This window comes from Aulonocara sp. 'chitande type north' Nkhata Bay, linkage group LG10, assembly GCF_057382095.1.
Source record: "Aulonocara sp. 'chitande type north' Nkhata Bay isolate Kocher_YH1m ecotype deep benthic linkage group LG10, A_spYH_male_GT1.1, whole genome shotgun sequence".
Lineage (NCBI taxonomy): Eukaryota > Metazoa > Chordata > Actinopteri > Cichliformes > Cichlidae > Aulonocara > Aulonocara sp. 'chitande type north' Nkhata Bay.
This window is the reverse complement of record NC_141353.1, coordinates 35805661-36047197: the sequence shown is the minus strand read 5'-3', so window position 1 is coordinate 36047197 and position 241537 is coordinate 35805661. Positions and strand designations below refer to the sequence as shown.

Sequence of the window (241537 nt, the reverse complement as noted above, 5' to 3'; positions counted from 1 at the left end):
TATATTCTAACTTACAATACAATAAAATACAAAATGTTTTGCATAGTAGTATGCTTTATTAATATCAGTGCTGTTGTCTTTGAAGAAAAATAAATGCAAACAGCACATTACTGTGTTATGGTATGTTACAGTATAGTTTCAATCAAAATCGTGCCCTTTTACTTTTTAGAAAGTAGTAGTAGGAGACACCGGATTTTACTTTAATTTCACAGGAAAAATTATTATGAGGGCAAGGACAAAGACAAGGGCATTGCAAAAACTTCTAAAATCTGAGTGCTGTGAAACTTATTTGTTCCTTAAAAACAGGACTGGAAGGGAACACAGTTTTCAGCTAAGTATAGAAACACCAGCGAATTGTGTCGTAGATGTATTTAGCTTAGGCTGGACCTAAATTTCCTGAACTGCTCAAATCAGTTTCAGCCTGATCAGAAGGTTTGTGTTCTGTTTATATAATTCAAACATATAAATTTATTAAACACCCTGATCACTTTTTTTTTTAGTATCCAGTTCACTTTGATGTTATAGGACTGGCGTGTGAAGCCTGTTTTCATTTTGCAGACTCAATTCTTCATCAGTGATGAGGAATTTTGCAATTGCTCAATTCCAAATTTCTCATGGAGCTTTCAAGCAAAGAATCAAGAAGTGTTGTTAGAAGCATGTGGTTGTTTGTCTCTTTGCTCATGCAGAATCCCCCCTGACCTTACACAGGAATGTGTATTAGGGGATGATGAGGGGAGAATTTGATATTGGCCCCTCGAGATAGTGGACATTCCGGACCTAGGGGGCACAAAAAGACATTTCTGCTTTCTGTGGTCCCCATCGTCAGGCAAAAACGCTGCTTCCTGCAATCTGTCACTAGAAACCTCCAAAATGCTTAGGCACCTGATGACACTGTGGGGGCGCCTCTAGTCTCCTTGGAGAGCGTTAGGCAAAAAGACAAAGGCATGTGAGAGGGACATTAAAATATTTAGCAGCTCTACGGTATAAATATAACGTTTGGGGGCTCGCCGAGGCAACTTTAACACACCACTTTTGCAAGGCCATTTAGTGACAAGAAAGCGTAAAAGCAGAAACTATGGACTGACATGTTTTCATCCAGGTCAGTTCCATTTGCATTGTCTCCAAAGGTACAGTTCCAAAGGCCAGAAGCCCACAGAGAAGTCATTGTACATCCAATTGGGAGGTGGGGATTTTAACACCAGCGCAGCACTGGAGAACCACGGCTGTCTCATTTGCAGACTGTACCAACAAACCACTTGAAACTCTGGGACAAATGGCTCAGTTATGAGGGATGAAAAATAATCTAGTCCCCAATGTTATGTTTTTCAATACTCCATTCATGGTAGGATGTAGCGCAGATCCGCTGGGGAATAATGTTGCCTTTTGTGTCAGCTCTGCTTCCCCTCCCTTCTCACAGAAATAGCTGAAAGATCTCGGCCCCACAAAAATACCCCTTAATATCGGAGAAAAAGCAGAGAATAACACTGTCAGTCCCTTTAACGGAGACGTTTTTGTGCCATTGAAAAAGAGAATTGGTGGGTTTTTCAACATATAATCTCACTGTAGATATTAAAAAAGTGATACTTTTGTAGTTTTTCTGACAAATTATGAAAGAAGAAAGAACTCTTAGAGAAAAGTACCTCAACAAATTTAACACTATATGATTTTAATGTTCTGAGATCAGTGTCAATGTACAGTTATACAGCAATGTACACTTATCGGTCACTTCAGTGACAGATAAAAGGTAGATTTAAAGACATTAACATCCACTGACTTGTCAAGTTCGATTCATGTAAAAATGGTCATAATGATCAAAGACAGCATTTGAAATAAAGCAATATAAACTCAGTATTTCATATAAAAAAATACATACCTGATGTAAAAAATTATCTTGCCCCACAACAAAAAATTAAATAAAAATAAAACTGGTTTCTTCCCGACAAAAGAAACCTACAAAAATGTCATCAGAGCACAAATAGCTGGCAACTTAATTCCAAAAGTCACACGGAATATACAGAAAGTTTGCGTAGAAATGGAGGCAGGGAGCTCAGAGTATCCAGCGCTACGTGTTTTAGGTCTTTCATCTCCTTAACCCTGCTTGACTATAAGTACCTGGATTCAGTGATAGAGATTACGTAAAACAATAAATACCAGAGCATTGTATGTTAATAGTCAAAGGCCCTGTACCTGTCTATGCTTAAAAGAACCAGGAGGGGCAAAAAAAAGACAAAGACAATGAAAGCTAACCCTTCACTGGTACCCCCGCATCTCCAGTTTCAGGTAGTGCTCTCAGAAGGTGTGGTCCTACTCATCCCTGCACACACTTGCAGAGAGGGACAAGGCTCTGGCTTAGGTCCTGTGTGTGTATGTAGGACTCTCTCACACAGAGGTGCTCTAAAACAGGAGAGCTGCGGGATTTTGAGGCAATTATTCCCACTGAAAGCTGATGACTGACAAATAAGTGAAAGCATAAGGCACAGCACTCTTTACCTTCTTGTATGCATGACGGTAAAAACAAGCCTGTTTGTTTGCTACAAAGGCATAACTTATGTGCAGTGTGGAACTTAGATGAATGTTCTGGGTAAAGATTATGTAAAAGCTTCTTTTTTCTTTTCCCCCCCACAAATTACTGCCTACCTTCCTTAATCTAATATCTAACACTCCAAGTGAGTTGGCTAAGGTGACTCTGTGATTATATTTCGGATACAGAAAATATTTTGTAACTACTGCTGTTATATGAGTATTGACAAGGAAATGCCCGGAGCCTCTGAATCATAGAGCAGGTTAACAAATTACTACCAAAGACTAATTCCTTCCTGAGGTGCAGAGAAACATGTTGGCTGTTCATAGCCTTTGTCTGTGATTTCAAGGACTAATTCAGGGCTCCTTCCTTGAGTGGCACCCAAAACAGTGGCTTAACAAAAATATAAGGATTAAGTTACACCAGGCTAACTTTCCAAACTTCTCGGAGACGACAAAGAAACAATCACCATACACACAGAGCAAGTCTACATATTTTGAGGTGACCAACTGCTTTGTCTTGAAAATCTATTGTTGGCAACTTTTTCTTTCCCATATATGGTGGGAAGCAAACAAATATGAATATGACAATTAAAGAGTTAAAAGTTAGTCACACAGAACCACATTTTTAAATGCATTAAGTTTAAGTTAAGAAAGGGTCATTTGCTAGCAAAAAGCAGCTAATATTTTACATCCAGCTCAAAGGCGCACTGTCTTTCATTTGAAGTCAAGTTTCTGGGGAGATAAATATTCACTCATATCTTGCTAATATTTTCGGTCTTTTTTTGCTTTTTTCCTGTAAATTAATGTTAGGTTAAATTAAGGTTTTCAGAGTCTAATTGCATGCGTGCAAACTGTTTTTAACATGGGTGAAAAACCATAATTTAAAATGCCATTTTTAGTCGTTGTCATCATCATGCGTTAAAAATTGCGGTAGCAACTAAACTCATGGAGCTAACGTTTTATTCCTTTGTATTTTATTATGGAATGCAATCATCTTAAATTAGTTAGGGGACAGAAAAGATACCTTATTTCAATTTTCTATTCATGCCACAATTTTCTGTGGGCAGTACAAACATCTGATGCAAAATCTCTGCACACCTGAATGAGTGGCAGTTGGAGGAGGAAGAAAAAAACTTAAAACAAAGAAAATGCCCCCATGCTTTCTGGCTAACTGCTGGTATATTTATTAAGTTGTAAAGATGCAGTTGTGGAAAAGAAAATTTACACAAGACTCTATGTAGTCCTATGCAAAACAAAGTTCAACCCATGATTTTTATAGTTTGTAGAACTTAACTTAGTCTCTCTTTGTCAAATCTTTGAAGCGAAATTTTGGCCCACTCTTCTTTTATAGCATTTTTACAGGTCATTGAGGTTTGGGGGCATTTGTTTATCCACAGTTCTTTTAATACTTTGGTATGCAGAGAAGCTCATAGTCAACTCAATGACTACAAGGTGGCCAGAACCTGTGGCTGCAAAACAAGCCCAAATCATTACCCTTCCACAGTTGAGGTGACTGTGCAGTGTAATTTCAACATCCAGTAAGAACTAATAAAATCAATCTGACTGGATCATCAGTATGACAATATTAATCTCAACTCACATATAAGTTTAAAATAGAATAGAATAGAATTCAACTTTATTGTCATTGCACATGCACAGGTACAGGGCAACGAAATGCAAATGCAAAACTATTTCATGAACCAAAACATAGCATCATCAGCTGTATATTGTTTATACTATACATTTGTCAGAAGCAGAAATACCAAGTCTTTATGTATTAGAATATCTGTAGCAAAAAATAACAAATGGAGTAGGTTTAATCACTTCATTCAATAAGTTGGACAGTGCATTAAAACTGTAAAGTTGAAGGATTTAAACAAATAGAATCTGCTGAAAGACAGTAAAATGCTCCTTTCCAGTTGAGGGCAGATATTGTGTCTTTGTAACTATGAGTCATCATTTCAAGTAGCCATGTGATTGACTATTGACTGAGCACAGATCTAAAATAGTTACCAAATAAAACAATAAGACAGTGGTCTACATTAAATCATTGATGTTTAGCGATTTGTAATCTGCACAGATGTGTTATTTAAAGCCAAAAGGGTTAGACTATAACAATATTAGGAGCAATTGATGGAGTCTGCAGACATGTTTGTCACGGCTCAACGGCACGAGGGAACAGGGATGGACACAGGCGCAGAAACCAACCCGGAAGCGAGGTGACAGAAAACAAATGATTTATTTCCGCCCACAGGAAAACAAAGGTGAAACACAAAGTGACGCCACCACACTAGTGGCGCGTAGGATTAGTCTGTGAAAATGAGGGCGACCTAGACACCTCTAGGAGACGGCTGAACAGCGGGGACAGCGGGGAGGTAGAAACAGGACTAGGTAGGGGCCGGGGCATTGGTTTCAGATGGAGGGGACAGGTGGAGCGGAAAACCCGGAAGCGGTCGAGGCGTGGGGAGGCAGGCAGGTGAGCAGTGGGTCGGCAGGCCACGTTGTGTGAGCAGCTGGCGGCCCAGGTCCAGGAGGACGGGAGCGAGGGGAACAAGATCTCCACTCCGGGTGCTATCGATGGGAATAGGAGATACTCAGGCGATGAGTGGTTGAGAGCGCAGGTCTGATATACCGCTGGCACGATTGCTCACAGGTGGTCAGCCAGGGAGGGGCAACCGGACTCCGCCTAAAGGAGGAGGAGCCGCTGTCTGAGACCTGCAAGTGCCCAACCAGACCATGACAATGTTATACTAAACAATATCTGTTTACTGGAGGAAAACACCCTCTTCAGCCTCATTACCAGTTAGAAGACAGAACATAAAACATAAGGGGGAGTAACTGATGCTCCCAGAATGCTGAGAAATGTCTAAAAGAAGTAGGAGAACGTTTTTTTCTCATAGCTTTTCATTACTGCAGTCAGTGTTAAGGATTAAAAAAATAATGACACTGTATTATTTTTAAATACTTAATATTATCATGTTCCATATCCATTGCGTTATGCTTTTATGCAGCACACAGTATACAGGTGACATGTTTTTCAACACATTTTTGGGAATTTGCATAAAATATAAAGGGGAAGTTGGAAGAGCACAATCTGTTTGATCTATGACCTTCACTACAAGTCAGAAATCCCCCAGGATTTACCAGCACTTTGAAAAAGAATCCCTTTGTTAACTAGGTGACTATTATTTCCTTTATAGTGGTGTTTCCCTTTTATATTGTTAATGTGAAAGGCGGATTTTTTGTGGGATCAGCTTACATTAGATTTACGGAAGCATGAAATTAAAAATTAGGTTCCAATGTTTTCTCTATAGCTTGGTTGAAGGGCATTGTGTGGTACCTCCATGGGCTGTTTTCCAGTGTGGACAGGCCGACTTTCATTTAATTTCCTACCGTAATTGTACTTGATACTGCTGTAAGTCTAACTTTAATTTTTGGGGGGTTTTTGTTTTTCAAAACATTACATCTCTTCACCTTTCCAACAAAGAAGGATGGGAAAAGTATGCAAAAAGAATGATTGATTTACTGATATTAATAACCGTATAAAGCCTTTCAGTTGCTGCAAGTTGCTGCATGCTATAAGGTGCTATAAGGTGGCTTTTTATAGCCATACATAATTTGTTGAAATGCTGCCATCATATTCAACTGCTAAAGTAAGACAGTGAGCCAGCATGCACTAGGTTAAGCATGGAGTTCCATGGGGCTCCATGCTAGGACCAAGTCTATTTACATTATACATGCTTCCCTCAGGCAGTATTATTCAATGGCATTGTATACGTTTTTGTTGCTATGCAGATGACACCCAGCTTTGTCTATCCATGAAGCCAGATGACACACACCAGTTAGTTAAACTGGAATAATGTCTTAAAGACATAATGACTTGGATGACCTCTAATTTTCTGCTTCTAAATTCAGATAAAACTGAGGTTACTGTACTCTGCCCTTCAAATTTAGAAACATAGCATCTAACCAGATTCCTAACCAGGAATTATTTTGACCAGGATATGTCCTTCATTGTGCATACCAAACAAATACGTACGACTGCAGATTGCATTTGCGCAGTATCTCTAAAATTAAAAACATAATTTTTAGAGCTGCACTGAATGTAATTCATTATTATGCGGTTGTCCTAAAAAACTCCTCAAAAGCCTTCAGTTGATCCAAAATGCTGCAGGGAGCTGCAGTGACAGAGATTAAAAAACAGAACATAGTTCTCTAATATTAGCTTCTATTTATTGTCTCCTTATTAAACCCAGAGTCAAATTTAAAATCCTTCTCATCACATACAAAGTCTTGAATAATTAGGCACCATCTTGCCATTAAGGCTTCATAGTATCATATAATGCCAATAGAGCACTTTGCTCTCTGACTGCTGGTTTACTTTTGTTTCCTAGGGTATTTAAAGGCAGAGCCTTCGGGCCCCTCTTCTGTGGAACCAGTTTCCAGTTCGGATTTGGGAGCCTGACAACCTCTCTACTTTTAACATTAGACTTATAAGTTTACTTTTTGATAAAGCATATAGTTAGGGCTGAAGCAGCCCATATGGAAAAGAAATAGTAAAAACATATATGATTTACTCATGAAAGTGTCCACTTTCATGAGTAAATCATATATAAATCATATAAGGCTTACATGATTTACTCATGAAAGTGGACACTTTCATATATTATTACTTTCATATATATTTTTAGTACGTATACAAAACATACAAGTTCCATTTTATAATTTTTCAAGGGATCTTATATGTGTTTTCACTCTTGTATGCTTTTCATATAAGTTTCATACAAGACAGATAAAAACTTTATAAGATTTATATATATCTTTTCCATATGGGAGGTGATCCTGAACCCTTAGTTAGAGTGTAAAAGTCCTAGGTTGCTAGGGGCTTCCCACAAAGATAGGTTCTTCCTGTTAAAATGTAGTTTTTCCTTTCCACTTTCACCAAGTGCTTTCTCATAGGGAATTTCTGACATTTGCGCCTTCAGGGAACTGTTTTTGTGATTTGACACTATATAAATTGAATTGAATTGAATTGAACTATAATTGGCCAATGAGGTTGAAGATTTCTCTAAAAATGAAGTTACAGTAAAAGCCTTCAACAGCTTCTTTGGAAGAAATGAGACAGAGAGTGCTACATAGAGTTTTACACTTTTCTGTATTCACATACAAAATGAACAAGAAATTGATGTGTAAAGTAAACCACATCAAAACACTTAAAATGATGTGTGAATCATTATGGAAGATAAACAAATTTAAAATAAAAGAATCAGCCATTCAAGTTGACATACTGTATTCAACTGGCCTTTCTTCATTTAAAAAGATTGATCATTGTGAAAACGGCACTCCAACTGGTTCATTTGTGATGAATTTTGTCTCTCTTTTTTTTTTTTAAATGATATTCTGCGCCAAGGACATATACTGCATATAACTCTATCTTCTGTTTTTGGAACATCTAGCCATATTCCTTTGAACTCGGTATATATGCGACTCGGATTCAGAACCGTTGCACAGTGAGCTGTGTGCACATCTAAGCTACAGTTTACAGAGAAAGAATGAAAAGAGGAAACAAAGCTACTACAAACAAAAGGCCTTATAAAAGAGAAGGTTCTAGGAAGCACAGTCACTTCAGCTACTAGTGAAAATTTCCAAGCAGAAACACACAATGTAAGCAAATGGACCTTCAGCTGGGAATTAAGTTTCTGGAAAACATACCTTTTTAGCCTGTTGATGACTTGGTGAGGGTAGCAGTTATACATATTATTTGTGTCCGATTGAGTCTGATTCATGTTAGAAGTAGGGCATATATAGATCAGGTCTATTCATGTCGGCAGGTTGGAACAATAGGTGTCATAACATACAAAGAGCTTACAGAGAAATGACATCCAACCTTTTGGGGTTATGCCTTTGTAATATGGGGTCATGACGTTGAGTTTTCACAAAGGTATTGATTATGTAAGGGATTTTTTTTAACCCCTTGGGTATAAATGTGAGGTTAGAATACAAAAACACTCAAGTGGATCTTGAAAACTGATAGCATTCAGTGTCCCAGAGGTGGAGAAAACATGGTTAGTTAGCTTACTGGCAATTACTTGATGCGGGCTGTCCTCTATTGTCTCCAATTGTGTGAATCCCTCTTTTAGAATCAAATAAAACTGTAATCTCTGCCCATGTACAACATATAGGTTCAATGACAAATTCGATATCACATGTTTGTTTAAAAGATTTTGTTAACAAAACACTGTCATGAGATTATGTAACCTTGAGGATATTAAGTTAACCAAAAATAGTAAGGAAATGCCAACTTTCCCTTAAATGCCCTATTTCTCATAGAGATACTGCTGCATGATGTCAATGCATGAATGATACGCTCTGAGGCATGATTCACAATAAAACAAAAAAGGCGACTCAAATATTTTGAAAAAAAAGGTGTATGCTTGTTCTGTATGTGACTTTAGTCGGTTGTTTTGTGTAAATGAAAACTGTTTGCAGTTGTTTTATGCCAATAATTATTGTTTGAATAAAAACTCTAATGTTGAATCAGTGTCACCTTTTGTCAGCAAAGACTGACTGCGAAAAGGTGAATCAGAGTGAATCGCATATAGGTCTACTGATAAGAAAGAAGGAATCAAGTAGCTAAGAACTCAAATCTTTGCAAAATTACCATATAAAAATACATTTCTTGCAGACTTATCAGAATGTGTACTGGTAGTTTCACAGAAAGATATACAGAAGGCACATAAATGTCTTAGTATTCAAAAATATTACTGAGATAACTGCCAGAATATACTGTTCCCTTGTTTATCGCGTGAGTTATCTTCTAAAAATAACCCGCGATAGGTGAAATCCGCTAAGTAGCCAACTTTATTTTTTACAATTATGCAAAACGTTTCGTCGACATTGTTGTGTTTGTTGGGAAGAAAACTTGCAAACATACAGTACAGCACTTCAGAGTCACACTACTAGCTATCGAAGATTTATGTAAATTTGACAAGCTGAACGCATTCTGTACTGTACAGGAGACACGGCAAGTGATTGATTGACAATGGTTTACAGCAGATCAGGACGCAGAACACAATGCGCTGTTAAAAAAAAGAGAAAAAAAAAGCAAAACACCGAGGCCGCGAAAGGTGACCCGCGTTAGCGAGGAACCACTGAATATGAAAACATGGGCAGTAGCGGTTTTAGATACGGGCGATACGGGCGACACGGGCGGTTGCCCGGGGCGGCATCACGGGCATCGGCAAAAAAAAAAATTGCTTGTACTCATGCTGCCCCGACATCATGCCAGCGCATATTGGGAATGTCATAGGCACCGATCGGTTTTCTATCGCCCATTTGCTGGGAGTAAGGGCGCCCTTCGTTTGCGAAGTGCGCCTGCTGCTTGCGGCGCAGAGAGGAGAGGGCGGGGCGTCGGGGGATTCTCTGACTGGCTGGAGCAGCATCTAATAACCAACTCGCGAAATAAAAGAAAATAAAAACAAAACAACAAACACGAAAACACCAGACATCATGATACAGACTTATAATTTGCACCGATGTGCTTTCAAAATTCTATACGCAAAAAGTGAGCGCGAGAGCCCTCAGTGCGTCTGCTCGCTGCTGAAGTCAAATTAAACTTTATTGTCATCTCCGCTACATACAGTCCAGTATATAGAGAGACGAGACGACGAGGCTCCAGTTACAGCAGTGCAAGTAAACGAACAATAAATATTTAAGAGTAAAAAAATAAATATACACTTTAGGACTCGGGGTAAAGGGAACAATTGTGGAGGTAAACACAGACGACACGAGAGCTCTCGATAAACACTGCTCGTTTATTACTCATCACCACAGAACTGAACACTTTCCCTCCAAAACACAGCAACAACACTTCCTGAGAACTGGGTGTGAGTGGAGCCCTCCAGTGGTCCACCACACATGCCCCCCCCAAACACCCAGTAGGGTCATCCCCTAGTCCAGAACCCTTGCTTTAATTAAACGTCCAGAACGGCTGAACCGCGGAGGTGGAGAGCTGGCGGAGGGGAAACGAGCCTGAGGGCCAGGCTGGCATGGGCGGTCAGGAAAAACTGAAGATAGCTCGGGCCCCGCCAGGTGGGGGGTGCTCCCAGAGGAAGAAGCAGGGTTGTCCAGTCCACTGGAAGGCGGGCGGCCACGGCGGGGGGCCTGAACCGGCACCACCTGGTCATCCAGAAGCACATGTGCTGGTTTAAGTCTGTCAATAGAAACAGCCTCCTGCCGACCCCCAAAATCCAAAAGGAAATGCTTCCGGCCCGGTTGAATAACCCGAAAGGGGCCGTCATACAGTGGACACAGCAGAGGCCTACGAGCGTCATGCCTGACAAAAACAAACTGCGAAGAGTCCAACGACCTCGGAACAAAGGTGTCGGGCACACAATGGTGCACTGGGCCAGGAAGAGAAAACGAGTCTCTTGGGGGACGGAGAGACAGCACAGAGGGAGCGAAGCACGGGGTGGGCTCTCAGGCAAGAATTTCCCGGGGACCTGGAGGGGCTGACCAAGGACAAGTTCAGCCGGGGAAACCCCAAGGTCTTCTTTAACTGCGCAGCGCAACCCCAGTAAAACCCATGGAAGGCGGTCAACCCAGTTGCCATCTGTGAGAGAAGCACGGAACGCGGCCTTAAGCGACCGGTGGAAACGTTCGCACATCCCGTTGGCCTGCGGGTGGTACGCAGTGGTTCGGTGGACCTTGACCCCCAGGCCGTCAGCCATGGCAGACCAAAGCTCGGAAATGAACTGGGGGCCCCTGTCTGCCACGTCCGACGCGTCGGAGGTCACCGCAATCTCCGCCGACGGAAACGGGTGGGCCAGCAGGGCGGCGTTTGCCAGCGCGGTCTTGGCCCCAGAAAATGCCTGAATGCGTTCAGGGAGCCAATCAATCGGGTCCTTAGCTGTTTTACCCTTCAAGGCAGCATAGAGAGGCTGCAGCAGGTGCGCAGCTCTGGGGAGAAAGCGGTTGTAGAAATTGACCATCCCCAAGAACTCCTGCAGTGCTTTAACGGACGCAGGACGCGGAAAAGCCGAAACGGCCCGGACCTTGTCTGGCAACGGAACCACACCGTCAGCGGAAAGGTGGTGGCCCAAGAAATCCAGCACCGGCAAGCCGAACTGGCACTTGGAGGGGTTGACGATCAGGCCGTGTGCCGCCAAGCACTAGGAAAACCTGATGCATTTGGGACGCGTACTGACTCTCAGAGCAGCTGGCCACCAATATATCGTCAAGGTACACGAAGACGAAAGGCAGCCTGCGCAAAACAGAGTCCATCAACCGCTGAAAAGTCTGGGCGGCGCCTTTCAGGCCGAACGGCATGTGCAAAAATTCAAATAGGCCGAAAGGGGTAATAACGGCAGTTTTGGGGAAGTCTTCGGCGTGCACGGGAACCTGGTGATACCCCCGCACCAAGTCAATTTTAGAAAAAATCGAGGTGCCGGCGAGGTGGGCGGAAAAATCCTGGATGTGGGGAATGGGGTAATGGTCGTTCTCCGTGACATTATTCAAACGGCAAAAATCCCCACACGGCAGCCACCGACCGTCTGACTTGGGCACCATGTGTAGCGGAGAAGCCCAGGCACTATTCGAGCGCTGCACTATGTCGAGGCGCTCTATTGCGGAAAACTCTTCCTGAGCGACGGAGAGTTTCGCGGGGTCGAGGCGGTGCGCGCGCGAACACCGGGGGACCGACCGTCGGAATATAATGTTCAACCCCGTGCTTCGTTGCCGTGTTCGAGAAATTAGGAAAAGTCAGTGAAGGGAACCCCAAGAGCAAATGCTGAAAAACATTCCCTGAAGTCACTAAATTAGCCCGATTCAGGGTATTGAAGAAAAAGACAGTGCATCGACCAGCAGTCCGTGGGCACAAAGAAAATCGGCCCGCTGCTAAACTGTCGGCTCCGGACGAGGGAAGGAGGCTCTTCTGGGAGCCGGAGTTGACCAGGAAACGTCTCCAAGAGCGCGAGTCTTCTATGAAGAGCAGTTTTTCTTTGTCGCCAGCGGTCGTGGCCGCTACAGCGCGCTGGCAGGGTCCATGTCCCAGGGTCGGAAAAGCGCAAGGCAGCAGGCAGTGGCGCGCTCCGGCGCCAAAACGCTGATGGTAGAAACAGAGGTCCCGTCCATGGTGTCGCTGTGCCGCGATCTTTGCCATCAGCGAAGGATCTGGTACAGGTCAGCGGGGAAGTGGAAGGCGCCGCCGGCGAGGCTGGAACTAGGTCGTGATCGTGGAAAGTGCGGGTAGCCAGAAGAATACGATCCGCGTCCTCAGCCAGCGATAATCCTTCGTGCCCAGCAGAGGTGGGACCAAGTCATTGTTTTGCAAGTCTCAAGTAAGTCTCAAGTCTTTATCCTCAAGTCTCAAGTCAAGTCTCAAGTAATGTCAGGCAAGTCAGAGTCGAGTCTCAAGTCACTGGTGTAAAAGTCCGAGTCAAGTCACAAGTCTGAAACTTTGAATTTCAAGTCCTTTCGAGTCTTTAAAAAAAAAAACCCGAAAAAATAATGTTGCAGTTATATGCTAAATGTAAATATTAGACCATGTAATTTTAAAATCTGTGTTTTTCTCAACACATGACAAAATAGTGAACTTAGAAAATATACACAAATTGTGAAATTGCACCTCTTTAAAATGCAGCTCAATTAAACCTAGCTCCAAGAATAATTTTCACCGACAGTTCTGAGATAAGCTGCATGTTATTCTTGGATGCGGTTGTAGGACCAGCTTTAAAATCGCATGACAAAAATATCATACACATTAAAAAAAAACTGTATCACCAACGTAGCCTGGACAACATTTGCTAGTTAGATGAAGTCAGCTATCTCATCGTAGCATATTTATAGGCATATTTATAATTATATGGTTCTTGGAGTGAGTGCATACACTCATGAAGTTTAGTAACTTCAGGTCACTGCAACAAGCCCAGGTACAGTTTACCGACGGATGGGTGCAGGACCTTGAAATGCACCGTGTAGAACGAAAGACCATCGTACGCAGGGCCGGCCCGTGGCATAGGCCGTATAGGCAAATGCTAAGGGCGCCGTCCATCAGGGGGCGCCACGCCAGTGCCACAAATGTTGAAAAAAAAAAAAAAAGTTGGTACTATTATTTCTAAATACAAAAAATAATCCCACGTTAATTAAAATGCAAAGTAAAGCTTATTTAATAGAAATATTATTTGTTACAACATTACACTACACTGCTGATGTAGGGGGGCGCCACCTAAAATCTTGCCTAGGGCGCCAGATTGGTTAGGGCCGTTTCTGATCGTACGTATCATAAGTTTACCAGTCTCACAAATTGTCGTCATAAATACACATTCCTTAACCGTTTATTAATAGGACCTTTGAGCTCAACGGTAATTAATTAGTAGTGGAAATAATTTCTGGTAGCATCACAGAAATGTAGCAGTGACAATAATACTGTATGCTGTAATCGTACTGGGCAATTAGTGATACAAAAAACCTGTTTTATCCTGTGAATAAAAGTATATGTTTTTGTCAATGTACCATAATAACAGAAGCGAAACACAATATTGTGTCAGGACAATTCACTATTTATGCACAATAAATAAAGGAGCATAGCGGACAATTTCTGTTCAGCACCAGACTTGCTTGTAACCTATATCACCAATTATGTTAAGAAAAATGACGTATTAACTACTAAAAAACACTGACCTTCGTGTAAATGCTTGGAGCAGACTAACCTGTGAGCTGGAGTGTTCTGGGACGTTATATTTGGTCTTTGAATGGCTGCAATCCAGGCCATCCGTCGCGTCTTTGTTACTTCGGAAACATGGCTTGAACAATTTCTCTTCAACGACGTAATCCGATAACAACCGATCTCTTTACCCGTCGGCTTCCCGTGGCTGTCATGCGACCGGCTATTGCAGTTAATAATACAACAGCTTCTTGACATTTTTGTGTTTCTTTTTATCGCTGTATAACTGATTTTAATTGAAAGCCTGCGTGCGCTAGTACCGCTTGCCACGAGTTCCCAGAATCCTTTGCGGTTCTACCCGTGAATGACGTCACATTTTCAATCTCTATATAATATGCATGTTAAATTTTATATTTGGGGTAAAATATCAAGTCTTTTCAAGTAAACCGGTTCAAGTCCAATTCAAGTCCCAGGTCATTGGTGTAAAAGTCCAAGTCAAGTCACAAGTCTTAGAACATTTTTTCAAGTCAAGTCTAAAGTCATAAAATTAATGACTCGAGTCTGACTCGAGTCCAAGTCATGTGACTCGAGTCCACACCTCTGGTGCCCAGAAGCGGAGAGTTGGCGAGGCCGGCTCTCACGGCCGCCGGCAGCTGTCGGAAGGAAGATGTGGGCGAAGAGGAATCCCCCGTCGTCCGGTCCGAGAAAGGATAGCATGTGCTCCATCAGTTCGAGAGCCGTACCGCCACCCAGGCCTGAGAGGGAGAGGAGCTTCTCGGCTCGCTCTGCGTCGGAGAGGGCATAGCGCCGAAGAAGCAGCTCCTTAAGGGCAGCGTACTTCCCTCGGGTGGGTGGGTCCCGGAGGAGAGTCAACACACGACGGGTGGCTAGCGGGTCGAGAGAAGCCACCACATGGTGATATTTCGTGTCGTCAGCCGAGATGCCATGAAGGGCGAACTGAGACTCCATGTGCACGACGGGGGATCGTGAAGCCAAAAGTCCGGCAGCTCGAGCGCCACAGCAAACGTAGCTGGTGGCTGCTGATGCATCCAGAGCGGAGTCGGTGCCACCATCGGACTGCAGCATGTTCGAGTCAGGGGTCACCAATGTGGAGGTAAACACAGACGACACGAGAGCTCTCGATAAACACTGCTTGTTTATTACTCATCACCACAGAACTGAACACTTTCCCTCCAAAACACAGCAACAACACTTCCTGAGAACTGGGTGTGAGTGGAGCCCTCCAGTGGTCGACCACACAATAACAATTGAAAATGTATATTTTATATTTTGTTGATTTAAAGTCTCACACACAACCCATTTTTAAAGTTTAAAAAAAAGAGAAAAGAAGAGGAGGAGTGTAGCGACTTCCACAGTCGCTAGAGGCCGGGGACTGAGCCTGCCTATTTGCCTGACGCGCTGTCAACCTTACGCAATAATGTGAGAGGTGGAATTGCTTGCTTGTTTATTAAAGTGCTTGAAAAGTTTACAGAGCAATGTGATCGGCTCGCGATTCAAACTTATAAAACATCACAGGCTCTAATGCAACAAGGGGAAACTCCTTGTGGTCAACAAAACCTACGGCTACCCAGCCCTCCTCTCTGTCAAAATCAAACCAATGAATGACAGACTGACAGTGCCCTCTTAATGTCACCGCTACCACCCACGTGACTCCCGTTACACATCACCATAGCAACCAAACAAATGAAAACCCAGTGATCATTAAAATTCAATACATTTAATTATGGCTCCTACAAGGAGAAACGAGCAAAAGACACAGGTAAGCAGATGTGTCATTGGATAATGGCAGGTCATGTATCCTAAAACATTAAGAATCAGAATACTTTCTTAATCCCTAAGGAAATTATGTGGGTTATAGTTCCTCCAAGAAGAAATGGTAAAAATAGTAACAGTAACAGACTAAACTCCAAACAATATATACAATAATATAATATTGATTAGTCAGTGTTAATTGTTGATTTGTCCTGTTCTCATTGTATGACGAATTATGATGTCTGCTTAGTAGCAGTTTGCATACAATGCATACTCTCTCTCTTCATGTGTGTGTGTGTGGAGGGGGGGGCGCCAGAGGGGGTGTTCGCCCAGGGCGCCAAACAGGCTAAGACCGCCACTGAACATGGGCATAGGCTTCAGGTGAGTACAGGAGAAACAGGGCTGATACGATACAAGCATGCAGACAGCATGTCCAGAAATCTGGTAATACTGTACAAATCACAACTAAGAGATATGTTTGGAATTATCATCACCTTAGAGGTAAAAGATAATTTAATGAGTTGCAGTAGCTTATAGTTGGATGGCAGCAGTAGATATGTTTTCTCTGTCTGTGTATCAGTTTCTGCCTCTTCCCAACAGTCTGCCACACGTGATCAGACAGAGATCCCTCTGATGTTTTGAAAGAGGGAGCAGCTCAAGGACACCCTGATAACGCATGCTGAGGCTCTCTCTTTCTGTCTGTCTCTGTATCGTTCATCTTCAAACCATTAGAAATCCTGTCAGCTGCTGAGCTTGCAATAGTGATGATTTAAAATAAATAAATAGTGTAGCTCTCTGCTGATACAAACGCCAAACAGTGGAAAGTGTCTGATGGATTTCGGTAACATGACATTGTAAAGGTATGTACATACCTCTGAGGATTTACAATATCAGTACCTTTGCCAAATAATGAAACTCCAGGAAGCATTTTATCAAGGTCCAGCAGATCATTTTAAACAGTGCATTCCTGGTGATTATATTATGCTGACACTGGTTTGGTTGCAAAGGTGGGAGGATAATAATAATCACAGGAATCACAGGCTATTTTCAGGCATTTTTGTTTCTTTCTCTTTTCTTTTCAGACAATATTTCATGGCATGTAAAAGTGTAATCAAACTTATTCTAATGGTCTATGAACTGTTTTTACATAATATTACTTGTTTCTCTCTAAAAAGTAGTAGTGAAAGTGTGTAATTAGATAAAATGTTAATCTCAGCTGTTACTAAATAACGATACGTTATCTGCACCTTCTCCTTTGATTTCCACCCACCCACTCTCTTCCTGTCCATAACTGCAGCAGAGCTATCCAGTGCTGCTATTCCACACCTGTCCACTAGTCATTCCGCTTAGTTCTCGGTGTGGCAGTGGTACAGTTAATTGAGTGTAGAGCTTTTCAGTCTGTCCTTCCCTTCATGTGAGCCTGTCACGTCTCAGCGAGCTTGGCTTCGAACTTTGATTTAGTGAGATTTATTTTTAGCCCAGCCTGCTGTGACTTCTGTCTGCCTTCCTTTTCCTCTTTCCTGTTTGCCAGCAATCTAAAACAGTGACACAAGAGAAGGTTTGTCAGTATGTTTACACACACACTCATATTTTGTATTCTAAATACGTAACGGCGGTACATGTATTCCGTTACTCCCCAACACTGTATATATCTCTCTATCTCTCTATCTATCTATCTATCTATATATATATATATATATATATATATATATATATATATATATATATATATATATATATATATATATATATATAGTATAAGTCATGACATTTCCTGTTGCCACTAGGTGGCGCTCTGCATATTCCTGTCAATGGGCACATCAATCTGTTCAGGGCGGGTCTGACATCATGCCTGTAAAGTCTGGTACTGATCAGATTGGATTTCATTGAGCTATACTAATTTGTTTCTTCATGGCGAAACATCAATATTCGCCATGCTGCTGGGGTCACACCCTTTCGCGAAAACTCACAGTTTTCACTGTAACCCAAGACCAACTCCTTAAGGCTTTTCTGGAGAAATTTGAGGCTGCAGATGTCCCCCATCACAATACTGTACCTCAAAGTGTAAAACATGACATTTCCTGTTCCCACTAGGTGGCGCTGTCCTTGATGTCAAATATGGCAGTTGAAATATGTTCAGGGCTGGAGCCTTATCATATGTGTGCTCTTTGGTCCAGATCGGACAATGTATGACAGAATGAGAGGCAATAAGATTTTCATGGCGAGTCATCGAAATTCGCCGTGGCGTCACCGCCTCACCGTATCGCAAAAATTCAAAAGCTCCGCAATTTAACATGGCCCAAGTGTGTAGTTGACACTGGCCAAAGATGAAGCTTATACGACCAAATCCCAAGGAGGAGTTCGAAAAAGTGCGAGGCATGGAAATGGCAAAATTAAAGCCAAAATGTCACCTTCACGTCCAAATGGCGGACTTCCTGTTGGGTTTGCGTCAATGGGCCCACTGACTTTTTTGTTCGTCTTGGCATGGTACACATGTGTGCCAAATTTCATACATATAGCTCAAACGATGTGGTCGTAGGGCTGCATTTAACAAGGCATAGGTGGCGCTCTAGAGCCATTTCCCAGTGCTCATATGTAAAACCATTAAAATACAAAATTTTTCACCAGACCTGGCATGTATGCAAAATTTCACGAGTTTTTGACCATGTTTAGGCCCTCAAAAAGGCCCTTGTTTTGCCTGAATAATAATAATAATAATAATTAAAGCTGCAAGCAGCGTTATGAGGGCCCTCGCACCCCCGGCACGTCGAGCCACTGCCAACACCTCAAACCGGCACGTCCGATGTGATGTCACATTGATGGATTTCATGCTTTTAATCACCAGCTAACATTTCATCTTATTCAACCAGGATTATAGTCATGCCACTAGGTGGCGCTCTAACCATTATTGACAAATAGCATAACAAACATTTCCAAGCTCGAGTCTCATCACACCTGCGACCTTTGGGAGAGATTGGACATTGTGTTTTTTAGTGACAGCAGATTACTGCTTTTTGCGAGTGATTGAAACTCTACGTGCCGCCATGACCACCCCGTTTCCCTGAACGGAAAAAGCTTCGCAATTTAACATCACAAAGGTCTTTAGATTCTACACACTGAAGAATGCTTCAATATGATGAAATCCCTTGGAGGAGTTCGTCAAAGTATGAGGCCTGAAAAGGGGGGAAAATGTCATCAAAATTACACATTAATTTTAAAATGGCTGACTTCCTGTTGGATTTGGGATATTGCTCCAAGAGACTTTTTTGTACATCTTGATATCTTACACAAGCTTACCAAGTGTCAGACTCATAGATGAAACACAGAGCAGGGGCTGATGTTTTGAAATATTGTAGGGGGCGCTGTGGAGCCATTTTGCGCTATTCAAGGAAAATGGTTACATAACAACAATGCCTTCATCCATTTGGAGGTGTGTGCCAAATTTCAAGCCTCTATAAACTTTCCAAGCCCCTCAAAAGCCACTTCATCTTTCATGATGAACCGCGTTGCCACCAGGGTAAGCTTATAGGAGATCTACTTGTGTTCTGGGGGCCTCTGGATGTCTGGAGTTTTGATCTCCTCCATACCCGCTTCACACCCTGGAGGACGGGGCTGTGGCCCCCCACACTCCCTAGCAGATCATTACATGGAGAAACCTTTGGAATGCAAGCATGCTGATCCACACAGGTATGCACACATGGGTATTCACAGACGCGGACTAAAGCTTTCTTGGCTGCTGCCTCAAAGCACACTGTGCGCTGTCTATCTTGCGTGCTGCACAATATCGTTTCTTACTTAGTAAATACTGATATCTATGACTAGCTAGTTTATTGTGATGGTGCTTTGTTTTCTCTATTATTATGTTGCTCTTTGTTGTTTGCTGTCTCCTCTGTTTGTTTGTTTGTTTGTTTGTTTGTTTTTTCTCCATACAGGTGACCCAGGAGTTCTTTTTTTTTTTTTTTTTTTTGTCTCTCTTCCCCCCCCTTCTCACCGTCTCTTCTCCCCTTGGGTTTTCTTTCTTTCTCTCCCCCTCTCTCTCTCATTCATTCCCCCTGTCCTATTTATTAAAAAAAAAAAAAAAAAAAAAAAAAAAATGACAAAGGATGAACTGAAGCTCTGCCATCACGTAATGTCGCATACTGCTGTTTCTGATGTCATTTAAAAAAAAAAAAAAAAAAAAAAAAAAAAAAGAAACTCTACGTGCCGCCATGACCACCCCGTTTCCCTGAACGGAAAAAGCTTCGCAATTTAACATCACAAAGGTCTTTAGATTCTACACACTGAAGAATGGTTCAATATGATGAAATCCCTTGGAGGAGTTCGTCAAAGTATGAGGCCTGAAAAGGGGGGAAAATGTCATCAAAATTACACATTAATTTTAAAATGGCTGACTTCCTGTTAGATTTGGGATATTGCTCCAAGAGACTTTTTTGTACATCTTGATATCTCCTATAAGCTTACCAGGTTTCAGACTCATAGATAAAACACAGAGCTGGGGCTGATGTTTTGAAATTTTGTAGGGGGCGCTGTGGAGCCATTTTGCGCTATTCAATGAAAATGATCACATAACAACAAAGCCTTAAGCACAATGGAGGTGTGCGGCAAATTTCAAGCCTCTATAAACTTTCCAAGCCCCTCAAAAGCCACTTCATTTTTCACGGTGAACAGCGTTGCCACCAGGGTGCGCCGTTCAGTTTAAAGTCACAATTTTTGCACTAAAGCATCACGAGGGACTGATGTTGATATTCACCGCTTTTGAGGTGGCCACGATGAACCTGTGAAAATCAGTACAACAAAATTAAAGCCATGACATTTCCTGTTGCCACTAGGTGGCGCTGTACGTATTCCCGACAATGGGCACATCAATCTGTTCAGGGCGGGTCTGACATCATGCCTGTAAAGTCTGGTACTGAACAGACTGGATTTCATTGAGTTATACTAATTTGTTTCTTCATGGCGTGACATCAAAGTTCGCCATGCTGCTGGGGTCACACCCTTTTGCGAAAAGTCACACTTTTCACTGTAACCCAAGACCAACTCCTTAAGGCTTTCCTGGAGAAATTTGAGGCTGCGGGTGTCACCCATCACTATACTGTACCCCAAAGTGTAAAACATGACATTTCCTGTTCCCACTAGGTGGCGCTGTCCTTGATGTCAAATATGGCAGTTGAAATATGTTCAGGGGTGGAGCCTTATCATATGTGTTCACTTTGGTCAAGGTCAGAAGATGTATGACAAAATGAGAGGCAATAAGATTTTCATGGCGAGTCATCGAAATTCGCCATGGCGCCACGGCCTCATAGTATTGTGAAAACTCAAAAGCTCCGCAATTTAACATGGCACAAGGGTGTAGTTGACACTGTCCAAATTTGAAGTTTATAGGACCAAATCCCAAGGAGGAGTTCGTTAAAGTTCGAGGCATGGAAATGGCAAAATTAGAGCCAAAATGTCACCTTCTCTTCCAAATGGCGGACTTCCTGTTGGGTTTGCGTCAATGGGCCCACAGACTTTTTTGTTCGTCTTGGAATGATACACATGTGTGCCAAATTTCATACATGTAGCTCAAACGATGTGGTCGTAGGGCTGCATTTAACAAGGCATAGGTGGCGCTCTAGAGCCATTTCCCAGTGCTCATAAGTAAAACCATTAAAATACAAAATTTTTCACCAGACCTGGCATGTGTGCAAAATTTCATGAGTTTTTGAGCATGTTTAGGCCCTCAAAAAGGCCCTTGTTTGGGGTGAATAATAATAATAATAATTAAAGCTGCAAGCAGCGTTATGAGGGCCCTCGCACCCCCGGCACGTCGAGCCACTGCCAACACCTCAAACCGGCACGTCCGATGTGATGTCACATTGATGGATTTCATGCTTTTAATCACCAGCTAACATTTCATCTTATTCAACCAGGATTATAGTCATGCCACTAGGTGGCGCTCTAACCATTATTGACAAATAGCATAACAAACATTTCCAAGCTCGAGTCTCATCACACCTGCGACCTTTGGGAGAGATTGGACATTGTGTTTTTTAGTGACAGCAGATTACTGCTTTTTGCGAGTGATTGAAACTCTACGTGCCGCCATGACCACCCCGTTTCCCTGAACGGAAAAAGCTTCGCAATTTAACATCACAAAGGTCTTTAGATTCTACACACTGAAGAATGCTTCAATATGATGAAATCCCTTGGAGGAGTTCGTCAAAGTATGAGGCCTGAAAAGGGGGGAAAATGTCATCAAAATTACACATTAATTTTAAAATGGCTGACTTCCTGTTGGATTTGGGATATTGCTCCAAGAGACTTTTTTGTACATCTTGATATCTTACACAAGCTTACCAAGTGTCAGACTCATAGATGAAACACAGAGCAGGGGCTGATGTTTTGAAATATTGTAGGGGGCGCTGTGGAGCCATTTTGCGCTATTCAAGGAAAATGGTTACATAACAACAATGCCTTCATCGATTTGGAGGTGTGTGCCAAATTTCAAGCCTCTATAAACTTTCCAAGCCCCTCAAAAGCCACTTCATCTTTCATGATGAACCGCGTTGCCACCAGGGTGCGCCGTTCAGTTTAAAGTCACAATTTTTGCACTGAAGCATCACGAGGGACTGATGGTGATATTCACCGCTTTTGAGGTGGCCACGATGAACCTGTGAAAATCAGTACAACAAAGTTAAAGCCATGACATTTCCTGTTGCCACTAGGTGGCGCTGTCCGTATTTCCGACAATGGGCACATCAATCTGTTCAGGGCGGGTCTGACATCATGCCTGTAAAGTCTGGTACTGATCAAACTGGATTTCATTGAGTTATACTAATTTGTTTCTTCATGGCGTGACATCAAAGTTCGCCATGCTGCTGGGGTCACACCCTTTTGCGAAAAGTCACAGTTTTCACTGTAACCCAAGACCAACTCCTTAAGGCTTTTCTGGAGAAATTTGAGGCTGCAGATGTCACCCATCACTATACTGTACCCCAAAGTGTAAAACATGACATTTCCTGTTCCCACTAGGTGGCGCTGTCCTTGATGTCAAATATGGCAGTTGAAATATGTTTAGGGGTGGACCCTTATCATATGTGTTCACTTTGGTCAAGGTCAGAAAATGTATGACAAAATGAGAGGCAATAAGATTTTCAAGGCGAGTCATTGAAATTCGCCATGGCGCCACGGCCTCATAGTATTGTGAAAACTCAAAAGCTCCGCAATTTAACATGGCACAAGGGTGTAGTTGACACTGACCAAATATGAAGGTTATGAAATCAAACCCCAAGGAGGAGTTCGCAAAAGTTCGAGGCATGGAAATGGCAAAATTAGAGCCAAAATGTCACCTTCTCTTCCAAATGGCGGACTTCCTGTTGGGTTTGCGTCAATGGGCCCACAGACTTTTTTGTTCGTCTTGGCATGATACACATGTGTGCCAAATTTCATACATGTAGCTCAAACGATGTGGTCGTAGGGCTGCATTTAACAAGGCATAGGTGGCGCTCTAGAGCCATTTCCCAGTGCTCATATGTAAAACCATTAAAATACAAAATTTTTCACCAGACCTGGCATGTGTGCAAAATTTCATGAGTTTTTGAGCATGTTTAGGCCCTCAAAAAGGCCCTTGTTTCGCCTGAATAATAATAATAATAATAATAAGAAACGGAGCAGATACAATAGGGCCTTCGCACTCTCGGTGCTCGGGCCCTAATTAAAGCTGCAAGCAGCGTTATGAGGGCCCTCGCACCCCCGGCGCGTCGAGCCACGCCCAACACCTAAAACCAGCACCTCCGATGTGATGTCACATTGATGGATTTCATGCTTTTAATCACCAGCTAACATTTCATCTTATTCAACCAGGATTATAGTCATGCCACTAGGTGGCGCTCTAACCATTATTGACAAATAGCATAACAAACATTTCCAAGCTCGAGTCTCATCACACCTGCGACCTTTGGGAGAGATTGGACATTGTGTTTTTTAGTGACAGCAGATTACTGCTTTTTGCGAGTGATTGAAACTCTACGTGCCGCCATGACCACCCCGTTTCCCTGAACGGAAAAAGCTTCGCAATTTAACATCACAAAGGTCTTTAGATTCTACACACTGAAGAATGCTTCAATATGATGAAATCCCTTGGAGGAGTTCGTCAAAGTATGAAGCCTGAAAAGAGGGGAAAATGTCATCAAAATTACACATTAATTTTAAAATGGCTGACTTCCTGTTGGATTTGGGATATTGCTCCAAGAGACTTTTTTGTACATCTTGATATCTTACACAAGCTTACCAAGTGTCAGACTCATAGATGAAACACAGAGCAGGGGCTGATGTTTTGAAATATTGTAGGGGGCGCTGTGGAGCCATTTTGCGCTATTCAAGTAAAATGGTTACATAACAACAATGCTTTCATCCATTTGGAGGTGTGTGCCAAATTTCAAGCCTCTATAAACTTTCCAAGCCCCTCAAAAGCCACTTCATCTTTCATGATGAACTGCGTTGCCACCAGGGTGCGCCGTTCAGTTTAAAGTCACAATTTTTGCACTGAAGCATCACGAGGGACTGATGGTGATATTCACCGCTTTTGAGGTGGCCACGATCAACCTGTGAAAATCAGTACAACAAAGTTAAAGCCATGACATGTCCTGTTGCCACTAGGTGGCGCTGTCCGTATTTCCGACAATGGGCATATCAATTTGTTCAGGGCGGGTCTGACATCATGCCTGTAAAGTCTGGTACTGATCAGACTGGATTTCATTGAGTTATACTAATTTGTTTCTTCATGGCGTGACATCAAAGTTCGCCATGCTGCTGGGGTCACACCCTTTCGTGAAAAGTCACAGTTTTCACTGTAACCCAAGACCAACTCCTTAAGGCTTTCCTGGAGAAATTTGAGGCTGCAGATGTCACCCATCACAATACTGTACCCCAAAGTGTAAAACATGACATTTCCTGTTCCCACTAGGTGGCGCTGTCCCTGGTGTCAAATATGGCAGTTGAAATATGTTCAGGGGTGGAGCCTTATCATATGTGTTCACTTTGGTCAAGGTCAGAAAATGTATGACAAAATGAGAGGCAATAAGATTTTCATGGCGAGTCATCGAAATTCGCCATGGCGCCACGGCCTCACCGTATTGTGAAAACTCAAAAGCTCCGCAATTTAACATGGCACAAGGGTGTAGTTGACACTGACCAAATATGAAGGTTATGAAATCAAACCCCAAGGAGGAGTTCGCAAAAGTTCGAGGCATGGAAATGGCAAAATTAGAGCCAAAATGTCACCTTCTCTTCCAAATGGCGGACTTCCTGTTGGGTTTGCGTCAATGGGCCCACTGACTTTTTTGTTCGTCTTGGCATGATACACATGTGTGCCAAATTTCATACATGTAGCTCAAACGATGTGGTCGTAGGGCTGCATTTAACAAGGCATAGGTGGCGCTCTAGAGCCATTTCCCAGTGCTCATATGTAAAACCATTAAAATACAAAATTTTTCACCAGACCTGGCATGTGTGCAAAATTTCATGAGTTTTTGAGCATGTTTAGGCCCTCAAAAAGGCCCTTGTTTCGCCTGAATAATAATAATAATAATAATAATAAGAAACGGAGCAGATACAATAGGGCCTTCGCACTGTCAGTGCTCGGGCCCTAACAAGCAGCGTTATGAGGGCCCTCGCACCCCATCGCGTCGAGCCACGCCCAACACCTACAACCAGCACCTCCGATCTGATGTCACATTGATGGAATTCATGCATTTAACCACCAGCTAACATTTCATCTCATTCAATCATCATTATAGTCGTCCCACTAGGTGGCGCTCTAACCATTACTGACAAATGGCATAACAAACATTTCCAAGCTCGAGTCTCATCACGCCTGCGACCTTTGGGAGAATTTGGACATTTAGATTTTGAGTGACAGCAGATTACTGCTTTTTGGCGAGTGATTGAAACTCCACGTGCCACCATGACAACCCCGTTTCCCTGAACGTAAAAAGCTTCGCAATTTAACATGACAAAGGTCTTTAGATTCCACACACTGGAGATTGGTTCAATATGATGAAATCCCTTGGAGGAGTACGTCAAAGAACGGTGCCTGGAAAGAGGGGAAAATGTTGCCAAAATTACACATTAATTTTAAAATGGCTGACTTCCTGTTGGATTTGGGATATTGCTCCAAGAGACTTTTTTGTACATCTTGATATCTCCTATAAGCTTACCAGGTTTAAGACTCATACATAAAACACAGAGCTGGGGCTGATGTTTTGAAATTTCGTAGGGGGCGCTGTGGAGCCATTTTGCGCTATTCAATGAAAATGATCACATAACAACAAAGCCTTATGCACATTGGAGGTGTGCGCCAAATTTCAAGACTTTTTAAACTTTCCAAGCCCCTCAAAAGCCACTTCATTTTTCATGGTGAACAGCGTTGCCACCAGGGTGCGCCGTTCAGTATAAAGTCACAATTTTTGCACTAAAGCATCACGAGGGACTGACGGTGATATTCACCGCTTTTGAGGTGTCCACAATGAACCTGTGAAAATCAGTACAACAAAGTGTAAGACATGACATTTCCTGTTCCCACTAGGTGGCGCTCTTCATATTCCTGACAATGGGCACATCAATCTGTTCAGGGCGGGTCTGACATCATGCCTGTAAAGTCTGGTACTGATCAGACTGGATTTCATTGAGTTATACTAAGTTGTTTCTTCATGGCGTGACATCAAAGTTCGCCATGCTGCTGGGGTCACACCCTTTCGCGAAAAGTCACAGTTTTCACTGTAACCCAAGACCAACTCCTTAAGGCTTTTCTGGAGAAATTTGAGGCTGCAGATGTCACCCATCACTATACTGTACCCCAAAGTGTAAAACATGACATTTCCTGTTCCCACTAGGTGGCGCTGTCCTTGAGGTCAAATATGGCAGTTGAAATATGTTCAGGGGTGGAGCCTTATCATATGTGTTCACTTTGGTCAAGGTCAGAAAATGTATGACAAAATGAGAGGCAATAAGATTTTGATGGCAAGTCATCGAAATTCGCCATGGCGCCACGGCCTCATAGTATTGTGAAAACTCAAAAGCTCCGCAATTTAACATGGCACAAGGGTGTAGTTGACACTGTCCAAATTTGAAGGTTATGAAATGAAACCCCAAGGAGGAGTTCGCAAAAGTTCGAGGCATGGAAATGGCAAAATTAGAGCCAAAATGTCACCTTCTCTTCCAAATGGCGGACTTCCTGTTGGGTTTGCGTCAATGGGCCCACTGACTTTTTTGTTCGTCTTGGCATGATACACATGTGTGCCAAATTTCATACATGTAGCTCAAACGATGTGGTCGTAGGGCTGCATTTAACAAGGCATAGGTGGCGCTGTAGAGCCATTTCCCAGTGCTCATATGTAAAACCATTAAAATACAAAATTTTTCACCAGACCTGGCATGTGTGCAAAATTTCATGAGTTTTTGAGCATATTTAGACCCTCAAAAAGGCCCTTGTTTCGCCTGAATAATAATAATAATAATAATAATAATAATAATAATAATAATAATAAGAAACGGAGCAGATACAATAGGGCCTTCGCACTCTCGGTGCTCGGGCCCTAATTAAAGCTGCAAGCAGCGTTATGAGGGCCCTCGCACCCCCGGCACGTCGAGCCACTGCCAACACCTCAAACCGGCACGTCCGATGTGATGTCACATTGATGGATTTCATGCTTTTAATCACCAGCTAACATTTCATCTTATTCAACCAGGATTATAGTCATGCCACTAGGTGGCGCTCTAACTATTATTGACAAATAGCATAACAAACATTTCCAAGCTCGAGTCTCATCACACCTGCGACCTTTGGGAGAGATTGGACATTGTGTTTTTTAGTGACAGCAGATTACTGCTTTTTGCGAGTGATTGAAACTCTACGTGCCGCCATGACCACCCCGTTTCCCTGAACGGAAAAAGCTTCGCAATTTAACATCACAAAGGTCTTTAGATTCTACACACTGAAGAATGCTTCAATATGATGAAATCCCTTGGAGGAGTTCGTCAAAGTATGAGGCCTGAAAAGGGGGGAAAATGTCATCAAAATTACACATTAATTTTAAAATGGCTGACTTCCTGTTGGATTTGGGATATTGCTCCAAGAGACTTTTTTGTACATCTTGATATCTTACACAAGCTTACCAAGTGTCAGACTCATAGATGAAACACAGAGCAGGGGCTGATGTTTTGAAATATTGTAGGGGGCGCTGTGGAGCCATTTCGCGCTATTCAATGAAAATGATCACATGCCAACAAAGCGTTCATCCATTTGGGGGTGTGTGCCAAATTTCAAGCCTCTATAAACTTTCCAAGCCCCTCAAAAGCCACTTCATCTTTCATGGTGAACCGCGTTACCACCAGGGTGCGCCGTTCAGTTTAAAGTCACAATTTTTGCACTGAAGCATCACGAGGGACTGATGTTGATATTCACCGCTTTTGAGGTGGCCACGATGAACCTGTGAAAATCAGTACAACAAAATTAAAGCCATGACATTTCCTGTTGCCACTAGGTGGCGCTGTCCGTATTTCCGACAATGGGCACATCAATCTGTTCAGGGCGGGTCTGACATCATGCCTGTAAAGTCTGGTACTGATCAGACTGGATTTCATTGAGTTATACTAATTTGTTTCTTCATGGCGTGACATCAAAGTTCGCCATGCTGCTGGGGTCACACCCTTTCGTGAAAAGTCACAGTTTTCACTGTAACCCAAGACCAACTCCTTAAGGCTTTCCTGGAGAAATTTGAGGCTGCAGATGTCACCCATCACAATACTGTACCCCAAAGTGTAAAACATGACATTTCCTGTTCCCACTAGGTGGCGCTGTACCTGGTGTCAAATATGGCAGTTGAAATATGTTCAGGGGTGGAGCCTTATCATATGTGTTCACTTTGGTCAAGGTCAGAAAATGTATGACAAAATGAGAGGCAATAAGATTTTCATGGCGAGTCATCGAAATTCGCCATGGCGCCACGGCCTCATAGTATTGTGAAAACTCAAAAGCTCCGCAATTTAACATGGCACAAGGGTGTAGTTGACACTGACCAAATATGAAGGTTATGAAATCAAACCCCAAGGAGGAGTTCGCAAAAGTTCGAGGCATGGAAATGGCAAAATTAGAGCCAAAATGTCACCTTCTCTTCCAAATGGCGGACTTCCTGTTGGGTTTGCGTCAATGGGCCCACAGACTTTTTTGTTCGTCTTGGCATGATACATATGTGTGCCAAATTTCATACATGTAGCTCAAACGATGTGGTCGTAGGGCTGCATTTAACAAGGCATAGGTGGCGCTGTAGAGCCATTTCCCAGTGCTCATATGTAAAACCATTAAAATACAAAATTTTTCACCAGACCTGGCATGTGTGCAAAATTTCATGAGTTTTTGAGCATGTTTAGGCCCTCAAAAAGGCCCTTGTTTCGCCTGAATAATAATAATAATAAGAAACGGAGCAGATACAATAGGGCCTTCGCACTCTCAGTGCTCGGGCCCTAATAATAATAATAATAATAATAATAAGAAGAAGAAGAAGAAGAAGAAGAAGAAGAAGAAGAAGAAACGGAGCCGATACAATAGGGCCTTCGCACTTTTAGTGCTCGGGCCCTAATAATAATAAACGGAGCAGATACAATAGGGCCTTCGCACTATCGGTGCTCGGGCCCTAATAATAGTTATTATTATAGTTATAAAAAAATAATAGTTAAGATAATAAACCTTGATTAAAAATACATAGAAAATTGGCGGATTTACATCACACTAGCACTGTGTAACCACTAGTGGTCCTTCATCTCCCACAAGTTGAGAGGATGGTATGTTGCCTTCAATATCAGTAGGTAATACTCCATATTTTGGAGGAGGGGGAATAAAAACAAACACTTCAAATGAGCCCATGAACTACTCAAATCTTTACATAAAATACAGAAATATAAGAAACTGAAGCCATATAAAAACAACTGAAATCTATCCAACCTTGAAAAATTACCAATCTCATATGTCATGAAGCGTTGCCATGGTGAGAAAGGACGTGAAGTACGTGAAAGCAGCATTGCTCCTGGCCGGGCCAGCAGGATGACGCTGGACAGAGGCTGAGTGTCACACTGGTGTCTGTCACATAAACAAACCCCTTCTTGCATGGCTCTGTGGACCTTTAACAACTAAACGTAGGCGGTATTAGTGTTATTACACAGCTAATTTGAATGCTGACAGAAATACTTTAGTCAAAAGAAGATGTCCCCATTGATGAAAAGTTCATTATAGTAGTTGAGTCTGCTGAGAGGTGAGTTTGAGACAAGTTATGGCTAAAAAACAAACAAACCTTAAGCTAACACAGGCTAACAGGACGTAGTAGCCAGAAGTGTTTTTTTCTTTTTTTTCCTTTTGTCTTGTTTTGTTTTTTCCGACTCCAGGATGCTAGAGAGTGTTATTCACATTACAGAATAGCGTAATAGAGTTTAGCGTCACCTATTTGAGGGCATGACAGTAACATGCTAAACCAAGATTAAGCTAGTTAATTAGCTCGAATTAGCAGAGTCCCCATCCTCCGTGTAATACTAACCGTACTCTCGCGTCCATATGGGAACCGCTAAGTTGAGCTAGTGATGGGCAAAACGGGTTTCAGTAACGGCAGCTAAGACAGATCTTTTTTTGCATCATATCACTTATTGCATCCTAATGTTTGACTGCTGTTACATACACTCCATTGTTCGTGCCTTGTTCTGTGTTTGTTAAGATGTTTGAGTTCATCCAGGCAACGTTAGATAAAAACTAATTATTGAGTGCCATATTTATTCTAGGTAAATTTGAAATCTCTGTCCGAACATAAAGCAGTCAGCTACCATCACAATGTCCTTTCCTGGTTGCACAAAGATGTTCAGTCTTTCTTTCTCCCTTTATAACAAAACCCTCCCTAAGTAACGATCAATTTCTTAATCATCTAAAAACACTACATTTTATATTTCATATATTACCTTCATCCTTAACCTTCATCTGTCTTTTTTTTTTTTCGATTTCTCCCCCCCCCCCCAGTGACCTTACGTTATTTGCATGCTGAATTTCTAACCCACCAAACCCATCATTCACCTGCATGGCCACTCAGTTCTGATACTTAGCCAATTCTTTAGAAGTGAGAACTGTCTACCCTTCCATGCATGTTGTGCTGTGAATAAGGCATCATGACTGAAGACAGGGATAACTCTGTGGTACTGTCATCTATGAAACCATGCCAGGACCTGTCGGGCTGTGGACAAGACCTAGAGAGCCTGCGTGCTGACTGGGAAGTGGCAAAATCGAGAACACGACAGGCTCATGAAGCGCTCACTGCGGAGATTAGATGGCTACGAGAAGAAGCAGAGAGAGAGCAGCAAAGAGCTGTGAGGGAGCTGACAGCCAGGCGAGGAGACCAAAAGGACAGAAACTATAACAGACACAGGTATTTTCTGGCTAAAAAGGTGGACACTGAAAGCAGTAAATGGCACGGTAGCGTTGACTCCACACGGAAAAAGGCTTTTTGTTTTTGCAGCAGACAGACGTATACAAAGCTGGAGCACTTACTGCTAACTCTGTATATGAAGATAAACGGTGAGCAGGCAGCTTATAAATTGCATCACAGGCAGAAATTTGAGCTAGAAAAGGCCATCTTCCTTTGCCACCTGCTAGAAGCTCATGGAAGACTGTTGCAGGGGGCACAGAAAGCGGCACCCCTCAGGCATGTTTTCAAAAGCCTGTCAAGGAAGCCATCTCAGGAAGACAGCAGTAAATACTGTCAGACGACCCCCCTCCTAACCCCCCAGAGGAGCTTGCTACAGAGACCCCATAGTACCTCCCACTCACCAAAAAGCAAAATCAAACTAGATCAGTGGAAGCAGCCTTCAGAGAGGAACTTATGTGCAGCTGACCCCTGTGCCACTCCTACAGTCTTGGACACCTGTCAGAACAGATCTCCAAATATTTGCCACTCTCTCAACACTCCCCATGCAGGCTGGGACGACCAGCCGTTGTCCTGCACTGAGTCTTCTAGATCTGAGGAGTCCTCGCCGTCCAAATGTATGAAAAGAAACATGGAGGTGAGCAACTTCATATTTCCAGGTTAACCTATCCATGTTTGTTTTGTGTTTTTTTAATCATCTTGTTATTATGCAACATTCTTCTAGTTCCTGGCAGTTATGACTTTTTTATGGTTGGCATTCAGTATGTTAGTAGAAACTTTTCTATATGAAAATATATTCTGTCCTTGGTGTCCTCAGTCCATGCTTATGTGGTGGTCCTGACTGTCTTTACTTGGACAGTGCTGCATATCTTTGCCTGATCCTGCTCCTGTTGGATCTCATGAGTCAAAAGCTGCACACATGCCTTCCATAAGCATCATGATGCTTTAGAATCATGTGACCACACATGGAAAAACAATTCAATAGTACTTAAATCTGTAACCTGGCTAAGCAACATGAATCTAGTATGGATGGCTTTGTCATTTCCAAGTCAACTTTGTTGTCATATACTGACATGTAAACAGCATATATGCTGATCTCACAGTCATTGTACAAAATATTTTACATACAGTACATACAACAGTGTGACTTGAAGTGCGGAATGGTCTCAAGTACAGTTTTGGCAAGTGTTTTCACGTTAATGTTGTGCGCATGCTAGCTGTTTGCAAACATGATCATCAGATCAGTTTACTTAACAGCCACAGGTGTTAATTATAACAAAGTTTCTCTGACTTTATGCCGTGCTCATTTAACTATTATCTGTAATAATTAAATAAAAAATATATTAAAGGAGAAATATGCTAATTTTTAAGCTCCATATATTATCCTTATTTATCTTATATGTAGGGGTTAAAGCCTCTTCATCTCCCCCTTATTCTGATGATTGGGATTTGTGTGGCCTAGTGATCCTATGAGCTACATTATTGTGAGTATTCTGCTAGTGTCTCCCTAAGCCAGGGGTGGGGGAACTCCAGGCCTCATGGGCCGGTGTCGTGCAGGTTTTAGATGTGTCATTGATCCAACACAGCTGATTAAATGGCTAAATGACCTCGACATGTCTTCAAGTCCTCCAGAGGCCTGGTAATGAACTAATCATTTGATTCAGGTGTGTTGACCCAGGGTAATATCTAAAACCTGCAGGACACCAGCCCTTGATACCTGGAGTTCCCCACCCCTGCCCTAAGCAAACCGTTTTTTGCTGAAACGCCAGACTTGCGAGAACACGCCACGCCTCATGTGGACCCAATACCTGGTGCAATATAGATCAGTGGCAGTCGAGGGTGGGGACCTTATCGGTCTGATCTGCTGCAACCGGCTTTGCTTACATGGAGCATCACTGCTCTGGTGGAGAAGGAGCCTGAACCGGTGCTTGACGCTGAGAGATACCAGCTTGATATAGTTGGGCTCACCATGATGCACAGCTTGGGGTCTGTAATCAGTTTCCTGGAGAGCGGTTGGATTGTTCCATTCTGGAGTTGCTCTTGGTGATAGATGGTGAGGAGGGATGGTGTCCGGTGTTTATTATGTCTTACTCCATTTTACATATCAATGTTTTTTTTTCTCCATGTCTCTGAGAAGTATATAAAAAAAGGAAAGCTGTGCCTTTAGGTTGCAGACACATTTTTTGATGGGCTATGCAGAAATTGTTTGTGTGTTTCTGTCATGATATTTTGAGCTGCTTGACAAGTTGCATTTGAAATTACCTGAAAATACCTTTAAATTTCCTTAAAATAAACTTTACTCCATTTATGTTCACATTTCTTCTCTAGCTAGATGCTGAACTACTGCAATCAACTTTGTTTACATCTCCATCAAAATGCATCAGAGGGATGAGAAAAAAAAGATTAATTTATATTTATATAGCACCAAATCACAACAGCAGTCGCCTCAAGGCGCTTTATATTGTAAGGAAGCTGTCCAACACTATTTTCATGGACCGACCTTTAAGATAAATACAACAAAATAAAACCAGTACCAGAAAAAAGAACATTTATTAATAACACACAGGAAAAGACCCAGGGAAACAGAGTTAATGTTAAAAACGATAAAAAATAACGATAAAAACCCCAAAAACCATAAATGTCACACCTGTGTCTCAACTCTCGTGGCCCGGTCCCCAACGACTCACAGTACCGGTCCGTGGCCCAGGGGTTGGGGACCGCTGTTGTAAGGTAAAGACCCTACGGTCCCTATTAAGACCCTACGGTCTTAATAGTATTGTGGGTGGAAACTGGATGTCATTATTGTGTTATTACTGAATAATTTTGAAAAATGACCTCTTTCAAGAGTAATATACATTAACCTACCTATCATGTGAAGGTGCTCGAACATCATTCTGGATTTTTTCGGCCTATTTTAACCTCCATTTATACATATGCCTTGTTGCAGCCAATTATTTTAGCTTCTTGCTTTAGCTCCATTTCTCTTTCTTTTGAGCCAGCTTTCTTCTGATTGGCTGTTACTTGCAAAGTCAAGTCATAGTCAAAGAACAGATGGATGAATGAAATCTAAAAGATTAAGCTATCAGGAACTGTATTTTGTATATCAGTTGTGCACCGAAACAGTCAAGTAAAACGAAAGGAAAGAAGCAAATATCAGCAAATGTTGCAGCTTTTTAAAATGTCAAAATGATGCAAGATGTGTTAAATAGTTTAAAGTCCGAAACAGCCATTTTGGCCGATATGACAGCTTAGAAACTTAATTTTCACACTTTCTTAAGATTGAACCGTCTATTGGAGGTGAATATTGCATGATATGTGCAGAGAGGAGGGTGGAGGGTGTGTGTGTTTATGTGTCTCTTGTAGGACTGGCAGAATTGGGTCACTGTGCTTCCATGTCTTAAATTTTGGATAAAGTTTTCATAGGCATGGATTTGAATAATTAATCAAAGCTTGAACTGTATCTAAAAAGTGGGCAATTGTTCATCTCTCTATATTTTTCTTTAATATTTCTTACACGTTGCTGCTAAGGTATTGGACCCAAATACTAATACTCTAACAAGAATGCACTGACTCATCCCTCTTTCTTTTCGTCATGTCTGATCTGCTGATAATATTTTTCAGCATGTGTGGAAAGGCATATTCATTGTTTTTTCTTTTGGGCTTTTTAATCAGTCTATATCTTGTCTGTAATAATGTTTAAATTTCAATGTGAAGTGTGTGAGTGTAACATAATATTTATTTTCTTGTGAGATGCTCTTCCAATTGTGCCAAAATGAGCATAAAAGGATGTCTCTGCCATTGATCTATGATGCGCCTGGCTGAAGCTCCTTTCTTTGCAGGGGCATATGTGGTTTGAGATTTATTATTTTATGCTCAGTAAGATTTTTCATAGTTACTGTATCTTCTTGTAAGCAGGGCTGTAGGGCTGTTCGATATAACGATATATATCGGATCACGATATAAAAACATCTATCGTTTCATTTTACGCTATCGTTTGTTTCGTTGTGTCGCAAAATAAACTGCGGCAATATTTTTTCATCGTTTTGATGGTTACTGTAGTGGCTATATTAATTTTCTTAAAGTTCTCCCTTTCTCTTATATTTAATATAACCACACTATGAACAGACAAGCGCCTGTTTTTATGCGTTGTCGTTAGCAACAACGACGGTAAAACCACTGCATGTCCGCTTGTTTATTTTCCACATAAACCTTTCACAATAAAGCTCAAGATCCTGTTGAGACTTTTCTAAATAAACTGAATCACGTGAAAGAGTATGCAAAGTATTTATGGATGAGAAGCAAAACAGAGTCATCAGGTGCTTAAAAATAAACCTTAGACTCAAACGTTAGAACAGGCTTTTCCCCGCAGCACGCTGCGTAATAAATACTCACAAAGAAAACGGCGGCCGTTACAACTTATGTCTAAAAATGTATAGTTTCATACATCGGTTAAAACATTCGACTCCAGGTACATGACACCCAGCTGGAAACACTTCACGCAAGTCGAGCTGCCCGAGATTCACAGAATTTACAGAAAATGTTACATTTTTGTGATTTATATCGTTATCGGCACAATAGATGTCTTATATCGGGATATGAGATTTTGATCATATCACACAGCCCTAAGCAGTGGTCATGTGTACTGCAGCTCTCTCACATATTATTTAGTTGTTTTGCTGTCAAGAACACTGCTACTAACAAAGGAGCAAATTTAAAATTTCAAAGGAGTTGAAGCAGAATATAGATGGTGTTCAGAGGCACTCATGTGTTGGTTGGTTTGTCTTTAGGCTACTTAAGATTTAAGATCTTGTGAGCAAACTAAGTAATAATGGAATAGGTTGAAGCTGGGGAAACCGATGTTAGGACAAAAAAAGGAACCTTGTGTGTGTGAGCCAAAAGTCTGCGGCTCTCAATTTTTAACCATTTAATGTATCAAAATCTGCACGGTAAAGGAAATGTGAACTTTAATTTTCAGGGTGAACTGTATGTGATTTTACTTTTGATTGCACTGGCAACACACCAGAAAAATACCAGGTAGAAAAAATTTTTAAAAAGCCAAAATTTCCAGTTAGTCTTTGTTGCTCCTAACTATAGCCTCTCTAATGTTTGAAGTAATGCTTTATACGAAAGTTGCATTTTCACAACTAGAAAAAAAATGCTTATTTTAAAAATATCACTCACCAAAATGCAAATTCCTTTGGTGGTTTCTTACACAGTAAGATAGATTATTTGTTAGATAAACTATCAAAATGCAGCAAAAAGGCATCCACAGCACAGCTGGGATTTCCAGTAAATTTATTCCAGTTTACAGAGGTGAGGCTTGTCAGACACTGATTGGCTACAACTTCCTGTGTCGGGAAAGTAAAAATTATTCATAGAGGCCTATTTTAATACTGCATAATTTCCTTAATTATGGGATTAATAAAGTATTCTGATTCTGATTTCTTTACAGTTTCACATAAAGAAACTTTACTCTTAAGATGAACTTTTCGCCCTCACTGTCTAAAACATACTTTTTTTTCTCATATCCAGTCAAGTAAATGACTATACGATGTATTTCACATATCCATCTACCGTACTCTAATTGCGTCCATTTCCCTAGTGCACAACTACAGTAAAACATTACAGTCAGTTTCTGCTGGTCATAGCTGTCTGTCTGCCTGCCTCCTGCAGCCTCCCTCTGTTGCACTGTCTACTGCCCCTTGAGCAATCAATAGGCAGCCAACATCATTCCAGCGTCATCTCCATGGAAACGAGCTCTAGTCCCTGTAATGATTGGGTCCCTTCTCAAAACCTGCCTTTTTGTGATAGGACGATGGATGCAGTCCTCCCAGCCCCCTCCTTTCATAGACACTCGACATCTCACACACACATTTTTCTCTTCGTCCTCCTGCTTCACCTTTATAGCGCAGCAACCAAGAAGGGATTAAGCACCCTGTTGAGTCTTATTGCTTCTGGATGAAATGCTTCTTGACAAGGCAGCATGAATACGGAGAGACTCACAGCTGAGGAGTAAGCATGCCACCCACATCTCAACCTTGCTGAGAGAATGAGGGCTGAAGCGAAGACCTGTTAGTCTGTTCTTTTTTTCGCTATCACACGTCTCTTGTCGTGTTCTACTTGATTTGGGACTGCACGGGCTATTTCAACATTACGTAGGGTATGAGTGAACTAGCGTGTCTTTCCTTTTCTATTTATGACAACCCTCCCCCTCGTGCAGACGAGCAGCGAGGCAAGAAGAAATGGGTTATTTCAATGTTGTGAGCTGGACTCTGAATCTGAATGCTACACTGTGATAAATATAACAGTATGCTCAAGAATGCTGCTGTGCTGTGACATTCATTGATTGGTTTTCACAAGCGAAGACCAAAAATATATAATATCCCTTTGGAGCTGATTGTCCTCATTTTGGAAAACGTCACTGCGTAAAGAGAGGAGGTACTTTAGAGATGAACCAGGAGTTATAACTGCTTTTAATCAACCCTCAACATCCAGCACGAGAGCTGTTTTTGTCAGTACCATTTAGATTTACAAAATTAAGAGCTTGATACCATGGCAGTAAGAGTCATTTGCTTGTTTTCAGACACTTCACCTTAGCCTTGAATAAGAGCCCAGTCCTGCTCGTGAACTGGTGGAAGTCAACCTGCGGTCCATGTAATTCTCCTTCAGCAAATGAAACACAAGCAATGGCTTGGTCTTGGTCGAGCACCTCTTGTGGTCATATTGATCTCCTCCGCTCTGTTTAACTTTGACAGAGAGTGATGTACGACTTGTGCACTCAGCCTGAGCAGCCTGAGCCCGCGCCGGCAAACGGAGAAATGGAGAGCCGCGAAGAGGCGAAAGCTTTTGAGGCACAACAGCCGGAGTTGAGGGGGTCGGTGGAGCAACATGATAAGCAACAAGGCAGCCTCTCAGACAAGGCAACCCCAACGACAGCTAATGTCACTACAACATCACTGTTAGGAAAGAGGCACCACTCGCTTTACGCAAACCTCAGTGGCTTAGAAATGGAAGGGATACATAAAGTAAGTGCGGAACACCAATGTGTCTTTCTGATGGTTAATGGCTTGGAAATGTTTGGGCCTGGATAGGTGTCAACCTACTATTAGAGAGAAGCTAATGTATGTAGAGTATTACAGGATCATTTTGACAGGAGATTTCAACTCAATACTCAAGGTAATGTTCAGGTTGTGTTGCAAACCATAATATGGGCTAGTTCTGCATATCCTCTGTAACTGAAAGTCACAGAGCCGTTATTTAAGTACAAATCATTTGTATGGGATTACACTGGTGTTGCACTGCTTATTTTCATTAAAGCTTCTTTATTAAGTTGCTGTAGTAGAAATAGATTGTTAAACAGGAATCTTTCTTTATATGGTGACTTTTTTAACCTCTATATGTCCTCTAAATATTCAAAGTCAGCACTGAAGCCACAAGATTGTAGTATGGCTAGTAGATACTAATTCAAGTAGCTTCTCTAAGGAGTTGTAGTATACGAAGCTATTACCACAGCCAAAACATCCTTAGATAATACCACTTTGGAATAAAATACCAACAAATGAAACAAAGCGTATCAAAAATATTTGGAATAACTGAACACGAGTGGTTTAAACTGCTCTAAAAAGTTGGTCAGTTCTGTTTAAAGTTGCAGGCAGTCCCTCGGAGCTGCAGGAAAAAGACATGTCAAAACAGCATCTCCATTAAAGTATGCATAGACAGCTGAATGAGTCTGGGCCCCGTTGAGCTGCTATAACTTGCTACACCATTTATCTTTGTTTTGCCATGTGATTGTTTTTAGTTTTATCTTTTCAATCACATAGTGTTCACAGAGAAATTTCCACTTTTTTGACAGCATTTTTTCTCCCCAAAACATTGGCCCTTCCTTGTTTATCTGAGGCTCTGAATGTTTCTGTAGTTATGACACAATTTCATCATTTAAGCAAAGTAGTAATCTGTGTGCAATATTACCCACTCTCTTCCCCACCCCCACAACTTTATTACCCACAATCACCATTTAGCAAAAGCTAAACACACATCCTGGCAGAAAATCTGTGGCCACACACCCTGAGAGGGAGCATAAAGTGATGCCTAAGAAATGATTATTTGGTCTTTTTATAGTAGCGATCGGCAGCTGTGTTTTCCACCAGGAATCTGCCAGTCTTACATTACTGTATAACTACACTGTTATTTGCTGTGCAGGTACCACAGTTGGCCTTTTGTTTTGTTTCCCTAGTCCCGCCCATAATTGATGACTGTCTGCGGTATGTTGTTGTATGCTAGGATGCTTTTATATAACAATGTACCAAATTGTATTACCCCCCCCCCCCCCCCCCCAAAAAAAAAAAGAGTAAAATATTGATGTAAGAAACAGAGCATGTTTTGCATGGAACTGCCCTGTGGAGAAAATTGGTTGGTTTTAATGTTTTGGTGTAGTTTATCAGATTTTAATTATACAGAGTGGCTTGGCTTAAGAATCAGAAAGTATTTTATTCATTCATTAATTCACAGAAGTGGTTAGAGCTCATATTACATACATTTTTTAAGAAGTTGCTGCTGTAAACATTTCCTGTCCATGCACAAAAGAGGCATGGTTTTACTGAAGTCTAAGCATTGTTGACTTTCTGTGCTCTGTGATCTGCACTTTTTAACACCTGCTTTGATTCCATATTTCTGATTGCTAAGTTCCATATGGAGCTACATACAAAATCCATTTATCCGATCACTCTACTGACGCGTGTATCTTTAAAATTGACCCTGCATTCAGATTACATTAAAGGTCAACAAGCTGTGGTTTCTGTTCAGTTTTACATCGTCTAATTCCAGCTGCTGAAAACAATGATTATGTATATTTTTCTTGGCCTGAGAGAAGTGCAGAGGTATGCAGTTGTGTTTCTGCTCTGAGAATCTGCTCAAGCCTACTCTATCACCTCAGTCACTCTTGAGGGGACATTAACCACTTTGTAAAATATCCAAATCATAAGAATATGTGTCACTCGGGTGTTTTGTCAGATGTAGTTTGAAAGCCAGTAAATATAGTTTTTGTTACCTTGTCAGTGTGTCAGTTTTCCGGCTATGGATGAAGTGGCATAACTGCTACTCAGCGAAAATCTGGTAAGCTGTTTCTTCCTACTCGATTAGCTTAGTGACACATGCATGCAGGTTTGTCAGGTTAAGAGGGAGATTTAAAGGCCACGTTTTCAGATTTTTGGTCATAGTCATTGTTCACCTCAGCAATCCAAATGAGTCAATTGAGGTTTTAAGTAGTTTATATTTTTTTGTATTTTGTTCAGATGAATGAAATATGGGTGTTGAGTTGCAGTTACCATGTTTGCCCCTGGTTTGTGTAGGTTTTCTTTCACAAACTAAAGACTGTTTGCAGCAATTAAAAACACCATGCAGAGGACAGATGGACAGTTGTATCCAAGTTATTAGTAATGGTTAGAATCGAAGCAATTAAGTAGTTATGTGAAAAATACAATTTAAATATCAGACATCAGACTAATGTATCTTATTTTCTGGGCAATACAAATACACTTTATTATTTTTATTAATTCAGTTTAATTCAATTTTATTTATATTGCGCCAAATCACAACAACAGTCGCCTCAAGGCGCTTTATATTGTACAGTAGATCGTACAATAATAGATACAGAGAAAAACTCAACAATCATATCACCCCCTATGAGCAAGCAATTTGGCGACAGTGGGAAGGAAAAACTCCCTTTTAACGGGAAGAAACCTCTGCCAGAACCAGGCTCAGGGAGGGGCGGCCATCTGCTGCGACCGGTTGGGGTGACAGAAGGAAAACAGGATATGACATGCTGCGGAAGAGAGACAGAGATTGATAACAGGTATGATTCAATGCAGAGAGGTCTATTAACACATAGTGAGTGAGAATGGTGACTGGAAAGGAAAAACTCAATGCATCATGGAAATCCCCCGGCAGCCTATGTCTATTGCAGCACAACTAAGGGAGGATTCAGGGTCACCTGAAAACTGAAGGCTCTCCCTCCCATTCTACTTTTAAATACTCTAGGAACAACAAGTAGGCCTGCAGTGTGAGAGCGAAGTGCTCTAATAGGGTGATATGGTGCTACAAGGTCATTAAGATAAGATGGGGCCTGATTATTTAAGATGTTGTATGTGAGGAGCAGGATTTTGAATTCAATTCTGGATTTAACAGGAAGGCAATGAAGGGAAGCCAATACAGGAGAAATATGCTCTCTCTTTCTAGTTCCTGTCAGTACGCTTGCTACAGCATTTTGGATTAACTGAAGGCTTTTCAGGGAGGTTTTAGGAGATCATGATAATAATGATTTAAAGTAGTCCAGCCTGGAAGTAATAAATGCATAAACTAGTTTTTCAGCGTCACTCTGAGACAGGATATTTCTAATTTAGAGATGTTGCGCAAATCGGAGAAAGCAGTCTTACATATTTGTTTAATATGTGCATTTAAGGAAATGTCTTGGTCAAAAATGACTCCAAGGTTCCTCACAGTGTTACTGGAGGCCAAGGTAATGCCATCCAGAGTAAGAATCTGGTTAGATACCATATTTCTAAGATTTTCAGGGCCGAGTACAATAACCTCAGTTTTATCTGAATTAAGAAGCAGAAAGTTAGCGGCCATCCAGGACTTTATGTCTTTAAGACATTCCTGCAGTTTAACTAATTGGTGTGTGTTATCTGGCTTCATGGACAGATAGAGTTGGGTGTCATCTGCATAGCAGCGAAAATGTATACTATGTCTTCTAATGATACTGCTTAGGGGAAGCATGTATAATGTAAACAGAATTGGTCCTAGCACTGAACCCTATAGAACACCATAATTAACCTTAGTGTGGGAAGAGGACTCTCCATTTACATGCACAAATTGGAGTCTATTAAATAGATATGATTCAAACAACTGCACTGTAATACCTACAGCAGGGGTCGACAACCTTTTTGATGATGAGTGCCGTCTAAAATTTCCTCAGAAGTCAATGTGCCATATGATTGCATTAGCAATAAATTTAATAACGCTCTATATGAACAGCTACACACTATATAGAACAACTTTACAGAATTATATTTCTTCGCAGATGTTGGCAGCTATCAGTGAATAGTTATTAGCTATTTTGAAACAAAAAAAGACACTTTTTATCCATAACAGCAAATGAACTGTACAACAGAAAATGCAAATGCTATGTATGGTCTCCTCACAACCCTGAAAACAAAAATGCTGTTGTGACAGTGATGTACAGTCTCGTTGGTATATCTATGATTTCTATACATTTTACATCAGACAAAAACTTTGGTTGTAAGATTCAGATAATTATTTATTAAAAGCTAGACATTTTAAATGAGAATAAGAAAGAAAAGTATTTCTTTGCTGGTTTATATCTGACCCAGATAGACTGCAGGTCATAACTTCTTACCTGAAGTTCAGTTCACCTGACACTCGGACTGGCGGCCGCCTCGGGTCTCTCCTGCCTCCTCCCCTTTCCCTCAACCACCTGCTGGCCTCCGTGGAAGCTCCGCCATAGCCACCACCAAACAACAGAGTTATTTTTACATTTTACACATCGGCCAGCATTTGGCCAATTCACCACCTTTCATTGTTTACACCGTTACAAAAAAAGAACAAAAAACCATCAGCCCATAAAAACGAAAAATCACATCGGCCCACCGGGCAAATGCCCGGTATACCCGGTGGCCGGTCCAGCTATGGTCGTGCCATCAGTTAACCCTTTGCGTGCCACCCGGGGTTGCCAGCCCCTGACCTACAGCGTGCTCTAATAGAATATTATGGTCATCAGTATCAAACGCTGCACTAAGGTCTAGCAGGACAAGCACAGAGATGAGTCCACTGTCAGAGGCCATAAGAAGATCATTTGTAACCTTCACTAAAGCTGTTTCTGTGCTGTGATGAGCTCTGAAACCTGATTGAAACTCTTCAAATAATCCATTCCTCTGCAGATGATCTGTTAGCTGTTTGACAACTACTCTTTCAGGGATTTTTGATATGGTTGGAGATTGGCCTATAATTAGCTAAGACTGCTGTGTCTAGGGATGGCTTTTTAGGTTTAACTACTGCCAGCTTGAAGGCCTGTGGTACATAGCCAATTATTAGAGATAGGTTGATCATATTTAAGATTGAAGCATTAATTAATTAATGGCAGGAAAAGACACGTTGATGGTTTGGAGGAAGTAATTATTGAAGTTAACTCAGAAAGATCAATTGGAGAAAAAGAGTCTAAATGAATATCAATGGTACTGAAAGTAGCTGTAGATAATATTACATCTCTGGGATGATTATTGGTAATTTTTTCTCTAATGATTAAAATTTTATTTGTGAAGAAGTTCATGAAGTAATTAGTAGTTAACGTTAAAGGGATAGTTGGCTCAAAAGTACTCTGACTTTTTGTCAGCCTGGCTACAGTGCTGAAGAGAAACCTTTTAAATGAATTAAAAGTCTGTATTGGTCTTTTGTTGATTAATAGGCTGGTGTGAAAAATTGCTGCACAGGCCGACTGTGCTTCGAAATTTCTGGTAGTTAGAATGACTCGGGAGTGTTGATTCATTGATTCATTTAAACCAGCATCATCCTGCTGCAACCAGGTTTCTGTAAGGCAAAGTAAATCAGTTTGTTGATCAATTATTAAGTCATGTTCTAACAGAGACTAGGAGGAGAGAGACCTAATGTTTAATAATCCACATTTCATTGTTTTACTCTTTGGTTCAGATGTGGATACTGTCTTGTTCTTTCTTTGTGATTTTTTTATGTTTAAATTGTTTATTGCTGGCTTTTAGTTTGTTTTTTGTCTGTTTGGGAGCTGACACAGTCTCTATGGAGATGGGTTTTTGGGGGGGTAGCAGGAGGAGAGAAGCTGCAGAGAGGCGTGTAAGACTGCAACTCTGCTTCCTGATCCCAACTCTGGATAGTCATATTTTGGGGGGTTTAATAAATTTGTCCATATTTCTAGAAATGAGAGCTGCTCCCTCCAAAGTGGGATGGATGCCATCTCTCCTGACAAGACCAGGTTTCCTCCAGAAGGTTTACCAATTATCTATGAAGCCCACATTGTTTTTTGGACACCAGTCAGACAGCCAGCAATTTAAGGAGAACATGTGGCTAAACATGTCACTCCTGGTCTGATTGGGGAGGGGACCAGAGAAAACTACAGAGTCCGATATCGTTTTGGCAAAGTTGCACACCGATTCAATATTGATTTTAGTGACCTCCGATTGGCGTAACCGGGTGTCATTACTGCCGATGTGAATTATTTACTGAATTTATGTTTACCCTTAGCCAGCAGTTTTAAATTTCCCTCAATGTCGCCTGCTCTGGCCCCTGGAAGACAATTGACTATGGTTGCCGGTGTCTCTAGCTTCACATGTCTGAGAACAGAATCACCAATTACCAGAGTTTGACCCCCGGTGGGTGTGTCGCCGAGTGGGGGAAAACGGTTAGACACATGAACAGGTTGGTGGTGTACCTGGGGCTTCTGTTTAAATCTCTGTTTATGCTCCCTCCTCACTGTCACCCAGCTGCCCTCTTTCCCCAGCTGCTTGGGGTTTGCCGGGGAACAGCTAGCGGGTCCTATGTTATCTTCGGCTGCACCAGCTACAGGGGCCTGGCTAGCTACGGGTGAATCAAGGGTGCGAAGCCGAGTCTCCAATTCAGTATTACTATTATCTATTATGAGGTATTCTTGGGTCACATTTATTTGTGTGCTACACCAATCAGAGGTCTAGACGCCCACCTTGCAGGTCAACTGCAACGCTGTTTGGTCCAACTGGGCTTAAAAGCGAATTGGTTTGCCCAGAAGATCTGATTTTATGCTAAATTTGACTGTAACTTCCTTAATTCAGTCTTAAAGAGGATGTTTTCACTCCATCTGACTAGAGTCTATGAATTGTAATAATATACATGATTAATATACACTAAGGGAAAAAATTATTTAAAACCCTGCCGATTTTGTAAGTTTGCCTACCAACAAAGAAATGATTAGTCTGTAATTTCAATAGTAGGAAAAAAGCATTTAAAAAAGTTATAAATTAATTTGCATTTTCATGAATGAAATAAGTATTTGATCCCTTTGCAAAATATGCTTTAGTGCTTGGTGGCAAAACCTGGCAAGCACAAAGATCAGATGTGTTTTGTAGTTGGCCACAAGTTTTGCACATATCTCAGGGGGGATTTTGTCCCACTCCTCTTTGCAGATCCTCTCCAAGTCTTTAATGTTTCATGACTGATGTTTGGCAACTCGAACCTTCAGCTCCCTCCACAGATTTTGTATAGGATTATGGTCTGGAGACTGACTTCGCCTATCCAACGCCTTGATATGATTCTTCTTGAGCCAATCCTTTGTTGCCTTGGCCATGTGTTTTGGATCATTGGCATGCTGGAATACCCACCCACGACCCATTTTCAATGGCCTGGCTGAGGGAAGGAGGTTCTCACCCAAGATTTGATGGTACATGGTCCAATCCATCCTCTCTTTGATGCGGTGCAGTTGTCCTGTCCCCTTGGCAGAAAAACACCCCCAAAGTATATAGTTTCCACCTCCATGTTTGATGGTGGGTCAGTGGTCTTGGAGTCATAGGCAACATTTCTCCTCCTTCAAACATGGCGAGTTGAGTTGATGCCAAATGGCTCGATTTTGTTCTCATCTGACCACAACACTTTCACCCAGTCCTCCTCTGAATTATTGAGATGTTCAGTGGCAAACTTCAAAACGGGCCTGTGCTGTACTGCTTTCTTGAGCAGGGGGATCTTGCTGGCACTGCAGGATTTTAGTGGTACCAAGGGTTTTCTTGGTGACTTGGTGTCCCATTGACAAATTCCTCCAGAGTAGTTTTGGGTTGGTTCACACCTTTCTCATTATCATTGAAACTCTACGAAGTGAGATCTTGCGTGGAGCTCCAGAAATTGGCAGTTATTTTATGGTTCTTCCATTTATGAATAATCACACCAGCTGTTGTCACCTTCTCACTCAGCTGCTTGGCGATGGTCTTGTCACCCTTTCCAGCCTTGTGTAGGTCCACAATCTTGTTCTGACATCCTTGGAAATCTCTTTGGTCTTGGCCATGGTGCAGAGTTTGGAATCTGGATAGATTGATTGCTTCCATGAACAGCTGTCTTTTATACTTGTGTGAAATACACCTGGGAGTTGGAAATCTTCCTGATTGATAGTGTTGCAGCCGGTCTAGGGGACCCGACCGCAACAAGAGGAATGATCCACCCCCAGTTCGATCCCAAGCAGCACATCACACATAAGTTAAAATAAGAAATGGTTTATTTACTGGAACGAAACAAAAACGGGTTTCACAGGAGTCACTCAGGCTTCGGGGTGGACCTACGCCGAAATAACAAACAAAAGGAAAACAGCTGAGAGGAGCGACTGCTTGCCTATCCCTAAAGAAACATAACCAAATGACAATCACTTACCTCCCTGCCTAACAAAACATGAGAAAACTGCCCAACTGAAAAGGCGATCCACCCCAATTCCTCCTGGATTCACAAAACGCCGGAGGACACTGATTCAGAGAGTCAGCTGCAGCGACCTGCAGCAAAAGCCTGCACGCATTCATTGGTCAGCATATTTATGTCTAACTGCCTGATCATTTTTTCATAAGCACTTACTTTTTAAGTATGTTTTTTTTATCACCCATGAACCCATGAAGGGCATGTCGCAGCCCCAGCTGGTTGGGGTAAGACCTAAGATGGATGGATTGCCGTCCTCAACCCTGACGTTTTATACTCCGCCTCCAGATCATCATCCAATCTGGGCACGCCATCTTCGGGATCCACCACTCCTGGAGGCGCACCTGCACACTCACATTTACATGTCAGAACCCCAGCCCACGACGGCAGCCATAACAATAGGGTGTCAAATACTTATTTCCTTCATGAAAATGTTAATTAATTTATAACTTTTTTGAAATGCATTTTCTGGATTCTTTTGTTATTGTTCTGTCTCTCACTGTTCAAATAAATCATTGAAATTATAGACTGGCCATTTCATTTTTAGTGGGCAAACTTACAAAATCAGCTGGGGTTCAAATATTTTTTTCCCTGACTGTAATTAATTTAATACTTAAAAAAACTCACAAGATAATGAGCCTAGCGTTCAAAGTTTAACACTAAGCAAAAAGGTGATTAAAATAATTCACTAATTAACCCTGTGATTGTGATTGCCCTGTTTGGGGCGATCGTGGCTCAAGAGTTGGGAGTTCGCCTTGTAATCGGAAGGTTGCCGGTTCGAGCCCCGGCTTGGACAGTCTCGGTCGTTGTGTCCTTGGGCAAGACACTTCACCCGTTGCCTACTGGTGGTGGTCAGAGGGCCCGGTGCCGCCAGTGTCCGGCAGCCTCGCCTCTGTCAGTGCGCCCTAGGGTGGCTGTGGCTACAATGTAGCTTGCCATCACCAGTGTGTGAATGTGTGTGTGAATGGGTGGATGACTGGATATGTAAAGCGCTTTGGGGTCCTTAGGGACTAGTAAAGCGCTATATAAATACAGGCCATTTACCATTTACCATAATCGTACATCAGAGAAACACCAGTCATAGAACTGGTCATTTTCTTTGTTGCAAAACAATTAATGGATTTGCAGAATGACTGCTTATTGGTCTGGCAAAACCCCATCACCACCTCCTCACGGTGCCAGCTGGGAACAATGACCCATTAGGAAGTTGGCCAGCGGTGAGGGTCATTGATGTCAGGGGGAGCGATGCGCCAGTCAGCGTATTCTTCGGTCACACCGAATGCAATGCCAACTCAAAATTTGAAAACGAATACTAGGGCAACGCGCGTCGTCCTCGCCCAAACAACGTGAGAAGAGGACGAGTGCTACCTGCCAGTGGATGGGTCAGGCCAAAGGAGCTAGCCCAATTACTATGCCTCCGTGCCCTGAACGTTGGTACATTAACCGGAGGAAGCTGCGAACTAGCCGACACTCTCAATAACCGCCGCATCGACATTGCGTGCATTCAAGAAACGGAATGGAAAGGGGCGTATGAAAGATTCAGTATCTTCAGTCTTCAGTGGACACGCCATTTCTGGCACAAAACACCTGTAAAAGATGGTCGATTTAGGAGGTGACCCCGACAACTTCAGCCTGTCAAACATATTAATGGAGCAGTATGTTTAAAAAAAAAAATCTAATTAAGCATGCACTCAGTACCCTAAGAATTATTATGGTAGTTAAACACAGTGATAGTTGTATATCATATTATATCACTTCAAACAGAGGTGACCCAGTAATGCTAAAATACAAAGGTTTGGACACCGTTTTGCATGTTTCCCTACTGTAGGGGTCTCTGCAAGCATACAGAGGGGGTACTCTGAGAGGGTACAAGATGACAACTTTGGAATTCTACTAGAAACAGTCGATCATATTTGTTTGTCAAAGCTGAATTCAGGGCGAACTACGCTAAATTAGCGTTTTTAGCTAGCAGCTACAATAAGCATAAAAGTTACCTTACGGCTATCATTTGTTAACATGACGCTTGTTCTTATACATGTAATACATTTATTACCAACCTGAGAGTTTATCCGCTATTCGACATGACGAATGACGAATGACTTCTGAAGTCTTAATTCAGCTCAAGATGCTGTAGATTCCCGTCAGTAACACTTTCGGTCCGCTAGTAAAACGTAGTTCTATTAATCTGCGCTTGAACCGGAACCGGATGTAAGTTCCAAAAAACGGAATTTTGGGACTTGAAATTGAATTGTAGAACTGAAACTGAATGGTGAGAAGGGAATCTGAAATTATTCGAGAGCTGAATTTTGAGCTGAGGTTGAACACCAAGAAGACTGAGTACTTAGAAGCCGGCCCCCAAACCGACTGCACCATCAGCATCAATGGAGAATACCTGGCGAAGGTATCTCACTTCAAGCACCTCAGATCAATGATCAACAATGACGACGACATCCTGCCAGACGTACGACCCAATGCGCCCTGGATGAAGTTGCGCCAAGTCACTGGTGTCCTGTGCGACCGACGAATGCCTGACATCCTTAAGTCGAAGATCTAAAAGAGCGTAGTGCGCCCTGTGGCCCTTTACGGATCAGAGTGTTGGCTGGCCACCTCAAAGCACGAACAGGACCTTCACACAGTGGAAATGCGGATGCTGCGATGGTGCCTGGGCCTGACACGATGGGACCACGTCATGAACATCAACATCCAAAAGCGGCTGGGCATTGCGCCGATCACGGAGAAGATGCAACGAGCGCGACTGCGATGGTATGGGCACGTGGTCAGAAGTGACGAAAACTCAGTGGCAAGAATGCACTGCGACTCAGCCCCCAAGACCAGCGACCAAGGGGCAGACCAAAAAGGCGATGGATGGACCGAATCAAAGACGACGTGAAGAAGATCGGCCGAATGGAGGCGGCTTTGCAGAAAAGCAGACCCCGCAGTGTGGGAATAACGCTAGGAGGAGGAAGAAGAAGCAGAAGGACTGCTGATTGATTTTCTTTCAGTCAGCAAATTGATTATGGAATAATCATGGAGTTTCACGGTCACAGCAGTTGATTTTCCGACAATTGTATCAAGCAATCCAGAAAAATGTAACACGAATTTAAGATTTATTTCCTCCATGTGTGGAAATGTGTGTGTTTTATATTGGCCAGCCATGTTATTTCTTGCGAATAATTTATAGGGGGGTAATCCCTAGAGTCCATATACCAGCCTGCACATGAATGCCCCCCTCTCCGCTGTCTGGCTGAAACTGAGATCAAACGTTGCGCTGCTTTTACTAACATTGTGGACCCAGTAGACTGGGTATCTGTTCAACACTATATATGTAGGGTAGGGTTGTGTCCTCACACGTTTTCTCAGGTTTACTCAGTTGCTCTGGCAAAGCCTGAAATATATAAAGAAAGCTTCTAAAAACTGAAAACACCATAATTTATGCAGTGCTGGAAATTCTCTGCAGCACTGCAGCCAGTCTTTAGTGTACATCCTCCATTAGCTAAGAACATCATTTACATAGCTCACACTTGACAGGAGCATTAAAGTTTATATTCATTTTTCTTTCTTTGCTCAACCCATTTGCTCCCTGACCTTTTTTTTCATGCCCTCATTCCCCCCCCCCCCTGCAGATAAGATTGAATCATTAGCTCATTTATAGAGAGTTCTTCACTGGTTGCCTCTTTAAGTCTTTAGCTTATATCACACATAGGGCATCTCGTCATCCCTCCTCCTACATCTGCCAGCCTCTATTCACACTCTTGTGTATTTGGCATTTTTCAAGCATTCTTTGCTGCCTGTGACATTTCTACATCATTGGGTCGTGCTAGCAAGATTAAACCCATGATTACCTATTTTCTACTTCACAATGGGAAATGCTTTTAGCCTGCAGGATGAAAGGGAGTCTCATTTTGTTGATCCTGTGGTCATCAGAAAAAGGTCACCTCAGCCTTTCATTACAGGAAAATCTACCAGATGGGCATTTTTTGTACGAGGACTTGTTAATGTTTGTTGTGGAGCACTAAAGTGGTGTTTGGACATTGCGACATGGTCCCCAGCCTGTCTGACTTGACCTTTCCTTGTCTGTTCCTAGCCAGTCTACATTATATGAAAAATTCTGTCATCACGAAACTTGCCTCCGCCTCTAGTTTGCCCTGTACTCTAAAACTGTTCAGTATGGCCTGCAAATGGTAAATGGCCTGCATTTGTATAGCGCTTTTCTAGTCCCTAAGGACCCCAAAGCGCTTCACACTACATTCAGTCATTCACCCATTCACACACTGGCGATGGCAAGCTATATTGTAGCCACAGCTGCCTTGGGGCGCACTGACAGAGGCGAGGCTGCTGGACACTGGCGCCACCGGGCCCTCTGACCACCACCAGTAGGCAAACATGGGGTTAGTATCTTGCCCAAGGATATTTGGCATGCAGCCAGGAGGCAGCTTGGGATCGAACCACTGACCTTCTGATTAGTGGCTGACCTGCTCTGCCACCTGAGTTACAGCCACCCCAGTTTATCTGCTTCTTGGCTTCTAAATTGTGTTGCCATCTTTCTTTTTTAATGGTTGCTTTTAAAGCTGATCTTGCCTGATCTAATGTACTGCAGAGCAATGTTGTGTTAACACTTGAGGTCAAGGACAGTCCAATCATTCTTTAACGTGACCGAGAGAGTGAGAAAGCAAATATTCAACAACAGCTAACTATGCTTTACTGTGTTTGTACCTGACCTGTCTCTGTCTCTGGGAATCCTGGGGAATTTTTCACTCATTCATCAGTGGGCTCCAAGTCATGAGATGCTGCCTGGGGGAAACTGCTGTGACAATGACAGAGTAGGAGGGTTGATTTTTGGCAACTCCAAGAGTAGCGACAGGGTCCTTGTGGGCCTGGTTGGAAGAATTTTTCAATTAATTTTAAACACTTCCATTTCTGGCTGAATGCACTGCAGCTTGTTGAGGTCAGGACAATCTGTAGAATGAAAGTGGCTGAATGGTGTGCCCATAGTTGTCATTTGCTCACTTTGGTTGCAGATAGATAGGCAGTTTAACCGCAGTTGCGTATGCATTTTGGAAGAATACACATGTGGCCATTGTGTTGTCTCTTTGATATTGATTTTCTAAACTCAATACCATGATGTCCAACACAAACCACAGAGTTTGTGTTTTGGAAGCAATACAGTATGGACATAATTTTAATGTACAGTATAAGCAGAGCTGTGGATATGAATATATGAGCATGATCTCTAGTCACTTTAATCTATCTCCATTACACTTCATAAATCCACATAATGACGTATCTATGAGGTTTTAAATATAAATTCCGTAAAAAACTCTCTTCAAATTTCCTCAAATTAAGTTGCTTGCTGCTGGGCCATAGCAGGGGGTTAAGGGGCTTGTATGCATATGCAGTTTTCTCCAACAAGATGAAGGATTCTTTTGACGCCCTTGGCATTGATCCCGTGGAGGGGTGGGAGGAGACACAAATCATCTCAACTACATACTGTCTCCCATCAGTCCATTTTCTCCTGACATTGTACTAAATGAAATAATTTAGTGACCCCTCCTTCTTTTCATGTTTGCCTTTTTAAAAGGCCAGATGATGTTCTCTGCATGTCTGACACCTTATTAAGCCTCTGGGGGACGAGGGGGTTGTGGCATTTTTATTTGGGGATTTTGAGATGAATGGAAAGCTGTGCTTGTATGCAATCTAATTACTGTGGTCATCTGTGGTCGTCATCTGCCAAATGGTTAAACACAGTCATCATGGCCTCTATATTTATGTCTATACTTGGATCAAACATGGAATCGCTACTGATTCCAGAGGTAAATTAACATGAATGAATACATCATAATATGTGCTTGCATCAGGATTTCTAGTCTGATCGCCAGATGTAAGCTAGAACGTTCAGATCATGTGAAGGACATTAAGGACATGTATTCTTCTTTTTATCCTCCATATATGGTAAATGAAAAGGGACTAACAGCTATCTCCAGACAATGGATTTTGTTTTTGCACAACCTCACCCAGTGGACGTTTGTATGAGCTAGAGGTAGATTGCCGGACGCCTTGTGGGGGGGAGTAATGGGGTGCCCTGTGTTGGCTCTTTGTTCTTGCTGTATGAGAGAGGACCCCCTAATCTGTCACCGTCAGGTACCCTGGGGGAGGTGAGTCGTGATGAATACAGGAAGGGATTTGAGAGGACACTAAAGAGGGTTTCTTCATGACTTATATATGAGTGTAGAGCAAGAGCTGCTGTTTATAAAACACCCCAGGCCACAAACAGCTTTGTTGCTCTTCTCATATTTTTTTTTTAAAGAGAAAAGCCTCAGCTTTGCTGAACAGCCTTTCCTAAGTTTTGCAGTGCTACAGGCTGCAAGTATGCTTACGCAGTTGCTGTTGCTGTTTTTTTGTCCTGTAAGTGAGTTAGATATTGGTGACTCTTAAAACACAAGCTTTGAAATGATCTTTCCAATGATATAAAAATTATGTGCAGATAAAAGTGTATAATTTTTGTGCATTAGCAGGTTTATCTGCAGATAATCAGGACCATGTTAAATAATAATACTGTTAAAATTGAAGGAATAAGGGATTCAGATTCATGTCTTTTGAGGGTATTTGACAACTTAGCAGTTTACACAACCTCATTAGCAAACCACTCGTGTTACTGCAGGCCAAGATAAGGAGCATCACTAATTTGACTTTAAATTGTACCACTTCACTGATACCATAAAGTCCATTAGTATCTGCATCAGGAGAAGGGCTGCCATTCCCAAGCCATCATTACCGTTTTTCTTTTTCTCGCCTGCGCTGGTAATTAAAGCTGTGTTTATGAGTTGTCTGTGCAACCGCTCAGTGATTGAGGGTTGGGTCTGTGGGCGGAGGCTTTTCCCTCTTCCAGTATTGCTAGAAGCACATGAGGCTTCTATTAATTAAGGCACATTTCCAGATTCAGCAGGCTGCCTTCTTCATGCCAATGAATGAAAGTCAGCAGCATGTACATGGAGGTTGTAGAGTGAGTGTTTATAAAAATGAATCTACATTTTGCTAGGGAGGCAGCTATTTTTAAGTATATCAGTTTTTGTGTTGTGGTAGTGGTGAAGCACATTGAATAAAAAAAACATCACCGTTAACCTGAATTGACATAACATATGCAGCTCATTATTATTATTATACACATTATTATTATTATTATCTTTTTTTGTTTATTTCCCTTTATTTATTACTTAGTCAGCACTAAGACAGCAAGCATGATCTAAGCCCAGCAAAGAGTTAAGAAAGGCAAAGCATTGCCCGTCTGTGTCTTTGTCTTGTAGTCTCCTCAGAGGCTTATAGCAGGAGATTTTTAGCTCAGCTAAAAATGCTGATGTTGGTGTTTCTGGTACAAAAGCTCCCCATGGATACAAGACAAAAGAACAATCTGGCTGTTGCAACCTTATGAATATGTAAGAGTAAATCTCTGAACATTTAATGATCTGTTCTATCTTCTAAAGTCCTCTTTTGTCTCAAAAATCTAATAAAATGTATCATCTACTACACATGCTCTTCTGCTGTCCTTGTACTTTTTTATATTAGTTTACCATTCCCAGAATTTGTATGTCTGCACTGATATTTGCCTAATATTGTAGTTTTTAATATGTTCAGCAAACATCGCAGCAGAAAAACTGTGAAATGAAATATTAAAGAGGGCTGAGTGAGAAATGAAATGAAATATGGGGTTAAAGGGGGTTAAAAGGGAGAAGGTGAAAATTGGTGCCATGTAAACGGCATATTTATCTTTTAGTAGTGCTAATAAAACAAGTTCATTAAATCCAAGAATAAATAAAAAATGTTTATTCTCATATACATGACCTGTTTTTAATACTTCCCTATTTGACTCACCTCACATATTTATATTTTTTTACAAGAGTGCTAAATAAAACCTGTCACACGCTCAGAATAGTTATTTCAGTACAAAGATTATTTATCATAAATTAGTCTCTCTATGCATTTTTTGTGTTGCTTCCCTAGGTAAGAGTTTCCAGTAAAACCCCCACGAGAGGCAGGCCAGAAAGTCCCTAACCCATTTTCATGTCGAACCTTAGAGGCATATAAAACACCAACTGACCCAGATAATCAGAAGGCAATTTAGCTTGTTCTCTTTAAAAAGCTCAACCTTGTCAGTTTTGGCTTGCTCTCACTAATAAAAGCAATTCAAGGGGATCATTTATAAGATCCTGCTGGATTTCTCTTGTAAACTTCATTTTTATTGTTACTTTAGGGTTGTTTGACACGAGAAGCAGACTGGGGCACTAATCACAGGGTTGGGGGTTTGACCAAGACCTCCAACCATGACTCAATAAACTGAACCGTATACTGTCTTGCATTTTAGTCTGATTAGGTTGTGTATATGGATTAATGAAAAAAATTGAAAAACGTATTCTTTGTCCCTTTTGTCTTCTGTTTACAAGGTCAGTAATGCTAATATCTGCTGGGATGCAAAACTGTAACAGTCATGTGATTGGCAGAGTTTGCCCTTCCTTTGGCGTACTTACAGTCACTTTCACTGCACAGGAAAGTATGGCAGTGTTTGTGTGAAACTATTTTCTGTGAGTGATTAGTCATTTTAAAGACCTAAAAGTCTATATTTTTTGTAATAGAAAAAAAACCCCAGTTCATCTTAAGCTTCGTGATCGTGTGCTATATCAGTTGAAAGATGGAAAACTTGAATGAATAGTGGTGTTATTGGTGGATGTTAGTCCAGACTGTTGCACAGTGAGAGAGCTTCAAAACCCAAATGCATGTAGCACAAAATGTTTGGGATTTTATCAGAGAAGATGGTCTCATTGAGTTGTTTGTATGATGTATCATCTGACTGTTATGATCGACCAAGGTGGACATAGCTTGGAAACAAGAAGCAGTGGGATAAAAAGTCATGGTGCACAATGAGGGTTGCTGAAATTACCCAATGTGGGTGGTACATTTAGTTAGAGAAGGCACAAGAGAAATTGCCTGAAGCCAAAACAGATTCTACAGTGGGGCAAAAAAGTATTTAGTCAGCCACCGATTGTGCAAGTTCCCCCACTTAAAATAATGACAGAGGTCAGTAATTTGCACCAGAGGTACACTTCAACTGTGAGAGACAGAATGTGAAAAAAAAATCCATGAATCCACATGGTAGGATTTGTAAAGAATTTATTCGTAAATCAGGGTGGAAAATAAGTATTTGGTCACCTCAAACAAGGAAAATCTCTGGCTCTTACAGACCTGTAACGTCTTCTGTAAGAAGCTTTTCTGTCCCCCACTCGTTACCTGTATGAATGGCACCTGTTTGAACTCATCATCTGTATAAAAGACACCTGTCCACAGCCTCAAACAGTCAGACTCCAAACTCCGCCATGGCCAAGACCAAAGAGCTTTCGAAGGACACCAGGAAAAGTATTGTAGACCTGCACCAGACTGGGAAGAGTGAATCTACAATAGGCAAGCAGCTTGGTGTGAAAAAATCAACTGTGGGAGCAATCATCAGAAAATGGAAGACATACAAGACCACTGATAATCTCCCTCGATCTTGGGCTCCACGCAAGATCTCATCCCGTGGGGTCAAAATGATCATGAGAACGGTGAGCAAAGATCCCAGAACCACATGGGGGGACCTGGTGAATGACCTGCAGAGAGCTGGGACCAAAGTAACAAAGGTCACCATCAGTAACACACTACAACGGCAGGGAATCAAATCCCGCAGTGCCAGACGTGTTCCGCTGCTGAAGCCAGTGCATGTCCAGGCCCGTCTGAAGTTTGCCAGAGAGCACATGGATGATACAGCAGAGGATTGGGAGAATGTCATGTGGTCAGATGAAACCAAAGTAGAACTTTTTGGTATAAACTCAACTCGTCGTGTTTGGAGGAAGAAGAATACTGAGTTGCATCCCAAGAACACCATACCTACTGTGAAGCATGGGGGTGGAAACATCATGCTATGGGGCTGTTTTTCTGCCAAGGGGACAGGACGACTGATCCGTGTTAAGGACAGAATGAATGGGGCCATGTATTGTGAGATTTTGAGCCAAAACCTCCTTCCATCAATGAGAACTTTGAAGATGAAACGAGGCTGGGTCTTCCAACATGACAATGATCCAAAACACACCGCCCGGGCAACAAAGGAGTGGCTCCGTAAGAAGCATTTGAAAGTCCTGGAGTGGCCTAGCCAGTCTCCAGACCTCAACCCCATAGAAAATCTGTGGCGGGAGTTGAAAGTCCGTGTTGCTCGGCGACAGCCCCAAAACATCACTGCTCTCGAGAAGATCTGCATGGAGGAATGGGCCAAAATACCAGCTACTGTGTGTGCAAACCTGGTAAAGACCTATAGTAAACGTTTGACCTCTGTTATTGCCAACAAAGGTTATGTTACAAAGTATTGAGTTGTATTTTTGTTATTGACCAAATACTTATTTTCCACCCTGATTTACGGATAAATTCTTTACAAATCCTACCATGTGAATTCATGGATTTTTCTTTTTCACATTCTGTCTCTCACAGTTGAAGTGTACCTCTGGTGCAAATTACTGACCTCTGTCATCATTTTAAGTGGGGGAACTTGCACAATCGGTGGCTGACTAAATACTTTTTTGCCCCACTGTATATTATTATTTTTATCATTATTGTTATTATTATTATTATTATTATTATTACTTTTTTACAGCATAAAGTGTTGTCACAGAGCTGCAGTCAATAAAAGTGCTATATAAGCTTTCAGTTTAATGCAATTTAATAAGAATGGACTTGTTGAATGAGTCTCATAAAGCCTTCCTTAATATTGAATTAAATTACAGATAAAATATTTTTTGCTGTAGTTGAACATTTAAATTTTTTTTTTTTACTGAAAGATATTACGTTCTGAAAACACTACTAATAAATACAACTGAGGGGGAAAAAAAGTTAATGCTTTTTGTGACTTTACAGGCTGTAGACTGTAACAGTATGCTTTTTTATTACTGGGAACCCCTAAGATATATGTGTGCAGTAATAAATATATTCAAAAAGATTCAAACAGAGCACAAGGAGACCGCTCCGTCTGTCCTGCCCGGGGCTCAATATCTGCTGACAGACATTGGTGTAGAGATCCATGCCCTCTTGTGACCGAGTTACATCTGCCTTGCTTTCCTGAGCCAGGCCTATGTGGAAACGACACTGCTGCCTGAATGTTAATACAGTACGTATCCTAGGTCTGGGTAAACCTCGCCACCTGCAGTCCTTTTCTGTGGCACTGAGAAAAGCAGGAGTTTGATTGGTTGTAGTTTGCAAACATCATGCCCACAGAAAGCTTCCGGTGCATTTCTGAGCATGATTCCCAATGAACCATTACGTGACATGGACAGACTCCAAGATCGTTAGAATCAGAATGGAGCCAACTGGAGGCTGAGTTCACGCTGGCTGGCTTCCTCTTAGGTGATTGATTAGACTCTAGCATGGCTGTCCTTAGAGGAAGATTGGGACGCTGGGACTGGTCGACTTCTCTAAGTGATGGAAAAGTAACTCTCAAGGACACAAAAATGTATCTGTGAACTGAGGCTAACACTCTTTGTGCCTTCTTATCATACAAAGAATGTTTGATAGCCTGCCAGTCTAAGGGCCACAAACAGATATTTGTTACACTTTTTACAATGTAAACTCATCAACTGGAATCTGAGAAAGTGATGTGGGATACAATAGCTTCTTTTAGAGATCATTTTAGAGCTTCAGCATTATAAAATTAGCTGCTTTTATTCCCCAATGGACGAATGGACGAACTATATCATTACTGGACTTGAGAACAAAAATCCAGAAGCTACCTTTATTTTGCTGGGAGACTTCAACAGAGCCAACATGAAGAAGGTTCTCCCCAAATACTATCAGCACATCTCCTTCCCCACAAGAGGTGATCAAACACTGGACCATTGTTACACTCCATTCAAAGAGTGCTACAAACCCCTCCCCCGCCCAGCTTTTGGTAAGGCAGAACCATTGTTCCATTCTGCTGCTAGGTCATCTACAAATGGGACAGTGAGGCTGAGGAGGTCCTACAGGACTGCTTTGACACAACTGACTGGCAGATATTTGTGGATGCAGCTGATGGCAACATCAATGAACTCACAGACTCTGTCATTGGATATATTGGAAAGTGCATGGATGATACCATCACAAAAACCACTGTCCGCATATATCCAAATCAGAAACCCTGGGTAAATAAAGATGTTCGTGCCAAGCTAAAAGTGCGGACCTCTGCCTTTAACTCCAGGGATCCTGATGCATATAAAGCAGCCAGGTATGACCTCCGAAAGTCTATAAAAAAGGCCAGAAAGGAATACGGGGACAAAATGGAGTCCAGCTACCACAGCTTTGACACCAGGCGACTGTGGAATGGAATGCGCTGCATTAATGACTACAAGAAGGACAACACAGTCATTGTTCAGCCCACTGCATCTCTCGCAGACGAGCTCAACAACTTCTATGCTCGTTTTGATGCAGACAACAGAGAGCAGATCCTCTACCCTCAGGAGGACAGTGAGGCTGTAACTTTAACTCTGAAAACAGAAGCTGTGAGATGGACTTTTAAAAAGGTCAATCTTCACATAGCTCCAGGACCGGACGGCATCCCGGGCCGGCTTCTCAGAGTGTGTGCCGACCAGCTGGCAGACGTGTTCACCAACATCTTCAGCCTCTCCCTGAGGCAGTCAGTGGTCCCCACGTCCCTCAAAGCATCCACCATCATTCCTGTTCCCAAAAAATCAGTGGTCTCCTGTCTGAATGATACCGTCCTGTTGCACTGACATCCGTCATCATGAAGTGCCTGGAGCGGCTGGTCAAAGGTCACATCTGCTCCTCCCTCCCTGACACACTGGACCCTCTTCAGTTTGCCTATCGGACAAACAGAGCCATGGAGGATGCCATCGCTCTGGCAATGCACACCACCCTCACTCACCTGGAAAAAGGGAATACATATGCAAGGATGCTCTTCATCAACTACAGCTCGGCATTTAACACCATCATCCCCTCAAAACTTGCCACGAAGCTCGTCGACCTTGGGCTGGAAACACCAATCTGCAGATGGATTCTAAACTTCCTCACAAACAGGCCCCAGGTGGTGAGAGTTGGTAAGCACACCTCCTCACCACTCATCCTAAACACAGGTACGCCACAGGGTTGTGTGCTTAGCCCCCTCCTATATTCCCTGTTCACACACGACTGTGTTGCTAAACACAAGTCCAACATCATCATCAAGTTTGCGGATGACACAACCATCATAGGCCTCATCACAGACAACGATGAGACGGCCTATAGCAGGGGTGCCCAATCCCGGTCCTCGAGAGCTACCGTCCTGCAGCTTTTAGATGCATCCTTGTTCCCACACACCCGAATCAAATGAATGGCTTGTTATCAGGCCTTTGCCAAACACGATGGCATGCTGAAGAGGTAATCAAACCATTTGATTCAGCTGTGTTGGAGTAGGGATGTATCTAAAAGCTGCAGGATAGTAGCTCTCGAGGACTGGGATTGGGCAGCCCTGGCCTATAGAGAGGAGGTGATGGCACTGTACGAGTGGTGTCTGGAAAATAACCTGACTCTCAACATCAGCAAAACTAGAGAAATGATAGTGGACTACCGGAAACGACCAGTCAGGGAACACCAGCCCATCCACATCAACGGTGTCAAGGTCGAAAAGGTCAGCAGCTTCAAATTCCTTGGAGTCAACATCACCGAGGACTTCTCCTGGACCCTTCACACAGACACTGCAATCAGGAAAGCTTGCCAGCAGCTTTACTTCCTGAGGAGGCGGAGGAAGTTTGGCATGAACGCGAATATCATCTCAAATTTCTACAGGTGTGCGATCGAGAGCTTGCTGACGAGCTGCATTACAGTTTGGTATGGAAGCTGCTCTCCCAGCAGCCGTATATCACTACAGAGGGTAGTGAAGGCAGCAGAGCACATCACTGGCCATTCAGGACATTTATCTTCAGCGATGCCTCCGTAAAGCACACAGCATCATCAAGGACCACAGCCACCCAGCACATCAGCTGTTCTCCTTGTTACCATCTGGCAGACGTTACAGGAGTCTGTCTGCTCGGACTACAAGACTTAATCATCAAGCCATACGACACCTCAACCACAACACTTAAACACACACAACACAGTCCACAGGACGCACTCAGAAGCTACCCTGCAGTTTCACAAGTACTCTGTTTAATCTGCACTGGTCACTCCACTTTACTGATATTTATATTGATATTTATATTTTAAAAAAGTGCAATACTGTAATAAGTACCACTAAAAAACTTTTGTACTGTTCAGTACTGCTGCTCATTCCTGTGCAATATCCCATCTGCTCCCCCCCCATCACATTCCTATTCAAGATTTTCTTTATTTAATCACTAGTGTGTACATATATTTATATATACATATATATTTAGTCACTTAACTGAAAAATCTCTTTTCTCTTTACTGCGTCTCATTAATATTTTACTCTTTACTATTTTTCTATTTATTTTTCTTCTACTGTACCATTCTGCTGAGTGACTTTTGCTCGTCAAATACATTTCATTGCAATGTTGACCCTGTGCTAACTTGCATATGACAAATAAAAACTGAACAATGTCATCATAGGCAAGAATGAGCAGCTTTTATTTTTATAAAGCAGATTGTACAGATATATTTATTATTTTACAGGCAAAGAAAAGGCATTTTAATGCCTCAATTTTTATCATGTGCACATAGATTTTCATAGGACTGTGCAATGCTGTGGAAAACTAAGTACACTGGAAGCAGTAAGTACACTTCTTTAGCGTACTTTTAATCAAATACACACATTAATTATCAGTGTGACCAAAGCGGAGATGCACAACAATAGGAGCCCAAACCAACTGTCAAACACAGTGAAATGCTCTAGTGAAACCTTAAATGAGTTGCCCCCAAGCCTCAATAAACTGAAACAATGCTGTAAAAAGAAGAGTGGTTAAAATTTTCTCCACAACAATGTGTAAGACTGATCAAGTCAAACTGAAAATCAATACTTTGATTTACTGCTGTGTAAGTTGGTTCTATAAGCTACTGGATCGTGGGGTGTGCTTAATCTCTTTTTCACATGACTGTAGTAGTTTACTACTTCCTGCATAACCAAGGAGTTACTGTAGTTTGTAGATTGGACCTTCATTCCTATTTTTCACTTTTCCCAAAGCTATATTAACCTCACTCCTTTCTAGACTACCAGAGCTCTAATAAACATGTGTTCCATCTTTTTATGTTAGTTGCAATGCTGAAGTATTATCAAATTTTGCTAAATATCATAGGTTTTTTTCATATGTAAGTTTATACCTTGAAAATAATTAATATATTTTGGATTCTAAGACAGATTTGACGATGGATTGATGGATTTTTTTTTTCCATAAGAGTACTTTTTTATGTCTAACTGTATGGCTCAATAGATAAGTCAGCCTGAGACAGTTATATAATAATAGGCATTGTCCGTGTGTCCCTGAAAAATTCATGTGTCATCAGCAAGCACAGAGTCTGAGAATGAAGTGTTGCTCACAATTTTTTTTTTATCTGTTCTTTAAACTTTGGTTAGCTATTGTGCTACCTTTACTAAAGAGTATTATAGGGTTATAGCATATTTTCCTCTGGGTGGAAACACTCTGATGAAGGATTGCAGGGATTTTCTGCATTTATTTATGAACTGTGAACTTGATCTGAAAGAAAGAAACATGTGGGAAAACATGAATGACTATACTGCAAGAGTTTTTTTGTTTTATATGTAAAAGCAGCAGATGTCAGAAGGAGAGAGTCACTAAATTTAACTACCCTGAATGGTTATTGCAGAAAAATGCATTGTTTTCTCAAAACCACAGTTTGCTTTGGAAAATCTTGATGTTATCCTCTTAAATGTGAAGTTTTGAAACAGCTTAAGCAGTTCACGTCTCAAACATTTAAGTCAGACTTGTGAATAATAAAATTCCTTTTGTCTTGGATCATGCCAGCTTAGTTCAAAGAGGACATTCAGGTTTAAGGGGAATGTACTTGCTGACTCTATGCCTGTATTGATTATAAGAACCGTCCGTGATGCATCTTTTTTCCCCTGCACTGATCAGATCGTGCTTTGACTGCAAGCTTTTCACAACTAATTTAGAAGCACATTTGTATTTATAGCTAAATCATGCCTTATCTAGTAACCCAATGCCACACATTCCTTTTTGGTTTTGTGGGTTTTTTTTCAACCAGATTCTGAAAATAATCTGAATCTGGTTGAAATAGTAGTTAGTAACCCGCTAACCAGGTAGACAGCATCTCCATTGTTTTATGAGCACAGGAGCCTCAGCTGCTGTCTTAGTAAACAGCTGGCCATTAGTGTTGACTTCAGTAATAGGTACAGTAGCATTAAAATCCCACCAGGGAGCCATTTGATCACCTGTCTGCTGCAGTTACCAAGACAACATAAATGAGATGATGGCTGCATGATTGTTTAGTGTTTGTTTCACTTTTTTAATCTGAACTGTGTCATGAGGATGTTTTCCTATTGTCTGTGGTGATACAAAAGAGGGTGGTTTTAGGTTAATAATAAGGAGTTTTACATAGACATATTGGTAAGCAGGTGTTCCACACATGGAGACTTCTGCATGCTTCTTACAGTACCTGAAATATGTCACAGTCTTTTTTTGCTGCTGTCATTGGGTAACCGTGGGCAGACTATTTCATACTAGTTTAGCATATGCTTGGGATCTTCCATGGCTAATATCTGTCTCAGTTATAACTGCTTTTTCCTTATATGTGAGCAGCCAAACTCAGATTATGTAAATGTGCTGCATTACAGTAAGGATGGAGCTTTTGTTGGGTTTATAGCTATCTGTTCATCTGCTCTAAATGCAATCATTGCATTTGTGGGCAGCAGCTCTAATCTCAACCTTTACGTCTGAGCCTCAGGGCTCATTTAGAGCATCTCTGGCACAGAGGCAGGGTGGTATCACTTCCATTTAGATGAACAACCAATCTGAGGTTTTCCTCTCTTCCAGGCTTCAACCATGTGGCTGCTAAACACCCATGACAGACTTGATCACCACATTGACTTTCTGCCACATTGACTGCTGATTTGTTCAGCTGCCCCTCACAAGCTCACAGCAATATTACTGCAGCACCTAATTACACTTTATAAACCTCATGGTGCACTTAAAATATAACACCTGAATACAACAATTAAATATACATTAGGACTGGGACATGCCATCCTGATTTCAGAAAATTGAGACACTGTGAAATAAAAACAAAACTGAACCCCATTTACTTGGTTTATTTATTGTTAAAGTAATTTTGAAACCAACATCTTCTATAGAAAGAAAGAAAAAATGGGGGAAAACACTATGGAAATAGACAGATTGTAGAATACAATTTCTCAGCATAAATTGTGTTAAAATATAACCAAATAAATAAAAAGTTGTGGCAGAATTAGTACCGTATTTCCTGGACTACAAAGCGCACCTGAATATTAGCCGCACAAGCTAAAATCAGGGGAAACTCCTGTTTTGTACATACATTAGCCGCACCTGACTAAAAGCCGCAGGTTTGGTAATGTTTGGTAATGTTTACTTACCATATGTAAGAGAATATGCACAAAGGGAATTGTCAGGAAAGAGATGGCTGTTTGGGACCACATCCCTTGTATTAATATTTTGAAAAACAAGTTACCGGTACATATTTGCATAACTTTTTACGTATATGCACAAGTAACGGTAATTACAAGTATGAAACATGTACTGGGCTTTATAAACGAGGAACAAATGTAGTGTATAACAATAACCTACAGCACACCAGAAAAAGAGATTTGGCCTACCTTTTAGGCTCAGGTGCAGTAACACGGCTTTAACAAGAAGAAAAGTCAGTCATTCACCACCATCTTTCTCTTCTTCCTGCGCACTAAAATCCATAAAGTCCTCTTCTCCAGTGTCGGAAACGAACAGGCTCAGGATGGCTTCATCATCCACTCTCCGCTTCTCTCCTTCGTTGTCACTTTCAAAACCAAAGAAATCCTCGTTGTCAGTGTCAGAGTCGAACACCCTCTGAAGGGCCGTGGCAGTGTCCTCCTCTCCATCACGCAGCAGTCCAGCCCTTCGAAATCCTTTGGTGATCGTGGATGTTTTCACACTTCTCCATAGCACTCTTGCAGCCATTCCTTCATTACGCTTTCCACCATCCACCCATTCTTGTTGACCTTAACAGAGATGCCGCTTGGGATCTCTTCTCTTGGCATAGTCATCCGCTTAAAGATCACCATTGGCAGAAGTTTAAACCCTGATGCTGTGCTGCCCAGCACACAAGTGAAATTCATTCTCTCATGGCCAGTGGTTCTCACCGTGATGGTTGATTCGCCTTGCTTGTTAACAGTCCTAGTGAGGGGCAGGTCAAATGTCAACGGCACTACCTCTGAAATTTTCTATCTTCGACTGTTGGCGACTGTTTTGGCTTTTAGTTGGATCTGCACTGTTGAAACACCTCGCCCATTTGCTCTCTGTGTGTTCACCCAGTCTTCAATACAGTCTTCAAGTTTGGGCCATCTGCTCTTATTTCCTGTGAAAGCTTTTTTCGTCTTTTTGCACAGAGCCAGTTCATCACGCTGGCGTCTCCAACGTCTCACCATTGATTCGTTTATACCAAGGGTACGTGCAGCAGCTCTATTTCCCTTGCTGAGTGCCAAATCGACTGCCTTTAATTTGAAAGCTGCATCATATGCATTTCTTTTGTTTGCCATACTGAGGGTTTGTGAATGAAAGCTTCCTTTGCTCCTGTAATACCCCTCTTGCTCTTGCTAATCAAGTTTATCTTTCGCGCTACGGACGGACATGTGACCAGCATACCACTCTTGTACTCTTGTGTGTCTGATCACATGCCCTTCCGCCAGGCAACGTAGTGCTGTACAACAGCAGAACAACCAAAACAAATCCTCTTACGATATCACAAAAATCATGGACGATCCATAGAAAAGACGCACCTGACTAAAAGCCGCAGGGTTCAAAGCTTGTGCAAAAAGTAGCGGCTTATAGCCCAAAACATAAAAATTCAGAGTTAGCAAAAATCTCTGTAACAAAGATGAGCTTAGCACTAAAGTGGCTTTGGGTCATTAGGAGGGACAGCTAAAATCAAAAATTGCTTAAGAGAGTTAAAGTATCAGTTAATTTGTGTATTTGTTTTTTTTAATGGGCATTTCAAGGAAGAAGCTAAGTTGTTATATGAGAATGTGACGGGTGGAAAAGGTTGTAGGCTATCTCAAGATTTTTGTCTTCTTCTTCATGATGCAGTGTTGCAGAATAGGAGACAGCACTTCTTCTGCCGAGTTGGTCTATTATAATAGGTGATCAGTGCCTGTTCTGGACTGAATGAGTTGGTCTAATGAAAAGCCTTTTCAGTGAGATGTCATCTGTCAGTCACCATTAGACAGTGCTGTGTAAACAGTGGCTGACAGCAGAGGAGGTTTTCTGCATGTTAGATATAAAACATGGATTAAGCCAGAATGAAAACCAATCCCTTATTTTCACATTTTAACTGAAGGAGACAAAACAAACAGCTGTGCAGTAGATGGTAAACTCTGCATCTGTTTTTGGTGTCATTTTGTTTTTTCCAGAATGGTACTGACTATGGGTTCCTGGTGCGTCAGAATTCTGAACTTCTGCGAGCCCTGGATGAGCTGGAGAAGACTTGTGCCACACTAAGGGAGGAGAATGGTCTGCTGGTAAGACTAAAAATATAACAGAGGGCGTGTAGACTTGAGTGAAGGTTTTGTAAGAAAGTAGGCCAGGTGCACAGACGGTGAACAAAAAGATCTAACTCCCTTTGCTTCTTTTCTTCAGTCATTTTATGCAGGTGTTTGAGTTCCAACTTGCAGATTTGAATCATTATTAAGCCTTTCTGAATAACTGCGTGATTTATTTTTTTGCCGCTGCTGTGTTAGCATTTGCTGCATCCCTTTTTTGTTTAGCGGAAGAGCAGTGCCCCAGAGACTGAGGAGAAGGTCAGGCGGCTGAGGAGAAAGAACACAGAGCTGGCTGTTCTTGCAAAGAGGTTGGAAGAGAGGGCTCGGAAACTGCAGGAGGCCAACCTCAAAGTGGTATGCAGCACATATAAAATAGCTCAAACATTCCCACAGCGAACTGAGTCGCCCAACAGTGTGGCTGCAGTGACTCTGAACCAATGGTACATGTACACGGTTTTTATATAGTGCATTTCTACTCTACCTGAGAACACATACGACATGCCTCATTCACCAATTCATACAAGCACTTTTTCTTAAGTGCTTAAGTGTTTTCTATCTAACATTCACACACTCACACGAGTAAATTGAGATTTAGTATTTTGCCCAAGGCATGCAGATTGGAGCAGCCAGAGATCAAACCACCATACTTCTGATTAGTAGACCTGCTGTACCTGCTGTACTACCACACACATGCAGCAAGTGACTCCTTATCAGTCCAAATCACATTGTCATAATGCCTGATAACAAGATAGAAACAGAGTCACAGAGCATGTGAATAAAAGGGTACAAAAAAAAAATTCTCAACACAAGAAAACATGACAAAATGAATTAACACCTCACACACTATTTATTAAATATGTAAAAATTTGAGTTGTGCAGTGTGTGATCTTCTTTTCTTACATGAATAAAAGCAGCCTTGTACACCAAATATTGTAATGCATAGAAATGAGATACAAAAGAAAACGTTTTCAAACAAAGAAGTTCCATAAGATGTAATATACACTTTTATTAAAGAGATCTAGCAAAAGACTGCAGAAACTAAACACAGTTGTCAAATACTAAATCCTTCTGGCCATGCATTGTTATTGCTAATGAGACAGCTCATGAATACTGTAAATCTGAGAACTGCACTGTCCAATGGACTTCCTCTTTTTCTTCACGATGCAGTGTTTGCAGGATAAGAGATAGCACTTCTTCTGCTAAGTAATCCTATTATATTATATTATATTCCTATTGTAATAGGTGATCAGTGCCTGTTGTGGACTGTATGAGTTGGTCTAATGAAAAGCCTTTTTAGTGAGCTGTCATCAGATAGTAGCTGCACTGTCAGATGGACAAGTACTGGTTGTTAGTTAGATATCATCTATACCAGTGGTCCCCAACCTTTTTTGCACCATGGACTGGTTTATGTCCGACAATATTTTCATGGACCGGCCTTTAAGATAAGATAAGATAAGATAAGATAAGAAAACCTTTAATAGTCCCACAGGTAGGAAATAGGGGAAATATACAGCATCAGAAAAATGTATATCTGTATGCCCTTTGCTTCCTTATGATATACAGCAGTAGCTTTAGATGCCTGTTCTCTGTTTAGTGATTTTTTAACATAACAGACATTAGACACTGAAACCATCTTATACATAGTCATCATTGGCACCTACACTGTTTATTCAGTACTGTTTTATAGTTAGAAAATTTCACTTATGATTAAAAAGCACTATGTTTGATAAGCAACATATGGATAATCCATAAAACTGGTTACAGAGATTATACAAATCCACTATTTTTACAATTAAAAATACTAAAATTCACAGATCTGGTTCATTTTCTCACTGCGCAAATTATATATAACGCTATAAACAACCTACTTCCTGACAATATTCTAAAATTGTTTTCTAAAAGGGAACGGGGGATACAATTTGAGGGGGGGAATTAAATTTAAAACATCCCTGCATCCGTACAACACTAGCAAGTTTTTGCATCTCTGTGTGTGGAGTGAAGCTGTGGAATAGACTAAGTAAAGAACTGAAGCAAAGTCCCAGTATGACTCAGTTTAAAAAACGGTTCAAAAATATGGTTTTTGCAAAGTACAGGGAGGAGGTCGGGCTTTGATTGGGTGCTCTCACCCACTACTTTCACAATAGGGATGTATATATAAGTGTGTGTGGGTGCACAAGTATGTTTATTTAAGTATATATATCTGTAAATTTGTATATCTTTGATGTGTTACTGGGATTATTAAAAAAATCTTTTTTAACATGTTCAAACTAAAGATACAATACAATACAATCAAGGATCTTGGTATGAATTACAGATTATCAGTGAAGCTGCCATTCTAGTTGATGAATCTATTAAATTACATACCACACCATTATCCAGAGTTAGAGTTAGAATAGTCAGACAGCCCATGACATCAACGCCAGACATAATCATGATAGATCAGCTCATCTCAGTGCCAGTTCAAATCACTGGATAAGTCAGCTGATACTCTCTTATGCATCCACATGGCAGATCACATATAGGACATGCTCCCTGACTTTCTATGTATGTGCATCAAAGGGTGGGAGAGTTCCAGAGCAGAGCCATGCCGAAAGATACAAATCAGTTGTGGTAAAACTACACCAACAAAGACTGCACTGGAACTGATTGGCTTGGTGCTGTCCTTTGCTGGTCTTTGCCTATTGATTAATCAGTGAGCTACCAGTGCCAGTACTAATATTCCACAAGAGCATTCCTGCAGACCAGAATGAGACTTGGAAAGTTTAAAAGTATTCTGCTGAATCCAGTTCTTTTTACAACTGTTGATCCCCTTAGTTTCCACTCATATCTCATGTGTCTTCAGGACTGTATTCCAATGTTTCTGCTGATGAATATGTATTTTCTTTGCAGGTCAATTCCCCATCTTTGATGAGACCTGGGTCAGTTGAACAGTACAAGAGGGCATTTGCCCGTCAGCGAGCTCGGGACCTGGCCCAGCATGCCGATGTACTGCTCTCTAAAGACAAGGAAATTGCTGCCCTGCAGCAGGAATGCAGAGAGCTGGAGGCTCGGCTGGGTATCACTAAGGTATTTATAACTCATCTCCTGCTGAGTAAATTCATCCAGCCTAGATTGAAATGTGGGCACTAATTTGGCCTCAATTTCTCAGCTGAAAGCTGATTTAAAGTTTTAAGCAGTATTCCATCTACCAACCTCATTGTCACCACTGCCACAAGCCTGCTCTCTGCTGGACAGCATGGGTACTGCTCATCCTAACCTCCTCTTAAGCCCCTGTTGCAAAGGCTGCGTCACTGCTGATGTCTAGATAGATGACATTGCAGGAATAGGCTGTTCTTAATTACCAGTGACTTAAAAGCTTATTCTCTTGAGTGTGAACATCTGTTGGGTTTCATAATACTGGATGTTGCAGGGTTAGCTGTACATTGACATAATAAAAATGTGCTGACTCTTGTGTTTATCGGAAACTGTAGTGGAACATCCATATTCTTTTATTCTTTAATTTAATATTTAGTACCTGCAGGATGCAGTTTGAAAACAACACAAACAACAATAATGTGCTAAACTGAAACTGTTGTCTTGTGGCTGTGTTTAATGGATGTACACACACACACACACATACACACACACATATATATATATGTATATGTGTGTGTGTGTATGTATATATATATATATATATATATATATATATATATATATATATATATATATATATATATATATATATATGTATGTATGTATATATATATATATATGTATATATATATATATATATGTATATATATATATATATATGTATATATATATATATATATGTATATATATATATATGTGTGTGTGTGTGTGTGTGTGTGTGTGTGTGTGTGTGTGTATGCAGGGCTCCCCTATTCCATCTGGTAGAGGGGAATTTGAGAAGCTTTTTAGGGAGTCTCAGAAGGAGGTGCTGCGGCTGCAAAGGCAAGTGTCGGTCACATCATCCAGAAAGCAGCATGACCATATTCCTGACCACGATGCTGCAGAGAAGAGTGGGGAAAATGTGAAGGAGGAAGGGCGAAATAAGGTAAAGTCATTTTCATCACACCAGAAACCATTCAGACTCTGCACTGACCCCTGTTGGTCTTAATCAGCTTTAAAAAGGCAAGTGAACTCTGTTTATGCACATTAAAAGTGAGATAAAATTAGCTATTACAAACAGGCCCCATCATGTAGTTAAATCTAGAAACATTTATGGTCTCAGAGTGTAGTTGGAATTATAGGAATGTAAAACATAACGCTGTGAGTCCCGAAACTCAGGGTTTGTTTATGTTGTCATGGATGTTTTCCAGTGTTATATAATGGCTTGTTGTTGGACTTTATACTAATCTGTCACAGGCCATAATGAGATGATTCCCTCTCTTGAACTTGGGCCTGATCAAAGACACAAAAGTCCTACACTCTGATCTTCTGTGCATTTAATGCTGTTTTCAGTTCTTAGAAACAGCTCTACTCCAGAGGAGGGATGCTCTGGATATTAGTCACTGGCTGGAAAGTATAAAAATACACATATCATCTAGATATAGGAAAAGGTTTCTTAATGCAGCATGTGGATTATTGTAATGGTAAAATTCATTCTTTATCGCTTAACATCTGTAACAGAGAAAAATGTCATTGCTCTGGTCAATTTTAGAGGTACAGTTGCATCCTATCCATGTCATTTAAATGCATACATCTAATAATGTTTCTTTATTTTTTGTAAAATTTTTCACTGCCTGTGGAGTGAAGTAAATTCTCTGCCTGTGGAGCTCAAATGAGAATGCCGATTGTGGTAATCTCTCATTTGTGGGACGCAAACACGCACTGCCAGTGGCACACGCACACCCAGAAAGGGGCCATGTTGTGTGAACTCTAATCCCCTCTAACAACAGAATGGTACAGTCCAGTAATCCGCTCGCTGTTGCTGTGGCAGCGGTGAGAGGGTTTTGGGTGGTAGGTAAGACTCCAGCCGCAGTAAAGACTTTTCTATCTCGCCCTGCTCTGGATAACTAGCAGGCCAAAGGAACCCTTGACGTTGCCACAGATCACACGAAAGGGGTAGGTCATCTTGTGAGTTTTGCTGTCTCTGGGACTTAGTAAGGTCTGTCTCTTGTAGTGCTTCTGGGCTAACTTCATATGTATGTGTGTGCGCTTGAAGCCGTGCAGGACTCAAAGTTGAGACTTGACACTGAAAATGAGTCAGTGTCATGACATATTGGGAGGGTGAGAGAACTGGCTCGAGGCAGCTGGTGTTTCATTTGCGTTAGATATTAAAATCAGCTGCTTATGCTGTTACATGCCCCATCTTACTATTCCGACTTGAGTTGTATCTAAAGGCATTTGTCTTTAAGGACTTATAGCTTTTATTTTTTGCTTTTTTTTTTTAAATATTAATTTCAGTAAATCCTGTCCTAAATCCCACCCTTGTCTATGATGGACTGCCACTTTCTTACAGTGCAGAAAGACGGAGCAAGCGTGAGGCCTAGTCAAGGGCAGCCTGTCAACCCAGTTTTGTAACAGTCATATTCACAGCTTCCAGATGTAGAATTTAGACAGACAGACTTAGTGACATGGTGCTGCAGCGTTTGATTGGTGGACATCGATATGTTCCGTATTAAAAAAGAAAATCAACGGCCAGGCCAATCCATTAAGGTGCTTTTAAAAGAAGTGATCCAGTTACCCGTTTCAGTAGTCGGCAGGGATTACACCAATGTGCTTATGGCATTCAGGGCCTGCTGAATGTGATCTGACCCTGCTTTAGTACGCATGGCCCCAGGGTGTACTTTAATATACATGGACCACATCAGTGTGAAGTGTCCATACCTCATCATGTGAGGCAGGGTGTGAGGAGAGGTGGGCTGTCTGAGCTAGGGCCTGGTCTGATACAAACACAAGAGGCAAACATGCTGTAGTCTCAGCATAAAACAGACGCTAGGTGCGCCTGCTTCCTTCATCAGGTCATTTATTGGTAAATGACTTACATGACTGTGTTTACACATCCTGTAGGATTTGAGTATTTACTTAACTAATTTAATTTTCGTTCTTGACTTTATTTAGGGACTCTTTTTTTATTTAAACAGTCATTACTTGATTCACCTCAGTTTGAATGTGCAGTTGGATAAGACAGTGTTTCTGATTTCTGCAGGGTCAGACAAACACTACCACTTGACAAGCGCTTGATCAGTTATACATCTATGTTGCATGTAAGCTTGGCCTTGAATGTATTAAAAATGGTAGATGGAATTCAAAATCTTTTTTTGACATTACTGATGAAAAGAGAAAGGATAAGGTTGCATTGTGCTTGATTAATGATACATTCAACCTCTCAGGCTCACTGCATAGCTATTTCCATGTGTTATCCAGAAGGATTCAACTTAAAAGTTTCTAAATAACTAAATTATCAAGCATCCAGTTGAAATCTGTAGATGACAGAGGTTGGAGTATTAGTCTAACTGATGTTCACAGCCTGTGGCTGTTAAAGAGAAGTAATTTAACCACTGTCTTGAAGTAACAAAAAACTCCTGACTTGGATCTGGATATTTTCTAATATCTTCTTTCTACAAATATGGAAGCTCCTTATTCTAAACTGAAGTTCAGTCCGCTTGGATTATTGATCTCATATTTAATTAGACTTTTCACAGAGAGTCGGACCCCTGAAATTGTAGACATTATCAAAGGATGATTTTACTAGAGCATATGACCATTTATGATCTGCTAGTCTGTGTTATATTGAGTTTGTTTTCCCAACTGGCTCAGATAAAAACAGAGAATGTGTAACATCAGCGTTTTATTGCGGATAGCTGATATGACTACTTGCAGCAGAGATAATGTGTGCTCACTAAATGTGGGACATAACTACCCAAAGTTTTTACTTTTCAAATTTAAATTGGGCAGATGCAAACCACTGCATCTTAAAATTGGACTAGTTTGTCACCCAGAAACTCCAAGCCATGTATTTGATATAATTTCTTGCAGATGTGTTAAAAAACCCTCTAGAGAGAAATTTCCTATAGGTAACTCACATCATGCCCTGATTTGATTTACTCTGTCTCTCAATGAAATATCCAGCCATAAATTTAAATAAATAAAAGTGGCTTAAGATAAGTAGCATTTCTTCGCTTAGGTGGTTGGATTGAAAAAACTGACGATTCTTTCCTTCACTTGTTTAAGTAAATACGATGCTCAGAGGGGTTTTTTATTTTTGTTTTTTGTTGCAGGATTTACTTTTGATATTTTTTCAAACTAAATTCAGTGTTTCTCAGTTAAACAAGTGAGAATTCTCATGTATTTAATTGGAATAAAGGGCTAGAACACCTGTTATGTAATACTTACCAGGTATAATTAATACTGTTGCGTGGGTACCGCCTGCCTCTGACAAAGCATTTCATAATCATCATCATCATATGGGAAAAACCCCACAATAACACAGTAAAGAGAGCATTAATGTCTAGGGTTTGTCTCTAATTAAGTTATAGTTTTGCTGCTGTATATAGGCCAAGATGCAAAGACTCCCTGGGCTGAGTTGACCTATCCTCTTAATTGTCTGTATAATAGAGACCGAAACTCAACACCATATCTAAGCAAAATCTCTAAAACAAGAACAGCCTGTTAGGTCATAGTAAGTTTTGTTAGGTTAGTGTGTTGGCATATAAACCTTTGAAATGATTCATAATATCCTAAGCTGTGCTCTAATGCTCTCTGTCAGTCTGACAGCCGCTTTATTCCCCACAACAGTGCATAAATGTGGCATTATGTAATATTCGCCTCTCTGTGCTCATTCGCCAAAACCATGTCAGAATTATATCACACATCGCATGAACTCTTATTATATTTGCTTTGAACCATCATCTCTTTAGATAAAGGCTTGCTCTTTTAGGGAGCTTGACCTGTATTTTAAAAATAATGTAAACCTCCTGATTTATCACTGTAAACAACATTTTTTTCATGAAAACACCGCAAACACAGTCACTACTTTTGATAAAGTGTGTTGTTTAATAATGAAAGAGTAGAGTTCAGGTATGTAGCATGCAAGCACAAGTGGACTATTATGTTAAAAAAAAGTTGATAGAAGAGTTAGAGTGTACCTCACCCACCATGCTGTATGGCTGCCAGGTTGTAGCAGAAACTCCACACACTTATTAAGCCAACCCACTGAATGGGCGTGTACTCCTGCAAGCTAATTACAAATGACAAGAAGACTGACTAGTTTAATTATGTCAGACCAGTTACAAAGATGGGAATTTTGCCAGGATGATGGGATCATCTAGCCTGTCCTCACTTGAGAGGGTCATGATGGGATGTTAAATGACCACCAAAAGGAACAAGGCGAACAAAAAACAGCAGCGAGCCTATTTAAAGCCCTCTTTCCTGGGCACTTTTTTTGACCGGGGGCCAATGGATTTAGTGCCTCCTGCTGGCCTTTCGTCACCACTACTAACACCATCTGGCCTTGTATCCAACAGATAAACCAGGGGTGGCTTTGCTTAACTTCACAGGCATGCCACTGATTAGATTCTGTCACAATGACTTTTGAACCCCATAGTCTGTATCCACCGTGCAGCCTGAACGGCTTCTTTAAAAAAAAATAAAAGGTGGGGGAAACTAATAGTGTGGTGTCAGAATGCTATTTTCATGCTGCAGATGATGGTGTTGATGCTGTGAAATGAGTATCTTGATGTCTAGTATCCAGTAGAGAGAATCAGCTGCTTTATACAAAAAAGAGCTGTCTCCAGTTTAGAACACTTATTCCGTTACTGGCATGTTGTTTTTAGTGACAGCTTGTGTTTTCTAAAAATAATGTTGACTGCATACAGCTGCCAGAAGACAATACTTCTAGTCATTCAAGGCGAAGGTCCTATCATAATCTTGTCATAGTTCTTAGTGAAACTACAACAGGAACGCTTCTGTTCATGATGGACGAGTCTGGAGATCATTTGGTTTCAGTTTTAGCTCACTTTCTTTGTTATCGTATGCAGCGGTTGTGGGCAAGAGTCACCCTTATCTCATTTGAATAGTTTCTTAACATAATAAGGTCCAAGAGCATCTTCATCTTGTGAATATACTACCACATCATTCTTCTCTAGAGACAGCTGATGCAAACTTTGCACAAATCAAAAGCAAAAACACTTTTTTTCAAACAGAATCTTACACACACACACACACACACACACACACACACACACATATATATATATATAAAGAGAGAGAGAGATATATGGTATAGATCTTACTGTTTTTTGTGGCTGTAAATGTTTTTCATACAGCATATGAATTCCTGAAGTAGTCTGCTGATCCCCAGGTGAATCCTATCTTAAACTGGTGCGTCTAATGTCTATAGTAATAGTCTTCCAGTGTAAAAGCAAAGAGATTGTAAAGGAGAGATCCCTTTTGCTGCACGTGGCAGAGCGCCTTTGATCCTGTTATTGGGTCCTGGCCTTGGCTACACTAGCACAGTTCTCTAGGCATAAGTAGGTTTGCTCTAAAATTAGATACTGATTCCCAACTCTTAACCTTTAACCAGTGTTAGCCTGTCCCCCCCACCTGGATATTCATTAGAAGGATCATACAGTGTATGAGGATAAATATGTGACTGTTTCAGAAGTGTAACCTGCTGTGAAACAGTCCAGTCATTGCACGCAGCCTAATTAGATAGGACAGCCTTCCCGCTAGTGTGTTCTAGTCTTGTTGGAAGCCAGAGGGAATCCCCCTGGATTACTCATTGATTGTAGATGGAACACTGGGAAGGAGGCTTGTTAATAATCCCTGTTTCACAGTGGGGGATGCGAGTGTAAAGGTTACTTAACAGTTGACAGTTATACATTTGCTCCCCATTCTGTAGCTGTGTCAGAACTGTATTTTTTCTTCTTCTTTTTCTATTTTTTTACTTTTACATGTAAAGTGAATGATTCCTCCTGTCTCTCAGGTTGTAGGAGAGACCCCGTGTGTGGTATTAGATGAAGCTCCATCCAGGTCTGAGAGAGCTCCCGGAGAAGAGGAGTCGGGGCTGCGAGTGACGCCCATACTGGGCCTTAGCCCGCCCCCCTCCCATAAGGAGGAAAACACAGAGAAGCAGCATCTACAGTTTCTGGTAAGTGAAGAGGACTGTAGTTTTCATTTCCCTTTTCTCAGACCAATCATTACACTGTAAATTAAGGGACACTTTACTCCACCAGCAAGCCTTTTCTGTTGCAAATGTCAGTTTACTGTCTTAATGAAGATGGGAAATCTTAACAAAGCAGTTTGTATTTAATAACCTGCTAAATATTCATCATGTTCAAATGCTATGTGCATAATAGAGCTGCTTGCTGATATTTAAGAGTTAGTAATACAGACTGTTATTAGATGTCACCTGAATGGCTTTCAAGTCATTCCCTGTCTCCAAAGTCATTCTTACACACCTCCCTTTGGCTAAATCTACATATTGAGTGTAATTATAGGGAGGGTTCTATGTTTGTATTTTTATTTGAAACTGAAGCAAGGATATCAGTGCTGTGACTGAGCTGACTTCCACTGAAGGAAAATTTACAGTCAGATTTGTTATGTAATGCTGGGATTATTTTGATCTTGTCCTTTGGAAAAGTAGCACATCACCCTTTCTGATGCTTCAAGTAGGATACAAAGCATAAATAGACCTTATTTCCTTCAGCTCTGCATTTTTTCTCAGAATAAAAAATGCAACATATTGGACAAAAAACATCAGATAAGTTACATGTGATATATCAGGAACAGCTGAAGGCAATTTCATTACCTTTGACACAAACATTTACTTTAATTCAACAATAAACTGATTATATTCTGTTGGTCAGTGGTCAAGATTTGCCTCACAAAACAAATCACATTTGGATGGAAACTGAATTGATGACACAAATCTTTTTTGTCCATTGATTAAATTCTTTTAAATTCATATATGTAAGTAAAGTGCAACTTGGCTGAGTTGAGTTCAGTTCACTCGTTTTCTCCACAGTGTTTTGTTTGACAAATAGCTGGTGAAGCCTTACCCCATACATAACTAGTTTCTTCATAAAGTGACTATTAGTCCAAGGAGGAAGTGGTATCTTGGCAGTGGAATATATCATAACAGCAGAGTAAACACTGAGATTGATCAGAAGGTGATCACCATGCAGGTAATATTTTTAGCTTTACTAGTGACAACAGTCAGATCACTGCTTTAGTCCAGACTGAAATATCTCGACAGATATGGAAAGGAGTGCTTTGGAATTTTCCATTGATATTGATCTTGTCCAGAGAATGAATTCCTTAGTTTGTTTTCATCTAGCTTCATCATTAAGTCATAATCTTAATTTGCTTAATGCTTTGATTTGTCACCAAATATCGCCAAAACAGATGGCAGTACTCTCAGGCTGAGCTGTTCTTTGTGTTTAGTGCAAATGTTAGCATGCTAGCACTAGCACTGTCATTGAGTGCATGTTGGCATGCTAATGTAGCACTGTCATAAGTGCACTACTGTGCATTAAGAAGAACACACAGGCCTGCTTGGATGGTAGCAGATTTTGTTTTAAAGAGAATTTAATCTTTAGCCTGCAGGCCTGTAGATCCTGTTTGACTATGAAGTATTTGCATACAATTAATAACACATTGGCCGTAGGTCCTCCTTAAATGCTGAATTTCCTTCATTATCATCATCATCATCTTCTGTGTCAATTACTGGTGCAGATATCTTTATTTGTTTAGAAGGTAAATACCTGGGCTGTAAGCTCTTTTACTCTCTGGTTTATGTTGTTTTTTTATGATTGGTTTTATTGTACTGACTTTGGTGGTGATGTATTGTATTGCTATTCAAGTGTGTGTGTGTGTGTGTGTGTGTGTGTGTGTTATATTTGTGGGGACGAACAGCCCTTATGGAGACCAAAATTCCAGTCCCCTCAAGTCTGAAGGCATTTTTGAGACTCAAAATGTGGTTTTAGTGACAGGGTTACAAGTGGGTTATGGTTATGGTAAGGGTAAGTGGCTAGGGAAAGCATTATGTCAATTAGATGTCCCCACAAGATATGATTACATGACATGTGTGATTGTTTGTTTTGTTTGTGGAGGTCACTTGTGCATGTGTCACGTGTTCACACAAGTGACAAACTTTACTTCACTTTACCTTTTAATATGTCAGTATACCAACATTCCTTAAGTGCTGCATGGATTGTTCTGCCATTCATCAGAGAACATTTTTAAACCTGCTATCTGCTACCTTTTTGAAAATATGTCATTGATAAGCTATTGGTTTAAAGTTGGGTAACATTCCTGTCCCTGTGATGGTTTTCACTCTTTTCTTCTTTGGGAAGCCTCGTGTGATTATCAGCCTGGACTATTCCTCCTCAGCCAGAAGACTGAGGATGACAAAGAGTCATCTTTGTCAGCCAACATTTGGCTATAATGTTTACATTCAGCTCAACTGTTATTGCACACTCATCTCAGAGTGTTAATGGCAGGACTGTGCATTCACTGTGTTTGTCCTGACTCGAACAATTTCATCTTAGTCTCAGCTGAACCAAGGAGGTGCTTCCAGGTTTCACCGGACTTCTTTTCGTGTTGTTTAGCAAAGTTTAAACATTGCAGTTGTGTGCCATAGAGCAAACAAGCCTTTCTTTTCTTGGAGACTGTCTTAGGAGGCTGATGTGACAGAAACTCAGATTTCATTGATAATTCCTCTTCCAAACTGTTCTGTGCCATTCAAGAAGACAAGGCCTTTGAAGATATTTTTTGTTTTTGAAGCCATTCAGACTTAGATGCCATCTGATGGTTGCAGGGCTGCAGTCGGCACCAGTAACAGCCTTAATTTGGGTCGAGGATTGTCCAGTGTCTTGACAGACAGGCAATTGGATCCTCTTGCTCAGTGCTGTTGAAATTTTTTGGGGTCTTCCACTTTACTTTTTTGTTCCATAACCCTCAGGATCATTTAAGAAATTCCAAATGACTGTCTTACTGCATCTCACCTCAGCAGCAATGGCGCGCTGCGAGAGACCCTACTTATACAGTTCAACAACCTGACCACGTTCAAAAAGGGAAAGGCTTTTTGAACGTGTGACTACCTGACGTGACTACCTGACAGAAAATGACAATGAATCCACATTTTTGCACAGATTAGGCATGTGGTCCTAACCCATATGGAAAAGAAATAGTAAAAACTTATATGATTTACTCATGAAAGTGGCCACTTTCTCATCACTTTCATATATTGTTTTAGTAAGTATCCAAAACATACAAGTTTCATTTATATAATTTTTCAAGGGATCTTGTGATGGACTGAGTTGAAAAACAGGAGTCCCAGGAATTATTAGAAAAATATAGTTTCCATTTATTTAACCCCCAAAAATTATATTCACAAGAGTAATAAATGTTGAGCTCATAAAAGAGGTCAAAGAAACAAAACTGAACTCCAGCAACAACTGCAAACTTAACAGACCAAATGACTGCTCAAACATACATAATTGACCTAAACATGAAATGACATACAAGGGTATATATAATGGCTGATCAGACCATTGTGACACATGAGGGGGTAACAAACAAACACAATCATAAATCACAAACAATGCAGTACAATCTAGTTTGTTAATAAACTAAACACTAAAGAAGAAAATCAAAAAACCCCATTAAACCCTAAATATTTAATTAAATACAAATACTTTGTTTTTAAAGTAAAGAAAACACATTCCCCCCTTCAGCAGGAAGTGGTGGTGTAGTCCAATTATCTTCCTTCATATTTAATGGTTTCAAACCCTGGCTACCATCTTTTGTCCAGCAACTCCCAGGGATGATGGCAGGTAAGAAATAAAAAGACAAAGGTTAGTCAGAAAGCAAAGAAATGAAGTAGTATGAATACATAAGTAAACTAAATGTGCGTGCTTACAAATAGAACCAATGTATCCAAACCAATCAATAAAGTTATTGGCAACTAAAATATATTACTATGTTCAAATGAAGAATGAAAATACAAAAGTTACCGACTTTAGAGTGTGGCCACGGGTTTGGCCATCACAGATCTTTATCTGTTTTCACTCTTGTATGCTTTTCATACAAGTTTCACACAAGACAGATACAAACTTTATAAGATTTATATATATCTTTTCCATATGGGAAACTTTTGATCAGCTGTAAAACAGCCAGTTTCATTCAATAAATTGCATGCTCAAAAAATGTTTTCTCTCACTCCCATTTCTTCTTGTTGCATGTTGAAGCCCTACTTTGAACATTGTTAAGATGCAACCATGCAAAATATGATTTTATTTTGCCATTTTTCAACTGGTCTTAAACTTTTGATTGGGACTGTACAAAAAAAGCAATAAGTATCATATTATGTTATGAGTTGTGTTATCCTAATAAGATAATTAACAGTGAAATAAGATAGATGTTGGGTCCATGTTTTACAAAACTTTATTTTCTTCCCCCTTATTGTCAAATTGATCCTTGAACTTTAGATGAAGTGACCTCTGCACAGGAAAGAATTTTTGTGATCTTTCTAGTTTAACAGAGTGACACAGGCAACTTAATCTGTTTTGATCAGGTAACATTCTCTGAAAGGATGATCTTGCTAATATCATTATTTTTAGAGTGAAAAAGGACCCCGTGCTGAAGAATAAATTCCCCTCCTTGTCACATTGTTGCATCTGTTTTTCAAAATAAAAGTCTTGTTTTCTTCATATTTATAATGTGTGGCATAGCTGTTTTAAATATTCTAATGGAAGTTACAAAGGAACAAAAGTGTGAATCAAAGGATACCTGCGGTAGTCTTCACCATGGAGACAAGACATTTAGTGTGACAATGAAGCTCAGTGAGAAATGTTTTTGTAATGTGACCATGTTGTATTTGAATTCCACACAGTACAATCAGATGTGGTAGTTTAGCTTCCCAGCTGTAATGTGACTGTTAATCAGGCCTTCAAAAGAACGCAACTCAAACACAATCAAGAAAATCAGAGCACAGGTTGTAGTTTAATTATCTTTATTGTCTTGCTGTGTCATCCCTGGTGAGAGTACAGTGTCTCTTCCAGTCAGCTGCTGGTGGTCTGCAATTAGCCTCTGTCCTGTAGCTCCCACATCACAAACACAGGGGTAATGCTTGATTGAGGTCCTGGAGCCACAGTGAAATAAGCTGATTTCTCCTATGCTGCTCCTGCATGTAAGCTGCATTTAGAATAATTAAAGGATGCTAAGCTTTGTAATGCCTCATTGCTGTCCTGTCAGAGGTCACTATGGAAACTGCAAGGATTGTATCCCATTTTGCAAAATGTACATGATGCAAATGATTCCTATTTATTGTTATGTTTTTGTATGATATATTATGTGCATTTTGAGAGTTTTAGTTTAAAGCCTGACCTGAGTTTCCAAATTAAAGATTAAGTGTAACTATCCTTGTTTTTTCTCTTGTTTCAGGAAAGTGAACTGAGCAAGAAAAGAAAAGAATGTGAAAATCTTGAGCATGAAGTAAAGAAGCGACAGAAGAGATGTCTGGATTTGGTAAGTGAACCTTGTGCTCCATTGTTTCCTTCTGTCATACTCTCTTTAAAGCACAGCTGCGATGGACATAATGACAGCAGAGGGGTAGACGTGGATTTCCGCATGTTTGTATGAGTGTGGTTTTGTGTTTTTCTGGAACAGGAGAGCCAGCTTGAGGATGAGCGAGGCAAAAATGAGCAACTAAAGGAGGAGGCAGATCTCCTCAGGAGGAAGGCACAGCTGCTCGACCAGGTCGGTGACGCTGCTCGAGATATATAGGTTTTATTTTGTGTATAAAAATCATGTTTTTGGTCATCATCACTGACAGTTGTGATAACCAATCTTAATGCTATGATGGGATAACCTGCTGCTATTTCCCAGACTCGGGCTGAGAATGAGGAGCTGAGGGAAGATCTCTCTGAAGTGACCGCTCAACGCAATTCAGTTCTCGAGGAGAACCAGAGACTCCGTGCCAAACTGGAGAACCTAGAGCAGGTCCTAAAGGTACTATCTGAGTCAGATGCTTGGTGCGCTATTGTCAGTTTTGCTCCTTAGTGTCCCTGCTGATAAACTCTTTTCCTTCTGAACAGCATATGCGAGAGGTCGCCGAGCGAAGGCAGCAGCTGGAATTGGAACATGAGCAAGCACTGGCTATCCTTAAGTTCAAACAGGATGAAATCAAAAGGTTACAGCGGGTAAGAAATACAGCCTTGAGTTTTGGGGGTTTTTTTTGGTTTCGATCTTGCTAAAGTCATGCTCTCATAGCCTGTGGGTTACTTTCAGTGTAGTTAAGAAAAATGGGGCACTTTGTCCAGCAGGGGGCAACCTTTGGGCACCAATAAAGAATTTTATCAGTGCTGCTTGCTATGCTGTGAAAGTGAATTTTATGATGAAAGTTTACCGTGAATTGAATGTTTTTTTTAATCATCAGGCTCAGTTATTCGCCAAGAGGGAGCATGAAGGAGTGGTTCAGATGCTGGAGGTGAGTGTATGTGACACTATTATGTCTGCACGGGGAAGCACAAAAGCAAGTAAAACAACTCTGTGCCAGACCACGCTTTTGTACTGCCAGACTGCATAGCCCTGAGGTGCTTTCAAGCATTTAGGAGGACTTAGGATCAAATCCAAAGCTGGCAGTGTCCCACAAAAGAGTGAAGCATTAAAGAGTAACAAGAAAAAATGTCTCTATGTGACATACACTAATGTATTCCTTTCAGCTTAAATTCACTGAATAAAGTGTTTCTGTCTTTTAAAACAGAGCAAAATTCTCACCAGGTTTTTAGTAGGTTTAAAGACATTTCATTCTTTTTTTAGTAGGTCAAAAGACGATTCATTCTTCTAAAGAAGCCTGGAATTATAATTTACTGGAATCTTTATTCTTATCTAAACACCTGGCTGAGAAGCTGTGGCAGAAAGTACTTATATTTTTGTAGCTCTAGTAGGCCTGAAAACCGTTTGAACAGATGGCTCTTCTGCTGCTTTGTGACGTTTGTGCTTGCTCTCTGTGTCAGCGTAAGAATTCAAAATGAATCCAGATAGCAGATGACAGTTGAAATCCCCCTGCCTCTGATTGGCTGCTGATGCTGAACATTAAAAAAAAAGAAACTAAAAAAGGAGGGAAAAAATCAAAAATGTCATCATCCACAGTTGATGACTTTACATTCCTGTTGTCTGTGTTCCTTATTTCTCACGGTTCATTTTGCTGCGAGAGTTTGTTACTTAAAGCAGTGTGTATTTTATTTTAGGAGTTGACTCAGCTCGTGTTGCGGAGAGAGCTGGTAGAGTATAGTTGCTCTGTTTTCAAAATGCCTAGTTTCCTTCCTCTTGGCTGTGTTTCTCTCACTTTCTGTCTGTATTTAAACCAAAGCATCACAGGAGAAAGTCTCTTTCCCTCCCAAGAGCCCATGTTTTACTTGCCAACAAAACACCCGGCCTTACTCACTCTGTTAAAAAACAGTTTTTGCTAGATTATGAGGCGTGTGTGTGTGTGTGTGTGTGTGTGTGGGTGTGTGTGGGCTGCTATGGGCTGAGAGACATTCTAGTGATTCTGGCTTGTGAGCGGATTTCCTTGCTGACCTGGACTCTGACTGCTGTGTTTCTACTCTATTAATATTTAATTTAGTCTTTTCCAGTTTCAGTGCTTCACACACATGCATTTGCATCTTTTCTTTGTGCTTTGTGCCTTTTTTGCTAAGCAGAGTACACTGGACTGCATGCAGGTATTTCTTGAACCTCGTGTTCAAGAGCTTTTTATCTTCTCCTCAACAGGACCTCCACCCAGCCCTGGTCCTTAGAACCACCAAAACCCCAGTTGCTTTTATTTAGTTCCTTGAAATTGATGGAACTCTATTCAACATTAATTAGTGTAAAACAGCCCCTCAGAAATGCTTCACTTGTGAACAGTTGCTCATCTGAGGCTGTTGCGTTTCTCTTTTATTTATTTATTTTTTTTATGGTTACCGATTTGCATTTAAATCAGGTCATTCATATGGGGTGTAGGGTTAGGGGTTAGTGTATGTGTATAACACATTTATCACTCCCAGCTGCACTGACAGCACTTACTACAATTATCGGGTTGTTTAATCTTATTCCATGTACGCAAATAGTCTCATTGCCATTTAGATTAGATTAGATAAAACTTTATTAATCCCTCGGGTGGGTTCCTCCGGGAAATTTGGTAAATTTCTGATAGTATTCATCTGAGGTTTTACAAATGATTTGCGTCAGTGTTTTAATACTCATTACCCCCCAGCTCAGTGCAGCTAGATAAGAATCGACTACAGGCTTTGCGTAGGTGAGCACTAACAGGAAATGTTGTTCAGACACTTTCGTGTGAAGGCTTTTGTCAGATCAGCCTGCCAGGAAACTCCCACCGCAACCGGAAGTGAAATCAGCTACATTTAGAAACCCAGTAAGACAGAAGCAAGTAGTGTTCTGCCAAATTACCCCGCTGTCATAAAAGTGATTGCAAGCCGAGTGTTAAATGGAAGCAACATGTAACACCTCATAAATACTTTACTCCAGTTTCCCCTCCCCCTTTGCCTGCCTCCCTTTTTCCTTTCCATTTACCCAGCCAGTCTTTGTCATTTGTCTTTGCAGATTCTAACAAATGATGTAGGGACTTGTAACATTGTCTGTCTTGCAGAAACCCATATTTGCGTTGTGGATTACGTTATTTCATGCATTCATTTGTGTTTGCCACATTTTGTTGTCCTATTTGTCCATCTTTCAAAACAGTCATAAACATAAGAAATCAGATGTATCAAAAGTAAATGGCCTGCATTTGTATAGCGCTTTAATTAGTCCCTAAGGACCCCAAAGCGCTTCACACTACATTCAGTCATTCACCCATTCACACACACATTCACACACTGGTGGCCCTAATCATAAAAAGCTTTTCCATAGTTTCTAAGGAAATTGATTTAATTGCATTGAAGGTTTCTGCAGGACACTGACGGTGATAGATTGCTGATTAAAAGGAAAAATCCACCTTACCGCTCACATCCCAACATTCACACACTGTACTGCTAACTTAGGCAAAGCTCATTCGCTTGTAGACATCAGGTTAAAGTGTGTCCAGAAGAAACCTAAAGTATGGTAACACATCACACAGTTCCACCTGAAATGACCTGGTTAACAAATTGAGGACATCACATCTAATAGTGTTGAAAGGTGGATTTTCTCTCACACAAGTCACACTGGCACTGTTTGTGTGCATTATATTGGTTCTGCCTTCTGTGTAGTCGAAGGTACGAGAGCTGGAGGAGAAATGTCGAAGCCAGAGCGAACAGTTTGGCCTGCTGTCCCAAGAGTTGGAGAAGTTTCGAATGCAGGCCTCAAAGGTGGACCTGGCCAGCTCTAGCCTCCTCAACAACCCCACCCTGTCGGTTCTGACCAACGGGGTGGGCCTGACTACAGAGCGAGGTAAGTGGTTGCTTCACTTCACTTGCTTAATGACCAAAAGGAAAATCAAACAATCTGACTTACTATGTCTTGTTTCAAGATAATTTGCCAAATCATTGTTTAACAATAATTTTGCTTTCATGTTATAGAATCGTAGTTGGTGTAGTGGACACAGATGATGGCTTGGTAAAGAGCACTGAGCCACTTATAGAAAAGAGTTCTTTAAAATTATCCATATATATAATGATCAGGAATGCATCTCTCCAGATTTTAATTTCGAGATATTTTATCATTGACTTCTGAACAATAAGGACACAATACACAATACCCAGTCCTTCTTCTTAATGTGACATTCTCTCTTTTTCCACCTTTGTGTGTTATAATGTAACCTCAATCCCAGCAGCAACAAATACATAGTGCAAATCTAGACCAACTCTTTCCTACTGTGTATATCCAACCCTTTTCTCTTACAATGTTCATGTGTTTTAGACTGCACTGGTGGCTCATGGGATATGGTGACTCTAGGTGAAATAGCCTTTTGGAGTCTCGAGGGAGGTGACACTGTCTCCTGCCCCGAGGGCAATGACCCACTTGGTATGCCCGCCGTCTCTGTTACTCATAATATGTGTTGGACAGTGTTACAAAAGCACCGCATGCGTTGACCTGTCATCTTACCTGCACGGTCACCGTTAACAGTCCAGCACCGTAACAGAGCTGATCTGTTACTCTCACCATAGCATGAGACAGTCAGTGTGTGGAGCATGGAGCACGTTAAGTCTCTTAACAGTCCTCGTGTGAAACATGTTGTCTTTATAGTGTGACCACTGACAGATGGAGATAGGACTTTTTTTCCTTCCTCTTTTTAATCAGCCATGTTCAGGCCTTGAGCCCCCTGCATGTCAACCAGTGACTTCACATGCCTAGCTGCTCGTGGATTCAACCAGGTTATGCAGTAAGAGGGCTGATGTATGTTCACTAGATGGTGGATTATCCTCTGCCTCTCTCTCTCTTGCTAGATGTGGCCACTGCACTACGCATGGGGGCTACCCCTCATGCTGCAGGGCTATCCAGGGTGGAGCGATCGCCTGTCACCAAGCATCGAGAGCTGCCCACCATCAGCGTCAGCAAGTCAGGCTCTTCCTCTAGCAAGTCAGAGACCACGCACCTCACGCCCAAGTCTGACACCCATCTCAGTCCGCACAAATCAAGCCCAACTCACGAGGTACCAGCAGTGAAGACGATGTGTAGTACATCACTTTTTTCTCAAATCAGAAAAAATGCTTTCATGCATTTTGTGTTTTTTTGTTTATTTTATACATGGTTCATATATTAATGGTAATATGATATAAATATGTGAAATTTCAACACAGTCTTACATGAAATATAATTTATAGTTATACAGTAAAGTTGTTTTAAAGCTGACACCATTAGCTAATGTGGCTGCTACATTTGAAAACCACCATCTGTATCTAGTAAGTTAGCCTAACGGTTGATAGGTTAGTTTGAAGTAGAGCTGCCACAAACGATTATTTTGATAGTCGACTAGTCACCGATTATTTTTGCGATTAGTCGACTAATCAGATCATCATCCATTGGACGTAAAACGTACAGCTTATTGCACCAGCAGCATCTGCTCTTATATAACTATCATTAGCTTACAGCTTTAAGTGTTTAAGGTATGTGCTAACTAAAAATAAAGACAAGATGATAGTTTATAAAATTTTAATGAAATTTGCAGATTGTTTCGGTGAAGTTTAATAAACTCCTTGCTATCTAAAATATAACAGGACACCGGAGTAAATTCTCCAGCATCTCACACTTCTGATAATCAGCTGTCTGCTTGACGTTTATTCAGCTGTGTAAAAACTTTAATCTCAGCCAAACCGATTTACTCAGGAACAAATAAAATACTAAAAAAAGCCAAACAATAACATGTTTAAGTTATCTAAGTGACTCATATATATTTAACCTAAGTAGCGAAAGACGGCGGTGGGTTTGAAAACGATTTGCCAGGAGTCCGGTGTTCTCACGGCTCTAGTTAGCCTAGCCCCCGGCTAACTATCGAGCTAGTGGGTAACAGACGTCTCCGAAAACGTCGGCGCGCTTTTGAAAATATGTGGTGTCTTGATAAACTGAGCAGATATTTGAGGTTTACACAGCTACATTCTCGACTGAAAATATGCTAAACGTTTATTTTGTGACCCAGAAAGAATAATAAGAGTAATATTAAAACTAACTAGCTGCCGCCATTGTTGGAAACTGAGCTGGGCCGCGCTATGAATTCTGGGAAACTGCTTCTTCTTCTTCGGGGTTTAACGGCAGCTGGCATCCTTGTACATGCTGTGCTGCCATCTTCTGTTCCAGTCCGTTATTACACTCTTAAATCCTGCCACTTATTCCTGCGTCTTTTGTGATCTTACAAAGCTTCAAACGACGCGTCGACTATTAAATCAGTCGTCGACGATTTTGATAGTCGACGTAATCGTGACTAGTCGACTAATCGTGGCAGCCCTAGTTTGAAGCACTTCATCTCTTCATCCTGATATTCTCCTTCTTTGTTTCGGCACACATGAAAGCAGATCGAGATTACTACACTGTTTGCATGGATTTAATGGATTAAAAAGCTCTCCTTAAACTTGTTGTCATCTCACGTTAGTGCACACTGTAACAGAAGAGTCCAGTGGAGTATTTTGGTTTTGCTCCAAAATATTTAGCATGTTTGTCCTGCCGGTGTGTGGTCCTGCATGCTATGCAGCCTGGTGGTCTTTTTATCCAGTCACTCGACTGCATACAATCAATAGAGCTCATATTTAGTGAGATAATCCACTCAGCTCTGTGGATTATAAAGGGTATACAGTAGTTGTTTGTGATTATCCTTAAAAAGTGCTGTTATTTCTTGCAGGTAGCCATTTATACCAGGTATTAACTAGCTCTGTAGTAGTTCTGTTCCTGTTTGTATTCAATAAAAAGGGCAAAAAGTCACTCGCAAACAAAGTGATTTTCTTTGCAGTCATTTCCAAACAGGCATGGCTTTATCTTGTGGCCTTTTAAGATAATATGTGTAAAGCATATCATACTCGTGAAATGTGCTCTCCTTTTGGCAAGAAAATAAAGGACATCTTGATACAGAAGAAAGAGTTCATGCTGGCTAAAATAGGTTAAGAATTTCCACTAAAGAAATTCACTTGTTTAGGTCAGCCGCAACAATAAATGGAGTAAATTAAGCAGTAGAAACAGCTTCTAAAACACCTCTCTGTAATAAACTTTGAAAGATATCTGACCTATAGGGAAAGACTTGTTCCAGGACCATTGTGTTAGCTTGCAGAAGATTTTGATTTGTGTACGTAGCAAATTGTGGCACTTACAGCACAGTGCTTGGTCATCCTAGTTACCTCACTTTTATTGCAACTGCAGTCCTATAGATTTACTTTATTACTAAAGACTAAAAACCATTTAACTTTGCTCTTACTTTACTTTTAGCCTGTTCTTTTTAGATATGTCAGGTGACTGTCTCTCTGTTCATGCTGTTCTCAGGTGGACACAGCCAGTGAAGTAGAGGAGTTGGACATTGACATAGCCCCAGCACCTTGCCCAGCCAGCAGAGGAGCAGCAAAGCTTCAGGTGTTTATTGCAAGATACAGGTAAGTAATTAACTAACACAGGGGTTGTTCTGGTGAACATGAAAGTATGTGATGGAAACGATTTCATGGAAAATTTTTATCTCCCCCAGCTATAATCCTTATGATGGTCCCAATGACAATCCTGAGGTGGAGCTACCACTCACTGCTGGAGAATACATCTATGTATATGGAGACATGGATGATGATGGCTTCTATGAAGGTATGGGATCTTGTCATTTTTTTGTAAATCTACAAATCTTTACTTTCCGGTCTGTAGGACAGTGTTTTATGGTGGCTCCTTTCAGGCGAACTGATGGACGGACGGAGAGGGCTGGTCCCCTCTAACTTTGTGGAACGTGTTTCAGACGACGATGTCATGAGCACTCATCACCCAGAGATGGTGGACATGTCCCATAACTCGCTGATAGACAGCAGCCTGCACAGTGCCATCCACCAGCATCGTCTCCACGTGGGTGTCAGCACCTCAGAGAGGACAGAGGCCTCTGCTGCCTCTGGCCCTGCCTCAGCCCCCTCAGATTCAGCATCAGCCTTGGCTGTCCCAGCCCCCCTCACCAACGGCCTAGACTTGGACTTGGAAGAGGTGGGAGTGGACATTGTGCCTTACCCACGTAAGCTCACCCTCATCAAGCAGCTTGCCAAGAGTATCATCATCGGCTGGGACCCTCCGTTGGTGCCGGCTGGGTGGGGCAATGTGTGGAGCTATAATGTGTATGTGGACCAGGAGCTGCGGCTCAATGTGCCCTTCGGTGCCCAGACCAAAGCAGTGCTGGAGCGGCTAGACATAAACCTCAAGGCCTATCGTGTGTCGGTCCAAAGCCTGACAGAGAAGGGTCTCTCGGACCAGCTCCGCTGCAGCATGCTGGTCGGTCGGGACGTTTCCGTGGCGCCCACGCAACTGCGCGTGGAGAGGATCACTGCTACCAATGCCAACCTGACCTGGCTGCCCAGCAACAGTAACTATGTGCACATTGTGTCCTTGAATGACGAGGAGTGTGAGCTGGTGAAGGCTGGCTGCTACTCGCTGTGCCTCAATAACCTATTGCCCAGCCTGCAGTACACCGTCAAAGTGGAGGCACGGCCACACCGCACGCCATGGGAGTTACCCGTGGAGCGACGTGAACACAGAAGTGCAACGATCACCTTCACCACACTGATGGCAGGTCAGGACTTACTCTTTTATCTTTCTGACGGCTTGTCACGATTTCCGGTATCACACGTGGTAAAAGCATTTAAGATGGACGTGTGTAAATGGAACACATGTAAGGTTCGTTCAGACTCAAAGATGGGGGTTTTTGCAGATTAATTCTATACCTCTATAAACTCAGACAAATCATCGCATATATCCAGTAAGATGATTATTTAATCTGAACTTGTATAATGAACTCAAGACCTTTCAAATCATTTTATTTGTCTGTGTTTTCCTGAATCTTTGCAACATCTTACCAGAGCTTTGGCTAGATAATTTATCAAGCCAGCTTCCTTAAGACTTTTAAGTCTAATCATATGTACATGTCACTTTGCTCTTGGCAACGTGTCCCCATCAAATTGGTGAGAGAGTTACATCATTAATGATTGTAGGGAACACCTCCCATGACTGTATTGCTGGTACAGGCAACCCAAATGAAGATGAAAATCAAGACTGTAAGCAAAATAAAGACAGTGTGAAAATGCAGCGTGAAGCAATGCATCATTTTTATATCAGTATTTCTACTGATTTCTACATTATGTTAACAGTGAAGGGAAGAGAGGTTTCAAAGATCCTGTGGATTTATTTACTCTTGTAAATAAGTAAGCTTACAATAGTATGTTAGTATAGTCACTGTTCATGCTTTGTGTTTTTAATTATGGACTCATATGAATTTGGTACCGTTTTGCCAGGCAATAGTATTTAAGATTTCAGAAATGAACTACGCTATATAATGTATAATCATCAGTGTGATATATATTTGAGTTGCATCTCTCCAAATGATCCTTCAAATTTGCTTAAGTTCCATGCCCTCAGTCGGGGATTTCAGGTATATGGTTTTCTAGTGGCCATTAGAGTAATAGATGGCAACTTTCTTGGTAGAAACATGTCCCCATAGTAAACATTATTCCTCCTCCAAAGCTTTGTATTTTCAGTATGAGTCATTTACTCAGTCCTATGTTCAGTTTTTGACATGCTTCTCTTTATTTTGCTGGGATGTTTTAAATCTCTGCAGGCCCCCCCGATGCTCCTCTGGATGTTCAGCTGGAGCATGGTCCATCTCCTGGAATTGCTCTCATCAGCTGGCTACCAGTCACTATAGATGCTGCAGGGACCTCCAACGGAGTCCGTGTAACTGGATACACTATATATGCTGACGCAAAGAAGGCAAGAACTTCATGTCTGTTTTAAACTTAAAATTGTAATCTTGATTTTAAGACAGTATTCAGATATTTAACCAAAGTCTGATTATCGTTCTTCTATCCAAGGTGCTTGAGGTGTCTTCCCCAACAGCTGGTAGTGCCCTCCTGGGTCCCTCTCAGATCCACTCCCTGCTGGCAGCTCAGGAGCTCACTGTCCGCACCACATCCGCCCATGGGGAGTCCTGTGACTCTCTGCCGGTTAATGTGCCCTCAAAGCTGGCTGCCATCATGGCAGGCCCGGCTGTCACTGCCCCACTTCTGCCACCTCTGCCCTGTACTCCAGTAGGTCCCAGTAACCTGCCCCCTTCACCATCCTATGGAAACTCTGCTGCCAAAGTGTCCACGCTGCACAGCTCTTTGCCATCAGAGATACATATCACTGGCCTCACAGTGGAGGCTGCTGCCAACTCACCTTCTGCCCTCCGTTCAGAAGAACTCTCGTCTTCCTCATACGTGAAGGCCTGGGCCAACCCTTCATCTGCTGCTGCCTTGGCTGTTGGCGAGGTCACATTATCTGTAGCCTCCACCATTACCCCAGTGGTGAGCCATACTCTTCCATCCTCCTATATATGAGAGCCCCTTGAAGGTGATAGTAATAGATACGCAGTTTTTCAATTTCCTTTAAACAGTCTGTCATTGTTGTTTTAACCTCCTAAGACCCAAACTCTTTCATGGCATGCATTTTTAATTTCTCTTTGCTATTTGGCCTGATTGGGACCTGGTGAATGTAAAAACAAAGAATTACGTGAATTTTTTTAAATCAGATTTTTGTTTCTGAGAAAAATGAGATCCACATATGAGGACATTTGCTTTAATTTTCGATAGAACAGTGGCAGTATAATGTCCTCGTTAGTGGATATCAGGCCCTCATAGAGCAAAATTTAGTATTTTGGTCTAGACAACCCAAAATGTGATGTCCACATGGACAGGTCCTAGGAGATAAAGCAGATTTTTCACAGCACTTTTTGTATATCTTTTTAAAAAATTATCCTACTTAGCTGTGCATTTCTTTGAATCTGAGTATGCTATTTTTAACTATACTATATATAACTGTACAGTATTCTTTTTTTCTTATCTTCCAAATTTGGCCTTCACACTGCACATTTCTTGTTTTTTATTTTAACTTTTGTGTGAATCCTCATGCTCCATCTGCCTCTGGACTGTGCTGCTGGAACACATGAATTTCCCCACTTTTATATGGAGCCAAAATAAAGACTAAAAATGAATTACATGCATCATTAATTCAACTGAAGCCATGTGTAATATGAGCATCAATCATTGCAGCAGTGTTTATATCATACAAAATAAGGAAAAGCACAATAGGTGCCTGAAGGGAACTGTAGCACTTTACCTTCACTACATGAGTTCACAATTTGTTTGTAACCACTAATAGATATCTCTGGCTCTTGACAAAGGCGGTCGCACTTTCTCCCTCTCCCTTCCCTTATCTTTCCTGCTTGGCTCTCTCATGTCTCTGTCTAGTCTTGTCTGCTTCTCTCCCTCTACCCTGGAAGAGTCTCAGAGTCTGTTTTCTAAAACCTAAAAAAGGAATTATGGATTTGATCAACTGGTCCCTGAATGCAAATGACACACTCTTCTCGACGAGAAGCCTGGGTTCGGGAGAGCCCATTGAAGACATCTGTCTTTTTGGAATCATGATAACAGGGTTCTTGCTGATCGGCGCTGGCTTGGCCCTGGCTTGGCCCTGGCTTGGCCCTGGCTTGGCCCTGGCTTGGCCCTGGCTTATCAAAGAATAAAGAAAGCGGAAACAGCTGTTCAAATCCCCACAAGGCTGCCCGCTATGTTGATTGGAACGATGGAGCGAGCCGTGGCTTCTCAGAATGGGCTCATTAGACGCAGCACGAATGACATCTTGGAGAAGCTTGCGGCTGCTGTGAGTGCTGAGACTCTGACAACATCTGACAACATCTTGGAGAGGCTCACAGCTGTCGTGAACACTCATGCTCTATGACCAAACTGGATAACATCTCGGTGTAGCTGGATAACATCGTGGAGAGGCTCACGGCTCTCCAACGGGAATGGTGAGGAACCAGTGATGGACATTAGATCGACTGTAAAATTGACATGCAGTGGTTCGCACTAAAGCAAGAACACCACCATTATTTCATGCGGCTACCATATCGGCGCCAGCTGCGGTCTCAAGGCTGGAGCTGAACATAACAAACAATTTCTCCCCTGATAACAAACTGTGTTTAGACTCTTTGTTCCAAACGCCCTTGTACGCTTATCTCCAAGGCCGAGTCGGACGGCAGGTCTGGGCCCGGCGCTGGATGAATAGCTGCAGGGCAGGATGGCTGTGTCTGGATCGGCTTACTTCTCACCCCTTACCCACCCCTGTTGCTTGTCACATGCTTCATGATGTTGTGATGTGGACATTTATGTGCTCTTTGTGCAGAGGAGTTTTTTTGTTTTCTGTTCTCATGCTGTCCCCCCATAGGAGCCCAGCATGAGTAGAGGTCTCTTTTTCCCCCTCCTCGTCTTGTCCATTGTATTGTACATTTCAGTGTTTTTCCATAATACTACCGGTCTCCGACCTGTCTCCCCATGTGATGTCTGTGTTGTGTATGTAAGGTCGGGGGGGGAACGGACCCATTTCGCTGCAGGGCAACTTGCATGTGACAAATAAAGGCTTTCTTGACTTGACTTGACTAGATAATCCAGCATATTGTTAATGGCTGCAGTTTGCCAAAGTGTAAATAATACGCTAGATTGAGGCGTCCTGTCCTTTTTGACAGACAGAATAATAAACACCTTTGTCTGACTATTTTTTTCCATTTCCAGGTTAATGTGACCTCCCCGGCCAACTCAGCACCTCAGCCATCTCCAGTAGCGTCACCGACACCTGCTCAGGCTCCATCAGTGGCAGCAGCAGCACCTGTGTTGGAGCAGCACAGAGACACCGACAGCCCTGGAACTATACGTCCATTCCCATCTATCACAGAGTTCATCGAGGACCCCAGTGCCAAGCTTGGGACCCCTGAACGCATCCCTACACCACCCAAAGCCCCAATTACAGATCTCCTTAACCCTCAGGACACTAACCTCATCCGTCCCCCCAGCACTTCTCCTCTGGAGTCAGAGGTAGAGGAGGAGCATGAAAATACCCGCTTGGTGTCCATCGAGGAGTTCCTGACACAGGACCAAGACCCAGTGTACTGCAGGAGGCAACAGGTCAGCCTTGTTTTAACTGGGTTATTGCTGTTTACTACAAAATTAAATGTAACATGTACTCTAAGTGTCTGTTTATTGAATCTGATTATAGTTTAGGTATTCAGAGGTGCACCTAACTTCAGTGTAGATTATATGTCATACTTGGTGAAATCAGATTTGAAGGAATAAGGCATTTAAAGGATATTGCTCTGCCATTGCAACATTACCCACAAAGACACTCAGCAGTCAACATCTTAGCCTGAGATTCTGTTGTATTACTCAAGAAGTCGTAGGCTACAGATATTTTTTATACTCCAAACTTGTGGAGACTGAAGAAGTCACTTGGATGAGTGGCGAAACGTTTCTTCCATTGAAAACACTTTGTGCAAATGAACAGAATCAACTTTTTGAGATTTCCTTATCTGGATGATTGAGCATGCATCAAGACTCACAACTTGTAGTTTCCATAACCAACCAATAGAAAGTGTTTCATATATGCAGACTTTAAAATAAACAGGACGTGTACCTGGAGGTGACGGAGTTAAAGGTGCTAAGATGTTTTTGTGAGTGGCCAGAATATACAAGATTGGATATATGTCTATCAGACGGAGGTGGGATTGTTGTGGAGACAAGGCTGAGGTAGCTTGGACATGTGCAGAGGAGGGATAGTGGACATATTGGACAAAAGATGTTAAAGATGGAGCTGCCAGGTAGGAGAAAATGAGGAAGACCAAGATGATGTTCATGGATGTGGCTAAAGAGGACACGAAGAGGGTGGCTGGTGTGACAGAAGAGGATAGTAGGTGTAGGGTGAGATGGAGGCAGGTGATCTGTTGTGGTGAGCCCTAAAGGGAGTTGCAGAAAGTAGAAGAACAACATCAACTCTCAACATGTCAAGTTTTTTGTTTTACGCACTTATTAAGAAGCCCTAAATAATTAAAAGTTAATAAATTGGCTGCAAATTTAAGACCATATTGAACATATTGATTGATGCGTTGATGCATGGAGCCAAGGCCATATAAACACCTTCCATGCTCTAGTCTTGTATATGCAATCGTTTGCGCCCTTTCAAGCTGTGATGCATAGATATTATTTCATTCTGTGCATGATGTAATGTTTCCTCAGAGTTATGTCAGAGGGATTGTTGAACCTCCCAGTGACTACCATGCAGACAACAGCCACTCAGATCTGTCAGACATCCTGGAAGAAGAGGAAGAGGACTTTTACTCTGACCACCTCGGTGAAGTACAGGCAAGGGGATGCACAATTGGAGCTAACAGGGTAAAGAAATTATTTTGTACTATGACCGCAGCTATACACATGCTTGTTTGCAGAGATACTTTCCAAGTTCTGCTTTTTAAATGAAACATGCTTCTTTTAATTTTTCTTCCAGAGTTTAGTTCTCATTTTGAGGCCTTGTTTCTTCTGTTGGAATCATGATTGTGTCTGATTGTGATTCTTGGTTTTTTCCTTCCTCTTTCATTTCTCTTCCTTCTTCATGGTGGCGTTCTCATCCGTTTTGTCTGCACTTGCTTTATTTTCACTGAACATTATAATGTTCCATCCTACCTTCACCGAACCAATCTTGTATGAATAAAACTGTGGCCCTTGCAGTTGTGTAAGTTGGAGGCTCCAGACAGTGATGAGGAAGTTCTTGAAAAGATCCTTAAGTTGCCTCCTTATGTCTACCCCAACAAGCAGCTGTTCAGCATCCCCGAGATGACAGAGGAGGAGGACAGCAGTCAAGAAGAGCATTTAAGTCGCCGCAGCCAGCATCAGCCACAGCTCACCCACCTCCACTCCAGAAACCCAGAACACCTCCATCCTGGCCCTCCACATCACCGTAACCCACACCCACAAATCCCCCCTCACCATCACCACCTCAACCAGGAACCCAGATCCCTAATTAAAGAGCCTTTACCCAAACACGGGGCCTTGCAGGTCAAGCCTAAGACACAGCACAGAGTACACTATGCAGAAACGGTGGACACCGTCAGTTATCCGGAAGCAGAAGACACAAGTTTATATGAGGGTCCTGCCAACAGACGGGTCTCTGCCCACTGTCCTCCTCGGCCAACCCACACTAGCAAAGACAAAACACTGCTTCGAGGGCTAGGTGACCGCCTTAGGAGGGAGGCCATGCTCAGGAGTCAGATGGCCGTTGCCGCTGCGGCCAACCCCGGTGATGGCCCTACCCCACCAAGACCCTACCCAGTCAGCAAAACAGTACGAACTATGAAGTCACCCATTAGTCCTGGGGTGGAGATTGATGTTGAGTACGGTACAGATGACAATGAGGAGCCTGTGGAATATACTCCTAGGGAGGTGGTGGTGCAGCAGATGAGCTCTGAATGGTGGGTAGAGGGGGCCCAAATGGAGCACAGCAGACCTCCTCAGCGCCGAGGGCCGAAGGCTGATCCGCTGGTAAATGTTGGTCCGCTGGTGTGCCGTCCCAGACCCATCCTCTCCTCTGTAGTTGTGCTAATCAACCCTTGAGCTCTTTAGAGGAAAACTCATAACCCTCCCACTCAATAGACTTTGCCAATACATGGCTACACACAATACATTGCTACCGAGTGGATTCAGCTAATGTTCCCCCTCTGCGTGACTGCACTCATTCCTGCTGCTTTCCTATTCTCCTGCACATTGAAACCCCATCTCTGTGTTTTAAACTAGTCCAGACTGCCTTGTCTTGCATTCGTTTACAGTCAGTGTGCTTTGGTGCGTGGGTGTGCGTCTGCTAATACTGCTGCAGTGCAAGAAAATAATATGCTTATGTTGCGTGCATGTAGAATACCCTGGAGTGTGTTATATATTAGATGTGACTCTGATCTCTGCTCCAATAAGAAACAGTTTAATAATTTTCCTCTCCTCCCATGTAGTGCTTAAACATCATACCTCATATTTCTTTTCTCTTTTTTGATTCTTGAGCAGGAGGTCAGCCAGATCCCTCCAGCTGAAGCACGTCCATCATGGAGAGGCCAAGCAGAGCTTTCCTGTAAACCCGCATGCTTGCAGGCTAGGAATCTCAAAGGTCAGAGGCCTTTTCCCCTTTCGTGTTTGTGCTTCCCCTCTTTCTCATTGCTTTCTCTTTTCTTAACCGAAAACAGTGGGTGTGAGACGGTGCTGACACACCTGTGGTTTCTGTTGGCAAACCTCCCCCTCTCTCACATGGAGGTAGTCAGATTAGCACCTTGTGTAGGAAGGAGGGGGGTGGGGTGGGGGTTTAGGGAGAAGGAGGTGCTGTAGCTGCAGTGGAGTGAAGTGAGAGAGAGAGAGGCCGCTAAGCTGAGAACCGGCTTAACCTAAAGTGGCTTGTCATGACAGGAGGAAGTGACAGACATTAAAATAGTAACCTCGATTAGCCAGCAGAGAAATGGCTCGCAGTTTGGACGTACACAACCGTCTGCTTTTCTCTTCTTTCCTCCAGATCTCGTCTCACTTGCTTCCCATTGTTGATTCAACAAGTTGCCCTTTGAGTTAGCAAACCTGGCTGTTCTGATAAATACACAGTTGACTGCACACATATATGCGCAAGTGAACACGTGCACAGATAAGAGGAAGGGCTTAGGGAGAAGTTCTGTTCTATCTACTAGAAAATCAGTGAGGATGTGAAAGTGTGCGAGTCGTCTGCCCGTGACTCTTGCCACAGATGGGCTGATTCTCTCTAATGAGATAGAGAACGCATCTCTTGAGTGCAGCTTAAAGCCTCACTACAGCTCTTCAAATTTGTCTCTTGCTGTCACATAGGCTTCAGTGGCAGTGCTTTTAATCACACTGCTGGAATCTTTTGTGCAATAGTGCGTATCTGTTGCCTGCTTTGCGTAGTTTGCACTGTATTAAAAGCACCTCTAAAATTATACTAGGACTGTTTTTTACATGTTAGGTTTGGTCTGCAAGTAAAGGTGTTGAAAGTTAAACTGGAGAGTGGGTCAGACACCTTATTCCACAGTTGGAGTTTGTGAGCGTGTGCACGTTTGTCAAATGGCTCACACAGCTTAGGATCAGTGGTTTAGCTTGATTACCTCTTTTAAGGACATGCCAGTGCTAGGCGAACGCTGCTCATGGCAACGCAGTTGGTGGGCAGTGGGGGAGGTGCAAGCTTGCAGTTCTATTTGCAGAATTCATTGCAAGCTAAGCACGGCTGCTCTGCAAACTCTGTTGTGTTGAAATAGCCAATATTATAATAGTAAGAGAGAATTGCATCTTAATACCTATAAAATAAATTGCATGGGATTAAAGGGAAATACTTCCACAAAGTAACTAATTCAGAATGAGAGTTATGTACACTGTTGGTATCATTTAATGATACAAGTGTGCGGTTGACTCCCTTGTCCCGTGGAGCGAGCTGAATTATCTGCAGCTCAACGTGACAAAGACCAAAGAATTGATTGTGGACTTTAGAAAGACCAGGAAACCTGTGACCCAGTTTCAATCCAGGGGGTCGATATGGACACTGTGGAGGATTATAAATGCCTCGTAGTACACATAGATAATAAACTGGACTGGGTTAAAAGCACCACTGCACTCTACAGGAAGGTCCAGTGTCATCTCTATTTTCTGAGCCGGCTGAAGTCTTTCAACAACTGTTTTTATGAGTCTGTTGTAGCCAGTGCCATCTAGAGAGCTTTAGCATGTCGGGGGAGCAGATTGAGGATCGCAGATGCCAACAGACTGATTGGCCATAATGTTGTGGGGATGGAGCTGGACTCCCTTAAGGTGTCGGATAGGCGGATGTTGTCCAAGATAGGAAAATTGTTCGTGCCTATGCATATCTCCCTGTACAACTACAGTAAAATAACAAAGTTTTACAGAATATATTTAATCTGTAATATTCTGGATATTTATAACTATTTGTATATATTAGAGCAATTTTCTAATCATATTTGTGTGTGTGTGTGTGTGTGTGTGTGTGTGTGTGTGTGTGTGTGTGTGTGTGCGCGCGCGCGCACGCGCAGGTGGTGTGGAATCACCAAAGACGAAAGGAGACAGTGACATACGCATCTTTGTGGCCCTCTTTTCATATGACCCTGCCAGTATGTCACCCAATCCTGACGCTGCTGAGGAGGAGCTTCCCTTCAGCGAAGGACAAATCATCAAAGTATGTCCACACACTGCTCAGGCCCTGATGGCTCAGCATGTTCTGATTTCACAGCATTCCTGTTTTAGACATGCAGCTCAATCTGCATGTTTGTATAGTTGCCAGGGTTGCTGTGGGTTATTCACAAGCCTTAAAGCCTTCTTTGTTATCATCCCCATTAGTTTAGGTTATGGTTACATGAGCTAACACGCTAGGGAGCATTAACCAAAAAACTGCTGGCCTGCTTGTCTTGCAACAGAGTGACAGAAATCTGCATACTGAAATAGTGGAAACCACAGATTAAAGTAATTATCACGCTGCTGAAGGTTTCATAACAAGAAGTGATTATGGCTTTAATGAGGCCTGAATGTAATTCATCCTTTTAACATTGTTTGGTTTTTATCTTTATTTGCAAAGATTTGAAAATGTATTTTAAAAAGGCTGATTTTGATGTTGGTTGTGCAAATTGTAGCTCAGAGGATAATGCAGCTTGCACATTAGAGGGACATTTAATGCACCCATTTCATTCTAGAGTATTAATGTAATGCTGACCTGTATAAAATCTATATGCCATCAGTTAAAACAACTCATTTTAGTTGATACATTTCCTCCTCCTTCAGGTTTATGGAGATAAAGATGCAGATGGGTTCTATCAAGGAGAGTCAGGCGGTTGTCTGGGCTATGTGCCATGTAACATGGTGTCTGAGATCCAAGTGGAGGATGAGGAGACCCGGCAGCAGCTGCTGCAGCAGGGCTTCTTATCCACAGCAGCTTCCATAGAGAAGATAGGTATGTGACTGTGTTAGTCAGACATTTTCCCCCAACACAGCAGTATTAGTTCTGTTGTTTTGCCATTTAAAGGTGATTTGGTTGTCTGTTACTGATGATGTAAATGCTAATATTTTACTCATTATATCATCCCTGTTCATGTTTGAGTGGGAAGTGAAAATGGCAGCACAATTGTTGCAAAACTTCAATGTTTTGAAAAGTGACTTTAAAATATCCGTCATTTTCAATCCTTCTGTTGATGTCTTCATTTTCTGGAGAACATCTGACAGTTGGTTTTAAGTTGATTTAAAATTGGCCCAAAATATTGAATATGTTCTTATGTTCTTTCTGCTAATAAGGTAATAGTAACCATTGCAGGAGTCTAAAAATGAAATGGGAGGCAAAGTCTCTGTGGCAAGCAACCGAACAGAATCAAGCTAACACTTTGCTTCTGTTTCCTGCTTTGTACCCAGAGCTGTGCTGTTGCAGATGGTTTAACCTTTTCACTTCCACTTGTCACTGCTGTGTCAGCTGCTCACTGGCTCTCATGTGTTAAATAGCTCTCCACTGGCTTTTCATTGTCTACTTTATGTGGTCTGCTGCTCTCAAAAATTACATCTGTGTTTCTTTTTTTATTATTATTATTATTTGGTTTTCCTTTCTAAAACTCCATTAAGGCACTCGCACACACGCACAGCTTCCACGTCGCCCCGTTCCACCGCCGAAACCGAGACGATCCAAGAAAGGTGTGTCTCGCTGCAGATTGCGGCCCCCCGCTTCTCTCCTTTATCCTCCCTTCTGGTTTGCTTCTTTTTCTGTCTCTTTCACTTTAGATTTTGCTCTTTCAGTTTGCTGCCTGCCATTCAGCAACTGGGGCATGGGGGATTTTTAAACCAGCTACTCAAGTAATGAATTCAGACAGCTTCCTAGAATTGTGGGCAAATACTTCCATTATGAATGGAGTATCTGTCGAGTAGTTTCGTACTTTACAATTAAAGCCAAGTATTTAAAGGCTGTTTATGCTACCATCTCTCCACAGGTTAAGTGTGCAACAGCTTTTCAAAAGTTCAAAGACACATACATGAGTCCTGTCATTGGCTATGCATGTAATACACGGATATAGTAGCAGGATGTTGCCATGTGTTGCTAATTCATTAAGAACCTCAAAGAAGGTTTTTGTCTCCTGCTCCTGTGTCACAGTTGAATTACATGGTCACCTACAGATCACTTTGTTGAAACATCCATTCCCCTCTGCGCTCCACCTGTGACTTTGCGTGCTGCCTGTGTGATGACTTGCAGGATTATTTTCAGACAGTGCCTTGTGTCATTCTGTGACTCTTCCTGTACTCTTTTCCCTTCACCCCGTCTCTTCCAGTCAAGTCTGCAGACATCTGCGAGGAGAGTGTAAACTCCTCCAGTCAAGGTTTGTAGCTCTGCCCGCCTCCGTTTGCACCTGCATGATCAGGTGACTGTTTCAGTGTGCCCTGGAGGACAGCATGCCTTTACCTGCTGCTGCAGCTGGAGTTATTTTCTGTTATTTTCTATTTTCTTTTTGTTTTGTTTTTTTTAATGGTTGTAAACATGAGAACTGTATTCAGAGTTGCTGATCATGTCGCCTTCATTCATCCTTTTTAGAGTACGTTTGACTCTTGGCCTTTAAACCCATTAAAAGTAAGGAACACTAACAATAAATTCATCTTCTTTGAGTTGAAAATGCATCAAATGCAGGGGAAATCATCTGCTTGCAAGGGGCAGCCAATCAGAAGAGGGAGGGTGAAAGGAGTTAAAAGCAGCTTGTTTCAGCCAATGGTTGAACTGAGAGGCTCCACTGATTCCCAGTGTGAGAGCAACTGTGGATCATACAAAGATTAAATATCACATAATAGTTACTCTTTAATGGCTTATCATTAACCCTTAGTTATAAAGGTCAAACAGTCCCTTCTGTCCCTTCTTTTCATCTAATAACATCCATTTGTCTCCATTTTTGCTAACAGTGTTGCAGAGTAATTTACTCTCCCCGCCTCAGGATAAATATTTGCTCCGACTTATGTTTAATGGGGCAGCACAGTTCAGGCTGCCATCACCTTTTTCATGAATTACAAATGCTAACTCTCTCTGCTAATCTTCTGTTCTTGTTGTTCTGATGTGACTTTCCTTCAGCTGAGCATGATGCTGAGCGAGTCGAATGTACGTACACGATCAGTTTATTGGAAATGCCCATTTTCAGGACTCTGTACTAAAAAAAGTGTTTGTCCACCCACCCCCCTTTCTCATTGGCTGACAGATCCCAGCCAGGTGGATCCCTCAGCCACTGCAGCTGTGGGGAAGCCAGCCCCAGGAGCCCGAAGGATGGTCGCCATCTTTGATTATGACCCACGAGAGAGCTCCCCCAACACCGACATAGAGGTTAGGACTGCAGATGCTTTCTTTTTGCTTTATGGGGCTGAAATGTTTGCTGATTACCTGCTCTGTTTGTTATGCCCCTGTCCAGGCTGAGCTGACCTTCAGTGCTGGAGATATCATACATGTGTTTGGTGACATGGACGAAGATGGCTTCTTCTACGTAAGTCTGAAAATGACTAGGAGATCTGACATGACTGCAATATTATGTGGCTCTTAAAACGTTTAACTTTACTTTGCTTAAAACTTAACTTTACTGGCTGTAGCTGTACCACTTATAAAATACCTTTGTAGTAGAGAGTGCATTTCATCAAATTACCACCTTCTCTTTCAGGGTGACTTAAATGGCCACAGAGGCCTCGTCCCCTCCAACTTCCTGCAGGCCGTCCCAGATGATGCTCCTGTGCAGCCTGCACCTGAACCCAAGAAAGAGTCACAGGTAGCTTTGAAACTGTGGGCAATGGCCTGACCTACATGGTTACAAGTCACTGACATCCCAGATTTCTGTGTTTCTTTTTGTTATCACTCACAAGTATGTCTAATTTCTGGTTGTTGAGTTTGTTGTTTCTTTAAACCTGTTTTGTTTCATTAATTCTGCTCTGTCACATTTCTTTCATCTCACTGTTTCCTGCATGGCCTTTTCCAGAAGCAAAAACGTTCTGTACACTTTGAGACTTGATCGTAAGTGTTTCTAGGCGATCAACGCTCTTGCTGTCTGTTTACTTCCTCCTTAAAACCTTCTCAACCCGTAGCTGTACACTGCTTCTGTGATCCTGCCCCTAAATGTGAACCACAGGATGAGTTGAAATCTTTCTTCCTCTGTGTCTCCCTGTTACTGTTTCCTTTATCAAATATTAATTATAATAGAAGAAATGATGAGCCCATGTTGTGTAAATGAACTTCAACAGTGTTTTGCTTTGCTGCTTTTTAAACTCTTGATTTCCTTTTTTCCTAGGATGCTTGGACGTCTTCCACAGAGCCACAGGAATCTGGGCCATCAACACTAGAAGAATCTTTGCCCCCTCAAACTGAACCTGCTTGCCCCGCCATGACAGAGCACACAGATCTACAACCCCAATTGGCACCCACTGCAAGCCCCACGTTAGACCTGGACCCTGCTCTGGGCCCAGCTGTAGTGAAGGCCTCAGACCCCCGTCCTGTGGACAGCCCTGCACAGGCCGAATCTTCTGTGCAAGGAAAGAAGAAAAAAGGTTTTTTCTCCAAAGGCAAGAAGCTGTTCAAAAAGCTGGGATCCAGCAAGAAAGAATGACAAACTTTGGACATCTGACACACAACACTTGTGTCACATTAAAAGCACTTTTTCTGTAACTGTAATTCTCAGTTGGTAGTCGGTGCAGTTAGCAGCTATCAGATCTAATAATTGATGCTTTAACTGTCAGTAGTTCTACATTTGCCTTAGAGCACTGGTAGACCAGCTGTTAAATATAGAATACCCTAAAACACCCAACGGCATCACAAGAGCATGTATAGATGCATGTTGAAGTGAGCAATTACTTCCTAATAATCTGAGCATTTGCAAAATTTCAACTCATTGGAGGCTTTAAAGCAGTTTGAATCTCCTTTAGGACTGACTTTATTTAGAACAGTCAATACGGAACAGAGAAGACGTCATCCCAACTCAGAGACAGCTAATGAAGTGTTAGCTTTAATGCTCGTGTACTGGTGCCACTTTATTTATTATTTGAAACAAACAGACAGAGGCAGCACGCCGTCTCTTCCTCTGTGTCATTATTAAGAATGCACTATCTATCCTGAATGGATGCTTCTCTCTGTGTTTCTTGTCTTTAAGAGTATTTATACATTACTTTGTACAGAACATGATATTTATTTGTATCGGATTCCTGCCCTAACAGTGGTCACACCGCATGAAGTGGCATCGGGGCGTAAAATTAGAGGTTTAGAGCTGTCAGAGACAGCAAGGATCCACTTTGGTATGTGTAGTTTAGAGCTAAGACATCGTGGCGTTTGTGGTTAACAGTCCTGACTGTTTGTTGGCGTTCAATGTAAAGAATGTGAAGGGTTCTCCTTCTTTGGCATGTGTGTGTGTGTGTGTGTGTGTGTGTGTGTGTGTGTGTGTGTGTGGATGAAGCCACACAATCACTGGTGAGACTGAAAACAGTTGCCTTTCTCAGACATTAATACAGGAACTCTTGATGGCTGTGTCAACAGTCATAACTGACCTAACTGTTACTTGTTTGCCATCTGTGTGTGAGTGTTAGTGTGCAGAAATGAGCAGTAGCCAACAGAGCTGCAACTGAATGAAGTATTTGTTGATTAATCGGTCAGTCATTTAGTTTAAAACCAGGGGGATGCCCGTTAGATCCCTGCAGCTCAGTGCGACTCCAAAAGAAGAGAAGAAGAGTCAGTGATTATGTTTGAGAAGCTAAACTAGAATAAACTCATGTGTGACCCCTTTCAGCCCACTTCCTGCTTTGTGTCTGTGGGACTAACCTGTATATGAGGAGGCAGGTGCTTGAAAAATAATTAGATTTTGAACTTTATTTCCCTGTATTTGGGGGTTGAGCCATCATGCCATGCATGGTGGCTCAACTGGGTTTTGACACAAACATCTTCAACATCTCTCAGTGTGAAAACGTCATGATTAATCAACAATTGCTTTACTGTTGCAGCTCTGCTTAATCTGTAGTCCCAAATGAAAACTGTGAAAATATTGTAGCTGGTCATAGATACTGAGCAGTGTTAGCCTGTGGGGTGTGGTGATGTTTGAATGTGGCACACAGAGCAGCACTTTCTTAGAACAGCGTTTAAAATGAGCAGTTTTCAGTCATTGCTGTGGTGGTTAGCTGCACTACTGTAATGTGATAGACTCTGCAATAAGTTGTTGATGTGTGTTTAGTTTTGCCTCCTCGTGTAAATGCAGTCACATAACTGTAGTCAATTTGAATGGTGTTACGTGATCCCTCTTCAGCCCACACGGCGTTTTTCTGTTCGCACATTTGCATCACAATACTGTCAAAGTTTCTTCAAAAAGTAGAGCTTGAGCAATGGCGGCTCTTGCGTTTGACTGCAGGGGAACAAACACAGAGCCGTGCTGACACACACACACACACACACACACACACAGGGCTGTTAGGTAGCTTCTCAGGTTTTCACACCTTTCCTTTTCCATGCTGAGCGTGTGGTTGTTGAAAAAGCAACAGGAGATGCCAAAATGTTCGGTGCTTTCCCTGGTTTACTAGCGCTGGCTTGAAGGCCCGTGTGGCAGGTGGAGTGAAGGCTCAAGCTGGAGGCACGTTATTTATTTTCTTTTTCTTTTCTTTAATGTGATGAATGTTTGAATTTTGTCAGTGTTAAAATAAAGGGAGCGTGATGATGCCAAGAATTTAAAAAAAAAAAAAAAAAAGAAGACAGGGGCTGGATTGACACTTTAGATGTGAAGTAGCCGGGACAGAGGCAAGAGCGAGGCTGTACTGTCTGACTTCTTCATGTGTTTCTTTTTTTTTTAAGAATCAAAACAAGGGCGGATGCTTAACAGTTGCCGAAATGTACAGCAACCATTTGTACTTGTGTTGGATTTGACGGCCTTTAATGCACAATTATTTCTCTACCTGCTGAGTAGTAACATAGGCATCCCCCTCCCCCTCCATATGTTGTAGGACCCCTGTAGGCAGTATTTTAGCTCAGCTGATCATATTTAGCCTTACACGAAGACCTTGTTTAGTCTTAATCTGTTGTTTACAGGATGTTTATTGATTGCATGCATACTAATGTTATACCCATGTTTGGCCTTATTTATGTTGCTGTCACATTCTCCGTCTTTGCGGGCTCCCTTTTGAATTGTAGATGGTGGATGCAGCGGGAGATGGAGCTATAGGAGCTGTCTGTATGTACTGAACAGTGTTGGGACTATTTTCATACAATGCAGATTTTTTTTTGTAATCTTTCCTGAGCTGCATTTATTCATTCATTCATTTGTTTGAAACCAGTGTAAGATTTACCTTTTTATATTATATATAAATATATATATAAATGTTTTTATTACCCATTTTTGGAAGCTCGTGTGTAAATATTTTTTGTTAATATTGTTTTTCAGATTTTTTTTTCTTATGCATGCCCAGGCAGTGTTGATGGAGGAACGGTGTATGAAGATGTTAGAACTAAAAGGATTAAAATTGTGACGGTTTCTTTCAATATGGATCTTTTTACAGCAATAAATTATGTATATTTTCACAGAAAACACCTGTGTGTGTCATGTGTGGTAATTTGAAAAAGAAGCTGAAACACAAGGTCCCGATTTTTGAATGTTTATCTTTATTTCATATCAGCAGATCATACATTGCACTTGTGATAGGTGAAACAGATGAGATCTAAAGCGGAAAAAGAGTTGCAAGCTTTGCTCTGTGCCGCACGCTGCCCATGTGAACAAACTGCTGCAACACTCTGGGCAGAGCGTGGCCGTGCGAGACAAAGCAGCTTCCTCTTTTGCAACTTCCTGCGCGGGGCGCCATGTCGGGCCTCTGCTCTCCCTGAAGCCAACAGTACACTCATCCATAAAGTAGGAAACACTACACTGTGGCGAGGAGTTTAGTAGTGCTTTCTACTTTATGGATGACTGCACTGTACATCCACCGCTCCTCTTCCGTCTTCTGTCTTCTCCCACTTCTCTGTTCTTTGTGCACCTGCTCTGGCAGCTGCACACATACACACTAACACACACCAACCACCCCTCCCTTCCCCTCCCCCGCCCCTTGACAGATAGACCGACCTGAAACCTCTGTGCTTAACAGCTCAGCAGCCCTTGCTCATGCTCAACCAGAAAAAGCACACTTCCTGATTCCTCTTGAAACACTTGCGTGCCTTCTGTTTCCACGCAATTATTTCAAATTCATCAGATGTCTGGTTACATTTCTGAAGAACATAAACTAAAAAAATGTAAAAAAAAAAAAACCACAAAAAAAACCCCTGTGAGGCAAAAATTTGTTCTTTTTGTTTTGTTTTTGGAGCAAACTGCCAGAGGAAGCGCTATCTTGAGGAAGCCATTTTAGCAGCCATGAGTAAGCTTTTCTGTCTGAGCTGTTCTCTTCGATCAGGAGGCGTTTAAAATAAGTCCACCAATAACACACGACAGCTCTGATCACATTGAAATGGGACCGGACAGAAAGATCCGAAAGACACGTTTAAGAATTTCAATCATAGTCTCAAAGAAAAACTTTGCAAAACCTTTAAGTTTTAAATACAAATGTGTTTCCTCAGTAATCTAAGCCAACCTCTGAACAGAGGCTGCTTGCCTAGAAGTCAAATCAAAGAAGTACAGAATGAACAAAATAAAAACTGTAAATTTTGGTTTGCTTTCCACATCTGACACACAAAAATCATTTACAAAAAAAAAAGATTTCAAACATAAACAATTCAAACAGTTCTAGCATTAATCAAAGCATGTCAACCATTAACACTTTACCTCGACCTTTCCTTTTTTGTTTTGTTTCCTGTCTCTCTGTTCTGAACGCTGATTGTCCTGTGGCCCCACAGGTGTCTTCTGCCTGTCTGAGGAGGGGATGATGAAGAAGAAGAAGAAGTCGTCTCCTTTTGAACCCTCCACAGTCACGTGATGTAACCACAGGAAGAGGTTTAACAGTCACAGGCGCTCTCTTTCTCTTCTTCCGTCTTAACTCTGCCTACTGCAGATGCCTTTTTTAAAAAAAGCCGACAGCAGTTGGACAATGAGCCCACCGTGACATGAGCAACACACACTACACCGTCCGTGGTTGCTTTTAACAAATATGTTTCTCTTAATCCACATCGAGCTGGGAAACGAGGTCAAATTAAAGCATAACGAGGTTATAATGTCTGCAGTGTCAACTTTTACTGGTTCAGCTCACATTCATGTATCACAGTGATGGTTCACTTCCACGGCTTGTGTATGTCATTCTACGTGTTGCACAGTGTGGCAGTTAGGATTTCTCCATAAATGAGATCTATGAGCAGCCAGAGGTGCAGTAAGGTTTGGTGGAGCATTTCCTGTGAGAAGATGGTGTCGGTGATAATCTTAACTAGAGCGGAGAGCTGCTGTAGTTCTTACTGTTAGTCAGTTCAACACCGCAGCCATCGTTGCTCGCATTCTTCTGCACACATCTTAGGAAATGTAATGTGAAATAGGAAGGTGACAAAATCCACAGTCTTTACTTTCGAATGTATTTTTACACGAGGGGAGAATGCTGGGTTTTTGGGTTCTGATGTCAGCAACCATATGAGCATGGAAGTGCTGCTTTAAGGCAAACTTGTTGAAATGTTTAAAAAAAAAAAAAAAAGAAGTCAGCTGCGACCGCCATTAAAAAGAAAAAAAAAGGCACACTGAGTGACATTTTCATCAATGTGCTTACGTTCTGTTGGGTTTTTAAAAGTGAAAGGCTACAAGTTTCAATTCCCCCTGAATGTAAATGTCCAACTGTAACTGTTTGGTTTCTCATAATTCAAACCCTGAAGGGCATCTGGGTGAACCCTGAAGTGTGACAGCTATGGCACATCGCTACCAACTTCAGCTTTCTGGACTATAATCTTTAATCTACACTACCTTCCAAAAGGAAGCCATTCACCTTCCTACTGCACTCCCTGTATTTGGCAGCACAAATTTTACATACATAACATAAAGAATCCTAAAGAATAAGATTAGTAAACTACCCAAAATGAACATCACAGCTTTAAAACCTTGAATATCACTGCATCTGTGATCTAACAATCATTCAGGAAATGTCTCCACCTATTTGTTTACATTTTATACCCGTATCAATAACTACATCTTTCTGATCAAACTCTGTTGCTTACATTTTTGCAGTGGGCGACACATTTTATTAATTCAGCGTTTTAATGCTTTATTTTTTCATTAAACTTCTTTTTTGTTTTATTTTCTGAGCTTTCTTTGGTAACTTACAGTCATTTTATGCTTAACTATTTCATCACGTGGGATCCAGACTCATGTGAAGGGACTGAACTGTGCTCTGGCCTGTAAGCCTCCCTATGTAAGCTGTGTATAAGAGCAGATGAAGTTCTTACTTAAGCTATTATTAAATGTTTGAGTACTGCCCATAAATAATAAGATGTATACAATAACATGCCACAAGACTCACAGAAACATTTGGGATATATATTTCCTAGCCTCTACATTATTTTCACTTCTCTTCTAGGTTTCTAAAATCTGCTCTTATGGTCACTGTGTTGTTGTTCGCATATGCACAGGGCTAAATGTTTGGTTATATGTTAATGTTGGATGGGTTTGTGTGATTGTGATTGTGTGGTTTTTAAAATGACAAAGTACTTGGATTCTTCTTAAAAGGGTCTTAAAATGCTCATGTGGAGCTCTGTGTTTTCATTCGGGGCCTTTGGGGCCGGCTTTACACAACTTGGAAGTTCAACAAAGCGCTTGTTGATCTGATGTTGGCGCCGCCCGAGCTCACCCACTGTGTGAATCCGGTCATTTTAGTTTCTGTCTCTTAAAGATCTCACCTGGCCTAAAAGCTTGCTTTGCTCTGATTAGTCAACGTCCAGAAGCCTGCAGAGAGGCCGCACCCATTGCTTGTGAGCTGGTAGTGTGGGGGATGTTAAACAGAAATATAAGGTACAAAAGGTTAGTTAGAACTGTACTGATCAAAGCAGACAGGAAAGGTGTGTTAGATCCTCTTACAAAAAAAATCAATAAATAATTAGAACTAAAAACTCACGCATTCTGCTTTAATAAAATACTAAAACTAGGAATAGAAATGGATAAATGAATGCTTTTTAAGAATGACTTTAGTGTTGGAGACGGTTGAACTTTGAAATGCGTTAGATTTGTCTCGCTGTTTCCCAACCAAGGGCTCAAGCCCCTTCAAAAGATCAAGGCATAAATTGTTTTGTTTTTTTAGTTTTTTTAATTTTTTAAAGGGCTTGTGAAATTACTTTTAAGAAAGAATAGAAGAAAAACAAAGCTCAGTCACATGTGTTTCATCATTTTTGGAACACTGTCCTGGTTTGGTGAACTTTTTCTAGCTTGTCTGACCTTTTGGGTCAGTGAGCGTGGAACAGTTCGACAGAAAGCGTGCGAGTCCTCGGACACCTAAGTCCATGTGAGTGTTGTCCGCTACAGACACAACAAAGACATAAGAGATAAGATGACATAAAAACCACAACAGTTGCACCTGATACAGCAGAAAGAAGACTCTCAGGAGCAACCAAGAACTTTGATCTGCTCCTGAAAAGAGCTACAGCTCCCTGACTATGTATTTCAGTTTATATAATGCCAATTTACAACAGCCACCTCAAGGCATCTCATGTTAGGGTAAAGGTGTGCTAGCAGCGTGCTAGCACACTGCTAGCACTCACTCGCATATGTCATTGAGGAAATGGCCCAAACACTGTGAGGAATATTCTAACACTGGGGCCTTCCCCCCCACACTGGCTCTTACGATAGACCTTATCTGGACCGGCAGCCATTTCCCCTCCCTGCCAGCACTCGCCAAGCTCCCCCTGGGCTACAGCCTGGGTGTCGACACCACAGAGCCACCCTGATCCCTCGCTGACCTGCAAGCTCCACACAGGCCTGAACCTGAAATATTAAGCCAGCTATTTGTAACTTTTTTGACTTGTGGCTCTTAACACCAAAAAACTGTGTCTGGCTGTGGCCCCAACAGAGATGGATTTCTCCTCTGACCTTTCACATGGTGCCATTTAACCCTCACTCAGGTTCATTCTTTTACCTCCATTCATTTTGTCTTTGTTTAGCATCTTAACCCACATGCAATTTTTCTTAGCACAAACCTAACGTTAAGTCTGATTTCATAAGCTTCAGCTAAGAGTAACACTGCTCAAAGTAAATGAAAAGGAAAACTGCAATAAAAATGCGTTCAAAAATTTACTGAAACCAATATTGGGATAGGAATAGCTTGATTTACCTAAAAATCAAACTGTGTATCCAAAAGACTACAAGAGAAATTCTAAAAAGGAAATCTATAACACATATATGCAAAGATGTTTTATTCCAGTTTGCTTTGGAAATAATTCACAGTTCCTAGCTTATATCAACATACTGTATGAATAAAGCTATGTTGCTACCTGATGAATAAAAATACCAAAAAGGAAACATTTTGTTAAATTAGAAAAGAAAAACATCTGTCCTCACATTCATTAGGTGACACTTGAAATACACATGAAGTATACCAAGTGTACAAGTGAATAACACAAAATAATACAAAAGTTACTTTATGAAGTTCCACAGTGGAGCCTAAAACATCAATGCAGCTGTCTCAGGGCAAAAAACAGGCATAAAGATTAAGATTCAGGCAAAACATTTGCAGCCTGAAGTACAGTGAAGATAAAAACAAAGTTAACCGTCTATTAATCCTAGCTTTTATAAACAAGAACATATTAAACACATTATTTAGTCCTTGGCAGGTCTTATTATTAGGACTGGGATTGGACTGGACTTTGACTGTGTCGTAGCAACAGCTTGATTCTTTTCTATTTCAGCTCTCCTTGTTTAGATTTGCTGCTGTGCTTGGCATCATTGTCCTGTTGCATGACTCACTTTCAGCCCAGCTTAAGTTGTCGGACAGTTGTCTTCATATTTGAACTCTGATATACAGAGGACGTTATTGTCAACTCAATGACGGCAAGGTGCGTGGGTCTCATGGCTGCAAAACACGACCCCTCCGCTGCCATGCTTGACAGCTGCTATGAGATGTTCGTGCTGACAGGTTGTGTTTAGCATAACCCTAAACACAACCCTTTTCTCCAAACATCGCACTTTGAATTATAGCCAGACAACTGTACTTTGGTCTTCTCCGTACAAAGGATTTTATTCAGGAAGTCTTGTGGTTTGTTCAGATCCAACTTTGCAACCCTAAGCCGTGCCCATGCTGCCATGTTCTTCTTTAGAGAGAAGAGGCTTTCTTCTAACAACCCTTCCAAACAACCCGTGCTTGTTCAGTTTATTTCTAATTGTACCTTCATGGATTTTAACATCTAAAATGCTAGCTGAGGGCTCTAGGGTGTCAGATGTAGCTCTTGGTTTATTTGCAGTTTCTCTAAACATTGCATTGTCTGACCTTGGGGTGAGATTTCAGGGATATCCATACTCGGGAAGATGGGTATTTGTCTTAAATGTTTTCCACTTGTGAACAATCTTTCCCACTGCAGAATGATGGATTTCAAATTGTTTACAAAGGTCTTATGAGTCTTCCCAAACTGATGGGCAGAAACAGGTATTCTTTAAGATCATTGCTAATATCAAACCGCCAAATCCTTTGCTTTTACAGAGGTGCACATTTGAATTTCATTATATTTTATTTATTTTTTGAGTCCAGTGTGAACATTTGGGAAAGACAAAAGGAAGGAGTCTCATGCCAAACTTCTCTCTCTCTCTCTCTTGTTGAATGTAAGTCATGGAACAAGGCACAAATAGCGACATAAATAAGAACTTTCAAATGTAGTCTACAAAATGACAAAACAGGTGAATGTACAACGTTGAACATAACTTTAGGGTTTGTAATAAATCTCAGTGCTCCAAAATAAACAGTATCTAGAATATGTAAGCATTGTGAAGAAGACTACTGAGATAAAAGTGGAAACATCAAGTCTCTGGTTTTTCCTCAGAGGACAGAGAAGTCTCAATTCTAAAGTAAAAACCCAGTTTCACTGTAAGGTTTTTTACCAGATGTACACTGTCATCTAATTCCTGTGTACTTTCAGAGCTGTACACAGGAATTTCTGTAGTAATATATGAAAGGTTCAGTGTTTTTGAGTTTGCATTTGAGAACATCATCAGTTTAGTTTTGTCAGCATATAAACCAGTTCTAAATCACACAAGTAGATTTAGCAGACAGAGAAGATGTTGGGAGTAGAGTAGTACATCATCATATCATCAGCGAAAAAATTAGAGGTTTTTTTTTATTATGTCTAAAGCCATTTTCATAATAAACAGCAGCAGTCTTAGAATGGACCCCTGATAAATAACTTTGAAATCATCCAACAGTTTTATATTTGTTTTCTACAGCCCTGCACTGACAAGTCTTTGCTTTAAGATGAAGCAAATGGAAATGGAACAAAGCCTGCAAGGTAGTTCAGGCAGTACATGAGCAACATTGCTTCTTCCAAGCTGCCCTCACTTGATATGCAAATACATCTTCTGATTTGGCAGTCTTCTTGAGTTGTAAAGTCTTGTGAATGCAGGGCCCAAACACCAAACTCTAACTAAATTCTGCTCCTGAAATCAAAGATTTTAAATGTGAGGTATCTGAACTACTCACAGACATGGCAGTTAGTTAGCAGTTGACAGCGTCTTCACTTTCAGATGCTACACAGAAAAGTCCACCTTACACACTTTTGTTAATCTGAAACATACAGCCCGAGTGAGGATTTTACTACAGAATGAGTACTTTCATACATGCTTTGATACCTTTTGATTTTCACCATTTGCTTACTTGTGAATATGCTGCTGTTCTTGTATTCGACCAGCGTTAACATACAATAGCTTTGTCCATTGAAGCTGCCAGCATTTGTAAAAGGAATTGAAATCCTTCAGTATGTTCTCAGTTCTGTAGCTGCCAAAGAGAGGAAGCTTTGTAAGCCTTGTGAAACACATTTACACACACACACACACACACACACACACACACACACACACACACACACACACACACACACACACACACCCAGAGCAAGTTAAAGTGTGTGTGACCTTTTGCTGCTAATGTCCATCCCCCATGCAAAATACATCCCCTTGCTTCCCTAATTCCCGTTTATCCCAGTCAGACAGAGCACTTTTCGAAACTTAGCTGAAGAACTTTCCACTTGCTTTTTTTTTCTTTCTCAACAAAGGTTAGTGCAAACCTGAAGTTAACACCTCGGTTCATGATCTATTACTTTCCCCTAAGCTCAGAGCACTGATACATCCAAATAAGGGCAAAGGCACCAGTGAAGCCTCATGGGTGTTGCTCTGTGTGTGTGTGTGTGTGTGTGTGTGTGTGTGTGTGTGTGTGTGTGTGTGTGTGTGTGTGTGTGTGAGAGAGAGAGAGAGAGAGAGAGAGAGAGAAAATGAAGGCCATACTTCACTTTGCTTCTCTCAAATGCTGCTGCAGCACTTAATCTGAGTAAAAGCCAGCACATGGGCGGAGCCGAAAGCCTTCCTGACAGCGCCTGCGGTCGTGGAAGCCAAGTTCTCAGTTTTGTTTTTAGTTTGCAGCCCTCGTGAAATGACTTCACCCACGTGTAGTTTGATGAAGACAGGTTTAGGCCACATGGAAAAAAAAACCCCACTGCATTTTAGTATTCTATGTGTCGCACTGCAAATGGTGGTGGTGGTGGTGTGTGTGTGTGTGTGTGTGTGTGTGTGTGGGGGGGGGGGGGGGGGGTGTCAAGGTGAACAACTAAATGATGGTGCACATGCACTGACTGATCTCAGGGCCCACATGGAACAGTGCAAACTGACACTTGTGGTTTATTTCTCATTTGGTTATCAACTGCCTCCAACCACTGGAGGTAAAGCGTCTCTTCAAAAAGTCTCTGTTCTACTTGTGATGGAAAGAGAAGTCTAACCTGCTGGGCATTTGAATAACAGTGATATTTAATTTGTATGGTTTTGTAGGTGAAGAGGGAGGAATGTGAGCAAAGTGGCTGTAATTGTGTTTGAAGATGAGATGAGACTTACAAAATGAGTATTTTCTCATTTGTGTCTTCGAAGTTTTATTGTAGCACTTTATAATATAACTCGTGACAAAGAGTGTAATCCCTCTGCAATTACATTCAATTTCAGTGTATTTTGTTTAAAATAATATTTATCTACAAATACTTAAAGCATACTAGAATAAGGAGGTAACAAGCCAGGTTTTACAGGGAATAATTAGTGAAATAATCTTTTTACACATTTGCATATAGATAGATAGATAGATAGATAGATAGATAGATAGATAGATAGATAGATAGATAGATAGATAGATAGATAGATAGATAGATTAGGACTGTCCTCTCTTAACCACTTACAAGAAAAACTAAGGACCATCAAAATTCGCAGACCCACGTGACCGTAATGATGAAGCCAAGTCTATTTTTTCCGTGTCACAATCACTGTTCAAACACAAATTTCAAAGGTAGTGTACAGGAAAGGATTGTCTCATTTCCTTTAAAATAACTGGAAGTTAGGTAACTCCACAATATGGCCTGTGCCCTGAAAACTAAACTGTAAATACAATGTAAGATGGGGAAATATTGTTTGCTTTTCCACAAGATAACCATGGAATTACACAGTATTTAAAATGATGTAGTACTTAAAATTACTTACAGTATAATTTGTGTATCCTTTCCTTTAAAATACCCAGAATTTAGGCACTTATTACATTTACTTACATTGCAATATTTATTTATTCTGTAAAATACATGAAGTTGTGCAATATTTAAACTTACATAATAATTTGTGTCTCCTTTACTGCAAAATACCAGATGTTACACAAAGCAGAGAGTCAGCAGGTCGCCTGCCATGAACGAAACGGCACAGGTGCTACAGGGTTGGTTGCTGACCCTGACCTCTGACCCGAATGTGGCAGCTGGGGGAATTAAATACATGAATGCAAATTGAACACAGAGTTAACCATTGCTAGAATTAGCTAGAATTTACTGTGTGTCCATGTTAGATCAGTACTTGACTATGATGTTATACTCCCCTTAGTATACAGAGCACATCATCCATCCATTTTACCTTCTTAGGCCTATCCCAGCTGTCACCGGGTGAAATGTGGTGAAACACCAGATCACCAGTCTATCAGAGAGACAGGCAACCATTCACACACACAGCCAATCGAGAAACACCGATTAACTTCTCCTGCATGTCTGTGGATGGTGCAAGGAAGTCAGAGAACACACACACACACACACAAGACAGCCACAGGAGGTCGAAAGAAGAAGTCATATGTCCAGAACACTGTGTTTTCATTTTTTTTAAAAACTGATTTTGTGTTTGGAGTTTGGAGAAAATGATGTGTCTCACTGTGGTTCAGCAATTGTGAAATACAGGATTTCAACCGGCAGTGATCTTCAGCACTGATCTGCATATTTTCTTCTAGAGAGATTATGTCATCATTATGAATAGATGGAGAAAAGTTATCCTCTGGTGGATTAACCTTTTTTTCTCCAGTTTATGGAGATAAGAACAATGAAAATAAGTAGTTCTTCGTTCATTGTAGGTCATGACATTTGATTAACGTCATCGCACGTCTCTTCAGGTTACCCGCAAAAGTAAAATGAGAAATGCTTTGTGAAACATGAAACCGGCACAGCTTTCATATCGCATCGCATCTTTTTTATGCAGTTTTCACCTACTGCTATTTTACCAAGTTTTAAGTTTCCTGCCAGCGTTACGGGTCCGCTTGTTAGTCTTCAATATGGCTAAGAGTTCTCAGTGAGTTTTGACAGACTGGCTTCACTAACTGTGCCTTTGCAACAAAATGTCAGGAGCAGGTGTCGGTGCAGTGAAGACTCACAGCATCACAAATGAAGACAACCGGAGAAGCGGACCGAGATCATGTGCAAGGATGTCCTCCAGGCTGCAGTTAAGTCAGAGGACACACATGGTGTTAAGTGGAGGTGTTTTCTTAAGTGATAATATACTCCAGTAGTGTAGTACTCCACCTGAACTACACCTGATATATTGAACAGCACAGGATGACAATAAAGATGATATTCTCTTCACACTATTGTGCTGTAAGTGAAACGGTAACCACAGCAGATACCGGATCTGAAAAGGCTTAAATTTAACTGGAGACTATCGCACGCAGCACTTCAGGTGAAAGGTTAGCTAAATTTACACGTTCACACTTTGGCTGAGAGTTCTCCACCTGTCGGCAGTGTCGGCGGCTGCAGGGAATTCCGGCACTGAGTAAAAAGCACCATCTAGTGGTGCAGCTAAAGAAGTACAGGGAGGATTTTTTTAAAGGGTCTAGCCAACTAAAAAAAACATGATGAACTCTGTTGCTCAGAATGAACAACAATCAGAATGAACCACCTTTGCCATCTTAGTGTTTTGCGACCATATGTGACAAATGGTGACGGAAGAAACAGAGAAATCGATTATATAACTTATTGGCTAATGACCCTGAATAATCCTCCTTTCTGACTGTAAGAATTCATCATTTGTAAAAGAAAGTTTTATTCAATATGATGTGAAACTAGAGATTTAAACCATAAAGCTGTCTGTGTTTGCTGAGATTGTAGAGAAAAGGAGCCAAGGGTCTTTTTGCAACCAGTGTAGTCGCCCCCTGCTGACTATTAAAAGTAACGCATGTTATTAGATGCATGATACTAACCTGTCACAACATATTTTTTTAACGGAAATAATGAAATAATGCTTGGTGATGGTATTTGGCTTTATTAGTGTGGATGCTGATTAAGCACACAAGCAAGGATTGTTCTTCTACTTTTCATATTCCGTACATTTTTTGGCATCTATCTCCTTCAACACCGTTCAACTTAGAAAAACCAGTCAACCACCGTTAGATTCCTCTTCTTTTGGACATGACTGCTTGTATTTTCCTCATTTTTAACTTTTATATTTTTTAAATTATTCAACTTTATTCAACAAAAATTTACCATGTATTTCAATGGCAGAATGTGGGCAGTGGAGTCAGTTGATGACTTTTGATGATCATGACCAGATGATTATCTGAAAGATCTGAAAGATAATCATCTTTTCTGACCGGATGATTAAAAGTTACAGTATTTAACTGTCTGTAGTGGATTTTCCCACATTTCAGACATTCAGGGACTTAAATAATATGAGGTTTCAAATATTTCTTCAGATGTTTTGTGACTCTGAATTTTCTTTTGTCATTACTCAACTTTTTCTACTGTACATTTTAAACATGGTCAGCTACTTTTCAACTTCTTCCTCTGTCTGAAAATCAGCTTTAAACACTTTTGTTTTCAAGTGAAACATTCTGTTTTTCATCTCCTTCAACATTTTTAACTTAACATTTAGCAGTTGCTTCATTTCCGCTCAAAACATTCAGCTATCAGCATCCACACTGCAGTTTCGTTAGAAAATGCATTTTCTAGTTATTATTATTTGCTAAAAAACTTTAAAATAAACAAACATAATGGCTTGTAGGAGTGGAAAGACTGACATTATATGTTGAAAACATAAAGATTAAATAGGAAAAAACCTTCAAAAAATAAATTGAAAAGTCAAAAATGGTCTAAAACCTAAAATCTAAGGTCCACCTAATTTAGATACCTTTAAAAACAAATAAATATTCAGGTTAGTCATGAATGTGGACGCGTTTATTTGTATTCTCTGGTCAACATATATCAGCAATCTGTTCCAGAAAGGTTGAATGAACTCGGAGTCTAACCACAGTCCTCTTAGAGACCTCACCCCCATCATCATCATTTTGGACCGCAGCTCAAGGTCATCAGTCAGAAACCACATTGTGTGCCCTTCTGGACAGTAGACAGATTAGTCCCATTAAAAATTAACTGATCATGTTCACTTGCTCGGGGACACTGAAAACTTAGTTAATTCACAGATTACAGGTGCATATAAATCCAATGTATTCATTTGTTTTAAGACACTCACTCACTTTTTTTATAAAACAGGTTTTTATTTCACGTAAACTATTCAAACAAATAAGACATATCTACCTTTTCTTATGTGTCAGCAATCTTTGTTTTTTTTTTTCCAAATTTAAAAAGCTCCAAAAACTTAACATTTCTACAAGACATCACAGACATGGTGAAACAGTATGATCCAGCTCTGGGGACAATCAGCAGGATTTACGTCTTTACTGCCGTGTCTCTGGATTTGTAGATCACCCCTCTGCTTTTCAGCTCTCTCACTACGCCTTCAGAGAAGAGAATAATGAGCAACCGAAACATATGAAGTGAGAAGACAATTCCAACCAATGTGTGTGCCCTGATGTGTTTGAATGTACCTGGAGGTAGTCTGCCAGTCACTGAAACTGCATATACACCTGGCTTGAAGTTGCCTGAAAGACAGAGCAGGAAAAAAAATAATTACACAAATGGATCATAATCTGAACTATGTGGCTATCATTAATAACTAGCAGGTTTTACAAGATTTATTAAAAAGCATGTAAAAAATGTTATAGTCCTGGTTTTAAAATTAGGTAAATAACTTCATTTGAACAACAACATAACATATTTGTGTCATATCTGTGTCATTATTTAACAAAAACTAATCCAAAGCCAAAATCTATAAGCACTGTGGAAAAACTAATTTCTGGATTTTCTGGATGATTCAGTAAGCTTGCTGAACCACCTTTAGCACCAATAACTTAAAGTAGCAGTTTTCCATTTGACTATCAGTCTCTCTCATCATTGTGGAAGAGTTTTGGCTCATTCTTTTTGTTGTTGTTGTTGTTGCTTCAGTTCATTGAGGCTTGCAGGCATTCTTTTACACACAGTCTCTTCAGGTCCCGCCACAGCATTTTAGTCAGATTGAGGCATGGACTTTGACTGGGCCACTGCAGCACCTTGATTCCTTTCATTTTCAGCCATTATGTTGTAGATTTGCTGCTGTGTTTGCTGGGTTATGGTAAATGGTAAATGGCCTGTATTTATATAGCGCTTTTCTAGTCCCTAAGGACCCCAAAGCGCTTTACATATCCAGTCATCCACCCATTCATGCACACATTCACACACTGGTGATGGTAAGCTACATTGTAGCCACAGCCACCCTGGGGCGCACTGACAGAGGCGAGGCTGCCGGACACTGGCGCCACCGGGACCTCTGACCACCACCAGTAGGCAACGGGTGAAGTGTCTTGCCCAAGGACACAACGACCGAGACTGTCCAACCGGGGCTCGAACCGGCAACCTTCCAATTACAAGGCGAACGCCCAACTCTTGAGCCACGATCGCCCTGTTGCATGACCCAATTTTAGTCTACATTTAGCTTTGGGGACATCTCCTCACATTTGAATACCCTGGTAGGAGTTCATAGTCGACTACAAGGTGCTCAAGTCCTGAGACTACAAAACAAGCCCAAACCATCATCCCTCCACCACCGTGCTTGACAGTTGGTTCTCTCCAACCAACTGGCTTAACATCTCCACTTTGGCCTCTTTTGATAGGATTGTTCCAGAAGTCTTGTGGATTGTTCAGATGCAACTTTGCAAACCAAAGCCATGCTGCCATGTTCTTTTTTAGAGAAAAGAGGCTTTCTCCTGACAACCCTTTCAAACAAGCCTTAGTTGTTCATTTTTTCTGAGCAGTGTATGGTCTGACCTTGTGGTGACTTTGCTGTAATGTTCACCACTGGGAAAATTTATATCTATCTTGAATGTTTTTCACTTGTGAGTAATCGATCTCACTGTAGAATGATGACATTCCAATAGTTTGGTTTATAATCCTTCCTAAATTGATGGGCACTAACAGTTGCTTTCATGAGATCACCGCTGATTGTTTTTCACCCTGACACTATGTTAACACACACCTGCTAAATCATCTGCTTTTATAGAGGTGCTCAGACTGGCTGATGATCAAGTGCCATTTTCCCTCTCAATTATTATAAAAGCAGTGTAAGATGTACTTCGTTTTTCCAGAAACAGTGTCTCCTTTTTGTCTTAAATAAATAATGAACAATTTAACATTTTTTATCATGTCCTGATACATAAAACCTTAGAACTGAATGTACTGTCTTCTTCTTCTTTTTTTAAAACCATGACTGTATGCTTCAGCAGATCCTTACCTATTCTCTGCCATTTAGCCACCCAGCTATCTTCAGGACTCATCATGGCGATCACACTATAAACATTTAATCAGTGTCAGTAAACCACAGGGAAGAACAGACAAAGAAACACATAGTTACTGCTTAGTCAACACTTACCCATCAAACGAGGAACTTGTGCATTCATACACCATCTCTCGGTTCCCCTTCATCTGGAGGTATGACTCACAGTTGTCACAGCCATCATATTCAAACTGGTCAATGGTCTAAATTGGAAGAGAGCAAGAGAAAAGTGAGGTATCAGATTGCATGAGTCCAATAAAAAGAGCCAGAAGAAAGGATCAAAAATGAGAAGTGAGATATTACTTGAGAAATATTAACTGCTTTAAAAATGCTGCACTTCAGTGTAGCAAGACTATATTTCTAATGATGGTCATACATATATTGGAACCCACCATAGATAATGATGCCAACAAACCTTGGCACATCCACTGATAACGGCTGTGCATGGTTAAATAATAATAGTATTAATACTACTACTACTATAACAACAACAACAACAATAATAATAATAATAATAATAATAAAGTGAGATGGGATTGTGTGTTGGTGTTGTGCCAAAGTGTCATTTCTGGTATTTGCCAACCCCCCCCCCCTCCCCCCCACACACAAACAAACAAACAAACAAACAAAACAAAAAGAAGCCCGCATTTAAACTACTGTAAACATGCTATACTTTAAATGAAATCTCTCCAAAATAAAAACCTTTAATTTCTCAAAAATAAAGTCAGATTCCCTGCACGCCCGACCTTATGAAATAAATCACTGAGGAAGCATTGAGGAACAATAAATGTTTCTAGTTTTATTTATCGTGGATTTTTAACTTTAAAGTCAATCTTAAAATATTTAGTTTCGCTTCAGCCATTATTGTCCACCTTGTTTCTTTTCTTATTGTCGACCTTAAGAAAAAAAAACCCCAATAACGTTATTCTGCGTTTTGTCACAATAACATCACCTTCTACCCAGGCTCTGTACATTTTTCTAGTACGGCCCCAAGTCGTTATCGTGGGACTAGAAACCAAACAAACTAGCACAGATGTCTTTTTGTAAACAAAAATGCCCCAGTGAATACTTAGGTATAATTCCTTGACTAAAAGCAACCAAGCGTCATTTCGAAGTTTTAATTTTCCTGTTAGGCCAAACAGGAGGAAAACACTGCGCAGAGCACCACGTTAGCACAGGAGCTAGCCTCACAGTGTTTTTCTCTCAGATAAAGATTTACCTTCACTAACGAACAAAGCAGACAGGCTCTCAGGTGGCGCAGGTCTTTGGGGACTGTTTCTAATGCCATTATGTTCGGACGAAATAATTGAACAAACACTAAACAATCACGCCAACTAATATTATGATGATTTTCTAGTCGCCTGGATATTACGTCACTTTATAAGGCCCTAGCAACCCAGAGGCGTCCCTGTAGTCCGCCTGAATAAAAGTCCATGCACAAAAAAATCTGAATCAGGGAGACTTTATTTATCCCCAAGGGGCAATTAAGATACAACAGAGCAGCATGACGTTAAAAATAAGGACAGGGCATAAACAGGCAATAAGAATGAGATAAAAAAAAAAAAACTTAAAATATACAGTATATACACAGTTTTAAAATTAAAGTGACTGAATAAGTGAATAAATAACTGTAAGTGACTAAAAGTGAATGAAGTGTTAGCAGCATAAAAAAGAGTGTAGAGTAATTTATGTTTATGGGTGTGGGAAATGGTCTTATCGACTGCAGTTAAAAAGCAGAGTGGCTTTGGGGACAAAGGTGGCTCTTCTCCTCTCAGTCCTGCAGGAAGTGCAGCGGAGGCGCCGCCCAGAGGGGAGCCATTGAAATGCGGGGTGAAGAATGTGAGAGGGGTCATTAATACATTAATTAATTTTTACTATGCCTTTTTACTATGCCTTCCTGGAAAGCAACATGACCTTCTCCATTACCTGCTGGTTCCACTCCCTCCCTCAGCCTTCAGAACAGGAACAGACTGCAGCACACTGCATCAGTGTGCTCAAAAATCATTGGCCTGCCTGTCAGAACTCTTGCACAGGTTTTCAGCCAACAAGGCCATTAGCCCTTGGTGGCACCTCCTGAGAATTTCCTCTGTGTTAGCAGAGAATTTCATGAGGTTGTCAAAAATGGTTCCCAAGTATTTGTACTCCTCAACTACCTCCACAGGCTTCCCATGGATGGTGGTGGTGACTGAAGCAGCCAGGTCACCACCATCTCTTTGGTTTTGCTCACGTTCAGTTCAAGTTTGGAGCTGTCACACCACTCTACAAACTTCTGAAGAGTGGATCTGCAGTCATCGGTCTAGAGGATGAAGAGCAGGGGGGAGAGCACAGAGCCCTGGGGGGAGCCAGTGGAGGTGGAACAGAGACCAGAGTCCTGTTGGTCAAAAAGTCCAATATCCACAGGATTAGATGATCAGGTGAAATCGGGAAGAAAGTTTAATGGCCAGGAAATGAGGCTGCAGAGTGTTGAACACTGATGAAAAATCAGCAAAGAGAAGTCTGGCGGAGGAGTGAAGGAGCTCCAGATGTTTGTGGATGGAGTCCAAGATGAAGATTTTTGCGTCATCGACGCCTCTGCGTGCACGGTAAGCAAACTGAAGTGGGTCCATCAGGGGGTCAGTTGCTCTTACAATGTGCTGTTTTATGATCTTCTCCATGGCCTTCATCACCAGGGAGGTAAGGGCCACAGGATGAAGATCATTGAGAGACTTTGGGTTGTTTCTTTTGGGGGTGGGGGTGACTGTGGAGTGTTTCCACAGCTGGGGGCGGTGTGACTGTCAATTGAGTGTTGAAATAGAGTCTGGAACACACTTAGTTGCCTTGCACAGTGCCTCAGAACTTGACTGCTGATGTTGTCAGGGCCGGGTGAGCTCCTCTCCCTGGTCCTCCTGAGAGCTCTCACCACGTCCTCAGTCTTGAAGGTGAGTGCGGAGCTGCCAGGTTTGATAATAAACTAAAGTGATATTTACAGCACGGTGGCACAGTGGTTAGCACTGTTGCCTTGCAGCAAGAAGGTCCTGAGTTCAATTCCACCATCAGGCCGGGGTCTTTCTGTGTGGAGTTTGCATGTTCTCCCCGTGTTTGCGTGGGTTCCCTCCAGGTACTCCGGCTTCCTCCCACCATCCAAAGACATGCAGCTTGTGGGGATAGGTTAATTGGATAATCCAAATTGCCACTAGGTGTGAATGTGAGTGTGAATGGTTGTCTGTCCCTATGTGTTAGCCCTGTGACAGACTGGCGACCTGTCCAGCGTGTACCCCGCCTTTTGCCCTATGACAGCTGGGATAGGCTCCAGCGCCCCCCGCGACCCTGAAAAGGATAAGCGGAAGCGAATGGATGGATGGATATTTACGACATAGTATTAGGGCCACCTTAAGAAACAAAAATGTTATTGATCATTTTGACAATAAAGTCAAAATTTTGAGATTAAAGTCGAAAAACCTAATTCGAAGAAAGGTCGAAATGTGGAGATTGGAGTTATTGTTTCACTGACTTCAGAATTTGCATACCTGAATAAAGGCATCATGTTCTCCTCAAGCGGTGCTACACACCAGTCTCATGTAATGTTGTTAACAGGTTGTTAATATTACATAGAATTAGCAACACATCGGATTTTGACAATGAAAGGATACAAATTGGATGTATTTTACTGGCTTGGCAGTGAGATTTTTTGTTTTCACAAAATGTAGATAGATGATGCTGTCTACATCTAAATACAAATAATAATAATAATCACAACAACAACAACAACAACAATGATAATAATAATAATAATAATAATAATAATAATAAACTACTTCCTTATCACTAGGTGGCGACACAGCTCAGCGTGTTTTCATTTGGTACAATTTCACACCACATGTGCTTGGTGACATCTATTAATTCCATTGACCTAAACACTGATTATGTTACCAGTCAAATCTCTTTCAACAGTTAACATCGTTTTCTCACATTTTGTTTCTTATTTGTTTATCATGGATAATTAACCTGCGTTTGTCACTGCACTGTTGCCGTGCCACATCCAACTTTGGAGAGGCTCATCATCTTGCGTCTTGTATGAAGCTGCAAGTAAATAAACTCAGAAATAAACTCAGATGATGTGAAATGTAAGCTATAAACAGCAGGCTGTGTGAGAACCTGCGATGCATTCATTGGAGCTATTTGCAAAACAGTTTAAAAGTAACATATATTACCTAAAGGCATTTGTGTGCCTATGGCAACAAAAGCATGTAAACCAGAGGCTGTAAACTGTTTTTGGCTCTCTGTGTGACGTTTAGGGTCCAGTTTCGGCGTTGAAATGTGAAAGGATCTTGGGCTTTGTAGTCCCCCAAAATTAAGCGTTGTTTAAAGTAACGGAGGGATGTCACATTGAACTCCAGCACCTCCACCAACGGCAGTAAACTTCCAACGGTTCCCAGTGCGACTTGGTGATACAGGTGCAGTTATTACAGTGTTTATTTTAGATTTAACCTTACTTAAAATATATGAGAAAATATGGAGATGGATAAAACAGCTCTTAACTAAAAAGTTCTTTACTTAGGAGAGGCTGTTTGACAAGATAACACAGCCACTGCTAATGTTAGCTAATGCTAGCAGAGTAACAGAAACAGTGAAAGATAACATTTTACTTTTTACAGCATTTTATTTATAATTTAAAAAAAGTTTAATCCGTTTTCATTAACAAGGGTAATTATGTGTTTAATATAATGAATGGTGGTTAAATAACTTTGTTAACTTGTTATAACTTGAGTGTATGTAAAACATAAACTAAAGTTAAATAGTAACGTTATAAACATGTAAAGCAGGTTAGCTGCTTTGACCAGGGCTGTTTAATATTGTTATACCTGTCTCAGTTGCACAGGCAAAGGCATGGAAGTCGGTTTAAATTCACTCCCGGACTCAATCAACCCCAGCAATTTTCCTGCAAAGTTGTGGCGTCTGGTGAACAACCCGGCCTACAACGCCATCTGCTGGGACCGCCAGGGCGAGGTAATCGTCATTGACCAGCAGCTGTTCGAGAAGCAGATCCTGTCTCCAAATGCCATCACCGCGGGCAGTGCCGACTCCTTCAAAACCACCAACTTCTCCAGCTTTGTCCGTCAGCTCAACTTGTACGGGTTCAAGAAGGCCGACCCTCAACAGGACCTGGACGGCAAGGAGTATCCAAGCTTTTACAACCCCAACTTCAAGCGAGACCAGCCTGAACTCGTTTTGAGGCTGAGGAGGCTCACCGTGGACAATAAGGCCAAGCTGCAAGCCGGTCTGAACATAAAGTGCCGGTCCCCGAGTGGATATCAGCGCCTGTATCGGGATGGGGAAGACAGAGGAACATCTATGAGAAGAGGCAAGTGCTATTAAGGGATAATAGTGGAAATATATGGTTTCCCTGAGGTGCTCAAGTTCACACTAACCGTTCCTCAGCCACAAGAGTAGTTTCTGCAAAAGTGCACAGTAGTTCTGTGTAAAAAGGGTCATCAGCTCCTTAAAAAAATACAACACTGTCCCATTTTATGTACATAAACTTTGTAACTGAAGAATATTCTTTAAAACAGAACAAAGCTTTCTGCCGCAACTTCGCCTACTTCCTCTTTAGAACAAGGGTCTAAAGAGGTTGAAGCACAGCTTTATTACTTGATCGGCATGTTTGGGCCTGTGGCCTTCATGAGGGATGACCTTGACATAAGTAATAAAGCTGTACTATAAGTGTTGCTGGAGAGTTGACCTCATTTGAGAGTATTCTAAATATATTTTTCTGTTGACCAGAGGAATTACTAAACTTTCATTTGACAATCTTACATGTCACAGAGAAAATACTCAGATGTTTTCAAGAAATATTACCCTGATAGGGTTTTCTGTCATATTTCCGAACACCATATTGAACTTATTAAGGACAATAAGTCTGTGCCCTCCTGTACCAACACTTAAGCCCTCTCGTACTGTCTAAAAGGTTGTTGTTGTGCTTTGTGTCTTCCAGTTTCTTCGGGAGGCTCTTTGCTGCTGAGCCCCACAAATCAAAAGGCCACTCCTCCTTACTATCCAAGTAAAACCCAAGCCTACACTGGGACCCCCATCCCACCACGATTCCTGATGAGGGCTGCGGCTCTTCCTTCTGCTTTGTTTTCCTCAGGCAAAGAGCTACCAGTACCTTTAAACCGCCCTTACACTGGAGTAAACTCAAGCGCCAATGCTGTGCACATTCAGCAGAATTTCCTGGCCCACGCAAACCATGGAAGTCCAAATTTCACCAGTTATAGTCCTTGTAATGCTCAGTACCAGCCTGGCTACTATTCCCCACGTAAGCATTAAATATTATTTAGTAAAATATAGCCAGTGTACCATTTCACTTAACATGCTATCTTTTGTCCTTCCTGAAGTTGGTCATTGCTACCATCCCAACCTTGTGGCCCCTCATATGGCAGGTGGTGGCCTTCAGACAGGCTTATTCTCGCCTCAGAGTTATTATCAGGTAGGACCACTGTCATGTGACGTAACAAGTCAGTGAGTGGTATTTGGGCCATCTTTAACATATGCTTTTATATCACCATTTTAGGCAGGATATCCTGTCGGTATGTTGTGTTTCCACGACAATAACCAATGCCTGCAGAAAAATGAGAAGCAGGAGGTGAAAAACTGTGAAATCAACTTGGAGGCAATTTTTAAGATCGCAGATGAGGTCATGCAGACCCCACCCAATACCTGCCTGGTTAAAGTTGAGCCCCAAGACGAGGTGGTCCCTGAGCTAGAGTCTTCATCCAACACCCGTGACAGCCCACTGTGTGACAGCAACGGTGTCATCAGGTCTATCCCTTTCTCTGCTGGACCCACCATAGTATCTGCATCGAGTATTGCTCCTCTAGTTCCATACAAAGAGCAGTGTGTGGAGTCTGTACCAGAGGAAATGCCTGAGGATGCTATCATTGAGGTAAGGCTGCGCATTGAAGAGTTCCTGAAGCTAAAGTGCATCTGTTTTATGTTTTTTTGTAATGTTTGACATTGAGGTATTTTTTGATGCATCACGTTCCTGATCTAAGATGTTTTTTCCTTTACTGTGCTAGACAGTAAAGTAACCCAAACTTGTAGGAAAGTTTGCAAGGGAAGGCGGGAGGGTGGATCAGAGCAGCACAGTGGTTTTGGTTCTTGATAGGCTGCAATTGCAAGAAAGGTTAGAAATGATAGTTGATCTTTTTTCATTGAGGAACATGAGACACATTCCTCAGAGATTTTGGTTCAGACTCACGTGATAACAGCACACAGTTGCTGACGTTTTGTCAGATGCACACGATGGGAATAACCTAATAGAGCATCCTGAAGGTACTCTATTAGGTTGAGATCTGGATATTGTGAAGACCAGTTGAGTAAAATAATAGTGAACTCACTGTTGTTCTTAAGAAACCAGTTTGAGGTTTGTGGCATGGTGCTGGAAGCAGCCATCAGAAGATGGGGACACATTGGTAATAAAGGAATGGATGCGGTTAGCATCAACACTCCGACAGGCTGTGGAGTTTAAACAGTGCTCAGTTGGTACCAAAAACTATCCCTGACACCATTACATCACCATCAGCATGAACCATTGATAAAAGGCAGGATAGATCCATGCTTTCATGCTGTACATGCGAGATTCTGACCATCTGAGTGTGGCAGCAGCAATTGAGTGGCACTCAGCGTCATCCTCTAATGTTGTAGTACATCTGCATAAAGGTTCAAGGATGTATGCATTCAGAGATGCGGAAATCCCAGTAGATCATCAGTGTCTGATGTTGCACATTCTGGGTTACTGCAAAGTGATCAACTCAGTAGATAATTGTGTTAAGACGCAGTTGGTGTACCTAATAAAGTGGCAATGAGGTTACTGTTGCTCTAGGTGATCAAACCTGACACTGAAGCTTTTTCCACACACAGATCATTAATAATGGATCTTTCCGCATAGTTAAAAAATGTAGCAAATATTTTGCATACTGTTTTGAAAAGTTGGTTCTTTTTCAACGTTTAGAACAACATGTAGAACATGTGAAAATCCGATTATGTTTCAGGCTGTATTCATACAGAAAATTATTGATATTGTTATATAATTTGAATAAATCTATACTATATATATATTTAGTGGCCTTATATATAGTTTAGCAGAAAGCCTGGATTATTTGCGTTCTCTGTGTCCCTACATTAAGGTTACCACAGATCATGAGAGGGATATTGTACCTGTTACAGTTGGTGATACTTCCAGTGATTCCAGTCTGAAATTATAACAGCAGCTGCACAGGAAATACACCAACTCTTTAGGTAAGGCTGTTTAGGGTCAAATTCCAGAGTAAAATTAGTGAAAGAAAAGGCAATTAAGGCTTTTATGCTTCCTAAAATCAACAGATCCGTGATGACAGTGTCTCATATTTCTCATCATAGATCTCAGCTTGTTGGTTTGATTGGCATGTGACAGGGAGCCTTGAGTCACTCCAGGATGTGAGCTTAAGCTCTTACTATTACCATACTTGAGTCTCGAATTGGAAAGATGATTTATTGTGTGAATGCTTGTTGCTTTGTTCTCTTTTAAATCTTATTACAAAGTCTTTTGCAGAAGTACATATATGTTGTACATTGTATGTAGTTGTACAGTAATGTTTTCTCCTCTTATTTTACACATCCATTGTAATTAACACTGATGCTTTTATTTCTGTAAAATTTTAAATTACATTTTTAAAACAAGTATGCTTGTAAATGTATAAAGCATGGATATTTACGTACATGATTTTGTGAAATAGTTTTACCAGATTGTAATGTTATTTTCAAAGAACTGAAATAGAAAAATAAGTCTTGTAAACCATAAATTGGTATTGGAGTGCTTAAAAAGGACTCAAATTATTTTACGAGGGAGAAACACTTTGTCTACTGATTGTTTGCTTTATTGTGTTTTCCCTACCTTTTTATTCTCACTATTGATGTACTTTTTAAAATATGAAACTAGAATTTTAAATAAACGTGAATACAGTTTATGGTTGGATGTTTAGTGTGTACTGCATTATTAATAATAAAGGGGTGTTGCTTGTTGTAGACACCAGAGGGAGCCACTTACTTGTTTTTGGTGAAACTGCTGCTTTTCGGCGGATCCGCCTTCCACTTACTAATGCTGCATTCAGGTGCTCCTCGTTAACTCCACCTACGATAACGTTAAAAGAAAATGAACGATTTTTGTTTGTTTGTATGTTTACGTTCTTACACATGCAAGAAAATTAGATTGCGTTTGATTCTTACCGCAAAATAGATTTTCAGTGACGTTAGAAAAATGTAGTACTAACGCTGCAATTCCACTAATGGCTTATACAAATAACAACGTAAAACACTTGAAACACAATCTGTTTACAGGATTAGGGGTGAAGTGTTGATCAAACTCCCGTCCCCGTTAGCACGTGAAAGTAGCAGGAGAGGGAGCAGGTAGACACTTTCAAATGAGATCCCAGGGGAGAGACAGAGTCCGGGAGGTAAAGTTCTAGAACGGTGTTATAATAGTACACTGTGTCTCTATGCTTTATCCCCTTCAAACAAACACTACAAGGAGGCTGGGCAACTTTTTAAATTAACTTTTTGCAGATTTCCCCCTCCGCTTTCAGTGATAGTTTTGATAAACGAGTCAATTTCCTTCATTCTTCTCAGGAGGATCGGGTCTAATTTCTCACAGTGCAGCGGAGGCACTGAACTCGGGGGAAGCCTGCGTGTGTGTGTATGCGTGCGCGCGCGCGTGTCGCCCCCCTGACGGGTAGGTTTGAAAGAAGTTGATGGCCGTGTCACTGAAGCCGCTTCGGACCCAGTTTTAATTACCAGGCTACAAGCAAAGTAAGGCAACGGCCCGTTTGCTTCGGTTAATAATTACACAGAGCTGTGTGCTGAACGGAGCAGCTTCTTCGAGGATTATTTTTTCGCAACTCGTCGGCTGTAAGAAACATTGCCCAACTTTTCGGCGCCGCATTTGATCCGTCAGCATGCCTCATAACTCTCCGGCGGCAACCTGTAAGCCAGCCTTTGAAGTCGTAGACGTCGCTCTCGTGCGTTTTTGGTGGATTTATCCACAAAGTGTTGCTCTCACGGGACGGGTTTAACTTTTAAAGCTTTGCCTCCTGTGTGCTCGCAAAATATGACTGGAAGGTACAGTGGTCAATGTGCGCTGCATTGTAAAAACAGTCCCGAGGATTTACGGATACACAGTTGCCAGGAGAGGACCCAGTCCTTCTTGGAGAGGATACCGGAGTTAAGCTACCACGTAAACACCCTCCAGACGAGGACATAGACCCGCCTGTGATGAAGAGCACCCCGGTGGAAACAAATGCACTCTTTAAGATCTAATACGGCACGGCTCGTCTTCACAGTGCACTGGCGCATGCAGTGCTTCTCAACCCACATTAATGACACTGGATAACAGTTAATCGGAGCTTTTTCCTCGTGTGAGACATCACTTTCCACGTGAGACATATGCATATCTGTAACGTGTTAGACTGGGAATATTAACTCTAGTGTTGAATGGAAGTTTTATGAGTTACCATGGAAGTCCTCCGGCTTTGAAAGCCCAGATCTGTTAAGCAAGTAGGCAGAAGGAATAAAGCGGGACCTGTGCGTGTACTTGTCGATACCGCTTTCCTGCGTCTTGTTTATCCGCGGTGCTTGCCTGCTTTGAAGTCCAAGATGTGCGGCCGGGACCCGCCGCTACAGCCGAGGCCATGACCGTCCCACAGCGGCGCCCGGCCGGGCTCTGGCCGTGGCTGCTCATGGCGGCTCTGCAGGTGGTGCTGGGCCAGCAGGGCCTGGAGTCCGAGCGGCCGGTTCTCCGAGCGATTATCAAGGTGACGCTGCTGAAGCACGAGCCCACGGGGAAACCCCTCACCTTGGAAGGGGTGTTCGTGGGAGGAAGTGCCGGCAAAGCAGAGGGAAAACTCATGCAGGTAGGGTGTCATCAAAGGGTACCTGCACTACATGACCACAGCACTGTCCATTTACCTCAAAGCTCACCTGGTGCACAGGTGGCCCAGCACCTTTGTGGCACCTGGTGCAACAATTTTCCATAGACTGCAATAGACTAACTCAATGATCATATGGTCAATATCTGATCTTCATTTTGTGTATTGATAGAACAGCTTTACAACACATGTAGTTACACTTCTGCTCTGTCAGATATGGATTACCAACCTGAAAGCTTCTCCTATAGTACACTACTGGGAACACTTAACACAGTAAGTGTTATTCTTTGGACCCCCCCAAGAGAGTCACTTTAACCTCTTTTGCAATCACCGCTTGACTAATAACTTAGTCTGTGTTAAAAGCCTTAATTGGAAAGTTATTTTACACTCCCACCTCTTTCAGTGCACCAATCCCTCTGTAGAGTGACTTATGTTTCCCTACAGTTTACACAGCACCCGCTGCTAAAAGACTCCTGCAGCAGAGACTATGGTTTACAGCACAGTGTGCCTTTCTGAGAGCTGCTTACAGCAGCACTCTTTCCACTCAACACTGGGCTTGTGATGATAGAACATATGAATTCCTTTAACAACAGTGATGACAAACGTGTTATTGAGGTTAGCTTATTTTCAGTCTATTTTAGCTCTCTCCTGAGAAACAGTGGTTTGGCTCAGTCCACCAGCCTCTCTAACGTGTATCTTTTCTAAGGTAACTGTTTTGTTTTGCAGTGACTATTTTTGGCATTTGATGCTCTCTCCCATTATATTTAATATCAAGGTGTGGCCAGTGACTGCAAAATGACAGCATGTCGAGACCAATATAAAACCTGTCATTTAATGGGGGGTTTTTTAGGTTAAAAATCTTGCCTTTAACTGTCCAAATGTGAAGTATGTTCTCTATTCAGTGTGCATATTCAGGATTCAAGAGTGGATTAAGGTCCCTACGCTGTAAAGCTCCGCCGTGTCGATTTATTTGCCGTCTCCAGAGACACAGGACGAAAGATATTAGGTTCTGTGGGATCTTGTCTCGCTTCACTCACCAGGTATGGGAGGTTTTGTGAATGGTGAGCCAGATGCTGCAGTTTGCCATAGTTGATAAGGATTTATAATGCTCTGATGGAGAAAAGCCCAGCATTAGTCACAGTGAAAAGCCACTTCTGCTTTCCCACTCCAGTTTTAAGCTGATCTGACTGGACCCTGTCTGTGTGGGATGTTGACAACATGTTGTGGATACATAACACATAGCTGTTGAGATCAAAGCACTTCCAGCTTTCTGGGATTTCCAGCTTTTTGTTGTTGTTGTTGTTTAAGACTTTGCAATGTTTGTAGGGCGACACAGGGTTTTAATGAAGCTGTGTATTCCCCTAAAGGTGTGGATGAAAGGTTGAGTGCCACCCTCAAACCATTCTTTTTTATCTCTGCCACCGTCAGCTTAATTTTGTGCTGATAAGATCCCTGCTTTTTCCCCCCTGTTTCTTTCTGTTTTTCTTTTTTTTCGGCTGCCCAAATAGGTTATACATCTACTCTGTTTTCCTCTGGTCAAACCACCAATTGTGTTGCTGTCCAAGGCTGGGAGGGCATGGTCCTGCGAGGCTCTCTCCTCCCTGGCTGTTCTCATACTGCACAGAGGTGGTGTTATGCTGCAGGATGCTCTTTGTTGCAGCTCAGGCCTGTTGTAACAGGTCTCTGTTGCCTCTGCAGGCAGCTTCATGGTCCCACTTTATGTTCTTGTCTTCCAGTGGACGAGGGGACTGATGGCTAAAAAGTTCCAGTTTCCATCTTGCATAGCATTCTCGTCTGTGTTAAATATAAGCCAACCTTGTCGATGCATGTCTTTTATATTCCACTTTTCTGAAAATTTTTATGGACTAACAGAGTTTTCATCTTTTGTCATTTTAGATGCTTGTTCATCTTTATCAATACGTTGCTTCCCTGAGCCTGGGAATTGCATTGCATCCTTGTTTTGATCATGTTTGCTACCATGTGTGGGACAAACTCTGAAGTTCTGAATCCATGAGATTTCACTGTGGTACTTGTCTCCGTCTGATCTGTTAAACTGTGATCTCCCTGGAAGTGTGCCCTTTCCTCTGAATGAACACGCTCACTGGAACACTGGTCTGGCCAGCACTATTTGGACAAATACAAGTGCTGAGGAATTTTGACTCCCTCTCCCTTCCAAAATGAAACTCGGTGATTAAAGGAGAAGCCCAAAAGCTTCTGAAACAATGACGAACTTGAGGATTGTTGTTGGAACTTCTTTTTGAGAAATGGAGATAAACTGTGTTCTTTTAACAGGTCCAATTAAGGTATCCTTAAAACTCCACCTATGTTAACTTAAAGTCATCTTGACTTTCTTTTATTCCTTTTCTGCATTGTTGTTTTTGAAATGTTGAAGTGAACTTTGAGAGCTCCCTCAAATACATAAGCTATAATTAAGGCTTGACACTGGGTAACTGTGCAACACTTCACATTTTTTCGTCTCAGTGTCCTACAAGGTAGTGAATGCCTCCCCGTCTCTCTAAAGCGTCCCAGGCCACTATCTGCACACCCGCCCCTCGACTGGCCCTCAGCACAGCCGTTTGGGAACTAAGGAGGGGAGGGTGGAGAGGGTACTGAGGGAGAACATCAAAGTGTGTCCAGTTCCGAACGTGAGCTGGGATGATTAAAAGCTGAGACTGTTTACACTGTACTTCCCATATGGGCCCTCTCCTCCCCCTCCCTCTAGATTTCCTGTCCATACTTCCTATCTCCCTGGATGAGATAACAGCCTGTCCAGGACTCCTCAGGGCTCCTCACTGCCTCACATAGTTTCGCTTTTGTGCATGTGGTTTATAACAGTGTGTAGCAGCAATGAATGCAGGTGAGCTTCATGTATTGGAGCCAACATACTGATATGATATAATAAACAAGCTAATGTGTTTGCAAAATTCGTGCAATGAACCCCACATTTGGCAATCAGATTTGGCATTCATTTGCCATTCATGCTTCTTTTTAAAATACAGTAACGGTGAAGCAGCCTGCTCTGAATGCTTCACAGTGCTCGTGACTGGTATGCACAGCACTGCTGTGTCCACCAGTATGGACGCCATATGAGAACTCAACATTAACAGCAGTAGAATCACATCGCCATCCGTCCCACCTGCACCTCGGCGACACTGGCAGTTGCATAAAGGTACAAATGAAATCCCTGTAAGCTCGCAATCCCCCTCCCCCTTTGCCACAGCGCCTGTTTTTTAAAAATTCTGAATGCTTTATGCAACTACTTGTTGTTTGTGTGGAGGTGGAGGCCATTTAGGAACAAAAGCCTGCTTTGAAGTCATCATATATAACATTATAAACAAGTTCAGTGGTGATTGCGCAAAGATTATTGTAGGAATGAACTGCTACACTGGTTTTGTTACCAGCCAGCACTGGCCCTGTTGACTCATATTGGACCACTGGCAGAAAAGAACATCATTTTATGTTTTTCAATCTTTTTCTATTAAATGTTTGACTGTTTCACGAACAGCTAAAATGCTTTAAAACAGGATGACTATGTTTTTTTCCAAGGGGCAACATCCAGATCTGAAAATTTATGAATCGTGAAAGTTCCACAGGTGCAGTTCCTCCAGCTGGCACTTGAGGCATGCTCCAAAACTGAGTCAATCTCCACAGACTCCCATGTTAAAGTGCCAAGCCTTACATCATTAAAAAGCACATTTATAGCTTGGTGCAAGAAATTATTTTACCCTCTGTGGACAGTTTTTTCAAAGTTTTTCATTGTACCCATACAGTTTATGGATACAGGTTGCTATCCAAGCTTGCCAGTATTAGCTGGTAAATTAGAACTCTACCCTTTCATCAATATAAGGTAGCATCTAGCTTCAAAAAAAGCAACACAGTCCAAATTAAATGAGTGACAGCATAGTTACTGTCATTCTTTTAGACAGTTGCTGTGGAATAGTTTAGAAAATCAATTAAAAATAAATGGAACAAAAGTTAAGAGAATATATCATTTTTGGCTACAAGCCCATTTGTTACTTATAATCATTGCATTCCAACATCATCTACTTTATCTCTTTTATTTCCATGTGGTCTTTTGCAATGGTCTCCTCCTTCAGCGACACTACAGTAATGCGTTTCCTCTAACTCATGCATTAAACAGACCCCCCCTCATGTGTCCAGGCTATCAAACAAATTGTGGACTAATGGGTTCTCCTGAGCAGGGAACTGAGAGAGCTGCAGCCTGCAGCACAGGAAGCAGGGGCTAGCGCTGTCCTGTCTGCCCTATTCCACAAGAGATGGCTGTGGAGATGTTCCTTAGGGGACATGGAAGAAGGGAGAGGCAGGTAGGGGGGAAACATGGCAAATCTCTTAATCCTGCTGGCCCCCTTCTTTTTTAGTCATTAGATCACGTCTGGAATTCTTGAATGTTATACAACACGTTTTTGTTTCCCCTTTCATAGCTCTTCTTATGCAAATAACCAGGGATGGTCTCTGTTTCTCTGCTACTATCACTGCTTCACTCGTTCAGCCACTCCCTAATACATCTACAAAAGAGTCGCATGCTTAATTCCATGTTTTTTGTAGCACACCCATGTAAACACACACACTAAGTCAAGGCTTCATCTGCCTGTTTTCATGTGTGTGTGTTTTCACACACTCCATACACACACTCGGTGGGGCAGTGGAAAAGCTAGAAATGCGCACTCTTGAATTAAATGTTAATCACAGAGGATCTGTCTCGCTCTTCATTTTGAGCACTTTTTTTTGTCCCTCCCTAGTACACAAACCACCGAAGGAGCAGCAAAAGCATGCGGCCCTTTTAAAGCTGTGCCATTATGTAGCCACACATGTGTTACAGTGGAGAGGAATGAGTCACCGCCGACTGTGAAAGCAGACACACACACACACATATATGTTCCTTTGATGGCAGGACAACTGACACGGGGTCCAGGCGATTTCAGGGTCAGCGGAATTTAATTATGTCAAATATCCAAGGTTTAACAGTTGTGAATACCGCGACATTTTTGCATTCTCTGTGAGATGTGTATCTTGCGTGACCTTTTTTGAATTTGTCCTGACAACTCAGGTCAAGTGAAGCACCTGTCTCTTTCCAGTTGAAACCGATCCACTGGAAGTACAGAGGAAAGCCTGCTGATCCATAGTGGGTGTGGAGGCCAAGCTATCCTTTCCCCCAGGATCAAGGCCACATTTATAGAGATTTACTGAGAACTATGTTGCAACAGATGACAATTGTACCATATGGCATGAGGATTCATATGCTACTGGTGGGAAAGTTGGCTGTCTTTTTTTTTTTTTTTTTTAATCTTCCCACAGGTTAAAGGTTATGCTCACAAGGATGAGTTGACTGAAAAGATGTATAATTAATAAGTGATGATTTTATTGTCTGTTAACTATGTAAGACTTGCATTGGCACAATTTCGTATATAGATGGATACATCCATGTGATAGATGGATGTATGTGCATTTTCAATTAGTGTGACACTGCATAAAAGGTGTTAATGACTGTAGCTAGAATCTGAATTGGATTGCCTTCTTCTCTTAATGTATAGTTAACTGTAATTTAAATCAAGCTTAGTTTTGTATAATTGACAACCCAGTATGGTAAGTGCTTATCACAACTTCAAGCACACCAGCACGTCACTAAAACCTGCCATAAATGTTGCCATGAGACAGTTAGTCTGACATCAGTTGGCAATTATATGCAATCTGTTTCTCATAATACAGCAATAAACTGTAATAAATCATTGAAAAACACATAGACAGAAATTCACATTTAACTATTACATTACATGCTCAGTAGCCTTCAGTTCTACAGGAATATAAACCAGAACACAACCAGCTGAGCCAGCTGAGTTGAGCTCCCTCAAGTTGTGCTCAGTAAAAAAGTATCCTTCAGACCAATGGCACCAGGTTGGCAATTTGTCTGTGTTTATAAATTAGGTAGTAATTATTTACAAAATTTTGACAGTCTCTCTGAGAGTGACTTCAGTCAGTCCAAGTCAGATTGCAACTGTTTGCAGAAAGGTTGCCTCCTATCAGGCAACCTGTGCAAGTCATGCATGGTTCAACATCCTTAAGCTCTGGGCAAATGTTTAGTCATATTGGCTGCAGAATGTGAAAAAAACATTGATTACAATCACATATAAGAAGCTCGCTGTCCTGTTTTTACCAACTTAGCTATTAGCTTGCTCTGAATTAGGAAGTTTGATTGGTTGATTTTGCTTGAGCTGAGTTAATGTAAGTTTCCTCGGCTAATGTTCAGGACAGAGGTCCCCGAGGTGAGCAGTCGTGTTCATAGTTTTCTTGTTCTTGAGTATTTAGATCAATTTAAATATCCATGTTTGGTGTCCCTGTATAGTGTAATATTGCTGCGTAAAATATTGCAATGCTATGCTGTATCGATTTTTTTCCCACCACCCCTACTCTCAGGTGCTGTCCTCTCTGTCAGATGGTAATGACTCTCTACACATTCATCTGCAGCTAGATCACTCTGCCTCACTGCCACTCGTTGTAAACACAACCAGCTCAGCCTGTCAGTACTGCACACTTCACTGCATGTTGGCACAAGATGCCTATGAATGTGGTTGAGAAATGGTGTCACACTGACCAATGAAGACAACAAAGGTGTAATCAAGAAGCTCATTCTGTGACAACAAAATGTAAACCTATCAAAGAACAGTGCATATAGCCTTTTTTGGCTATAGAGTTGTCTTGCCCTTAAGATGCACTGTTTGTCCTGTAACTGTGCTCAGTACTCCTCTTCAGATGGTAAACAGACTCCTGTTCTGCTTTTTTATGCAAAAGTGCAATTGTGCTGCGAGGCCACATTTACACAGCTCTTTTTATTTATTCTGTGCCTTTAGATTTTCTACTGCTTTTTGCTTACACACACACACTCTGATTGATGCATCCTGCAGTATCTTGCCCAAGGACACTTCAGCCTGCAGAGGGCTCAAACCACCACGCGACCTGACCACATTCACACGAGGTTGTCACTCGGGAGGCAGCAGTCCTGTGTGTTTTTGAAAGTTAAATATACTAACGTAAAATGTGTTCGTGACAAAATAAGATCCACACTAAACATCAGCATGTTAAACTTCCTATTGTGGTCAAAAAAGAAAAATTCTCAAACACTAAACTAAAATCATCAGATCACTTTTTTTCTTTTTAGCTCATAGGAATTCCCTCGTGGAGCCATGAGCATGGTGAGACTCTTGATTTTGTGTACATCACAACATTTTGTGGGTTTCTTGAGGGGAAAAAAGAAAATTCTCTTAAGAGAACAGTTCATCTTGGTGCATTCCAATCTCTCTGACTATTAAAAGAGCAAAATTAAACAAACTTCAAACTTCTCTAAAAGCTTTTCATAGCACAAACATTACAACACAGATTGTTCTTGTAGATATGCAGCATATCGCTGAGAGCATACAGTTTGTTAAAGGTTGGATCGGCTTCTTTGCTGTTTACTTTGGATATTTAAAAGGCGATTAGGGGCTTATGAATAATTTTGGACCTCAGTTGTTCTTGTCGTCTACTCAGTCAACAGTATTCGGTCGTGAAGCCAGTTGCTAATAACTTCAGCCTTGCCTGCGGTGGCGAGAGCAGGCTTAATGCTCGCGCTCACATCAAAGGCCCAGCAGCTCTTCTGCAGTTTTTCATTTCGCCGCCTGTCTCGCTCCTCTTTCCCCCAACAGTGTGGCTTTGAATTCCTCCTCCTCACCTCCTCTGCTCTAACCAGCCCTCTCTTGTTTCTTGACAGCTCTTTAAGATGGTTGTAATTCATTGCGTGTGCTTTAGTTTCAAGGACAAAAATGGCTGTTTGAAAAAAAACCAGGCAGGAAGCGCTTAGTTTGCTGAGAGGCTGGAGGAAAAGAGTCATCACCATACCACAGATAAACGCTGCGTAACAGACTCCCTCTTGCTCGCTCGCTCCCTGGCTCCTTGCAGCTCCTTGCAGCTCCTTTAGTCACTTTCATGGGCTTTTCTCGTTAATATGGCTCTGAAGAATAAAAGCCAACTGCAGCTCCTAGTAACATTAGGTTGATTCAATCAGTGTATGATGAGATACAAAAAACCCCAGATTTATTTATATCAGAGGTATGGTGTGGTACTGTTTAAGACACAGAATGTGCAGGGAGCACAGAGCAGAAGCAAATTTTCTACTTTTCTGCTTGAACGCTTGGCTCAGCGATCCGCAAGAGGAAGAGCTTTCACCTGTGGAGCGGCCTGATCCTTTATTTGTGTGTGTGTGAAAAAGCATGAGTGTGTCCACAGTGTGTGTGTGTGTGTGTGTGTGTGTGTGTGTGTGTGTGTGTGTGTGTGTGCGCGCGAGCGCGTGCGGATGAGGTGGAGCTCCCATACTGAGATCATTTACCAAACTCTATTAAGCGGGATCAAAGTGACTTAGATCTTTCAGTGCTGCATGACTACAAAAGCCATATTGTAACCCCAGAACCAGGGAGATAGCACTGCTGACAAAAAATGCTTTATGTCTCTAGGAGTCACATGGTCACTTCCCAACAACAAACAACATGTCCTGTTTTTGACCTGTTTTTTTTCCTCCTCTGCTTCTCAGAAGGGCTTTAGTGTTACTTTCATGCCAAGCTTGATTTATTGAATTTGCAAAGTGAAATACAAATGTCTGATTTTACTACAACAAAGACGGTTTGATTCAAGTCTCCAGAGCAGTTTTGAGACGTGATCAGATCGACTGCTTTCATCTTGGCCACGGACCACCCATCACGCGTGCATTAGTGTTAGCTGGACCGTAAGTGAAGTGGTGAATGTGTAAACATTTCAACATCAGATATGCAGCGGCTAACAAGTAGAACAATAACAACCTGTCCAGTGATGGCAGATGCACGCAGTTCCCTCCACTTTAATGGAAGTGTTTTTTGTGTGCCAGGTCTCCAGGGTGTGCTCTGGTGTTTGCATTATTTGCAAGCCACTGCTGAGACAGTTAAAGCAGAAAATGCCAAGGTTTCCATGTTATTGTTAAGTCTTGGCTGATAGTGACTTGTAGTTTTCCTCAGAGGCGGAGCCAGACATTTGAAACACCCGGGGCTTAGCCATAAAGGGTAGTATGCATGTGGGTTTTTTTTTTTTTTGTTGGGGGGGGTAGAAATGAATGAAAAAGATTAATAGGCTCTGTTTTGAGTTTTGTTCAAAAAAGAATGACTTCATATAGGGAAAAATATATATCACATGTGCACGACACCTTAAACTAGTTTTTTAATTAAGCAGCAAGGCAGAACAAAGTCGGGGCTGTATCAAGACACGAGGACTAAACCCCAATTCAACCAGACCCAGAACTGATCCGGAATTAAAACAGGACTACAAGAGTTTGTTACGTCCCTCTGCAGCTTCTAATCGTCTCAGTGTTTTCAGCTGGTGCTAATTGGCCACACCTAGTCAGGTGTGGATAAAAGCATACCTGAGGCAAGCTTTCCGGCAGTGCACTAGTCTTTGCCTTGGTGGCACCAGCCATTTTAGCCAACCTGGTTTTCCATTTTAGGATGAAACCTCTTCTCACCCACACTCTGTTGTTCGTCTCCTTTTTTTATGTTGCGGCTTTTGAGCCGGGTCGTAACAAGTTCAAAATCAGGACTACTGAGGACTTAACCAAGACAGAACCAGAATCAGAACTAGATGATAGTAGTACTAAAAATCATCATAGACCTGCACTACACTTATTTTTTTTAATTCTACCAAAGTCCACTATTTAGATTGAGAAAAGTTTATATAATTATTTAGCCTTGTTGTGCAAACAAGCCTGCATAACTTAATAAATATAGAATTTGAAAAATAACAAACCTAAAAAGAAACACTAGGTACGAGATACATGAGTACCTATGATACAGTGATACTTTTGGTAAACAACCATTTGACTAACATGTGTGTCTCACCTGCTCTTGTTCCCTCTCTGTTCCTCTCTCTCCCTCTTTGTGCTGACAATCATCAAATATACAGTTGAAACCACATATTTATGTACTCTTCAGATCAAAACACAAACACTTTTTTAATTGTAACATCAAATCAGACTAAATGTTTATTTTTTTTTAGATTGATAAATATAAAAAACATATTTGTTAACTTTAAGGGTAAAGAGAGAAACTATCTGTATTTCTTAATTGTAAATGGCACCAAATTGTATTCAAACTTGAGCCACACTTATGGAGCTCCACAATTCTTTTTCTGGTGTTTTGGTTGACATCTCTTAACTTTCCCATGTCAAAGAAACAGGCTCTGTGTTTTGCCTTATATGCATCCACACGTGTGCCGCCAATTTACTCACATGGACTCTACTAACCTATCAGAAGCTTCTTCAGCTCAGAATGGAATCGTCTGGAGTTTCTTATTAATTAACAATAAACTTAGTGTATATGTACTCCTAAATGTGATGAAAGTGATAAAAATAGACAGATCTCTCTCTTTATTCTGACATTTAACTAATTCAAAAGATATTTCAATATTTATTTATCCAAAACAAAACAAGTTTACTTTAAATTGATGTTGTACAGTAAAAAAATGTTATTGTGTTTTCCATAAAGTGTATGTAAATATCTGGTTTCAACTGTGAATATACTGCTGTGTATTGAAGTTCCTCTTGTTTTGAATAGAAATATACTGAACAACAAACAAAGCATAATATATAAAATAACATCTACCAGAGTTTTTTCTTTGAAAGAAGCCCCTTATGTCCATTCTTGTATATCAGTGCATTACTGAAACCGATTTATTTAGCTGTGGAGGGTAACAACTGAAAATATGAAATAAACACACGTAAGCTAAGACTCTCTAAAGAAACAGCATTGTTGTTGTTCAGCTTTTCATTTCGCCATTTGTTGATTCACTTGAAGAGCAAGTAACGTAATATTGGTCAAGTGATCATTTTGATATCAATCTTTCGTGATACACCGTCATACATGTATTTACATTATTTGTACAGTAGGAATGATTTGCTTTGGTACCTGGTCAAACTTAAGCTCTCCTTAGTATGGCTGGCTCCATTTCTCCAACAGCGCACTCACAGGCAGCAGCTGCCCCGCCCCCTCGCTCAGTCGCTTAGTGCCTGAGCTCGGATCATACCAATATCAGGGGGGATTCACGCACAGTCGTAAATTCCCACAGTGTGCACTATGTGCTTCGAATATTGTGTGTACTTTTTGTTTTATACAGTTGTCAGTCAGACATCTAACTATGAAAAAATTACACTCCAAAAGACCCCGGGCTTCTGACAAAACAACCCGGGCTTAAGCCCAGTAAGCCACCCCCACGCTCCGCCCCTGGTTGTCCTTAAGACTGGTTGTTCTGTAGACACCCGTAGTTGCGGTAACGACAGCTGCTGGTTTAATGCTACAGTGGCTTGTGCTCCAAAGCAGGATTTGGGTCTTATCGAGGTCATTTCCAGTGAAGCCTGATAAGGAAAAGATATCCTGGGTAATGCTGAACTTTATTAAATCTGCAAGCCCCAGGTAGATGCTGAATGCTGCCTTTAATCCTTTAGCATTCCATGTATCCGTCAAGCTGCCTTTACTTATTTTATAATTTTGGCTGTAAAATTGCAAAAATAATTTTCATCTTTCGAATTTTTTCTCGTTATGGTAATGTGAAGCATTACATCTTACATAACGTCTTGGTGGAACTGATTTGTTCTGTCTGTGTTCAGACAGGAGCACCTTCGAGCTGCTGTGATGCACCACATGTTGTCCAAAACTGTTTGAATTTTGTCTCTAGCACAAACAGAGTTATCGTTATTTAAAGAGCACTTGTGAAATGGGTCGCGGGACTGGGGGTAAAAACCAAAACACTAAAAAAAAAACAAATTTTCCATGTAATTTTGTTCAATTTCATGGAATCTGATCAAATAAAGTTTTCTGTCCTTGCTAACATGTCAGCTCTCACTGTCACCTTGTCTTGTTGATTTAAGATGGCCTGTAATTTGCAATGTAAACAGTGAGGGATAACTTTCCAAAACATGGTGAAAAACACCCAGCGAGACTTGGGTGTTTCTCACTTTTTAGAGAATGCTGTGTTGTTCTCTCGGGGACAGGTAGTGCAACAAGTCTTAAGTAGATTCCACTTTGGGCTTGCTCACTGCTGTTACTTGCCTGTACTGAACGACTGCTATTTGATTGGGAAGGGATTGTTCTCTTATCATACATCCAGTCACATGCCTGCCAGAATGATAGATGGCTGTTCTCTCAGTTGGACTAAATGAAAAGTGCCTGCCTTTGAGCTAGACAAAGGGGTAGTATGTCTGCCAGACTTTAGCTAATGTGTTCGTTTCTGTTCTGCAGGGAGAGCTTTCTAGGGAGTGTTTGTAGAATATGCAGACTCAGGCCAAAAGTTCCATGTGACTCAGTGAGAGAATTAGAACTGGTGTCACATGGCCCTGCTCTGGTGCTACCGTACATGCACCTATGCATGCCCTCATGAATACGGTCTTCCTGTTTACTGCCATCTGTACCACTTCTCAGCCTTCCTCTGCTCGATCAGTTGCGTATTTTACAGCATACTGGTCCAGATCCAAGTCATGCAACATGATAAAAAAAGAAAACCCTATCACCAATTCTTCCATCACTATCACTTCATTGTACTCTGTCCAACTAAAAGAGAAAGGATCAAAATCTACTGCTATGGCACTCAGTTGATTGAAGTGTGTTCTATTAGGACAAACTGAATTGACCAAACATGCTTCAGGTCTGTTTTGAATAACTGATTAAAAGTCTCTCTTTTCTCCCCGCAAAATATGGAAGCACCCTGGTTTGAGGATGGTTTTCCAGAGGATGTGCGGAGATCTACACCTGGTGCCAGGATAGACCTCATTAAAGATATAGTCACTAATTTCGTTTGGCTGTTGGTGAGAGAAATTTAAAAAACCCAGAAAAAAATATTGTGCAGTACCAAAATTAGTGGCCCTGACCTACAGGTTTGTGGAATCCCCTTTTGAAGTTTAAAGTAAGTGGTGGATCTGACTGATCTGACAAAGGTAGTCATGTCCTAAATCCTCTTCTGATTTACTGTCTATTTAATTCTGAAAGAGATGAGGGCGGTCATAATGAACACCTTGCGTTAAATGAGACCTAAAACTCACATTTTGTTATTGTGAGGACTCAATCGTGGCTCAGGGTTTGAAATCAATAGTGTAAGTGAGTGCCAAACTCTCATTTACCTCCACTTATCAGGGTGAGCCTCTCTTTAAGTAGTCATTTCTGTTCGGGAGCTGTTTTGTCTGCTGACACTAGCCCTGCTGATGTGCCTGTGAGTAAGAATGAATTTAAAAAACAAACAAAAATTCATGGCCATGTAAAGTTCATCAGCTGCCCGAGTTTACTAGATCTGGTGCAGCAGCACATCAACATGAACATTTGTAATTTTAGAAATACAAATTGAAATATTAGTAAAAAGAAAACTTGCTTTATACTTTTATATATCATATTTTTTAGATCCCTTTTTGGGGACTAAAACCTCGCCTGCTGCTTTTTACTTGTCAGTAAGCAGTCACATGCACTGATTTCAAACATGCACGTTTCAAACATGCAGAACTACTATAGCGCAGAAAATCTAAAAGATATCCAGCATCATCTTGATGTTCTTAAATGTACATGACTCGCTTACTTAATGCTAAGTTACCAACTGACCTGTGTCGCATGAGTAAAACATCCACAGTGCTGTTGACTTCAAACTCTTATGCACCCCATGTTATAACAATGCAGCTACCTGTCATGTATTAGTCCAGCCCCAGGTGGAAGAACTGATTCAGTACAGCCATGCAGGGACCCTGTTGTATACTCCAAAACCACCTTAACCCACACTAGTCTGTGTTGGACGCACTGTTCAACAGCCATTAAGAGAGGCCTGCGTATCTAGGACACCCATTCCGATTGGCCGTGACCTCCTGACTGGCTGCTCCTAATTAGAACCAGTCCCTTACAGTGCTCCTCTCTCTTGTCCAAAGTAAATACCTTGGCACCCAGGAGGAATGCTGACAGTCTGCTCTTTAGGGTGCTCTGAGAGAGGCTTTAAGAGTCACTGACTCCCCTTACATTTAACCCTCTTGGTACAGCCAACGCTAAAAACTAACACCAGTCAACAACAGCAACACAAATGATCTCACTGTTGTACTTTCTCAAAGTACGCGTGGGTATCTCAGCCCTTTCATGTGATTACACCGTGTTGGTTTTCCACTCAGAAAGCTCAGTTGGTTCTCTTTAAATGTAATAGTGGTGGTAGAATATCATTAACATCTAAGTTACACAACATGTGCATTTACATTTACTCGAACATTAGGCTTCAGATTGTTCCTTTTTTTCTGTTTCAGCTGCCCTTAGTGTGCAGTCACAGTCGACTGAAATCAGGTGGGTGGATCAAAAGGCAGTCTGTATTTGAGAGAACAGGACAGTGATGTGTCATCAGGGCCGTTAACCTGATAACGTCCCAAGTGGGAGCTGCTCCAAAGCAACAAAAAAAAATAGTACTTGACAGCTAACAAGGCATGGGCTCTTTTTCTGCTTTGAGACGGGCTGTTGGTGACTCAAGTTTCCAGGCCTGCTATTTTATCCCCTCCAGATTGATGTGGAGCCGAGCGTGGTGTTGTTCTTTGTTTTGAGCCACAGGTTAAGGTTAGCACAGCATTAGACCACAGTAGTCCCGAAGGGCAGCTCCATAGGACTAAAGCAGAGCTGTGTTTGGTCTGTTTGAGATTAGAGCTGCAGGTTGACAGAGAGGATCGGGTAATGACATGCCTACCACCTTTCCGAGTCCTTGGACTGTCTGTCTGCGGACTACTTGAAAGCAAGGCATGCACACACCTCCACACATAAGCATAGCTCTTCTTCCACAAGCAGAGGAAATGTGACCATGAAGACTCAGGCTAACATTGTGGTAGCAGAAACAACATAGCATGTATAATCTCTGCCATATTAGTTGTGACACTAATGGGCTTGGACACACAGATGACATATAATATTCCACTCATGTCACCGAGTCAAAACATGCACAACACTGTGGAATTTGGACCTGTTACTATAAATAACAATCTACATGATAGTCTATATAGATCTATTGGCAGCATCAGATGCTAGAGATGTGAACTGAATGTATTTCCATCGCACAGAATAAGGTTTGTCAAAGCCTTCAGAGGACCCCTCTGTCTTTCGTGTAGAAAGTTTCTGGTGACTGCTCATCACATCTCTATGCTTTATATGAGTGTTTATGAAGCTCCAGTCCAAATCTAAGAGTGAAAAGCTGAGCCAAGATCCCCACTGCAGTGCCAAATCTATCTGAGAGAGAGCAAGGTGAGTCTAAACAGAAGTGGAGGAGCAGACAAGTGTTGCGTCGCTGCACTTCTCTGACCTACCTCCATGCTGCTGCTGACTTCTACTGTTTGCCCACTCTGTTAACTATTACCAAAACGTTGTGTACCTTGGCAGCAGACCAACACTGTTACACATACTGTGGCCCATTATCAAAGAAGACCTGCACTACGAGCCCTGGAGTCCTTCCAATGAGGCCACAGTCAGTTTTCTTCTTTAAGACCCATCTCAGTGCTGCGGCACTATCCCAGCACTTCCTCCAGTTTAGTCTCCCGCTCACACTCTCTCTCCTTCTTTAACCTCCTCCTCCCATTTAGCCTCTTTCTTCTGTTCCCCCTTGCTTCAACACGCACATGTTGGTTGAACTGTCTTTGGCAGGCACCTCACCCATTCGCATTTCTTTTTTATAATCCCTCTAGTGTTTGCATTCACTTTATTTGGTGTGATTGCAAAGTAAGAAAAAAAAGCACGGGTGCCTGATTTTAACCAGTAAAACATCTGTCAAGTCATCTGTTGTAGTTTATTCAAAGTGCTTGCTTATGCTACAGTATCACAAAGAATTTTACATTTTCTGCAGAAGTTTGCACAAAGCATGGAACTCAGCTGTGGGCAGGCTAAAGCAGCTTAAAGAGTGCACCCTGTATGCGATTTGCTAGTATGAGATTTGCTATAGGATATGATTTAGAAGAGTACAGATGTAGGTTAGCACTGGAACAGCTAATTTGATTTAATTTAATTTGCAGCTTCATGGCCTGCCTGCACCAACCTAGCTAGCTTGGTTTTTAATATACAGGGTGGGCCATTTATATGGATACACCGTAATAACATGGGAATGGTTGGTGATATTAAAGTCCTGTTTGTGGCACATTAGTATATGTGAGGGGGCAAACTCCTCAAGATGGGTGGTGACCATGGTGGCCATTTAGAAGTCGGCCATCTTGGATACAACTTTTGTTTTTTCAATAGGAAGAGGACCATGTGACACATCAAACTTATTGGTAATGTCACAAGAAAAACAATGGTGTGCTTGGTTTCAGCATAACTTTATTCTTTCATGAGTTATTTACAAGTTTCTGACCACTTATAAAATGTGTTCAATGTGCTGCCCATTGTGTTGGATTGTCAATGCAACCCTCTTCTCCCACTCTTCACACACTGATAGCAACACCGCAGGAGAAATGCCAGCACAGGCATCCAGTACCCATTAGTTTCAGGTGCTGCACATCTCGTATCTTCACACCATAGACAATTGCCTTCAGATGACCCCTAAGGGGGTCAGATCGGGAGACCTTGGGGGCCATTCAACTGGCAATTGAATGTAGCAATTTCAAATATCCAGTGGCCATGAGGTTTCCATTGATGAAGAATGGACCCACTATCGTTGTACCCCATATATCACACCAAACCATCACTTTTGTTGGTCCAACAGTCTTGGAGGGATCCATCCAATGTGGGTTAGTGTCAGACCAATAGCGCTGGTTTTGTTTGTTAACTTCACCATTCACATAAAAGTTTGCCTCATCATCACTGAACTGAGGGTCCTGTTCCAATTTCTGTTTTGCCCATTCTGCAAATTCTGTGCGCCGATCTGGGTCATCCTCGTTGAGATGCTGCAGTAGCTGGAGTTTGTAAGGGTGCCATTTGTGAGTAGCTAATATCCGCCGAAGGAATGTTCCACTAATGCCACTCTCCAGTGACATGCGGCGAGTGGTACGCTGTGGGCTCTTGCTGAATGAAGCTAGGACAGCCACTGATGTTTCTTCATTAGTGACAGTTTTCTTGCGTCCACATTTTGGCAAATCCAACACTGAACCAGTTTCACAAAACTTATCAAGCAGTTTGCTAACTGTAGCACGGGAGATGTGCTAGGGTGTCTTGCATTGAAATCTGCTGCAATGACCTGGTTACTGCGTTCACCAGATATCAACACAATTTTGATCCGCTCCTCACGTGTTAACCTCTTCGACATGTCAATGGCTGTGAACAAAGAGAAACTTGTAAATAACTCATGAAAGAATAAAGTTACATTGAAACCAAGCACACCATTGTTTTTCTTGTGACATTACCAATAAGTTTGATGTGTCACATGGCCCTCTTCCTATTGAAAAAACAAAAGTTGTATCCAAGATGGCCGACTTCTAAATGGCTACCATGGTCACCACCCATCTTGGGGAGTTTGCCCCCTCACATATACTTTAATATCACCAACCATTCCCATGTTATTACGGTGTATCCATATAAATGGCCCACCCTGTAGAGATAAAACATAAAGCAAAAGTTCTTGAAACATTCAATTTGTTTTCTTTTGATGTCTATTCAGTGTAAAAACAATTTGTTTCTTAAAAAACTGTGTAAAGACAACAGAAAATGTCCTGGATATTATCCATTTTATAACGGCGATGAATTCCTTTACTTTTATTTAATCATACAGATTTTTTAATACTCTGAGTTTAGAACTAGCTGTATTGCAGGAAACTGTCGAGGACGATGGATCATACAGAAATTTAGAAGAGATTAATAAACAATGAATATGGAGGCAAGTGAAAGCTTTATATACTGAGAGCAGATTTAGTTGCTCATAAATATTTTATGCCTGTCAGCTCATCATGTCACAGTGGCACGGTCCAAATGTAACTCTGCCACACCTCCTAAAAACCAAAACACAAGAATAGAACCTGCTGTCACTATCAATTTGTTATCACAACTTTAATAATTTAATTATTCCTGATAATAAATTGCATCTTTTTTCTTTTTGCATCTTTAGGCTGTTAGCCCATTATTTGACTATAATGGTTCCATTATATTGCTATCATGGGATATCAAACAACCAGGATCCTATGGTCATGACTTTATTATCTTGTTATCTTAAGATGATACATTGATGGTTTTACTGCGATCCAACCACGATGGAGTCAGGTCATGAGGAAGAACCCATGGAGAGGAGGGAGCGGCACTGTACATCAAATTAGATTTTAGAGCAATTAAAAGATTACAAAAATGAGCTGGCCGACTTGGATAGAATTGCTTTGTAATCCAATTTCAAGCTGGCAAAGCTGTAAATTTTCTAAAACAAGATTTTGAGATATATAGATTAGGGCTGCCACGATTAGTCGACTAGTCACGATTACGTCGACTATCAAAATCGTCGACGACTGATTTAATAGTCGACGCGTCGTTTGAAGCTTTGTAAGATCACAAAAGACGCAGGAATGAGTAGTAGGATTTAAGAGTGTAATAACGGACTGAAACAGAAGATGGCAGCACTGCATGTACAAGGACGCCAGCTGCCGTTAAACCCCGAAGAAGAAGAAGCAGCTGTGTCCCAGAATTCATAGCGCAGCCCAGCTCAGTTTCCAACAATGGCGGCAGCTAGTTAGTTTTAATGTTACTCTTATTATTTTTTTTGGGTCACAAAATAAACGTTTAACATATTTTCAGGCGAGAATGTAGCTGTGTAAACCTCAAATATCTGCTCAGTTTATCAAGACACCGCATATTTTCAAAAGCGTTCCAACGTTTTCGGAGACGTCTGTTACCCACTAGCTCGATAGCTAGCCGGGGGCTAGGCTCACTAGAGCCGTGAGAGCACCGGACTCCTGGCAAATCATTTTCAAACCCACCGCTGTCTTTCGCTATTCAGGTTAAACATGATATATAAGTCACTTAGATAACTTAAAAATGTTATTGTTTGGCTTTTTTCAGTATTTTATTTGTTCCTGAGTGAATCGGTTTGGCTGAGATTAAAGTTATAGTTTCTACACAACTGAATAAACATCAAGCAGACAGCTGATTATCAGAAGTGTGAGATGCTCGAGAATTTACTCCGGTGTCCTGTTATATTTTAGATAGCAAGGAGTTTATTACATTTTAATGAAATTTGCAGATTGTTTCGGTGAAGTTTAATAAACTATCATCTTGTCTTTATTTTTAGTTAGCACAGATCTTAAACACTTAAAGCTGTAAGCTAATGATAGTTATATAAGAGCAGATGCTGCTGGTGCAATAAGCTGTACGCTGTACGTCCAATGGATGATGATCTGATTAGTCGACTAATCGCAAAAATAATCGGTGACTAGTCGACTATCAAAATAATCATTTGTGGCAGCCCTAATATAGATCACAAGAAAATGATTTTTATATGGAGGTAATTATATAATAATAATATCATTCATAAGACCTGTGAAGAGCAAAAAATGCCAATTAGTTATTTCCAGATAAGGGGGGTCTGCTCTGAGTTGCATTTTCAATGGGACATAACAGAAGAAAAACAAGAAACTGAGACCAGTTTCAGCGTCCCTAACTTTGTAATGATTATATAATGAGAATAAAGTGCATTGATCACCTTCTTTTGTGAGTGGACTCTGTCTTTCAGAGTTAGTGGGATGTACGCACACAGAGCCATGACCTGTTATAGATGACAACAAAACAAGCTTTGTTTCCCCCATCTGTCATATAATTTACTATGCATGCTTCAAATAAAAGTCCTGACACAGGGTAATATTTCCAGTTTTATGAAGGAAATTTTGAGTCTTTGATTGTTGTGGTCATGTCACAAGGGTCTCATTACAACTGCGTTTCAAATGAGGACTACTGTTAGGCGCATGTGAGCCAAATATTTATCCCCTTGGTAAAACCGAGATCACTATTGAATGCATTTGCTATACCCCCTGTTGGTTGATACTGATCTGACCTGCCATATTCATCATCTAATTTCAGGCCATTTTTGTATACCTGTAGTATACCCTACATCACTGACAGCAGCCAGGTGAATACTGTAAATAATCTTGTGTGTTATAATGTATTATGTACCTTATTTGATCAGGTGACACCCTCATCATATTTGAACCAGGTGTTCTCTTGTAATTTGAGTTAAGTTCAGCATAACACTCTCTGCGGCATGTAAACATCTCAGACTTTAAAGCGTAGATGGTCGTGTGTGTTTGTAACCTGGACTCTTAATTACTGATATGTAAACATGAGGAGCTTTGAAGTGTGTGTGCAGCACAGACTCTCACTGAAAGTGTGATGTCAGATATCTTCAGGTTACAAGGTATGCCGTTCTGTTGGTTCACTCGAACTGAGTAATGTGAAGAGATAATCGCCACGCATGCAGCCGTGCATCTCCCAAGCCCGCTTTCTTTCCCGAGAAGGAGGTCCTGGCCTTTTTTTCACCCAAGACAAAGATTCGGAGACGGTTACATCTCATCTGAGCCCTTTCTCTGCAGCTCTTAATTAACTGTTAGATGTTTAGTCCCTGCCCTGTCGTGCCTGGGAACAGTGATTAGAGGTACAATAACAGCAATGTGACAGTTTAATCCTTGCCTTGAACGTGGTTCACTTTGTATATTTAAGTCAGCTATGTCATGGATCAATTGTAATGTGATGCAGCACAATATTCACTCACCTTTGGTAGAAATGCCAACACAGTCACATTGAGTGCAAAGTGAGACATGGTGTACAATCTGGGAATTCCAGTTTGAGTACCTGATCCATGAGCCTTAAGCCTTCATGGCATGACAGCAGTTTATAATATTGAGGTGCAACATTATACAATTCTGTAAAGGTGACTTTATTTATTCCATTTATTCATTTAATATGTTAGCAAACAGCTACAGTACAGTTATGGAATTGGGACCATTTGGTGACCATTCAAAGTTTGGACAACTAATATAGAAGGAAAAACTCCCTTTTAACAGGAAGAATCCTCCAGCAGATGAAAGCTCAGGGAAGAGCAGCCATCTGCTGGGACCAGTTGGCAAATATACAGCTTACAGCATAAGGCAACCATGAATTATGTCTGTTCATATAAAATATCCACAGTCACCTGTTATTGATGGATTTTTTTGTACGCTCTGTTTTTTGTTTGACTTTTTTTTTTTAAATTTGTTGCTTTTTTTAATTTCTTTTTTTAATACCATAATAATAATAATACATTTTATTTAAATAGCGCCTTTTGAAGCACCCAAGGACACTGTACAACAGATAAAAGCCGTAACAATCTCCTATCCATAAGTGGATAGGATAGGAGATTGCTATTTTGGATAGCAATATGCATCCATAGACTGCATTGGTCCATCACACAGACACAGACATCTGCTAATTTGTACATCTGCTAATTTCTTCAACATGTGAAGAAATGAAATTACAAAAGACTTCCTGGATGGGCTATTAGTACAGTTAACATGCTCCAATTATCCTAGGTCCACCTGTCAGTCAAAGCTGCCATTCCCTTAACTGGAGATGACCTGTTTTATGTTCTGTGGATCATTTTGACTTTGAATGCAGAACTCTTTGTAGTTTGTTTTTAACAGTTTCTAAATAGCCCCGTGGTAAGCCCCAGCTGAATGAGACCTTTCTTGCAGAGCTTGTAAGTAAAGAGCCAGCTTCGACTTTGGCTGGCGCCCTGAGGACAAACGGTGGCAGTGCTGTACAGTTTGGTATTGCTTTACAATACAGTATGCACCATGATGCACAGGCCACAGTCTAGATAAATTACAACTTTTGTTCAACTGTCTGCAGTTTGCCCATCAATTATATGTAAAATATAGTTACTCACCACCTCCTGAACACAGAGTTATTGCTTTAAAGAACCTAATTAGGCACAACTTGAAAATTGGTGACTAGTGAGATCTTCCACACACCACCCACACATTAAGCACCGTTCATACGCAGACCTGATATGCCCCGAAGCAAAACCAGTGGTTTCAGCCTTCGTGGCGGGCCGGGAGGAGAGAGGGCAGTACCCTTCAGAGGGTTTCTCCTCCACGCCTACAACGCCATTGTTTTCTCGCATAATGATTTCCTTTTGGGTCACCTCTCCAGCCTTTCAGGGCAGTGAAAGTGGATCTGTCCAGGGCCTCTCCATTACATAGCCCATCAGATAGGGAGCACCAGATAAGTCCCCCCTGTATAATAAATGTCTCATATTTGATCTTCACAGGTGGGAGCGATCTCACAACACTGTAGCCAGGGTGCCTCTCCTGGGACAGCTTGCACAAACACCTGCTCTTTAGGAAAAGAAAGATATGTCCGCATTGCTTTTTCACACACACTGTGTCATACAAACACAACTTGAAAGAAAACACACACACACACTCACATTGGTGTTTATTTTTTACTCTCTCAATGTGTAGGAAGGTGAAAGGTTAACATACCCGTGGTTATTCAGCCCAAGCAACCTTTCAGGAAGCTTTATGGCGCGGATCGTAAACGAGTTAACCCACCACCAACCCCGCAACCCCATGCCCTCTCCACATGCCTCGCCTCCCTGCGCTGTTGCCTTATGGGTTCAAAGTTCATACACCGGGCCCAGCAATCATTGACACAGTATAATGACACCATTTTAATGGAGGGAAAAGTGCTGGGAAATCAAAAGGAAATATAAGAGGGCTTGGCTCTAGAATAGACAAATGGTCATAAATACAGAGGAGAGTAAATAGTGGAGGCAGAATGTCCGGCTGCCTTGTTAGCAGGTATAGTATTGCAGGGCTGTGGTCTGAATGGGAGGCACCGGAGACATGGGAGGCAATCCTAGCAGTGAGTTATGTTTCGCTAGCCACACGGGAATGCAGTGCCTGTTCCCTCCTCACATTTGCCAACAGAGAAAGCTGTGGCTTGTCAATAATTTCTTTTTTTTCCAAGGTGACATTTTCTTTTCAGAGATTTTTGGCCACCCGGGAAGGGTACTATTCCACTAGGCGGCTCACTCAAAGCTCTCTATCTTGGCCCCACCTATGTTGCTTAGATTGACTCATGGACACTTGTTCTTCTGTCATTGTGAAAAAGGCAATGACCTGCTTTTGCGCATACCTGTATTCTCTGCTCTTTGCTGTTCAGCTTTTCATTCAACTTACCTGTGAAACACCTAATTGCAGTGAAAGTGCTGGAAAAGTATGAGTGCTGGAAATAAAAAGCGCAGGGTTGCAAAGGTGGCTCTCTAGGGGAAACTCAATCTGTGCTGCAGGCTGTTTAAGCTATAGACTTAACTATACCAAGATCAGGTGCAGTCATTTCATTATTGCAAGCCTCACAGAGATTTGTCAAGCACACTTTAGATCTGGCTTGGAAACCTTGCATTGTTCATTGTTTTACTGTTATTCAAAATTCTTATCTAATGTAAACAGATAAAAGATTCTTAATATCACTCAGCTATTTTAAATCAGCATTGAAGCTCGCCATTTATGTTTCCCTCTTTGTTTCACGAGTCGACTAAAAGGTATTTGACCAGTATTCGCATATGATATTCTTTAGTATGAATGCTTTTGCAGTCACTGAAGGCTAATGTGCACATACATGCTTCAGTCCATAGCCAAGTTGTGTGACCAGGCCTGTTTTGTTGTTGCCATATTTGTATCCAGTAGCAATGGAAACAGGCATTTCCCCTTTTATCTGCCTATGTTTCCTCGCCTATACAGATTCAGTCAGTGTAACCTAGACGCTTGCTCTGTCATTGTCTGCCTGCTTCTTTTAACCCCTTATATTTTTAGATCTCTTATCTGATATTGTCATGGCAATGCAGAGTAAACAGACCATTTGGATAGGTGCACTTTTTTTGGTTGGAACCTGTCTGTGGGTCCTTTGATCAGAGGGGCCTTTTATTCTGCTAAAGAGCTTGAGAAGCTGGAAGAGTGCTGGAAGTGCAGTGAAGCAGCCAGAAGAGCGGCAGTGTGGCTGAATGTGAGGTGGAAGGAACAGAGCTGAGATTTGTATCAAGGTCTCATAGACAGTGTTGGGAAGGTTACTTTTAAAATGTATTCCTCTACAGATTACAGAATACATGCCCCAAAATGTATTTTTTAACGTATTTTGTTACGTTACTCAATGAGAGTAACGTATTCTGAATACTTTGGATTACTTAATATATTATCATGCTTTTTACAACTACATGAATGTACTATTGCTGTGTGATTTATTACTTATACTGAAGGTTATTCGCCATAGCAATACCAACTAGATTTTTAAATCTCAATATAAAATGAGTAACAGTAAGGTAAACATTAGGTAAGGTTGCACTTTTTTTAGCGATCTCGTATAGAAAACTATTCCACGCGTATTTAAAAGAGGTCCGTGGCTCTGAACCGTAAAGGCGTAAAACCTCTGGATAATACGTTGGGTTCCGTGTCGGGCTCGTAGCCGAAAAATAGCTTTACTTTGTTGTCTGGGTCAACTTTGCTAGCAAGACACAGAGAGAGGCGTTGAAAGGCTGGTTCAACGGAACTTATTGTTTTGAGGGAAAACACAAATACAGCGTACAGTCGAGTCTTAATAGCTTAGTTACAACTGGGCTCGTCAGGCACTCTTCTTGGCTGCAGTGGTTATTATTATATTTGCATACTTCCAGCTCCCGTTTCTGGTCAGTGACAACTCGTACTTTTTGACTCTCCCTTTTCTCCCTCCCTCGCGCTCACAGATACATAACGGGTATGACAGTCCATTCTCCCTGCAGCACGGACTACACTGCCCATGAGGCTACATTGTTTAGGGCTATGCCTGTAACACTCTGCGTATTGCCTTCATATTAAATACATTTTGTGAATAATTACAAAAAAATTTTTTTCTTCACATCATTATGCGGGCCGCAAGTAGGGGTGACGTGGGCCGCGAGATTGAGACACAGACATTAGAGCCTCTTAATGCCTGTTTTGTTTTGGTTTCCACCGTTGTGAAATTTCCCAAAATAGAGAGGGCATAGCCTTACATGAAAATACCGCTGTGTAATCCGTTTATTTAAACAAATTAACTGTATTCTGAATACCACCTTTTTAAACGGTAACTGTAACGGAATACAGTTACTCATATTTTGTATTTTAAATACGTAACGGCGGTACATGTATTCCATTATTCCCCAACACTGCTCATAGAATCTTGTTTTGCTATTTCTTTTGTCAAAAAATTTGGTTTCGCTATAACATAAAACAGAGCATCATAGCAAAGGGATCAGAGTGCCTGTATTTTTCTGTTTTTTATCTGTTCCTGAATGTTTCTCTTTTCTCAACTCTGACGTTGCAGTCATCTAGTTTAAATAAACTTAATTCCAAATTACACTGGACATAATTCTATTCAATTTAATGCATTCATAGTGTCAAATCACAGAAACAGTACTTTATAATATATGGTAAACATTGTAACTGACTGCTAGCAGTTCTGTGCTGATGCCAACATCAGCATTAGCTTAATCGTTAAATTATACAGTATACAAGAGTCTGGAAATGTTTTAATTGTCTTGTACTTTGTGACAAAAGTAACTAAACATACCAATCTGAATGATGAGAGAGTCATGAGCCCATTACACTTCCTGTGATGTCATCTCACATCACATCTGCTGGCACAAGGTGCGCTTTGGTGTCGTTTTGGACAGTCATGCATATCTCAGTTACCACCATTTTAATGATATAACAGTACAGGAGCTCAAAGATTTACAGATTATACATGATGAGATTTTGCAACAGTTTGAAAAGTTTTCTAGGAAATTTTAAAAAAAAGGGTGATTTCTTTGCTTCAGTTTCTAATTCCTCCTCCTATAAGGTGGGGATTTTGTCTGACTGGTGACATATATTGACACATATCACTGAGGAGAATACTGCAATACTTACTTGCAACCACAGTTCTGGATATTGAGCTGCAGTGACCCAGTGCAGCAAATACAATTGGCCCATCATCATCCGAAGGATGAGCGTTATCATTTGGATGTCAGTTAACTCTGTTATTCCTTTATTTCAAATTTTAGAAAAAACACTAATTAACCTCCACAAGTTGCTAAAGATAGTTCACTAGAGTGGCACCAGGGTGATACTGAGGATCACTACCTGTGGATTGGGAATCACAAGGTAAAGGGAACACAGTTCTGAGCTGGTCCTACACAGACACTACGCACAGCTTTGCACAACATGGTTTGCAAAGCTATTGTAGTGATTCGCTGCCACTAGGATGCAGTGTCAAAAAACACAACTGGTTTGTGCTGTTGTTGATCTATTAGCTTAGCTTCCACTCTGGAAAGGGTCGAAGTCGTATTAAAAGTGAACATTGCAGCCACTGTCTCTGTGGCTTATGTTACATAAGTGATTCGTCATGCTCCCCTCTCTTCATGGTGTAATCAGCTGTATAGGCCCTCAATTCATATGTGTAGCGTCACAAAAAAAAGATTTGGTTTTTTTTTGTTTGTTATTTTGGAGGGTTACACACAAGTATATCTGCATATGTTGCACACCCAAAATTCTTCACTTGGCATATCTAAAATACCAGCGTACTTGAATCCTGCTTGATTTGTATTATATTACCCATGATTAGGGATGGGTATCGAAAACCGGTTCTTGTTGAGAACCGGTTCCCACTTTTTCAATTCCTTGGAATTGTTTGCCATTTTTGCAAACGATTCCCTTATCGATTCCAGTCGCCCCGAATGACGTCACCACATTGCGGAGCGTCATTTACCTGGCAGGAAACATGGCGCCTAAGCTCAAACGCTCAAAAGTTTGATTATACTTTACGAGAACGGATGACAGCAGGGCAACTTGCAATACTTGCAAAGTAGATATTTCATTTAAGGGAGGAAACACTACGAATATGCAAAAGCATTTCCTCACAAAACACGCGATAACCTTAAATGAATGTCGTGTTTTTAATTCCACTCCGGACTCGTGAATCTCAACCCAGCAGCAGCGGTAACGTTTGCACGTCCTCTCCTGTTAATGCGGCAGGTAAATAATCAACTAACAGTTCATATTATGTTAGTGCGATCTGCCTTATTACAAAACCTGCCATTACTGTGCATTTAGGTGACCGTGATGAGACAGACAGACAGAGTCTGGCTGGCTCAGATGCTGCCAGTTGTTGCTGCAGTCTACCGGTAGCGTCTCTTTTCAGGCCAGGATAGACGAATGTCACTGAGCAGTGACTAAGTTTGTGGTCAAAGGCTTGCACCCATTTGCCACAGCAGATGCCCCCGATTTTCGGTAAGTGAATGTGTTTAATTGTAGGCAGGGACATTACTGGATATTCTTGTGTAATTGCCACAGAACAATTTATGTTATACTTTGTTATCGCTACAGAAGAATATTTATTTTATTATTTTACATTTACAATTTTTTTTCCTGGGGACCCTGTGACACCCCATTGAAGAGCCGTAGGCTGGATCTCTTAAGATCTCACTGTTGGGTTTGTAAGGCCATGTTACTCCTAAATTTCTATCTTGTTCAAAGAGAAGATATAAAACAAAGTTCTAAGCTAATCGACCTTAGTGTTCTCCTTTTTTAAAAAGAATCGGTAAGAGAATCGATAAAGAATCGAATCGTTAAACAGAATCAAAAATGGAATCGGAATCGTGAAAATCTTATCAATACCCATCCCTACCCATGATAATGTTAATATTGTGGTTCTACAATGTTGCAATAATGTGATAGTTGATACACAAGATAAACATCTAAGGTATATTGTGATATTTGTGCAAAAATTGGAGTGCATTGTAATGTGTGTCAATATTGTCCAATTTTAATAACGTGTAAGTTCAGTTTCTTAGCTCTCTGGTTTGTTTCTTAAACACTATCATCAGTTTTAACCCAAAAGCTTCTTTACTGCAAGATTGTTAATGTTCACTCAATTTTTCCGTTTAATTTGATGAACACCACAATAAGGAGTCATGAATTAGTAAATCAGGTAAGTCAGATTGATGTGAAAAGTTGTCTAAAGCATCATATTGCATTAGGGTCAGAGCTAGCTGGTTAGCAGCGACTACATTACTAAGAGTGACTACAAAAATAAGAGCATCAGAGCGTTTTTCACTGGTCGTGGGTGACATCCTTCTCAGGGGTGGAAAAAATTTGCTAACAGCAGCTATTGCTAACAACATATACTTTGGCATATACCAGTAAAACCTATGCGTGGGAAATGCTGATGTAACCATTTGACTATTCGCCCTCAGGCCAAGATAAGACCAAACTAACCAAATGCAGGGCTCGCAAAATCGCTAGCCTGACATCCCGGGGCTAGCGATTTTTCCAGTCGGGCTACCAAAATCTATCTCTGCCCTGCCCGTCGGGCTATCATAGGACGGAAAAATATATGTCAATGCTTTTGCATTCTTTCGGAAATGTAGCTGGGTAATTATGTCATTGCCTTTGTTGAGCCACTGTCAATATGTGACATATTGAAATCGCGTTTGAATTTGCGCTTGTTTTTTGCTTTCACTTTGCAATCGCGCAAACCGTGTATAGAGAGCGACAGTACTGATTGGTGAGTGACGATAATTTGCGCACCAATTCCTCTGACATCGTCTTATCAATCGTTAGCTTACTATGCAAACATGACAAGTGAAATCTCCCGCAGCAAGCTTAAACATGTGAGAGGTTGATCGCGCAGAGAATTGCTGAGCGCTATGTGAGTGCGTGTGTAAAAGCAGCAGGATATATATTTTAGTTCTGCTGAGCCAAATAAGACAGGTCAGGGTGAAGAAGTGACAGCCAAAGAAAAGCTTACCACAAAACGGAAAAGTTATGACAAATCAGACTATAAGGCAAAAAGAAAGTGCAGCTTTATGGTTTCATGGACAAAAGAATTTCTGTGGCTGCAATATGACAAGCTAAATAATAACCAGGGGTGCACATAAGTGGTCCGCAGGTGCGCATTTGCTGTCAAAATAAAAAACACGCACAAGATAAGAAGTTGCAACACGTGTTTGCGTACATAAGATTTTCTGGAGGAGGACGGACATTTGTTTAGAACTCTTAAAGATGTTGAAGAAGCAAGCTCCTTTACGCAATTACCTTGGTGTTCCTCCACCTCCAAAGAAATGTCAGAAGGAGTCCGAACCACAAAAGAAGCGCGTATTCTTGGAAAAGTGGTTGCAGGAGGTGAGCTGGCTTCAAACAAATGATGAACGCACAGAGATGTGATGCAGAATGTGCCGTGAAAATCCCACTCTAGCGGACAAAAACAGTGCCTTTTATATGGACGCAAACACGCGTTGCAACTTCTTATCTGGTGCGCGTCTTTTATTTTGACAGCGAATGCGCGCATGCGGACCACTTATGTGCACCCGTGTAAATAACATAATGTTCTGCCGGGTGTGTTGTTGGTTTTCCCTCGATTTCTGAGTCGACAAGTGCCTTTGTTACTGGGACCAGTAATTTTAAGAAAGGCCCCCATTAGAACCCATGAGAAATGCAAGAAATGCATTATTGCTCAGTCTGCAATATCTTTCCCAGAACAAACACCAATTGCAAATAACATACTAAAAATAAACCTGAAAAATCTCTTTAGAACAGCGTACTATGTTGCAAAGAGTGAACTACCACTGGCAAAATTTAGCAGTCTTTGCAAACTTCAAAAAGCAAATGTCCTAGATCTTGGTTGCACTTGCCTCTTACCCGTGACTTCAGTGGAAATTTCTATTTAGGATCTGACACAGACTGATTCATGTTCTACACAGTTCTTACAAGTTCATAGAAATTTCTGTTCAATTAGAACCAAGTATTTGAGTTGATGATTGTAATTTTTATACAATGTTGTAATTTCTGTTTCAACAATTTTTTGATTAATGTTTTGTTTCCGTTACAATATTATACTTTAATGTATAATATTGTAAAGGAAACAAAACAGGAAACAAAACATCAATCAAAGAATTGCTCTCTTTTTTTATTCGGGCTACCAAAAACTGAAGAGTCCCTGCCCGAAGGGCTACCAGGGATTTTGAAATTTTGCGAGCCCTGATATGTGGGTGCAACAGGATGCAAAGTCGGCTGTTACACTGTATCTGTGTTCTTTTTAGCCGCATACTCAGCCTTCTTCTGTCTGCTATGAAGAAAAAGAACAAAACCCAATTCCACTTCCATGTGCTCCAAGGGTTTCAGCTTCATTTTGATTCAGGTTTACATCAGTTGTTAGGACTGTCAGGTGGAACTATAAAGCCATCTTCCTGTAGTCCCAATCATTTTATATAGATTATGCCATGCAAGCAGTTAAGTTTTTTGACTTTGATGGTACCTACAAGGAAGAAGCAATTATGTATCAAGAGATTAACACAAGAGATGCACGGCAGCATTGTTGAATGCTTAAATGTTTGAGTGTGTGTCATTCAACTGTGGTTAAATTAAACCTGTGGGAGAGGGATGGTGGCATTGAAGGAGAAGATTCTGATTCATTCTGCCATAATGTGGATTTTTATTGACAAACTGTGTATACGAAGTGTAAAGTAACTGTTCAGTGGCACTTTTGTTGGGGTGAGGTCGGGGAGCAGTGATGCTTGCTAGCAGAAGGGGAGTGTGGGAACAAACCGGCCAGTGCACAGGGGATGGGGGCTGGGGGTAAAAGATGAGATAAATGTTCTGGAGCCCAACAATCAGCATGTTGATGTCTTCACTGGGTGGCCTAATTCTATGGGTCTGCGGGACATAGCAGGTCACTGGCTGTCAGGACGATATGGGGGCACAGTGCCACCGTGCTGGCTAATGCATGAGCTGTGCTGCTTGCTGCAGATGAAAAACAACAACAACAATAAGATGGAGTCATACCATGAGGTGTCAACTACAGTTTGTAGTCTATTTGAACAAGAATCAAAAGAAGGTCTATCTGTTTGTGTGTGTGTGTGTGTGTTTTCAGATTGTATGATAAGCACTGTGATTTCATGCTGAATATCATGAAGGCTGAACACTTTGTTTCTTCAGATTGCATTCATGAAGAATATTTTGCAGTAATAAGAATGTACTGATAAAAGATATATGCAGAGATGTGTGGTTCAATTCCAGTTGGAGCCTGTTGAAAGAACTTCTTCTGGTTTGTTGACTCCCTTACACAACTGGCATCTGCTTGCAGTTTACAATTTAGTTGTGTGTTAACTGTTTGGCCATTCTCCACGTGGTATGTAGGCTATAGAAATTACCAGTAACACTGACTGAATTACAACTTAGACGCTAATCTTTCCAACTAACCTCACAAGATAGCATGGACTTAGCAACAGAATGAATGTGCTCTACCTCCATCACCTCCAGGTGAAAACAAACAGTGGCCTGCAGCACCACCCTGGGCCTACTATAAGAATGTAAAGCATGGGGAAAGTCTAAATGGGAATGTAGAAAAACATACAGATCTTTACTTTCTTATCTGGGGTTTGCATTTGTTTAAATAACAGCATGAACTCCTCCTGTTTGCCTTCTCTTTTCCATCACCCCGTGTAGCAGTTGTAGCAGCTGGCTGCTCCTCCTTGACCCTGAGTCCACCGGAGACGTCTTCCTGTTAAAAGAGAGTTCTTCCTCCCCACCGTCACCACATGCTTGCTATAAAGTGATTGTTTCATGGTTGGGGTTAGAGCTGGGCGATAGAACGATAACGATATGTATCGCGATATAACTTTGACTCGATAGAGAAATTAAGCTATCGCGATAGACCTCGCCGCTCTTGTCCTCAAGAAAAAAAAAAAAAAAAAAAAAAAAAGGTCAGCCAATCCAAATTAAGTAGCGCAGAGCCGAACCAATCACAGCCGCAGCATCACGTCGCGTGACTTGTTACGTACAGCACAAGTGCCAAGCCGCACGTGTGTTTGTTTGGGAAGCAGCCAGCGGGTAATGGAGGCAGCGCGTAATGGAGGAAATGAGTGTGCCGACTAGAAAAATCAACCGAGCGTGACCGAAGAGAAAACAGATGATGGTTCCAATGCCGGAGAGATTGTTGAACGGAAGAGCCATAGAAGTTCCGTAGTGTGAAGGTATTTCGGCTATTTCAAGTCTGACAAAAAACAGAGTAGCGTGCACTGTAAATTGTGCCGAAAGCAAGTCTGGAAATACAATAAACTGGTGCATGCGTCACACTGTGCGCCACGTTATTGTTTCGGTGAAATGAATTTCTACAATACTGTTACTGTTAATTCTACTCTCTGCAGTGTTTAAATGCTTACATATACACACAGTTACTGTCCGTCCACACATACGACTCGGTTCTGCTTCTATGCCGCAGCTTTGTTTACTTTTTCCCACCGAGGCTTCTAGACTTCTGATTGGCCAACATTTCTGCACGGTTAGGAATCTAGCGCCACCTGCTGCTTTGGCATGTTCATAGCAGCGTTTTCCTTCATTTCTGCCTTTATGTGTGGACGGGATTATTTTTTAAAACGAAAACGGAAAATCTCCGTTTTCAAAAATACCCGTGTACGTGTGGACGTAGCCTCAGTCTCTGACTGGAAGCGCTAATTCGTCATTTGGCTTTTGTCAGACTAAAGTAACTGTTAAAACTGTTTGAAAAGCTAAGCTATACAACAAGGAGAGATCGAGAATTTCCTTTTAGTTCTCAGTTTATTTGATATTGACAAAAGTTAGTCAGTTTTGTCTGTTCTTCTGTAAAACAAACTAAGATTTATTTTTAGAATTAATATTTTGTTTCTAAGTGGAATTGACAATTTAGTCTGTTTCGTTTGTTCTATTTTGAAACTTAAACGCTTTAGCGGCTGCCTTTTGTGTAGTTTGCAATATTTGCCTTTATTTATCTGAAAAAGTCTCATGTTCCTTAAGTACATCTACCCTGTTGAACTTATTATGGGAAATAAATATTTAAATAAAAACAAGCTGCTGATTATTTCACATTTTACTTGTGAGCAACGGCACATTTAAATCTTACAAATATAGTTATTTGGCTTATATCGTGATAGATATCGTTATCGCCTGAAATGAAAAAAACATATCGTGATATGAAAAAATCTCATATCGCCCAGCTCTAGTTGGGGTTCTAGCTCATATTTTAAGGGTGTATAATATGAAGTGTCAGAAGGCACTGAACTGCTTTCTGGGACATAAGTTGAATGGCATCATCAGTCAAAAGAAAAGGATCAGTTGCAAACAATAACCCTCATGTATAGTCTACTGGGCACATGCATCCTGTCAGTGCAATTGTTAGTGCACATTGTTAGTGCACATTCAGTGGCTTTTCAAGTTCTGTTTTCTGAACATTTTTAAGAATACATCAAACAGACCCCTATTTATTCCCTCATTGAAAAAACGTGTTGGTTTGTTCTTTTTACTCTACCAACATGACAATAGTCCACACAATAGTCTGGCTTTTGTTGTGGGTTGGGCAGCCATACTGACATAACATCACAGATTGGAGTCTTAGTGCTGTGATTTGTAGCTTTGGCACAGTTAGCACACAAATAATGATTAGTCTTTGCTTTTCTCCAGAAATAGCATGCCCAGTCATTATGGTAAGTCCTCCCTTGCAGTAACTCTGCTGAGGCAGCATCATTTCTCCCTGCTTGACAATACAATACAATCCAGCGCTCCTCCCTTAACTTATATTCATATTTCTTTCAAGCACATTTGGCTCCTGTTGGGGCAATGTCAACGCCTCCTCCCACTCTCAAATTCCCTTTTGGAGTGAAATCTTAACTGCCAGCACTCAAAGCCCCGTCAATGAAAGGCCAGCTGTTCCCCGCCCCCGCCTGCGCAGGCCGTTAGATGGCCACCCCTAACTCACACATCGTGCAAACAGACACATACTGATAGGCCCGGCTCGTGTGAAGGCATGTACTGCCATTGCCAGCAGGCATCAGGTTACCCGGGCACAGCACCAAGCTATGTCCCCACTGCTAACGAAGGATGTGGTGAGAAACTTTTATGCTACAGTACTGTGCAAAAGTTTGGAGTCACCCCTCATTTCTTCACATTTTGCTTCCAAGAAGCCAGGCTTTCTTGTAATTTTTTAACAAGATCTTGAGTAATAGTTCGGTATTATTTTTGAAGCTCTTTCCAAGGTTTTCTTTGGACACTGGCTGCTTTTTCGCTTATTTTCAGTCAAGTTCTAATACCTGACGAGGAGGAAGTGTTTTCCCTATCCCTGACTTTCTGAATCATTCCAACATAAAAAGGCACCCATTACCCATTTCAAGAGATTAACCAGTGTTGTGACTATGCATATCAGAAAACCTGGTTGGGACTGCACTTCAGCCAATGTTGTTTGAGATTTTGTTAGAATTGATGGAATTATGAACACAGAAAACTCTCATAACATTTTGATCCACCATGCAATACCATCAGGAAATCATCATATTGGCTTCATTTTTCAACGGGCAAGTAACCCAAATATGCTGCCAATGATGTAAACAGATACCCGAATAGAAAACAAACACAATGGAATGCCATCAGTCATGGATTGGCCTCCCCAGAGCCCTGACCGCAACATTACTGAAGCATTGTGGAATCACCTTATATACTTTATTTCCATATATGTTTACACATTCATCTGTTCATGTGTTTCCAATTTTCCAAGCAATATGTAAAGAAACGACTCAAACCTTTTAAACTATACTGTACATGCTACAACTGCACTTTCACCAGGGCACTGTTGTGCATATACACACATCTCATGGAGGCTGCTGGCAGCTGGAGCACAATTCTATAAAATGTAACCATATGACAGAAATAGAACTGAGTAGTCTTTAATGTTAGAGTGTCCTCGAGAAAACACAGGCTGCTGGTGGGACCCTTTGGAATAAAATGAAGGCCTCTGTGGCCGACTCATATGTTACTGAGAAGGGAGATCTCTGACTGTTTTGAAACTGCGGCTAATCAAACACAGAGTGGAGGAATGTTACTGCGGATAACATCCTATGTGAAATAAAACATAATTACAGTTGACGTTAACCTTGTAGTTTATGGTACAGCCTTGTTAGCTAAATGCTAATATGCTCTTTAAGTGCTATTTTAAATTGTAGAGTCTCAGAATAAACTTACTAACAAGTTAAAATCAGTGTCTGTGTGTGTGTTTCTAGTTTTTGTTTCCAAATCGTTGTTTTAGTACATTTTTCATTTAATTTTTTTATTATTTTGTTAAGCCCTGTGATAGACTGGGATTAAAGTCGTGCATTTCTGAGATAAATGGCAGGTTTAGTTCGCCTCTGTAGCTCACCTGCTTGAACAGGCAAATCCCAAAGGCCATTGAAGGGGCCTAGTTTTCCCCAGACTGCATGTTTTCCCCTGTGTGTTGTTCTCCCCCTTGCTCTCCTGTCTTCTCTATGTACTATACTCTCCTAATAAATTTTAAAGAAGGAGTGGTATTTCTTTACCTTTGAAGTTTCCATTGGAAAGATAGTCACATATTAGAATTCCTGGGATCAATAATACATAATGAATGTTAAAAGATCAACAACGGCCGTTTCTGATCATGCCTTTAAGGCTGAAAACAAACTGCAAGGTTGTTTTGATTAAAACAAGTGTCTGGTCTCCACATGCAGCTGGCTGAGAGCACTTTACAAAGCAAAAAGCGAATTTTCTTCTAGCTTTGCCTTAAAAGTGAAGGGATATGATTCCCTAATTAAAGGAACACAATTTATTTTGTCATTCTATCATGCTATTATAACATTGCAGAAAACAGACCTTTCAGTTCTCTATCCGTTTGTTCAGTGATGACACGACGAATCCTACTTCCGGGCCTAAAGTAGTCTGCGTTTAATATGGCTTTTGTGTTGTTAACATGTTTAATGTTTTGTATTTTCTTCTATTTGATCTCAAAAAGCTCCTAAAACAGTCAGTGATCACTGTTGACCTCCCTCGGTTTTATTACTGCTAATCATTTATTTATGCTCAGTTTTTAAAACCTTAGGATGTAACTACAGCCCAGCCCATGCAGCAGTATATGAATGACTAACCTCGTATTATGGATGGATTATCTCAGTTGTTCTCCTGGCTGAAGTTTGGTCCTTTTACAGCATCCTGCCATGCGATTACATTTGTTCCTGACCACCGAGAACACTCACGTTAACTTTTATCGAGTGGAAAAAAAGTTAGCTTGTTTATATTATGCTAACATAGCTGTGTCGCTAGCGGTCACGTAGCACATCATTATATACCAGCTAGGGTTGCCAACCGTCCCTTAAAATACGGAATCGTCCCGTATTTCGAAACAAAAGTACACGTCCCGTATTGAGCTAATAAGGGACGCACTTTGTCCCGTAATACAGTGAGAATCAAAAGTAGTCTATAACTTTTAATGGAATTAACGCTTTGTTTGAAAACATAATTCCCAGCCCCTCTCCTGCTTTGTGACCAATGAGCTGACAGCACACTTACGAGTATGACAATTCAGATTACCGCTCATCTCATTGGTCAAGGAAAGGTCGCTTACGGAGAAAATACCGGAAGACAACAGATGACCACAACAAGAAGCATGGCCAACAGGGAAACAAACGCCGACACTGCGGTGCAAGTCTCGGACGACAGTACACCTAAAGCTGGGCAAACACTGTGCGATTTTTTCAGTCACGTTATTCAGCTCCTGCTCAAACTGCACGATTGACTCGCAGGGGTTAGAAGTTGGTAGGTCACGATGCAGGGTCTCACACTATACCGCCCGATGCTCTGATGCGACCTGAGTGCTCACACTGTGCCTCCATAAAATGAAGGTTATAACAGAAAATCTGTCGCGCTCTCTCTCTCCGTCTTTCACTCACACAGACACGCACACCACCACCATCAACTTTGCTAAATTGCTAATGAAAAACATTGATCGGGCAGCTGTGATTGAGCAGCAGTGTAGATCCAACTATTTTCACGGTTGTTGTGTCGTGATAATTTCTGAGGCCACATCGAAAAGGCTCGGATGAGCTTTCCAAAGTTCTACAAGTTGTACCTCCATCGCTTGTGTCCAGATCACACGCTGCACTGCCGTGTTGCGGCGTCTTTTTCGCCGACATTTGTGTTTGCGCGTGAGCAGTGTGACAAACTGCGGTGACACCCTCCCGACCAAGCGATTGATGATCGGGAGCTGGTCGTGAGGTGTTAATCGCGTCTCGTTACCCCACGTATACTACACGATACACGACGCACGATGAAGGCCAAAATCGGGCCGATCGCCAAAACGGTCGCACGACTCAAAAATCGGCTCAAAATGGGCCAAAAGTCACACAGTGTAAGCCCAGCATTACACTCACACAGACACACACACCACCACCATCAACTTTGCTAAATTGCTAATGAAAAACATTGATCGGGCAGCTGTGACTGAGCAGCAATGTAAATCCAACTATTTTCACGGTTGTGTGCCTCCATCGCTTGTGTCCAGATCACACGCTGCACAGCCGTGCTGCTCCATCTTTTACACCAACGTTTACGTGTTTGCGCGCGAGCAGTGTGAGCGGCTGTGGTGAGACCCTCACGAGCGATTGATGATCGGGAGTTGGTCGTGAGGTGTTAATCACTTCTCGTTACCCCACGTATACTACACGATGCACGATGAAGGCCAAAATCGGTCCGATCACTCAAAAATCGGCTCAAAATGGGCCTAAAACCGCACAGTGTAAGCCCAGCATTAGAGCAGCAATGTTTGTTCAGAGAAAGGGAAAAATGGGAAAAGGAAAACACCTGGCTGGAAAAAGTTAATATGGGCATGTGCAGTGAATATCAGTGCTATGTGGCCAGAAGTGTGATAATATAATTTATTTTGTGTAATAAACAACTGTAAGGATAGATGATTACAACAAATAGATGACTAATACATAAAAGTAATACATAGATGAATAATGATGATGAGTTAAGATGCATAATCATGGGAACAAGCGGGTTTACAAACAGGAGCAGCTGATTAGCATTAGAAAAGCTGAAATAATACCTCAACTGAAGCCAATTGCTAGCTTCGCTAGCGACACAGCTATGTTAGCATAACATAAACAGTGAAGCTGGAGGACGAACACTAACACTTTTCCACTTATAAAAGTTAACGTGAAGGTTCTTCATGGTTAGAGACAAATGCAATCGCATGGCAGGATGCTGTAAACGGACCAAACTTCAGTCAGGAGAACAACTGAGATAATCCATCCACAATACGAGGTTAGTCATTAATATACTGCAACAACATGGGAATAGAGCAGCTGCCAGAGAATTCAACATTAATGAATCAATGGTACAGAAGTGGAGGAAGCAAGAAGAATGAGTTTAATAAAGTTTGATTTATCTGACTGCTTTGTTTCGCTTAATGTGCCTTATAATCCCGTGCACCTTATGGTCCGAAAAATGCGTACTGCACACTGCAGTTTAATGTTGCAAAGCACCTCTTTTTAACTTCAGTGGATATTATACATGGTTATGCTCAGGATATGTCAGCCCATTTCTACTGGAAATGCCTTTTGGTTAAACTTTCAGCAAGGAATTAGCATTTGCACTGTTACATTTTTATAAAGCTTTAATGTACATAAAAACCAGCTTCTTGTTTAAGTGAAAATAAATGGAAGGTTGTCTTTTTGCACTAGTAATGTTGTGGAGTTGTATTTTGTCTCGCATCAATTATATCGTCGGTTATATCGTTATCGCAAATTTTCAAATATATATCGTGATAAATATTTTTGGCCATATCGCCCTGCTCTAAACCAGGGACTTCTCTCAATCCCTAACCAGAATGCTACAGTACAAAGTCAGGACATGATTGTTAATGTCTCAGCGTGTCAGTTGACAGAAACTGCTTAGGAAGGTTTTTATTTTGAAATTATAGACCATTAGACTCCCCTGACCATTATTACAACTTTTAATTCACTAACATTTTCATCTGAGGAAATTCTGTTTACATTTTAGCATAAAAATATTCAAGGCACAGCAGACAAGTAATTGAATGATTCATTTTGGAAGTATTAACGCAAGATAAAAACATATTAGCTACATGCTGAAACCAATATAGCAACTGACAGCCAAGATTTAAAGTCCATGAAGTGAAGTCTTGATATGATTATGCGCTTTTTGTAACTAGGGTGGGGCTGTGTAGTTAAGATAACACAAGATAGCTGTCAGTGCTGTCATTGTACACATTTGTTTTAGTTACATTATGCATGACAACAGAACAGCATTTGGAAGACTGATATCATGCTGTTGTTGCAGACAGTAGTGCTGGTGTTTTTGACTGAGAGGAGAGATTGGATTCGTTTCCGCATGTGGGAAGCATACTCTGCATAGCCTGAGGGCACAAAACCAGATATCTGTTACATCTGATATCAGCTACTATCAGTTCTTGAGTGTCATCCATGACAGACTGCATGTTGCTGTTCACCACAAGCTGTTTCTGTGCATTGAGTTCTAGTCTTTATGTGCCAAAGGATAACCAAACACGGTTTACATTTGGTGTAATGGCATTTATTTTTTCGATACATCTGCTTTTGCTCTCTGTCTCTCCCTGCTTTTCTCTTTGTCTGAGGCGGGTTAGCTTTAATGACTGGACTCCTTTGTTACTTGGGCTGGCTGCCTGCTTGCAGGGGTGGCTGAAACTATCTGGTCTGTTTGGCATGGTGCCCATCTTTCAGCCTTAGTTTCTTACAGGGGGAGGAGGCCAGTATATTGGATGTTCTTGATGTGGACTGATTGACAGCAGACAGCTTGCCACGTATTCAGGAAAACAAGAGTCCTTTGCTAATCTACTTAACCAGGAATCCTTGGAAACAAAATGCTGCTATGGGTAGAGGTGGAGTTATAGTAGATAAGAGATTAGCACTTAAAGCAAAAAGTAATCCTCTGTTGCGTTTTGTTTGTTTGTTTGTTTTTCAGTTGGTTTGCTTGTTTCACAGTATAATCTGCTTGTACAGTTTTCCTGCTGGACTGTGTGACAACATCAAATGGCAATGTAAACTCTGCATTAACCTGCGGGTTCCCCTATCCCCTCAGTTCCAATCATAGCACATAAAAATGACAACAGACAAAACAGTCTTTATCATTTTAACTGTTTTGATTTACAGTCTTTCCTAGGATGTTTTAAACTTAATAAATCGTCCTTCGCGTCACATCAACATTGTCATAAGACTTGAAGCTTAGCCAGATGAAGTCGATGTTATGGAAGTCTATCAGCCAAATAAGATGACATGTAATCTATTAAGTCATCTATACAGTTCTTTGTTAAGCTCCACTGATAACTGTTATACTGTTAGTTAGAAGTGAGCATATTTACATGAGGCCATAGACTGTTTGCAATGTACAGAGACAGTTACTTGTTAATTAGTGCCAATTAAAATTTAAATAGAATCTTAGAATTTCTCCACCAGAGGCATATTCACAAGCCCAGACTTGGATCATTGTACCACACGGAATTCCACTATATTTATCAGATTAATCCAGTAAAAATACGCCAAAGGGTACCAGCACCCCCAAACACGCTGGAGAGGTCCAGCTTAATGCTATAATATAGTGTAGACTGGAAAGTTACGAAGGAAACTAACGCCTGTTTTGTCATGGAGCGGGAAATTGTCTATAGAGACTAAAACAAAACATGTAAACGTGGTGTAAAACTGGATATTTTACTATAGGAGATTGGAGGATTGCCTCACTTTTCATGTGGCCATTAGAGGAATTGCGGTTTTTGACACTTTGCTGTTGTGTTTATTTTTCAACCCTGACATTGATGGAATTTTAATTTAGCTTCAAAAAGTCCCCCAAAACCTTGAAAATCTCAGAGTATCCATTAGACATAAAACTCACGTGATTTCTGAAGCTGAACCGGTGACTGATAATTAACAGCCTTTAAATCCACTTAGGTCAGGGTCACATGGTCCCTGTTGCTTGCTTTGCGGCTGTTGTGCAGGTCTTCCAACATCCACTTCGCACCCGCCGTTCCCCCAACAAGATGGTCGTCATAGACACAGACTACCCAAAAATGTAGTCTAATGTCCTACCTGACAACCAGGTGTTTCCACTTTGCTTACCTCTTTGTTTCATATAAGTTCAAGGAAATATCCCAAAAGAAGTAATGTATTTAAAGTAATAAATAAAATAAATAAATAATAAGTAAAATTGTATTTATATGGCACCTTCCAAAACAGAATCACAAACTGCTGCACAAAAGATAAGTCATAAAAGGTAAAACAGACAATATAAAACAGGCAAAAATTAACCAAAAGCAATTTTAAAAAGGTGAGTTTTTATTTGTTTTTAAAAACAACCACTGACAGCACAGTTCTTAACATTTGGGGGCGAGAGTTCCATAGTCTAGGGCCCACAGTGGCAAATAATTGTGTTTATGTAATAATCTAATGTAATAAAACATATCTGGAGTAGAAGGCAGTTTTCGGTAATACACAAAAGTCCTGAAATTCCACCATCTGGGGACTTTTATACTTACCAGTGCAGAGTTTTTATCATTTGCATCGCTGTGTTGTTTCATGCTAAGCAGCAATAAAATTACCTTTAGAGGCCCCTGCTTCTTTGCAGCACCTTTTTGTATACTTTTCTATACCTCAGATTATGTACCGTATATATGTAGACATATACGGGCACCTTAAAGGGTTTTAGGTTGTCTACAGGCTCAGTTGTTTGGCTACCGGAGGAGATCTGACCCTGCAAGCTGTCTGTATGCAGACCTTACTGTGTGTAAAATAAAGGATGTGGATGAAAGAGAACAGATTGCTTATTCATCTGGCCCATTTAGAGCTAGCGAAGCCTACAGAGATGCCTGTCGAAGCACACGAAGAACCCGAGATTACTCACAGGTGCAAGATGCAAACATGCATTTCTTTCTTGTCCATCAAATCTCTCTCTCTCTCTCCCTAACTCTGTATGTTTTTCCTGCCCCTACGTTTCAAACGCTTGTGTTTTGCCACCTTGAGCTCAGCGTTTCTTATCACAGACCCTCATCTCCCTGGACTTGGCGCGTTTGTGCATGTACAGTCTTTGTCTCTTATCATCAATCTGCACTGCTTATCAGTCCCCCCTTTTATGCACAGGATTTTTCTTTATTCCCTCGTCTGTTGTCGGCATGCTTTTATTTTTCCACAGTTGCTCATAATAAAGTCCTTCATAGGCTAGTCCTGCTCCAAGGCCATTGATGTTTCGCTGCTCACTGAGAGACGGATACTAATGGGTATAGTGGTGATGTCATAAGTTGCACATACAAAGTGGACAGATAAAGATAGACTGGAGATAAGGAAGACCGATAATTGTGAGTGATTGGAAATATGTTTTTTTCTCTATTGCAGCATGCATCTTTAAGCTTTGTTTGCATGTAAAAATCTCTGAAACAATACAGACCTCACGAGTTAGATCTTGTTTACTTGGATTTGTTTTATTTATGTCGTTGGATTTCTTAGGTTCAGTTACGTGGATTGCAGCTGTACTGTAAAAATGCAGTCTTAGTAACAGCAGTACTTCTGTGGTTTCTAATGGGATTGCTGTGATACTACTGGAGATATGTATTGTTTTCCTTTCCTTCCATTCATGAACAGAATACTTATGTTGTAGTCAGAATTGACAACAACAACAACAAAAAAGGTGATCAGCCTCATTTCCTGGTGAGTTTATGGTCTGAGTTGCTGGTTTCAGGTCTTACTCAATCACAACATGATGTTCAATTGGTGAATTGTAGTCCTTATACCACCTAATTGCAATAACATTTGGCTCAAGGGGATTTATATACAGTGGGGCAAAAAAGTATTTAGTCAGCCACCGATTGTGCAAGTTCCCCCACCTAAAATGATGACAGAGGTCAGTAATTTGCACCAGAGGTACACGTCAACTGTGAGAGACAGAATGTGAAAAAAAAAATCCATGAATCCACATGGTAGGATTTGTAAAGAATTTATTCGTAAATTAGGGTGGAAAATAAGTATTTGGTCACCTCAAACAAGGAAAATTTCTGGCTCTCACAGACCTGTAACGTCTTCTATAAGAAGCTTTTCTGTTCCCCACTCGTTACCTGTATGAATGGCACCTGTTTGAACTCATCATCTGTATAAAAGACACCTGTCCACAGCCTCAAACAGTCAGACTCCAAACTCTGCCATGGCCAAGACCAAAGAGCTTTCGAAGGACACCAGGAAAAGTATTGTAGACCTGCACCAGACTGGGAAGAGTGAATCTACAATAGGCAAGCAGCTTGGTGTGAAAAAATCAACTGTGGGAGCAATCATCAGAAAATGGAAGACATACAAGACCACTGATAATCTCCCTCGATCTGGGGCTCCACGCAAGATCTCATCCCGTGGGGTCAAAATGATCATGAGAACGGTGAGCAAAGATCCCAGAACCACACGGGGGGACCTGGTGAATGACCTGCAGAGAGCTGGGACCAAAGTAACAAAGGTCACCATCAGTAACACACTACAACGGCAGGGAATCAAATCCCGCAGTGCCAGACGTGTTCCGCTGCTGAAGCCAGTGCATGTCCAGGCCCGTCTGAAGTTTGCCAGAGAGCACATGGATGATACAGCAGAGGATTGGGAGAATGTCATGTGGTCAGATGAAACCAAAGTAGAACTTTTTGGTATAAACTCAACTCGTTGTGTTTGGAGGAAGAAGAATACTGAGTTGCATCCCAAGAACACCATACCTACTGTGAAGCATGGGGGTGGAAACATCATGCTATGGGGCTGTTTTTCTGCCAAGGGGACAGGACGACTGATCCGTGTTAAGGACAGAATGAATGGGGCCATGTATTGTGAGATTTTGAGCCAAAACCTCCTTCCATCAATGAGAACTTTGAAGATGAAACGAGGCTGGGTCTTCCAACATGACAATGATCCAAAACACACCGCCCGGGCAACAAAGGAGTGGCTCCGTAAGAAGCATTTGAAAGTCCTGGAGTGGCCTAGCCAGTCTCCAGACCTCAACCCCATAGAAAATCTGTGGCGGGAGTTGAAAGTCCATGTTGCTCGGCGACAGCCCCAAAACATCACTGCTCTCGAGAAGATCTGCATGGAGGAATGGGCCAAAATACCAGCTACTGTGTGTGCAAACCTGGTAAAGACCTATAGTAAACGTTTGACCTCTGTTATTGCCAACAAAGGTTATGTTACAAAGTATTGAGTTGTATTTTTGTTATTGACCAAATACTTATTTTCCACCCTGAATTACGAATAAATTCTTTACAAATCCTACCATGTGGATTCATGGATTTTTTTTTCACATTCTGTCTCTCACAGTTGAAGTGTACCTCTGGTGCAAATTACTGACCTCTGTCATCATTTTAGGTGGGGGAACTTGCACAATCGGTGGCTGACTAAATACTTTTTTGCCCCACTGTAGTAAGGCAGACCCACTTACAATAAGAAAGAGAAAACCCCAACAATTAGATGATCTTCTAAGAGCAAGCATTTGGTGACAGTAGGAAGGATATGTTTTGAAAAAATGTGTCTCAACTGTTCCGATACTCCTGACACGTACGGGATCACTACAGGTTTTTGCTTAGTCAGCAGTTGTCCTTCTGAGAAGTACAACCGCTGACTAAGCGAAAACCTCTTCTCAGAAGTGGTTTTCGCTTCTGAGAAGAGGCCATCGGCTTCACCAACCACTGGCGAAGTGGATGGCACAACACAGAACAGCTACCTTGTCAGGCCAGGACTCTGCCGTCTATTCACACCTACAGGCCAGTGGACACTCTTTCAAGGATGAGGATGTACACATCTTGGACAGGGAGGAACGCTGGTTTGAGTGCGGAGTCAAGGAGGCCATTTACGTGAAAAGGGAAAGACCATCTCTGAATCGAGGAGGGGTCCTAAGGGTACATCTTTCGCCATCTTACAATGCTGTGATTGCAGCCATTCCCCAACTCTCTGTGAATAGTACTCATGACCATTGATCCGTGGTCTTTGATCAGTGGTTGTTGATCAGTGTTTGTTGATCAATGGTCATGAGAATTTGCATAATCGTGATGAAGGAACTGACCTCCCAGCCCATTGTTCCTTCAGTAGGCTGGTTTCAGTCATTATGGAAATGTACTGTTTATAAGATTGGGAAAACCTGCAGTCAGCTGAGACTGAAGAAGTCACTTGGATGAGTGATGAAACGTTTCTCCCACTGAAAACGCTACGTCCAGATGAACAGAATCAACTTTTGGAGGTTTACTTACCTGGATGATTGAGAATGCATCAAGACTTATTCATTTAGCTTGTATTTGAGGCACATATTGGCTTGTTTATGGCCTTCCCCTAATTTTGTTATTGGCACAATCAAAACCCTCCGTTAAAGGCAAAAGCTGGGAGTGGGGAGTGGCAAAGAAGTAGCTAATAAATATGAACCTTTTAGTTTGCCATTTTACTCAGAGTTCAAAGAAAAAATGCATCCAGTTGTGATAAAGAACATGTCTTTTAGTGGAACAGCTTTTCTTGTCCCCACAGGTGCTGTGGGAGAACAGCAGCATGCAAACCTGGGTTGGGTTTGTGTCTTTGTGCAGAAAAAAAAAAGTATAATTGGAAAATGCTTACATCTCGGGCCAAATCAAAATCAAAAGCTTTGCAATGTCTGCAACACACTTTGCCTTGTTTTAAAGCAATGGACTTTTGCTGCTTTATTTTTGAATCTAATGACTATGAGTGATTTCCTACTAGGGCTGGGCCATATTATACCGTTCACGGTAATACCGGTATAATGTTAGGCAACGATAGGAAAATGAAATATCGCGATAGAATATGAGTAAAACGCGCATGCGCAGTGCCTTTGTTTTCATACGCACATGGCCGATTGTTGAGTGAAACAGATGAACCAGAATTGGTTTGTAAAAATGGTGCAACTTCAGTGATGTGGAACTGGTTTGGTGTTTGTCCGTCAGATACACGACAAAGCACATTTTTTTGCAGAACATGCAAGCGGCCGTCGTTATTGTCGTATTTGTCGGACTAAGATGCTCTTAAATCTGGGAGTAATCTGGGTCCTAAACTCCGTATGCTTCAGGTCAAACGAACACTGCAGCATCACTGAGCGTTAAAAACTGTCTAAATTCTTTCATCTTTAATAAAACGATCAGCATTGCTGCTTTACCAGGTGTAACTATAAAGTTTAACTTCCAGGCATCCATTAAAACAAAAGTTATTACATTTAACGGAGTTAGAAGTTAGCAGGAAGCTAGCGGAAGTTAGCTCGCTAGTTTCGCTAGTTACCTAAGCATGATATAGCATGTTCTGACTGAGAGATTTCTGAAAAAATTCAAATGTACAGCTCTGCTATCACTTCCAACATAAATGAAGATAGGAAACTAAACAGCAGTGATGTTTGTAGGGTTACTGAAGTTGGGCTAGCTGGTATATAATGATGTGCTACGTAATCGCTAGCGACACAGCTATGTTAGCATAACATAAACAGTGAAGCTGGAGGACGAACACTAACACTTTTCCACTTATAAAAGTTAACGTGAAGGTTCCTCATGGTTAGAGACAAATGCAATCGCATGGCAGGATGCTGTAAACGGACCAAACTTCGGTCAGGAGAACAACTGAGATAATCCATCCACAATACGAGGTTAGTCATTAATATACTGCAACAACATGGGAATAGAACAGCTGCTAGAGAATTCAACATTAATGAATCAATGGTACAGAAGTGGAGGAAGCAAGAAGAAGGAGTTTAATAAAGTTTGATTTATCTGACTGCTTTGTTTCGCTTAATGTGCCTTATAATCCCGTGCACCTTATGGTCCAAAAAATACGTACTGCACACTGCAGTTTAATGTTGCAAAGCACCTCTTTTTAACTTCAGTGGATATTATATATGGTTATGCTCAGGATATGTCAGCCCATTTCTACTGGAAATGCCTTTTGGTTAAACTTTCAGCAAGGAATTAGCATTTGCACTGTTACATTTTTATAAAGCTTTAATGTACATAAAAACCAGCTTCTTATTTAAGTGAAAATAAATGGAAGGTTGTCTTTTTGCGCTAGTAATGTTGTGGAGTTGTATTTTGTCTCGCATCAATTATATCGTCAGTTATATCGTTATCGCAAATTTTCAAATATATATCGTGATAAATGTTTTTGGCCATATCGCCCTGCTCTATTTCCTACGCTGTTTATGGACTGCATGATAACAGGGTCACCACTGAAACAACATGAATTATGTCTCTTATGACATTATCAGTCAGATTTACCGCCTCTTAAAGACAGAGATTGTGCTCTGGCTCAAGATAAGCTTGGTTGTTGACTTTATGCAGCGGAGTCCAGTTTTTAAAAAAAAACAAAACCAGCATTTGAGGGAGATTCCCTCAAAAGCTCAGTACATTAATATGTAAAAGTATGACTTGCTGTTATTGTAAAGATTTAAACAGGAGACGCCGTGTGAGACTGGAGCTCATAATGTTTTTACTTCTTTGAAGAACAAATCTATGAACAGAAATGCAGAACGCTGCAGTCTGGCTCTCCTAGAGGGTCTCCTGAGAATGAGGACCCCCTCAAACATGAGTTGCAACATCTCATGGAGCTATCCTTTAACAAATGTGTCTCTCGGCTTGACAGGCATGTTTTTAAATTGCGCTTGATCTTGACCGGTTATTCTTCTTCCACTTTTCCCCCCCAATCGGCCTGAAGGGCCAAAAAAGACGGCATGCTTCCATGTGGATCTACAACAAAGCAGTGTAGCAGCTCAGCTGTCGCAGGTCTGTGCCTGGGGCCAGATCCATCGCGTGCAGCCACCCCGGCCTCTAATCAAGCTTCTGAAGGGAGCAACAGCCTTTATTAAAAGTATAGATATAACTTATTGTGCAACTGTTTCCCCAACTTTTGCCTCCTCCATATTTCATGCCCCTGCTGCAATGAAGGAAAACAACTAAATGGGGGACACCTTCTATGTAAGCCTCTTGTGGAGCTTCCTGGGTCGTTTTTATGTGCATTAGAGGAATGTGTGTGCGTGTGTTTGTGCATGTGTGTGGTGGGGGATCTAATTGTGCTTTTGCATCATGTTGGCTTGTTGTGGGTAGATGAGGGGGCTACAGCCACTGGAGGGGGATGACTCCTCCAGATCATCCTGTGTGCAGCAGCAACAGCAACGCAGCTGGAATTGTTATCTGCTTTGATATTAGGGCTGCATGTAATGTGGAAAACACCCTCGGCCGTCTCCACTTCCTCCTCAGACGATAGGGGTTTCACATGCCAGTTGGTTTTTGTAATCCTCCTGAGATTTGTAGTTTATTCCACTGAATTCAACCTTAGCTATGTGAAATATTTCCCCATTTTACAGTTTGTTTTGCTGTTTCAGATTCGAATCAGCCGCAAACACAGCTTGGCTTCAGTGTCAGATTTGACTCTGAACACACTCTGAAGTTACGCCCAAAGTCAAGGTTGCCACTTTAAAGAAGATGACTTAATTTGCACCTGTGGTAAAGCCGGAAAGTGTTAAAGGGATCGGTGTTAAGTGATAAAATGATAAACTCACTGACCAAGTTGGTGGGGCGTGATAAACAACAATCACGCTGGCATGTTTCCTGTTGGGACCCTGCCAACCAGCTAGCAGCACTCCCATGTGATGAATGTCTGAGAATCGCAGCCCGCCTCCCTACCTTAACAGCATGTTCCTTTGGAAGGAGTACAGAGGAAGTGCTTTGGATGTCATTGCCCTTTTACCCAGAGGGGGTGCATGTTGAGACACACGCCTCTCCTCCTTCCCTTCCCGCCTTCTCTTCACACCCCTTGCATTGAACTCCTAGCTCATCCATCTCTCCTGAGTTGACAGTGCCATCTCAGTTACTAAATCTGTCCATCTGTGTTGTCTCTACATTATGGCAAAAACACACTGGCGCTGTGAAAACCATTAAAACAATAATGCTGACTTTCTCTTCCTCGTGTTAATTATCTGTAATACAGGATGCATCACAAAGAAAAATCAGATTTCAAAAGGCAACATTTTTAAAGTAATAGACATAGAAGTTTGAGATAGATTTTTAAAAATAACCTGGGTGAATATAATGTTTCATATACAAAACTCAGAATGTTCACACGCCACAGCACAGCATGTCCGTATGATAGTCAAACTTATCCTGTACTTTTGTGAGCATGTCTGGAGTCAAGGCAGCCATTGCTGGTGTTATGCCACCTTCCACGTGAACTCACAAATTCACTCTTTCTAACAGTGCAATCATTACTGATGAACAGCTGCGGGATTAATGCACTTTGAAATCATATGTTTCATTTATACACCCTGTTATAATATTTAGCCTTTAGGGCTTCTGAATAAATTATTAATATCGTCGAATTGAATGTATCTTGAGCACCATCTTCTTTTTGTTTGTCCATTGTAATGTGAGCTAACACACATTTCGCATAACATAAAAGAACGTTCTTTGCTGTTATGAAAAAAGATTATTCTAACATCACACGCATGCACTTTGTGAAGCGTTTAATCAATGAAATACAATCCTGGAGTCAGTAGTTCAGCTTAGCTATGATAGCCTAAATGGGCCTTACCTTATCTTAGGTTAGCCAGAAAAACTATAAAAAAGAAGACATACCACTGAGAGAATCCTGAATTGAAATCTGTGGGGCAATGTAGCAACAGCAGAGACAGCTTTAGAAGCATAATTTAAAGCGGAAGAGCTTTTTCAAACCTTTTGGGGCAAAGTCAAAACACCTTTTAGGTGCTTTAAAAAAAATCAGATATGACTTGTGATTCTATAGGCTACTTGTTGTTTTAATGTCCACATGACCATGTACATTAAAGTTAATTTAAGTAATGCTTTAGTTTAGCTTGGCTTATTTTAAGAAATCTGGGAGAAAGCACAACCAGACTTCTGTCCACCAGAACCTGTAAGGCGCTTAATTAAATGTTCTGATCTCCTAATTTAATTTATAAATAAAACAAAGTCTAATCATACTGTTAAACCATTTGACCTCCCTCAGTGACCTTTATAGGTGATGGAAGGTGGATTTCCTTACCTTTGAAGAGAGACATGTTAGCTGCTTCCCCATGCTTTCAGCTGCATTGCTAAAGTGAAATGTCACGTGTGAGAGCAGCATGTAACGCCTGTACTGTTGAGATCATGCTGACTCTTTGTTGATCAAGTAGTGCTGAATGTTTTTTTGTAGCAAGCCACTTCTGACGGTTGTAGTTTTTAATATTCAGCATATAATAACAAACTACTGTATTTAGTTAGAACAGCTGGGGATTTAGTACTATACCTTCAGGCAAAGTAATGAACCTGTGCGGGAGGTCTGGAGGGTTGGGCTGGTTTCCTGCTCTTTAGAAGAAAACCCCTACTATTTTTAATTACTTACATTTAAACCAGAAAAAAGTTGTAAGAAGGGGAAAAAAAGTTTAGTTTAATAATAGGACTGGGTAGGTTTTTTTCTAGATTGAGGATTATAGGTCACTTCACTGTAAACAAATGGTTCCTAGAGTAGTAGTTAAGTTCTGATTATGAAATGGGGGCATTAGCAGGAGGACAGCAAGACTAATGATATTGCATTGTTTTGTTAACCAGAGTGACGTGTTTAGCTGGCACCTTGGCTAAAAGTGTGTCTAAAGTGTGTTTGTGTGCCAAGAATCACAGAGTGAGAGGAGATAACCACTTAAGTTCGTGGCCATACTGCCTCAGCTCATATAGCAGTCTGCCTGTGAGGATGACTCACAATGGACTTGCGGTGATAATAAACTGGCAGAGAGTCAGCATGACTAAACATCTGCTTGAATCATACAGGTCTGTCGCTATTGAACCAACAGTTCATTCAAGGCTCCAGCATTGGTGTGAATACTGAAATCAAATGAAGGGACACACCTAGAGCTTACCTAATGCTTTATGAGTATTAGACAGAGTTAATGCCTCTGCAATTACCAAGCTTGCAGAATCCTGTGACTCACGTAGGTAGGTGAAATCAATTAAGTTAAACAGAAGCAGATCAGGAGACAAACTCTTAATTAGTGTGCTCACATAGTGAGCGTGTCATTTTGAGTGTATCCCAAGGGTGTAGATCTGGCATGGACGGAAGGGACGTGTCCCCACCAATATCCAGCGATTATTGAATTGTCCCCACCAATAATTTAATCTCTTCGAGTAAAGAAAAACAACCCGATAGAAAGAAAAAAAAAGATCCGTCAGCGTCTCATTCACCCAGCGGTGCAGAAAGAGTTAAATTACGTTCTCTACTGGAGTCCTACATCATGTGACAAATATGGCCAATGTGATTGGCTGTGCCTTTCAGGGAGCTCTGTTTAGTTTTAGCAGCGGCAAGCGAGGGCCTGCAAGGAGGAGAGGATGGCATCAAAAAGGAAGAACCTGGATATAAGAAAGTATTTTTCAAAGAAACCTGTAAGTCACTTAAACTCAAGTTCACTCATAAAATGTCTCCGTCATAATAACATCACAAGCTATGCTAGGCTTTGGCCCACATCAGTCTAAAATTGTATGTACCCATTAATAACGTGTTTTGGAAACTAACTGCACAACAGGCAGCACTCCCACAGTAGCATTTCTAATTTCGATTGAAGCTGTCGGAGAAAACGGCAGCCTCGAGTGAGCCAGGATATTAGTTTACAGAGGCTGTTAAAATTATATTTCTAACGTCAAAATGTTGGTGAAACAATAATTTCATCCTAATGGTACTGACATATTCATAGCGTTAATTTTTGAGACAAAATATCATGTAGTCACAATTTTGCAAATATTCCACCTTGTAGTGCAGTTTGCACAAATTGTTGTAAAAATGCACTCACCCTACAAACATTACTGATGTGTCAAGATCTGCACAATTTGACAGAAACACTGAAGCAGCTACCCATTTTACTCTTATTGTCATGTATGTCCTATTTGTCAGGTGACAGAAGAACCAACACAAAGCTCAGAGAGCAATGGTAATGCAAGATCACAGGTGAAATTTGATGATGACTTGGTGGTTCATGACTGTATTTGAAGCACATGTGTGACTGCACGTATTTGGAATGTCTCACTGTTATTTATCAGGTGACAGAAGCAGCTCTGCCATGTTGTAGCTCGGACAGAGGTGAAGAGGCGAGGTCACAGGTGACTGACTGATGATTTGGTGCTATAGATTAACTAGTATTTATTATCATGACAATTGTCAGGCTGCTTTTAGTCATCACAGTATCCCCAAAAGATTAAAAACATGGCTAAAGTGTGAATGAATAGTGGCATTGTAAAGCGCTTTGGGTGCCTTGAAAAGCGCTATATAAATCCAATCCATTATCATTATTATTATTATTATTATTATTATTATTATTATTATTATTATTAGAGTCAACAATGACTCAAATGAGATTAAACAATGCTGCTGTATGCCATGTCCACCAGGAGAAACTGGACAGTATAGATGTTAGGGGTGGGGGAAAAAATCGATACTGTGTAGTATCGTGATATTTTGTTTGCTAATAATGTATCGATACAGGGACAGCAGAAATCGATATTTTGTTACAAAAAAAGTTATCTCTGACTTCAGAGCATGTTGATCAGCTCCTTTTTCTGAGCAAGATTCCTGACATTCCTTCACTGTCCAAATGTGTTTAACTTTTTTTATGGCAGCAATAAACATGACAGTTTACTTATTTTAATTTAAGACATGTTTTATTTTAATTAAGTTTAAAACTTTTTTATTTAATGTAAAATTATATTTTGTTTTAATTTACTTTCAAATTCTTCAGTTGCTGAAGGGTTTTCATAAATTGCATAGTTCAGAATAGCTATAATTGTACCAGATGGTTGCATTCAGTTAAGTTGGACTAGACTGTAATACAAATCGTTCAGTTTGTCAACAATAAAACTGACTGAAATGAGAGAAAGACTGAGTGTGAGACTTTGTTATTAGATAAAATGAATATTGATAAAGTTTACCTTTATGTACAGAATCTGAATATTGCCAAATATTTTAAAAAATTGCAATAATATCGTATCGTGGGATGTATCGTGATTCCCACCTCTAGTAGATGTAAAACCAATATGCCAGCAGTTTATCTCTGTTAACGAGAGGAGAAGGCATGTGTTTGGCTCCTTCACATAGTGGACATTGAGTTGTTGTGTGGGACACCAGTAGTATTAATGTCTGTTGCTGTTACAGTAGCTCATGCTTAGAATAAAAAATCCCAACTCATTGATTTGATAGGGGCAATAGTGTGGCTAAAATGTTGCATAATTTTGCTGAGAGATCTTTTACTTTGTGGTAATCTTAGATGGACATAAACCACCAGGTCATTCAGTGTTCCCTTAGTGCTAATGTAAGAGAGATGTTGGTGTAATGTAACTGAAGTAATGTTGTTAAGTCCTTGAACTCATATTCGTTTATTGTCATGACTGTATTTCAGGGCTGGACTGACCATCGGGCATACCGGTCATTTGCCCAGTGGGCCGCTCGTGATTTTTCGTTTTTATGGGCCAATGGGGTTTTCTTCCTTTTCTTTTTTTAACGGTATAAATGAATGGTGGTGGATTGGCCAGTTGGTCATGATCAACTCTGGGCTGGACCAATTACAGCCGAGGAGGTCAAACTTTAAAGTTAAGGTGAAAAGGAACGCGATTTGTCCCGTACTACTTCAGCTAGAAAGTTGCTAATTCAATCATGAAACTGATCAATGATCAGCTGATCGGCTTTTCTCTCTGCGCCAGAAAGAGGAAACCAACGGAGGTCACATTAAACAACAGCAGCACGTTTAAGCTTGATCAGCTGTTGTTAGCATTTATTTAATATTAATTTCTAGTATCAGCTGATGTTTGCTGGAGCCACAGCTGTAAAAGCTGCTGGCCATGATGTCGGTTTGGATATGTGGTGAGAGGGAAACATGAAGATGAAACCAGGAGATGTCCTTACTGAATCATCAGAGCTGAACAGGTGATGGAGAAACAGGTTTACCTTTTAGGTGACATGAATGAGTTGAAGGGAAGTTATGAACTGTTTCTGAGAGACAAATAACACAAGGGTTCTTTTCTATGTAGCTGAAAGCTGGTAACTGTGCAGGGGCGGATCTAGCAAAGTTTTGTCAGGGGGCCAGGTAGGGCATTAACAGGGAAAGGTGGGGCACAAAGAAATACTTTTCTTTCTTACTCTCATTTAAAATGTCTAGCTTTTAACAAATAATTATCTGAATCTTTCAACCAACGTTTTCGTCTGATGTAAAATGTATAGAAATCCATTATTGTATTCGGTAAATATTAAGTCTAGTTAGTATACACCCTAGTAAGTTATAGTATTCTTTACTTTGTTAAGGTACCATCTGTGCAGTCTGCAATTCTGTTGAAGAAAGATGTTGAATCTGTTTAATTACTGGAGAAAAATAATAGATTTATGTGCATTTGTTTTATACGTGCATTAAATTTAAATCGGTTTTGTTAGTTAAGCATCTTGAGGGTCTGTGCTGACGGACGTGGGTTACTGACCTGGCAACCTGACTGCCCCTGGGTGGGTCCGGGATGGGCGTGAGGTTCTGGGGGCGCTCCGTCTCTGGGCTGGGGCCCGGGCCGGGCCTCGGGGGCTTGGGTCCTGGTTGGTGTGTTGCCAGGGTTGTGGGCGGGTGGGTGCATGGGGGCCCGGCCCTGGAGCAGGGTGCCGCCGGTGCGTCGAGCCGCCTGGGGGGCTCTTCATCTGGTGGGGGGGATGGTCACATCTTGCAGGAGCTTTCTTCTCTTCAGGAACTCTCTGCGGGAGGGGGAGATACAGGAGAGGTGGAGGAAGATCTCAGCCTGGGCGTTTACCGTCTTATGTAGTCTGGAAGATGTGTGGATGGTGGGGTGGGTGCAGTTTTCTCTGTGGTGGGGTTGGGTGGACTGTCCAGGGCTCTGTGGAGCCGGAGGGCGCTACTGCACTGGGCCCCGGTCTGATGGGCCTGGGCCCCCCTTCCCTGGCGGGTCGCGGAGGGTGGGAGTGCCTACTGGGGTCAGCGGGGGAGCTGGCCCCAGGGAGGGGTTACCTGCCCCTCCCTTCCTTCCCTCCCCATCTCCAGCTGCCACCCTCTTCCCGCTCCTCCACAACCACCCACACATGCAGGGCCTTGGAGTGGGGGTATGTCACCAGGGTGCAGAGGAGGCTACCCCCCCCCCCCCCCCCCCCCCGTCCCCTTCTGGCTGCCTCTGCCTCAATTTTATCCCACAACTTAGACATTCACATTATTCACACTCTCATTACACATACATATAGGATCTTGGGGGTGGGCACAATCACGGAGTCCAATTTACCATCAGGGTGTATACCTCACCCCTGACGTCGTTGCCCACCTCTCAATTTTAAATACACTTAGTCATTGAGGGCTAGCAGGAGGGACTATGCGCTTACCTGCTGCTCCATGGCAGGTAGCTCCATGCCCTCCTGGGTTTTAATTGCACCTTAGAACACATATGCATCAACACTACAATGAGCGGGTGGAGGGAGGTTTGGAGTCTTCTCCCACCCCCATTCTCTGCGGCCTGCTGGAGCGGGAGGGCTAGTAGGAGGAGTTGGCCGTCCGACTGCGGTCTGGGGTGTGGGGCCTCCCTGCTGCTGCGGAGTCGGGGTGGTCTGCCTCTCCCCACCGCAGGGAAAAGGGTAACACCACCTGGGTCTGGGTGCAATTCCCCCCTCCAGGGGCAAGGGTACCTAGACCCGGTTTGTAGAGTACGCTTGGGGAGTGTGATTGTGTGTACAGCGTCTCTTTATGTCTGTCTCCACGTTGGTTGAGTGTGGAGTGAGTGCATATGAGAGCATGAAGGTGGGAATGGATGTTTGTGTCTGTGTGTGCCTGTATGTCTGTGTCTATATGTCAGGTTGGGTATCAGACGCCTGGGGGTGTCTGGGGGTGGGCGTCCGGGTACACACCGGCTCACTCCTTGGCGGCCGCTTGTCGGGGCCTGGGGCCTGGGGCTCGCTCGGGCCCCTTTGGAGGTGGGGTGCCCCCGGCCTCTCGGCCTGGGGCTCGGTCACTCAGGCGCAGCTGGGGGCCGGCGGAGCTCACGGGCGCGTCACTGCAACTCCCCCTGACTTCTGCTCCGCGGCTGCTGGGCGAGCCCTCATCTGGGACTCTCCTCAGCTCTTACTGGAACAGTGGCGCGGCTGCCCCTCTGTTGGTCTTCCATGGTCTCTTGTGTTCTGGGGGCCTCTGGATGTCTGGAGTTTTGATCTCCTCCATACCCGCTTCACACCCTGGAGGACGGGGCTGTGGCCCCCCCACACTCCCTAGCAGATCATTACATGGAGAAACCTTTGGAATGCAAGCATGCTGATCCACACAGGTATGCACACATGGGTATTCACAGACGCGGACTAAAGCTTTCTTGGCTGCTACCTCAAAGCACACTGTGCGCTGTCTATCTTGCGTGCTGCACAATATCGTTTATTATTTAGTAAATATTGATATCTATGGCTAGCTAGTTTATTGTGATGGTGCTTTGTTTTCTCTATTATTATGTTGCTCTTTGTTGTTTGCTGTCTCCTCTGTTTGTTTTTTTTTGTTTGTTTTTTTTTTTTTCTCCATACAGGTGACCCAGGAGTTCTTTTTTTTTTTTTTTCTCTCTCTTCCCCCCCTTCTCACCGTCTCTTCTCCCCTTTGGTTTTCTTTCTTTCTCTCCCCCTCTTTCTCTCATTCATTCCCCCTGTCCTATTTATTTAAAAAAAAAAAAAAAAAAAAAAAAAATGACAAAGGATGAACTGAAGCTCTGCCATCACGTAATGTCGCATACTGCTGTTTCTGATGTCATTTATAAAAAAAAAAAAAAAAAAGCATCTTGAGGCAGAGGGTGCGGGAGTGGTTCCCTACTTTTTTCTTTTCTTTTCTTTCTTTTTAGCTTATTATAAAGGCTTTAAAGGATTTATGACTTTTCCTATAATACCATGGTGGGCCGGTCACTACTCAAAATGACGATATTTTGTCCCAGTCCAGCCCTGCTGACTCTGAAGTTACTTTTATTTTTGTATGATACCTGTTTTATATTGAATATGGCTGAAGTAAACTAAAGTCTAAAATACTTTGTCATTTGTTTAATTGTAATTTAGCATTATATAGCTCACATATAAAACTATCAATTGTAATTTTAAATGGGTTAAAAGCATGTAGAATAGCATATGTAGGCAAGTACATTTCTCCTTTTGTTATCAAGAAGCAAAGACAAAAAGGAAAAAAAACCTGAATCATCCCCACCAATGCCAAAACCAAATCTACGCCCTTGGTGTATCCTGTACTACTGTAAACAATATATCCAACAGTGTGCAGTGATTATAGCCATCATGGCAGCCCATTGAATGCCTCTTTAAACATATTTTATTCAGTAATTCAGTAAATTAAAAAAAAAAAACTCACAGTGTTACGCTGACCATTATTATTTCTGACCATTTGCTTCTCTCTTTCAATATCAAAATGACATTTTCTATAATCAAAAATCCTCACTCCATCTCTTTCCAGAATATTAAGAAAATTAACCCTGATACTCTTTTTACTGCCTTCTCTGGTTGTTTACATTTTAATGACCTGCTCACCATAGAGGATTTGGTTTCCTATTATAACCACAGTCTCAATAATATTTTACTCTGTTGCTCCACTAAAAACCAGATCTGTATCATTTTCCCACTCAGCACCCTGGTTTACATCTGAACTCTCCCATCACGCTGTTTTTCTGCTTTCCAACTTCCCTCTGTCACTGATATTTCAGATCTCATCTGTAAGTCAAAATCTTCTGCTTCTCAGCTAGACCCCATTCCTACAGTTTTGGTCAAAGCCTGTCTACCCTCTCTGCTTCCCCTCATATCTGCTATCATTTACTCCTCACTTACCACTGGAACTGTTCCTGCTCCCTTCAAAGTTGCGGTAATGAAAAAAACAGGCTTAGATCCCCATAATTTTAATAATTTCCGTCCTATCTCCAATTTACCATTTCTATCAAAAATTCTTGAAAAGATAGTCGCCACACAACTCCACTCATACTTAACTAACAATAATCTGTATAAACAGTTCCAGTCTGGTTTTCGCCCCTTCCATAGCACTGAAACTGTGCTAATAAAAATAACCAATGATCTTCTCATGGCTGCTGACTCTGGTTTACTCTCCATTCTTATTCTTCTCGATCTGACTGCCGCTTTTGATACTATTTCTCACTCAGTTCTCCTCAGTAGGCTAGCCTCCATCGGTCTTTCCCATATTCCACTAGCCTAGTTTAAATCATACTTGTCTGATCGCTCTCAGTTTATTTGAATTAAATCCTTCACGTCTCAGCCCTTTCCTCTGGTCGCAGGCGTGCCCCAGGGATCTATCCTGTGGCCCCTTCTTTTCATTATCTGCCTTCTTCTAAATACAATATTCAGTTTCACTGTTATGCCGATGACACCCAGCTTTATTTGTTCACTAAACCTGATTCTGCTCTCCCCCCATCCTCCCTCACCCTCTGTTTAGCCGAACTAAATTCATGGTTCTCTAACAATTTTCTCAAACTCAATAGTAACAAATCTGAGCTTCTCCTGGTAGGCACTAAACAAACACTATCCAGAACTAATAGCTTTTCTATTCCAATCAATAACTCGCCGGTCTCCATTTCCCCATGTGTGAAAAGTCTGGGTGTCATCCTTGATAGTACTCTATCTTTTAACTCACACATCAATAACATCACTCGGTCTGCATATTTCCAACTCCGTAACATTAATCGTCTCCGTCCTTTTCTCTCCCCACATGCCACTGCCATTCTTGTTCATAGCCTGGTCACTTTCCGGCTCGATTACTGCAACTCTCTTCTTTTTGGTCTTAGTCAAAAATCTATCCTTTAAGTTTCAAGTTTCTATGCACCACATCACCCCTGCTCTGCAGCAGCTTCATTGGCTTCCGGTTAAATACCGCATCAATTTCAAGATACTTTTGTATACATTCCAGGCTATCCATCATCTCTCGGCTCCATACCTCGCTGACCTGGTTCAGATCACCATTCCTTATCGGTGTGTCAGATCCTCCTCCTCTTTCTCTTTCCGTCCCTTCCTCCCGGCTAGCCACCATGGGGCGCAGGGCTTTCTGTTGCTCCGTCTTTGGAACTCCCTTCGTCCTGAGATAAGAAACATCACTTCCCTCCCTCTTTTTAAGTCCAGACTCAAAACTCACCTGTTCACAATAGCCTCGTGTACAGTGTTCTTGAGTGTTTTGATAGGTGCTTTCTTAAATCAAATGTATTATTATTAATATTGATATATTTGCATATTGAGCAGGTATAGTTAATTGCCTATTTCACACTAGCCCTGCAGCATGCACTTGACCCCTCACTCCCCAACCAGTCGCAGCAGATTGCTGCCCCTCCCTGAGCCTGCTTCTGCTGAAGGTTTCTTCCTGTTGAAAATAAGTTTTTCCTTTCCACTGTTGCCAAGTGCTTGCTCAAATGGGGTTGTCTGATTTTTGGGACTTTCTCTGTATTATAGTAGGGTCTTTACTTTACAATATAAAGCACCTTAAGACAACTGTTAATGTTAAGAGATTTTTTAAAAAGTCTAAACAGTTAAAATTCCAAAATATTGAATGGCAGTTACACATTGGACTATAAAACTAAAAATTCAATATTTTATTTATATACAGTAAACAACATGACACTGTCACCTTCTACTACCTTTAGGGTCCACCAGGGGGTTGTGGGTTATACTTCTCCAAACTGTCTTTCTGCAGTTTCTCCAATATGATGCTTTGCAGCCTTTCCATGCTGTAAACCCAGCATGCCCTGTGCTGTGTACTAGCAGTTTCCTGCCGCTGCCCTTCTTAGATACACCATTTTATTTTATAGTTTGAGGTCGATATTATCGCAAACTGCACAATTAAAAACATGCTGTAATGATTAAAGATCTGAAAAAAGTGTGTTTTCCTCGCCTTTATTGTTACCCCTATGGGCAAAGACAGCTGTTTAACATCAGTATAACACCCACAAGAGCTTATTTTGAGCTGTTTAATGAAACCATTTAATGCTAATGCACCACTCTGTTATTTTGTCATTATCCTGCAATGATAAGTAGGTGTGAGCGGGAATGGGAGGGATGTGACAGGCAGGAGGCAGTGAGTGGTCTGAAAAGTCAGGGTCGCTGTTGGTTTGGCTGTGATGTGGTTTGCCAGGAGAGAGCTGGATCGTTGATGTAGTTTGGTGGAGTGGCAGCTGGTACTTGCCACACAGCACCAATTCCTGTAAAAAGCTGACTTTGATTTACAGCCCACCCACGCGGCAGCTGAGTTTAGAAGGGCCCATTGCAAGGAAAAGACTGTGCTTTCCCCACCAGCCTTTATCATTTTGATCCAGTTTAATTTTATGCGGTTATTTGCTGCGGTTTACACTTAAGTTCCATTGCTTTTTGTTTCTCTCTCCTCCGTCTCCTTTCCGCCGGGTGCAGGTGTGTGCTCATTCGACTGTGGAGATGTTGGCTTGTCTACAAAGGCACTGACATAAAAATGGATCAGGAAATTCTGGTTTCACTTTATACTGTGTCCTCCTCCTCACATAGCAATAAATGCCACAAACTGAGATCCTGACCCTGCCACAGCTCCAGGAAAAAAAACCCAAAAACGATTCCCACATTGTTGTTGTTGTCTGCCAGCCGCTCAGTAGAGCAGTGCATTCCAGCAGTCATTGTCCTTGTTTGCTTCTCATTTCAATCGTCTGTGGAGAGTTTAAATGTCTGTCTGATCACAGGTGAGCTTTTAGCAGTAGTACATGCAAATCCCTACTTTAGAAAAATATAAAATAAAAGTGGAGAATGTGAAGTGCTTTACGCGTCAGGCAAGGTTTCCATTCTGATAGGAATTCACCCGTAAAGATGACATGTGACAATAACTCTAGCAGGCATCCAAGTTCGAACGAGTTAGCATGAAAGAAAAGTCAGCGGTGGAGTTAGTAAAGATAAATTAACGACAGCAGCAAATACAAAGCTGACACTTTCAGCATTTTAATAGATGCTGTGTTAGCAGAATTAGTGTGTATAAACGATAATCTGCGCAGAAAGGATTTATCTAAGCATGTAGTAACTACATGAAAATTCATTTTAGTTAGCTGAAATAAAAAAAAAACACTTTCAAAAAGACAGAAAAAAATGAAGAGATATTATGTCTTACAATCTTTAGCTGCTCGCTTTAGGGGACCTACCATCCTCTTTTGTCACACGAACCCTCTGCATGTCTTCCTTCACTACATCCTTGAAACTCCTGTGTGGTCTTCCTCTTTTCCTTCTACCATGCAGCATCCATCCAGTATTTCCTCTGTCCTTCTTCTGCACATGTCCGAACCATCCCAGCCTTGCCTGTCTAACTTTGTCTCTTAACCGCTTCACCTGAGATATATCTCTGATGTACCATTTCTAATCCTCTACGTTCTGATCACTCCCAATGAAAATCTCACCATCTGTAGCTCAGCCGCCTTTCTTGTTGAAAGTGCCACTGCCTGCAAACCACACATCGTAGCAGGTCTTGTAAACCCTTCCTTTTACTCTTTCTGATTTGTCACAAATCACCCCTGACACTTGTCTCCATTCACTCCCCCCTCACTTTGCTTGACCCCAGGTATTTCAAATTGTTTGAGGGTTGACTGTGGCTCATAAAGTATAGAAGAACATTTACTCCTTGAAGTGTTGTTGGTTTCTAGCTGCTCCAGTAAAAAAGTAAAAAAGTATCGTTGAGCAAGATAGAGTACCCCAAGGTGCTCCCGATGCATTCACTAGCATGTGAATGTTAGATAGAAGGCACTTAGATGAGAAAAAAATTTCTTGACTGAGACGAGTTGTCTAACTCGAGTAGAAAAGTGCTATATAGGAATCACCTCTACTCCTTGCATCTGACTTTTCTCCCTCTCATTAATTCACATGCATTCTGTCTAGCTTCTGCTGTCTTTCATTCCTCTCCTTTCTGGTTCGTACCTTCACCTCTACAGGCTCTCACCACCTGCTACTTACTGTCACTACAGATCATGATCTTGACTCCTACTTGATCTCTTAAAATGTCCATCAACTCTGCAAACAAGAAGGGGCTCAGAGCTGATCCCTGATCTAATCCCCACCCCTTAGAAAACTACCTGAAATTAAATTAAATAAGAGATGTCCAAAGTTTCAGGTGCCATCTTTGCATCTCTGTTTCTCCAGAGACTAGGATGCCTGTGTGAGATAAAAAGTTGTTTGTCTTTCCTGTAAGACAAAAATAAAACATATGACAGCTCTGGTAATTTGGTAGTATTGTGTGTGTGTAAAGTGACATTAACTCTAAACCATGACTAAAACCAAACTAAGCCTTGGGACCACATGACATGGACCGCAGAGGATGTCTTACATTGGAAGCATCCGTGAATTCAGACCTTGCCTGTGTCTTGTACATCTCTGTTTTACTTTTAGTTTTAAATACACTAAAACTACAAAGTGCAAAATTGTACGTACCAAAGGATCTGCTTCATCCCTTTAGTTTTTTTTTTATTTCTTGATGAACCTGCACTGCTATAGACTGTCACTGTAAGCCAGCAGTTTGGCTCCGACTACAAAACACTCAATTTAAAACATTAAGAAGACAGCAGTACTGTGGACCCTCCAGTTGAGTCCAATACAGACAAGGCTCTCAAGTCTGTGTTCATGTCACATGAGGTCACCCTCTTTTGTGTCTTTGCACACAAACCATCACAGAGACTCACAGAGACCTCACACCCTCAGGGCCAGGGGAAGGAGACCCCACAGAGGAAGTGTAAAGGTCTGATGTGGGCCTGCTGAGTGACTCTTGAAAGATATGAGATTAGGTTGCCGGGGGCAGCTATCTCTGTATTAGAAAGATGAGTTGATCAGTCTCAGTAAATGGGTCTCGCATCCGTCAGTTTGTGTCGCAGACCCCCGGAGATGCCTGTAGGTGCTAACCGCAGAATGCCACAGTGGAAACTTGAATTCCTTTGTGTCTCAGAGGTATGCCATTCATGACTTTTTACTTGAAAATAGATACTGGTTCCAGTTACATGTGACATCAGAAATTGCTTTTCTGGGCTCATGTCCTTTATATTGAACCAGGTTGTTGGCACAGCAAAATAATACACAATGAAACAAAGATTAATGGTGCCTAACTTAACAATTTTTTATACTTCTGAAAAATCTGAACTCCTTCTGAAGCTTTGGCTTCAATACCAATTGACTGAAATACCAATTTTTTTAGCAAATGATCTACTTATTATTTGTAATTCATTAGCTACAGTAGAAAACTAACATGAAGGGTGGATGTCTAACAACAGTGCAGGGACAGAGAGGGGAATGTCTCGTTGGGGCCCAAAAGACTCAGGAGTGAAGAAAGTGACCCCATAAATATTCCAGCAGGAAATGACTTAAGGAGCTTCCTGGAACTGACCCCAGATGGGTTAACTCATTTCCCAGAGGCTAAGAAAGCAGAAAAGTTAGGGACATACATTCTCTTTTCTACAGAGAGGACGCTGAGGATTCCAAATCTCTGTTTACAAGGAATCCTGGCCAGTGATAGTAAGAACGTAAGCTTAAATACAGTTTCTGTTTTTCTGTGATTGAATTAAAAGGACTTCTCCGTTGGTGCCAGAGATCTGCAGAAGTACAGCAGTGTTTTGCCTGCGGGCCCGCAGACCTGCCAGGTCAGGAGGAGACGGAGAGTGTAAGGCATGGAGAGGGAGATGAACTGCCTCTGGGGTTTTATGCACCTTACCCTCCTGACCAAAGTCTCTCTCACTCTGTGCCAGTAGCGGAGCGGTGCCTGGTTGTGGCACCGGCTGGCCCCTAAATCACAGGCAGTAAATCAGCTTTCTTCATAAGATAAGCAGGTACCAGAATACACCAGCAGACCTGCCACACCATGCAGCAGAAGTACCAATTTAAAAGTTTTCCTATGATATGACAGCGCAGCTGTGATGACAGGCCATTCTCTCCTTACCTTCCATCCCACAGAGTTCGGAGACAGTAAACAAGCGCTAAAAAGCCTTTAAAGTACTGCACACTAATTCCGCCGCTGCGGTGGACAGAGCTTTTTTGACTGAGGCTCAACACACTCATCATGCACTTCTGTAATTATCCACCAAATATATTTTAATGAAGAATGATGTCTACATAAATGTAATTTGTGCAAAGCCACCAGAGGAGTTCATTCATCGGACTTGGGGCTGCGCAGCAGCCACCACTTAACTGCACTTTGTTATTGTCTGTGTGTACTGTACACATACTGTTACCACATAGGACTAGTGACTTATGTGTATATACACTACAGAAGACTTTTATGAGTGTATATATGGATATGTTGAGTGCGTGGTGCTGTTGGAACAAGCAGATGTTAGGCAACGATTCGGGCATCTGCTCCCATTATTTAAGACTCCTATCACTGTAGATAAGCACTGTTTGTCATGTATTTGCAGAATTTTGCCTGATTCTTGAAAGATCTTGAATTTTGCATTTGGTTCATTCAAGATTCTTTGCGACTGTGTAGCCAAGAACACATTCACTTTGGTACGAGATGTTCCTCTGATTGAGCGCAGGCTTTTTTAGAGCGAGTTTTTAAAGAAAGGATTTGGCAGGATGTCAGATTGTGGTTAAATGTGGCACATTAGTCAGGTTAGCCAAGCCTGTTTAGCCTGGATCCGCTTTATGGCAAATGCAAATGAGAAGCCAGAGGGGAGCATAAATTACAGAGAATGGAGTAAAAGCGTAACTTCTAGGTACAGTTCCAAGCCAAAAAGAACTAAATCAAAACACTACTGATGCCAGCGCAGGGAGTCATAGACGTGTTTTAGACAACTTCAAAGGGGAAAAAATGCCATTAGGACAAAGTAAGGGGTAAGAACAAGGGAGCTGCTACAGTGACCAAAGCTGAAGGTCGCTCAAACTAGTAGGAAAAGACATGGTGGAAAAAGTTAAAAAGCACACTTGTTCCATCCTCATCACCACTATTGAGACTACTGACCTCCAACTATTTCAGTGAAAGCTATAATTCGCATTCTTCACTCACCTCCTATCACTCTTTGTGTGTTTATACCGCTCTGCATTAAATCATTAGTAATCCATGTTATTAAGCCATGTCTGTCTTTTGTTTTGTGTCTCTCGCCTCACCCTCATCTGGCCCTCCCTGAGCCTGCCAGAGGTTTCTTCCTATTAAAAGGGAATTTTTCCTTCCCACTGTCGCCAAGTGCTTGTTCATAGGGGGCCGTCTGATTGTTGGGGTTTTCTCTGTATTATTGTATTATTGTTACCTTACAATTTAAAGCTCCTTCAGGTGACTGTTGTTTAGATTTGCGCTACATAAATGAATATGAATTGAATTGAATAAAATCTTTGTGTACTGGGAAGCTTTCACTATGAATATGTAGTTTAAGTCCATAATAGTGAAAAATTTTTGTTATTGTTTTTTCTTTAGCTTATTTAAAGTCCCCCTATTCCCACAATTCCAATTGGTTTTATTCATTCCTGCCAGAGTGGTCTTACATGATTTACACTTGGTGTAGCCCCTCAGTTTAACCACTGTTTTTTTAACTGCCTTTGCATAACTTTAAGCCAGCTGTCTTCTGATTGGCTGTCCTTACGATTTGAAAAGCAGGTTTGTTGGGCTTTTGTTTATCCTCACAGCTACATTAGGGATATCCCCTAATTACTTCAAACTAAACCAAGAGTAGAAAATTTGTGTGAAGCAGAGTGCTTAGAGAAATCTGAAACGTGAGCTTTTAGATCACAGGGATTTTTCGCACATACTGTTTATTATTTGCAACTTTGATTATGTTTTATATAAGAATCCAACATTATTACACTGTAGATATTTAAAAATACAAAACAAATAATGTAATAGGATCACTTTAAAATTTCAATATACAAATAGAACAAGAATCATGTTTTGTTGTCCATTTTAAGCAGGAAATCATCCCATAAAAAACAGTTTTATATATCGAACCCTCAGGTTTTGAATACCATCACACTTTGTACAGAGTGAATTTGTAGAGCACTTGCACAGGCTCTGCTTCTCTGAGAGAGAAGGAGTGAGTGGCGTTCCAAAGGGCACCGGTGTTTACCTGCCCACTTGAGTGGATTCCTCAGCTGGCTGGCTCAGACACTGAGGTGTAGGCTGCGGTGCCTTCGTGTCTGCTGTCTACACTGGAAACATTCTTAGCCTGATATCACTGCCACACGCTCAACAAAGATGTTGAAAGGCCATATTGAAGCGGGAGTGCAGGGAGGGAGGGTTGGAGGAGATAGATGGTTCGTAAAATTCACTGCAGTTAGCGGTCCCGGAAGCCTCTTGAAGAGTCCTGCTTGCAGTGCCAGAGCAGGTGTGAGCTTCTGTATATGTTTGTGGGGACGTGCTGTGTGTGGCCGCACAGGCATGTGCGTGGGTGTGTATGTGCGCCCATGTGCTGAAGTGAGTGCATCTGTGTTTGAGTAATAAATAGAGTGTGTGTTCCGGCCTGGACATCTTAAATGCACGCATGCTGTACATGCTGTGTTTGGAGGTCCTGTTGGTGCCTCGGCCCCAAACAAAGTCCAACCTACTGCTTGCTAGTTAACATCAAGCTCTCCTGGTTAATCACACAGTAATAGGTATTGGATATATATTTGTGTGTTTGTGTGTGTGTGTGTGTGTGATAGGGAGATGGAGCGACTTCAAAGCAGCGGGGCAGCATTCTCTCAGCCCAGCCTGTTTACACTGCTCAGTGGAGTCTGCATTCCTCTGTCTCATTTTTCCATGGCATTCCACGGAGAGCTCAGCACTCCTGGCCATGTGCCATGCAGATTTACCCCACCCCTCCTCCCCTTGCCCCTACACATACAGTATAGAGCATGCATACTTCTCCACACACAACTGTACACTTGATTTGGCCATTAAAACAAGACAGGACCCAGCTGGAACTGAAGCACCCAAAAGCAGCAGCAGGGGCAAGTTTTTGGGAAAAGAAGGGAGGGGGGGAAGGAAGGACAAAAAAGAAAACAAAAAATAAAGGTCTGACACGAACCGCAGGAGGGCAGGAGATTGCCCTCACTTGTTCCCGCTCCCTCGACAGACTCAGGTGGATATGCAGCTCGAGCCTCCCCGATGTTTGACCGAAACATCTGCGCTGGTTTGTCTTGAAAAGCTCTCAGCGCATTCCCTGACCATAAATCAAGTGGCTTCAACGCCTGCCTTGCAGCCAAAAGTGAAATATAGCAGTAAAAAAGAAAACAATTATGCTGCCAATTACAAGGTGTGTTGCAAGCAGTCTGCAGGCCACATCAGAGCACTTCTGTGCTGATGTTTTTGTGACTATTTACTGGTAAGGTTGCTAAGGATGAAGCCATGTTGCCCGTGCAATATGTTTACATAAACATTTGCGATGAGTAAAAATAACACAAAAACTCCCTCTGGTTAGTGTTTACCCACTCTTAAAGCCTTTATGACGGCATTTCTCCGACACTGGCCACAGGTGGTTATGGGATCCCCTGTGGGGTGGGCTGAAGGGTTGGTGGCAGACATTGACATATGCAGAAAAATATGTCACTGTTTTTCTTTTTTCCTTTCCACTAGATTAAATTAGAGATCTTCCATGACAGTGTACTAGGTAATAACAGCTGCACAGCAAAAATATCCATCTGAAAAAGTGCTTTGATCTAGTTTGGAACCTCCAGCTATTTAAAAAATTTGCGGGAGACCATGGGGAGACCACTCGAAGAAGTTGTTTTCTAGTTGAGTAATCTGCCTGCCTTGCTTTAGTTTTATGGCAGATATCTTCTTTCCAGGAAAACAAGATTTAAGGCTGAACAAGCAGCTACGTGAGGCTCTGTGGTGTGCAGCAAGTGAAGATACACAGGAGCACATGCTAAAAGAATTATCTGTAGAGTCAGTGGGTTAAGTCATTTTTTGGTTGTCATTTTGTTCAGCGCAGCTGGGAGGATGGGTTGGCCATTTCCGGAAAAGGATTTACGGTACAAAGCGAAACCTGGTGCTTAAACATGTCTCTGCAACCGTTTTAGTTAATTCCTCCTCTTTGTGTTGGTTGAACATACCTGCTGTCAAGTGATAAGCTAAATAAAAATCATCATCACACAGACAGTATATATATTATATGTGCTCACTAAGAAATTCATTTTAAAAGCAGTAATCTGCATTTTATGTTGCTGGCAAAAACTAGTGCTTTATCATAGATTTTTTTTAATATTAATGTATTGCTGTGGTGTTCACAGATGCACTACAGTTAAAACAAGATAGATACCCCCTTGCAACTTGGATGGTGATTGCATTGAACTTTTTCAGCTGTCTGACACCAATTGCAAGTAGTTGTGGCAACCAACTGGTCACCTAGAGATTGACCGTACAACACTCTCAACATCTGTGTGACCAGTTTTGTTTGTCATGGGGTCACACAGCAGGAGGTAAGCTGTGTCTGAACAATTGTGGCTCAGACTGACTGCAATCAATCTCAGACAGATTGGGAAATGTTTACAACTAACCTCCATCTAATTTATAAAAGCAGGCAGACTGACAACATGTTTCCATTAATCTGAGTCATTCTGTGTTGATAAGCGCAACTCATCTGTGACATGTTTCTTTGCATTAGGTGACTCGACTCAACTGTTTGCCAATTGGTTAGATTCCAATATAAAAGCAAACTTCTCTGGATTCTGCAGTTAAACCATCATGCTGCAGAAACTGCTTTGAAATTTGTGCAATTTCTGTTTCAAATCTATGAGGTTCTGGCTGGACTCTGAATGTAAGTAGTTAGTACTTACAACTACTCATTGGGAAAGTCTTTATTGAAGTCGTTACAGGAGTGGGAGCAGGGCTTTTCCCACAGGCTTCAATATAATTATGCTTCTTTTTGAAATTAGTGGTATTGCTTACCATTGGAAAGGTGGCATTACATTTCCAGTCCATGAGCTGCATTTTAAATGGCTTGAAAGCTAGAGCAACAAGAGAGAAGAAAGATATCTCCCTCTCACGTGCTATAATAAAGTTTGACCCCTCTTTAAGAACAACATATTGCTACAAAAGACACATGTTGGTTGGTGGATTCATGGATGCGAGGGGGGGTGAGCATGAGATTGTGTTCCAAATAAAAGAGTGGCATTAACCACCACCCCCTCAGCCTACTGTATTTTATTTTATGTGCAAGTGTGTAAAGAGGGCACCTGTCTCTCGTTAAAGAGATCTATAGTTAAACTCTGCGATGGTGCCCCTGACTGTCTGTCTGTGGAGAGGGCTTCAGCTTCATGCATTGGTTCTATTTTGAAACCGCATCCTCTGCCAGCCTGTTTTAACTGATCTTCACTCAGACCCTTATCGTTCCTTAAGGCCCTGCAATGAGCCAAAATTTCTTGCCTAGTTCAGGTGAAATGCTTAAATTAGCTTTTTAAACAAATTTCACTAAACAAAGAAATAAATGAAATAAAAAAAATAAGTGAAGTGAATAAAAATGGGTTTCAGTAAGGCAAATAACAAAAGCCTGCATTCTGCAGGTGTTTTTGCTGCACTACAATCTTAAAGTATGTTTAAAAAGAATAAAGAAAATAAAATTAATACAGAAAAACACAATACTATTCCCTTAAAAGTAAATACTTCCCAGAGAGTGAGCTGCCTTGGCGGAGATTTTCTTGTAATACTGTACAGATGTCAGGTGACAAGATGATTTCTAGAATTTCTCTACACAGCCATCCTCCAGTCAAGTCGATATTACTTTAAGGCCATGGATGCTTCTTACTTGCACACTCCTGAAACAAGTAGTGTTTCTCTGGCAAAAGATAGATTATTAATAAGGGCTGAAATAATACTTTTTGCACAGTTTGCATTTCTTTAGTTCCATTGAGTGTTTAGATTCTAATGCTAACAAGCAGGCATAGGCAAAATGCTAATATTACACACTAAGGTGATACATCTAACATAAAACTTATTTCAGCTATGCAAGATATGTCTTTTTCTTCACTTCCATCCTGTTACGCCTCCACCATATTCTCTTTTTGTCAGCCTCCTTTACGTGTATCTTTTGCCTATATATTACTCACTGACACTATCCAATATGATCAATAATCAATTCTTTCTGTTACGGGAAAAACAAACCACATGTTGTTGCCTTTTGGCTAGTGTTAACCTTATTTGGACAGGACTTATGGTGTGGATCCTTTGCCTCACATTTCTTTTTGCCTGATTCCTCTCTTTCTGCCATAATGTGGAGCCTCCCATCCTCACTCCCCCCAACTAATTGATTTCCAGATAGCTGACCTTAAGCTCCCAAATGTGAGTGACTGACACTTGGAGGCGTGTGGGTTTTCTCTCTGACTGGTGTGGGTAACCTGAGAGAGCTTGAGAGTTGTCCTGAAGGCTGGGGATGTGCCGCAGGAAGCCTGGAGGCTGTGTAGATGTGGCTGCTGTGTCTACAGGGAAGAAGGATCTCTGCAACACTAACAAACTGCTGTGTTGCCGAGCCTCTGATTTGTTATGACAGGGAAGTGCTGTGTTTATGTTTAACTCAGAGCTTTGAAATGTAAAGCGCAGCTTTGGCCTCAGGCTGATGGAGTGACCTGAGTTGTTGGTGGTGTGTACCAACAGTGCGTGTGTCAGTGCGTGTCTACTCACTGACACGCTTAGGTAAAACTTAGGTTTTACCTGGTCAGAAGCAATGAAGGGCAACTTTGGGAGACAGACATTCTCTCTACTTTTAAGTTTACTTCCCTTTTGGATTTAGTTAGGGCGGGATCAGGTAAACCTGAACTTAGTTATGTTGCAGTTATGTGGCTTCTGGGAGCTTCCAATGATGCACTGAGTGTTCCCTCATCCCTAACCAGTTGCAGCAGATGGATGCCCCTCCCTGAGCCTGATTCTGTCTGAAGTTTCTTCCTGTTAAAAGGGAGTGTTTTTTCTTCCCGCTGTTGCCAAGTTGCTCATAGAGGGTCATCTGATTATTGGGTCTTTACCTTAAAATTTAAAGCACTTTGAGGTGACTGCTGAGGTGACTGCTCTTGTGATTTGCTGTATAAATGAAAGTGAATTGCACTGACGATATATGTATATCTATTTTGTGTTCTTATAGCTTTCTGTGGATATATGACATAATAAATTGCAACAAAACTACAAATACTGCAGATGAGAATCACAGCGATGGATCAGGTCGATATAGCTGTATGTGTGGTTAGATTAACATTATGTAATGTGGATAGGGCGGAGCTCGGGCATAGAGGATGAATAACCCCCTAACCCTTTCAACAAGGTTTGATGAAAAAAAATGTGCTGCCTTTGTGCACAGGTAAGGCTGTACCCAGCCCAGGTCCTCGTTGTGCAAAGTTCATCCCGGTTGAACTTTTGTGCTCCCTTTTGTGCTTCTATGTGTTTCTATTAGAAACAAGGAAAGCAGGAAAGTGTGAAGTGCCCCACATGAACACTCTGATCTGTGGAAATATGATTTATAACAGTTACTCCCTCATCTGACATTTTACCAAGCCGAACCGAAAGTTCACTCATCAGTGTCCTTTTCATTTCTTCTTCCGTCTTCAGGTTCTTTCTTCTCTGTCTAATCCCTTTTATAGAACAGAAAGAGACAGCCTGACGCGCCTGGAGTTTGGGGGGTGGGGGGGTGGGGTATTCGTACTTAAAGAAAGGGCCCGGGCAAATTTGGGGCTGGTGGTAATTATTTGGGCCTCATTATGGGATCGTGTTTCCCCAAGTCATTCTCTGTGGTAACCGTTACTGGATATGGGTCTGACACTGTCAATAAAGCGGGAGGAAAGATGACACGTCTTTTGTTTTGATAGGACCAAAGCAGTAATACCTTCTGTTCGTTTGCATTTGCAAAGAGAGACAAGGCGAGGGCCTCAGGGTGTACTTTTCCAGATGCTCCGACAGAGAAAGAACGCTCTGCTCCCCTCAGCGCTGGGCACTGCTCTTATATCAGTCTTTCATGTAAATCTAATTAGTGTAGATACATGAAGTCTGATTGAGCAGTGTGTATCTGTGTTATCTATGGCACTGACCACAGTGTGTGTGTTACGATTATTGATACAGGGAAAGGATTTGACATTTGAGAAAAGGCTCAGCGCCTAGACTTTCAGCGCCCCCCACCCCTACAGCAATTGCTGAGATTCCGACACACGCTCCTGCACCCAGAGATGAGTTACTCACTCCTCTGCAGAACCAAAATTGTCGATCAGCAGGCATAAACTTTTGCACACAGAGGTTCACATGCAAGCACATGTTCAGGTGCCTCTAGCAACAATACATAGCTATGCTCTCACTCATTTGCCCATGCTCTCACACACAGAATTAAAGCAAACGTGCTACCTGATGTGCTCCCAAAGGGTCAACGTTTCAGTCTTTCGTGCCAACTCAGGCTTCCTTTTCTTCTGAAGAGGACCTCTATATATTTCCCTTTTATAGTGTTCTATATACACTGTTACAGTAGCTCAGGCTTCTAACTGTTCGGAATGCTCATTTTCACTGTTTTTTTTTCCTGTTATTGTAGAATATCATTAATATAATTAGTTATATAATAACTATAATATAATATAATAACCTTCTGTTTGCAAAGTGGAGCCAAACAGGAAATTGGCTGAAGGGGAGAGTACTTAAAAGAGCTTGGATGAACAGTATATGCACAGCATAGAAGGGATTATTTTCAAGTGTAAATCAAGCAAAGCTACTTCAGCATAGTCCAAGAATAAAAATATGGAGCTGGAAATTATCTTAATGGGTCACGTAGCATCCACAACACCTGTTGCCTGTTGCTTAAACAAACATTTGCCTTCGTCTGCCGAGAGAAGCGAGTCTAATTAGACCTGTCGTGCAAACAAGTATTGAGTATCACTTTGAACAGCAGTTTAGAACATGGTTAACTTTAGAAACAAAAAGCTGTGGTCACAATAAAAAAAAAAAAAAACTGGATCACATGCTGACTTTTTTCTCACCCTATCAGCTGGCATTGAAAATGTATTCACCCACTGGGTGTGTGTGTATCTGCATGTTTGCATGTGGCAGAGTTGATTGAATTCTTCCTTGATATTCTCTAACTTGGCAGGCTTTCTAGGCCCTGAGGCAGAGTTCAATTGATTAAACCTTTTACCTTCCTCACTCCTAGTCTCGAGTGATACAACAGAAAAAGCACTTACTGGAGTGTTTGTTTCACTTCCTACTAAACAAGCATGTATTTTGATTGGCCACCAGTTTTTCAGAAGCCCTGTGACCTGCACAGCTGTTAATTGACCGGTAGCTTGATAAGAGGTGCAAGCCTTTTCTGTTTCCCCCTTTTAACGCACACTGACATAACTGCATAGGCCCGGTTCCCTGCTGGCAACAGATGAACTAGAACGCTCGCTTGCTGGTTATTGGCAGATGAAAAAAGAAGATCCGCAGGGCTAAGTGAGGGGAAAAAATATTATTGACTTCTCACTGTAGCTACTATTTATTTTCCCCTTTTTCTTTCCATGTATTTGTTTTTGAGGCTGTTAAATTCATGCCTGGGAATATTTTGGGGGTAGTCTTTGATTGAGCTGGAAAGGAATGCCTTTAATCGTGGCTACAAAGGAACCGAGGGACATGTCCTCGTCAGTTTTGCAACAGATCTAAACAGATGAGGAGGAGGAGGAGGAATGGAGGAGTGAGCATTGTTAACAGTCTGTGGGGAACTGTTTGTGTGCCCTGTGGTTTCTAGTGCCTGTGAAATAGAGGCTCAGTGATTTGGTTTCCCAGGCCCCTTTTTCTCAGGGCCATACAAAAACCAAATGAAGACATTTCAGTCTGTCTTGGTTGCTGTTTATAGTCCAGCAGCGGAGTGTTTCGAAGTGGTAAATGGTACCAATGGTGGCACAGGGAGCGTTCACAGCCATCCGATCATAAGTTGTGTGGGCATATCTAAAATAGAAGATAATGCTTAGTCTTGCCGACTATGCAAATCATAGACACTGTGACCATCGAGGTGGTTGCCCTCAGAGCATCAGAAAGAGGAAACTAAAAGCAGCCACTCCTTATGAGCCTGCTTGGCTCAGCTTTGGGATTATTATCTGCTTTAGTAGTTACGATTGTACACTCCCATGCATCAACATGTTTAATGTCATGGCAAGAGCCAGACACGATCATATAAGCCTTAAGAATCAAATGAGTGTTGTAATTTTACTGTAAAATCAGACTCTGAATGCAGCTCTTCTCGTCATTTCCAAGCAGCCGTTAGCAAAAATGAGCAGAGGTCATGGCATCTGTGAAGTTGTGTCATTAAAGGATTTTTGTTTTTTATTTTCTTTCTTTTTCTTTGTTAAAGGCCAAATTCAACTGTAGGCCTCTAATTTGGGCCTAGTAAATGCAGACTGGTAGAGGCAGCTGGCAGCCCTGCATGCAAGGCTGGCCAAGAGTCCATGCTGTCTTGTTGCCTGCCTTTCTATTGAACAGTGGCTGCCATTAAGGAAACATGCAAGGGTCTGAGAATTCACAACAGGTTCTGTTTGTGAGGTCAAGCAAACCTGTCATCTTCTAGATGCTTTCATTTCAGTACATTTAAAAGTGGATGTTGAGTACCACCACACACTGTTTTGGTTGCCACTGAAGTGCTAATTAGTCATTATATTTGACTAGGAAAATGGAAAGTAGCTGCAGCAAAACATGTGAAACAACACATTCATGGAAATAGAGTATATGAACGAACAGATGAGCTTGAAAGTCAGTATTTGGTATGACCATTTTTATTCCCCAACACAGCCTGAAGGGTCTTAGACAATCTTTCTTGTCATTTCTTTGAGTAGTCTTCAGGAATGGCTCTTGAAGAACATTCAACATCCCATTCATAGTCTCCATAGGATTTTAGGTTATGAGACATAACATAACGATCCAAAGCAGACTTACTATAAGCTACAACGTGATGAAATGATGGTGTGTGCTCCTAAAGGAGTCGCATGTCTGTGTTATATTGGACAATAGGACAAATGTGGAAGAGAGCCAGAGAATAATAGTAATTAATGATTAAATGCAAAGTGCAGTATAAACACAGAGAGAGTGAAAACAGGCAGGTGGAAAAGAAGAAAGAGAGTGCAAAACTTTACTACTCACACACACACACAAATTACAAAATATAATAAAATCTATTATTATACAACACAATAATGAAAAGGATTACATTCAAGAAGGCTGGACGTTGTTCATTGTGGAATCTGGGATTTGCAGTGCATTGTGGGATGAGTAGTTCCTTCTCTGTTAAAATTACAGTCGTTATGCACACAGTCTTGTACCTTAGTCTTTTTGTTTTATTTCCCTTTATTCTTTTTATCCAGATCAAAATCTTTTTATGATTCACCTCATAGCTGGTTGGCTTGGCTTAAAACTTGTGATCCAAGGATTTTGTGAATTATCAGAAGAGAAAATGAATTGGAAATTTACATCTGGAACCGGACCCCTTAAAACAGCGGACAGTGACTATGTTAATGCACTTCTTCTGTCATGTTGTTTGCATCTTAGGCAGACATTTAGCATCAATGCTGGTGTTTCTTATGCCAATGATCACAGCCGATATCTCGATAACATTCTGCATTATTTCATTTTAATCCATTGCGTTGAACAGCCGCTGTGATGAAGGTCCACCCCCTGTGTTTCTCTTTTATCCCACCCTGATTCCCCGATTCTGCTTGCTTTCTTCTCGTCTCTCTCTGTTTCTCTGTTTCACCCTCTGACAGACATGCAACAGCCCTTTGCGGGACATTACGTCATTATGCCAGCTGTTGATGTCACCCTTGGGTCTTTTTAATTTAGGGATTTCCGCTGGGTGAGATGAGGGGGAGCCCCATTACCTCAGCCCACAGCCACATGAAGAGGCCCTCCGTGGCAGAACCAGGCTGGGACGAGCTCATAGCAGGGCTAGGAAAGGACAGGCCAAGACAGGGCTAGGGAGGAACCCCAGGGACCGGGTGCTGCAGAGTGATCTGTGAACTTTAAGGACCTGTACCTGAGGTGTTATCATTCATGTCAGCCAGGCAAATTAGCGATGCTGTTTTCCTGACTGCCGTGCAACTCCCTGTGCCCGTGACAGCATGTCTGTGACTTGCAAGCACTGCTGCGATCCCTTGAGCTCTTAAATGCAGCCTTTCAGCAGCTCAGAATTTCCTTCCTTTCAGAAGGGATCAAATGTTCCACTAAAGATTGACTATCTCTCATTCTTTCAGTCCTCAAGGCTTTAAGTGGGAGTGAATACTGCCATCCATGTCATTGATTTCGTAGGGTGCCAAAGTTTTCCTCTTGATGTCAGCCTGGGTATGGTTTAGGAAGAAACCATTTAATTTAACACATAAAGGCTTCCATAAATTGCAAGTGTTGTTCTCTAGTGGTGTGAAAAAGAGCTTTAGCATTTTTGTGCAGACTGTCTTTTAAAGCATCTTTGTGAAAATTTCTTTTTCTTTTTTGCTTTTGGTTTGAGGTCACACACTTTAGGTTGTCTTTTGGGTAGATATGGAAAAATGTAGATATGATAACACTATGAGTTATTTATCTACTATTTAATTTAAAAAAATTAAATCTAAATATACGTAGGCCCTTGTAATGCCAAAACCCCCACCAAACTACACCTGAATATATCAGAAAGCTTTGGTGATTCTGTAATAGTTAATGCCTTAAATTGTCTCTACTGCTTCTGCATGCACTCAGTGTGATTGAGTAATTTTGCCTCATTTACATCATTTCTAAAGAAAGTTCAGTAAGTCAGAGGGCCCGGTGGCGCCAGTGTCCGGCAGCCTCGCCTCTGTCAGTGCGCCCCAGGGCAGCTGTGGCTACAATGTAGCTTGCCATCGCCAGTGTGTGAATGTGTGTGTGTGTGAATGGGTGAATGACTGAATGTAGTGTGAAGCGCTTTGGGGTCCTTAGGGACTAATAATAATAATAATAATGGATACTTTATTGATCCCCATGGGGAAATTACTTGTTTTTCTCTGCATTTAACCCATTCACTCAGTGAAGCAGTGGGCAGCCCACTAAGCAGGCGCCCGGGGAGCAGTGTGTAGGGACGGTACCTTGCTCAGGGGTACCTCAGGGTAGCCGTTAAGTGGATTCGAACCGCCGACCTTCCGATCATGGGGCGACCACTTTACCTACTGAGCTATCCCTGCCCCTGACTAGAAAAGTGCTATACAAATGCAGGCCATTTACCATTTAAGTCGTACATCATTCCCAGATTCATTGTTTGTGTACTTTGTGCTCGTGCTTCTGGAGTGTGCATTGTAGCAAGTACTGCAAAGAAAAAATATTGCTAACCCCTTGCTCTCTCTCCTTTTTTTTTTGCAGTATCATCCTCTGTCTCTTTGCAACACAAGTGAGGATGAACGACAAGAGAGTGACTTCATCACCATCGTCAAACTGGAGCACAGGGTACATCACTGTCTGCCACTGCCCGACAAGGTATGGATTGCGCACACTGACACACAGGTGGTGTTGAATTTAGCTTTTTGTTTGTTTGTTTGTTTAATGGTCTGAGAAACTCCTCTCTCCGTGACCCCTTTCCTTGTCTCAGACGTGGCAGCAGACAGATCGACCGTACTGCCATTTCGTCTTGCCTCCAGCACCCCTCCCGCTCTCTGACTTTAAAGAGATGATCCTTTATTTGGCAGCAGCCTGATGTTTTGTCCAGTACAGTGATCTTTTTGAGTGAGGGCTTGGACAGGAGGGGGTGGGCTTAGCTCAGCGCTGCTATGTAGCAAGTGGCATCGAGCCCTGGCTTTGGATGTAAGGCTTTCAAGCCCCAGCTGTCACTAGTCAGATCCCAGCCAGCCAACCAGAACCAGACACTGAGTGTTCTCCATTTCTGCTTCTCTCTAATATGAACGCAGCCAGAACTCCATAGAGTCCACCGACAGTGGTTCAGATGTATGTGTAACTTTGACGGAGGTGACCTAAATCTCCCTTGTGTTTAAGCATTCTACCATACACACTGGCTGGCATACCCTGACTTTAAAATAGTGTGATTTAAAACTGTTGCTATTTTTTCCCCCGTTTTTCAAGTGGTGACAAATTAGCAGGCAGGAGTATAGTTAAGCGCCTGCCTTTTTTTAGCTTGTGTTTTCTTTTCCCCTAATTTAAAGCCATGTTTAGGAGCTGCCCGCCGTGGCGACGATGTAGAGACATTCCCACATTCCCCGCTCCTTTCTTCCTCCTTCTGTTTGCTCCTCCGGTGGGAACCAAATCGGAGAAAGAGGGGTGTCATTCCAGGCTGACTGCAGAAAACAGTTCTGATTAAAGCCTTAATGGTAACACTGTGTTGTCCCATAAACAAAACATACTCTCCTCCCTCATGCAAAAGTATCGGGGAACAAAAGGCCGCCGCTTCCGAGTGCTTTCTTCCTCCCTGCAAATCGCCTTTGAGAAGCAAGGGAAAGAGGAAGGAGAGAAGTGTGTGTGTGTGTGCTTTGTTTGGCTTGTCTGGAAAGTATGTATTGCACTAAACTCCACTCCAGCCACCTGCATCCTCGTTTTCATAGCACGATTCAAAGCTTTTGGTCCGGTGGATTTATTGGGGATTCAGCATGCAGCTGCTGAGAAGTTTGCTCTTGGCCTTTTGAAGGGATGAATCAGATATTTGGGGATGTGCGGTGCTGGGTCAGCCATGGTCTCTGGATGGCCTTGTTTACAGCTAAGTCTGAGTGTAAACCCGCCTCGGCGATCTATAGATACTCTGACGGCCGCAGAGGGTTCGGATTGCACTATGCACACTCAGAATAGAGCATAAAGCAAACAAAGTGACGCTCGAAACCCCGAAGGCTAGTATTTCATTGTTATTCCTTGTTTTTATTTTGGTTTTCAGGGATTCTTATATCCAACCTTGCAGGGAGATTTCCTTGTTGATTTGCAGCAGTTCGCGCTGCCTCATTCAGTGCATCGAAACAGCTTGGAAAGTTTGTGCTGTGATACTTCCAGCATTGCTGACCATCTCTCAAATACATTCATGAACTTGTATGACGTGAATAAGAACATGTGTGCCTCTACCTCAGTGATTTAAAGTCTATGTTAAAAGTACAATGCTGTAAAAATCAGGGTCATTTTCCCTTGATTGTTACTCAGTGCGAAACAGAAACTGATATTGGGAAACCTTGTATGCTCATTTCCATTATGTCATAGGAGTGTGTGACTGACAGACTAAGTGAACAAAAAAAGCTGATGTTTTACGGGAATATGTACAAAGAGCGACGAGAGAAAGGCAGCAAGGTTCTCTGACGTGGAGGCACTGAAATATAGGAGAGGGTGGTTAGATCCAGAGCTGCACGGGTGGCTGAAGGTGAGTATGAATTTAATCAGTTTAGGCTTACTTGCATGTGGGGGTTAGGGATAGAGTGAGCATCTATCTGAATGGTGGGATGCATGAAAGGTTCCAGATTTCCCAAACTGGTGATTCCAGGAATCCAGGAGTGACTGCAGGCAGGTGAGTCCCATGAGTAGTAGCGTTTTTCCAGGAGTTTCCAAGCAGGCTTGGTGAATGTTAGCAGGTGCAGCCAGCATCCAGTAGATTACACTGCAGGTGAGGTTAATTGAAAGCAAGAAAACTAGTGAGACAAAAACATTAACAGCGAGAGACAAGGAGACCTCATTACTACTGTGAGGTAGCTGATGAATTTTTGGGTTTTCATGAGCTGTATGCCAAAATCATCAATATTAAAACAATAAAAGGCTTGAACTACTTCAGTTGTGTGTAATGAATTTAAAATATATGAAAGTCTAATGTTTATCAGTACATTACAGAAAATAATGCACTTTATCACAATATGCTAATTTTTTGAGAAGGACCTGTATATAAAGAGCCAAGAGCCCCCCACCCCACCCAAAAAACCCCAAAAAACTTCTACATACAGTGACTTCATTATATGAGACTTTGGCCAAGCAGTGTAACAGTACATATACAACATAAAACAAAGAAAGCTAGAACGAGGTCAATTTCATAAATTATTAAGAATGATTAATTATTATGATTTTTTTTTTTTAACATTTTAATTGAACATAGAGATGAGGGTTTTATTCTCAACCCTTATACACTGAAATATTTTAACAGCTTCTTGTAGGAGTTTTTCAGCCTGACTTCACCGTCTGCCATGTATTGGTTAAAAAATGTTTCTGTAAAATAAAAATAAACTCTGCAACTCTGTTTCAGAGGGTATTCTTCCAACGAGTCTGCCATGCCACACCAGTATTGTTTCTACAGTAGCCCAGATTGGACAAACCAAATACCTTCTTGAGAGGGTTGTTTTTGAATTTGTGTGAGGGTACTACTGTAGGTTCTCATTTTGCAAGGACAGGATGAGGTGAGAGGTATTAAGTTGGTTGCAGTATGCAACCTCACCACAAGATACCACTAAATCCCACATGCTGCATTTTTAATAGCTGAAAAGGATTTTCAGTGTAGGCAGAGACAGTGTATTAATGATAAATTGAGCTGTTCTGAATCAGTAAGTTCATTAGTAAGTTCGTTATCCCTGCAACACACCTGTTCAACGTGAACCCCACCTCTTGCCCTATGGCAGCTGGGAATGGCTCCAGCCTGCGCCATGACCCCGAATTGGAAAAGTGGAAAAAAATGGATGGATGAACTTTACAAAGTGAACTTAAACATGTTTAATAGAAGTTATAAAAAAGGGGGAAAGCTTTCTCTTTGTACAGTTATGTCCCATCCATCTGTTGCAGCTATTTGCAAATGTCTGAATCAGAACTGTTCACTGCTCCAGTGGTTTTGCATCATTGCAAAATGCGAAACAAGCAGAGGCCACAAGCTCTCTCTTCCTGCATGTTGTGCTATGGTAGAAGCAATTGCTGTCTGCTTGTTTCACTTTACACTGAAGCCATGGAAAGGCTCTCAGGCTTAAGTCACAGGGCAACACGTGATTCAGAGAAAAGGCACTGCGGTGGTGCCAGGAGTACTAGACTAAACTCCACACCAAGCTTAATTTACTCTGAATAAATGGTGTAATCTGTGCTTTTTGAAAGTGCGGATATTCTCCCACTCAAACTTCACCTCTGTGAAACCCGATGAACACGAAGTGGTTTTGTGAAAACAGCTCTTACAGTGATTGAGTTTGGCCCATGTCTGGACTTGTTGACTCTCATAGAAAGCCTTGCTTATTGATTCTGCTCCTCTCAGATGAAAAGGCTTCTTTGCCTGATTGTTCAGTAATCCTGTTTTCTTTAACTGGGGCTTTTATGTGTGTGTGTGTGTGTGTGTGTGTGTGTGTGTGTGTGTGTGTGTGTGTGTGTGTGTGTGTGTGTGTGTGTGTGTGTGTATGCGTATTACTAGGCCACATGAATTCAAGTATGTTTTTGCAAATTTTATCTGGCACAAACACAATGCCAGTCAGATGGGTCAAGAGTCAGGTGACACTGACTGTGTTTGCCTAATGTAGTGAATCGCCTGGCATCAGTTCGATTATACTGTTTGTGACTGGTGCTCGAAAAATATATGATAGCAACATCGTTCTGTGGATCATTGTGCTTGTCTGTCAGTCTCTCTACTACTTTGGTCTAACTGAAATATGCCAGAGGGCAGCATTAACAATACATTAAATATGTTAATGTTAGGAAGACAACTGGTCTCAAGGGTCTCAAACACGTTGTGAATGGACTGTGCTTATTATTATTGCTTATTAGCATGTTGTGCTAATAAGCAAATGTTGACCTGCTAATATATAAAAATTGGGGTAAACCCATATACTGTAGCTAAAAGATGGACGTAGCCACCACCACAAAATAGTAGAATTTCACTCAGTAAAACCGAAGCACAGACGGACAGTTCGGACAGTTTTAAACCTCAAAGCGGGTCATAAAATTTCCCAGATAGTGCAATTAAAATGCTCCAATGACACCAACCCTATAAAAACAGAGGGGACAGTCAGTGGAGGTGAAGCTAGCGACTGTGTAGTTCTTTTCACCTGTATTGTGAGTTAGAAAGTACTGATCTTGTAATTCCAAGTACCGTATATATTTTTTCTCACTTGGTGGCGTTTAACAAGAGTTAAACTACATGATGTGGATGCAGTTTAAGTGAAGCTTTTGATGGAGACCAAAGGTGGTCAAGCATATCCTTCCAGTGTAATGGGACGAGCCAAAAGAGAGTTCGTTGTTCTCATATCCAGTTTTACTATGGTGCACCTCTGATTTTTCTTAGTATCAGGTGGGAACAGGAGGAATACATTACCATGCATACATACATTAAAATTGGGTGTGCTAGGCTTTTATCCCCTTTAAGTACAATACCGTCCCCGTGATGACTCACTGCCAGTTTGGGAATTCTATAGTGAGCTTTTCTCAGAGGAAACATGTGGGAACTACTGCAACTCAGGTGTACCGACATGAGCATTCACCTTTTTGAATACACTGAAAATGCCATTTTTATTTGTCCTCACAATAATTCATTTAAGTCCGGCAGTGTGTATACTGTATTCACACATGAACGGGAACTAAATGCAGTGCTAAAATGATTCTCTAACTTGAACTCTTTTTATATACAAAAAAACCTCCAAAACATTGCTGACAGTCTGAGTAATTAAATATGTACTTGTTATCTTCAGATTGTGACACAAACCTGATCCTGGAAGTTATCCACCACAAATAAATAAAAACTTTAAAAATAACACTCTTTTGCCTGTGGGGAACAGCGCCTATAAAAATGAACCCTGAACCCTCTCTGTCGCATCATGTTGGTGATCGCAGCAACATGTCTACCTCCAGGCGACAATTAAAGACTTTTTAAGGAGAAGCTGATGTGTGCAGCTGTCGTCCTGGTTACCTCCTGTTTGGAAGGAGGGAAGGAGTTGTAGGAATGGATGGTCCTGAGGGAGAGAAGTTTTAATTGATCTAGGATTTTTCTTTTCTTTTTTTATGAGACTGTGTGAACTGCTTCCAGTGTGTCAGCATAGAGCACGCCCCATGACTTGCAGTAGAGCCGGCGAAATAATAAATCAAAAACAACATGCTTGAAGTGCACAAAACCAAAAAAGGTTTCTGCGGTTATTTTGAAACACCCTGGTGCTTGTTGCACCGAATTTTAAGTGGAAGCACCGTGTATAATTGTGGCTTGATAGTGTGCAAAACTACTGGTGCGAGAAGGCAGCGGATACCTGCAACCTTCGGGTTTCTGTAGAGTCACTGAAGCTGTCAGAGTAGATAGAGAGCTGGCAAGAATCGCTCATGAATAAAGGGGTTTGTGGGATTTTATGGAGGCTTACATTGGTTCGACTTAACCAACTAAAGTAACCAAGAGCAGATGGATTATGGAACAGATGTGCACAGACTGTGGGACCGAGATTGCGGTGCATCATAGGCTGCTGTCTCCTTATTTTCATCCAGGCTTCTGCTCCTCCTGCTATCTATACTAAGTCACCAGGACACCTGGAGCAGTGCTTTCACACCTATCACCAACAATAAAATACAGCCTTTTGATTTGTTATATTTAATAAGAGGTAGATTAGCCACAGAGTCCAAAAGATTTTTTGCTAGCAAGCTCTGCATGTGTTTAGTCTGCTCTAAAGCTATTAACATGTTTAACACGGGGTATATGGAGTTGACTCACTTTTGGAGGCAGCCTAAATTGACATCAGAGAAACTGAAATTTTTGTCACTTTCTGCAGTTTGCTGATCAGGAAAGGTAAATAAAATATGAGAATACATTTTCTCCATGTTTTCGGTGCTTACAGACTTACTAGTAAGTGCTTGTTATATTAAGCTATTTTTCTGTGTTCTGTTCACAGAAAAATAGGATAGAGTATTAAAAAAAATAAAAAATAGAATATTAAAAAAGTTACATTTGGGTCGTGATGACCACTGAAGTTTGGTTTGCTTATGGGACTCAGTTGCCAGCATTAGAACTTCAGTTCTGTTGCTATTGAGGGATTTCATAAAGAATTGGTGACAGTATAATGCCATAAACACTCCTCTTGTGTCCTGAACTTTCAGACCAGGAAGTGTAGTCTCAGTAAAAGAAAGCATTTTGAAAACAAGGGAAACCCACTAATGGAAGAATGAGTTGTGGTTTCTGTCTCCTTGTGTGTTATTCTCTGTAGGGGTCAACGCTGACTTCGGGCGTATATGTTTTTTGAGCAAAGACGTTGGCTGGAAGTGCAGTGGCAGCTGCCTTTATCTGCTTTTACTTTGGCAGCCGAGTCCAACATCTCCAGCTCATCTGAGACAAGTAGAGGAGGAGTAACACAGAGGAACATCTGGAAAAAAGAGGATATTTCAGCTTTTGAGAGTAAATGCAAAAAGCAGCAGGTACACAATGGACATTTTGGCTGGTATGAAATGCGTCATCGTTAGCAGACTTCTGGATTTGCTTTGATTTCTCTCCCATGAAAATTCATTATTTGCCTGTCTGTGCCAGACAGTTGCTCAGTTGCCTTCAAAGGGATAAACTATGACTTTTCTGTTTCCTTCTTCAGCTACTCAAAGCTGGATACCAACTTTTGCAACCTTGGCCATACATTACAAGCTGACTGGCAAGGACTGTGCACCTCTTAAACCTGTTGCATGCAGCTTAAATTTTTGTCTTTTATTCTTTGAAGCACACAAAAACACTGACAGCGTCACATTTTTACTGCTTCCAGTTTGAGATAAACTCTAAATCACAACATAAAAAGTCTGGAAACCACGCGGGGCCAGTTCAAAATCAGTTTTTCAGTTGTCAATGCAAAAGACACAGGGCTGTTTTTTCCTGTTATCCTTAGGGTAATATTCCATCAGCTCATTGTGAGATAGGTTTACAGGGCTTTGATCATTTCATCTTTAACGTGAGTGCTTCAAAAGTAATATAGAATTAGCTTTGGGCTTATCTCCAACAAGACTCACTTTTATCAGGCAGCACAGTGAAAGGGTGGCCTTGTTACTGTGCAGTCTTGCACTGTTAAACATCTCAAATATTTCTCCAGTTTTGACTGTTCGCCTTTTCAGGTACACCACACGCACAAACCCACACTGCACTCTATCCGATTCTTTATTTTTTGAAATGATGGGATTTTTAAAAAGTGACTACGTTCCTGTCTTTGTGACCCAGATGCCTCTGTTTTCTCCTCCCTTTTCCCCATTGCTAAAGTTAGGCCATGTCTTTGTTCACCACATCACTGTGCAGATAAATCAGTAGGAAGTATTTAGTTTTGAGTCCGCTGCCGTCTTTTAGGTCAGTGCACTCATTACTGTGGTCATGATGTAATTTGTACTTTGATAAGCCCGTCTCCAAGGATTTCATTTATTTTGTCTTTGAGACAGATGGTGTTCTGACTGCGTTGCTATTTGCCTGAGCCACAGTCCTCTGTCTCTCGTTCCTTTCATGATAATGCAAATGTTAAACACTCGCAGGGCTTTTAATAAGGCCAAACAATGGGCACCTTTGTCAGGCCGTTCCTTTAATCCACCTACACAAGCAGAATCATGACTCCACTGCCCCCCCTCCTCCAAACTGTGTTAACATCAGCTGCAGTTGGCTTTCTTAGTATGGTGTTGTTTCATCACAGGAAGAAAGGTTTTGTTTGCACCTGCGTACTAACTGCGTCTGTATGAAATGAACTATGTCAGACCATGTGACGTAGACACATTCCAGTTATTGGTTGTGTTAACAATCAAGAATTGGCTAAAATGGACAGGATGTACACAGTTTTTCCATAATAAAACATTTTCAAAGTTTTGGGGGTTTATTGCCATAATATCAAAGTAAATAAGCTATTTGGGAAAGTAAATGCTCAAAAAATGTTATGATATTGTTGATACCAATAATGTTGCAAAGTTGCTGAAGAAAACAGTGTTGTTAGTCAGCTGCAGATGAAGCTGCTAGTTTGCAACTGTCACGGTACAGGGTCGTGTGACCCAGTGTTTGAGTTTTATGTATTTTTTTGTATTCATTTTCAATCTAGTTAAATTCTAGGTTGCTGTTCAGACCTTATTTCTTAGTTATTTCTGTCATCTCCGCCTGTACTCAGTCTCCCTGGTTCCTGCGTCTCCCTGGTTCCTGCGTCTACGTTTCATGTCTATGCGGTTAAGTTCATGTCATGTTTCATGTGGTTATGTTAGGTTCATATCATGTTTTATCTCCATGTCTATGTCTCCGTGTTTCCTGTTTTATTTTGTAAGAGTCTGGTGTTCTTTGTTCATTGTAGTTGGTGTTACTCTCCCCTGTATTGTCATTATGTTTCATTCGAGTCAGCTGTGTTCTCATGTGTCTCCACTTCCCCTGATCACCTCATGTGTCTATTTAAGTCCTCGGTCTTCCTTTGTTCGTTGTCGCATCGTCTGTGTACCTCCCCTCTGGTCAAGTTAAGTGTTTTTCAGGATTCTGTGCAGTTCATGTTTGCCATTTGGTTTATGTTGTTTTTCATGCAGCAGCACGATGAGGTTCCGTGCAGGTCATGTTCATGTCTGTTTCGTCACGCCATTTGGTTCAGTTTCCATGCATCTGCACAGCATTCTGTTCACAGTGATCATAGTTATGCCTTTCAGTCAGGTTAGTGTTTTTCCAGTTTAGGTTTTTGGTTAGTTGCAGTCTCTGTCCCTGTTATGTTTTGTCTACTCCCTTCTGCATCAGCCCAAAATAAAGGCTCGTTTTCAGTTTAAGTTCACTCCCGTCTCCTCACCTGTGTTCGCGCCTGGGTCCACCACACACACTCTCCACACGGTCTGCCCCCGCTGGCCGTGACAGCAACTGGTGTTGTCCTTTTGACAGTAAATTGAACCTGTACACTGTAGGGCTGCTCAATTAATCGAATTTTAATCACGATTACGATCTGGGCTTTCAACGATCATTAAAAATGACTGAGCCGATTATTAGCCCCTCCCTCATTTATCCGCGACACCTTAAAGGCCGGTCCGTGAAAATATTGTCGGGCATAAACCGGTCCGTGGCGCAAAAAAGGTTGGAGACCGCTGATTAAGAGGACCCGAGGGAAGCTCGGAAAGCTAAGCAGAAGTTATTTGGAGAGGAGAGTGACTGCGTTGGTTGAAAAGAGAGGTAAAAAAAACTTCAGTGGTGTTGCACACTATTTTATATTATTTTTTTAAAGTCATTATTCAATACATTGTTATTGTTAACCCTTTAAAGCCGGTCAGAGCAGCACGCTCCGTTTTGTGTAACTATTTTTAAATCCCTGTAGAACCGGAACCGCGTAAGCTAGCGCAATAATTTGTTTTGCATATGAAACCGGAGGAGTTGTACTTACATCTGATGCCATCAGCTTGTCCTCGGTCACGGTTTCCTTCCACATAAAGCTTTGCAAAAATTGCATAAAAAGCGCTTGCAGGAACAAAAACATAATATTCCAGAAACACGCTTTGCCGTTCCGATCAGCTGTTTGTAACACTTCCCACAGTGAAACAGACGTCAGCGCGAACTGTCGCATGTCCGCCATTTCCTGCCCGAAACCGGAAGTGACGTCATTTTCGCGGAAAATGTAGTTTTTTACTTGTAGGCCTTAAAAGCCTATACTGGTCATGTTTGACTTTTCTAAATAGTTTCTGGGATGCTTAGAACTCGAATTGCACATGCTGTTTAAAGTTTTGAGGGATAAACCTCTTAAATTTCTCCAAGTAGAAATATATGTAAAAAACAAAACAAAAACGATTTTCAATTTTTTTGTGGTTTATTGCACTTTTTTGCAATTAATGTAGTTACTATGGACTTAATGCATACATATTATTAAAATATGGGCTATAACAGTTGTATAGCAACTTGAAATGCTCCCACAAATGGCACTACAACATGTAAAAAAATAATATGAGCTCTGGCGGACTTGGTTCTATGGTCGGTCTTAAAGGGTTAAATAAATATCGTCAAATAATCGAGATCTCAATTTCAGTAAAAATAATCGTGATTATCATTTTTGCCATAATCGAGCAGCTCTAGTAGACTGTATATAAAAGATGGAGCTACTGTGACTTAATTGGTTGAATTTCACTAATCAAAACCTGAGCATAAACGTCTTGGAAGGTCTGTGCTTCAAATTTTCTACCTATAGGGTTGATATAAAGGTAGAAAGTATGCATAGAGGCCATTTAAAGATTTGTAGTTTTTGGGACTTACTGGCGCTTTGTTTAGTCACACATGGTGCAGTTTGGGTGAAGCGCACACTGCCAGACAACGATTTATGTTGTATTTAGATGCCAACTGGTTAGTCATGTGCACTAGCTAGTTTTTTGGGATACAAGTGAGCACCATTAACACTTGAAAATGAAAACTCTGCATCATTTAACCTGTCATTTTTCTGCAGAAAATTGCACTCTTCTGTTTGTAGTTTAGCACAGCAGGATAAACAATACTACAGCTACAGATTGAATGTGCATAGCTTCTGATTCTGTGACTTGACGGTGACTGCTCTGTCAAAAAAAGGCAGACATGTCACTTGTACTTTATGCTTTATAAGAAAAAGGATGATCTTTGAGTTTGTCTGCATGATAGATTGTGTTATTTTGCACCTTTGAAGTGGTTATGCATGACATTTTAGAGGACAACACTATGCTTTTTTTCCAGTATAAAGCACTGTCATTTTGGTCTGTGCACCCTTCCTTTTTGCAGAGCCATACTCAGGCACGCTCTCTGAGTAAATGGTCAGCAACTGTACGATAGGATAAGGGAGGAAGCCGAAAACAAATTCTGAGAGGGCAGATCTGCAGCTGTTCCAAGGACAGGAAAATACTTTGATAAGGGAACATGGACAATGAGTCCATGGCTGGACTCAAGTCTGCAGATAGGTGAAAGCTGAGTAGTTGTTTAAATTGGTGCCACATTGGGAAGCAAGCGGGAAGAATTTCATGCATATTACTGTCTGCAGGTACCTGGAAATTTTAGCTTGACAACAAGAAAAGTCTGAGGTTAGACATTCTCACAGATGTCAGCATTGTTGCTGCTCAGCTCAGTTCACCGTTGTCATCACCTCTGCCACAGAGGTGCGAGTAATTCGCCTGCCTGCCTGTTGCCTGCTGCTGTCTCCCAGCTGGTTCTCTCACATCTTGTCGGCTTTCTAAGACGATGCCAGCGTTGCTAAGCTAAACACCGACCCTCCCTCCCAACATGCACATAAGATCTGGAAGATGTTCTGTTTGCTTTTAGCTGCGATGTGCTTTGAGTGGCCACCGATTAGCAGCTTGTTGTCCCACTTTCTCACTTTCCTGCCCTTCCTATTTTCGCTCCCCTCATTGAAATGATAGAGGGGCTGTGTCCTGGCCCGGCTTGGTTACTGTAGGCATGTGGTGCTAACACAACCTTTGTGGTCCAGTTGGAGTTTGTCGTTAATGGCACCGCAAAACTTTTGTACCCAAACAGTGAGATGTCCATAGAGATACACTGCTCTAAAATAGGAACAGGTGGATTCTCAAATATTTGTGGATGTGTGAGGATCGTAAAATATGTCCCTCTTAGCAGGGTCTGCCTAATATTCCTGACTTATATATTTGTATGAAAAGTGGAAATGCAGACTTGGTTGCTCTTTTACATGTTACACAGAGGGAAATGGGGACAAACTTCACTAAGTATTACTCACATAAGCAAGTCTTTAACTCTAAATACTTGGTGCATGCATTAAAAAAGTAACCTGGTAACAACCCTGGAAAAAGCAGTAATGACCCTGAACATGTCACAGCAACCTGAAAGAAGACATGAAAGTGAGCCGTCATGCATAGTGAATAAACAGTACAATTTCACAAATCTTTTTTTGCAAAGGCTATAGTTAATGATGCTAACAAAAGAACAAACATCCAAGAGATCCAGTTTAGTGACTCTCATTATCGGAGGTGAGGCCTTCCAGATTGATTGCCTAGAGCTCTCTGTGTCTCGCCTGTCAATCTAAGGGGCACGCCCCCAGTCTCCTTCGTCTAAAATCATGTATTTACCAAACAGTTGTTGTGAAAAGGAAAATTAACCAAGAGAGGCTAAAATCATTTATTGGATCAGCCTGTAAACAGAGATGGCCTTTTAAAATGGGGACTCTGTGAGGAGTGACTCACTCTTTTTAGCAACTGCAGTTTGTGCCACTTTCACGCTGGCTTTATTTCTTTTTGAAGAACCCCACTAGCAAATTTTAGCAGAAATCACAAATAACTGGATTGTCTTTGATTTCTGGGTTTAATTACAATAGACCTATCAATGTGAAGAACGGGCACATGTTTTTGTAAATTACACCTGCTTCAAAGCACCTTAACTGCTCTCACCAGCTGCTGCTCCATTACTTAACTGTGTGTTCAATGGGCCAAACTACGCCAACAAAACTTCCTGCATGCACCTGCTACTGGTACTTGGTGGATCCTTATGCCACTGATCAAAATTCATTTAGTTTGTTATTTCAAGCTTACTGAGCTAATTGCATTTGCTTTTTAAAAAAACAACAACAACAAAAACCAAATCACTTTGCTCTGTGAAATCAGCTGAAAAGCATGTTTCCATCAAACCAGGTTGAAATTTTTTACATACAAGTGAAACTTAAAATCGGCCCAATTTGCACATTAAGCAATGCATCTCAGCTTCTGAACACACTTGTTTACTAATAAAGCCATCTAATATATTCCCTGTAAGATAAGGCAGGGAAAAGAACATGTGCATTTTAACTTGCACGTGCATCATACATTTCCCCCATATTAGCATCTATGCACGCTAGGCTGTTTATGTGCTGCCTGAGGGCAAAATTCGCCTACCTTTCACATGTCTCCCGATTTTAAGGAATGAAAAGCGTTTGCGTCTCAAAGCGTTCATATTAGGGCAGCACATCTCTCATTTGTCACTTCAGTGGGAGGGTGTGAGGGTCAGGGTTTCATCGGGCTGTTGCTGGCACGCATGATGTGACAAAAATGCTGTGCTCAAAATAGGACGCTGTGTCATGCTTGCACAGAATGACAGAGCCCAGATAATGCTGCACTGTGCCAAATTTCTGTTATTAAAATGCCAACCACTTGGGAGACACCTTCGGTTGGCTGCTAAGAAGGGAAGGTGGGAGATGGTGTGTAGTTCCTTATCAGTTGAGATTTTTGGCGTTGCAGGCAAGAGTTCATCCTGCGTCCTCACTGAAGAGGTTTTTCCACATGAGGATGGCAAATAGGATGATGAGTGCTTAATGGCCCTGCAGTTACAACTGTACTATATCACTGCCTCTCCCTGATGAATGAGGTGTTCATAGGGCAGTAACTTATTATTACTGCAGTATTAGTCCTTTGATCTTCCAGCAGTTTTGAACCCTGGAGTTTTTTAGAAGGGTGGCTCGTCAAAATAGCTTAGCAGATGCGTTCGGGCCTGGTCTTGCCCCCGCTATGGGGAGAGGAGGCCTGGAGGTGTGCAGAGGCACCAATGTGCAGGAAAACCTGACTACAGAGACGCTGCATTTTGGTCCGTCTTGTTTGAATGGATCAAAGAAGTCGTTTATTATCGTATATTGTGGTTTATATTTATTTGGAGATTGATGATTCTTCTGTCTGCTGCAGAAGGTTTTATTGTGAAGGGGAAAGCCCGCTTTTATCTTCAAAGACCGTGAATATAAAGGTGCTGTCCTTGAATCCCTGCTAAGGAGCCCCAATAAACGACAAAAGATGTCATTCTTGCCAGGGCATTCCTCTATTAATGACAAAGGCGAATGGTAAGTCTCAGAGTGAAACATGAAGAGGGAGAAGAGAAGGGAGCAGAGGAGGTGAATGGGTTGATTTAGGGGAGTGGCAGGCGAGGCCCAGAGGGCGACCCTCGATGACCCTGACTGCGCCTGCTTCAAGGTCATGTCTGCCGCGTCAGAAGCAGGGCTGCTGGCAGAAAAATTTGTTGCTTTTGATTTTCCTCTTTCAAATCTTTTTTTTTTCTTGTGCGGTCCCTCTCTGCTGCTCACATTCCCTCCTGTTTACCTACCTAATTCTCTTTCCACCATCCCATCCTCCATCGGCGTGTCTGGCACATCCCAGCTCTCATTGTGCAGGCTGAGCCGTTGGCCCTCTTTAAGATCTGCATTAGAATTTTGTTTTTATATAGCAGCAAGCGGAGGCATGTGGAGTCTCTTTTGAACTGCTTAGCAAACAGATGGAGGTTTTTACGCTGCCTTTATGAGATTAAGTGAAACATTCCCATAAAACAGAAATGTCTCCGTGTCCCTTCACCCTGCTCACTCTCTCTCTTTCTCTCTCTCTCTGCCTTCCATACCTTTTTCTCTCTTCATCCTTGTCTTTTTTTTTTTCGTTCCCCTTTTTTTTTTTTTTTTGGCCCACTGCAGGCTTGGGCAAGGGCAGCCTACTTCTGAAAGTGAAGTGGAAAGTAGACAGGTTTTTGTTACCAATAACTACTTCCCCAGGCAGGCGAGCACTGAGCATCTCCCAGAGTTTAGACCACAGTGGCAAACAGGTCTTGTGAGTCTGACACTTCAGGCAGAGAGATAGAGCAAGTTCTTTCTCTGCTGCAGTGTGAACCAGTTCAACTCTGGCTCAGGTTGGAAAGGCTCAAACGAGGTGTCATTGCTCTAGTGATGACTAGAAATTTAGGAAAAAAATTTCAACCCACAGGTTTAAAGTGAGTGTCTAGTTGTCTAGTGCAGCAGTCCCCAACCCCCGGGCCTCGGACCGGTACCGGTCCGTGAGTCGTTTGGTACCGGGCCGCGAGAGTTGAGGCTCAGGTGTGAAATGTATGGTTTTCAAGGTTTTTATCGGTTTTCAGCGTTATTTTGTTATTGTTTTTATCGTTAACTCGGTTTTCCTGGGTCTTTTCACGTGTGTTATGAATAAATCTTCTTTTTTTTCGGTACCTGTACTAGTTTTATTTTGTTGTATTTATCTGCGACACCTTAAAGGCCGGTCCGTGAAAATATTGTCGGGCATAAACTGGTCCGTGGCGCAAAAAAGGTTGGGGACCGCTGGTCTAGTGTACTAGTTGAGTCACGCAGGCATTTTATATGTGAGCTGTCTAACCTTACCAAAATGCATTTGTTTGTGGTGTGAGTAAACATGAAAAGTTCATGCTGTTATTGATACAGTAAGCGTTTAGTGCTTTTTCATGGAGGACCAACTTAAAAATTTTTTATATATAGTTTTATCACAGTCCTCGTAACTTATTTTGAAGAGAAGCTAAAACCTGTTTGGTGGGTATCTAAGTGCCAGCTTTTTTGTTTGCTGGAAAAGTCCCTTTTCTTCGCAGCCTTAATTTTCTGGCTTGTGTGACGTTAACTTGGGCCTTCTGCGTGCAGTCCTGCAAGGGGATGATAACCAACATGACCTTTGTGGCCCTCAAAATCCAACTGACCAGTGGTGATGTCCCATCTGTGCAACAACCCTCCCCCCCCCCCCCCAAAAAAAAAAAAATCTTTAACTGTGCTTGGATAATTTAAAGAAATGGCAAGCTTTCTTGTAGTAGTCTTCAAGAAGCTTGGGGAACCAGCAGAATGCAAAACCTGCATATCTGCTTTCATTTTGATCTCACCTGCATTTCACAACACTGGCCGAAATGGAGCACAAATTATGACAGATGTAGGGGGAGGCCCCTACAAATACCTGTAGAAACTCACTGTTGTACCTTTCTCCTGGCCTAATCTGTACATATTCTTAATTTCAACCAACTTGGATTCATCACTCCATCAGACCTGTTGCCACTGATTTTCTGTCCAGTTCTTATGGCATTTGGCATTCCTGGATCCAGCTGCACACCAGCTGGATCTCAGGTGCACACCTGAGCTGGATCTAATAGCTCCTTTGGCTAATAGCTCCTTTGGAATCACCTTGTTGGTGCAAAAATACAATTTTATGTCTGTCAAACTGTGTTCTTTGACATTTTTCCTGAATTCAACTAAAGAAGTGTGAACAAACAATGATTTTTTTCCCCCAACAGACTGCTGGTAATAAATTGGCAAAAGATACCATTTAAAATTGGTTCACTGTTAAGTCATCTTTTATGTGTATATATAACACTGGTTCATCCCTTGAGTTAGGAGCCTTTTTATATTTGAATGATTCATAAGTCAGTTTTAAGTGGCTTAACAAACGAACAAAAATGAGCACTGTAAAAGGTTGGGCTGCTTAGAAGCAAAACATAAAGAAATGAGGGTCGGCTAAATATATGCATGTATCATATGTTATGTATTATAGGAATGATAAACACAACAATATAATATTGACATTGAGTGTTTTTGATGGGGGGGGGGGTTATAGTCTTTAGCACATATTGCTGATGACATGTTAGAGGAATTGACTTTGTTCGTTTGGGTTTAAGTCATCCCTGAAAACGAAACGATTTCCATGTTTGTCTTTGTACTTCAGTCACACGTCTGGATATCAACACATAGAATCTGTAGGCAGGGGACAAGCTTTCCGGTGTCCCTTTGGTTGCATGTAGGCAAGTAGTCCATGTGGAGAGCAAAGGGGGATTCGCATGTAACACAATAAAAAGTGACATCTGCTTTTCAGTAGGTCTTTTTTTTTCTTCTTTTTTTTTTTTACCACTCTTCCTCCAGAGGCTAGGTGAACAGAGTAGCTGATCAGAATGAAATGGAGGCACAGCTCATTTTTGTGAACAAACACAGAGGATCATAACTAAAATGTGATTTGCATTGATTTACAGTAGTTGACCACTACAGAATGTCATATGGTATTCATGTATTGTTGTAGTAAAATAAAAAAAGGTGCTTTTTTTCAGCTTTTATTTGTACCTATGTTAACGTCATTTACAAGCAGTGTGTGTGTTCAGTTGTCACTGTGCTGCTTGTGTGTGTGTGTGTGTGTGTGTGTGTGTGTGTGTGTGTGTGTGTGTGTGTGTGTGTGTGTGTGTGTGTGTGTGTGTTTGCTCTGCAGAAAGACACGGCTTATTGCACAGCCTGTTCCAAGAATGAATTCCTGGAGGCTTACAAGAGCTGATGAATTAGATGGAGGGCTCAGGGCAGGAATGATGGGAGGGAGGCAGCTCTGCACTGTAGGAGGGGTGTCAGGCTCTCACTTACAGGCCTGATTAAATAACAGGATGCTTTATGAAAACAAGAACATTATCTGCCTCTTAAAAGGCCGGGAAAGGCCCTCTAATTGGCTTCCCCCGAGTCTCTGTGTTGCCGCCATCAGTAAGAGCTAGTCACCAAAGTTCTTTTTTAAAAAATGACCTAGGACTTTTTTTCAACCTCCTCTGCACTCATCAGTACTATAGGAAGGAATTTATAAACATACCGCTATTGAGCCTGCAAAAAGAGTGTCTTTTTTCCACTGAAAGGGGGATTACAGCTAGATGAATCTCTGATTAAGTGCAATGCAAACAGTAAGGAGATAGCGGCTCTTATGTGGCATCAGAGGGCTTCTCATGTGGTAGGTTTCGCAGTTGAGGTTTACAAAAGGCCCCCCTAGATGTTTGGAGAAGAGCGAGAGGAAAGCATCAGAGGTGGGGTTTGGTATGTTTGTGCGTTCCCCGGTCTAGATCAGAAGAGTCCGCTCTTCCTCTTTACATCTCTCCACCTCCGTCAGCTAACCGATCTGGTTTACTTAATTATACTTATTACAGTCAAGTGCTGCTGTATATCATGATAGTTACAGCTGTAATTAATTTTTCATATGCTTGCGCTGCCTTAGTTAATTATAGTGACCTGTCAAATATAGTAGCACAGCCTATTACCAGAGATCAGACATATGTTTTAAGATGAATCAGAGGCCACATTTATGAATGCAGTTTTGTATGGATATAAGCATGTAAAAAAAATGTTACTCAGCTGATGATTTAAGATTTTTTAATCTTTCCTGTTCATCAGCTGATGTTATGCATCAAAATCAAACCAGTGTTCAGTACTGTCCAACTTCATTAGCTCATTTTACAAAGTGTTGCAAAGCAGCATGTGCAGAAAACTTGATGTGCATATTTTGCATGCTTGCAGATTTACCGCATGTGCAGTTTGGCAGCTGTTACACAGTGAAACCAAGATTTTGAAAAATATGTGATCCTTAAAAAAAATATGGGAGCACAAATGGGGGGAAAAGTCGCTAATTGCTGCCCATCAAATCAATAAGAAAAAGTTGGGTTGTTTTTTTTGCTGTGATGCTGGATCATAATAAATCCAATAAGAACAGAAAATATCTAATAGAATGAGCTGCAGCCTTGCAATCACCCTTATCATGTAATGTAGCAAAATTTCATCTTTGCTGTCCCCTAGTGGTAGTGTAGAAATCCATGTAGGTTACGTGTGATTTGTTTTTTATTACTTCTTTCTTTTTTTACTGCATATTTCAAATGTGTATATGTATATACATTATGAACTGTGTGTTTTACCCTGAAAAGCTGGGGATCCTACCAGTGGTTAGTCAGGTGCTGGGATTACGCTTGCTTCAGTCAGATCAAATTAGAAGATCAGAAATGTTTGTTTCTCTTCTTCAAATCTGATGGTTGAACCAGGAGGTAGTTAGCAACGTATACAACAAAGTTTCTGTCATGGTAAATATTTTTCATTTAACACTGGAACTGAATAACTGATGTGACTGTGTTAATTACAAATGCTTGTTGCTTTCTCCCTGCTTTCATCTTCCATGCTTGCTCTCTCCTGGCTCTGCTTCTATATTTAGAGTACGGATATGTGAGTATCAGCCTAGAACTATTCTTCTGGAGCAGCACAGCTTATACTGGCTGGCTTTTCTACTTCTTGATACTCTAGCACACTGTTAACCCCCAACTAGACTTGTTGACTTTAAGGAGCAATCAGTGAGGGCACATAGTGGAGTCAGGCCTCGCGGCTCCATCATCACTGCATTACTCTCGCTTGCCCCCGCCCCCACCACGGGCTTTGGGCTGCTTATTTCCTTTGATGTCTGCACGATGTGTTTAACAAGCGATAGCGTATCAGATGACACTTGTCCTCCTCTGTCACCTTGTGCTTTGCATTTCAAATGTGTGGAGTAGTTGCAGCTCGGGCGACTGCTAACAAGGGAGGGAGGCCCAGCCTGACCCTCAATGCTGAGAGCTCTCAAAATGACTGCTCCCACCTCAAAACAGGCAGATCAGGTTCATAACTTTTTCCAGCCTCTCTCCTCCGCATGAGAAAGGTGGCCAAGCCCTGGTTCTGGATTTAATGTCTCTGTGTGTGTGTGTGGCACGATGAATGAGAGGCAGGAGGAGGAGTGTGTGTGATTCAGGCCCACCCCCTCAGGCTTAATACTTTTCTTGAGAACACAGAATCCACTCACCTGCCCTGACATGCATGCCCCCCTCCCCCCTTCCCTCCATACAGTAGCCCCCCCACCCCACATCAAAGTGCCGGTGTGAGTAATGGATACCCAGCAGAGCCACACCCTTCCCTCCTCTGACTGACTCCACTGCTGGTTCAGTCAGTAGCGAGCACCCAGCAATCAGCTCACTCACACACAGACATGTTATTCACACACAATTAGACTTAAATACACAGCTCCAGAGTTATAGCTAAACAGTGTTTATAGCAAAGGCTGTGTAGTTCTGGTTCAATTTGATGTAGTTTACACAAAAGAAGTCACAGCAATGCAGTCGCTTAAGAATGCGGTGGGAGTTTGGATAAATGGACTTGAAACAAGCGGAGCGAGCGCCCACATTGTTCTTATTTTTTGCTAGAATCTTCATTCATAGATGTTTTTGCCACACAGTTTGATTGAAGTACCAACCCCAGTTGGATTTTTATCAGGTTAAAATGATGAAAACACAGATACTGAGATCGTCCACATGCCCACAGTCACGTAGTCCGTGTCGTCTTTTTAACGTGCACTATGTAAACTGAACTCAGTGCTTATATCCGAAATGAAAGTTTATCCGATATTTCATTTTGTGCTCGTAATTCGGTCACAGGTAAAGCGTGCTTTTCTACAGTGCTGTTATTCAGAACAGGCCTCTGTTTTATCGACTGAGCCAAGCCAATGTAGCCAATGTAGATTTAAATGGGTCCAAACATGGGGAAAGTATTTCAGCTGCTAAATAAGTTAAAGAATCATCTGCCTGCCTGCCACGTGGCTGCCTACAGAGCTTTGTTATTAGCACAGGAGGGAAAAATACAGCCTATTTTTTACAATTTAGAATTCTCCTCAGGTACTTTACAGGTATTTTACACTTTACTGTTGTGGTCTTTTCCAGCTCCATATTTTTATTCTTGGCTTCTAGCTTTGTACCTGCAAATAGTCAGCTCTCAATGACATCACACAGAGCCAGGAACACACACAAAAAATGGCCTCATTATTTTGCACATTATGCCATGCTTGGTAGGAAAATCCACTGTCACACCATCCATGTGACATAAAATAACAAAACTCTTTAGGCCTATTAAAGGTTTTGAAGACTATCCCAAATCAGATGTCGATTTGAACACTGCACCTATAATAATCCCACCGCAGACTGCACCTGTTTTTCATGCAGTTTCGCCCCTTCTATCATCACCAGCCCCCGCCTCCGTCTGCTCCTCATTTAGCCGTGCGGCGTGTCCTGGTGCCTCAGTAATGGTTCCAGCGTGCCGGGCCGCTCAGGAGAAATGACAGAGCAGAGAGTCGGCCTCAGACCTGTAGGCCCAGAGCGCTGTACTCTGTCATTAGATACTTTAATGCAGCAGCACCACAGCTCGCCTCCTTCCTGGTTTATCTCGGGGGGGTTTTTTCTTTCTTCTTTTAGCCCTTTCACTTTCACTCCTTATTGCGGGGTGTAATTTACTCATGTGCTGGACGCTGTGGAAAGCCATGCTGGGATGTTAGACCTATGGACAAGTCATAAAGTTGGATTTAAACGGCGAATAAATTTCAACATCAGCAGGTTTATAAAACCTGAATAACTTTTTAAAAAAAAAACTCTGAATCCAAAAGTCAAATGTTATAGAGTTCAAAACTCTGAGTTTAATCAAAGACATTCGACTAATACAGCAGATGTTCCTTTACAGACGAGACTGAATCTGTGTGTCTCAACATTCCCCTCTTCATTTTCTCTCCATTACACTGACACATGGCTGCAGATGAATGGAGTTTGGCTGCTGGATGGGCCTCGCATTACACCCAGCACAAACACTGAGACGTTTACAAGCAAAGAGATCGTGTCAGGCGACAGAAAAATCCTCAGCGCGGAGCTGAGGACATCAGAAGAGCATAGTTTGTGTCTGCTCCGTTGAAAACACACTGTGATGCCAGGCCTGGCTTGCAGACAGTGCACTTCGTCTGGGATGTAAACAAAAACAGCAGGCCACCCACTGCTGGAGAGAGAAGATGACTGGCTCCAGCTGATGTTTACACACAATGAGCTGCAGTTAATATGGAGGTTAGATACGTGCCGCTCATAGTAAAGCGGGACATGCGCAGATTTTGGATTGGTTTGTTTGTGTGAGTCACTTTTTCCTGTTAGCTCCTCTCTTCTGCAACTTGAAGCCCACCTCATGTTGTATGATTGCAGCATTAAAGCATGTATTTATTTGCAGCTATGTATATTGTGTTTTCAGACAGTGTCGGAAAACCAGACTACAATTTATTAGGAGTAGGGATACATTGTTGGGAAAGTCTGGCCTAATATTATTAGAAGTGTTAAAAAATTATTTTTAGGACAAACTGATGTGATGAAACAGATCAATCTGACATCTGTAAATGTCACCTTATTTGCTGATGCCAGCAAGGCCAATATCGACATGAATGGTAGACCAAGGTATTGGTGCCTGATTACATACACTTTCTTTTTCTTATCAGCTTCTCCAGTTCAGTTTTGTGGGGAGCTGCCACATATATTGTTTAATCCCTTATTAAAGGGATTGTGGTATAAAGTACTGGATACCAATATTTGGAAGGAATTTAAAGTACATTTTTTATTCTATACATAATGTGAGCACAAAAACAATTATGCTGTGCATTTGGAATGCTTGTGTTGCAAGCGGCACAGTGTAATCTGAAGCTTTACTCTTTAAATTAGACTGTTAAATCACTGACACTACAGACCACTAATCAATACTACAGACATAGTAAAAAATCATCTGGTCCTCACCAGTTTCTAAAATTATTTAGATCTAATCCCAGTGGATTCCACTATTTTAACAAAACCCCCAGCAAAAATGCAGAAGCATTGTGTAGAAAACTAGCGTAAAGCTTATGGAGCCTCCTGTAGCAGCTTGAAGTTATTTGAAATGATTTTCTGTATGATTTAATCAGTCTCTCACATCCTCGTGGAGAAATTTTGATCCACTCTCCTTTTACAGTGCTGCTTCACTTCATTAAGGTTTACATATAAAAACATCACATAAGCGTTCAAGTTATAAACCTGTGCTTTTCATGCTGTGGAGATATGTGCTGTGAATAAAGAGCCTGCAGAACGGGCTCAGTAACCAGATTACATTTGCCTCTTTAGTTCTAGGTCGCTAGGGTTGAAAGCTTACCTTCATGACCTCACAGTGCCTCTCTCTGGCTACTCGCCCTCGGGTGTGTTTGTGTTTGTGACAGGAAGGCCCACATTACCTGCTGCCACTCCTCAGCGGCATCTCATCTGAAGTAATTACTCTCAATAAGACGCACCAAAAGCTTCACTCACACCCTTCTCCAACAATCCGTCATCATTAGAAGTGGAAGCAGACTATTGTGCGGTCTGTTGTTTGTTAGTTTTTTCCCCGGTGACATCCCCGCTGTTTAACTCTGCAAACCACAGTCGTTGCTGCAATTGTTACAGCTCACATGCCAAATGGTGTGTAATCACATGTGCCAAGTTGCACTTCTTGAGGATGGGTGTTTACCTAACTGCAGCCATGTCTGTTTCAGTTCCGATCATAACGAACGTGGAGATGTTGAAACACTTGCATTGCTAGTCCTCTCAACTGTCTCATTAGAAGCAGACAAGTGTTTTCATTTCACTGCGCCAATAAAGTTTAAATATATCTCATATTAATCATGTAACGAGATCCCTCTCGGCCCGCTTCCGGATCTGTAGCTCAGCAGCAGCTTGTGGTTTCGCGACCACACTGTGGTAACACCACTACTAATACTGAGATATAATAAGACCACAGCAGCAGTCATTTGTAGAGCATATTATGATATATTCCCTAACTGGCCATAGTTAGTCTGAAGTGTGTGTGCGTGTGTGTGTGCGTGTGTGTGTGTGTGTGTGTGTGTTGGACCACAAGAGTAGTCGTCCCTGCATTTATCACCACGATTAGAGGATATAAACGCTCATAGCGGTGTAGGGAACGTTTGAAGCCCAGGTGAAGCAAATTCCCACATGTCAAGAGTCCAGCTTTTTTTTCTTTCTTTCTTTTTTCCCCTCCTTCTGTGTGACCACACTACATTTAAGGCTGATGCATGTACTAAAATTACTGTTCAAAAATTGTAGCACCAGAGCTACAAGCTACTTGACCTATTTCTCACTTAACTTAATTAATAAATCAAGTGAGTCGTGTTTTTCCACTTGAATTTCTTTTGTTAATGTTTTGTGTGTCAGTGTGCGTGCTCCTTCCTGCTCTGGGCCGGGGGCAGTAAGCTGGGAATCACTGTTGAAGGCTAGCCCGTGTCATTAGGTGTTTAAACTCATGTCTTGTCCTTATTAAGCATTGGCAGATGCCAAACACTTAAGAACATGTGATGAGACAGCTGCTATTTGGCGATGGTGCAGAAAGCAATTCTGGGCTTTTGTAGTGGAGCAATTAGATTAAAAAGGCAAAATTTAGAGGGGTATAGAAATGTAGGCTCAGAGAGCAGGCCTGACATGCACAGGACGATATAAGGCAAACCCAGCTCTGAGGACTTAGAACCTGGTCAGTAGCTCGGGTAGTATAGTACTCACGTGAGCAGTTTCACCGACTGCAATTTTCTTGACTGATTCTACAATAATAAAGAGAAACCCCCAACAGTACTTGGCAAGCACTTGGTGACAGTAGGAAGAAAAAACTCCCTTTTAACGGGAAGAGACCTTCAGCAGAACCAGGCTCAGGGAGGGGCAGCTATCTGCCATCAGTTAAGGGTGAGGACTATAGTTTTAAAAGATATGTTACTAGCAATATTAAATGACTAAGTTAACAGCGAGCCACAGATTCGACAACACTTGTTCTAGGGCATAGGAAGCTCTTTTTTGTTTTTGGTTTGTTTGTTTCTTTGTTTTTTGGGTAATCAATCTGTAGACAATCAGCAATATATACACCTGCCAAAGTACTCCAAACCTGCTTTGTAGTACTTTCTAATACAATTTCTAATAATCATGGCACAGACAGATTGCACTATAGCTACACTTTAGCTGGCAGTCAGACAAAATAATGCCTTCATGTTCACCATTAACACACTTGTAGTCTGTGTTTGGCTTCTGGAGTCAGCTAGAGCTCACTTTGTCTATGAGGCCTGAGTCTCATGACATGACTGCCACCCAGTGATGGTTTAAGACACTGACAGTCCGCTGTATATATGGCCTCTGAAGAACTCACACTGACACACTGCTGTCTCCCTGTTCTGTCCCCTTCAGGCTCGCATGGCACTGGATAAAGGAGCCCAAGCGGTGATCTTTGATATCAGAAACGATGCCAGTGCTGCTGCTGAGGTGAGTGTTCAGACCCTGCTAAAGCTAGAGTTGCCAATAAGGAAAAAGCATGCTGAAGTTTCACATTCAGTATGATGTTTCTGTCTCCTCCTGCTTTGTTTACTATCATATTTTTGTAACACACACACAGCTGCAAGAAGTAGACTCCCTTCCCCGTCCAGTTGTGCTGGTGGAGGATAATAATGCTAAGGAGCTGATGGATTTGGTCAACAAGAACGAGGAAGCCAAAGTTGTCATTGAGATCAAGATGGAGCCAAAATGGGTAAGCATGCTGGAACAAGCCGGATGCTTTCTGCAAAGCTGTGTAAATCTAAAAATTTCAATTGTCTTAGTTAAGAGGCAACTTTTTATCTATTTATGTCTTTTTAATATGAACCTAGCGAGTGTATAGTGCAATCTTCTTTTCCCTTTTCAGCCACATTATGATGTTGGCATCCTGCTCACCATTGTCCTGGCTATTCTCACCATCATCCTGATCTTTGCTTTCCGCTACAAGTGCAAGTCCAACAGAACTTTGGTGAGTGACAGCAGCAGTGTTGGTAGGAAAGCCCACTAAAATGGATTCAAAGGTTTACCTAACGCTCCTCCTCTTGTGCATGCAGGACTCCGTCCATCAGCAGACCATGCGGGCTATTAGTCAACTGGAGATCAAAATCTACAGCTCTCAGGGCTGCTCGGGCTCGCAGCGCCACCGTGCAGCCTGGGGTTCGGCCAGCAGCTCCAACTCGAGCCCCGTCTGTGCCATCTGCCTGGAAGAGTTCCAGGACGGGCAGGTAAGAGGAGAGGGTGAGGGTGCACATTGCAGCTGTAGATTTAAGCATCGCTTTTCAGTTGGACATTCTAAGAACCACCTCCTTTTCGTCCCAGCTTCTGAGGATCATTTCCTGTGCTCATGAGTTCCATAAAGACTGTGTTGACCCGTGGCTGCTGCAGCACCGCACCTGCCCGCTCTGCATGCACAACATCATGGGTGAGGACGAGCAGATTTCTAGTTGTTTTTTGGTGAAGCTGCTGCAGAAACTGATGGTTTTCTTTGACTTTACAAGACAAACAAAGTTTAACTGACCACTCTAAAGCATCCATCCATCCATCCATTCTCTTCCGCTTATTCTTGTCAGGGTCACGGGGGTCTGGAGCCTATCCCAGCTCTCTTAAGGCGAGAGGCAGGGTACACCCCGGACAGTTCACCAGTCTAACACATAGAGACAGACAACCATTTGCACTCACATTCACACCTATAGGCAATTTAGAGTTACCACTTAACCTAACCCCACTAACTGCATGTCTTTGGACTGTGGGAGGAAGCCAGCGTACCCGGAGGGAACCCACACAAACACAGGGAGAACATGCAAACTACACAGAAAGAGCCTGGCCTGATGGTGGAATTTTGTGATCCAGATCTTAAATCTAAAGCCCGATTTTTTTTAAAAATATTTTTTGCATATCATAAATGTAACATTCTTCTTAATAAGTGCTGTATTTGCCAGTAATTGCTTTATTTTACCTTCTGCTTTGGTTCACAGGGCCGGAGCGGCAGTCCCAGAGGAACAGACTCCAGCAGAACACAGAGCAAAGCCAGAGCTTCTTACATCCTCAGCCTTACAGCAGTCCCCACAACCATCCCTACCCCCAGCATGCTATCCCCTTCTCTATGAGGCCCCACTATCCTCGTGGACCCTCTGGACCTTATCCCAATCTGGGCCACTATAGTGGCTCCTCTCCCATGGAGACTCAGACTGTACGTTTCCTCACCAGCAGGCCGTTGGGCTCAGCCTGTGGGTACCACCTTCCCACGGAGGTTCCTGGGAGGCCCCACAGGATTGGCGGTAACTGTAGGACCTCCACCCACCACTACACCCCCCGCCGGTCCTGCTATAATTACCGCTCATCCTGCCCAGGCCAGCGCAGCGCATCCAGCTCAAGACTGCACCACACGGTCACGCCACAGACCCGTGGGGCACCTGCCCACAGCCGGCAGGACGAGGGAAGCTGCTCGGGTGGCAGCTACCGTACGGAGCGCAGCGGATACTTAGCTGACGGACCAGCGAGCGACTCCAGCTCAGGGCCGTGCCACGGCTCATCCAGTGACTCAGTTCTCAACTGTACTGATGTGTCCCTGCAGGGAGTTTATGGCAGCTGGTCCACCTTCCGTAGCTCTCTGAGCAGTGACTATGACCCGTTTGTTTATTGTGGACCAGGTCCCGGACATGCGCCCCGCAGGAACAGCCTGGAGGTTGGTGCCCAGGCCCGGCCCAGGTCCCTGGATTCTGTGGTGAACAAAGCAGGCTGCCCTGAAGAACAGCCACAGACTGTATTCAGCCACATCCACTACCACCGTCACAGACACCACCACTATGAGGAGGGGGAGCACAGCCAGGGTGCGAGCAGAGGTTCAGATGAGGAGCAGGTGGCCGCCACTGCCACAGCTGCACCTGCTGTTCCTGTCCTGGACAAAGACTCAACCGTGTCCCCTCCTAAGCACAGCCCCTGCCACTGCCCCAAAGCAAACTCCACTGATCGGCCTAGCGCAGGGCCTGAGTGTCCAGACCACGACGCCGGCAGCGCCGCAGGACCTCCTGTGCTTATGTCCCCAATCTCCTTACAACTCCAGCCCCACTGCTGCCACCAGGGACACGGACACCCTCCTGCTCCTCTCGGGAGAGTGGGAGGATGTGTGCTTGAAGGACCCTCTGTTCGCTTCCATCAGAATATGGAGCTGCAGGATGACCGCAGCATCCACATCCACTATGGTCAGGGCCCGGGCTTCTGCTGCTCTCCTCCTGAGCTGCACCCCACCTTGCTCCCTGTGCCCCTCATTCTGGACTCTGGTGGGATGGAGGACTGGCCTTGCTGTGCTGGGGCCCATGTTGTGTGGCAAAAACGGGTGCAGCAGGCCCACTCAGAGCCTCAGCTCCTGGGGCCTGGGACCTCTATGGACAGGCCACCCTGTAGGTTCCATCAGGGGCCTGCTGCTGAGTGCAACACAGACATTTGTTTATACTGCCAATCATTACAACACAATCAGGGTGGGTGTCACTTCTTTGTCATAAATGCCATTGCTAGCTGTGTGGTCTCAAACTAAAGCCTCTTTGTTTACTGTGTTTATCATCATAGAATGAACTAGAGCTTTTTTGTGTGTGTCCACAGGATCAGAAGAGGAGTCTGGAGTGTGAGAACGTATTGCATCCCCATTATCACACCGCTACACAGGAGCCAGACTGGACAAGCCTCTCATTGGCTCTCGTGTCTTCCACAGATGTCTTTCCACCAGCAGTGCCTTCACACAGATGATCCCCCAAGCTCAAACAATCAAACGATCGTCACTATTAAAAGTGCAATTAAGTGAAATTTTAGAGTCATTCTCAACCCTCTATGATATTTAATAGCAAAATATACTAAAAGGAATATGTGAAGATGAGGAAAACAAGTTCATATAGCAGAGAGGAAACGCCCTTCTTCTGTGCATTTACTCCTTATCACCTCGTAGGAAGAACGCCCATGCTATCACAAGTTCCCATGCTCCTTGGTGACAGCTATCGAATGGTCCTTGCTGAAGGTGTTGAGCCCTTGTGAAGTGAGACTCTGTCTCTGCAGCGTGTCCCAAACTCTCTTCTCTCACATAATAACTTGATTTATCTTAGAGGTACTTCATTTTCACTTCTTCGTCTTCCTTTGCTGAGTCCAGTCTCAGCTTGAGAGATGCTTTTCTCTCCAGCCTACCTCAGCTCAGATTTCTTAACACGCCTCAAACACGAGGTCCTTAAAGGTACTGCTGTAGTGATTTTATTTTTCCTTTTTATGTCACGACCATGTAGCTCCCACAAACTCAACAAAATCTCTCTGCAGTCTGACCTGTCCAAACAGAGAGGAAAGGTTGATGCTCAGCCCCTCAAGCAAATGAGCATTCACTGAGGTTGCTGAGCTTTGCATGGGCCTTTTGTTTTCACTATTACAAATATGGCAGCTGTATTTTTTCTTCTTTTTATTTCATCTGTCAAAATGAATAGATTTGACTGAATTATGTTATCGTCATTACAAGCTATCGTCTTGGTATTGTCATTTCTTTTGCCAGTGGTTACATCACGTTTGACCTCAGTGCTGTTAAACCTCCTGATCTGTGCACAGTGAACAGGCCTCAGCAGAAGGACGGTCATCTGCTGCTTTAAACTCATCACAATGTTGTAGCGTCCTCCACAGAGCTCATACTCTCCACTTGTCTTCCAGCACCTAAAGCTGTAGAAATATGCCTTAATAACTAGGTATCAGTGTAACTGGAGTAAAGCCATGCTAGATACACCTAGCAGTCCTGAACATCACTTTAAGGAGCACCAGTGTCCTTCTTTTGCTTTCCCAATGTGTAGATCCCGAGTAATGTCTCAGGAGCAATCAGACACTGGAGAAAAATCAAAATAAAATGCCCAAAGCGGTAAAATAATTTTTTTTTGTTATTTTAAATGTGCGTTGCCAATCTGTGCCAATCATGAAGAAAGTGCCACCTCAAATCATATCATAAGACATCCACGCTGTGCTGAACACTTGATAGAATTAACTTTTAAACCTTTGTTACCTTGGTTTCCCATCTATCCTCCACAGGCTGTATCTAAAAATGGGCATAGCCCATGTGGAAGTGCCTTAAACCTTTTTGTAATGGCCACACATCCATCTTTTATGTAAAGCCTATTCTAGCCACTCTGATAGATAACAGTTGGCCTGACGCTATCAATAACAATGACCTGCTTCTTTTCTAATTAACCACAGGCTTCTTCTTGTTGTACCAGACTAGAAAATCTGAGATCAGAGCAGTAGGAATTGTGTTTTAGAGTGGAATTCCTCTCAAGGCTCAGCGAAAATGTGAAAGGATTTTACCTGCAGTCAGACTGCAGACTGAGCAGAGAAAGCATGGACATTGGCCATGTAACCAGTAGCACTTACTAAACTCTTACCGGTGCCTTATTCATGTAAACAGGAACACACTAAGCTCTTACCTGTCTAACCAAAGAGGCAACTTCTTGAACACAGTTAACTCTTAATATGTTGTGCCTTTCTTTTCTTTTCTTTTTTTTTCTGCTCCCACCCATCTTTTGGATCCCACTGTGTGCTCCCACTGACAAGAGAGGACATGCTAGAATAGAAGTGGAAATTATTTTTGGAAGCTTTTTTTTTTTTTGGCCTGCGGTCCCTCGTACCAATACCTCACTTTGAATGTGTCAACTCAGTGTCCTTTAGCTAAAGCATCAGGGTTTCCTTTTTCTGTCCAAATGGTCCCAGAGACTGAGATGGAAATGACTGAATGATAAGCAGCACTTTGGCTCAAGTAAATTTTATAGAAAAAGAAAAAAAAACAACATAAAACTTTATATAGTATTAATGGAAAGTAAGCCCGGAACCATCAGCACATGGGGAAAAAATTGCATTAAGTGATGCCACACAATATCTAGTGTGATTTCATCCTGTTCAAGATCTTTCTCTTTGTGTCATTTATGTGTTTGTATGGTTTTTTTTTTAATGTTTTGCAAGAATAATGAGCTGAAACTGCCTTTTCTAATAGAGTGGGAAAAAAAGAAAGTCCCTCCAGAACTTTAAGGGATATGTCAGTATATTTTGGATACTTTGTGTATAAAAAAAGCGAACAACAAAAACAAAAATGAAATAGTGTTGTATTTTATATATAATAGAACATTTCAATATAGTGACATGTCACTAATATATTTATTTACTAATATATTTATCCATTTTGCCCAGGTTTGAAAGTGGTTTCTGTATAGACTGAATGTTCCTATATGGAAACTGACCGGTGCCATCACAGATGTATCAACCTGTCTTCATTCCAATTATATGCAAATAAATTATTTTGAAATAAGTCCTCACTGCTCAATTCATTATTTTCTTATTCTTGTTTTGCTTGATATTGCTGTGCAATACTCCAGATTTTGGTACTGATTTTGATCTGATACCAAGTAAATACAGGGCCAGTATTGCTGATGCTGATACTGATACTCTCATTGTTAACCTATAAGGGGTTCGGTAGGGGAGAGCAGTGTGTTGTGATTTATGGGATGAATCATCATGAACTTGGCAAATTCTGAACACATTTTAATGACCACTAAATGATACGATATGATATTTATTTATCATATTTATCATTATCTTCTTTCTTTCTTTTTCTTTTTTTTTTTACAAATGATATAGTGCTTATATTTATGCCTGGCCTGTATTATTATCATTTAAGGTACCCTACCTTCCAAGT

At 41.7% G+C, this 241537-nt stretch overlaps 6 protein-coding genes across 16 annotated transcripts in view; 4 read left to right on the top strand and 2 right to left on the bottom strand.

Moving 5' to 3' along the window:
* Positions 1 to 2043, bottom strand: part of LOC147321338 (scavenger receptor cysteine-rich domain-containing group B protein) — a 12424-nt gene extending 10381 nt beyond the window's left edge. Inside the window, exon 1 of the mRNA XM_086309750.1 lies at positions 1874 to 2043. The gene's annotated coding sequence lies outside the window, so the exon portion shown is untranslated. The remainder of the gene's footprint in view (positions 1 to 1873) is intronic.
* A 27710-nt stretch (positions 2044 to 29753) lies between these two features.
* On the top strand, positions 29754 to 107618 carry tspoap1 (TSPO associated protein 1). Of its 4 annotated transcripts, XM_086309741.1 has the most exons (36): positions 29754 to 30243; positions 30993 to 32029; positions 38148 to 38417; positions 66461 to 66568; positions 66815 to 66943; positions 69479 to 69655; positions 70467 to 70649; positions 76524 to 76688; positions 81986 to 82069; positions 82211 to 82300; positions 82430 to 82552; positions 82639 to 82743; positions 82980 to 83030; positions 83794 to 83826; positions 85792 to 85972; positions 86441 to 86545; positions 86968 to 87173; positions 89486 to 89592; positions 89682 to 89791; positions 89877 to 90752; positions 91581 to 91607; positions 91794 to 91945; positions 92047 to 92520; positions 94783 to 95172; positions 96277 to 96432; positions 96766 to 97575; positions 98086 to 98185; positions 100110 to 100252; positions 100852 to 101020; positions 101677 to 101745; positions 102375 to 102422; positions 103160 to 103186; positions 103284 to 103405; positions 103491 to 103562; positions 103734 to 103838; positions 104355 to 107618. In XM_086309741.1, exons 2-36 carry the CDS (start codon positions 31139 to 31141, stop codon positions 104667 to 104669), a joined length of 7173 nt encoding a protein of 2390 aa, XP_086165867.1. In that variant the 5' UTR covers positions 29754 to 30243; positions 30993 to 31138; the 3' UTR covers positions 104670 to 107618. The 4 variants fall into 4 exon arrangements, with proteins under 4 accessions (XP_086165867.1, XP_086165868.1, XP_086165869.1 ...); XM_086309742.1 differs by lacking the exon at positions 38148 to 38417 and having other exon boundaries at positions 29755 to 30243; XM_086309743.1 differs by lacking the exons at positions 38148 to 38417; positions 91581 to 91607 and having other exon boundaries at positions 29755 to 30243.
* Positions 58594 to 59630, top strand: LOC147321337 (uncharacterized). Its single transcript, XM_086307591.1, has 2 exons — positions 58594 to 58695; positions 58845 to 59630. Exons 1-2 carry the CDS (start codon positions 58594 to 58596, stop codon positions 59628 to 59630), a joined length of 888 nt encoding a protein of 295 aa, XP_086163717.1.
* A 12358-nt stretch (positions 107619 to 119976) lies between the features above and the next one.
* Positions 119977 to 127247, bottom strand: supt4h1 (SPT4 homolog, DSIF elongation factor subunit). Of its 2 annotated transcripts, none has more exons than XM_086309762.1 (5): positions 126989 to 127247; positions 122244 to 122350; positions 122106 to 122161; positions 120328 to 120381; positions 119977 to 120237 (listed from the first exon to the last, which is right to left on the bottom strand). In XM_086309762.1, the coding sequence occupies exons 1-5, from the start codon at positions 127013 to 127015 to the stop codon at positions 120170 to 120172; spliced, it is 312 nt and encodes a 103-aa protein (XP_086165888.1). In that variant the 5' UTR covers positions 127016 to 127247; the 3' UTR covers positions 119977 to 120169. The 2 variants fall into 2 exon arrangements, with proteins under 2 accessions (XP_086165888.1, XP_086165887.1); XM_086309761.1 differs by lacking the exon at positions 126989 to 127247 and adding an exon at positions 123367 to 123538.
* On the top strand, positions 126084 to 131126 carry hsf5 (heat shock transcription factor family member 5). 7 transcript variants are annotated; one of them, XM_086309752.1, is made up of 8 exons: positions 126084 to 126250; positions 126422 to 126580; positions 126998 to 127488; positions 128119 to 128439; positions 128519 to 128610; positions 128695 to 129066; positions 130310 to 130421; positions 130542 to 131126. In XM_086309752.1, the coding sequence occupies exons 3-7, from the start codon at positions 127014 to 127016 to the stop codon at positions 130385 to 130387; spliced, it is 1338 nt and encodes a 445-aa protein (XP_086165878.1). In that variant the 5' UTR covers positions 126084 to 126250; positions 126422 to 126580; positions 126998 to 127013; the 3' UTR covers positions 130388 to 130421; positions 130542 to 131126. The 7 variants fall into 7 exon arrangements, with proteins under 7 accessions (XP_086165878.1, XP_086165884.1, XP_086165880.1 ...); XM_086309758.1 differs by lacking the exon at positions 126084 to 126250 and having other exon boundaries at positions 126314 to 126580; positions 130350 to 130421; positions 130506 to 131126; XM_086309754.1 differs by lacking the exon at positions 126084 to 126250 and having other exon boundaries at positions 126315 to 126580; positions 127006 to 127488.
* A 433-nt stretch (positions 131127 to 131559) lies between these two features.
* On the top strand, positions 131560 to 241115 carry rnf43 (ring finger protein 43). The gene is made up of 9 exons (XM_086309748.1): positions 131560 to 133066; positions 210165 to 210278; positions 235216 to 235290; positions 235421 to 235552; positions 235706 to 235807; positions 235893 to 236063; positions 236158 to 236260; positions 236814 to 238316; positions 238438 to 241115. Exons 1-9 carry the CDS (start codon positions 132845 to 132847, stop codon positions 238461 to 238463), a joined length of 2448 nt encoding a protein of 815 aa, XP_086165874.1. The 5' UTR covers positions 131560 to 132844; the 3' UTR covers positions 238464 to 241115.
* Positions 241116 to 241537: the final 422 nt, after the last annotated feature.

Coding starts and splice junctions, on each gene's coding strand:
- hsf5 (XM_086309752.1), top strand. CDS start 127,014: ATGGAAGTCGGTTTAAATTCACTCCCGGACTCAATCAACCCCAGCAAT. Junction 127,489..128,118: donor AGGAACATCTATGAGAAGAG/GCAAGTGCTATT, acceptor TGTGTCTTCCAG/TTTCTTCGGGAGGCTCTTTG. Junction 128,611..128,694: donor CGCCTCAGAGTTATTATCAG/GTAGGACCACTG, acceptor TCACCATTTTAG/GCAGGATATCCTGTCGGTAT.
- supt4h1 (XM_086309761.1), bottom strand. CDS start 123,435: ATGGCATTAGAAACAGTCCCCAAAGACCTGCGCCACCTGAGAGCCTGT. Junction 120,382..122,105: donor GGCTAAATGGCAGAGAATAG/GTAAGGATCTGC, acceptor TCTGTCTTTCAG/GCAACTTCAAGCCAGGTGTA. Junction 120,238..120,327: donor GACTGGCAGACTACCTCCAG/GTACATTCAAAC, acceptor TCTTCTCTGAAG/GCGTAGTGAGAGAGCTGAAA.
- rnf43 (XM_086309748.1), top strand. CDS start 132,845: ATGACCGTCCCACAGCGGCGCCCGGCCGGGCTCTGGCCGTGGCTGCTC. Junction 210,279..235,215: donor GTCTGCCACTGCCCGACAAG/GTATGGATTGCG, acceptor TGTCCCCTTCAG/GCTCGCATGGCACTGGATAA. Junction 235,808..235,892: donor GCAAGTCCAACAGAACTTTG/GTGAGTGACAGC, acceptor TTGTGCATGCAG/GACTCCGTCCATCAGCAGAC.
- tspoap1 (XM_086309741.1), top strand. CDS start 31,139: ATGACTGAAGACAGGGATAACTCTGTGGTACTGTCATCTATGAAACCA. Junction 83,031..83,793: donor GAGTGGTTCAGATGCTGGAG/GTGAGTGTATGT, acceptor ATTTTATTTTAG/GAGTTGACTCAGCTCGTGTT. Junction 102,423..103,159: donor TGTAAACTCCTCCAGTCAAG/GTTTGTAGCTCT, acceptor ACTTTCCTTCAG/CTGAGCATGATGCTGAGCGA.
- LOC147321337 (XM_086307591.1), top strand. CDS start 58,594: ATGGACGAATGGACGAACTATATCATTACTGGACTTGAGAACAAAAAT. Junction 58,696..58,844: donor ACAGAGCCAACATGAAGAAG/GTTCTCCCCAAA, acceptor TTCTGCTGCTAG/GTCATCTACAAATGGGACAG.